Source organism: Erythrolamprus reginae, chromosome 3 (genome assembly GCF_031021105.1).
Source record: "Erythrolamprus reginae isolate rEryReg1 chromosome 3, rEryReg1.hap1, whole genome shotgun sequence".
Taxonomy (NCBI): Eukaryota; Metazoa; Chordata; class Lepidosauria; order Squamata; family Dipsadidae; genus Erythrolamprus; species Erythrolamprus reginae.
The window spans coordinates 53,668,095-53,939,982 of NC_091952.1; the positions used below are offsets into that span (position 1 = coordinate 53,668,095).

General features: G+C 40.6%; 5 protein-coding genes and 1 pseudogene across 19 annotated transcripts; all 6 read left to right on the forward strand.

Annotated features, from left to right (window-relative positions):
- Nucleotides 1-3,457: 3,457 nt before the first annotated feature.
- On the forward strand, nucleotides 3,458-34,202 carry ZNF76 (zinc finger protein 76). Of its 2 annotated transcripts, none has more exons than XM_070745313.1 (13): nucleotides 3,458-3,580; nucleotides 6,281-6,350; nucleotides 7,654-7,790; nucleotides 10,877-10,957; nucleotides 13,435-13,512; nucleotides 14,194-14,396; nucleotides 17,824-17,943; nucleotides 20,153-20,228; nucleotides 20,463-20,588; nucleotides 23,084-23,263; nucleotides 24,785-25,015; nucleotides 25,167-25,297; nucleotides 32,314-34,202. In XM_070745313.1, the coding sequence occupies exons 3-13, from the start codon at nucleotides 7,718-7,720 to the stop codon at nucleotides 32,371-32,373; spliced, it is 1,359 nt and encodes a 452-aa protein (XP_070601414.1). In that variant the 5' UTR covers nucleotides 3,458-3,580; nucleotides 6,281-6,350; nucleotides 7,654-7,717; the 3' UTR covers nucleotides 32,374-34,202. The 2 variants fall into 2 exon arrangements, with proteins under 2 accessions (XP_070601414.1, XP_070601415.1); XM_070745314.1 differs by lacking the exon at nucleotides 3,458-3,580 and adding an exon at nucleotides 3,734-5,491.
- A 6,938-nt stretch (nucleotides 34,203-41,140) lies between these two features.
- Nucleotides 41,141-118,749, forward strand: DEF6 (DEF6 guanine nucleotide exchange factor). 3 transcript variants are annotated; one of them, XM_070745333.1, is made up of 11 exons: nucleotides 41,141-41,389; nucleotides 72,142-72,282; nucleotides 76,646-76,831; nucleotides 92,425-92,652; nucleotides 97,355-97,501; nucleotides 100,545-100,653; nucleotides 102,555-102,853; nucleotides 106,056-106,222; nucleotides 107,639-107,837; nucleotides 117,029-117,119; nucleotides 118,072-118,749. In XM_070745333.1, exons 1-11 carry the CDS (start codon nucleotides 41,294-41,296, stop codon nucleotides 118,296-118,298), a joined length of 1,890 nt encoding a protein of 629 aa, XP_070601434.1. In that variant the 5' UTR covers nucleotides 41,141-41,293; the 3' UTR covers nucleotides 118,299-118,749. The 3 variants fall into 3 exon arrangements, with proteins under 3 accessions (XP_070601434.1, XP_070601433.1, XP_070601432.1); XM_070745332.1 differs by having other exon boundaries at nucleotides 41,204-41,389; nucleotides 72,194-72,282; XM_070745331.1 differs by lacking the exon at nucleotides 41,141-41,389 and adding an exon at nucleotides 46,552-46,604.
- LOC139165662 (small ribosomal subunit protein eS26 pseudogene) lies at nucleotides 92,773-93,132 on the forward strand (annotated as a pseudogene).
- A 5,593-nt stretch (nucleotides 118,750-124,342) lies between the features above and the next one.
- PPARD (peroxisome proliferator activated receptor delta) lies at nucleotides 124,343-194,352 on the forward strand. Of its 8 annotated transcripts, XM_070745320.1 has the most exons (10): nucleotides 124,363-124,498; nucleotides 140,226-140,303; nucleotides 144,198-144,268; nucleotides 144,558-144,610; nucleotides 175,530-175,769; nucleotides 178,745-178,896; nucleotides 183,924-184,062; nucleotides 186,110-186,312; nucleotides 187,767-188,217; nucleotides 189,613-194,352. In XM_070745320.1, the coding sequence occupies exons 5-10, from the start codon at nucleotides 175,634-175,636 to the stop codon at nucleotides 189,858-189,860; spliced, it is 1,329 nt and encodes a 442-aa protein (XP_070601421.1). In that variant the 5' UTR covers nucleotides 124,363-124,498; nucleotides 140,226-140,303; nucleotides 144,198-144,268; nucleotides 144,558-144,610; nucleotides 175,530-175,633; the 3' UTR covers nucleotides 189,861-194,352. The 8 variants fall into 8 exon arrangements, with proteins under 8 accessions (XP_070601422.1, XP_070601416.1, XP_070601421.1 ...); XM_070745323.1 differs by lacking the exon at nucleotides 144,558-144,610 and having other exon boundaries at nucleotides 124,364-124,498; XM_070745321.1 differs by lacking the exons at nucleotides 144,198-144,268; nucleotides 144,558-144,610 and having other exon boundaries at nucleotides 124,343-124,498.
- Nucleotides 194,353-202,932: 8,580 nt separating this feature from the next.
- Nucleotides 202,933-222,575, forward strand: LOC139163947 (probable E3 ubiquitin-protein ligase makorin-1). 2 transcript variants are annotated; one of them, XM_070745325.1, is made up of 8 exons: nucleotides 202,933-203,074; nucleotides 208,019-208,138; nucleotides 209,255-209,577; nucleotides 210,668-210,771; nucleotides 212,874-213,079; nucleotides 214,697-214,807; nucleotides 217,986-218,130; nucleotides 221,639-222,575. In XM_070745325.1, the coding sequence occupies exons 1-8, from the start codon at nucleotides 202,995-202,997 to the stop codon at nucleotides 221,789-221,791; spliced, it is 1,242 nt and encodes a 413-aa protein (XP_070601426.1). In that variant the 5' UTR covers nucleotides 202,933-202,994; the 3' UTR covers nucleotides 221,792-222,575. The 2 variants fall into 2 exon arrangements, with proteins under 2 accessions (XP_070601426.1, XP_070601425.1); XM_070745324.1 differs by lacking the exon at nucleotides 202,933-203,074 and adding an exon at nucleotides 204,575-204,984.
- A 3,380-nt stretch (nucleotides 222,576-225,955) lies between these two features.
- FANCE (FA complementation group E) lies at nucleotides 225,956-252,419 on the forward strand. 4 transcript variants are annotated; one of them, XM_070745326.1, is made up of 12 exons: nucleotides 225,956-226,034; nucleotides 227,318-227,548; nucleotides 231,602-232,268; nucleotides 234,996-235,040; nucleotides 235,121-235,180; nucleotides 236,509-236,652; nucleotides 238,968-239,091; nucleotides 241,842-241,917; nucleotides 242,902-242,968; nucleotides 243,982-244,107; nucleotides 244,918-245,027; nucleotides 252,139-252,419. In XM_070745326.1, the coding sequence occupies exons 2-11, from the start codon at nucleotides 227,328-227,330 to the stop codon at nucleotides 245,020-245,022; spliced, it is 1,635 nt and encodes a 544-aa protein (XP_070601427.1). In that variant the 5' UTR covers nucleotides 225,956-226,034; nucleotides 227,318-227,327; the 3' UTR covers nucleotides 245,023-245,027; nucleotides 252,139-252,419. The 4 variants fall into 4 exon arrangements, with proteins under 4 accessions (XP_070601427.1, XP_070601428.1, XP_070601429.1 ...); XM_070745327.1 differs by having other exon boundaries at nucleotides 244,918-245,031; nucleotides 252,139-252,369; XM_070745328.1 differs by lacking the exon at nucleotides 235,121-235,180.
- The last annotated feature ends 19,469 nt before the right edge of the window (nucleotides 252,420-271,888 follow it).

Here is a 271,888-nt window from a genome sequence, read left to right on the forward strand (position 1 = left end):
TTTCAAAGCTGCAACTCCCAACATTATTCTCTGTTTATAAAGGCTGGAGGTTGTATGAATTACAGATGTTCAGCAATGTTTTCCAGAAAGAGAAAATTTTGATTATTTTGGGGTCTTACTGTCCTACTACTCAATAGTAGCTCATAGGAACTTTACAAAACCATTTGTCTGGTGGAAGGGTTCTGGGTCTGCATATTCAGGTGTCTGTGACAACTCACCCTGGCCAAAACTCTGCAGGACAAGAGTTACACTAATATCAACGAAAAAGTGGAATACTGTACAATAATTACTGTAAAGAAAGGATGCAAAAGGGGGGACAGAATAAAATGTAAATGACAAAACTTCAAAAAAAATATTTTTGAATAATTAAATTGAATAGTTAAATTGTCCCAAGACAAGTTGTGTCGTAGTGAGTTAGCCATGGTGTTAGCTGCAGTGAGTTGGCTATTTTAAGTTGTTGTGCATGTATTTCGTATAGGAGGGAGGGACTCTTTAAGATGTGATGCTGAGCCTTCAAAAGGATTGGGATACTTTAAGCACCAATCAGAAAGACATTTTATCTGGCAGCCCTCCTTTTGCATAGTTCTGGCAATTTATTTCTGTATGAAAAGCTGAATACACTTATTAGACAAATTTGTGATGGTTAACATTTAGAACTACTTTTACTTTTATATGATGTATGTGGTTTTAAATGAATACTTCATATCCATTTCTCCCTGCTAAAATATTTGGAGTCCTTTCTACAAAAATGAACATAGGAAAACATGCTGGGTAACGCACCAAGAACATATTTCCTCTAACATCCTTTTTCATAATGCTCAAGCAGAAAGCTTTAGGAAATTAACAAGAGGGTTGAAAGGCAATAACATTCTTTATTTCCCAGCAAGTATAATTCAGAAGCATTTTCATTCTAGAGGTTGGATGTAATTATAATGACTTGGGATTATTTAATAATACTTTTAATAACACTGTTGATAATACTTTTCTTTTACAGTAGCATTCTGTGTTTTCCAATAACTGTAAATCAGAAGTACATTATTTTTAGAGGCTGGATATAACTATTATAATTTGGGACTATTTGACCAGGCTTTTCCTCCATTAATCTGAAGTCTACACAAAATTACAGTCTTTACTATATACAGTAGAATCATGGAGAGAAATTCTGGATCTTTTGAAATTTCTACTCTTTGCTATCTTTCGTTTCATTGCTACAGTGCTGCAAAGACTTCTTAGTCAAAAGTGTTTCAGTTTGCTGTTTTGGCATACCAAATTGCTAAAGTATGCAGACTACAGTATTAGAATCATGGGGCAAAAGGACCTGCTTGTGCGTACATACTAAGAAATAAAGTTCATGTATTTCTGAAATCTTGGCTTTTGGGTATGGTTTGGAAGAGATGAATTTCCTCATATATTGTTATTTTTCAGATATTTGTGGTAACTGATAAGTAGGGTTGATTCTAATCAAAATGGCATTAGTGTTTCACTTTTCTTTCTCCTGGGGTTATTGTTAGCACTACATATTTTGGTTTAAAAAAATCTAGATGAACACTAGATAGAGTAAGTACTGTATGCTACAGAAGAATAAAGTTTGCTGCCAGGTTTTGGTTGACACCTAATTGTGGTAACAAGTTTACAGAAGCAGTGGGTTAAAACATAAGGAGTTTAATAAGATGACAACCTATTAACAAGTTTTGCATTAAGCTGATTCTATGGGAAGGAGTTGACCCTACAACAGATGATACAGCTTCAGCTCCTTTCTCCAAAGAGTCAAATCTCGATCACAACATCCCTCCTCCTAGAATCAAGTTTTTAAAAAGTTTTTCATTGATGTTTGCAACATGTTTATAAAGGACGGAATTACAATAGGACCCAGCAGATGGCAGCATGTACCGCATGAGGGAGGGGCGATTCAAAAATGTGAAAAATGAAATGAATGAAATTCAGCGTTCCAAGTTCAGAATTATAGATGAAATTAGAATTCAAAAACGTGTCAGAAGAGGTTCTTGGAAAATCACTTCCATTGGTTGCAAAGAAAACCCCACAGATCTTGCAATCTGTCAATAAATCAGCAGGAGTTGGGCTCGAGGACAAGACTTTATTAGTATTGTTTAATTGGCATGTAGTATCTCAATACAGTCGCTGGCAAGAGGAAAATACTTTTTAACCTCCAAAGCTTTTTACAGACAACTAGACTGGTTCTGAATGAAAACTATTTTCATTCTGTTTGAAAAGCATGGCTCAATTTATTGCCATGTCTCCCAACCTTCTATTTTTTTCCACTACAGTTGTATACCATAACCATTCATCTCAAATGCTGACATTTTTGAAACATGGCACAATTAACGAGAAGCCAATTTAACAAGCAAGCAGGTAGAACATTTAATTGAAAAGGAAACAAGCCGATCCAGATCTTCCATGTCTGCGAATTGAGCTACTGCATTGCTTTCCGCCTGAGAAAAACAGAGGTTTAGGCATTCAAGTCCCATGCAGAAATTAAACCAATGAGACCAAGTTATCTGTTTTTACTACAATACTCAGAAGACGAAAATCCAACCAGCAAGTCAACAATTTAAAAAATTGCAATATAACAAATCTAACTTTGTACAAAGTATTCAATGAGAATATTTTATTTATTCAGATCTAGGATGTTATTTGAGCGTTCCCTTTATCTTTTTGATATACAAATATATGTGTGTTTATGTCTGCATAAGTCTCCCTTTTCATGATCAAAAATGTTACATACATACATAATAGTACTATAATAATATATACATGTATTATATACATATTATATATGTATTATATACATATTATAATAGTACTATTATAGTACACACACATACATATGTATATGTATGCATGCATAATATATAGTCTCCCTTTTCATTATCTGCAAAAATATGTTACATACATACAGGTATGTATGCAACATATTTTGCTGATAATGAAAAGGGAAACTATTATGCAGGCATACATACACACGTATACATACAGGCATACATACACACGCACATGTGTATGTGCATGTGTGTGTACTATAATAGTACTATAATTTATGTGTGTGTGTGTGTGTGAAAACAAATATATAATACATTATAAACATATTATATACATATATATTATTATAGTAGTATTATTACTAGTCGACCTCTCCCTGTTTCTAAAGAGGTCTGTAAGGGGCGTGCATAAGCCCCTATTGTCCCCTTTTATCGTTCCTTTTTCCTTACGTTTATATAAACTACTACTATCCTATACATTTTAGCAATGTGATCCGGATGCGGAAATCCAAAAGTTGGAAGCCGGACTTCCATTTGGGTGGAAGTCAGGTTATCGCTCCGCCGAAAGGGCAAAAGAAAGGGCAAGAGGCTTCGGCCGCCATTTCTACGCATGATAGGAAATGCGGCTCCTGGCAAGAACAGCGGGCCCTGCTTTTCCTTTTCCGGTAACCCCGGAACCTGGATAGGAGACAACGAACAGCCGAAGAAGGCGGGCTTTAGAAGGCGGCATACAGGCTGCGGGGCCGGGAGCTGTAGCGAGGCCCGGTGCATGGCGGTCAGGCGGCGGACTCGGCCCTCCACAGGTCGGTGCCGATAGAGAGGCGGGGATGAGGAAAGATGCACAGCCGTAGCTATTGGGGAGGGTGGTGGCGGTGGGTTCCTTTCCCCTTCTCCTCCGCCGACGCTTTCTGAATTTGTTCTTCTTTTTGAATTTCGGAGGAGGAGGAAGAGGAGAGACCCCCCAAGTCCCTCTTTTAGGAGCGGGTGCTTTGCGCTGCGCTGCCTTTCCCTTTGCGATCCTATCTTAGGTTGGTTATATCGCCCGTCCCCCCTCCCCTTGCGTTTCAAAGCCCTTGCCGAGTTCGGCCTCCAGTGCTTGTAGTCGGCGTGCACAAAATCATCTGCGGGCATAGTGCCGGCGGTTGCCAGAGCTGCCAGTTTTTGCCTCGTCTGTCAATGCCCTCCTTAGCCCATCACTTCGAGCGGAGATGCAGCGGCCTCGTCCTTCGACGTGCCCGGTTGTCTTGAGAAAAGATTTTGCTGCTTGATTCCCTCCAGTCAACCGGAATAAATTTAAACTGTTTTTAAATTCTGTTAAAGCTGCCCAGAGTCCTTTGGGAGGTGGGAGGCATATAAATTGGATTAATAAAAAGAAAGAGAGAGATAGAGGAAGAAAGAAAGAAGGAGAGAAAGAAAGAAGGAAGGAGAGAAAGAAAGAAGGAGAGAAAGAAAGAAGGAAGGAGAGAAAGAAAGAAAAGAGGAAGGGGAGAAGGAAGGAGACAAAGAAGGAAGGAGAGAAAGAAAGAAGGAAGGGGAGAAAGGAAGAAGGAAGGAAGGAGACTAAGAAAGAAGGAAGGAAGGAAAGAAAGAAGGAAGGAAGGAGACTAAGAAAGAAGGAAATAAAGAAAAAGAAAGAAAGAAAACAGTTCTTCATTGAACTCTCATTTTCCAAATTTTTTGGTAGAAACTGTCTGATAGCAATAATTAAGGAAAGCACTTTATATTTATTTATTGATTTATTTTATTAGAGTTGGAAGGCACCTTTTAGGTCATCTAGTTCAACCTCCTGCTCAAGCACCCTATACCAGTAATGGTGAACCTTTTTTTCCATGGGTGCCGAAAGAGAGTGCACGCACGCCATCGCGCATGCGTGAGTGTCCACACCCATAATTCAATGCCTGGGGTTGGTTAAAACAGCTTCCCCCATTACTGGAGGTCCTCTGGAAGCTGGAAATGGCTTGTTTCCCAACTTTTGGTGGACCCTTTAGCCTTGTGTTTCATCCTCTCCAGGCTCCAAAGGCTTGCAGTCACTGCTATTGAGTTATATGCTTCTCGATTTTTAGGGCTTCCCAAATATTTTCCTTTCTTACTGAAAATCACTTATCAGAAACCTAATGTAAATAAAATAAGTCAATTTTTCCTTTGTGATTGGGTAGTAGTACACAAATTCATTGACTAAAGAAAAACCACTTTTACTCAATTTTGGATAATTTATACAGATTTGGGAAGCACTGATTTAGGTTTTGTGTGAACATTACCAAACTCTTCAACTTGATGGCTCAGGTTTTCACGGCTATTTTTGGTACATACTTCAAGCTATTGTACCCTATTAGCCACAGGAAAGTGTGCTCCCAATTCCTGCTAATTATTCAAAAATTTCCTTTACATAAATACTTCTCTCCAAATCCACCTGGTTCCATTTCCCCCCTCTTTCGGGGCTTTTTTTTTTTTTAAATTAAAACTTGGATTATTTCTGTTTTTTTATTTTATTGCATTTTTAAATTAGAAAATAAAGATGAAATAATATATTTTAAAAGGCACAAAGCTAGTTTAGTTGTTCAAACAGAAGATGAGAAAAAAATGATTCCTACATTCAGAGAACTCACATGTATGTAAAAATGAGAAGGATGGCACCTCAGTGATAGATCGTTTGGGTGAAATTGAAAATGTTTTCTGAAAGCCCGCTGAGACTTCACCAACCTACATAGACAATGGTGAGCTAGATGACTATTGGACAAACCTGGGCAGCTGTCACAGGATGTGGGGAAAATAAGAGGGAGTAGTATTAGATATGCTCATCGCCTTGAGTTATTAATAAAGATGGGATAAGAATCTAATAAATACAATCAGAAGTTAAAACAGAGAAGTCGTATCCAAATTTTTTGATTTCTAAAACTTCCCACCTCCACCTCATCCCATTCTAGAATCTTTTACATAAAAAGTTCATTTGTGTGTTTGAAGAAAGCAATACCACGCCACTTTTAGTTGGAAACCCGGGACTGGCAAGACTACCATTTTTGTTAACTAAATATGTATGCCTGCCATTGTGCTATTAAATGTAATGAAAGGCAGTAACAAATCTGATTTTGAAATTAGGAGGGGAAATCTCTGTTTACATCACTGGAATAGATTGTGATGGGGCATGCTTGAAGAATGTGATATGTTTAGTTTGGAGAAGACAAGACTAAAGGGAAATAAATACAAAAGCACTTTTCATATTCCTGGAGCAACATCACATGCAAAAGAAGCCTGTCTATCCCAGAAAACAAAGCAAAACTATTAAGTAACAGGAAATAATATTCAAGATGAATTCCCAGTGTAGTTTGACAGTAGAACCAACTATCAATGGAAATTGTAAAATCTTTGCTCGCTATGTTTAACAATGTTACTTAAGAATGTTTCAATTTAGGTTTGTTGGCCTAATTGGCTTTTTCCAATTTTACCTTTCTGTGCCAAAGACACTTTATAAAAATTATTCAAACTCTGAACTTTTCTCTCTGCAGATTTAAAAAGGAGTCCTTGACTTAAGAGTTCATTTAGTGACTGTTCAAAGTTACAACAGCACTGAAAAAAGTGAGTGATGACTTTTTTTCACAGATATGACCACTGCAGCATCCCCATGGTCACACAATCAAAATTAGGATGCTTGGCAAATAGTTCATATTTATTATGGTTGCAGTGTGCCAGGGTCATATGATTACCTTTTGTAACCTCCTGACAAGCAAAGTCAGTGGAGAATCCAGATTCACTTAACAGCCATGTTATGGATTTAATAAATTCAATAATTCATTTAATAACTGTGGGTAAGAAAAGTGACAAAATTCATATCAATAAAATAAAATTTTAAAAGTTATAAAACTCCAAATGTTTCATTAAGTAACATAAATTTTGTGCTCAGTTATGATAATAACTTGAGGACACTGTAAAGCATAGCATTTTCAAGCTACCTTTATGCTTGGGTTGCTTAATATTCAGTTTGGTGATTTGTAAAAATTCTTTACTTGTTATAAAGCACGAAACCTTGGATTGGCCATGTAGGGTAAGGTATCTTTACTTTCCTTATCTTGGTTTTGTCCAAATATCATGTTGTATTTCAGAGAATCTGCCTAACAGAAAAGATTCTGGTTCCAGTAAAATATATTATATTTTTGGGAGTATAAATACCGTATTGCCAGTCACCCCACAAGAGGCTGAAAATTTGGGTGCATCTTATATTCTGAATGTAGCTTTTTCAAAGCTTTTTTTCCCAGTCCTAACAAGGTGGTAATGATCTTCCCGGCTTGCGGGATTTTTTCATTGCTATTCCAAAGTTTTTTTCAAGCCCTGAGTCTTTGCAGGCTTGTTTTCATTGCTATTCCCTCCCAAAAAAAAAAGGTTTTTTTTCCAGCCCTAAACAGGATAAAATGATGTGCTGAAGCTAACCAGACTAAGGATGCTAGCCAGATGCATATCTGGTAGGTAGATTCTCTCCCCCCCCCCCCCTATTTTCCTCCCCCAAAACTAAGGTGCATCTTACACTCTGGTGCATCTTATTCTCCGAAAAATACAGTACATTTTAATTTACTTTTTAAATTTTTTCTTACCACTAAAAGTTATATACGGTACTTACTATTCTAGTAAGAGTAGCTCTGTGCAATAAAAGAAGACTCCTCCAATATTGGCTGCCAGTGCCTCTGAGGAATACAACATGGGGCAAAAAGACAACAGGGTTTTTTTGGTAATTGTTTGTTGCATAGCCAAAGTGCATTGCTGTTTCCATTTGGTTGGTCTTCTATTACTAATCCTTTCTAATGACTTTTGCCCAAGTTTATATTTATGCTTAACAGCAACAAGAAATGTGCACACAAATATGCATACCTGTTCATTTTTATTATAGCTGTGTCAGTGGGAACAATTTTTCAGTGTTGAATACATGACTAAGGAGCTGCTACCAGAACAAAATGGAGAGCTTGAGTCTACAGGCGATGACCCTTTCTGATGGGACAACAGCCTATGTTCAGCAGGATGCAGGTGGTGAGTCAGTTGAAGGCTGTAGCAGCTGTGGTCAGTGAGATTGGGATACAACAGAAATCCTAGGACTGTGATGGTGAACCTGTGGCACAGGTGACACACACAGCCATCTCTTCGGCTGTGTGTATGTAAGCCATTGCCCACTGCTTTTCAAAGTTCCGGTGTGCTGGGCAGCTGTTCACACATGTGGGAGCACTGGACACTGGAAGAGTAGCTACCTAATCTAATCTAATTCTAATCTAATTTATTAGATTTGTATGCTGTCCCTCTCCGAGGACTCAGAGCGGCTCACAACAATAAAACATCATATACAAATCCAATGTTAAAACAGTCTTTAAAACCCCTCGATTAAAACAGTCATACAGCCCAAACACACCATCCATAAAATCAAAGGCAGCTAAGGATATATCAATTCCTCCATGCCTGGCAACATAGATGAGTTTTCAAAAGTTTGCGAAAGGCAAGGAGGGTGGGGGCAGTCCTAATCTTCGGGGGGAGCTGATTCTAGAGGGCCGGGGCCACCACAGAGAAGGCTCTTCCCCTGGGTCCTGCCAGACGGCATTGTTTCGTTGATGAGACACAGAGAAGGCCAACTCTGTGGGACCTAATCGGTTGCTGGGATTCGTGCGGCAGCAGGTGGTCCCGGAGGTATTCTGGTCCGAACCTGATACGCATGTTCCCATGTTCAATGTTCAGCACTGGGAAGATGAACTTCCAATTTCGGCATGCGCACCAGCCCCCTGGTTGTTGCACGTGCATATATGTCAGAAACCGGGAGAACAGGTGGCCGATGCACATTGGAAACTGGAAGATCATCTTCCTGGCGCATGCATGCACATAGGGCGGCTGCTCTTATGGTTTCCGGTGTGTGCGCTCCCATTTCAGCACTTGGTGCCAAAACGGTTCGCCAGCATTGCCCTAGGATCAAAACATTACATACAAGGGAGAGTGAAAGGCAATGTAACTTGGATAAAGGTATCTCATTAAATATAGGTGCTTTATGTGAATTAAATTTTAATAGTACGGGTAGTCCTCAACCTTCACACTTAATGGAGCCTGCCTATTATAGTCCTAAGTGGGGATAACCATTAAGTGAGACAGCCGCTCTTAACAATTCCCACTCCTGCTCTCCCTAATGCACTAGCCAAATGAGCTCACAGGTCATTAAGTGAAGTGACAGGATGTTGCAGGGCTGTGGAGAGGCTTAACACATTCCCAGGAGTATCAAGCCAAGGCCTCCCTCACCTCATGTGCCCCAGTTCCTGCCCCTAGGGTTTCTCACAGGCCTTGGGCCTGCTTCCTCTCCCCTGGATACCTGCAGGGCTTGGGTTTCTTCCCTCTCTCCTAATCCATGCAACCTTAAACACTCAAAGAGCCATTTAGACCCATTTTCCACAGAAAAGAAAATGCCAGGAGCCACAAAGCCTGGGTGGGTGTGGCTTCCACACAGTCACATGACCCCCCCCCCCCCCAATGCTTACACAGGTTTTGTGGCTCCCGGTGTTTTCTGTGGGAAACAGGTATCTCTCTCTCTTTCTTTCTTTCTTTCTTTCTTTCTTTCTTTCTTTCTTTCTTTCTTTCTTTCTTTCCTTCTTTCTTTCCTTTATCCTTCCTTCCTTTTTCTTTCTCTCTCTCTCTCTCTCTCTCTCTCTCTCTCTCTCACTCACACACACCCACCCACCCACACACCTATATCCCCCCCTCTTGTATGTTCCCTCTTGAACCATTTCCAAAAAGAGGTGCGGGTTGGCATTTTTTTCCTGATGTTATTCTTGTTTGGGCGCTTTTTACCATATGATTTAAATCAAGAGTCATTTCAGGTTCCCAGATAAATGAATATCCCTCTGCTGTGGCTTCCTGTCAGCTAAACTGGTCCTGCCCCTTGCCCTCCTCTCCCAGTCACTCCTCACCTGGCCAGAGAAGGTAAGGGTAACACGGGGGATGGAGACTCCTCCCATATTCTAGAGTGGGAGCAAAGCACCCCTGTACTTGCTCCATCTTGTGACACGTCTTCTGGCTCTTGTTGGTTCTGCACACACCTTGGTCACTCAGGTGACTTACTCTCTGCCCTGAGATACTGGCCTGGCCCAGGTGTGGCCAGTGCTGCTGCTGTTGCTGCCTCCATGGCTTGCCCATTGCTCTTGCACTGCCTTGCGCAGCACAGGTACATTCAGTGCGCTTCATAATTGGGGAGACTGCATCCCCCCTCCTCCTGGAGCCTATTATGACACGGAGCATGGGCCACAACTGGGACGGGCTAGTGTCTCAATGTACCTAAATGTACCTGTGCTGCGCAAGGCAGTGCAAGAGCAATGGGCAAGCCATGGAGGCAGCAACAGCAGCGGCACTGGCCACACCTGGGCCAGGCCAGTGTCTCGGGGCGGAGAGTAAGTTGTGCATCTTCCTGAGGGACCAAAGTACACATAGCACCAAAAAGGGCTGGAAGAAATGTCCGTGGGATGAGGCAAGTATAGGGGCGCTTGCGCTTCCCTCCCACTCTAGAATATAGAGCGACTCTCCATCCTCTGCCACTGCCAGGCGAGGAATGAATGGGAGGGGAGGGCAAGGGGCCAGACCAGCCAGTGGTGTGTTTAGCTGGCTTGGAGCCACAGCAGGGGGACGAAAGAGCCTTATGTGACTCCGGAGCCATCAGTTGCTGACACTTGCCCTAACCTATGAGAAATTTTCTAACATGCTTTGCAACCTACCGAGGAAAAGATTCATTTCATTCCTGTGTTTAAACTATTACAAGTTTTAGTAACTGATTGCAAATGTAGCTGGTACAAGTGTACATTTTATATATTTTAAGTGGTATTGGGATCTTCTTTACCTACTTCCTTATATGGAAAAATATTATATTTATTGACAAAGACAAATGCAAAAAACCCAAGAATTCTATTAGTGCTGCCTCTGAATTTAGCATCCATATGTAAAGCTGATAATATGTTTCAGAAGAAATAATTCTAACATGATGTAACCTATGAGATTCCAGTTCATGTTCCTTAATAAGTTTTAATGGCTATGTATGTAAAAAAAAAATCATCTTGCTTCCCAGAAAATTGACAAGTGTTTCAAAATTCGTGTTTTAGAAGAGAAATTAGTCGATGGACAAGTGATTGAACTTGAAGATGGATCCACAGCTTTTTTCCAACAAGTAACACTGCAGAAAGGTGAAGTAAAATTGCTGATATGTCTCTTGTGGCCTCTTTAAAGCAATAGGAGGAACTTGTGGTCTTCTTAAAGTAGGATTACACTAGGATTGCTAGAAATTGTAATTTAGCATAATCAGGAGTTCCATAGGTGTCTCATCCCTGCTTTAAGTTCCAGTGTGGTTCCTACCAGCACCTTTTTAAACACTAGCAAAACGAATGCTGGGCGTTTTCAAAATGAGCAAATTTGAGGAAGTTTGGAAATTAAAATGGGTATGGATGGGATGGATGGAGTGCGGCATGTCTAGAATGCAGCTCAGTAAAAGTAGCATAGTTGCTCAACGACTCCCATCACCATCAATGTCGGAATTCCTTACAGGCGGTTTGTCACACTGATTTATTGTTTTAGAAGATCTTACTTTATCTTTTTAGAAATTTGTATTTAAACAAAGTAAAAGCTAGCAGGCTACAAGGAAAACACCAGTGTTGACTTTATTTATAGGAAATAAAAGTGAATATTAAAGGCATTCTTAGGAAGCAGAAGTGGTGAATAGGTACAATAGTGTATGCATAGAAAGAAAAGACAATGATAAGCAGATACATGGGGAATAACATAAGGACCTCATAGGAGTGGTGTGGAGGAGGTTCATTAGTTTCTGCTTTAACTGGCTAACCATGCTCTCTATGGCAACTCTTTGATGAAAATACTATTAGTTGCAAATTTTTTGGTGTGTCTCTTAGCTAAAGTAGCTGGAAACTTCAGTTATGCTTTTCACATATCTGTCTGTTCGTCTACCTACCTACCTACCATTCATTCATCTACCTACCTACCTACCTACCTACCTACATATCTACCTATATTTCATGTTTCTAGACTCTCCATATCCCTCAAAGGGCTCTGGGAGGTGTAATGTTGTAGCTTTATATGCATCTTAGAAGTGGCATCTAATGCTGTAGAGGTATACAGGTGACTCTTCAGTTAATGATGGAAATTGGGATCAGAATTTCCATTACTAAGAGATGTAGTTGTAAAGCATAATGGTACATGGCTGCATCACTTGGGGATGGCCCTCCCCACACACCGCATTACCATAATTAAACAAGAACCGTCAGTTGCTAAGGGAGTCCTACCTGCAAGCAGGCAGGTAAGGGGCAGTGCAGGTGGCTGCTAGATCTGGGAAGGTGCACACAAATTACCAGAGTAGCTTGCAGACTTCCTTACCAATCTCCCACTTCGCCACTTGTGGAAGCTGGCAGGGAAGGTTGCAGATAGCCATCACGTGACTATGGGATGCTGCAACTGTTTATAAGCGCGAGCCAGTTGCCAAACACCCAGATTGCCATCACATAATTGTGGGGGCATTGGGACAGGCAGAACTTTGAAGACCAGGCATAAGTAGCTGTCATTCAGTGCTGTTGTAACTTTCGACAGTCGCTGAACAGGTGGGTGTTAAATAAGGAGCCCCTATATCAGTGATGGCGAACCTTTTGGGCACCGAGTACTGAAAAGGGAGCATTTCTCCTGTGTGCGCACACTTCACGTATGCACGCATGCTCATATTGGCCGCAACCAGGAAGAAGAGCTGCGCAAGGGGCATGTGCGCCATAAAACGAACACATGCGCGCCAGCCAGCAAGTCTTCTAGTTACTGCTGTGCATGCACATGCGCCAATCAGCTGGCCGGTGCACGTGCTCGCACCAGAAAACAGAAGACCAGCTCTTCTGGTTTCTGGCACTGCCGCATGCACACTGGCTAATTGTTGCTTGTGCATGCAGATGTGTGCCAGAAACCTGGAAGAGAAACAGGCGACGCCGCTTGTGCCAGGCGACATGGCTCCACATGCCACTTTGGGCATGCGTGCCATAGGTTCGCCATCACAGCCCTATACAGTCTAGGAATTAAAAAGTATTGCACTTGCAATTGCCAGGTTGGGGTTAGGGTATTCTCTAGTGTAAAAAAGTGGCTTCTGAATACAAACTGAGGGGGGATTTTTTTGAGTGTCCTCTTTGCATTAAAATGAACAAACAATGCCTTGCATTTGCTCATGCTTTTGTTTCTACATCTAAACAAATTTAGAGTCACAGTTAGAGAAAAAGAAGAATAATTTTCACTGAATGAGTCTTATGTTTAGTTTAGTTTAGTTTAATTGGATTTGTATGCCACCCCTCTCCGAGGACTCGGGGCAGCTCACAGCATATATAAAAAGACATAGCAATACAGTTTATCCAATTAATATATTAAAAAGACCCTTAAAAATTCTAACTTTAAAACATTCACTAAATAAATCACACTAATGTTGCACTTCTGTATTCATATTCTCAAATATACCTAGGGCTGAATAGACTAAGAGGCTATTCTTCAAAACAAAAGAAGTGAACAGTGATAGGGATTCTTACTCTTGTTAAGCTTTGCTTATGTTGTGTGGCATGAAAAACTGGGCAAGTTGGTTTCTTTGAGATCACATGCGTGCTTGTGCATATTCTGATTTGTTCCATAGAATCGATCACATTTGAAGATGGTCAGCCTATTGCACTGGAAGATGGCACCATGGCTTTTATACATCACACTCCCAAAGGTAGCTCTCACTCTTTGACTCTTGTTTTCAATAAATTATCCATAAAAAGCCACTCAGCAGAAGGATTATATTGTGTGTTGCTTTTTTTTTTAATTAAAGCAACACACTCCTGGATTAAACATTTATTTGTGTTGATTACTTCAGGGCAGACTACATCAGTAGCATGATGTTTTATCTTGTATTGCACTCCCTTCTCTCTGAGAATTTTTTCTTGGATCACTGAAAAACCACAGTTTTGTGGGTAAGATATGGATAAACCATGGTTTGAATTAACCAGGAAGTTTAGAGACGAAAGGGAGAGTGCATGGCCTCTTTATTTGTTTCTGTTCTGTGGTTTGGAAGATTGGGAATATGGCTGTGTCATTTGTTTCTAATCCATATTTATAGTCATAAATGATAAACTATAAATCCATTGAAAAAACAAACCCCAATACTATTCTTCAATTGCTTCTCAACCGAATCATGAATGGATAGTTCCAGATGGTGCGCTCCATCAAAGCAACACCGTCTTTTGATTCCATCCATCTTTGACTGAATTGCAAGATCTTTTGATTCGTAACATTTGAGTTCTCAAGTATAGATTTTACTACCGATGGCCTTATTAGCTGTAGATGATCAAGGGACAAATATGTAGTGGTTAGAGTGGACATGTAGTACTACAGTGTTTGTGGTCCACTTCAGAGGGTTTTGACCCCAACACCTTGGAAGCCATCCAGCTGGAAGATGGATCCACAGCTTTCATACACCGTCCTGTTCCCACGACAATGGATGACACCTTCCTAGCAGTGCAGGAAGATGTGGGGCTGGAGGAATTGGCAGTAGAGAAGAAAGATGATGCTTTTGATTTAGATACTGGTACTACTCTGAAGGATTACACCAGTAAGGTGAGAATATTCTGCTTCTCTATGAAGATTCTAAAGCATAACTTGATCCAGAGAACTGCAATTTTAAGTGTATATAGCAGTGAAGACAACCTTCATTCCTAACTCTTATGTCCTTCCCCCTTTCCTTATTTTTACAGAAATGTAACAAAGATATTTTTCTTCTGGTTGGATTGATGAATTTATGCTCATACCATTTGCTCCTCTTGCGTTTTAAGTTAGTCTTTCATTTGTTCTGGCCACCACCAGATTGGCCCATAGATATTGATTAGGATTGTGGAGTTATTCAGATCTAAAGCACTAAAAATACTTTGGGGAAAACATGGGCATGTAAGCTGTACCCCAACACAACATGCTTAGTGTCTACTTCTTAACTACTCATACCATCATGGCTTTGGACAGTCAAAGTTGTCTTGCAAACTTTTTAGCAAAATAGAGAATACATGCATTAGCATACTAACCTAGTTAATACCATATCCATGCCACATGCAATTTCCTGCTAATGGAAAGTATATTTCCATTTTTACTATCTTTATGCAGTGTGCCAGCAATACAAAGCTCAATTTGACCAAAAGCATTTCCATTCTATATTATATATTTAGTTCTACCGTGTTTTTCCTAAAGGACGACCAGCCTTGAAAAGAAGCCCTATCATGTTTTTGAGCACATGCTATCAAATTAAACCCCACCACAAAATTAGGCAGCTTAGAAAAGTGTGTACAGTACTCCTGTTACTGATTGTTGAGTGAGAATTCTGGGAGCTATATTCTCCAAAGATCCAAAGGGTATTAATGAATATTCTGTGTAACAATATTGTAATGGATATTATTAAATATTATATATAACATGCACTACAGTGATCCCCCGTTTATTGCGTCCCCAACCATTGCGAACAGGGTACTTCGCTATTTTTCAACCCGGAAGTCAAAAATACCATCTACGCATGCGTGCCGGGCACGCATGCGTAGATGGCAGCGGCTTCCCTGGGTCTTCCCCCTCTTGCTGGCGTCAGCGAGGAGTTTCCCCACCGCCCACGCAAACTCCTCGCTGCCGCCCGCCCTTCGCCCGCCCACGCCGTTCGTTCTCGCCGCTTTCGAGCTGAATCCGGGAGCGAATTCGCTCCTGGATTCAGCTCGAAATCGGCGAGAATGAACGGCGTGGAAAAGGCGTTCCTTGCCGTTCGTTCTCGCCGCTTTCGAGCTGAATCCGGGAGCGAATTCGCTCCTGGATTCAGCTCGAAAGCGGCGAGAACGAACGGCAAGGAACGCCTTTTCCACGCCGTTCATTCTCGCCGATTTCGAGCTGAATCCAGGAGCGAATTCGCTCCCGGATTCAGCTCGAAAGCGGCGAGAACGAACGGCAAGGAACGCCTTTTCCACGCCGTTCATTCTCGCCGCTTTCGAGCTGAATCCAGGAGCGAATTCGCTCCCGGATTCAGCTCGAAATCGGCGAGAATGAACGGCGTGGAAAAGGCGTTCCTTGCCGTTCGTTCTCGCCGCTTTCGAACTGAATCCGGGAGCGAATTCGCTCCCGGATTCAGCTCGAAAGCGGCGAGAGCCAGCGCCCCCCGGACCCCCAACCCGGGTTTGGGGGGCTGCTAGGAAGCCCTCCATGCCGGCGGCAAACAGCCGCGCCGCCCCCAATCTTCGGCTCCTCGCTAGCGCTGTGGGAATAAAAACACAATCTGCACATGCGCAGAAGGTGTTTTTACTTCCGCATCACTACTTCGCGAAAACCCGCTCGTTGCGGGGGCTCCTGGAACGGAACCCTCGCAACGAGCGGGGGATCACTGTAATACTAAACTATAAGTGCACTTTGCTTTTAGGAAATCTACAAAATTACTTATTATGACTTGACATAATGTGCAGATCTAGCCACTGTGGCTTATACCAGTGTTTTTCAACTGGTGTGCCGCGGCACACTGGTGTGCCGCGAGACATCATCAGGTGTGCCGCAAAGCTCAGCTTCTGAGACCGGAAGCTGAGCTTTATTCTTCGTGCCCAGCTGGAGCTTCCCAGTGGAGGCGGCAACAAGTGTCCTTTCGGGCCCGGCGGGAGGGCAATGGCAGCAGGAACGGGAGGCTGCCGGCTGCAGCGGCCCCGGGCAGATGCTGGGGGATGGCAGCGGCGAGCAAGCGCTCCAGGGCGGAGCCACTGGCAGCACCCCGCCCAGCTGGAGCTTTCCTGGCGGGGGTGGCAACAATTGTCCTTTGGGGCCCGGTGGGAGGGCAATGGCAGCGGAAACAGGAGGCTGCTGGCTGCAGCGGCCCCGGGCACCGTTCCCTGTAGGCTGGGCACGCCTGCGCCAGCGCACCCCAAAATGCCCCCCGCGCACCCTTTTCCAGGGGCGCGCAGGGAGCCGCGGCCAACCGCCCGCCTGCCCGATTTCCCTCCGCGCGGCTGGGGAGGTGGATTCGCCGCCCCCGCCAGCCTGATTTCCCTCCAGTGGCTGGGGACGCAGATCTACCGCCCTCGCCAGCCTGATCTCCCTCTGTGTGTGTGGGGGGGGGGGAGGACGACGAACCGATGACCGGGGGCTGTCCGTCCGTGTTGGGTGGTGCAGGGCAGGCACAGGCAGCCCCAGGGGAGAACAAGGGAGGGAGAGAAAGGAAAGCGAAAGGGAGGGAGAGAAAATTGAATGAAGGAGGGAGAGAAAGAAAGAGTAAGAGGTAGAAAGGATAGAGAAAAAGGAAGAGAAAGGGAGGGGGAGAAAGGAAAGAGGGAGGAAGGGGGAGAGAAAGAAGATATGAAGGAGGGAGAAAAAGAAAGTGATAGAAAGGAAAGAGGGAGAGAAAGGAATGAGAGAGAAAGGGAGGGAGAGAAAGGGAATGAAAGAGGGAGAAGGGGTGAGAGATAGAAAGGATAGACAGAAAGGGAGAGAAAGGAAAGAGAGAAAGGGAGGGAGAGGAAGGAAAGAGAGATGAGAGAGGAAGGAGGAGACAGAAAGAGAGGAAGGAAGGAAGAGAGAAAGAAAGAGGGATGGAGAGAGGAAGGAAGAGAGAGAGAGAGGGAGGGAGAGAGAAATAGAGCGAAAGGGAGGAAGAGAGATTTTTTTGTCCAAACTTTTTTAGCCCCCCCCCCCCCCCCCCTCAATGTTCCCCAGGATTTTGAAAATATGAAAAATGTGCTGCGGCTCCAAAAAGGTTGGGAAACACTGGCTTATACAACAAACTATAGTTTTAAATCTTGGTTTACAATTATGTGTTAACGCAGCTTTGAATTTATAAAATAGCATAGAGAAAGACCTACCGCAAGGCAAAGATGGAAGATAACTTTGTACACACGTGTATTCTCATATAAATAAAAAATAAGTATGAAATTCATTTAGTGAAAACTTTTCTTCTTGCCTTTCTACAAAAATGACTTAAAATCCAGGCCTACTTCATTTAGACATTGCAAAATCAGGTTTTGATTTTTCTCCCCGTCCCTAGCAAGATTTCCAGAAGGAAGACGTGCAGAGCACTGGGAATGAACCAGGAACTCCTGACAAAGCTTACTGTTGTAGATACACTGAGTGTAGCCGCCTCTTTACCACAGCCCACCATTTAAAGGTAATCACTCTTTGTCTCCCCACAATTCAACCTATAAATACTTCTAGAGAAACTTGTCTAACAGGAAATCATGAATTTCATCACCTTACATAGGATCTGTAAGGCTGCAGTTTATCTGATAATGATGAGGGGAGGGACAGGAAATAAGTGGTTGGAAACAGCTATAATCTTTTTCTGAAGGCTTGCTCTTAGTTTACGTAGTACAATACATTTTATATAAAACATTAGTAGGATTACATTAGTTTTATTTGACAATACTTAGCCTTTCAGTGTATTTATTAAATTTATTTTGCACAGTTCGAGGTAGTGTACTTAATGTCCTCTCTGCTATTTTTCTCATAATAACCTTGTGAGGTGGGTTGGGCTAAGAGAGAGAATGACTGGTCCAAAGTCACCTACCCAGCTTCAATATCCAAAGGAGAACTAAAAAACATGGTTTCCTATTTCCTATCCAACATCATAACCACTGCAACAGATGGTTTCAAACTGGTTTTTAAAAATGTATTTCAATATTTGTAATTTTATAAATAAATGTAAACTCTGCTAATTGAACTCTCTCTTTGCTGTAAAATACATAGTTGAACAAAACTATTTACAGAACATTATAAAATATTTAAAGCAATTAATGTAGTAGTTAATCCATTAGGTTAGTGTTCTGTCGGGCTCTCTGGTAGACTCCTCCTGAAAATTCACAGGTACAAATTTCAGACACACACACACGTTTGAAAATTCAAAACAATGTTCTTTATAATGAAAAATCACTTAAACCAAGCCCTCTTTTGTATAGCAAAGAGCACTCATCTCCAAACAAACTGGTAATTTGTACAAGTCCCTTATCAGTTCTGTGATACTTAGCTTGCAGCTGTGAGGCAATTCACAGTCCTTCTTTCACAAAGTGAAACACACTATGCTCTGGTTTAGTTTCAAAGGGGGGGAAAATCAGCACGCAAAAGGTCAAAGTCAGTAAAGCAGGCACGAAACACAACGATCAGATAATCCTCCACAATGGCCAAACCCACAGGCTGCTATTTATAGCAGCCTCACTAATTACCACAGTTCCACCCAACCACAGGTGGCCTCATTTTCTTTGATAATAATCTCTCAGTTGTTGCTGCCTATGCATCGCTCTCCGCATGCGTGGCTGTATCATTAACTCTTGTTCTGAATCCAAGGTGGAGCTAGATAATTGATCTCCTTCTGAGCTGTCTGCCCCACTCTCCTCCTCCCTGTCACTCATGTCTTCTTGGTCAGAGGAGCCTTCATCATCAGATTCCACCGGGGGTGGCAAAACAGGCCTGCAGCATGTGGATGTCTCCCCCACATCCACAGTCCTTGGGGCAGGAGCTGGGCCAGAGCTAACCACAACAGGTTAGAAACCAGAATACCTTGAGTTCTAGCCCCACCTTAGACACAAAGCCAGCTAGGTGACATGAGCCAGTCACTTTCTCTCAGCCCTGGGAAGGAGTCAGTGGCAAAGCACTTCTGAAAAAGCACTTGGCCATCTTCTTGCCAAATAAATTGCAGAGTCCGTAAGGACTTGGGTGGCTTATAAGCAGTGATGGGCTACCAAACTTTTTACTACCACACTGTGGGCGTGGCTTATGCATTTTGTTTCAACATCTATCAGTGCAAATAGTGTGCTATGGGGTGGAGCTCCAAATTTTGCTACCGGAACTGCGTTCCTGGCCGTTCCCATAGGAGCCCATCACTGCTTATAAGTCTAATAAATGAAAATAAAATTAAGTTAAACTTGTCCAGGCAGTTGCTGAAAATCAGAGATGATTGAAAAGAATAAAAAAAGAATAAAAATTGAATCGGGAGTAAATAAAATTGATATTATGTGAAAATGCTCCTTGGATTTTGAAAACGTTACCTTTCATGTAATACTGTATTCTTCTTTCATTTCAGACTGACTGAAGTAGAAATTAACAGGCAGGGTTGAATGTAATGGATTTATTCAAAAAAGCAAATATTAAAATACGCATAACTTATGTATTGGTTTGTAGTATGGACTCCTTAAATCCTTCCCATCCATGTTGAAACTTTAAAAGTAGAAATTCATTGTTGCAAGGAAAACCAAAAAGTCAAACACCATAGCAGAATAGAACTGAAGAACTACATCTGATAGCACTGCAAGGAAAAATATGAGTGTCAGCCTCTTCTGTTCTCATTAGCCTAAGACTAGGCTCTTTCCTTTGTTTTGCTGAAGGTTCATGAGCGTGTCCATACAGGCGATCGTCCATACCAGTGTGATGTTACAAACTGTGGGAAAACTTTTGCTACAGGTAAGGTATTTACTGTGAAGCCTTCAGAAAAACAACATTGAAATTGTGTTGCTCTGATCGAATTGCTCATGACTGAGAATGAAGATGTACTTTAGAAATCCAAAGACCATTGAGCGATGAAAAAAGTATAAATTCAAGCTAAAGCTGTAGCTCTTATTATCTTTATTTTACAGGTTGCTTTGCTTTGCGCATTGCTTTGTGATTGTGCTTAGAACACAAGTTTTTCCCTGACAGGATACAGTCTAAAGAGCCATATGAGAACCCACACTGGTGAGAAGCCATATAAGTGCCAAGAAGATTTATGCACCAAAGCCTTCAAGACTTCTGGAGATCTTCAGAAACATATCCGAACACATACTGGTATGTCTTGTGGTGGATTATTATTTTTATTTAGGACTAGAAGAATCTGAAGGCTAATAAATGTGCAAATAAAGTAGCTCTAGAATAGAATAGAATTCTTTATTGGCCAAGTGTGATTGGCCACAAAAGGAATTTGTCTTGGTGCATATGCTCTCAGCGTACATAAAAGAAAAAGATACATTTGTCAAGAATCATGTGGTACAACACTTAATGACTGTCATAGGGGTCAAATAAGCAGTGAAGAAACAATCAATATTAATAAAAATCTTAGGATACAAGCAACAAGTTACAGTCCTAAGTGGGAGGAAAAGGATGATAGGAATGATGAGAAAAAACTAGTAGAAATAGAAGTGCAGACTTAGTAAAAAGTTGACAGTGTTGAGGGAATGATTTGTTTAGTGGAGTGATGGCGTTTGGGAAAAAACTGTTCTTGTGTGTAGTTGTCTTGGTGCGCAGTCAAAAAGAGGGCTGTGAAAATATTGTAGCGACATTTTGAGGGTAGGAGTTGAAACAATTTATGTCCAGGATGCGAGGGGTCAGTAAATATTTTCACAGCCCTCTTTTTGATTCGTGCAGTATACAGGTCCTCAATGGAAGGCAGGTTGGAAGCAATTGTTTTTTCTGCAGTTCTGATTATGAGGCTAATGTGCAAATAAAGTAGCTGTATTATTACTGATGATGTTATTTACATTTATTAATTCTTTAAATCGTATATATTTTTAATGCATATACTAAAATGCCCTCCTGCATCTCAGCGGATTCCCAGATTTAAAGTAAATGTGTGAGGGGGGAAAATTCATTAAATACTTAAAATAATTCAGGAAGAGGCAGATAGAAAGATGGTATTGGCATTGGGGCCTGTGTTTAGTAAATAATTGAAGGAGGAGGATGTGGGGGCTAATTATTATTATTATTATTATTATTATTATTATTAGATTTGTATGCCGCCACTCTCTGTAGACTCGGGGCGGCTCACAACAATAACAAAGACAATGTAATCTTCCCACCAGTCTGCTCTGGCTGTAGGCTGTGCACCAATGTTCTATATCATTCATTTATTCATCCATCCATCCATTCATTCATTCTACAACTTCTGTGCATTTTCACTTCCAGAAATTCTGAGGCCAAGGCCAAACAAGGTGGCACTGAGCGTAGAGACTATAAAAAATCTGTATGAACATATCAGTAGTTTCTAAACATGGCCCCACTAATCACACTTATTCTGTAAAATAAGACAGTGATGGGCAAATGTTCGTCAACAGTTATAGTTCTCTAAGTTATAGTTCTCTAAGAATTAATCTTTGACAGTCTAAGGCCGTGATGGCAAACCTATGGCACACATGTCAGAGGTGGCATGCAGAGCCAACTCTGTGGGCACATGTGCTATCGGCAGCTGCTGTTCCGGGTTCCAGCACAAGCAGCTGTCCAATGCACATGTGCACAATGGAACCCGGAAGAGCTTCTGGCCACCGCTCGCATGTGCACTAGACAGCTGCTATCTTCAGGGTTCCCTGCGCTCCGGTATGCACACTTTCCGGTTTTGGCACTCAGTGGCGAAATGGTTAACCATCACTAAATTGTTCAGCTAATTTAGGTTCATGTGCATTCTAATATTTGGCTGTGCAAAATTGAACTAAAAATATAATGAGATCAAAGATAATTATGAAAAAAAAGGTATTAATACCACTTGTAGGATAGTCCAAATCCTATAACCATTAATTTATCAACCGAACATAAGAAGAGCCATGATGAATCGGGCCAAAGCCCATCGAGTCCAGCATTCTGCGTCACCCAGTGGCCCATCAATTGTACGTGGGGATCTTGAGCAGAAGGAGAAGGCAAAACCCTCCCTTTCCCTTGACCCCCAACAAATGATACCCAAGGGAATCCTGCCTGCCTCAACCAATATAGAAGCTGCACTTGGACATCCATTTCAATAACCACCGATACCCTTGGTATCCATGAATCTGTCTAATCCTGCCTTGACGCTATCGAGGCAGACAGCTGTCATGACCTCTTCTGGAAATGAATTCTATAAATAAAGTTACAGAAGCACTGAAAAAGGTAGTGTATGATCAGTCTTCGCACTTAGGACTGTCATCATATCCCCGCTGTCACGTGATCAAAATTTGGGTGCTTGGCAACCTGCATGCATTTACAATGGTTTGCGGCATGCTGGGTGATGTGGCCGCCATTTTTGAGGATCACACCACTCAGCCATTTGTAACCTCAGGATTTTGACAAGGAAAGTCAATAGGGGAAGCTTGATTCACTTAGTTGCCATTGCAAAAAAGATCCATAAAACTAAATGCAACTCACTTAAAAACTACCTTGTTTAGGAGCAGAAATTCTGGTTCCAATTGTGGTTTTAAGTTAAGCCAATGACTAACTATACTATGATATGCGTGATAGAGGAAATGAAATAATCTTATCTTGAATTTTCTATGGCGTTTAATGATTAATTAGGGATTCTTCTCTCTGGTCTCCCCATCAAGGTGAGCGGCCTTTCCGGTGCCCTTTTGAAGGCTGTGGCCGCTCTTTCACCACCTCCAATATACGCAAGGTCCATATACGAACCCACACAGGGGAGAGACCATATATGTGCCCAGAGCCTAACTGTGGAAGGGGGTTCACCAGTGCCACCAACTACAAAAATCACATGAGAATCCATACAGGTAAACTTTGAACAATACAGTGGTACTTCTACTTACGAACTTAATTCGTTCCGTGACCAGGTTCTTAAGTAGAAAAGTTTGTAAGAAGAAGCAATTTTCCCTATAGGAATCAATGTAAAAGCAAATAGTGTGTGCGTTTGGGGAAACCACAGGGAGGGTGGAGGCCCTGTTTCCTCCCAGGAGATTCCTAGAGGCCCCACAGAGGCTTCTCCCCACCTTTTCTGGCCCTGTTCCCTCCCAGGAGATTCCTAGAGATGCCCCACGGAGCCTTCTCCCTGCCTTTTCCGGTTACAATTTTGGAGGCTCGGGTTTGTAAGTGGAAAATGGTTCATGAGAAGGCAAAACAATCTTGAACACCTGGTTCTTATTTAGAAAAGTTCATAAGTAGAGGCGTTCTTGGGTAGAGGTGCCACTCTATCTTTAACTGTCTTGATTTTTTTCTGCTTTACTTATGGGTTTGTTGTTGGTGTTGTTTTGCTGGTTATGTTTATGAATTGTGTTACATATTGTTTTCTTTGTTATATTGTGAGCCACTCAATAGTTGCAGTTGGTTAGATCAGCCAACATAAATCGCTGCAAGGACTCAGTTGATTGATTCAGCATATATAAAAAAAAGATGCTAATCTTGTTCATCCTGTGAGATGATCACAAAAAACAATACATAAGTTAATAAGATACCGGCTATTGGAGATGGATCTGACTCTTTTGTTTCCTTGACCACTTAAAGTAACTGTAGGGTGGAGCACTGGAAATCCATACTTTCTCTCCTAAATGGCTTTTGCCCCTGATTCTTACCTTGAAACAACAACTGGATTATTTCTACTGCTAGTACTTTTCTTATTGAACACCTTACTCAAACCTCAGTGTGCAAGACAGGGCTCTTCCACTTTTCCACAGATTGAAAGATCAAAATGCAGAGGTTTAAATAATTTGAATAGTGCTGTAAGAAGATTACAAGGACATTCGAAGGAGGAAACATCCTGAACAGAGCCTGAAGCATCAATAAATGCTGAAAGCAAACCCCCAAGTCTATACTTACTGTATACAAATATAAAGAAAATAAGACTTACCACAGCACTGAAAAATGTGAAAAATTAGCTTAAATTCCTAGTTTTGTGCTACATATGTCATACTGCCTTTCCAAGGTTCTTCAGTTTTTTTGGCAATTTCAGGGATTTTTCAGAGGCTGCCAGGAATTATATGCTAGCCTCATTCTTTTCCCACTGACTTCTTCCTTTGTTCCTTAAAAGGCAAAATGCTTTCTAAATTTAGCTGGAAAGGGGGCTAGAATAATCTGACTTGTATGTGACAAACAGCCACCTCTCACTTGAACAGTTTGGATTATAAATCTGCAGTCTAGCATATTCACACTAATCCTAAAATGAAAAATCACACATGTTTACTTGAGAGAGGAATTCCATTATGTTAAATTGGCTTTATTTTGAACAGTATCTTCAACTCTTAGACCGTGAATCTGTGAATAAAAAGTTGATTTCACTGTGAATCCTAATTCTGTTCCAGGGGAAAAGCCATACGCATGCATGGTACCAGGCTGTGGGAAATGCTTCACAGAATATTCCAGTCTCTACAAACACCACGTAGTTCACACACATTGCAAACCATACACTTGCAACACCTGTGGCAAAAACTATCGGCAAACCTCTACTTTGGCAATGCATAAACGTACCGTGCATGGGGAGCTGGAGCCCATGGATGACAGTGAACAAGCTCTCTATGAGCATCAGATGGAAGGTGAGGAGCCTTGTAATTCTTGTCACTCTCCAATTTGCTGGTATACAGCGTTGTTTTCACCTTGTGTTCTATTTTCTCTGCCTGCAAAGCCATTGGAATGCTCTCTCTAAGTTGGATTCTTATACCAATTCTTCTTTCTTTGTTCTCTCAGATACCATAGTGGATAACAGCAGGCCTCCAGTGAAAAGTCAGTGTATTGTTTCGATGAAGATGGGAGATGAAGGGCAGGACGATTCCATGCCATCGGCAGCAGCTCTTGTTTCTCAGGATGGGGTAGAGCAAGTATGAAGGACAATGGGAGGAAGTATTCTTGGCCTAGGGGGTATCCAAGGCAGATCAGTGGAAAGAATTGCAATGGCGCAGGCGTAGGCAAAGTTGGCTTTTCTATGACTTGTGCACTTCAATTCCCAGAATTCCTGATCCTATCATGTTAGCTCAGGAATTCTGGGAGTTGAAGTCCTCATGTCACAGAAGAGCCAACTTTGCCTACCCCTGCAATAGGGGATTATTTATTTATTTATGTATGTATGTATGGATAGATGGATTTGATTTGATTTGATTTATTGGATTTATATGTTGCCCCTCTCCGAGGACTGGGGATGGTTTACAACATATAAAAAGAAAACAGTACAATAATAGTCTAAATCCAATTAATTTAAAACTAATTATACAATCTATAATCCCCAATTTATTTTAAAAAAAACAAGTCATACCCATTCAGACAGCAACCATACGTGACATTCATTGGCCAAGTGGCTAGAGTCTAATCGCCCCGAGCCTGGTGACATAGGTGAGTCTTAAGACTCTTGTGGAAGGCGAGGAGGGTGGGGGCAGTACGAATGTCCAGGGGGATCTGATTCCAGAGGGCTGGAGCCCCCACATATCTAGTTGATGGGACCTGGAGAAGGTCACTGGGACTCATGCATCAGAAGGCGGCCCCATAAGTAATCTGGCCCGATGCCATGATTCTCCCAGAATGTATTAATTCTAAGTATTTCACCATCTTATCTGCCTATAACTCGCACATAACCTTTTCTTAATCTTAGCTTTAGTAGCAGGCATGTTAAGGATTTTGTGGCATCTTAAAGGAAAAACTGAGATGAAATGATTGGTATGCAGCTATGACTCTGGTTATCACTGTTGGAGCTGGGATACAGATCTTGAATACATTTCACTTGGACATAATATCAGAAACAAATCTTTCAAATGTAGCTGCTATAACTGTGTGATGTTTTTCGGGTCAGAATAGTAACTTCTGGGACTGAGTATCTCAAGTTTCATTCAAAGCCTGTCTATGGCCGGCACTTGGCAATGCTAACAACGACTAATGATACTCATGTTGCTGTTCAGGTAGGCACATACTATTTGGAGTTCCTACCTGAATTAGGATAGCATATCAAAAAACCTAAATGTGAAATACTTACGCATTAACCATAAAATGTTTAACAGCCATGACCTTTTAACAAAGTATTGAGAATAATGAAATGCCTTCATTATTAAGTCACAAGGGGACATATTAGCTGTCATCTAAAATATGGATATGGTGTGAATTACCCTAAACATTTCTATTAGGTAACATTTTTACATTTCCAGGCTCAACTATTTCTTTATTTCTTTATTTACATTTATATGCCGCCCATCTCTTCAGGGAGGCGAACAACAATGAAAAATACAATACAATACTATAAAAAAGATACAAAAGTTAAAACCCCATGATAAAAAGCATTCATCCATCAATCATTCAACAGTTAGGCCGGAGCAAGATGTTAGTGCTCAATAATCCTCCCAGGCCTGCTGGCAAAGCCAAGTTTTTAGGGCCTTTCAGAAAGCCAGAAGAGTGGGGGAAGTGTGAATCTCCAGGGAGAGCTGGTTCCAGAGTGCTGGAGCCACCTCAGAGAAGGCCCTCCCCCGTGGTCCCGCCAGACGGCATGGTTTGGCTGACAGGACCCAGAGGAGGCTGATCGGTTGTTGGGATATATGAGGCAGAAGACGGTTCTGTAGTAATCTGGTCCTAAACCATGTAGGGCTTTATAGGTAACTAGGTTCATAAGTCAAGGAGTACCTGCATATTAAACTATATTTGATATTCCTTTTAATATGAGCAGATGAAGTCCTGACAAAAGTAAAAATATCCAAGCAACACGACACGTTCCGTCAACTGTGTCTCCTTAGTATTTCAAGAATAAAATCCTTATGTAAGAGGGTTCTCTCTGATCTTCCTTTTAGCACATGTAAAGATTAAATGTTTAATTTGCTTAATAAAAGCAAACATAGAGTTCATTTAACTTAAGCTATTTGAATAGAAAGCCACCTGGAAGGCATAATTATAATCAATTATTTGATAATTAGTACAATGATTTTACTTCAGCTATTAAATCCTGCACAGAAATATTCTGTTATATTCACTTGGTGAGAAGTGGATCAGCTTAATAACCCTTTGAAGCAAACAGTATAGCGACAAATCTAGGTGGCAGATTTTTGAAGCTAGCAGCATACTCCAAAAGCTGTTAAAACGGCTGCTTGAGAGTTCAAATATTTACAGTTACTAGTCACAGTTCTAACAACATAATATTTAAGCCAGAATATTATTGCAAATGAGGCTTTAGTTTTAAGGGGGCATTATCTAGTTTCAGAAAAAACTGCAGTATTATGAAGATAGCTGAGGATATTTAGAGGAGGTCTCAGGACTTTCATCTGCAAATTGGTTAGATTACTGGAGTTTACCTGAATTCAGATTTTTAGTGGGACATGAGCCAGTGCTGAAAAGGCAAATGGCATTTTTGGGGTTGGATTATCAGGAGCACAGAGTTCAAATCCTCAGAAATTATTATATTCCCCCTGCTCTGTGTTTGGAATTATGCATCTAGTTCTGGACACAAGACATGACCCATTGCTACAAATTCAGAGGAAGACAGAGGAAGAGAAGGATTTAGGGGTAGTGATTTCTGACAGTCTCAAAATGGGTGAAAAGTGCAGTCAGGCGGTAGGGAAAGCAAGTAGGATGCTTGGCTGCATAGCTAGAGGTATAACAAGCAGGAAGAGGGAGATTATGATCTCGCTATATAGAGTGCTGGTGAGACCACATTTGGAATACTGGGTTCAGTTCTGGAGACCTCACCTACAAAAAGATATTGACAAAATTGAACGGGTCCAAAGATGGGCTACAAGAAAGGTGGAAGGTCTTAAGCATAAAACGTATCAGGAAAGACTTAATGAACTCAATCTGTATAGTCTGGAGCAGTGTTTTTCAACCAGTGTGCCGCGGCACACTAGTGTGCCGTGAGACATGGTCAGGTGTGCCGCGAAGCTCAGAGAGAGAAAGAAAGCAAGAGAGAGAGAGAAAGAGAACAAGAGAGAGAGAAAGAGAGAGAAAGAGAACAAGAGAGAGAGAAAGCAAGAGAGAGAGAAAGAACAAGAGAAAGAAAGCAAGAGAGAGAGAAAGAGAGAGAAATAAAGCAATAGAGAGAAAGAAAGAGAGGGAGGGAAGGAGAGAGACAGAAAGAGCAAAAAAGAGAGGGAGGAAGGAAGGAAGAGAAAGAAAGAGGGATGGAGAGAGAAAGAAGGGAGAAAGAGGGAGGGAGAGAGAAATAGAGTGAAAGGGAGGAAGAGAGAGAGAATTTTTTGTGCAAACTTTTTTTAGCAAACCCCCCCCCCCCCTCAATGTGCCCCAGGGTTTTGTAAATGTAAAAAATGTGCCACGGCTAAAAAAAGGTTGAAAATCACTGGTCTGGAGGACAGAAGGAAAAGGGGAGACATGATCGAAACATTTAAATATGTTAAAGGGTTAAATAAGGTCCAGGAGGGAAGTGTTTTTAATAGGAAAGTGAACACAAGAACAAGGGGACACAATCTGAAGTTAGTTGGGGAAAAGATCAAAAGCAACATGAGAAAATATTATTTTACTGAAAAAGTAGTAGATCCTTGGAACAAACTTCCAGCAGACGTGGTTGGTAAATCCACAGTAACCGAATTTAAACATGCCTGGGATAAACATATATCCATCCTAAGATAAAATACAGAAAATAGTATAAGGGCAGACTAGATGGACCGTCAGACTTCTATGTTTCTAAGACTACCAAGATAACAAGGGAATTGGAATCCAAGTTTGGTGAGGAAGGTTTAAAGAATTAAGAATCTTTAATATGGAGAAGACAAGACTTATGGGTCTTCAGATATTTATACTTTGTACCTTACAAGGAAAGGACAACAAACAATAGATTAAAGGTTCAGAGAAAAGAGTAAACCAGTGGAATAAGTTGCTACGGGCATAAAGATGGCTGTAAGTTCTCAGAGGTCCCTTCAAAATCAGTATTCTATAAAATCTGCATATAGTGAAGTCCACTGACTTGGATTTACCCATATTCTAAACATGCCAACCACATTCATATGTCATGTTAAGCAGTGGTACATTCAGTAAATTACAGTTGGCTGGGTATATATGGAACATAGCCGTTTTGTATAAGAATTATGAAATTGAGTTTCCATACACTGAAATACATTAGAATGGGTAAACTGATTTGCATGCAGGCATGCAAAATATTATTAAAACTGAACTATACATCTGTGGTATATATTATGTTCCTCAAATATATCTTTTTATAGTGTTTTCCCACTGTCCACTTTTTATATTTCCATATAATTCAGTATACAGTGGTACCTCAAGATACGAACCCCTCGTCTTACGAACAACTCGTGATTCGAACCCGGGGTTCAGAAAAATTTTGCCTCTTCTTACGAACTTTTTTCGAGTTACGAACCAGCGTTCGGAGACTGCTGGGAAGCTGCGCGGCTGTTTTAAAAGGTGACAGCCGGGCGGTGGGGCTTCCCAGAAGGCTCCCGAACGCCGGTTCGTAACTCGAACAAAGTTTGTAAGAAGAGGCAAAATTTTTCTGAACCCCAGGTTCGGTTCGGGAGGTTGCTGGGAAGCCCCCCAGCCCGGCTGTCACCTTTTAAAACAGCTGCGCGGCTTCCCAGCTGTCTCCCGAAGCCGAACGCGGAGGTTCGGCTTTGGCGTTCTGCTTCGGGAGACAGCTGGGAAGCCGCGCGGCTGTTTTAAAAGGTGACAGCCGGCCTGGGGGGCTTCCCAGCATCCCCCCGAACCCCAAATCCGGGTTCGGGGGGTGCTGGGAAGCCCCCCGGGCCAGCTGCGACCTTTTAAAACAGCCGCGTGGCTTCCCAGCTGTCTCCCGAAGCCGAACGCGGAAGTTCGGCTTTGGCGTTCGGCTTCGGGAGACAGCTGGGAAGCCGCGCGGCTGTTTTAAAAGGTGACAGCCGGCCTGGGGGGCTTCCCAGCACCCCCCCGAACCACGAATCCGGGTTCGGGGGGGTGCTGGGAAGCCCCCCGGGCCGGCTGTCACCTTTTAAAACAGCCGCGCGGCTTCCCAGCAGTTGCCGAAAGCCGTTTTTTTGGTTGCACGGATTAATTGACTTTACATTGTTTTCTATGGGACGAACCTTTCGTCTTACAAACCTTCTTGCACCAATTAAGTTCGTATCATGAGGTATTACTGTATTTTTTCTTTGCTTCCTCCTTGCCTTACATTTACTTCTGCATATAAGTGTTCCAATAATAATCACTAATACCCAGCAGCTCTTGTCAGTTTAAATAATTTATATAAAGCAAAGCCAGTAACTGTTGTTGTTGTTGTTGTTGTTATTATTATTATTTATTTATTAGATTTCATTTCATTCATTTCATTTCATTTATTGGATTTATATGCCGCCCCTCTTCGTAGACTCGGGGCGGCTTACAGCAATGATAAAAAACCGTATATAATGACAAATCTAATAGTTAGAATCTAAAATAACAATAATACATTTAAAAAGTCTAAAAAACAAGAAATCCCAATATATAAAAAACATACATACTGTCATATCATACACAGAAAACTACATAGGCAGGGGGAGATGTTTCAGTTCCCCCACGCTTGATGACAGAGGTGGGTTTTAAGGAGTTTACAAAAGGCAGGGAGGGTGGGGGCAGTTCTAATCTCTGGAGGGAGCTGATTCCAGAGGGTCAGAGCCGCCACAGAGAAGGCTCTTCCTCTGGGTCCCGCCAAACGACATTGTCTTCAGAGAGGGGCGGCATACAAATATAATAAATTGAATTGAATTGAATTGTTTAGTTGATGGGACCCGGAAGAGACAAACTCTTTGGGACCTAACCGGTCGCTGGGATTCGTGTGGCAGAGGGCGGTCTCATAGATACCCTGGTCCGGTGCCATGAAGGGATTTATAGGTGATGACCAACACTTTGAATTGTGACCGGAAACTGATCAACAACCAATGCAGACTGCAGAGTGTTGCTGTTACATGGGCATACCTTGGGAAGCCCATGATTGCCCTCGCAGCTGCATTCTGCACGATCTGAAGTTTCCGAACACTCTTCAAAGGTAGCCCCATGTAGAGAGCGTTACAGTAGTCGAGACTCGAGGTGATGAGGGCATGAGTGACTGTGAGCAGTGACTCCCGGTCCAAATAGGGCCGCAACTGGTGCGCCAGGCGAACCTGGGCAAACGCCCCCCTCGCCACAGCTGAAAGATGTTTCTCTAATGTGAGCTGTGGATCGAGGAGGATGCCCAAGTTGTGGACCCTCTCCGAGAGGGTCAATAATTTCCCCCCCCCCCAGGGTGATGGACGGACAGATGGAAATTTGTTAATTTGGCATTTGGTGTTTTTGCTTTAAAATAAATTTAGCACATTGGGTTCTTTTTTGTCATATTCCTTTCTACCAAAACCAAGCTGCTTCCATATCCCTACTTTACCTTACAGCCAGTTCACACCACAGACTAACAGGGTAGAAGCCTACAGCTAAAATTTATATTTTTGAAGAAAATACCCGCTCATTTGAAAAAGTCAAATGGTTCTTATTGCATTGCAGGATTGATGAAAAAAGGAGTCACTCACCACTTCCATCTTTCCTTGAAGATAGTTATTATTTTAAAACAAAATAAATTGCAGTTACTATATTAAGCAATCTTTGCTTAAGGAGTTGTGAAGGAGTTGTTTGTTTCTGGTGTGGCCTCCTCAGCCAACCAACTCCCAGATGCAGTTTATTAAAGAGTACAAAGAGAGTGTTGAAAGCATTATTGGCCCATATTTCATACTTTTCTGAGAGTAGTACAAGAGTATTGTATACATTACTTCAAAAATTCCAAGAGTTTTCAAAGCAAAAGTTATGGAATCAAATACCAGAAATCATTTTTCTTCCTTAACTCATCCCTGGAATCACTCCTCCAACTGCAGGTTGAAACCAATTTGAATGTTTGAAAATCGTGTATTGTCATTTTCTTTTGTAGTTGGAAATGCAGCAGAGCCTGGAAAGTACAATCAACATGACAACTACAGCAGTTCACTAAGAAGCCGCAATTCTGAAAACAGCTTTATTAAAAAAATGGACGTTGAGATTTTATTTTCAACACCTGACAGGAGTGAAGAGCTACGTAGAAACAATAGTCATTGGACAAGACAAGAGATTCTACAGGGGCCTGTAGTTCAGGAGTCAGATGTCCGGGAACTAAATGCTCATTGGACCTGGAGAGAATTTTTAAGAGTTGTTCACTGCTAGTCAGTAGATACTGATAACTGACAAGAAGAGATGATGAAGCCTGACACTTTTTAAACAAATAAGCTTTAAGAAATCAACTCTTCTGAGATAGGGTTTGTCTAATCATTTAGATCCCTTTCATTTCTGGTACGTATTAATGGAATGGCCACTTTTGGATTAGAAAACATTTAAAGTTGGACTTTTATTGCATTTCAGCAACAATGACTTTTATCATTTCAGAATTTTATAATGTATGTGTTTAGGGGTGAATGTCCAGAAAGGAATCACAGCTACTTCATAACCTAGAGCAGTATTTCTCAAGTCAGCAACTTTAAGATGGGTGGACTTCAACTCTGAGAATTATAGGAGTTGAAGTCTATACATCTTAAGGTCGCCAAGGTTAAGAAACACTGTCCTAGAGAAGTATCAATATGAAAGCAATGAAGTGTCCTCTAGATAGGATTATCAGTGGAAGATCCAGGATGTAATAGCAATGGGGACAAGCAATAACATTATGAAAGTTTTCCTCCCCCACTCTTAATATACCAGAGTTACCTCTAAATCTTAGCAAGAGTCTATAGACAGGTAAAAAAAACCTACACTGAACTTGGGGGTAAATAAATTGGTTCCGTGTAACGTTTTATTATCTTTCACTCTTAAGATATAATAGGTTTGGATATGTATTTAATAAAAAATTGAAATTGTTTTTCTATTTTAAATACCGGTAGCTGTTTCAGCTTTACCTTTTTATTCTTCTTTAAGTTCCATATATCTAGTTTGTTTGGAAAATTAAGTATAGATTCTCCTGCCCCCAGGAATCCTAATGACAAGATCAGAAGGGGATTTTAAACTTGTTCCTACCACCAGTGATTAATATTTTTAAAAAATTCTCCTTGTTGCCTACTTAATAGCCAAGAAGCAGTAATTTTTTTAAATCAAGAATTGTGGTGGTAGAGAAAAAAGACTTTATAGTATACATCCAATTCTAATGAAGATGGTCACTTACCAATGGTAATAAGTGTTGTTTGATTATCTATAAAAACAAGTGAGGTTTTGTGGGCCACACTGAGTCAGACTATGGATTACGCACATGTCCCAGACAGGATACGGTATTCTGCCATCAAATGCATGTTATATAATTGGAAATAAGAAAATAGTTTTGTCCAGTGAGCTTGCTAGACCCAGAGGATTGTTTTAAAAGCATCATCTACTACATTTGCAACTGATGATCTTTTTGTATTACTGTCTGCTGTAACTCATGAAATATTATACTGCTACCGTAAGTGTATGGACAATATCTCCTATTCCATTGTTCAGTTACACGCTTTGACATGTACAATGCTATTTGACTTTTCGGTAGGACTTCATCTACTTTAGGCTTGTATCCTTGGAAATATTCCATTATACAATTGTGAAACTTTACTCAGCCATTGCCCCTTTCTTTTGTGTTTATACTTGATGCCAGCACTTAATTCCAAAACAATAACGTTACAGTATGTGGTTAAGCTGAAACACTGAAACAGAAATTGGCTTAAGAAAAATGAGTGTTCCTCTTTGTGCGCTGATTCTGACAAATCAGAACTTTAATTCCGTTGAGAATGAGGTCAAAGAATAAAGAAAATTAATGAAGCTGCTGCCAAATCTTACTTTTCTTGTTTTTATTCTTTATTTTGGGCAGTGGTCATAACTATCGTCACAATTTTTGGAGAAAAAGACGCTAGGTCCGAAATGCACACATTTTTCATGGTCTCCTGTACTTCTCATATTGCCTTTCTTCTGTCCCTAGGTACTGATGGTAGGATTTTCAGCACTAATTTGACTTTTAAGAATTCCCAGATAAGCATCCTACAATATAGCCAGTAAATTTGGAACATGGCACATGACTGCTGCAGAGTTAAGAATGGGAATTTATCCTAGGTAAAAGGATGCAAAGCAACCAGTGAGGCAGGGACAAATTTGCCAGCAGTGGGCAGTTGACAAACGCTCAGCTACAGACAAATTAGCTGGAGATTTTTTTTTTCCCTAATGTGAAAATATAAAGTTGATCTTTATATATTTAACTTAGCAGTAGATATTTATTAAAAACCAAAGCATGAAACTGATTGAAATGGTTAGAACACTCAATTGTGGATTATTTGGTAAATGAAAACCTTGTGGTTAATATGGTTGCATGAAGTAATATTTTAATCTCAAAAAGAATTACCGTATTTTTCAGACTATAAGACACACTGCTGTATAAGATGCACCAAGATTAAGAGGTAAGGAAGGAAAAAAGTTTTTGTCCTCCCCAGACTCACAGAGGGTTTGGGAGGCCTGCAGAGTGCTCCTGGGGGCTGAAAAAAGGCAAAAGCGGCCACGTTTTAAAACAACCCCCTTTTTTTGCAAAAATGTAGGTGTTTTCTGCCTCCCCGCGGGAGCACTCTGCAGGACTCCCAAACCCTCTGCGCAACCCATTTTTCAAAAAATCTCACCCATTTTTTGTAAAAATGGGATGCGGAGGTGGGTCTTCGGGAGGCCAAAAATGGCATTTCCACCCTCTTTTGGGGGGGGGGGGGGAAGGTGCATTTTAGACTCTGAAAAATATGGTAGATTTTCTACAAATTTCTTGACCTGATAACGAAAAGTACTTTGCAGGCTGAACTAGTAGTTGATTCTTGGAGATCCTTAAAACTTCTGTAGTGACTTAAACACACAGAAAATGTTACAGTCATACTTAAAGCTAAGCTGTAGCCTAAACCTAATGAACTCTTCAGGTTGCTTTGTTCTGTCCATCACTGCCTAGGGTTGGGGCTGTGTGAGTCTACCTTAAACATAGTTTGCTGAAGTCCAAGACAATAGTATTTGCTAAGCATGAATTGAAATGGGATACAAAGCTTTAACTGGAATGCAATTTATGCACAGCATTTTAGAACTGCAAACCAAATTGGAATTTTTGAAAGGTATATAATTTGGAAGATTTGGTTTTTCCCAATGTTTTTTTTAATGAAAATAGAACATACAGCCTGGACAGAAAAGCTGTATTTTATCCAACATAGTGTCATATATTTCAAGGTGAAATGCAGAGTATGATAATCTCTGAACAGAAAGTGTGAAGGAGTTCAATGGAGCTTACCTGTTTTTCCCAAAGTCCTAGATCACTCTATGAGCTGAATTTTTAGGAAAAGAGAATTTACCCCATTCATTTGAAGTCAATGATTTCATGTATTTACAAATTCTGATGTGATTAGAAGAAATGGGACTTGTTTTTTCTTGCTATTCTGATTGCAGTGTGATTAAAATATTAGAAGTGTTATTGTCTTCTATAGTTAATAACACTATTAAATATAAAAGTATTACAAGCATAAGTGATAAATTTAGTAAAATGTGACTTAAGGAAAAATAGGCCATTGCTAATAAACATTCAGAAAGTACTTGCAATTTTGGAAAAAATGACTTATTTTAATAATGTAATTTAGACATTATCTAAATTATCTTAGACATGCGGTTACTGATTCAAATTAAAAATATTGTAAATATATTGTATGGTGGGAACTCCTTTAAAAGGATTTGTAAGCTCTACCATTTAAATAATTGACCATACTAAGAGCATATGGCTTTTTAATGTAAATAAATCCTAGCAATGTGTTTAACAGGATTTACTCCCAGTGATTAAAGGTCTATGACAGTTCGCCATGGTGAACTCATCACAATAGCCTGCCATAATCAACTTGCTGTAGGATAACTCGCTGCAGGTTCAGAGTTACACTAATATCAAAGAAATGGTGGAATAGAATCATTAAAGAAAGGATACAAAAGGAGAGACAGAATGAAATGTGAATGGCAAAAATTAAAGTATTTTTATTTTAGGTAATTAAATAGAATTGTTACATTGTCCCTTTGATTTTAGTGTAACTCTTGTCCCATAGCAAGTTGGCCGTGATGAGTTGACACTGGTGAGTTGGCCATGATGAGTTGGCTGTGGCGAGTTGTCCCATTCCAGATTAAGCCAAGGGCAATAAGCCGTGATGGCGAACCTGTGGCGCATAGATCCATATCAAGCACGTGAGCTCAGGTCTGGTGCATATGCACACGCCAGCCAGCTGATTTTTGGGCCTTCTGAAACAGCCCATTTTCAGCTTCCAGAGAGGGTGGGAAAGGCTTGTTTTTTGCTATCCCCAAGCTCCAGAGCCCTTCCAACTTAAAATGGGCCATTTCTGCACTCTGAAGGGCCTCGGTGGGTGGAGGGTTGGGGAAGGCTGTTTTCATCCTCCCCAGGCTCCTTGAAAGGTTCTGAAGCCTAGAGAGAGCAAAAAAATTGGAACTTCCAGGTCAACCAGAAATCAGCAAATGGAATGTTTCCAGCCTTCGGAGGACCTCCGGAGGGGTGGGGAAGGCTGTTTTTACCCTTTCCAGGTTCCTAGAAACACTCTGAAGTTTGGGAGAGTGAAAAAAGGGTGTGCCATTATGTGCCGGTGGTGGGGAGTCACATATGCATGCACGGAGGGGCATATGGAATTATGAGTGTGGCCACACACATGTTCGACCCCCACCCCCACCCTTTTGGCACGTGAACCAAAAAAGGTTTGTCACCACTGTTTTAGAGTAATCATAAAGGTAGTCCTCAACTTATGACGACAACTGGACACAAAATTTATGTTGCTAAACAAGTCAGATAAGTGAATTTTGCTCCCCCTTTATGACCTTTCTTGTCACAGTTGTTAAGTGAATCATTGCAGTTAGCAACAGTTGTTAAGTGAATCTGGCTACACCATTAACATTGCTTATAAGAAGATCACAAAAGGTGAGCCCTGGGACACTGCAGCTGTCATAAATATATGTCAATTGCCAAATGTGTAAATTTTGATCACATTACCATGGGTGTGCTTGCTGCAATGTTGTAAGTCTGAAAAATGGTCATAAATCGGAGAGGGGCAGCATACAAATCTAATTAATAATAATAATAATAATAATAATAATAATAATTTTATTATTATTATTATTAAATCACTTTTCATTGCTGTTGTGGTGATTTCATTGCCGTGGTGTCACAGCAGATAGAGTGCTGTACGGCAAGCCACTGAAGCTGACTGTAGATCTGTAGGTCAGCGGTTCAAATCTCATCACTGGCTCAAGGTTATCCTTCCGAGGTGGGTAAAATGAGGACCCGGATTGTGGGGGCAATATGCTGGCTCTGTTAAAAAGCGCTATTGCTAATGCTAACATGTTGTAAGCCGCCCTGAGTCTAAGGAGAAGGGTGGCATAAAAATCAAATAAATAATAATAATTAATAATAATAATAATAATAATAATAATAATTAAATAAATGCTTGTAAATCAAGGACTACCTGTATAGGAGTGCATTTGCCATTTCCAAACAAGCTGCTACCATGAACAACATCTTAATGATACTACTTGTAGATTAAAATGTTGTTTTTAAATAGTATTTTCATTGCCTACATAGGTACTCAGTACGCATTTTTCACAGAAAGATAACTGCAATCTACTGCTAAACGTCAAATGTAACACGGCTGAATAACAGGAAACAGATTTCTTCCCAAGTGATGACTACAGCTACTACTGTAATACTTCATTCCTATCTCCCAAAACTTATTTCTGTCCTTTTCTATCCTTCTTCCTGCTGTTGCCCAAAGACTGACCCTCTACAGGATCCACCTAGGTTGCCTCTCCACCTTTTGCCTCTACAGTTTTTTGTTGGTGTTACTGTCCCTCGTCCCATTTTCGGGACCTTTTTGGGACTGCCTGTTTCTCAGTTTTATTTCAGTGGCGCTGTTTTGACTATAAACAATAGCAAGCAAAAAACTTCGTCAGATGCGCGGCCTGTTAAACCAATTTCAGTCCCAAGGACTTGGATTCAACAAGTTATATTCTGGTGGTGCAGTGGTTAGACCACAGTACTGCAAGCAGTTTGACTGTTTCAAAGTTGACTGAGCCTTCCATCCTTCCAAGGTTGGTAAAACGAGGACTCAAATTGTTGGGGGCAATATGTCGACTGCAAACAGCTTAGAAGAGGCTATAAGGCATTGTGAAGCACACATAGTCTTAAGTGCTATTGCTGTATTAAAATTAGTGAGTTTAAATCCGGAGTAAGCACTCGCACAACCCAGACATGAGGGATTCTAGAATCTTGTCCACATTGGATACTTCCTTGGAGGTTTGATGAGTTGAGAAGGGGCTTCCCCCCTACTTTCCTCTTTGTTTTTATTACCTCTCCAGCAGTAGTGGGTTTGCTACCGGAACGGTAAAGGATGCCACACTGGTAGCAAAAGTTGAGCTGCGTGCGCAACTTTGCTTCTGCACGTGTCCCAGAGTGTTTTTGCTTCTGTGCATGTGCAGGAAGCATAATCTCGTGAGGGGACACGCACATGACATCCGTTCCAATAACCGCCAAGTGTATCGGTGGTTATTGAAACGGATGTCCATGTGCCGCTTCTATGTTGGTTGAGGCAGGTAGGATTCCCTTGAGTACCATTTATTGGGGATCAAGGGAAAGGGAGGGTCTTGCCTTCTCTTTCTGCTCAAGATCCCCATGGACAATTGGTGGGCCACTGTGTGGCACAGAATGCTGGACTCGATGGGCTCTGGCCTGATTCAGCATGGCTCTTCTTATGTTCTTATGAGATTTCGGCAATTTTTTGCTCCCAGGCCAGGGATGGGCAGCAGGCAGGACGGGGTGGAACACAGTTCTACCAGTGGCAATTTCTTTCTTTATTGGATTTGTATGCCGCTCCTCTCTGAGGCGGCTCCAGCCCTCTCCGGGGCGACTCTGAAACTGTGTGCCCAGCTCCAGCTGACCATTCTACACTCCCATCCTCCTCAGAAAGCGGCAGGGAGATCGGCAGGAGTTGCAGGGGGCCCATTTCCTCCCCCATCTTTTCTCAACAGCTATTCACCTAGCTACCCAGCTTGAGGTGGGGTGTGTGTGACCCAGGAAGGAAACGTGAAGCAAATTGTCACCCCAGAGAGCGACACTGGTGAGGTTGTAAGTTGGGGACTTAACAGTTCACTTGAACGATGATGATGATAGTTCAAGCCACACCCACCTGGTCACATGGCTGGCAAGACACTCCTACCCAGTCACATGACCGTCAAGCCACACCCACAAAATAAGCCACACCCACAGTGTGGCAGTAAAAATTTTGGCTGCCCATTATTGTTCCAGGCATGTGCAAAAAGCACACTGGGACGCACGTGTGCACATGCAGGAGAAGCGAAGCTGCGCATGTAGCGGACTGGTAGTGGCAGGATTGGGAATCTGCCCCTGCTCACCAGATGACTTAGAACAGAGGTCTTCAAACTTGTCAACTTTAAGACTTGTGGACTTCAATTCCCAGAATTCTCCAGCCAACTATGAACTTTGAAGACCTCTGACTTAGAATAACTTTATTATCAGTTTAAATGTGATAATTTTGAGAGCTGTAGAGAAGTGTTTTTAATAGGAAAGTGAACACAAGAACAAGGGGGCACAAACTGAGCTTAGTTGGGAGAAAGATCAGAAGCAACATGAGAAAATATTATTTTACTGAAAGAGTAGTAGGTGCTTGGAACAAACCTCCAGCAGATGTGGTTGGTAAATCCACAGTAACTGAATTTAAACATGCCTGGGATAAACATATGCCCATCCTAAGATAAAATACAAGAAATAGTATAAGGGCAGACTAGATGGACCACAAGGTCTTTTTCTGCCGTCAATCTTCTATGTTTCTGTACATACAATGAAATTTCATTTTAATGTATGCCGATTAGCGTACATCACTTTAAATGTACACTAATCAGCATATGCTAAAATGAAATTTCATTGCATATACAGCTCTCAAAGAGTCCCCACCTCCAATATTCCTATCATCCTTTTCCTCCCACTTAGGACTGTATGACTGTAACTTGTTGCTTGTATCCTAAGATTTTTATTAATATTGATTGTTTCTTCATTGCTTATTTGACCTCTATGACAGTCATTAAGTGTTGTACCACATGGTTCTTGACAAATATATCTTTTTCTTTTATGTACACTGAGAGCATATGCACCAAGACAAATTCCTTTGTGTGTCCAATCACACTTGGCCAATAAAAAAATCTAATTCTAATTCTATTCATTTTATTTATTCGTGAAACATTTATAGGATAGTAATTTCTATAAACATACGTAAAAATAATGATAAAAAGGACAGAAGGACAGGGATTCCCAATGGTGCGCTTATGCACGCCCCTTACAGACTACTTAGAAACGGGGAGAGGTGGTCTGTAGACAATAAATATTGTACTGCATAAACATGAAAACACACCCACACAGTCACCCACATATATGACACAGAGAAACAACGCAGTCAAGTTCCAATGCATCTTGCGAGTTTGCCGGCCTGATGGCCTAGATCAGTGTTTCCCAACCGTGGCAACTTGAAGATATTTGGACTTCAACTCCCAGAATTCCCCAGCCAGCAAATGGCTGGGGACTTCTGGGAGTTGAAGTCCAGATATCTCCAAGTTGCCAAGGTTGAGAAACACTGGCCTAGATAGGCTGACTGGGGGGGAAAAAAAGCAACCCAAACGTGGCGGGCAGAAGGAGACCAGCGAGGCGGCTTCAACGGCCAGGCGGAGGCGCTACGGCTCCAGAGCTGCGGCCCCAAAACTGTTTTGAGCGCGCCGCGCCGGGGAGTTTGGCGACCGCGGGAGGGGAGGAGGTTCCTCACCGCTCGGCGAGCCGATTCCGTGCGTGGTTGCCCTGCCCTGGAGGCACCATGGAGCTGCGGACGGAGCTCTTAAAATCCATCTGGTACGCCTTCACCGCTTTGGACGCCGAGAAGAGCGGCAAAGTGTCCAAATCTCAGCTGAAAGTGAGTAAAAAGACAACCCCCCACCACCACCCAAAAAAAGTGTCAGCCACCCGAAAGAGCCTCTTCAGGCGCGGGCGGGAAGGGCGTTTTGAGTATCCTGCCTTGCCAAGACGAGGAAGGCGGCGTGCTTGGTGAGAAGACCTCGCGGCCACCTTGGCTTCAGCTAGTTTTGCTCCGGGGCGCGTATTTTGAGGGTTTGGAGGCGATCTGAGGGAAAAATCAGATTTATTTTAAAAAAACTCCCAGGGGGAAAAAAGGGGAATTAAGTATCTATCTATCTATCTATCTATCTATCTATCTATCTATCTATCTATCTATCTATCTATCTATCTATCTATCTATCTAATCATCTATCTGTCCTTTCTCTCTCTCTCTCCCTCCCTCCCTCCTTCCTTCCCTTCCCTTCCTCCCTCCCTCTTTCTTTCTTTCTCTCTCTTTTTCTCCCTCCTTCCTTCCTTTCCCTTTCTTTCTTTCTCTCTCTCTCTCTTCCTCCCTCCCTCCTTCCTTCCTTTCCGTCCTCCCTTCCTCTTTCTTTCTTTCTTTCTTTCTTTCTTTCTTTCTTTCTCTCTCTCTCTCTCTTTCTCCCTCCCTCCTTCCTTTCTTCCCTCCCTCCCTCTCTCCCTCCTTCTTTCTTTCTTGACAACACCATGGGAATCCTGTTGTTTTGTAAAGATCCATTGGGTTTTTTTTCCTTTTCAGTCAGGGCGACAGAGCTCAGTTGCAGAAATTTATACCTTCTGTCCTAGTTTTGCCTCCTTTACTCCCCTTAAACACCTGGGTGAGGTGTTGTTGGGTGGGGGGCAAAGGGTGCAAAGCTCAATTTGTTGTTATGGTTCTATGGAAACTGGCTTTGCTCAATCCAAAGAAGTTCTTCCTTAGGCAGAGCAACCGCGGAAAACAAACGCTGCTCGTTCTTTCTTTCTTTGACAGAAATATTCGTATTTGTTTGTTCCTCCTTTGCTGAGCGCGAAAAATGTTACCATGGAAGTTATAATACTCTATTTTGGGGGGGGGAGAGGGGAAAAAAAAACCCTTTCCTTCACGTATTATAAACTTTGCAATAGTAGCAAAAGCGATGCTTCCATGTAAAATTTGGGAAAGGGGGGGCAAATGTCTTGTCAGGTGTGGGAGAAGAAGATGAGATGTAAATGCATGCAAGAAAAGTAGGGCAAAGAGAGCTCCAGTTTGATGCAAATGGGGTGACACCTTGTGAAATCAGTGCTAAGGAGATGCATCTTAAATGATATAAAGTGGCTGTCTTTCCTTGTTATTCTCTTACATAATGCAGCGGCTGAACCAGTGGGAAATTGTTTGGTCATTCTGGACCATTTTCCACAGTGCCTAAAGAATGCAAGCAGTGTGCAGCTGCCCCAGCGTTTGGCCCTCCAGAGAACTCCCACACTGCTGATCTTTGGAGTTACAAGGCATTCTTGCAAGCTTTTGCAGCCAAGAGATATTGACATGTCAAATGTGCTTTTTTTTCCCCAGATGCAAAATGCTGTTTTAAAAATGTCTACAGAAATTTGGTCTTGCACTGGACTTTGAGATTGGGTTGTGCTTCTCTTGCAAAGATTTGGGTTGCATCTTTCTCTAGTTAGACTTGACTGGGATTGTCAGAATGTGGCACTTATTTATTTATTAGATTTGTTTGCCGCCCCTCTCCGAAGACTTGGGCAGATCCGAGAGGAGAATTTTGAATGTGTTTTTGAGGGCCGCCTTCAGTTTGTGTTTCTTCATCTTGCAGAGTTAAAGCAGGGCATGAAAGGGTGAGGCTTTAAAACCACCAGTTCTGAGCCATGGTCCCCGTTACGTCATTGGTACTTCATGGAATAATGCTGACAGGAATGATTTTGTATGCTTGTGTTAGCAAGCTAGCAATATCTATTCATTAATCTGAATGCTATAAAGTAGGTATAATAATTTTAGGCGTTGTAGTTGAAAGACTTACTTGATATTTTTGAGCCTGAAGTACAAACTCACTCCATTGTGTGACCCTATTTATTTTATATTACATCTGCCTTTCTTATATCATGCTTTGGAATGCTTTCTCAAATTATCTGTCCTCCATATGCTGAGGCCTAAATCGTGAGTTGAAATAGTGACCTGTGTCCAGTGTTTTCAGAAACATGGTTTGAACATTCATTGTGATTTTTTTTTTGGTTTATTTGTTTGTTTGTTTTATTTGTCAACAAGTGCAAGGAAACAGGACACATGAAAAAATGACACAAATAAATGGATATAAAAAAGCAAAACACATAAAACGAGTACATACAAATGGGTACAGTAGGACAGGGATGGTAGACAAGCTGGTGCACTTATGCATGCCCCTCTTAGAAACTTTTAAAAAACATGTAAGGTCCATGGTAGATAGCTTAAGGTAAAAAATGTGGGGTTTATAGAAACTAACAATAGGATCAGTTAAAGAGTCCCAGACATTCTTAGAAGCCGATGTCTTAGAAGAACTTGAACGATTAAAGATAAATAAGGCAATGGGTCCAGAGGGCATCCACCCCAGAGTTCTTAAAGAACTCAGACTTGTTTAACCAATCCCTGTTAACAGGAGATGTTCCTGAGGATTGGAGAATGGCCAGTGTTGTGCCTATCCACAAGAAGGGCAGTAGAGGAGAAGCTGGTAACTACAGGCCAGTTAGCTTGACATCAGTTATAGTTAAAATGATGGAGACTCTACTCAAAAAGGATAAATCAGCACCTAAAAAACAATAATTTATTGGACCCAAATCAGCATGGCTTTACTGAAGGCAAATCATGTCAGACTAATCTCATTGATTTCTTTGACTATGTCACAAAGGTGTTGGATGAAGGTGGTGCCGTGGATATTGCCTATCTGGACTTCAGCAAAGCCTTTGATACGGTTCCACATAAAGAGCTGATAGATAAATTAGTGAAGATTGGACTTAATCCCTGGATAGTCCAGTGGATTCGCAGCTGGCTGAAGCGTAGACATCAGAGAGTTATTGTTAATGGTGAGTATTCTGAGCAGAGACAGGTTACAAGCGGTGTGCCACAAGGGTCTGTTCTGGGTCCTATTCTTTTTAATATGTTTGTGAGTGACATAGGGGAAGGTTTGGTAGGGAAGGTTTGCCTATTTGCCGATGACTCTAAAGTGTGCAATAGGGTTGATATTCCTGGAGGCATCTGTAATATGGTAAATGATTTAGCTTTACTAGATAAATGGTCAAAGCAATGGAAACTGCAGTTTAATGTTTCCAAATGTAAAATAATGCACCTGGGGAAGAGGAATCATCAATCTGAGTATTGTACTGGCAGTTCTGGTATAGCAAAAACTTCAGAAGAGAAGGATTTAGGGGTAGTGATTTCTGACAGTCTCAAAATGGGTGAACAGTGCAGTCAGGCGGTAGGGAAAGCAAGTAGGATGCTTGGCTGCATAGCTAGAGATATAACAAGCAGGAAGAGGGAGATTGTGATCCCGCTATATAGAGCGCTGGTGAGACCACATTTGGAATACAGTACTGTGTTCAGTTCTGGAGACCTCACCTACAAAAAGATATTGATAAAATTGAACGGATCCAAAGAAGGGCTACAAGATTGGTGGAAGGTCTTAAGCATAAAACGTATCAGGAAAGACTTAATGAACTCAATCTGTATAGTCTGGAGGACAGAAGGAAAAGAGGGGGCATGATCGAAACATTTAAATATGTTAAAGGGTTAAATAAGGTTCAGGAGGGAAGTGTTTTTAATAGGAAAGTGAACACAAGAACAAGGGGACACAATCTGAAGTTAGTTGGGGGAAAGATCAAAAGCAACATGAGAAAATATTATTTTACTGAGAGCGTAGTAGATCCTTGGAACAAACTTCCAGCAGTTGGTTGGTAAATCCACAGTAACTGAATTTAAACTTGCCTGGGATAAACATATATCCATCCTAAGATAAAATACAGGAAATAGTAAAAGGGCAGACTAGATGGACCATGAGGTCTTTTTCTGCCATCAGTCTTCTATGTTTCTGTGTTTCTATTTACTAGTCTATTGCAGCAGTCGTATTGTCACAGTCATTAACAACAGATCAAACAATCTTTATTTTATTTTTAGGCAGTGAGATTTTTTTCTTTCAGGAAATATGTGAAATATATAGTAAATATTTGTAATAGTCAATGTAAATATTTATACGCATGAAAGTCAGATGGATGATTTTGGGCCTCCTCTCTCTCTCTCTCTCTCTCTCTCTCTCTCTCTCTCTCTCTCTCTCTCTCAACTCACAATGTCAGGCAACAAGCCTTTTGGAAATTCCCATCACAACCACTGGATCAACACTGGGTTGATGTGGATAAAATAAAAGCAGACTCTGCACCTGTAGGAAAATGCTAGGAATAAAAAAAAAATTGGTTACATCCGAAATCCAAGTTGTAATTAACTTTTTCAGGTGATTATCTGTACCAAGCATGCATTTAAGTATAGAGGTCTTTACGCAAGTTGCAATTAATATCTTAACTGTGCTCAGTGCTTCTCTTTTTCTTTTTTTAAATCAAAAGAATATAAACAGATGCTGAGTTCTATCATTAAATATTTCTTTTAAAAAACAAGAAATTGCAATACAAAAAAAGTAGGCAATGCATGTTACATATCTCACGGCATCTTTCTGTTTCTTATTTATATGCTTTTACTGTTTTTATGAGACCTGCATAGCAACTCGGTGCTAAAATGGGGTTATTCACTATAGAGAAGGCTGTCGATGGCTACTAACAATGATATGTGCCCTCCCTGAATTTGGGGAGAGTTTGCTTTTCAACACCAGGTGTTGAGGAACACAAATGGAGGTGATGAGGCACCAGTGTTTTATTGCTAAATAAATAATAATAATCCTTTAACTGCATGAGATTACACATCTAGGCTCTTTGTGGTGTGTTCCTTCTCAACATTTAAAAACTGGAGTGAGTGTCTTAGAGATACTTCCTGTGGGGACACACATGATGTTTGTAATGTCATCAGTATGATTTTTCTTCCTGTTTTAGTTATAGAGGGCTCTTGCTTTTCTGGTTGTCAGTGCTCTCTTTTAAGAATGCATATCTGCAGAAGTTCGTGTTCTTTGAAGCCCATCTCCATAGACGGTTGATGAGTTTGGAGACCCAGGGATGAAAATGATCAAGGAGTAAATATAGAGTTTTGGGATACTCATAATGGAATCACACCTGCCTGATCTCTATTGACTTCTTTTTTGCAACACTGAAAAAAAATGGTTTGTATTTCTCCAGCATTCTTTTAATAATTAGAAATGGAGATAGTATTCCACAGGTGGGCATACCACAGGCATATATAATATTGGCAGGTTTCTTTTTTATTTCTTTCCTCAAAAAAATTGCTAGTAGTAGGAGGCAGCAAATTGGACTAAGTAGCAGCAATCAATTTAATGAGGTTGTTGATAAATGATATTCTGTGACTGTAACAATCTTATTGTGAACTATCTATTTGACATATCTATGATATACTGTCATAGTTTCAAATGTGTCCACTGTTCCCAGAAATTTATCTGCTCTTGGTACAGTAAATATGAAATTAATTATATATTTTGCCAATGTGTCATCTGCTCGCACTAACCCATATCCTTTAAAGTAACCATCTCCTCTGATTTTCAGATATTTTCGGATATTTCTGTAACCATCCAGAATTATTACCTGTTCCCAGAATTTATATAGCATTATCCCCTAATTTGTTAGCACATCTGCCATGAAAATAATGTCAGATATTTTCCCACTCAGGATGGAAGAATGAGAGCTTTTCTTTGTGTGGAATTAGTGAATGTAGCTTGAAGCATTTTCATGCAGGCTCAAACCCAACATTCATTAATTTTTCAGACCTTAGACTTGTACCTCTCCTACACTGCATATTTCCAGAACCCTATTCATTGTAAGAGTTTGACCAAGAGATTAAAAGCTTTTAAGGCTGAAGTTATAGGGAAATATTTAACATAAAAGTACAACTGCATTCACAACTGTAATTTTCAATAGAAAGATAGGATTTGTAAGTGCAGAATTATTTTGTTGGCGGTATGTTTTGCATGTTGCAACAAGATAGGACTTACTTGATCTGTTCTTTCTCTCTTTTCTAAATCATTTTACAGTCTGTAGGTTTGAAGTTTCTGATTTGCTCTATGAGTGTCAAGTAAAATATTTTACCTTGAAGCAAAATTATGATGGGAAAATTAAATATGACTCTAAATTAATTCATGCTTTTTTCATGTGCTTTAATTAACTGAATTAGAGTTAACACATAATCTAAAAATATAGTTTATTTGTGTCTAGTATAATTAGGTAGGTTAATCTTCTTTTTTAAAGCATTTGAGGAGAATATATTGTCCAGTTTGCATAAAATGATAACTCAGCTGTTTGTAATTGTAGCTTAATTTGAATGAGAAAAGCAGCTGATAAGTGTTGCCTAATTGCTTCCTCCTGCAACTAGGCCCAGCTAAGTAATCCATCTAACCACTGATGTCAAACTGGAGGATTGTGGACCTGCGAGCATTACATGCAGGCCATGCCCATGCCAGTTCCACAAATGGGGAAAACATCGCGAAGTGTCATGTGACGGCATCGTGAGATGGCGAGTGTGACACACGTGAACTAAACCTTAGCTTTAGATTTTCACATACTGGGAAAGCAATGTGCACTGAGAACTCTTGTTTGGGTTCTCTAGTTTTAACCAACAGTGGCATGCTTGTTTCACTAATTTGTATGCCCATTTTCTTTAGAGGTAACATTTTAGAAGAAGCAATGTCCTTTCTTCACTGTCTTGGAGGGGAAGATGCTTCTGCTACATTTTGTTTTATTTATTTTATCTATCTATTTATTTATTTATCTATTTATTTATCTATCTATCTATTTATCTATCTATCTATTTATCTATCTATTTATCTATCTATCTATCTATCTATCTATCTATCTATCTATCTATCTATCTATCTATCTATCTATCTATTTATTTAGTCCAATACACAATGAGGGTTTTAGTGGGTATATATCAATATACACATACTGTAGTAAAATATATGATGAAGGTTATAGAGGAGATACTCATAGTAAAATATATCTAAGAAATAATAGAAAAGAAGATATAGGAATAGAATATATCAATGAAAGAATAGAAGAAGAGATATAGGAATAGAGGAAAGGTATAGGAGATATAGGAGAGCAATAGGACGGGGGACGGAAGGCACTCTAGTGCACTTGTACTCACCCCTTACTGACCTCTCTTAGGAATCTGGATAGGTCAACCGTAGATAATCTAAGGGTAAAGTGTTGGGGGTTTGGGGATGACACTATGGAGTCCGGTAATGAGTTCCACGCTTTGACAACTTGGTTACTGAAGTCATATTTTTTACAGTCAAATTTGGAGCGGTTAATATTAAGTTTAAATCTGTTGTGTGCTCTTGTGTTGTTGTGGTTGAAGCTGAAGTAGTCGCCGACAGGCAGGACGTTGCAGCATATGATCTTGTGGGCAATATTTAGATCTTGTTTAAGGCATCTTAGTTCTAAACTTTCTAGGCCCAGGATTGAAAGTCTAGTCTCATAGGGTATTCTATTTCGAGTGGAGGAGTGAAGGGCTCTTAATAAGGATGTACAAGAATTAAATGCCCAGCTTGATTTGAACGATTATTAAACAAAACATGCCTGTTATTAATAGATAGATAACTTTTTAATTTTATATATTCATTTGAATTATTTATTATTTCAGAATAATAATTATTGTATTATTTATTTAATCATATTCTGAGTGCAAAGAATATTAGAAGTGAGTAGTCTGGGAGCTACAAATAGTCCTCAACTTTCACCAGTTTTTCACAGTTACAACGTTTGCATCATCCCCATCTTCATGCTATCAAAATTCAGATGCTTGGTAACTAGTTTACACTTAACGATGGTTACAGTGTCCCGAGGTGATGGGGAAGCCGGATTCAAGTAACAAGCAGGTTTCTAACTTATCAACTGTAATGACAACTGTGGCAAGAAATTAAGTCATTAAAAAAAAGGACAAAGCTCGCTTAACAATTTCTCACTTAAAAACGGAAATGTTGGGCTCAATTGTGGCCATAAGTCGAGGACTAGCTGTATTTGCAAAGTGTTGCAGCACAGTGGAGATCACTGTAATGTTTCCATATTATATAATAATGCACTACCACAAAGCACTAAAAATATATTCCGATTCTGTCAACTTTACAAGGTAGATTATTATTGTTGTAAGCCACCTTGAGTCCTTTGGGATTGGGCGGCATAGAAGTCGAATAAATAAATAAAATAATAAATAGATGTCGTAGGAAACACAACTCAAAGAGGTGATTCTATGTTATTATAACCTTACATTAAGAGAAACTTCTGAATCTGTCGGCAGAAAGGGTATCTTCTAAACCTCTTACCCCCATCCCCAGTCCTTTTGCAGGCTACCTGACTGTTCCTTTGACTGCATCTCTGTCCTGTCTCTTGAAGTTATTTTTACATGCCATTGCACATTCTCACTTATTTTTTTAACAAATCAATGGTGAATCTGTTTTTCATTGCTTGGACTATTACAGAAGTGTGTTGCAAAAATAAGCATGCCTGAAGGATAAAATACAAAGGAAGAATTATATATCTCACTCTGAACATAATGAAGGAACTGTGGGACAAAAATAATACAGTGTTCCCTCGATTTTCGCGGGTTCGAACTTCGCGAAAAGTCTATACCACGGTTTTTCAAAAATATTAATTAAAAAATACTTTGCGGTTTCTTCCCTTATACCACGTTTTTTCCCTCCCGATGACATCATCACCAAACTTTCATCCGCCCTTAATAAATATTTTTTTAAATAAACTTTAATAAATAAACATGGTGGGTAATAATCTAAATGGTTGCTAAGGGAATGGGAAATTGTAATTTAGGGGTTTAAAGTGTTAAGGGAAGGCTTGTGATACTGTTCATAGCCTAAAATAGTGTATTTACTTCCGCATCTCTACTTCGCGGAAATTCGACTTTCGCAGACGGTCTTGGAAAGCATCGCCCGCGAAAATTGAGGGAACACTGTACATCATACATACAAATACACATGTTGTTTTTTCTGAGTGATGGCCAGTGAAGGGCTACCAAAATTTTTACTACTACACTGTGGGCGTGGCTTATGCAGGACGCCCTGCATTTTCTTTCAGCATCTTTCAGTGCAAATTGGGTGCTCTGGGGTGGAGCTCCATTTTTGCTACCCCACTGTGTGTCCCCCACCGGTCTGGGCAGTAGCCCACCCCTGGCGATGGCCATATAGCACATAGCCACATGTACGTATATAATTATAATCGATTATGATTATAATTTTAGGATTGTGCAGAAGGTAGAAATCTTGTTGTGGATAGGTAAAAATCTGTTAAGCTGATATAAGTCTACCAATTAACAAAGTGTTTTTGTTAACTTTAAACTTGTGATAGTAACTCCACACTTTAAACGTTGGCTTAACTCAATCAGTCAGTACAACTTGTTGTGGTTAGCTCTGGCCCAGCTCCTGCCCCAAGGAATGTGCAGGTGGATGTGGGGGAAACATCCATCTGCCGCAGGCCTGTTTTGCTCCCAATGGAATCTGCCAACGAAGTCTCCTCTGACCAAGGAAGCGTGAGTGACAGGGAAGAGGGGAGTTTGGCAGACAGCCCAGGAGGAGATCAATCATCTGTATCATCCCTGGATTCTGAACAAGAATTAATGACACATCCACGCATGCGTAGAGTGATGCATAGGAGACAACAACTGAAGGATTATTACAAGAGAAAATGAGGCCACCTGTGGTTGGGTGGGGCTGCTGTAATTAGTGCTACAGATAAAAGAGCAGCTTGGTGTTTTAGCCTCATGGCAATTTATCTGATGCATTGTTTCGTCAAGATCGTGGTTTTTGTGCTGTTCAAGATTGTGTGTGGACTCTCTGGACTTTAGAATTGGACTCAATTTCCCAGTTATTGGGTGAGCAATTGGACTGCATTTAACCTGTGCCTTGTGTGTACCAGAAAATCCCTTTGACATTTAAAAAAGGGAGCTGTTTCTGTTTTCCTGTTTATAAAAACTTTTGGGTTTTCCCTTTATCGTGTGGTGTGTGTCTTCCTGGACTAATTACCCTGTAATTACGGGCGGTTGAAACACGCCGGCAGAACAACAACTATTGAGCAGAAGTTGAAGCAAACTGATATTAGAGAGTTGGCGATAGCAAAAGAAAATCTGCTTTGCTTAAACATTTCAGCTTTACCGTTTAATCTCAGCCTATGCTTTCACTGTTGATCATATCTTTTGTGTTCTTCACTCCCCCTACCCTTCAGTTTTGAGCAATAACCAATCACAAAGAAGGGAGGACAATATGAAGATAGAAGCATCATTGTTCTGGACGAGCCATCCTCTGAGAATCTCATTAACAGTATTCTTTGTTAGGAGAATGTCCACAGATGTTAGCTTGGTTCAGTAGCTGATCCCTGTTTATGACTGCCGCTGCTTGTGGCTCCCCCTCTTCACCCCAAATCCTTTTTGCATCACTGAGAATTTAGAAGATAGGGTGGTTTTTCAAAGTGTTCTGATTCTGGCACATTGCCTATTGCATGGTTTAGCATTCAGGAAGAGCTACCCATAACTCTCCAGATTAGACTTCATTACATGCTGAGCTTCTCTCAACCTCAGGAGATTCTGCAGTTTTTGCAGAGAATGTGGGGGAAGGTTTGTGTGGTCTGTAAATGGCTGCCTAGAACAAAGGCCCACAGAGATTTGATCAGCCAAATTTGCCAGCAGGTTTTAGTACCCAGATCAGAAACAGTTTTAGTTTCCTGTTTAATTTTATGTGCGAACAGACGGAGCCTGCAAGAGAAAAGTGTAATGCTAAAAGCCTGATCTGTCTTCCTTCTAACAACACCTACTGTGTTTCCTTGAAAATAAGACCCTGTCTTATGCATTTTTTGAACCATGAAATAAGCGCTTGGCCTTGTTGCAATGCAATCAAAAGCCCGTTTGGACTTATTTTCAGGAGATGTCTTATTTTGGGGGAAACGATATGCAGCTTCTGCTCAGGCAATCTCACACTACTCACAAGAGCCTACAAAACTTTTGCCAGACCCATCCTAGACTACTGCTCATCTGTCTGGAACCCATACCACATCTCAGACATCAACACCCTTGAAAATGTCCAAAGATATTTCACCAGAAGAGCCCTTCACTCCTCCACTCGAAACAGAATGCCCTACGAAAATAGACTAACAATCCTGGGCCTAGAAAGCCTAGAACTACGGCGCCTAAAACACGATTTGAGTATTGCCCACAAGATCATATGCTGCAACGTCCTACTGGTCAATGACTACTTCAGCTTCAACCGCAACAACAGAAGAGCACGCAACAGATTGAAACTTAATACGAACCGCTCCAAACTTGACTGTAAAAAATATGATTTCAACAATCGAGTTATCGAAGCGTGGAACTCATTACCAGACTTAATTGTGTCAACCCCTAACCCTCAACACTTCTCCCTTAGACTCTCCACGATTGACCTCTCCAGGTTCCTAAGAGGTCAGTAAGGGGCGTACATAAGTGCACTGGTGTGCCTTTCGTCCCCTGTCCAATTGTCTTTCCCTTCTCTCACTTATCATATATATTTTCTTTCTTTCATATATCCTCTCCTCTAAGTTCACTTTACCCTTATATATATTACTACATGTCTATTTTTCTTCCTATGTATTTGTGTATTGGACAAATGAATGAATAAATAAATAAATAAATAAATACAGTGTTTCCTTGAAAATAAGACCCTGTCTTATATATTTTTTGAACCATGAAATAAGCGCTTGGCCTTATTGCAATGCAATCAAAAGGCCGTTTGGGCTTATTTTCAGGAGATGTCTTATTTTGGGGGAAACAGTATGTATGGCTGTTGAGCAATAGCATCCAGCTTCAGCCCAGAAGTATGAATGTTTTTATTAACAGGGTTTTATACTGTTTTTATATCATTTTTATCAGTTGTACACCACCTAGAATCCATAAGGAGTTGGGCAGCTCACAAATTCAATAAATTAAATTACATGATCAGTAGTCATTCACAAAGAAAGAGATTCCCACCACACCACCAAGTGTAAAACTGCAAGTCCAACTGTGGGTCAGTATTGAAAGTGCTCTTCGGGCACACAAATAGGCAATGTTATATTATTCCTTCATTTAAAATAACAATAGCAAATGACGGGGAAAGGTTTAATTTGTAGAGCTGGTATACTGGAAAAACTTGTATTTGTATAAAATTAGAAATGTGCTGACCTACTTTTTATTGGAAACATAATCCCAAAATGTGAACATGAAACATTCCTACATTGTAGAGGTAGTCCAATAATTTACAATATTTTTTATGGTTATTAAGTCACTGCACAAATCACATAGCTGTAAGTTCGAATCCAGATTATCTAATTTGCATTTTTGCTGGAAAGTGGGAAAAGAGTCACAAAACACAGTCAGATGACCGTAGGATGCTGCAACTAATCATAAATGGGAGTCGGCTGCCAAGTGCCCAAAATTATGTGACCACGGAGATGCCATGGCTCTCATAACTTGGAGGGTGGGTTGTAAGTAACTCTTTTTGACTTCATGGTGTTAAGCAACCAGATGTAAATCAAGGACTGTCTATACCAGTGTTGGCGACCTTTTTAGCACTGAGTGTCGCAACGGGAGTGTGTGTGTGTGTATGGGAGCACCGGAAACTGGAGAAGCAGTTCCAGGCGTGCATGTGCGTGCGATGGACCTGAGCTTCCGGTTTTTGGGGTGTTCTTGCATGTCGATCACCTACTCTTCCAGTTTCTGGCATGTATGGGCACACAAAGACTAGCTGGCTGGCACGCATGCACGAGCTGAAAACCGGAAGCTCAGCTTCCCGATGTGTGCCGATCACCTGGTCTTCTGGTTTCCGGTGCTCCTGTGTGTGCGAAGACCAGCTGGCCGACACGCATGTGGACGCTGGAACCCAGAAGAGCAACAGGCAATGGCTTGTATTCCCAGAGAGATGGCTCTATGTGCCACTTTCGGCACGTGTGCTATAGGCTCACCATTACAGATGTATACTAATGTATGGCAGGTACTCTACTGCAGATCCTGAAGTAGAAGATAGACTACTGGTAGTTCTGGTTTTCCCATGGAAAGAAAATGTTTTGGCTTACAAAATATATTTCAGGTGTATAATTTATTTATTTTATTTATTTCTATCCCACCTCTATTATGAAGAGGTGTGCTATACCGCTTAAGAATGTGATAGGTAAGTCCAAGCTTTAGATTCATTCATTATTTGTGGAAAGGGATGCTCTCCTTAAAAAAACAAGGGCCTTCTCCAGTTATGCAGCAGAATTCAAGAAACCAATAATCTAACGTTGATTTTTTCCCGATTAATTCATTATACAGTGACCTTGTAACTTTCAACTTTATAACTGATAAGAAAAAATTAAGTCTTTTGAGACCTGTGAAAACTGTAATTTGCAGTGTAATGGCAGTTAAAATATTCATAAGCTGAACTACTCAAAGAAAAAAAGAATGTGATAGGGACATCACCCATTAGGTAGATAATTATCAGCTTCTGCTGAGATCCTATTCTAGTCCATAACTGTTTACTTTCCAGTCTTTAGGGAGCTACCTGTAATTCATGAAGGAACTCCAAGTGTTCCATTGTCTGTCAATTTTATATTGTTTATTTATTTACAGTAAATTATTTTTGTTGTTGTTGTTGTTGTTATTATTATTATTATTATTATTATTATTATTATTATCACGCAGTCTTAGGTGCTTGGGAAGCACCCGACTGGTGATGAAATACGAAATCCAGCATAGTGATCTCGTTTGCTGTGTTGTATTGACTTATTATTATTATTATTATTACTGTATTATTATTATTATTATTATTATTATTATTATTATTATTATTATTATTATTAATTAGATTTGTATGCTGTCCCTCTCCGCAGACTCAGGGCGGCTCACAACAGTGATAAAACAATGTACAATAACAAATTTAATATTAAAAGTCTGGGGTTCCATGAATGCCACCTTGGACAGTTATGTATCACATGAGTGTTGTGGTTAACTCTGGCCCAACTCCTGCCCCGAGGACTATGGATGTGGGGGAGACATCCACATGCTGCAGGCCTGTTTTGCTCCCGGTGGAATCTGCTGATGAAGGCTCCTCTGACCAAGAAGACATGAGTGACAGGGAGGAGGAGAGTGTGGCAGACAGCTCAGAAGGAGATCAATTATCTAGCTCCTCCTTGGATTCGGAACAAGAGTTAATGATACAGCCACGCATGCGGAGAGTGATGCATAGGCAGCAACAACTGAGAGATTATCAAAGAAAATGAGGCCATCTGTGGTTGGATGGGGCTGTGGTAATTAGTGAGGCTGCTATAAATAGCAGCCTGTGGGTTTGGCCATTGTGGAGGATTATCTGATTGTTGTGTTTCATGCCTGCTTTGCTGACTTTGACCTTTGTGTGCTGATTTCCCCCCGCTTTGGAAACTAAACCAGAGCAAAGTGTGTTTCACTTTGTGAAAGAAGAAGGACTGTGAATTGCCTCACAGCTGCAAGCTAAGTATCACAGAACTGATAAGGGACTTGTACAAATTACCAATTTGTTTGGAGACAAGTGCTCTTTGCTATACAAAAAGAGTGCCTCGTTTATTTGCATTTTCGGTATGAAGAACATTGTTTTGAATTTTCAAACGTGTGCATGTCTGAAATTGTATCTGTGCATTTTTGGGAGGATTCTACCAGAGAGCTCGACAGAACACATGAGTAATGTATCTCATGGAATATGTACCAGTGACATTAGTGCAGGTTATGTAATAGCATTCCAAAACTTTTGTTGATGACATAGTTTGCGGTTTGCAAAAAGAACAAATGGGGAAATGTCTGCTTTATTCAGAGTGGAAGTGTAAAGTCTTCCCTGTTCCCTGTAACTTGTTTCCATTGAATGGAAATGTTATGGCATGAATTCTGCATGTGGTTGTCCATCAACAATTATTCTGCTTTCAAGCATATTTATACCCTAATCTTCCTTCAAGGAGTTCTTTGTTCTGCAGGCGATATGATCCTATTTTTCCTTACACCAGCCACGAGTTGAAATTCTTCTCATAATTTCCTTCTTTTCAACTTTGTGATAAATCTATAATTCTGGTTATTGTTGATTCTGTTTCAAAGTTATAGAACTCTGTTTGGAAAAGGATAGATGGCTAAACTGCACAATGTCCCTGTTGGAAGTTTATGATGTTTTTATTACAGTATGGATTCCTCATTCCCCTACTTAGAATACAAGCGGGGGTATTATTATTATTATTATTATTATTATTATTATTATTATTATTATTATTATTATTATTATTAGATTTGTATGCCGCCCCTCTCCGTAGACTCGGGGCGGCTCACAGCAATAATAAAAACAATGTACAATAACAAATCTAATATTTAAAAATATCTAAAAAACCCTTATTTAAAAACAAGACATACACACAAAAATACCATACATAAACTATATAGGCCTGGCGGAGATGTCTCAATTCCCCCATGCCTGACAGCAGAGGTGGGTTTTAAGGAGTTTACAAAAGGCAAGGAGGGTGGGGGCGATCCTAATCTCTGGCAGGAGCTGGTTCCAGAGGGTCGGGGCCGTCACAGAGAAGGCTCTTCCCCTGGGTCCCCCCAGACGACATTGTTTAGTCATTGTTTAGGTATCCTAGAGGCAGAGAGTCAAAAAAGTCAAAATGGGGGACCATGACCATGTCATTGAAGTCCAGTCCTTTTTTTTAATGTCCATTGAACATGCAACACTTATAAAATGTCAGAATCTTGGTTGCACCATTACAGAGATGGGGTTGACTGTTTTTATTCCTGTGGATATTTCTAAATGGAGAAGGCTAAAACATATAAAGAACGGTTGCAGGAACTGGGTATGTCAAGTTTAATGAAAAGAAAGACCATTATTGCAGTGTTCCAATATCTCAGGGATTGCCACAAAGAAGAGGAAGTCAACCTATTCTCCAAAGCACCTGAGGGTAGAACAAGAAGCAAGGAGTGGAAACTAAACAAGGAGAGAAGCAGCTTAGAACTAAGGAGAAATTTCCTGACATTTAGAACAATTAATCAGTGGAACAGCCTGCCTCCAGAAGTTGTGAATGCTCTAACACTGAAAGTTTTTAAGATTTGTCTGAAGTAGTGTAGCTTTTCCTGCCTAAGCAGGAGGTTGGACTAGAAGACCTCCAAGGTCCCTTCCAACTCTGTTGTTGTTGTCATTGTTGTTAAATTCAGCGCTTTAAAATCCTTATCAAAGTTTGTGAAGTGACAGTAAAAACAGTTTATATGGGCTAAATCTATTGATGATTTCTGAAGAGTGTCTTTTATCCTGACTATAAAGTGGTACTTCTTCCCTTCGACTTATACAACTTTGGAATCCTACCACCTGTTCTTCAAAACAAAGAAAAGAAAAAAAACCCAAACCCAGCAACTTGTCATATTTTAGCATTTGAGGCAAACTTCTGGGTTGAAGCCAGAGGATTGTTCTGGATTTAGCAGTGTCTCAAAGCACCCCGGTCATTGGGAGGAAAAGTTGTTGGCATTCTCCTCTTGCGTTAAATATTCCGCCTCGATTCATGCTGGCGCCAGTTTCAGAGCCTGGTTCTTTGCCACACAAAAGCCAAATATAATTCTTCATTCAGCCTAGAGCAGTGTTTCCCAACCTTGGCAACTTGAAGATATTTGGACTTCAACTCCCAGAATTCCCCAGCCAGCAAATGCTGGCTGGGGAATTCTGGGAGTTGAAGTCCAGATATCTTCAAGTTGCCAAGGTTGGGAAACACTGGCCTAGAGAACAAGTCCAGTATCCAGTAAGATCAGGAAAGTAACCAGAATGTTTATCTACCACCGGCCTGAAGCAATAGCATTAGATTCTTCTGCCCTGCCCTTAGCACAATCATATATGTGGAGGGATTTTCTCTGAGATTCAGAATTAGCACTTTTTAACACTCCTTATTCACAATAGACATTGGGTACAAATCAGGGTTAATGATGATCCTGTCTATTTAATCATGTCCAATTCTCAGTGATTCTATGAATCATCTCTCCCTACATTTTCCAATTTTGTATGGTTTTTTTCAATTATGCTCTGGCTTGTATCCAGCCACCATGGTTTTTTTTGGGTGTGTGGGTGTTGGTGGTCTTGTTTCCTTTTACCACTGATCATTCCAAACATAAATTGCCTTTCTAGTGATTTTATAACATGTAAGTAAAGGGGAATGTTGTGATTTTTTGCCTTCCAGTAATAGGTCTGGTTTTAAATTCATTCTGGAATAGGTAATCCTTTCACCTGTGACTTCCCTTTCACCTTTCACCTATGTCCAAATCTGGATTATCCCTTCACCTCTTCTCTTGCCATTGATTTGAGAAAAAGAACTTGTGCAGTGAAAGGCAAATCTATCGATTAATGCAGTTTGTCACTGATGCAAAGTTGATGCTATGGTCTTAATTTGTCTCTAATAAAGTGGTGGAAAAACAGCATAAAGGAAGTTGGGTGAGAAGCTACACACTAGCTCTACCCCAGATGCCTATAGACTAATGCCACAACCTGTATTTCAAAGATTCACACAATACTAAAGGAAGACTGTAAAAGTTCTGATCGATATTTGTTTAAAATGGGTTTGTCTGATTTGGGAATTTGAAAAAAATAGAATTTGTGGTTGCTTGGAATTTTTTTTAAGTGTGGGTGAGTAGATCCTTACTGTAAACCATTGCTTCTCAATTGTTTTCTGTTACCCCACCCCCAGGAGAAGCAGATATTTTTTGCCCCCCCCCCAACTCTCCACCGACGTGCATCTCGCGGCCCACCCCACCTGATCTGCCACACCCAAATTGCACCCCACCACGAGATGTGTATTCTACCTGACACTTGTACTACCACCATTGCATTCCTTGGCGTTGTGTCTAGGGCAGGCCATTCTAAAAGAAAACAGCTCTCAAGTTTGAGAAGTTTGATTGAACTCGCAAGACATTTTCATTTAGAATAGGCTGCCCTGGACACAATGCCGAGGAACGCAATGGAGGTACTGGTACAAGTACCATGGGTTTTTGGGGGGGACACATGTCCTACATGAAAATTTGATTAATTTCTTCAGTCATCCATTTTGCTTTCCTAGGTGTCTATGATGTTCCAAGGAGTTTTCAGCAACAAAATTAAAAGCATCAGTAGTCTTCCCAGCGCACTTCTTCAGTATCCAACTTTTGCTTTCATAGGAAAAACCATTGCCTGCAGAGTTATAGCTTTCAGGGCACATCATGGCATATAAACACATTTTCCAAGACCTTCATGACTTGCTCTGCCAAGTGCTAGTCTGTAGAATGGAATAGAATAGAATGTGATTGAACACACAAGGAATTTGTCTTTGGTGCATATACTCTCAGTGTACATAAAATAAAAGATACATCTGTCAAGAATCATGAGGTACAACACATAATGATGGTCATAAAGTACAAATAAGCAATCAGGAAACAATCAATATTAATATAGATCATAAGGATACAAGCAACAAACTACAGTCATGCGGTCATAAGTGGGAGGAGATGGTTGATAGGAATAGCTAGAGGTATAACAAGCAGGAAGAGGGAGATTGTGATCCCCTTATATAGAGCGCTGGTGAGACCACATTTGGAATACTGTGTTCAGTTCTGGAGACCTCATCTACAAAAAGATATTGACAAAATTGAATGGGTCCAAAGACGGGTTACAAGAATGGTGGAAGGTCTTAAGTATAAAACGTATCAGAAAAGACTTAATGAACTCAATCTGTATAGTCTGGAGGACAGAAGGAAAAGGGGGGACATGATCGAAACATTTAAATATGTTAAAGGGTTAAATAAGGTTCAGGAGGGAAGTGTTTTTAATAGGAAAGTGAACACAAGAACAAGGGGACACAATCTGAAGTTAGTTGGGGGAAAGATCAAAGGCAACATGAGAAAATATTATTTTAATGAAAGAGTAGTAGATCCATGGAACAAACTTCCAGCAGACGCGGTTGGTAAATCCACAGTAACTGAATTTAAACATGCCTGGGATAAACATATATCCATTGTAAGATAAAATACAGGAAATAGTATAAGGGCAGACTAGATGGACCATGAGGTCTTTTTCTGCCGTCAGTCTTCTATGTTTCTATGTTTCTAACAATGGGAAGACTAATAGTAATAGCAATGCTGACTGGTGGGGCCGAGGGGAAGGGCCTTCTCTGTGGTGGCTCCGGTCCTCTGGAATCAACTCCCCCCAGAGATTTGCACTGTCCCCACCCTCCTGGCTTTTGAAAGGCTTTAAAAACACACCTTTGCTGGCAGACCTGGGGCCGTTGTTAACACTCTACTCTGGCCAGTAGTATGTTGTGTATTCAGGGTGTCCAGCAAACCTGGAAAACGGAATTATCAGGGAAATCGGCGGTTCGGGAAATATCAGGGAATTATCAGGGAATTCGTGAAAAAAACAGAATAAATCAGGGGGGGAAAACAAACTCTATTAAAATGTTTAAAAGTCAGGGAAAAATCATGCCTGCACATTTTTATCAATTGAACTTGACCATAAAATTTGCCAACTATTCTATCTCTTTATCAGGGGGTTGAAGCATAACCTTGGATAACCTCACATTAAAATGCAATATAGGAATATAATGTGCCAATTAAATGCTAAGAAGAAGCTGTTCCGCAGTACAGAGCTATAAATGAAAAATATCATTCCTGACATTGTTTTCCACCCTTATCTCACAAAAGTGGGGAATCACCCAGAGATTTTCTGAAAATGAACTTATTGGATTTGTTGACTTCTGCTGAAGAAGGCAGTCATGCCAAACCTGCAATTTGAATTGGTACCTGGAAACCTAATAGCAACCAGGGCAGAACCTCTCATACAAATGTCATATATTAATGACTAATCCCAGGGTCAGGCACAAGGAACCAGAACAATTCCATGAATAGGCAAACAGTTTCTTTATTGTTGAGCTTTTATTTTACAAGAAATTTGTCGGGCTAAGTACAGCAGATAAGTAAATAAACAATAAATAAAATACCTCTAATATTTCTGAGTCTCCTTGCTCATATTGTAAAAAATCTCAACAAAATAAACGAAAACAACTGATATTATTCAAAAGCACAATGCAAAGGCAACGTTGCTAAAGGCATTTTGATAAATATACATCGATGCTGATCTTTATGGAACATTCTCAAGTTATTCGAAATTTCTGCTCTAAATTCTTAACTTTTAAGAAAATCAATCCCTAGTTTGCTTGTTAAAATTAAACAGAGTAAAAAATGTGCATGGATACAATCTGACTTGTAATTATTACTTGTTATTTTAGTTACTACATTGAATATTTCATTCAATATGGTCTCAATATAGGTCCTGCTGGAAATGAATGGATGGATGGATGGATGGATGGATGGATGAATTTTAGCAAGAAATGCATGCTGTTCTGGTCCTCTTGACTTAATTACTTAGAAAAAGCTCCTCAGTTTAATCAAGAATCTCAGTGAGTAAAAGAGAATGAATGCACAGAGGAATTGATTCCACAGAAAGTTCAAATATAGTATCTGGGCCCCCAATATGATCATAAACTCTTCCATTGATCTTATCTTTGGCCCAGCCTGATTTCTTTCTGTGTGTTTCTTCTCTGCCTCTCTATCTCTCTCTCTCTCTTTTTCTCTCTGTGCTCTCTGTCTTTGTCTGTCTGTCTGTCTGTCTGTCTGTCTCTCTCTCTCTCTTTCTCTCTCTCTCTCTCTCACACACACACAAAGCTGCTATGTGGCATAGCATAGTGCCACCATCCAACATCACCTTTTCCCCAAGAATTCCTTTTGGTCACAAAGTGTCCCCTAAGTTTACTCAGAAAATAAAACCAACTCAGTGCTTTATTTGGAAGTATGCTCACTAATTCAGAAAATAAAACAAAATAAATCAAACAAGATAGTATGGTGCATCCCATGAAATGGGGTGATGATAGACAGGATGATATGTAATATTTTGACCAATGGTTTATAACTGATTGTTTTCTCCTCTGGCAGTCATTTCCCCCTGTAATCCATTTCGCAAAAGCACAGTTGTTTCAACATCCCAGCTATGCCCATTAGCACAAAATAGGATAGGAAAATTGCAAGGTTGTACCCATTTTAAAACAGTTTGGATGTTTCAGCTGCCTTCAGGATGCTATCATCACTCAAGGGCAGTTTGACCATGAAAGTAGAATGTAGGGTCATTGTAAGTTTTCAGGACTTTGGATAGCTCCATGCATACAAATTGTTCAATAAAAATTGGAATGCAGTTTGGCCTTTTATCCATCTTGATTACACAGGCTGTTGCTGCCTTCGTGAAAAATGGAGAGCTTTTAATGAGACAGCTTCCTGGCCCAGAACCTACCCTGTCACTGCTTTTCAGTTAATTCCCAACTTGACCTTCCCTGTGATTTTTTTTAGATAATCTGACTCATGGGATTCTATATTAGGGATTTCTGGATGGAGAGCCCTCCTGACCAATAGACCTAAGCTCAAAATTGTTGAAAGATTCTTCATCTGGATGTAACATCTCTGTAGCTATTTGGTCACTAAAGATTTATAATGTCTTGAAGCATCATCTGCCTCCTCTGTTGTTATGCCAGTGGGGCAGTATTGACTGGAAAAATATCCTGCAATAACTCTTTAGCAGCCTTTTTCTCTCTCTTTGTTGCTACTCAAGGTTGGTGGGGTCATGACACACTGCATGAAAGATAAGTCCTTTGCACATTCTTGCCAGATGCTAGGTCTCTCCATCTAGTGTGTAAAGGCCTCAAGAACTCCTCCTTTTAAGTCTTATCTTTCCTCATTGTTTTACGGCTTAGAGAAATTTCCTACCTTCTTGAATAGGAAAGGCACGTGAAGAGAAGGACCAACTTTGTGGAGCAATCACTTCAAGAATTTGCCTGAAAATTGTTGAAACTGTCCTAGTGGAACACTGGGCAGCCCCTACTTCCTACTTGATGTATAGTATTTGGCTTTTGCTTGAATGCTGCCCATTCTCAGAAGCTCTAGGTCAGTGATGGCGAACCAAAAGGGGGCGGGTTGCGCATGTGCGTGCCCTCACCCATAATTCCATGTGCCCCCCTCCATGCATGCATGTGTGCCCCCTCCCCCCCAGCATGCAATGGCACAACCATTTTTCACTCTCTCCAGGCTTCAGAGGCTTACTAGGAGCCTGGGAAGGGTGAAAATGGCCTTCTCCCCTCTGGAGACCCTCTGCAGGCCAGAAATGGCACATTTGGAAATTGGGAAACTGAACAGACTTCTTTCTTTCTTTCTTTCTTTCTTTCTTTCTTTCTTTCTTTCTTTCTTTCTTTCTCTTTCTCTCTCTTCCTCCTTCCTTCCTTCCTTTCCCTTTCTTTCTTTCTTTCTTTCTTCTATGCCATCCAGTCCCGAAGGACTCAGGGCGGCTTACAACAACAATATAAATACAAAACGATAAAGAAGTCAAATTTAAAATTAAAAAATTATAAAAACCTAATTTAAAAAGTCCATAAAAGAGGTGGTGTCCTGACTCCCAGTGGGCCCAGAAGGCCTGAAAAACAGCTGGTCAGCGCAATCTGAGTGCACAGGCCCACCGATTTGGCCTCCTATGCCACTTATTTATTTATTTATTTAATTTATTTTATAAATTTAATTTGTGACATGCATGCCATAGGTTCGCCATCACAGCTCTAGCTGAAAAAATACCATAGAAAGCCCCCAATACAGAAAAATTTAGAAACAACAAATACAAACATGAATTTAGAAGCCCTAACCTGCTCCTGTACAAGGCATAGACCAGTGAGACAGATGGGAAGTTGGCGCTGTGTATGTAACTTCATGTTGTACCCATTTTCAAGTCTTCGCCTCTTCAGATCAACTTTGGAAGAGGGCTTTGCTGCTTTGGATAATTCTTTGAACACAACTAAATACAGTGATACCTCGTCTTACAAACACCTCATCATACAAACTTTTCGAGATACAAATCCGGGGTTTAAGATTTTTTTGCTTCTTCTTACAAACTATTTTCACCTTACAAACCCACCGCCACCACTGTGATGCACCGCCTCCGGACTTCCATTGCCAGCAAAGCACCCATTTTTGCGCTACTGGGATTCCCCTGAGCTCCCCTCCATGGGAAACACCACCTCCAGACTTCTGTTTTTTTGCGATGTTGCAGGGGAATACCAGCAGGGGAATACCAGCAGCGCAAAAACAGGCGCTTCGCTGGAAACGGAAGTCCGGAGGTGGGGTTTCCCAGCGAGGGGAGCCTCAGTGAAATTGCAGCATCGCAGAAAACACAGATTTCCAGAGGTGGGGTTTCCCATGGAGGGGAGCCTCAGGGGAATCCCAGCAGTGTAAAAACGGGTGCTTCGGCTGGCAAAAGGGGTGAATTTTGGGCTTGCACGCATTAATTGCTTTTCCATTGATTCCTATGGAAAACATTGTTTTGTCTTACAAACTTTTCACCTTAAGAACCTCGTCCCAGAACCAATTAAGTTTGTAAGACAAGGTATCACTGTATATCTAAATGGATTGCATATGCAGCAAAGTGTGGTGGGTTGCTCTGACTATTAAATAATTTACTTGATCCTTTGCGGATGAGGCTCACAGTTGCAATTGTTTTGCACCTCCTTCACATGTTCCCTCGATGTTTCTTTCATCTCCAAGAAAAAAAACAACTTTGCACTTCTCTCACTTGGCTGCTGTCTTACATAGCACATAATGTAAGTGCGTATAAATACTTCTAGCAGCAAATAGCTGAGTCATCAAATCCTGGCAAGACTGATTGTGAATGTAAAGGCTTCCTGACACTGGGGACTTTCCATTTTTAATTCCGTAGGGGGTACACTTCCCCAATCAATTGGTACATCATTTTGGGGTTCTTTTGACTCTTGGCTCTTGTTAAGAGCAGGTAGGAGTTGTAGCTGATGTGTTTGTGTTTTGCATGGATTCATCTTCTGCACTATTCCTAGACTGATATGTCCTGCCTATGATAATTTCTGCCTTAGTAACTTACTGCTTGAATTAAAGTGATCCCTCGATTTTCACGGGTTCAAACTTTGCGAAACGGCTATACCATGGTTTTTCAAAAAATATTAATTAAAAAATACTCCGCGGGTTTTTTTCTATACCACGGTTTTCCCCACCTGATGACATCATACGTCATCACCAAGAGTCACTTCCCTCTCTCTTTCTATCTCTTTCCTGTCATTCTCTGCTTCAATCATTTTCTCATTTCTCTTTTTCTCCCCTTTTTTCTATCATTTCTCTCTCTCTCTACCTTCCACTCTCCCCCCTCTTGCGCTCTCTCTCTCTCTCTCTTTCTCCCTCTCTCTCTCCCTCTCTCCTTTCTATCTCGCTCTGTCTGTTGCTCTCTCTCTGTGAGAATGCCTCCCCCACCTCTCCTGCAGCCCTATCGCTGACAGCTGGAACGAAAGCGCTCTCAGCTAAGGGACTGCGAGAGGGGCGGGGCGGGCATTCTCAAAGCACTCAGAGCGGCTAGTGGCCGAATGAGGAGGACGAGAAGCCGTAGCCGCCAGCGCTGCTGCAGGAGGACCCGTGCCCCAAGAAAGCCGGTGAGACAGGCGGATCGGGCGGGTGGGGGGTAGCAGCGAGGGGCTGGAGGCGCTGGGGGGGGCGGGGGCAGCCGACATTCAAAACAATCTTTGCCGGCCTCCACACTTTTGTCACTCCCTGCCCCCAACTTCAAGCCTGGTTCCTTGCGCGGCCTTGGAAAAGGGTGCGCGGGGATAGTTTTTGGCTGTCCATAGCCAAAAATGGTGTTTTTACTTCCGCATCTCTACTTCGCGGAAATTCGACTTTCGCGGGCAGTCTGGGAACGCAACCCCCGCGAAAATTGAGGGATCACTGTACTGCACGTTGCTCTACATGGGGCTTCCCCTGAAAGAGTATTTGGGAGCTGCAGCTGGTCCAGAATGCAGTGACATAGGCAGTTTTTGGCATTTCTCATAATGCCCATCTACTATATTGGCTTCATGAATTAGATTGGTTCTCAGTAGGCTTTTGGATACAGTCCAAACTGTGTCATCTATAAAGCCCTAGGTGGCATCGAATCAAGGCTAATTACATGATACCTTTCTCCCATTGTTCTGCTCACGCCACTAAATCTAGTAGCGAGGCCCTGCTCCAAGTACCTTCTATCAAACAGTGCCATATTATTGGAGTCTTGTCATGACAGTAGCAGTCTTCTGGAACAGCATCCATTTGTATGGTCCCATCCTTGTTAGTTTTTTTGCAAAGTTTCCCCAGGCGTTTGGGTCTTGTGAGTAGAAGAGTAGAAGCCTGCTGTTGATCAGCTTGTTTTCCATTGTGATGGAGTTATTGCTTATTTTTGAATGTTAAGGATTATATGTTTTATAATCCTTATAAGCCACCCAAATCCTTTGAGTGAGATATGCACCTATGTACATTATAAAAATAAATACAATAAACCATTATTGATGTTAATATTTATTGTCCATATTTTTGATTGCACTTTACCTTTTAAATTTTAAGGAAACTAGATTTTTGACTCCTTTCAGGCTGCTATGGCAAAAATAAGAATTTTTTGGCATCTTTCTTAACCCGTTTTGACAACACTGGCATTTCCAGGATATAAAATATTTGATCTAATATGTGTTATTAAATAAGCCTTGCTCACAAAAGCTTATTATTCTTCAATGTGCCAAGACTCCCTTATGTTAATGTATACTTTATAATACTTTATAATACTTTATACTTTATAATAAATACTTTATTGAATCTGTCAGCAGTATTCTTTTATAATAGAGGCCTTAAAAGTTAGTTAAATAAATTCATAATAAAGAAAATATTTATCCAACAGCTATAAAAATAAATCAGCTTTATAAAGTATGTTTATAACCATAAGAACATAAACAGATTTACAATAAAAGTGGAATTGGTTTGGTAAAACAAAGAAAAATTGCAAAAAAAATATCAGCTAGTGCCAATATTTTGAAAAGAACATTACTGTTCCTTGCTTTACATCTAGAGCAAATTAGGTTTGTTGAGTGTTTGTATTAATAAAAACTACCAATATAAAGTCAGATGGAAGTAAGATAGAAAAATATTTTAGGTCTTATGCCTTTATTTAAAAATTGGTCAACACACATTAAATGTATAACTGACTCACAATTCCAATAATGTCTGTGGAGATTCTCAATCATCCAGGTAATGGTTGCTACTTGGGAGAATATGAAAGTAGCTATATCTGCTATCATAACCTTTTTGTGAATAGATAATATCCTTAATGGCATCCTTTTTGGAAAAGCGCACAGAACAAGTTTTATAATTTAAATGTATTTCTGGCCAAAAAATAAGTTGATTTACCTGAGACAGACTTAAGTCTGATCATTTTTTATATGCATTCTCTGAGTTTAATCTAGTTCCCATAATATCCATGAATTCTCCCAAAGCCAAAGAATTATGTGCTTTGGGAGTTTTTGTAGTGTTTACTGTGTCCAGTAGCTTGAAGGAGAACAATGAAAATGTATATCGGCAAGGTGAAGAAAGCTTGAAAAGTTGGGGGTAGATTTTTGACAATTGTGACAAGAACAATATAAGTAGCTTGACTGATCACTCTAGGTCAAAGTCTGTATAAAAGTGACAAAATCACATGGCCTTATTTGAATCCAGTTACCTGGATTGTTTTCACCTCTTGTTATCTAAAGATTAAGATAGATGCTTGCATCACAATCCTACCTATGTTTACTCAGGATAGGAAAATTGTGTCAGCAAAATATACCTGAAATTGTAGTTTCTGAGATGTAAATATTTGTTTGATCTTTGCCTTATTTTAACTAATAAAATCTTACCATGTAAATCTTTTTTTTAGCTGAGCAGATTGTTTTCTTTAATCCAAAATTTAATCCAGCTATTTCAGGGATCAAATGTAACTGCATTCTGTGAATGGATCTAATGGCTACAGTTTTGCGAGATTTTTACGATCATAATTGGCATTCAGTCTCTCACAAGCACACCAAAGCCATACAGGATTTCCTCATACCTTACAAAATTTCAGTCTTGTGCAAGATTTAGCTATTTCAGAGATTTTAAATTTTTTAAATTTTATTACCATTTCTGTAAAATTGTTTCATATTTTTTTTAAAATTCCTGGTAAAATGAGTATATCAGTGTTTTCAGGGCCCATTTTGGCAAGCCTTTTTAATGAAGAAACCCCTTACATGCATTCTGTGCAAAACAGAAATTTACTTTATTTGATAACATAAACACAGGCCCTGCAAATCCCAACTGAATTCTCCAATGAGTTGAACCTCTTGTAAAATGTGTTCATCCATGTGAATTATTCTATTGTTTGGTTGCTGAGAAACCACCTGCCCCCCCTCCCCATTAAAAAAATTCAGAGTGGCTGGAATTTGGAGTAGGCCTGTCATCACAGAGAATACCTAATGTCAACACTTATTCTTGAGAGATCTTTAAGTCTGTTAGATTGCAATCATGTCCTTCCCCTGGGAATTAATCCAACTGAACTCTATTACTTTCTGAGTGTGTATATAGAGGATTTCACTGTGAGTATGTTCTGTTGCAAATAAAAAAGTAAATCAAAATCAAAATCAAATATTAATGAAATTTATTTATTTATTTATTAATTTATTTATTAATTTATTTATTTATTAGATTTGTATGCCGCCCCTCTCCGCAGACTCGGGGCGGCTCACAGCAGTGATAAAACAATATATGGTAGTATTTATTTACCAGCGTGCCTTCCATCCCTTGTCCTAATGTTTCTCTCTGACTAGTATCATGTATATAAAAGTTGTTATATCTTTTTATACTACCAATACGTACTTGAATGAATGAATGAATGAATGAATGAATGAATGAATGAATGAATGAATCAATCAATCAATCAATCAATCAATCAATCCAAAATCTTAAAAGTTGTGCTCCACTTTGGGAGAGTTTATATCGGGGTGAAATACTCCCAGATCTTTTGTGCCTGTGGGTCATCAGAGAGGCGGTCGTGAAGGGAGTGCGATGCTCCGCCCATCTGCCCGGACACCACCATTTGGGGTTTTTTTACTCTCTGCACATGCACAAAGCGTTCTGTCCATACGCAGAGGGGAAAGAACCCAAATGGTGGCATCCGGATAGGTGGGCGGAGCCTCGCACTCTCTTCACGAGTGGCTCTCCAACGACTCATAGGCATGAGTGAACCAGGAGCATTTCATCCCTGGTTTATATTGTATCTTTATATTAAATTATTAAATGGATTCACGGATTATATTGTCATGTGGACTTGTGTGTAAAAGTGTTCCTTTTACTTCTCAGTGCTCTAAAATAGTCAATTGAGTAAGCATACAGTACTGCTTGCTTACTTTAAGCATAGTAAGTCTATTCTTAAAGTAAGCAAGCCGTACAAACAAGCAAGTCTTTACAATTCAAAATGCACAAAGTCTTGTGCATTTTGAATTGTAAATGCGAACTATTCCTTTGTACATATCAGTAGAGAATTTTGCAGAAGGAAAGTTCCATTTGATTAATCCTGGTCAAGCTTAACCTTGACGTATTCCTTCTTCTGGCAAAAATAAAATGGAAAGCTATCAGAACTCCATTCTTCTTCTTACAATAGAATGCCTTATGCCACCAGGCTTGAAATTTTGGGCCTGGACTACCTAGAACTATGCAGCCTACATTCTGACCTAAGCTTAGACCTAAGCTTAGTACATAAAATTGTCTGCTACAATGTCCTACCTGTCAATGACTACTTTAGCTCCAAACGCAATAATACAGAGCAAACAATAGTTTTAAACTCATAGTAAACTGCTTCAAACTCGATTGTAGAAAATACAACTTCAGGAACAGAGAGGTCACTGCCTGGAATACACTTCCTGACTCAGTTGTTGCATCCTCAAACCCCCATAACTTTAACCTTAAACTGTCTACTATGGACCTCACAACATTCCTAAGCGGCCTGTAAGGGGGTGTGCATAAGCACACTAGCATGCCTACCATCCCTGTCCTATTATTCCCATTTGTTGCTACTCATTTCTTATGCTTATACTTTATACTTATATGTTTATATGTTATGTTTATACTAATACATGTTTTCTCATACATGCTTGACAAAATAGATAGGTAGGTAGGTAGATAGATAGATAGATAGATAGATAGATAGATAGATAGATAGGTAAATAGATAGGGAGGGAGGGAGGGAGGAAGGAAGGAAGGAAGGGAGGTAGGTAGGTAGGTAGGTAGGTAGATAAATATAGGTAGGTAGGAAGGTAGGTAGGTAGGTAGATAGATAGATGATAGGTAGGTAGGTAGATAAATAGATAGGTAGGTAGATAGATAAATAGGTAGGTAGGTAGGTAGATAAATAGATAGGTAGGGAGAGAGAGATATAGATAGATAGATAGATAGATAGATAGATAGATAGATAGATACATAGATACATAGATACATAGATACATAGATACATAGATAGATCGATGATAGATAGATAGATAGATAGATAGATAGATAGATAGATAGATAGATAAAACCAAGATGCTCTTCCCTCTTCTCTTCCTCCTTCCTCTCACACCCTCATCAGCTGGTGTTTTAGTCACCTCTCCACTTGCATCTGCCTGCACAATTCCTGCTCCCATCCAGGGTCCATATACCTTGGTAGTCAACCAGTGTTGAAGTTGGAGGGCTTCTGTTCAGTATCTGCTTTCTTAAAATCATGATTTTCCAGGGACCCCTGAGCGATCTCTCATGGAATCCTAGGGTTCCACAAAGCCCTGGTTAAGAAGCCCCACACTAGGCTAAAGGATGGTAGGCTACTTTGTGGTTCATTGCCTTTTCTGAGCAGAGACAGGAGTGTCTTCACACAGATGTTAAGGAATGTCTTATGTATGTAAGGATACAAACCCATTTTAGTTGAGAGAAGGAAGTGGCTAAAGTACATTGTACACATTATTTGACATTCAAGGCTGTGCATTCTGTTGTTGTAAGATGTTTGTTAATGTTCTGAGAGGTTCTAAAAGTCTTCAATACTTTTATCTTTGTTCAGATTTTGAAGTAAACAAATCATTAATATAATTTTTAAGGGAGAAGGGACTGCAATAATTTGTTATCTAATCTGGCCTTTCCCTAGTCAATAATATTGAGGGATGGATAGATTTACAGATACGCTAGTTCAGTGAGGGTGGACCTTTTTCGATTCATGTGCCAAAGGTGTGTGTGTGTGCGTGTGCTAGCACTTGCGCATGGCCCCACACCCATTCCTACACCCCCATGCATGTGCACACACACCCTGTCCCTGCAAATGCACACAGACCTCACTGAAGCCTGGGATGGTGAAAAAAACAGCCAAACCGGAAGTTCAGAAAAACGGACTTCCGGTTTGCCCATTGTGCTATTTTTCGCACTTCCTGAATCCTCCAGAGGACAAAACGGCCTTCCCCAAGGCTGAAAATCAGCTGGCTAGTGCAGGCACGTGGGCTGGCGCTGACATTGGGCAATGCCTCACGATATGGCTCAGATATGCCATAGGTTTGCCATCACTGTTGTTCATATGTCTCTTCAGGAATAGGGCCAATTATAGTTTCAGTAATTATGTGAGAATGACAGCCACTAAGTTCATCCTGTTTAGTATGTGAATAAGGCAATAATGTAAAGTATAAGCAAACAAGCATGGTGTCCTGTATTGTCTCTAATTCATTACTGAAATGCTTGTTGTTCCTTTATTGTCCCAGGTGCTTTCTCACAACCTCTACACTGTGCTTTGTATTCCCCATGATCCTGTAGCTTTGGAGGAGCATTTCAAAGATGATGATGATGGCCCAGTATCAAGTCAGGGATATATGCCATATCTCAACAAGTACATCTTGGACAAGGTAAGCCTTTTCCTCTTTCACTCACTTTGATAGCCTGAAGTTCAACCTCTCTGATTTTTTGGATAAGATGATAGTTCCAGTTTTTGCTGGTATGTGTTTGAGAAGAGTTTTTAACAAGTTAGTTTTTTGTACAATTACTTTGCATATACAAGATGGAATGTGAATCTTTATTCCTTAAAAAAGGAAGCCTTCAAGATCTCTCCACCCAAAGGGTAGCATGGCTATATGTTTATATGGCTTGCTATAGTTTATGTTTCTGTTGTTGATGTTCCATCAGGGTGGGATATGGGGGAATTGTCTTGTGATGTGTTTGTGTGTGGAGATTGGATATGTGTACCTGGCCTGGGAAGGAAACTTAGTGGAGGAGGGTGGAAAGGACAGAATAGAATAGAATTTTATTGGCCAAGAGTGATTGGACACACAAGGAATTTGTCTTGGGGCATATGCTCTCAGTGTACATAAAGAAAAGATAAATTTGTGAAGAATCTTAAGGTACAACGTTTAATGATAGTCCAGGTACAAATAAGCAATCAAATCATATTAGGAACTAGTCAATCTAAATCATAAGGTTACAACCAACAAAGTTACAGTGCTACAATCATTTGTGGGAGGAGTTGGGCACTGGAATGATGAGAAGATGAATACTAGTGCAGACTTAGTAAGTAGTTTGACAGTGTTGAAAGAAATGTTTGTTTAGCAGAGTGACGGCTGTTCTTGTGTCTAGTTGTCTTGGTGTGCAGTGCTCTGTTGCGACGTTTCGAGGGTAGGATTGAAACAGTTTATGTCCAGGATGCGAGGTGCCAGTAAATATTTTCCCCGCCCTCTTTTTGACTCGTGCAGTATACAGGTCTTCAATGGAAGGCAGGTTGGCAGCAATTGTTTTTTCTGCAGTTCCAATCATCCTCTGAAGTCTGTGTCGGTCTTGTTGGGTCACAGAACCAAACCACACAGTTATAGAGGTGCGGATGTCAGACTCAATAATTCCTCTGTAGAATTGAATCAGCAGCTCCTTGGGCAGTTTGAGCTTCCTAAGTTGAAGAGATAGGCAAGTAGGGAGATATGTTAGGAATCTGAGAGTGGGCTATCTTCAGGGACACTGGGTTGAATGAAATCCCACTGTCTGTCTTGTTGCTTGGCACATGGACCCTCAGTGATCCTGGACTTTGGCTGTACTTTTGAATGGCAGGTTGGTGTGTAACAAAGCCCCCATTCATGACCTCATCTTGGAGGAGGGTATAACTTTACATGCTTTTACTAAGATCCAGAAAGTCTCAGACTTGTGACAACCTGGACTGAAATGCTACCAGTTTGGCCCGGTCCGGGTATATTGGTAGCAGCAGCGGCAGCTGGTAGTTCAGAGAACCGGTTAGCAGTGGCAGCGCGAGACTCCGTTCACCTGCCTGGACATTTCCATTTTCTTGTTTTTAACCTTCTGTACATGCGCAAAGCATTCATGCGCAGAGGGTGAAAAGGCGTGTGCGTGAGCGGAGCGCGGGTGAAAAAGGGCACACTTCCGAGCCAGTAGGGAAAGATTTCACCACTGGTGCCAACCCAGAGTTTGGGTTCTATGCCAACTGGAAGTCCAAGAGAAGGAGAAGGGGTGAGCATTGTTATCCATGTTCAGAGAGCTTTAGAGTCTTTCATGCCATTGATAAAGGACAAACTTGTTGAATGCCCTGCGGGATGCCATTTATGTCCCATTTCAATCAATAGCTGAATATATCCAGAGAATTAGCTAGACCTATTTAATGGACTGTATGTTCACTGGCAATCACCCGCGCAATGAGTGCAAATATCTGAACTGGTGGAGTAGGTAGCCATTTGGACACTGGATTCATAAATGCAAGATAAGCCTTTTGCAGAAGTACCTCCATGGGAGATGAGGGGAAGAAGGGATGGGAAACATCACCAGGGATGCAATCTCCCCATATACAGTCTAGCTTCTGAGCAATTAAAAAGTAGAAGAAAAACCTCCCCCATGCTGCTATTCCACCATAGAACCAGTAGCAAACCACTGGTGAGGTCATGGAGCCAGATCTGTTGGTGCCGGTCTGTGCATGCTGCCACCTTTAAAAAAAAATAATCCTGATTTTTTTTCCTTATGCGCATATGCATAAGCCAAGTTTCTGGCGCTGCACATGCGCCGCCACCTTATTTTTCTTTTAAAAAATGAGAATTTCTGGCACTGTGTATGCACACATGCAACAACACAGGAGGAAGTGAATCGGCAGTGGGTAAGTTAGAACCCACCCCTGTGTGGGTCCCATGCTACCATTCTGTAGCTTGTTCCATCAGTGGAGGAGGAGCAAGCCTTAAAGTAACATTGAGAGTTAGAACTTCTTCTGAGTTCTAAGAAGAAACTAAGAAATACAAGGGCAAGGGAGGTTAAGTTGTGGTAAAGGTGTCAAGAAGAAACTTGGAATTAAGATTACAATGGGTCTAAGAGGGATCTGGGCTGTTGCATTGATAGAAAGGACTCAGGGCATACTGCAACTGTCGTAAATATGAGCCAGTTGTCAATCATCTGAGTTTTGATTATGGGATCATGGAGCTGCTGCAATGGTCATAAGTGTGAAAAATGGTCATAGACAGTGATGGGCTACCAAAACTTTTACTACTACACACTGTGGGCCTGGCTTATGCATTTTGTTTCAACATATTTCAGTGCAAATTGGGTGCTCTGGGGTGGAGCTCCAACTTTTGCTACCGGAACTACGTTCCTGACCGTTCCCCTAGGAGCCCATCACTGGTCATAGGCCACTTTTTTCTGTGCCATTGTAACTTTAAACAGTCACTAAATGAACTGTTGTAAGTCGAAGACTATCTGTATGTGTGTGGCCTAGAAATCCTGAGTTCATCATGAAAAGTAGGTAAAAAAAACTGGCGTAAAGCATAAACACATAGTAGCTGTCCCAAGAAAGAAAGAAAAATTAAGCACACAAATCCTAACCTCAGTGAAAGAGCCCATCAGTGATTGTATACTGTGCTTTACTTGAACGCAAGGTTTTTTGCATAGAGGAAATGAACAAAGCAGGCAAACCAGAAAGCTGGTATAGCATTGTGGTAACGAGATTAAATTGTGCATCAAGAAAGCTCAAGTCTGCATCTTGTCTGTAGCAAGCAACCATCAGCTGTAGTGTAGTCACCTCCCCCACTTCCATGGCATGACAGATAATATATACTGATAGCAAAAAAGAGAGAGAGAGAGAAAGAGAGAACACAGCATTAATTTATGTACTTATTTACTTACTAGTAGCTGGATACCCATACTTTGCTATGAAATGAACTCCTTAGTATGGAGTAGAACGTCTAAAATCCCAGCCCATAGGCCAGATGAATAATGCGCTGGCCACGCCCACTGGCATTTGGAACAGAGTTCTTTTCAGGTGGGGAGGGAGGATAGAAAGTCTAACTCCTGATCATCAGTGTGTTAATAATAATGTAAGAAATAACTAATGATATGTAACTAATAATGATAACTAATGATAACAGAATAAATAAAATAAATAAAATAAAATGATGGTTATTTTGAAAAATCCTTTCTTAGCGAGCACCTAGAAGGCCTGAGGAACATACGTGCCAAGTTTCAAGTTTGCAGGTTTTACGGTTCTGGAGATTTCATGATGATGCATCATTAGTATTTGGCTTATATATACAGTGGTACCTCTACCTAAGAACGCCTCTACTTACGAACTTTTCTAGCTAAGAACCGGGTGTTCAAGATTGCTTTGCCTCTTCTCAAGAACCATTTTCCATTTACAAACCCGAGCCTCTGAAACTGTAACTGAAAAAGGCAGGGAGAAGCCTCCGTGGGGCCTCTCTAGGAATCTCCTGGGAGCAAAGCAGACCGGAAAAGGTGGGAAAAGGCTGCGGGGCATCTCTAGGAATCTCCTGGGAGGAAACAGGGCCTCCACCCTTCCTGTGGTTTCCCCAATCGCACACATTATTTGCTTTTACATTGATTCCTATGGGAAAAATTGCTTCTTCTTACAAACGTTTCTACTTAAGAACCTGGTCACGGAATGAATTAAGTTTGTAAGTAGAGGTACCACTGTATATAGATTTGCCAGGGTTAGGTTACCCATCTCACTGTCAGAGATAAAATATTACTATATTTATAATTCATAGCTCAGCCTTCATGCCCTTTGGAGAGGCAGTGGAAGAGATGTTTATTTCTGGCTTTGGAAGTTATATTAAGGAATTGGCACACATTTAACAAGCAGATGTGGCTGATTTTGCTGCCAAATTTTGGTAACAATTAGGGGTTTAGAACTATTTGTGAGCTGTGGCTTTCTCACCCATTTTGGGAAAATGAGTGACCATTATTTGTGTCTCAATAAAAATTAAAATCTTTCCTTTTCAGGTAGCAGAAGGAGCTTTTGTCAAGGAGAGTTTTGATGAACTTTGTTGGACATTGACAGCAAAGAAGAATTATAATCCAGATAGGAACGGGAACAGTGTTGTATCCCATGGAGATGCTTTCAAACTATGGTGCCTTTTTAACTTTCTCTCTGAAGACAAATACCCTCTTGTTATGGTCCCAGATGAGGTATGATTGCATTGAATTTTTTTTTTTTAATAAAAATTGGTTCTTGCTTTAGTTATATTATTATAGTGATTATTTGAAACTCAGTGTTGTGTTGTGGCATGGTAAGTATCTGCAGCTAATTTACCTAGATATTTATATATAGGTTTGGAGATCTGCAATATGCAGTATCTCATGAACTGATAAATTACTGTAATTTGCATTTTGGGCTTCCGGATAATCATTCTTTCAAAAAAGCTCTCCATAACTTCAATCATCTTAATTTTGATAAGGTCTCCCTCTGAAGGGTTTGCCTTCACGCTTGTCTCACGTAGGCCCATATTTTTAGCTTTTTGTTTTATAAATTTTGCAAAGATGTCACTGTACATTTGGATGTGGCTGATTTATTTTATAAATCAAAAACAGCAGCTTAGAATACACTCTCTTGGCTAAGAGAGTGTATTTCCGATAACTAATTTTTATTGGCAAGTCTATTATATTGCATTTTAAGAATAAGTTATACACTGTAAGGGAAAGAAAACCCTGATAGAAATAATTATTTAAAGATATATATTCAAATTCACTTTATCAATGGGGGCATGAGTAGAGAAAACATGAATACATGACCCACAGAGTGGGTCTTCCCCGGGTCCCGTCAACTAAACAATGCTGCTTGGCGGGACCCAGGGGAAGAGCCTTCTCTGTGGTGGCCCCGGCCCTCTGGAACCAACTCCCCCCAGAGATTAGAATTGCCCCCACCCTCTTTGCCTTTCGTAAGCTACTTAAAACCCACCTCTGCTGCCAGGCATGGGGGAATTAAGATTCCTTTTCCCCCTAGACCTTTACAATTTTATGCATGGTATGTTTGTATGTAAGTTTGGTTTTTGGTTTTTAATTCATTTTTTAGTATTGGATTATTATTGTACACTGTTTTATGATTGCTGTTAGCCGCCCCGAGTCTTCGGAGTGGGGCGGCATGTTAAATTAATGAATGAATGAGTGAATGAATGAATGAATAAATAAATAAATAAATAATACGCTAAGCTATCAAACAAACTACTCAAATTAAAGAACAATTGCCAGGAAATGTGTAGTTTAAGGCTTCTATTAAGGTTAGTCATTCATCTAGACGTCGTCTGCAACACCATGTATGTGTATTTGAGGTCAGAGATAGAAAATCCCCCAGTAAGCACAATGACAGGATGTGGGATGTGTTTTGGATTCTTTTCTTGTACGCATAGAATAGCTGCTGTGGGTTGCAGCGGCCATTCTAGGCTCACTGATGTGTCTATCCAAAAAGTATTATTGCATCCATGTTTGCCCTTTTTTCTGGAGATTGAAGCAGAGTATATGTGGAGAACAAGGGGAAAGATTACCTTCAATTACCTTGTAAAATAGGTTTGTCTCAGAGAAAGAATCATCTAGTGCCTTCTGTGGCCAAAGAGCAGCCAGACTTTGGGATTTCCCAGCTCCAGTTCAATCTCTTAACCACCATGTTAATTTGATTCTATAATCAGTTAATGACTCTCCATAATTAACTCTCTAAAATGGTTAAGTGTCGTCAAAAATGCTGCCCAATGAAATAGAACTACTAATAATAGTATAAACTCTACATTCCTCAGTGCTTGCTGATAAGAGGACATTAAAAAAAAATCTAATGTATAACACTTCACTTCTGTTGGCCTGAAATCCAGCTGTAGATTAGCCTGAAATAAATGTATCATCTTCCTGGCTCTTGTCCTTTCCCTCATGTTATCTAACATCTGCAGTTGGATCATGTAGTCAATTTTATTTTCCTTCACACTTTGCTCTCTTATAGATTGCCTCATCCTACTGCCTGCCCCCCCTCCCCGCCACACAGTTCTTTAGCAGAAAAAAAAGCATTGCATGAATATGAAATCAGCAGCTAAGCTTCCTGTTTCCACCAAAGTATTTCCTGTTTCTTTAAATTGTAAAAAAAAAAGAAAAAGATCTTGGTAAAGTACAGTTGTTTGGAATCAAGTTTCGGTTAATATTTTGTTTTGGAGAGGAAAGTCAACATCTTGAAACAGTACTTTTGCTGAAGTTGCAGTTCTGAGCCCAAAGAACATAAATGCTGTTTCCTTCCCATTCTAGGTTCGACTGAGTTCTAGTAGGTTTTCAAAGTTGTGCTAGATCAAGGGTATCAAACTTAGGGCGTCATGTTGTCATCATGTGACATATCATGCCAGGGGTGGGCATGACTAATGTGTGACGCATCCGGTTTGTGGGCTGTGAGTTTGATACCCCTGTGCAGGAGGGCTGAGTCTTGTGACATGCATAGAGGATCTAGTTCTGCAGTACTGAAAGATGCACCAGGATAATGCTCTCCGTGGGAAGAAGTTATTTGAATCTTCCCGCAATATGGCATCAGCATAGTATGGCTGCAAAACAATGCCATCTCAGAGAAAACTTAAGTATGATGGGAGACTACAAATAACAACTTCCTTGTTGTAATAGTAAGCAGCCAGACATTCAGTATCAGGGCCCACAAGTTTTTCCTTAATTCCAGGTTGTTTCTTTTTCCTTGATTAGTTTCCATCCTTTGTTTCTTAACCTGCTCTCTGGTGCTTTGGAAAATAAGTTAATCCCTTCCTCTTTGTGGCAGCCCTCAAATATTGGAATACTACTACTATCATTTAAAGCCCTTCATGGCTTAGGGCAGTGATGGGCAACCTTTTGAGCTTGGTGTGTCAAAATTCGCCAAAAAACTGAGCATAACTCGGGTGGTGTGTCACCTTGAGAAAAAAACATAATTTTGTGATATTTATAGTTTAAATAACAAATATGCATAATTATCTTTCTCTCTCTTTCCTGTCATTCTCTGCCTCAATCATTTTCTCATTTCTCTTTTTTTTCTCCCCTTTATTCTATCATTTCTCTCCCTCTCTCTTCCTATCTTCTCTCTCACACTCTTTCTCTCTCTCTCCCTTCCTTTCTTTCCTTCTCTCTTCCTTCCACTTTTTTCTCTTTCTCTCTCTCTCTCCCTTCCTTTTTTTCTCTTCCTTCTACTTTTTTCTCTTTCTCTCTCTCTTTTCCTTCCTTCCCCTCTTCCCCTCCCTCTCTTTCTCCCCCTCTCCCTTTATATTTATCTCTTCCTTCCTTCCTCTCTTCCTCCCTTTCTCTCTCCCTCTCGTTCACTTTTCTCTCTTCCTCCCTTTCTCTCTCCCTCTCGTTCACTTTTCTCTCTTTGGCGAACCCCCAAACTGTTCAGATTCAAGAAAAAGCTTATCAAGGGGGGTGGGGGGTTGTAAAAATCTAGTTATGAGCCGCCAAAGGAGGAAGCAAATGGTGCGACGTCCACGCAGGTTTTTTTTTTCAGACTCTCTTTTTTGCGAGCCCGGCATGATTTTTTAAAATTACAAATTAATAACCCGGAAAGGGTTTACCTTAGCACCGTCTCCTGTAACACCGTTCTGGAAGGCGAGCAGGGAGCAGAGGGGCGAGGGCAGTGTTCCCTCTAATTTTTTTTCGGGGTGGGCGGAAAAGTACAGTGTCTGAGTGACAGTCCCTTTGGGACTGGGCGGCATATAAGTATAAATAAATAAATAAATAAATAAATAAATAAATAAATAAAGTGTGGGCGTGCGCTATCACACATGAGCGAGTTCTTGCATCTATAATTCTATCCTTTCTATGTCTCCCTCCCTCTTTCCTCCCTCCCTCTTTCCTTTCTATCTTTCTCTCACCCTGCCTTTCTCCAAGCCCTTCCTTTTCCCTCTCCCTATCCTACTACCCCTCACCCTAGTTCTTTCCTCCCTCCCTCCTTTTTTCTATCTCTCCCTCCCTTTCCTCCTTCCTTCTTTCCTTTCTATCTCTCCCTCCCTCCCTCTTCCTTTCTATCTTTCTCTCCCTGCTTTTCTCCCTCTTTCCCTTCATCTCTCCCTCTCTCTTTATCTCAATTCCCTCTTTCTCCCTGGGCTGCTGTGCCTGCCCTGCAGCCCCACCACGGACGGACTGCCTTAGCATCGGCGCCCCCCCCCCACACGCTGCAGCTGCTGGACCATCAGCGGCACACACACACACACACACACTGCGTTTCTCCCTCTTTTCCTTCATCTCTCCACGCACACGCTGGCAGCACACACACACGTGCGCACACACCCCACACACGCTGCGTTTCTCCCTCTTTCTCTTCATCTCTCCACGCACACGCTAAGCTCCCGGACCATCAGCGGCACGCACACACGCGCACACACACACACGCTGCCTTTCTCAATCTTTCCCTCTTTCTTTCTTGCTCTCTCTCACTCTCTCTTCCTTCCTATCTTCTCTCTCTCTTTCTCTCTCTCTCCCTTCCTTTCTTCTCTCTTCCTTCCACTTTTTTCTCTTTTCCTTCCTTCCCCTATTTCCCTCTCTCTCCCTCTTTATATTCATGTCTCCCTTCCTTCCTCTCTTCCTCCCTTTCTCTCTCCCTCTCATTCACTTTTCTCTCCCTTCCTTCCCTCCCTCCTTCTGTCCTCTCCTCTTTCCCTCCCTCTCTTTCCCTTCTTTCTCTCCACATCTCCGGCGTGCAGCTGGCTTTGCTGACCGGCACAAGTCTCAAGCCAGCTGCCCCGGAAAGCCAGGAAGGTCCTCCTGCCCCCCCCCCCCCGAAAAAAACCCGGAGGTCTACCGCCACCAGCCTGAGCCTCCCGTTGCTCCACTCGGCTTCGCTGTGGACCTCCGTTGTGTTTTCGGAGGGAGGGAGCGGCGGGAAAGCCCTGTGCTGGCCAGGAAAGCTGGCTTTCCGAGAAAGCAGCGCGCTTTCTTACAACTTTCTTTCTTACAACTCTTTCCTGGGCAGGGGGAAGGGAGGAGGCCTGCAACCCCTCCCCTCGCTCCCAGCGGCCCCTGCGATCCAACCACAGTTCGATGCTTGGGACCACGCCAATCAGCTGGGAGGCGGTGTTCTCGCCCCTCCCAGCCATCGCAAATATCGGCGGGGCGAAAATCGCCCGGCCTCTTAATTAAGGGGAGAGGAAAAATAATAATAATTGCGGTTGCAATTGCACTCCCTAAATCTCCCTGTTTCTCCGGCGGCCGCGTGTCACCGAAAATGGCTAGGCGTGTCAGTGGTGACACGCGTGTCATAGGTTCGCCATCACTGGCTTAGGGCCAGGCTATCTTCGAGACCACCTTCTACCACATAGTTCCCAATGACCGATAAGGGCCCACAGAGTTGGTCTTCTCCGGGTCCCATCAGCTAAACAGTGTCAGCTGGAGGGTCCGTGGGGGAGGGCCTTCTCTGTGGCCACCTTGGCTCTCTGGAACCAGTTACCTCCTGAAATCTGGAGTAGCCCCATCCTATTGGCCTTCCGGAAGGCGGTAAAGACCTGGCTTTTCTGACAGGCCTGGGGCAGGGGTTGAATTGTTGTATTGCAAATTGTTTTTAAACTGTTTTTAGAGATATTAGTACTATTATTAATGTTTATATTTTTGTTGTGAGCTGCCTAGAGTCCTTAGGGAGTTGGGCGGCATGAAAATGAATGAATGAATGAATGAATGAACGAATAAATAAATAAATAAACAAGCAAACAAATAAATAAATAAATAAATAAATAAATGTGTGCCTCCACCTCCCCCTAGTTCTTCTTTTATCTAGACTTATTATTTACTAGTTACTATTTGATCAGGGTTTGCCTGATCTTTACTTGTAGTTTTTATTTTTCCTGGTTAAGTGTAAAATCTTGCTCTTCTCCAGATTACATTTTGTTGGCTAGGCCCATTGTCAGCCAGTTACAAATCCATTTGGTGATGGTGTTGTCTTTGCCACATTTTTCTAGTTTACCAAGAAGTAGGTTGTGGTCTACTTTGTCGAATGGCCTTGCTGAAATCTAAACGTACTATGTCCAGAGTATTTTGCTGATCTACGAATGTACAAATCTTGAAGCACTGAGGAGAACACACAGGAGAATGAACGTTGTCTTACCTGAATGTTCTTTCTATGTATGCTGTGGGAGAGTCCAAACCCATCCTGAGGCTTGTTTAGGTCCAGGGTATGGATTTTGGACTTCATTTGAATATCTGCACATCTACGGCCTCAGTGGAGCTGAGGAGGAGGCATGGCCGGATAATTCTCACTCAGTCCCTGGCAAGCAGACAAAGAGTTAACCCATGCTTGAACTCTCCCACAGCGCACATAGAAGGTACATTCAGGGAAGACAACGTCCATTTGATGATATTCTGCCTTACCTATGCATCCCTTAGTTATACAGTGGTACCTCATCATACGAACTTAATTGGTTCCAGGAGGAGGTTCGTAAGGTGAAAAGTTCGTAAGATGAAACAATGTTTCCCATAGGAATCAATGTAAAAGCAAATAATGCGTGCAAATCCTTCAGGAAAATCCCAAACTTTAGAAGGGAGGCGAACAGAGGGCAGGGAGGAGCAGCTAAAGGGGGCAGGTGGAAGAAGCAAGGCTAGGCTAAAGGGTGAGTGGGAAGGAAGAAAGGCAAGGGGGGGCGCCCCTCCCTTTTCTTTCTTCAAAAGACACCGTTTCAGTGCCTTTGCAAGCATGCAAAATCTTTACTCCTCCAAGCTGCCCCTCCCTTTTCTTTCTTCAAAAAAGGGGGGGAAAAGAAACCCCTTCATCCCAGCAGCAGCTGCTTGGGTTCGTAAGGTGAAAATAGTTCGGAAGAAGAGGCAAAAAAATCTTAAACACCGGGTTCGTATCTTGAAAAGTTTGTTAGAAGAGGCGTTCGTAAGATGAGGTACCACTGTATTGTCCTTTTTGTCTTCCAATTTACCAGCAAGATCTTTGTGCAACAATACTGCTTTCTTCTTGGATTCTAAGAAGCCAACATTGTAAGCCCTGCTGGGTTCTTAGAATTTGCTTAACCTTAACCACTTGATTTGCTAACACAAAGTCTGTTAGACAGAATAGTTTGATGGTGACGTGTAATGGAGACTTAAGTTTATATTGAAAGTAATCTTTGGATACGTAGTACTAAAAGACAGGGTATGGCTATTCGAAATAAATATGAAATATAACCCCTGATAAATTTAGAAGAGCTAATTAAACAGCACAGTTGATCCAGGACCGTACTTCATATTATGTGAAGGCTTAGCAGTTTTCCAGGAAGAAGTAGGCTGTGCCCTCACACACATAAGTTAAATTAGTGCTTACTATGTCAGACATATGATTGCAATTGCTTGTGTTATCAAATGTGCAGTTACCAGAATTGTGGGAAACGTATGTTGAATTGAATATGATGAAAGAACCAAGGAACTGGTGAGTAGACCAAGTCCTTGCAATGTCTCTGGGTAAGGAGAGGACAGGAGATTGACCACATCTGTTTCAAATATCTGCTCCCTACAAAGAAATTGCAGGGTTTGAATGCTGGCAGACAACACGATCAGCCATCTGCCTGCAACTATTGCAGAATCTTTTAAAGCAGTGGTTCTCAACCTTTCTAATGCCATGACCCCTTAATACAGTTCCTCGTGTTGTGGTGATCCCCAGCCATAGGTCTAGCGCCAATTCTCCCAACAGAGCTTTAAGCTGATTGGCAGGAAGGTCAGAGGGTCATCCCCACTGTAAACGCCTGATTGGTCAGATTGTAAAAATATGTTCCAAGCAGCGGTGGGCTACGAGCTGGAACGCTAAATTGTGCTGGGCTGCCGAGGCTCGTAAGTGCTTGTGGAGTCAGCGCAATTTTGCATCTGCACCTGTGGAGGTAGCAAAATGATGCACGGAGCCGCAGGTGCGCCCGTGTTTCGGTGAGGTTTTTTTGCTTCTGCGCATGCCGAAACATGGGTGCACCTGCGGCTATGTGCACAATTTTGATACCTCCACAGGTGCAGAAGCAAAATCACGCTGGCCCCACAAGCACTTATGAGTTGCGGCGGCGAGTGCAATTTAGCGTTCCAGCTCGTAGCCCACCGCTGGCTCCAAGGCACCAGAATAGAAGCTTTAGTGCCTAGCACCATGGGAAATTTGTCTTTTCCCATGGTCTTAAGCAACCCCTGTAAAACATGTTTATTTTTACGTGAAAGGACTGCTCTTTGCTTGCAGCGTCGCTGCGGTGTCCTTTTTCGTAAAAATAACAATGTTTATTTTTACGTGAAGACCTCCCTTTGAAGGAGCTGGGGAATCCCTCCCACGAAGAGATTCCGGGGGTGGAGTTTTGACGTCACCGGCAGGTTGCTAAGGACGCCAAGGTGATCACTTCCTGGATTCCTCAACCTGCCGGTGACGTCAAAACTCCGCCCCCGGGATCTCATCATGGGAGGGATTCCCCGTTCAGGTTTGGGTTTGGTTCAGGTTCGGATGAATTTTGCGTAAAGTTCGTCCGAACTTGCCAAACCCAAACACCGTTGGGTTCGCCCATCACTAGTCTCAAACCACCAGGTTGAGAACCACTGTTTTAAGGGGTATTAAATTTGCAAACCTCACTTTCTAATCATTTTCAGAGATTGTTCATAAACTACTTCTAAGCTATTAGAAACTTTCAGAATGACAAGTTTAATCCTGAATGAAATAAAAATTTAATTTTAAGAATTTTAAAAAATCTAAAAATTTATCAAAAAGCTAGATAGGTTTTTAATCTTAGAAAGTGTTATCTTGACTAAAGTACCACATAAAATAGAAATATTGAGACTGTTACAATATGATTTTTGAATTAATTATAAACAAATTATAATTATAATTTATAAATAAATTATAAACTCTTCTTGTGGGGTATAGATCCTATTTTGGTTTTTTTTAACATGGATAGTTTCCTGATTTCAAAAACTGGTACAAGTAAGGACAAAGTATTTTAGACTGAAGAAATCTATGCAGACCCGCAAAACGGTTATGACAATAACAAACTGAAGTAGAATGTTGAAGCATGGAATCAGAGAATATCAGCAATGTCAGTATGTCTGTTTCTACAGATAGACTATGTCCTGTATCTTTTTATTATTTTTACTTTCTTTTTCCTTGCACTTTTCCTTGCACTTTTTATTTACTCCTCTCTATTTTCCATTTATATTTTTTTTTTGATCTACAAAAAAGGTGTGAAGCAATGAGCTTAGCACGTCAAGATTGAGAGGCCAATGTCTTTCTTTAAGAGTAGAGGAAAGGAAAGAAACTGCCAGTTCAGTTATAGCGTTCTTGTATATTATCATACAAAAGAAGAAATGGATTTATGTACTTTTGCCTGGAGACTGGGTCCAGAACCAGTGCTTAAAATGATAAATTGTTAGACATCGGAAAGCACTTCCTGACTAGAGGTGGATTTCAAAAATTTTAGCAAGGGGTTCTCTGCCTTATGCACCATGGAAGGGGGGGGGGAGTTTTTGTGCTCTATAGCAGTGTTTCTCAACCTTTTTTGAGCCGTGGCACATTATTCACATTTACAAAATCCTGGGGAACATTGAGCGGGGGGGGGGGGGGGGGGGGCTAAAAAAAGTTTGGACCAAAAAAATCTCTCCCTCCCTCCCTTTCTCTCTCTTCCTTCCTTCCTTCCTCTTTCTTTCCCTCTGTCTCTCCATCCCTTCCTTCCTCTCTTTTTTGCTCTCTTTCTCTCTCCCTCTTTCCCTCCCTCTGTCTTTCCCTCACCCTCCTTCCCCCCTCTTTCTCTCTCTTTCTTGCTTTCTCTCTCTCTCTCTTGCTCTCTTGCTATCTCCCCCTCTCTCTCCCTCTCTCTTTCTCTCTCTCTCTTTCTTGCTATCTCTCTCTTTCTCTCTCAAAAAGTTGTGAGACCAGAAGCTGAGCTTCCTTCTTTGTGGCACACCTGACCATGTCTTGCGGCACACTAGTGTGCCATGGCACAATGGTTGGGAAACACTGCTCTATAGGCCTCCTTGAGCCTCCGGGAGGGCGAAAATGGCCTCCCTGTGCTCCAGAGGCCCTCTGGAGGCTGGTAACAGGCCTGTTTTTGGCCTTCCCAAACTTCCAGTAGGCCCATTTTTTGCCCTCCCTGAGCCTCTGTGCACATTCTGCACCTACCTGCATTCAAAACGGGACATGTGAGGACTCCTGGGAAGGGTGGGTTGGGCAGGGCCAGACAGGAGTGGGATTTGTGAGTTCTCCGAACTGCGCAAAATCTTAGCTAGAGGTTCCCCCGAACCCCTGCAAAGCCCAGCAGCCCACCCCCTGTTCCTGACTGTATGAATTCCTAGCCAGCGGAACAGACTGCCTCATGAAGTAGCAAGTTGTGCTTCACTCCTTTAAACACAGCCTGGTCACCTGTCAAAGATGCTGTTGCACATCTTGTACTGGGCAAAGGATTCACTGGGTGGTTTCTTTCAGGGCTGTGATTTACTTTTTAATACTGTATACATTTGGGAAATTGTTCTATCTGTGTTTCTCAACCTCAACAACTTTAAGATGTGTAGATTCAACTCCCAGAATTCTAAAACCAGCACGCTAGCTAGGAAATCTTCAGAGAGGGGCGGCATACAAATCTAATAAATTATTATTATTATTAAATTCTGGGAGCTGAAATCCACACAACTTAAAAGTTGTTGAGATTGACACTACTGATCTACTGGATAAGGGAAGAAGTTAAAGCCCAAATAGCACTATTTGGAAAGGGAGCAAATTGTAAACAGTGTAGCTCTATGGTGTCTTTGTATGCTGTATGTGGAATCATTCTCCCAATCATAGACTGGCCTGGAAAAGAAGCCCAGGCAAAAGTAAAGGGAGCTTTGTGCAAGCTATGTAGTCTGCTGTTGTAGGCTGCACCTGCCACTTCAAAGAAGGAAAAGAGAAATAATCACATGACTTCCTCAGTGCTTGAGTAAACTCTTAAGGCCACAGGAGCAGGGTTTGGATTTTTATGGTTTTTTAGCTATTAGCACTAGCTTCCAGTGTGCATGTGACATTTCTACGTCAGTGGGTAGGATTAATATCAGGTGGTAAAAAGAAACTTTAAGGCACTTCCACATATCACTGTTTCCATTTCCCATTCCATGCAGACTATTGTAAAGTTGACCAAGCTTATCAATGCTCTCACTTCATCCATCACAATATGTCATTCAGTCTATTCCTTCTCCAAATGCAGTATGTGCTCCAAGATACTTGAAGCAACAACTACTTGCCCTACTCACATATTTATACAAGCTGTGCACTTTTTTTTGGTCAATTTCTCAAAAATCAAACCAAACTTGTCCAGTTGCACTATTGATACTTGTTGTGAGGGTGGGGTAGTGAGAAGGGGAGACACCAAACCCATGCAATTGATAGATGCTAAGAGTGGGATTTGTGACATTTCAAGCCACCTCCTCCTTCAATAAGTTCACTAGATAGGAAATGCAGAATTAAAAATACAGCTAACTAAACAGCAGGCATCCAAAAGATCTGGGAACTTTGTTTTTCTAAATGGAAAAGATGACATCAGACAACTGCAGAACTATTGGAAAAGTGACCACTGCAAATTTTAGGGTATTTTTAAAAGCTCTGCTAATCCTATGGCAGTGATGGCGAACCTATGGCATGGGTGCCACAGATGGCACGCGGAGCCATATCTGCTGGCATGTGAGCCATTGCCCTAGCTCAGCTCCAACATGCCTGTGTGTGCCGATTTTTGGTTCACACAGAGGCTCTGGGAGGGCGTTTTTGGTTTCCAGAGAAGCCTTTGGACGCTGGGGAGGATGAAACATGAGCTTACTGGGCCCACCATAAGTTGGGAAACAGCCCTTTTCCAGTCTCCAGAGGACCTCGGGGGGAGGGGAGCTGTTTTTGTACTCCTCAGACATTGAATTAGGGGTGTGGGCACTCACACATGTGCGATAGTGTACGCCCATACTCTTTCGGCATCCAAGAAAAAAAAAAGTCCGCCATCACTGTCCTATGGTCTCTCAGCTGTCAGATCCATAGAATACTGCTGTCTTGCAACGTCCTTACAAGGCGTAACTATCCAGAGCGCATGTAGGTAATTTCTTACCTTCTCTTTACCTGGAGAAATTCTGAAGAATTGGTCTACTCACCAATTCTTTGGTCTTTGCTTCGCAGAGCCATCCTCAGTTTACTGTGATACCAAGATTCAACTGCAGAACTATTTGATAGTATTTAAAGAGGCAAAAGTTTGAATAATAGTGTGCAAAAAACAGACACTTCTTAAAAGTGACTTACACAAAAGCATCACGTGGACACATTATTTCTTTGTTATGTAGTTTTCCTGATGGTTCCTTCAAAAGATGCATCATGATAGGCTCATACTCATTTGAGGTTTGCACCCAGTAATCTAGGAAAAACTTTTTTTCATGAGTTGGGAGCAGCCATTGAAAAGATTAGAGTATCCCCCCCAACACACACAAATTATAGCTTAATTATAAGATATTTAGCATATGATCTCTGAATGCGTAGATAGAAACATAGACATGCACTTCAACTAACTTGGATCTAAGCTGTAAAAAGCTTTAAAATAATAATCAGCATTTGGTGTTTAGACCCAAAATGGATCTATTGCTGATGGCATAGTATGCTTGTGATATGATCATTTCTTCCAGTCTCAGTTGTCTAGGAACTACCATCTGAGGAACTAGTTTTGGATTATTATTATTATTATTATTATTATTATTATTATTATTATTAATTAGATTTGTATGCCGCTCCTCTCCGAAGACTCGGGGCGGCTCACAACAGTAATAAAAAACAGTATAACAATGGAACAAAATGTAATAATAAAAATTATATAAAAGCCCCAACAATTAAAAACCATATAGCGCAGTAAGCTTTCTCCCACTGTATATAGAAATTTTCTAGTAGTCTAATTGGGAAATCCAAAAGATAACTGGATATTGAATAGTAGGCTTACAGTAGAAATAAATGTAAGCCCATTGGAAAAATAATATGGGCAAAGAAATAGGTTGTTTTTCTGACGTAATATAATGTGTTAAAAATAAGCTTAAAATGAGAAGGAACTTTGAAGTGATGTATTTATTAATGTATTAGATTTATATCCCACTTTCAGGTATTTAAGGCAGTATACCTAGTACTCCTTCCTCCCATTTTTCCACGCAACAAGAACTTTGTGAAGTAGCTTGGCTATGGCAGAATTTTTCAGGTCTATGCGAGAAAAAGTTGATTTTCAAAACTACAAATGTCAGATTGACGCTTTAGCCTTATCTTTTAAATGAAGCATCTGTCCATCTATCGGTGATGAAGAGGATTGGATAGCTTACCCTGCCTTAATGTACAAGTAGTCCTCACTTAGCCTCCCTAAATGGGACCGAAACTTCCACCACTAAGTGGTGTGGTGATTAGGTTGCACTGCTTAGTAACTATCCTGCCATGCCATACTCACCTCCGTTTCAGTTCCCACCACCCACATCCCCCCATCTCTACCTTTTTGGCCAACCTGCACTTCATTGCCTGTGCTGTCCACCAGCACTGCCGCCCATAGCTGATCTCCACTGTCTTATTTATTTGTTTGTTTGTTTGTTTGTTTGTATGCCGCCCCTCTCCGGAGACTCGGGGCGGCTAACAGCAATAATAAGACAGCATACAATAATAATCCAATAATAAAAACGATTAAAAACCCATTAATATAAAAAACCAAACATACAAACAGACATACTATGCATAAAATTGTAAAGGCCTAGGGGGAGAGAGTATCTTAATTCCCCCATGCCTGGCGGCAGAGGTGTGTTTTAAGTAGCTTACGAAAGGCAAGGAGGGTGGGGGCAATTCTAATCTCTGGGGGGAGTTGGTTCCAGAGGGCCGGGGCCACCACAGAGAAGGCTCTTCCCCTGGCTCCCGCCAAGCGGCATTGTTTAGTTGACGGGACCCGGAGAAGACCCACTCTGTGGGACCTAACTGGTCGCTGGGATTCATGCAGCAGAAGGCGGTGTCTGAGATAATGTGGTCCGGTGCCATGAAGAGCTTTATAGGTCATAACCAACACTTTGAATTGTGACGGGAAACTGATTGGCAACCAATGTAGACTGCGGAGTGTTGGTGTAACATGGGCATATTTGGGAAAGCCCATGATTGCTCTCGCAGCTGCATTCTGCACGATCTGAAGTTTCTGAACACTTTTCAAAGGTAGCCCCATGTAGAGAGCGTTACAGTAGTCGAGCCTCGAGGAGATGAGGGCATGAGTGACTGTGAGCAGTGACTTCCGGTCCAAATAGGATTGCAACTGGTGCACCAGGTGAACCTGGGCGAACGACCCCCTCGCCACAACTGAAAGATGTTTCTCTAATGTTTCTTCTTCCTCTCTATGCTGGTGACTTGCAGCCAGCTTGGCCCTTCATGAAGCAGCTGCTGGCCATGCACGGCCTTCTTGAGGCCATGTGTAGAGTGCAGGGTGGGAGAAGTGGTGGAGCCCAAGACAGGATGGTTGGCAGAGTGCAGAGAGGGAGGGGAAATAGATGAGAAGAGTTGATATGCACCTGTGGTTGTCATGCACCCAGATTTTGATCATGTGACAACAGGAGTACTGTAGCAGCTGTAACTAGGACTAGATGTAAGTACCATTTGTTCAGCCCTTCTTGAATGTTCCGTTGTGTACTTGAATAGTTGCTGAATGAATCTTAAATGAGGACTATTAAGTGAGGAAGTTCCTTTTGTGTGTAGTCACAGCTGGTCAGTAAAGAATATTTAAATTCCAATCTATACCCACTAATAAATGCAGGTTGGTTTACATATCTTCTTTCCGTCCCTCTGTAACGTACGCCATTTAATTGATTTTATGCCATTAAAAAGACTCTTTGTAAATCCTCGTTTCTTGGTTAATGTGCTGATAATACTGTTACTTTGAACTTGACCCTTGTCAACCAGTGAAGTATCTGAGAGTGATATCGAACCTGATTTCCCTCTTATTTATTTATTCATTCGATTTTTTTATGCCGCCCTTCTCCTTAGACTCAGGGCGACTTACAACATGTTAGCAATAGGAGTTTTTAACAGAACCAGCATATTGCACCCACAATCTGGGTCCTCATTTTACCCACCTTGGAAGGATGGAAGGCTGAGTCAATCTTGAGCCGGTGATGAGATTTAAACTGCTGACCTGCAGATCTACAGTCAGCTTCAGTGGCCTGAAGTATGCACTCTACCCACTGCGCCACCTCGACTCACCTCTTGCCAGTTCAACACTTTAACTACTATACCATTTTAACCTGCCCACATCCCATCACCATGTCACTTAGAAATAAAAGGTCTACATGGATGTAAAATGACTACATTGTTCCAGAGGTGGGAAGTTTGGCTCTTGTTTTATTTATTTATTTATTTATCAAATTTGTATGCTGCCCCTCTCCGCAGACTCGGGGCGGCTAACAACAGTAATAAAACAATATAAACAAATCTAATATTTAAGTTAATTTTAAAAAGAAACCCCAATTTAAGAGACCAATCATACATACAGACATACCATGCATAATTTTTTTATAAGCCTAGGGGAAGGGAATATCTCAATTCCCCCATGCCTGACGACTGAGATGGGTTTTAAGGAGCTTACGAAAGGCGAGGTTGGGGGCAACTCTGATATCTGGGGGGAGTTGGTTCCAGAGGGCCGGGGCCGCCACAGAGAAGGCTCTTCCCCTGGGTCCCACCAAATGGCATTGTTTAGTCGACGTGACCTGGAGAAGGCCAACTCTATGGGATCTAACTGGTCACTGGGATTCGTGCGGCAGAAGGTGATCCCGGAGGTATCCTGAAGTCACTCTATTTTTTTTTCCAGGTGGAATACCTCTTGAAGAAGATATGTACAGCTATGAGCATTGAGCTTAATAGTGGGGAATTAGATGACTATTTTTCCCAAGAGACCCAGCAACAGAATGGCTTGACAGTTTGGCAATTTCTTGATTTGGTAAACTCTGGCCGATTACTGCGTGGGATTGAGCGTGAGGCCATTAGCATGGCCATTGAAGAAGTTTACCAAGAGATCATTGGGGATGTGCTCAAACAGGTAAAGAATTATCTCTTAATTTGAAGAATTGGAAAATGGCTTTAATAAATAGATTAAAAATGAACTATGGCACTACCAAGTTAAGAGTAAGGCCACTTCTTTTGCCTTATCATTGTCGAAATGACAAGGAAGAGAAGAAGCAACGGCTGTGCCAAGAAGGATCGAGGACACGTCCAGCCTATACGCTGTACCAACTGTGTCCCTAAGGATAAAGTTATTAAGAAGTTTATCATCTGAAATATTGTAGAAGCAGCTGCAGTCCAAGATATCTCTGAAGCGAGTGCCTTTGTTTCCTACATGCTATCCAAACTCTGTGTGAAGCTTCACTATTGTGTTAGCTGTGCTATCCACAGCAAGATGGTGAGGAACCAATCCCGTGAGGCCCGGAAGGACCACACTCCTCTTCCCCAGTTCAGGCCATCCAGTGCTGCACTAAGTCCAACCCCCAGGCCTATGTAAGGAGACGTTTTAAAAGATACCCTAATAGTAAACTCTACTTACAATATTTATATGTGAATGTACATATATATGAAGAAATGTATCAAAAAGGTAATAGAAATGGATTAAGATCTATTAAACTAGAACAAAATATGGGAGAAATATTTTCTTTTACTCCTTATTATTATTATTTTTGGAAAACAATAAAGAAACTATTAAAAAAAGATGTAAATTCTAAATATTGAGTCAATAAATACATTTACAAGTGAAAAACACAAAAAAAGAGAAAGAGTAAGGCCACTGAAAGCACTGAATCAGTGACAACCACTTTATTTCCTATATTAAAATAAGATTTTAAATAAGACACCAGGCTATCTTCTGTCCACGTGCTTCTGTTAAGCATCTGGTGGTAGCTCTTTTCCCTTTAGGAAAATCCTTGTCTTCTTGTCCTTCAATATTTGCTGGGCATTCTGCTTATCTACTGAATAACTATCAATTGGATTAATTAGATGGAAAATATTATCTAATTTATGACAATAATGAGAGAAGTGAGGGTTCGGAGTTACAATGGCCCTGAAAGGAGTGACTTATGACCTTTGCACATAGCCGTGCTGGCATCACCATGATCTCATGATCAAAATCCAGATTCTCGGGAACTGACTCATTTTTATGACCTTTGCTGTGTCCTGGGGTCAGTGATCGCTTTTTTGCGACCTAATGACAAACAAAGTCAATGAGGAATCCAGATTCATTTAACAACTGTGTAACTAAGTTAAAATCTGCAGTGATTCACTTAACAATTGTGGCAGGAAAACTCGCAAAATGAGAGCGAAACTCATTTCATAAAGGTTTCCCTTAGCAACAGAAATATTGGGCTCAATTGTGGTCCTATGTTGAGGATTACCTGTGAAAGGAAAGTAAAACACCTTGTTTGGTGATGGCGAGTCTTTTTTGGCTCACGTGCTAGAATGCACACAGGCGCCTACACCCATGTCCTTTCCCCATGCATGTGTACAAACCCTCGCCCCCAGTAATGGGCAGCCAAAATTTTTTACTACCACACTGTGGGTGTAGCTTATTTTGTGGGTGTGGCTTAATGGCCATGTGACTGGGTAGGAGTGGCTAGTCGGCCATGTGACCAGGTGGGAGTGGCTTGAACGATCATTATCGTTCAAGTGAACTGTTAAGTCCCTGACTTACAACCTTACCAGTGTCGCTCGCTGGGGTGACAATTTGCTTTGCGTTTTCCGCGCTCTCCTTCCTGGGTCGTCCCCCACCTCAGGCTGAGTAGCTAGGCGAATGGGTGCTGCCAGAAGCATAAATGCTGCCAGTGCCGCTTCCACCCATGCCTTCTGCTTGCACCTCAGGTGGGAGGTGGCTGCGGGAGGCTGGAGGGGAGCCGGGCAGGAGAGAGGGAAGCTCGTCCGAGGCCAGGAAGGAGGAAAGAGGAAAAAAGCAAGGAGCGCAGATGCAGCAGCAGCAGGGGGAAAAAAGGAGAGCTGAGCTGAGACCAGTAATCCAGGAAGTGACAGTCGCCGATCAGATGGAGCTGCACACACATCTTCATTTCCGCCAGTGGAACTGCATTCCACCCCATCCTGCCTGCTGCCCCCCACCCCTGCCCAACTCCTGCACTGCCTCCCACACATGCGCATAGGCCTCACTGAAGCCTCCAGATTTCTGAAGCCTGGGGAGAGCAAAAAACAGCCCAACGGGCTAACTGGAAGTTCACAAACGTTTTCTTGAACTTCTAGTTTGCCCGTTAGGCTGTTTTTCGCACTATGGAGGCTTCAGGGAAGTCTCCTGAAGCCTCCGTAAGGCAAAAATGACCTTCCCCAAAGCTGAAAATCAGCTGGCCAGTGCACGCATGCTTGCTGGAGCTGACATAGGACAACACCTCGCGTGCCCTCTATATGGCTCCGTGTGCCACCAGTGGCATGTGTGCCCTAGGTTTGCCATCACAGATCTAGTTGGTTAGAGACCAGTGAATCTGTTTTGATTATGTGCAGCCCCTTTCATGTCCTCAGCAGAAGAGAAGGCTGGAGCTGGTGGTAGAACTGGCGTGCAAGAGAGCACCTCACTCTCCCTTTGTGACCGTTATTGCACCGAAAACACTCTGATTGTTCAATTAGCTATACACACTTCCCTCATTGTGCCAGTAGTTAAATAGCATGATGCATCACCCTAATCTGTTCCTGTTTGGCTCACAATCAGGAAGTGAAGTTTATTCACGGCTTTGGATTTGTTCCTGCTCCTGTTTTCAAAAAGGCTTATCTGCCGCATGTAAGTGAACCCTAAGACCTTCCCCAATGGTTTAAAACATCTTGCAAGGATGTGGATTTTGAGGGTTTTAGTTTAGGGATGATTGAGATCATCAATCCTCCACCTTGCCGCCAGCATCTCTGCACAAAGAGGAAGGAAAGCAAGTCCAGATAGCAAAAATCGTATGAGCAGGAGCAAACCAGGGTGGAGGAGAATCAGTATATGGCATATATAGAAACAACAAAGACTTGCAGCACAAAATCCCATGCAAGGTGTTGATATATTTCCTTCCACTTTATTTATCACTTCAGAACTACTGTAAGGTATTTGGAGGTAGCATTAGAAAATAGTAGCTATACTTAGAGGAATATATTATATATTTAAATATATAGAAAAGGAAGATGTTAATTTAAGAATAGCATCAGATACATGTACAATTAGCACAGGTGCCACTTCTCTTCTCTCTATACACTAATGACTGCATCTCAAACGATCCATCTGTTAAACTACTGAAGTTTGCAGACGATACAACAGTGATGAATCCGCATACAGACGGGAAGTTGAACAATTATCCTTGTGGTGTGACCAGAACAATTTAGAACTGAACACACTCAAAACCTTAGAAATGGTGGTAGTCTTTAGGAGAAACCCTTCCACCCTTCCACCTCTCACAATACTAGACAACACAGTATCAACAGTAGAGACCTTCAAATTCTTAAGTTCTATCATATCTCAAGACCTAAAATGGACACCCAACATCACATGCTGTTTTTATCATTGTTGGTTGCCACCCCGAGTCTACAGAGAGGGGTGGCATACAAATCCAATAAATAATAATAATTATGATGATGATGATGATGATGATGATGATGATGATTTAAAACATCAAAAAAGCACAACAAAGAATGTTCTTTCTGCGCCAGCTCAGGAAGCTCAAACTGCCCATACAGTTCTACAGAGGAATCATTGAGTCTGTCATCTGCACCTCTATAACTGTCTGGTTTGGCGCTGCAACCCAACAGGACCGACACAGACTTCAGAGGAGAATCAGAACTGCAGAAAAAACAATTGCTGCCAACCTGCCTTCCATTGAGGACCTGTATACTGCACGAGTCAAAAAGAGGGCGGGGAAAATATTTACTGACCCCTCACATCCTGGACACAAACTGTTTCAACTCCTACTCTCCAAACGTTGCTACAGAGCACCGCACACCAAGACAACTAGACACAAGAACAGTTTTTTTCCAAACGCCATCACTCTACTAAACAAATAATTCCCTCAACACTGTCAGACTTTTTACTAAATCTGCACTTCTATTTCTACTAGTTTTTCTCATCATTCCTATCATCCTTTTCTTCCCACTTAGGACTGTATGACTGTAACTTGTTGCTTGTATCCTAAGATTTTGATTAATATTGATTGTTTCTTCATTGCTTATTTGACCCCTATGGCAATCATTAAGTGTTGTACCACATGATTCTTAACAAATTTATCTTTTTCTTTTATGTACGCTGAGAGTATATGCACCAAGACAAATTCCTTGTGTGTCCAATCACACTTGGCCAATAAAATTCTATCCTATTCTATCCTATCCTATCCTATTCTATTCTAGGTGAATGGGTGAGGGCTGGTTTTACCTTTTATCCAACTGTGTTGATTTTGTATTCATGAAGAATGGTTAACAAAGAGGAATATTCAAACATGGATTCAAAGGCTTTTTTGCAATTCAATTTGCCACTGAAGGATTTTGCTTCTCAATGAAATAGGACAAACATTACTTAAGAAGTCTTGCATTGCCAGGCAATGCATAGTATCCACATAGTTGCTTGGTAATGTGTTAAATTGCATAGTTCATAGCCAGCCCACAGTGTGGATGTGCCCTGAATGTGATCTGGCTTCTTTTTGTGACATACATCTTTGTTAAACGAACTGTTGTAAAGAGCTTTTGTATAAATCTTGTGATTATAGTGTGTGTCCTTTTCCTCTTCTTTCCTACTCTAGGGCTATCTGTGGAAGAAAGGCCACTTAAGAAGGAACTGGTGTGAGCGATGGTTTACCCTGAAGCCCAGTGATCTCTCATATTACGTGAGTGAAGAACGTAAAGAAAAGAAAGGGAGCATTTGTTTGGACAGAAATTCATGTGTGGAGGTAATTGGACATTTTTATTGCAAAAGAGCATGTTAGCCTTTTTTACTTGTAATAGTCACAAGTATAGTATGTTGTTTTATTAGGAGACTAGTAATGTATGTTAGCCTGATGCCATAAGTCTGCATTGGTTGCCGATCAGTTTCCGGTCACAATTCAAAGTGTTGGTTATGACCTATAAATGCCTTCATGGCACCGGACCAGATTATCTCAGGGACCGCCTTCTGCTGCACGAATCCCAGCGACTAGTTAGGTCCCACAGAGTTGGCCTTCTCTGGGTCCCGTCAACTAAACAATGTCGTTTGGCAGGATCCAGGGGAAGAGCCTTTTCTGTGGCGGCCCCGGCCCTCTGGAACCAACTCCCCCCAGAGATTAGAATTGCCCCCACCCTCCTCGCCTTTCGTAAGCTTCTTAAAACCCACCTCTGCCGTCAAGCATGGGGGAATTGAGATTCTTTCCCCCTTAGGCCTTTACAATTTATGCATGGTATGTTTTGTATGTATGTTTGGTTTTATAATAAGGGTTTTTAATTGTTTTACTATTGGATTGTCACATGTTGTTTTATCACTGTTGTTAGCCGGCCCGAGTCCAGGAAGAGGGGTGGCATACAAATCCAATAAATAGATAGATAGATAGATAGATAGATAGATAGATAGATAGATAGATAGAGAAAGAAAGAAAGAAAGAAAGAAAGAAAGAAAGAAAGAAAGAAAGAAAGAAAAAAAAAAGAGGTGCTTTCTCTTCCAAGCTTTAAGGTGGGTTTGAATGTGATGCTCTCCAGGTATTCTCTGATCTTGAAGAAAGTACCACACGTAAAAGCCAAAATGTAAACTTCCATTAGTTCTACATTTCTAACAAGTGCGAGATTTATATTTTCAAGAGTTAAAAAACCCCTCAAGTCATAGATAATTCTAATCAAACAAATCAAACAAACACTACAATAATTGCTTTTTAAAATTCTGTCTAGTAAAATATTTATTTACAAATTTCTTAAAACTAAAATCAGAAGTCTAAATAGAATTCCCAAGCAGATACATTTTATATTCTGGAAACTCAAATGCCAGTTAGATGGGCATTAACATTTCTGAACAGTTAGCAAATAATAATTACACTGTCCATATTGTGCTTAGTGAATAATTGACAGTATATTTCTGATTGTTGTGAGCTTCTAGCTTCTGTCACTGGACAATGTATAAATTATGAGATCAATCTTGCCCTGTTAGCATGGTCACTAGCCTAGTTATTGTATTTTATATCATTTATAATTATAAGAAATAACTAAAACATGAAAACATGCTTCCTGAGAAATTGTTTCATATAAGAATAAAATGATATACAGTATTTTATTTTAAAAATAAAGAAAAAGAACACTTTAAAAATGCACAGTTCTATTGAAAGATGGCAAAAAATATCTCAAAATAATTTCAATACAATTTGTATATTGAAACTGAATAACAGATGCCATTATAAGTTTATTAATCTTGAGGTACAACAAGGATCTCAATTGTTTTGCTATAACTGTCAGTCTCATCAGATAGACCAGATCAAAAATGGCCACATGAAGGCTACACTACTTTTATTGAATTAGTTATAATAAAAGAATCATGGAAATCTGGTTGCCTGGCACTTTTTTCATTTCCATATACTTAGGCAAATTAGGGATGCTTCTTTGGAGTGACCTCTAAATGTTACTTTGCTCTTGTTAAAATAATGTTTCAGTTCCTATTTCCTAGTTCTTGAGCATTTCTGCCTAGGTCACCTTCCTTCCTTACGGTAATAAACCTAAAAATAAACTGTAAAAATTTAGCTATTCCCCTTCAAATTCAATTTGCATTTCTGTGAAACTCTCAGCTCTGAAGAAAGTATTTGCATTATCAGCAATTAAGAGATTGACAAGAACTAGGAATTGAATATGGACTCAGGTCTATTTACATAAAGGTGGAGAAATGAGGGGCAAATTTTCCATTAGAAAAAGAGGATTAAAAAAGGAATTTGAATTGAGAAACTCTCTTGTAAGCTTCTCCCTAATTATTCTACTCCTGTAATAAACAAAAGTATCACTTCAGCCATTAGGAGATTAATATGGTGATGTCAATATATTTAAAGTTGTCTCAATGAGCTAAAAAAAGCAATTTTGTGGGTATCTACAAAATCGTAATAGGAATGTGGCTGTTCTTAAATTGGGAGACAACATAGGAAAGGGGACCATCTTCAACTAGGCTGAAAGCAATAGATTTTTTACTTACTTACTTACTTACTTACTTACTTACTTACTTACTTACTTACTTACTTACTTATTTTGCATGCCGCCCCTCTCCGAAGACTCAGGGCGGCTAACAACAATAAATAAAACAATGTAACAAATCTAATATTAAAAAATAATCTAAAAAACCCCAATTTAAGAGACCAATCATACAAACAAGCATACCATGTATAAATTCTATAAGCCTAGGGGGAAGGGGGAAAATTTCAATTCCCCCATGCCTGACGACAGAGGTGGGTTTTAAGGAGCTTGCGAAAGGCAAGGAGGGTGGGGGAAACTCTGATATCTGGGGGGAGCTGGTTCCAGAGGGTCGGGGCTGCCACAGAGAAGGCTCTTCTCCTGGGTCCCGCCAAATGACATTGTTTAGTCGACGGGACCCGGAGAAGGCCAACTCTGTGGGACCTAACCGTTCGCTGGGATTCGTGCGGCAGAAGGCGGTCCCGGAGATATTCTGGTCCGATGGCACGAAGGGCTTTATAGGTCATAACCAACACTTTAAATTGTGACCGGAAATTGATCGGCAACCAATGCAGACTGCGGAGTGTTGGTGTAACATGGGCATACCTAGGGAAGCCCATGATTGCTCTCGCAGCTGCATTCTGCACGATCTGAAGTTTCCGAACACTTTTCAAAGGTAGCCCCATGTAGAGAGCGTTACAGTAGTCGAACCTCGAGGTGATGAGGGCATGAGTGACTGTGAGCAGCTTATTAATAATGAGGTCTCCCCTGTTGCACTTGAGATTATGGCTAAGTTTTAAATTTGTCTTCTTTTCTGATTCAAAGATTTTGCCTGATAAAGATGGGAAACGTTGCATGTTCTGTGTGAAAACATCTTCACGGACCTATGAAATGAGTGCCTCAGATACCAAGCAAAGACAGGAGTGGACATTGGGTGAGTATTCATCCTGGTTCTCCCTTGAGATGATCTGAGATGAAGAAATTCAACTGCTTAAAAACAAGTGTGTCGGGGTTTTTTTAGGCAGTCTTCTTTATAGATGGCCATCGTCTTGTAAAGTAGGGGGCCTCAAACTTGGCAACTTTAAGACTTGTAGACTTCAACTCCCAGAATTCTGGGATTTGATGTCCACAAGTCTTAAAGTTGCCATGTTTGAAAACCTCTGTTGTAGAGCATGTCTGAACTTAATCAGATGGCTAATATTTTTACCAAAGATTAAAAAGCGTCTGTGCTTTAGTTTTAGTGTCAATGTTGGAACTAGTTTCAGATTTGAACATTTTAACAATGTTATTTTGGAGATCTTTATAGAGATCCTTGTGGAGAGCCAAAATTAAAGAAGTATGGAGTAGCTTTTTCCCCCTCAATTTGAAATAAAGTTTTCTTGGGTAGACTGTCCCACAGTAGAATTGCGGCCTTTTGTCACATGTTTTTTTGCTGAATTTGAAAATTAAGGGAGACTAGGATAGATCTATTTCGGCCTTATTTTGGCCTCATCAGCTAGCCATACCCACTGGGACTTGAACCTGCAACCTTTGCCTTGTAAGGCATAGAATTATCCTCTAAGCTACAGTATCCAATCCCTTCAGCTATGCAGCAGGGAAGGGTTACATATTTTTGTGTCGAATCATATATATATATATTAATATATATATTAATTCTATTAAAATTCTATTAGTGTTCCCTCGACTTTCGCAGGTCCAAACTTCGCAAAAAGTCGATACCACGGTTTCCCCAAAAATATTATTAAAAAAATACTCCATGTTTTTTTTGCACACCAAGGGTTTTCTGGGACTGCCCAATGTACAATACTGTGCGTTTTAACTCTCCTCCCTCCTCCACCTCAACCGTCCTGCTTCTTTAAATAAAAGCTCCGTTTCCGCCCCAGCCTTCCGATCCCACCCCTTTAATTCTCGGAGCGTTGGTACTTTCCATTTGAAGCCGAGCCTTACTGCTGCCTGCCGCCACCTCAGCGAGCGCAGCAAAGCCCCCTGCTTGCCGCCCCGTTGCCCCTGCGGGTTCTGGGGGTAAGTAAAACCAGGAATGGAGAAGGGAGGGAGAGGAAGGAAGGAAAGAAAGGGAGCATGTTTACTTCACGGAAATTTTACTTTCGCGGGCGGTCTTGGAACGTATCCTCCACGAAAGTCAAGGGAACACTGTACAACAGTAAAACTAATACAAGTTAAAAGAAAAGAAATGTTTCTGAAATTACACTGAGCTGGTAAGTCTGTCTATTCATGATTGTCACTTTTGCACCTCTGGAATCTGTTTTGGCAAATTGCAGAATATTGATCTAAAACTTGTAATTGGTTGATTTTACATCCTGAGGGAAAAGGTGTTCCTAAAAGAGCAATGCCTCCGGAACCGCCTGCTACCGCACGAATCCCAGCGACCAATAAGGTCCCACATAGTTGGCCTTCTCCGGGTCCTGTCAACTAAACAATGTCGTTTGGCGGGCCCCAGGGGAAGAGCCTTCTCTGTGGCGGCCCCGGCCCTCTGGAACCAACTCACCCCAGAGATTAGAACTTCCCCCACCCTCCCTGTCTTTTGTAAACTACTCAAGACTCACTTATACCGCCAGGCATGGGGGAGTTGAGATATTCCTTTCCCCTAGACCATTACAATTTATGCATGGTATGTTTGTGTGTATGTTTGGTTTTATAATAAGGGTTTTTAGTTGTTTTAGTATTGGATTATTGCATGCTGTTTTTATCATTGTTGTTAGCCGCCCCGAGTCTACGGAGAGGGGCGGCATACAAATCCAATCAATAATAATAATAATAATAATAATAATAATAATAATAATAATAATAATGCTGATGCTTCTGTTCCCTTGGCAGCCATCCAGATGGCAATCCGTCTCCAAGCGGAAGGTAAGAAGTCTCTGCACAAGGACTTAAAGCAGAAGAGGAGGGAGCAGCGGGAGCAGCGAGAACGAAAGAAGGCTGCCAAGGAAGAGGAATTGCAACACCTGAAGCAGCTTCAGGAAGAAAAGGAGCGCAAGCTGCAGGAACTGGAGCTGCTCAAAGAGGCTCAGAAGCAAGCAGAACTTTTACTCCAGGAAGAAGAGCAACGGCGCCAGCAGCAACACGAGGAGATGCAGAAGATGTTGGAAATCCAGCTCCAGGAAGCAGAACAGGTGTGCACACTCAGAGAAGTCCCTGGGAGATCCATACCCTGTTAAAGATATTATGTCAATCAGTGAAAAGGAAATGATTAGAATCTTACGCCATTTTTGAATGGCTTGCTCAGCTCCACAGGTTCTTCTCGTGTAAAACGTGTCCCTGGTTGAGTTAGAAAGCATCTACCATATTTTTCGGAGTATAAGATGCACCAGAGTATAAAACACACCTTAGTATTTATTTATTTATTTATCTATTTATCTATTTATCTATCTATTTATTCATTCATTCATTCAATTTTTATGCCGCCCTTCTCCTTAGACTCAGGGTGGCTTACAACATGTTAGCAATAGCACTTTTTTAACAGAGCAAGGCTATTGTCTCCACAATCTGGGTCCTCATTTTACCCACCTCTGAAGGATGGAAGGCTGAGTCAACCTTGAGCCGGTGATGAGATTTGAACCGCTGACCTTCAGATCTACAAGTCAGCTTCAGTGGCCTGCAGTACAGCACTCTACCTGCTGCGCCACCCCTTTTGGGGAGGAAAATAGGGAACAGAATGTACTTGCTAGATATTCTTTGGGCTAGCGTCCTTAGTCTGGTCAGCTTCACCACATTATTTTATCCCTTGGTTTGGGCTGGAAAGAAACATTTGGGGCAAGTTATAGCAATGAAAAAAAACCCTGCAAAGACTTAGGCCTTGGGAAACATTCTTGACAAAGACTAACAATGAAAGAGCTTGCAAGACCTGGAAACATCTTTAGCAACTGGTTAGGGCTGGAAAGAAACATTTGGAGCAAGTTAGAGCAATGAAAAAACCCTGCAAAGACTTAGGGCTTGGAAAATATTCTTTGCAAAGAGTAACAATGAAAGAACCTGCAAGATAAGAGCTGGGAAGATCGTTAGCACCTAATTAGGGAAAAAAAGCTTTGAAAAAGCTACGTTTAGAGTATAAGATGCACCTGAATTTTCAACCTCTTTTAGGGAGGAAAAAGGTGTGTCTTATATTCTGAAAATATTTGAAATGCAAACAGTAATGAAAGCTGGCCTTACTTAACTAAAGTTGAACGTTATAATTTAGTTGCCTAATTACTGTAAACATGGCTTTTTTATGATATCCCTAATTAGCTAAGAGCAGATAAACAGATCAAGAGTAAAAGAGGCAGCGGGGAAAGGGGAAGAATAATGGGCAAATATGTGCTATGATCACACAGAATGTGGTGAAGGGGGATGTACAGTCTCATCCAGTTTCTTATGTAGGCATAAAGAAGCAGACTAAATATTTATGGTTTATTACCGTACAGGTTGTAACATGCTTCTTAATAACATGGTGAACTAGTAAGCTGCTTGCCTTCAGGGATAGATTCACTATAGGTATGGAGCTGCCATGAGTTTTCTACTTCCTGTTGTCTGTGATATATACTCTTGACATTTTTAATGCCGACAAAGCTCTAAAAGGAATTGCATTGCATCTGGTAGTACTCTGATTCTGTATGAAATGAACAGCAGAAAGGAATCTTTTAAATGTGTACAGTAGAACTTTCTGAACAATCACGTTATCCAATTTAGGATCACAGTGACCTCTGTCTGCCAGAAAGGGTAATGCAAAAGCCTTAAATGCCATCATAGCCTAGTCTAGTGTTTTAAATGTGGGACTAAGAAGTCACTTGCTCTCGTTCCATCTACTACATAGGATTGGTGGTTTGGGAAACAAGAAACAGAGGAAATAATGCAATGTAAACTCTGTTGAGCTTCTCAAGGGAAGATGTGCTATAAATCTAACAATTAATCAAGGTTCTTTGATCTAGGATTTACCTGTTTTAAGTAATGCTATATCATTTGCACAAATAGGCATATACAGTAATGGGCTGACGCCCCCACTGGGGCGGGACGCAATGGGGGTAATAAGTTTATGCACTATTTATTAAATACTTAATAGGTTTTTTTAATTGTCCTTCTCTAGTACCATAGTATGATCCTTAATTACTTTTAAAATAGAAAATCATTGAATAGTATGTTTTTAATCATTAATGCTTTAATCATTTTAATCATTATCTAGAACTGAACTTTTATAGCAATTAAAGAAAATTGAGCTACTTGCCTAATCTGTTATCATACTGAATCTTGTGGGTTCAGTACAAAGCTTTAAAATGTTATTGTGCTCCTCAACAGATAATGCTGTCTGACATTTGTCCTTTTTGTGGCTATTCAAATAATGTGATTTAATCAACTGAAAAAGAGTCCAAGCACCTATTTGAAAACTTATCTTGGTCGGCAAGCCACTCCCACCCAGTCACATGACCTTTAAGCCACCTCCTGGTCACATGATTGTCAAGCCACTCCCACCTGGTCACATGGCCGGCAAGCCACTCCTACCAGCCACATGACCATCAAGCCACACCCACCAAATAAGATACACCCACAGTGTGGCAGTAAAAATTTTGGCAGCCCATCACTGGGCATATAGATTCAGCTTTATAACTAGAGGTCCAAGGAACCTCAAAGAATAAGAGTATCCTCCATCAGTTTTGACATATCATCATTAGTGACTTATATCTGCCTTCTCCAGCTATGGTTGGCCATCATCTCCACCCACTATTGATTGATTGATTGATTTATTGATTGATTGATTTATTGATTGATTGATTTATTGATTTGATTTGATTTGATTTGTATGCCGTCCCTCTCCGTAGACTCGGGGCGGCTAACAACAGTGATAAAAAACAGCATGTAACAATCAAATATTAAAACAACTAAAAAAAACCCTTATTATAAAACCAAACATACATACAAACATACCATGCATAAATTGTAAAGGCCTAGGGGGAAAAGGTATCTCAGTTCCCCCTTGCCTGACGGATAGATGTGGGTTTTAAGGAGCTTACGAAAGGCGAGGAGGGTGGGGGCAATTCTAATCTCTGGGGGGAGTTGGTTCCAGAGGGCTGGGGCTGCCACAGAGAAGGCTCTTCCCCTGGCTCCCGCCAAACGACATTGTTTAGTTGACGGGACCCGGAGAAGGCCCACTAATCCAATAACCTAAAATGTGGCAGGTTAATGGGCGAGTGTGGATTTTATATGGAAAATGATAAAATTGTTAGTGTATGGATAAAGCAAGAGACTTTATCAGTTACCAACTTCACCAACTATTGCTGAGGACTAGGTTGCTTTTAGTCGGGGTTCATCCTGGCTGCTCACAGCTTTTATTTCACCCGCCTACAGGCTCGGGCTTCCATGCAAGCAGAGATGGTTCTGAAGGAGGCAGAGGCAGAACGTCAACGCAAGCGCATTGCAGAACTGGAAGACATGCAGCAACGACTCCAAGACGCTCTGCAGCAGGAGGTGAAAGCTCGTCAAGATGAAGAGGCTGTGAGATATGAACAAGCCAGGTAGTAAATGCTGAATAGCACTGATATATTGTAACTTCGGGAAATAATTGGGTTAATAAGAAAAGCAAATAAGAAAATACAAATGATTTTGGCAATATAATTCTGATTATTTCTGACAGGGATCCCCAAACTTGGCAACTTGGGGAGTTGCGGTCCACAAGCATAAAAGTTGCCAAGTTTGAAGACTTCTGATTTATGTATTGAATTTATTGTTACGACATTCCTACTTTGAAATATCTCAAAGACAATATATAATTATGTACCTGATTAAAGTGAAGGAAAAACATTGAAATATTAACAAATGAAATTATAATAAAGTATTTATGTGTAAAAGATACATAATAAAAACATAAGGGGGTAAGCTACTTTTCACAGGAAAAGCCTGAATGAAAAGGTGGGTCTTCAAGAGTGCTAAAACCAGGGGTGGGCTGCTGCCCGGATGGGGGGTGGGAACTCAGTGTGGTAGCAAAAGTGGAGCTCCACCCCAGAGCACCCAATTTGCACTGACAGTTGTTGGAAGAAAATGCAGGGCGTCCTGCATAAGCCATGCCCACAGTGTGGTAGTAAGCATTTTGGTAGCCCTTCACTGGCTAAAACATAGGCATCTTCCAAATGCCAGGGTATACCATGGATACCACCACAGAGAAGCTGCTCATTTGAAATGAATCACAGGATTGAAATGGTGCAAGACGATACAGAGAAAAGCCAGAGAAGAAACAGATGTGAATTCCTTAAAAAGAAAATTCCCAGCAAATTCCTTCTCCCTCACTTTATTTATTTATTTATTTATGTTTATGTTTTTATTTATTTATTTATTTATTTATTGGATTTGTATGCCGCCCCTCTCCGGAGACTCGGGGCGGCTAACAGCAATAATAAAACAATGTACAATAATAAACCAATAAATACTAAAAAAGATTAAAAATCCATTAATATAAAAAACCAAACATACATACAGACATACCATACATGAAATTGTAAAGGCCCAGGGGGAAAGAGCATCTCAATCCCCCCATGCCTGGCGGCAGAGAGGTGGGTTTTAAGTAGCTTACGAAAGCAAGGAGGGTGGGGGCAATTCTAATCTCTGGGGGGAGTTGGTTCCAGAGGGCCGGGGCCACCACAGAGAAGGCTCTTCCCCTGGGTCCCGCCAAGCGGCATTCTTTAGTTGACGGGACCTGGAGAAGACCCACTCTGTGGGACCTAACCGGTCGCTGGTATTCGTGCAGCAGAAGACGGTCCCTGAGATATGACATCATAAGCGACCATTCCCAGATAAGGGGGCAATCTGTTCCTTTTGCAGAGCAGAATTACTAATTTCTTTCATAATGTTGTGGGTTTCTTATTAATCGTGGGACTAATCCAAACTTTAGACACTTAATCGTGAGAATGAATTAAAATCCTGTCTAACTTTGTCAGATTGCTGTCAGAGGAGGAGGAGAAACTGAAGCAGCTGATGAAATTGAAGGAAGAACAGGAAGAATATATTATCAAGGCCCAACATGAAAAACTGGCTCTCAAGCAAGAGATGGAAAGCAAGAGCAAGTTTTTGGAAGAAACTAAACTGCAGTTGGAAGAAGTCAGATTTAATAGGGAGAGGATGGACCAAGATGTCATGGTAAGCACTGAAGCTATGCCCGTTTCTTCCTCTTTTGAAGAAGTTTTGTTATTTCAAACCTAGGATTTTTATCCCCCATTTCATACCCTTTAGCAACAATTCCCAATCTTTTTGATACGAGGAGCCAGTTTCGTGGAAGACAGTTTTTCCAGGGACTGAGGGAGAAGGCGCACACAACCTAGATCCCATGCGTGCAGAGTTTTGCTCATCTGCAGTTGTGTTGCCTGGTTCCTACACCAATGGTGGGTTCCTAACGGTTTGCCCCAATTCGAGCGAATGGGTAGAGACGGTGGGAGGATCTGCCCACTCAGTCTGATGTCATCATGGACAATCTGCACATGTGCAGAAACGGCGCATGCGCGCAAATCTCCAAACCAGTAGCAATGCAGTACACAGAACTATAATCTGTGACATGGAGGTTGGGGACTCCTGCTTATGAAACATGCTATTCCCAGAGGTGAGGCAAGTTTCTATTCTAATATTCCAAAAAAAAGTGTTAAGATCTAGCTTTACCAATAAGCTTGAAGGTCTAAAAAAGTATGATGCAGTCCTGGGGATGGTTGGTGGCCTGAGGACACTCCCATTCCCTTGTTAACCTCCTAGACTTTTGACCTTTGTATCTGGAAGTTTTAACCTCTTTGTGCTTTTATTTATATATTTATTTGATTTTATTACATGTTATAAGACGCTCGGGATTATTTAGGTGAGATGGGCATGTAGAAATTAAACTAATAAACAAACACACACACACACACACACACACACACATACATACCAACATACATATAGGCAGACCTTCCATGTCATTCTGTATTGCTGTAACTAACATTTCCATTGTAATATTTTCTCAGTATTAAAAAAGGAGCTTACTGATATCAAAATACTCTTAAATGTTACATTTTTAAAGTGTTAATCTGAGTGCTCTTACAAGTGCTGTTGCTGGTATTATAGTATGAAAATGACCAAAAGCTTTTTAGGTTTTTATTTTTAAAATATTTAATTTTAATTTTGTTGCTGTTATTATTATTTATTATTATGCAGTCATTTACTGTTGATTAATTTATGCAATCTAAACTAAAGAGTCCCCAAGCAGAGAGCAAATACACTATAGAAAAGATTATCTCAGATGTGTACCTCCACTATAATTGAATATTCAAGACAGGAGTTTCAAAACCAAACTTTGTAAATACTTGCCGCATTGATTTAGTTTGGCAGTCGGCATGATTCAAATTGATTCATATATTGAAAAATATGTAATTTAAAACAGTATTGTTGTAAAGGTTTAAATTAATTCAGTAAGGTTGATATGATTCATTGAATTTAGTGAAACTATTAGAATCTATGTTTACAAATCTACTAAATGCTGCTATTTTTCTGCTAATTTAATTGATTTTTAACGTTATTAGGGTTCTAAGTAATGGATGATTGGGATAAATTTGCTTGTGGTTACGAATCGAATGACTGGTACGATTGGATGGGCGAGGGCGGGGGCGGGGGGGGATATGGTATGGATGAGTGTATCGATAGTAGTGTGAATGATATGTCTGGCCCACCTGACGCCCGGGAGACAGGAGAGGGAGGGGCACCGATCTCTGGGGTGGCAGGGGGTCGGAATATCCCTGTGTTGCTGGGGAGAGGCAGATATGGCGGGGGCCACAGAGTTAGCCGTTCCAGGGGAACGAGGGACCGTTGCTTAATAACGGTCCCCTGTTCTGGCTCTGTGAGCCCAATCTTGGGTACTGGTGATGAGTGTAACTCTGGCCCTGGGCTCAGGTTGCTGCTGTTGAATGCCAGGTCGGTGGTTAATAAAGCTCTCCTCATCCGGGATTTGATCCTGGATGAGGAGGCCGACCTGGCATGTATTACTGAAACCTGGCTGGGCCCGGAGGGAGGTGTTCCTCTCTCTGAAATTTGCCCAGCCGGGTTTCAGATATGGCATCAACCGCGACCCCAGGTGAGGGGGGGAGGAGTGGCTATTGTAGCCAGGGAGAGCCTTTGCCTGCGTAGACTCATTGCTCCGGAAATAGCGGGTTGCGAGTCTCTCTTGATGAAGTTGGACTTAGGAGTTCAGGTGGGCTTATTTCTCACGTACCTGCCTCCCAGCTGCGTGTCAAAAGCCCTGCCTGTGCTACTCGAGGAGGTAGCCGGGTTGGCGGTAGAGTTCCCCAGACTTATTGTCTTGGGGGACTTCAATCTGCCGTCACTCGGCGAAACCTCTGGGTTGGCACAGGAGTTCATGGCCACCATGACAGCCGTGGACCTGACTCAAGTAGTTCAGGGTCCGACTCACGAGGGAGGGCACGCACCTGACATGGTATTCCTCTCCGAGCAATTGAGTAATGGTCTGAGACTAAGGGGCTTAGAAGTGTTGCCTTTGTCATGGTCAGACCATTTTCTACTACGGCTTGACTTCCTGGCTCCAATCCTCCCCCGCAGGGAGGCGGAACCAATGAAGATGTTCCGCCCCAGGCGCCTGATGGACCCAGAGGGCTTTCAGACGGCGCTTGGGGTTATTCCAGAGGCACTCGTCCACAGTTCGGCGGAGTCTCTCGCGGAGGCCTGGAACAGGGCTGCAGCGGGGGCTCTTGACCGGATTGCGCCTTTGCGACCTCTCCATGGCGCTAGACCCCGTAGAGCCCCATGGTTCAACGAGGAGCTCCGGGAGTTGAAACGCCAAAAGAGACGTCTAGAGAAGCGATGGAGGAAGAGTAGGTCTGAATCCGATCGAACACTTGTAAGAGCTTTTATTAAGACTTACAAAGTGGCGCTCAAGGCGGCAAGATGCGCGTACCATGCCGCCTTGATTGCATCAGCGGAATCCCGCCCGGCCGCTCTGTTTCGGGTGACCCGCTCCCTTCTCAACCAGGGGGGAGTTGGGGAGCCCTTACAGAGTAGTGCCGAGGATTTTAACACGTTTTTCGCTGATAAAGTTGCTCGGATCCGGGCCGATCTCGACTCCAATTGTGTAACAGAGTCGACTGACAACGAGTCAGTCGAGGTGACTGGGGCACGTACTTGTCCACCTGTCTGGGAAGAGTTTGATCTGGTGACACCTGAGGAAGTGGACAAGGTCATCGGAGCTGTGAGTTCCGCCACCTGTTTACTGGATCCGTGTCCCTCCTGGTTGGTTTCGGCCAGCAGGGAGGTGACACGGAGCTGGGCCCAGGAGATTACCAACGCTTCCTTGGGGAGGGGAGTTTTTCCATCACTCTATAAAGAAGCGCTTGTGCGCCCCCTCCTCAAGAAGCCCTCTCTGGACCCAGCCGTACTTAACAACTATCGTCCAGTCTCCAACCTTCCCTTTATGGGGAAGGTTGTCGAGAAGGTGGTGGCACTCCAGCTCCAGCGGTCCTTGGAAGAAGCCGATTATCTAGGTCCCCAGCAGTCGGGTTTCAGGGCCGGTTACAGCACGGAAACCGCTTTGGTCGCGTTGATGGATGATCTCTGGCGGGCCCGGGACAGGGGTTTATCCTCTGTCCTGGTGCTCCTTGACCTCTCAGCGGCTTTCGATACCATCGACCATGGTATCCTTCTGCACCGGCTGGAGGGGTTGGGAGTGGGAGGCACTGTCCTTCAGTGGTTCTCCTCCTACCTCTCTGGCCGGTCGCAGTCGGTGGTAGTGGGGGGCCAGAGGTCGACTCCTAGGTTTCTCCCTTGTGGGGTGCCTCAGGGGTCGGTCCTCTCCCCCCTGCTATTCAACATCTACATGAAACCGCTGGGCGAGATCATCCAAGGACATGGGGTGAGGTATCATCAATATGCGGATGATACCCAGCTTTACATCTCCACCCCATGCCCAGTCAACGAAGCGGTGGAAGTGATGTGCCGGTGCCTGGAGGCTGTTGGGGCCTGGATGGGTGTCAACAGACTCAAGCTCAACCCGGATAAGACGGAGTGGCTGTGGGTTCTGCCTCCCAAGGACAATCCCATCTGTCCGTCCATCACCCTGGGGGGGGAATTATTGACCCCCTCAGAGAGGGTCCGCAACTTGGGCGTCCTCCTCGATCCACAGCTCACATTAGAACAACATCTTTCAGCTGTGGCGAGGGGGGCGTTTGCCCAGGTTCGCCTGGTGCACCAGTTGCGGCCCTATCTGGACCGGGACTCATTGCTCACAGTCACTCATGCCCTCATCACCTCGAGATTCGACTACTGTAATGCTCTCTACATGGGGCTACCTTTGAAAAGTGTTCGGAAACTTCAGATCGTGCAAAATGCAGCTGCGAGAGCAGTCATGGGCCTACCTAGGTATGCCCATGTTTCACCATCACTCCGCAGTCTGCATTGGTTGCCGATCAATTTCCGGTCACAATTCAAAGTGTTGGTTATGACCTTTAAAGCCCTTCATGGCATCGGACCAGAATATCTCCGAGACCGCCTCCTGCCGCACGAATCCCAGCGACCGATTAGGTCCCACAGAGTGGGCCTTCTCCGGGTCCCGTCAACTAAACAATGTCGGTTGGCGGGCCCCAGGGGAAGAGCCTTCTCTGTGGCGGCCCCGGCCCTCTGGAACCAACTCCCCCCGGAGATTAGAACTGCCCCTACTCTTCCTGCCTTCCGTAAACTCCTTAAAACCCACCTTTGCCGCCAGGCATGGGGGAACTAAAACATCTCCCCCGGGCACGTTTAATTTATGCATGGTATGTCTGTGTGTGTGACTGTTAGCATATGGGGTTTTTTAAATATTTAAATATTTTAAATCTGTCTGATTGCTTATGATTTGTTTTTTACATGTTGTGAGCCGCCCCGAGTCTTCGGAGAGGGGCGGCATACAAATCTAAGTAATAAATAATAAATAAATAAATAAGTGGAGTAGTTGGTCAGCCATACTTCATGGCTGGAATTCATTACTTCTTTGGTACTTTCAAGTACGGAGTACTATTACTACAGATAGTTTTAATCATTTGCTTAACTAAATACAGGGTTTTTTGGGAGGGGCAAGGGCTAAACTGGGAAGTCAAAAACAAATGTTCCAGAAAAAAATCTCATTGTGAGTTAACAATATTATACCACTAGATGGCATGCACTAACCTGTTAATTATGTTGTTTTAAAAACTAATATAACAACATGCCAAGTTCTCAGGAAATTAATTTTTTTTTAAAGTCATTCTCTTATAAAGATTTGCCCATTTAATTTTTAAAATTGAAAATAATTATTTAATTAAAATTGAAAATAATTATTTAATTAAAATTGAAAATAATTATTTAATTAAAATTGAAAATAATTATTTAATTAAAATTGAAAATAGTTATTTAAAATTGAAAATAATTATTTAATTAAAATTGAAAATAATTATTTAATTAAAATTGAAAATAATTATTTAATTAAAATTGAAAATAATTATTTAAATAATTATTGAAAATAATTATTTAAAAGTCATTTTAATTCTAATTGGTGCACGAAACTGTGTAATTGTGTGCACCGAAAAAAATGCATCATTCCATTCAAGAATTGTTTCATATTTCTTTGCATTTTCAATACTATTTGCTGAGTAGAATTAAAGAACTGTATCTAAGCATACTTATAAAATTATGGCTGCAAATTGAGATAGATCAGATTTTTCATAAGGATGCTCCAAAATGGGAAAACTGATCTAGTGTTAGCCTTTCAAGAGAGACCCGGATCAGGAAACACACTGCACATGATCAGAACTATATTTTATTGAAACAGGTTATTACAAAAGAATCTTGTAAATCTGTTGCATTGTTGCATGCTTCCCTCTTCAGTGAATCGGGGAGGAGTCTCTTCTTAATGCTATCAGCTTTCCCAGAACTTAAAGAATGCTTCCATTCTGTTTATTTACATAATGATTTCTGATTAGCTTCTTCAAGGCTGGTTCCTTGGCTATCTACAGCTAGTTACTTACGGTATATCATCTGATCTCATCTATTTGATTTATTTACTATGTGAATACAAAACAGCTCACCAGAGCTCAACACAACCCTACTTTTAATATCCCTGTTTTTGATTTTTTTTACATTTTAAGGGGCTGGTGATCAGCTTTAACATTTCAGTTTCAAAATTGCTTGCTCTAAATAGAATTTGCTTGCCCAAATTATGTCTGTAGAGTAGTGTTTTGCAACCTTGGCAGCTTGAAAATGTATGGACTTCAACTGCCAGAATTGCCCAGCCAACATGTTAGCTGAGGAATTCTGGAAGCTGAAATCCACACAGCTTCAAGTTGCTGAGGCTGAAAAACATTGGTGTAGAGCCGGGGTGGTTTCTGGATCCATTTGCTGCCAGTTTACTCAGGGTCACGCCTTGCGTGCACATTTTGCACAGGGCCTCCCTGCAGCAATAAAAAAATAGCTTCTGCGCATGCGCAGAAACAAAATCTAGGATGGCAGTATCCACTTTGTCCTGCCTGTCGGCGACTACTTCAGCTTCAACCACAGTAACACAAGAGCACACAACAGATTTAAACTTAATATTAACCGCTCCAAACTTGACTGTAAAAAATATGACTTCAGTAACCAAGTTGTCGAAGCGTGGAACTCATAACCAGACTCCATAGTGTCATCCCCAAACCCCCAACACTTTACCCTTAGATTATCTACGGTTGACCTATCCAGATTCCTAAGAGGTCAGTAAGGGGCGAGTACAAGTGCACTAGAGTGCCTTCCGTCCCCTGTCCTATTGCTCTCCTATATCTCCTATTCCTTTCTTCTATTCCTATATCTCTTCTTCTATTCTTTCATTGATATGTTCTATTACTTTATCTTCTTTTCTATTATTTCTTAGATATATTTTACTATGAGTATCTCCTCTATAACCTTCATCATATATTTTACTATGTGTATATAGATATATACCCACTGAAACCCTCATTGTGTATTGGACAAAATAAATAAACAAACAAACAAACAAACAAACAAACAGACCGGCTCTGTGATGTCATCACTGGGTTGCTAACGGTTCTAAAGAACCAGTTAGAACCGGTAGGAACCATCTCTGGTGTAGATCAGTGGTCTCCAACCTTGGCAACTTTAATCCTGGAGTAATTTAAGTCCCAGAATTCCCCAGTCACCTTTACCAGGCTTAAAATCACCAAGGTTGGAGACCCCTGGTGTAGAGGATGCTTGGTGAGTATCCCATTTCTCATGAAGTTTGACCAAAGAGGACAAAGGAGAGCTTTCTCTGCAGATACTTCTAACCTATGGAATATTCGCCATTAGAAGCTTAAGAAACATGTCCTCGCTTCTAACATTCTAAAAAGCTTTAAAATCACAATTTTTAAAAATGCATTTGGCAACTGAAGGTACCTGAGTTTGGGATGAATCCTGTTCGATGTTAAAGACATCATGAATTTATAATACTGTGGTTGTTGATTGGGCATTGATATATTGATCGTGTTGATTTGTTGTTTACTGTATTGTTACCTATTGCATGTTGTTTGTAAGCCCTTTCAGAGTCTGGTGATTCAAGAGACATCAAACATTTTGCAGTAAGTAAACAGTCCTTGGCTCCAATGGTCTGCCCTGCCCTTTCCCTAATCTTCCCAACTATCTCCTTTTAAAAATTTCATCCTAGCAATCAGTGTCCTTGGATTTTTCCCACTCTCCCCCTGCCCCCTCTGAAATGCTTCTCCCAAAGTTTGCATTTCAGAGTTGTGCCTGGATTAAATGTGTCCGGTCATGGACCATTCAAAACTAGCTGTTCTCTGTGTGGATCATTCTGTACATATCTACTTAAATATTTTTGGAAGGAAAATATTTCAAAGGTTTTAAAAAATGCAAGAAAGAAACAGAGCTCTTTAAAGAAGTTGTCACGACCACTTCGCTCAGGACAATCCTTCTCCTTAATGGGGAATTTTATATCTTCGAATTGCAAAACTGAATCCTGCTCTTTTTCTGTTTCCCTTCTTAATAGATATTCCATATTTTAAAAAAGCTAGAGAAGAAATAGTAAAATAACATAAGAGATTAACTGATAACTATTTTCCCCTTGTGAAATTCTGTAACACAATTCTTTATAAAACTTTGTCTGAAAAGAACCTGAGAATTGTATCCCAGAGTTTGTGATGATATTTCAAGGAGAGAGCCTTTTTTGATTTAATGCTGGCACTGTTGCCTCAAGAAATTCCTACAGTTTGAATTGTTTCGGTTCTTTTTCTTCTAGCCAGAAGTGATTACAGAAAGTGCTCTTAATTGATTAATTGTCTTCATGTAACATTCTAGGCCATTTGCATTTTCTGTAGAAGAGGATATGATGTATTTTTCGTTCTATAAGACACATTCCCCCCCAACCTCCAAAAGTGGGTGGAAATGTCTGTGTGTCTTATAGAGCGAAAGTTACCGAAGCCCCGACTACCCATTGCTTCCCACCTTTTGGCCTCTGCCTCCCAGCAATTTGAATCCTTGCAGCAAACAGCAAACAGCTTGGTCACCTTCAGCACAGCCTGATTTAGCATGAGCAGCTGATTGGCAGTTGTATTGGCCTCTCAAAATACCACCAATCAGCAGTTCCAGGCTGTGGGGATTGCTGTCACCCGTTGCCGCCGCCAATACCCATTGCTGCTGCCGTCTATTGCCGTCTCCACATACCCTGTTTTTGGCCTCCACTTCCTCCATTTTTGGCCTCTGCACACCCCAATTTTGGCCCATTCCAGGCAGCCACCAGGATCACCACCATTGCCTATCACTGCTGAACGGACCAAAAATGTCGGCGTAAGGAGGCTGAAATAGGGCACATGGAGGCAGAGATGGGCAGTGGCAATCTCTGCAGCCTGGAACAGCTGATCAGCTGTATTCCAGGAGACCGATCCTACCCCCAGTCAGCTGCACATGATGTGCTGAAGCTGACCAAGCTGTTTGCTGCAAGAAAGCAAATTGCTGAGAGGCAGAGACAGATTTTTTCCTTGCGTTCGGAGCATCTTATAATGTGAAAAATATGGTATATAGTTCAGGGTTGTACTATGGAATCCTTGATGTTTTTGTTTACGCACACACACACACACACACAGAGTAGTTTTCTCCTTGGTAAGTTCCTTGATATGGGTATTGTTTTCTGATTAATTGTATTTTTGTTTCTCAATATAATATCAACTTTTTTCAGTATGTATGATGGCTGCATTCAGTTGATTCACAGTTTATAATTCACTAAGTGTTTACCACTCTTGTTGCTTAGAAATTACAAATATTTTAAGTAGAGATAGCACCCGAATCTCTTTTTCCCCTCTCTCCTATTGCAGATAGCCCAACAAAAGCTCCAGCAAGCCAGCACCAATGTAAAGCACTGGAACATTCAGATGAACCGACTGATGCACCCCATTGCTCCTGGAGGTATGACTGCGGAAATATTCAGCTATGTAGCAAATTATACAATTGTAACCATAAGCCTTGTTTCAGGCTTGCAAGTTAAGCACACACAAATTTACGATTATCTGGCTGCCAAGGAATAATCTTGTGCTTTTTGAATAGACATTGTGTTTGCGTTTGATCTTCCTCCAGAATTTATGACCACAATTGTTTTAAAGATTATTTGTTTTCTTCTACAAGAGAACAGATGTCCAGGTTGAAGTCCAGCAATCTGGAATATTCCATTTGTTTGTATGTTCTTTGCTATTATTTCCTACCATTGCTAAGTTCTACTTCAAGAGAGGCAGTTTATAATTTCTAAAACATATGCATTCTGTGTACTTGCAGTAACAGTGATTTGATTTGATTTATTGGATTTGTATGCCGCCCCTCTCCGGAGACTCGGGGCGGCTAACAACAATAATAGAACAGTATACACAATAATCCAATAGTAAAAACAATTAAAAGCCCATTAAAGTAAAAACCAAACATACATTCAGACATACCATGCATAAAAATGTAAAGGCCTAGGGGGAAAGAGTGTCTCAGTTCCCCCATGCCTGACGGCAGAGGTGGGTTTAAGTAGTTTACGAAAGGCAAGGAGGGTGGGGGCAATTCTAATCTCTGGGGGGAGTTGGTTCCAGAGGGTCGGGGCTGCCACAGAGAAGGCTCTTCCCCTGGGTCCCGCCAAGCGGCATTGTTTAGTTGACGGGACCCGGAGAAGAACCACTCTGTAGGACCTAACTGGTCGCTGGGATTCGTGCAGCAGAAGGCGGTCCCTGAGATAATCTGGTCCGGTGCCATGAAGGGCTTTATAGGTCATAACCAACACTTTGAATTGTGACCGGAAACTGATGGGCATATGCCTAGTAATTTGCCCCATAACTTCTTAAAATAAAAATGAATTTGCCATGTGCTTTTCTTTTCCATTTTATAGAAAAGCGTTCAATGACAAGTGGAGGATTCCCTGGCTTTAATCCTGCAATCCTGTCCAGAAAAGAGTCATCTGTCAAATTGAAACAAAATATGGAAAAAAAGATATCTGACCTTGAGAAGAATGAAAGCAAAGAAAATGTAAACGGAGAGACAGAGAAGCAGAAGCTGATGCCAGAAAAAGAGGAATCTGGCTCAGAAACCCCTTGTTTAGCTTCGGAAGAAAAATAAACCCACTTAATAGGAATCCAAGGACCAGAATATGAGTGTCATGGCAGCTGAATGATGATTATAGTCTATAAATAGTGAACATATGTAAAGATTGTACAGGGAAGAATTGTGATGATCTCTGCAGTTAAGCCACAAAGTATCATGCAGTTCAATTTGTGTGCTAGCGTTATCCCTGAAAGTCTACACCTACACATATAAATATTGCTTCCTGTTAGAAACTTCAGAAGTATGATTGAAATATGGGATTATGGTTTCCCCACCCCATGCTCTATTTCGTTTCAGCAGATGAAGAAGAGTGCTGGTAATGGTGTATCCTACTATGATATTAAAAGTTCTAACAGTTGGTGGTCACAATAACCACTGCTGTAATATGCCAAGAATTCTGCCATTCTCTCCAAAAAATAATAATTGTAAAATATATTGTCTGAACAATTGAAATGTGTTACAAAAATTGAGTCTTTTTCTTTTTTGACGTGTCATTAGTTGCGGTAACTATTTGTGTCATCCAGCTAACCTTGTATTATTAATAAGTTGAAAGGAAATAACCAGAGTTTATGTAATTTTTGAAAATGTTATGTTCCTAATGTCAATGAGACAAATCAGCATTTACCGTGTTTCCCCGAAAGTAAGACAGTGTCTTACTTTCTTTTTACCCCCAAAAGCCCCACTACGTCTTACTTTCGGGGTATGTCTTACATTGGAAAAAAATTGAAAGGGTCACGTTCCCGAAGGCATCTCCCCAGAGTCCAGAAGGGCAGCCGCGGGACAGGAGCCTCGTGAGCCCTTTTCCAAGTTCAACCTCAGGGCTCCAAGCGGCGTGCACGCGTGGAGCCACAGACGCGTGTTGGGGAAGCGTGTGTCTGGAGGGGAGGAGCCGCTCTGCACAGTTGGGCAGCCCCACCTGCCTGCCGGAAAGGAGGCGGGCGAAGGAGGGCGCAGCTCTGGCCGCTTGCCTCGGAGTTGGTCGGCCTCGTTGGCCGCTTGCAGCCGAGCCTTGGCAGGACTCGGTTGCTGGGACGAGCGCCTTCGCTGCAAGCCGCCGCCCGCTCGGCTCGCTTCAGACCAGCGCCGTCCTTCGCTTTGCCAAGCCGGGGAGGAGGCGGTGGCGCCACGGCGAGGCGAAGGGCGCGCGGGGAGCTTGGAAGCGACGTCATCGGGCTCCCCCCCCGGCAATACCCCCGTGTTTCCCCGAAAGTAAGACATATGTCTTACTTTCGGGGTACGGCTTATATTAGCCGCCCCCCCCCCTGAAACCCCCGATATGTCTTACAATCGGGGGTGTCTTACTATCGGGGAAACAGGGTAATAGAAAAGGTTACAAAGATAGACATTTGATGTTTGGTTTCATTACACTGCTGATGTATTGCACTATACAATACAAAAATTTTAGCTGAACATTTCAGTTGAAGTTCCAAATTAAAATATCCTAACAAATGACTATCCAGCATGGAGAGGAGAGGCCACTGTTTTCCTTGATATGTGCCTCAACATTGTTTAGATTTTCATGGCTAATAATGTATTGAAAAAAACAAACCTTGAGCCAGCTAAGAATTATTTTGAAAGACAGCAGGCAATGCAAGGCAAATCCTATTATATAAAGAGCTGCACACATTGCTACTATGTGTAATCCCTGGCATGTTTTTAAATTTTCAAATCTTTCATATTTAACTAAATCAAAACAATCTGGAAAGTAAAACACAAAATAAACACAATCTTATACGATGGAGAAAGATTTTGAGAGTACCCACTTTTTTAAAATGATAAAGCCACTGTTGCTTATAGCATAGCCTCCTTTATATGGTTCTCTTATTGCTCTTATGAAGCGAAGTTTTGAAACTTAATGAAAATATAAAATGCTTTGAATCAGAACTAATACTATATATCCTATGAGTAATAATGACTTGATATACACCTATCAACTCTAAAAAACTACAGTATTTCCAATTCCTGCAGAAGTAATCCTATTCTGAAATTGTCACATTAGGTGGCAGCAGCTAGCTGTTTTAGGCTGATTTTACAAAGGTTAGGATTTTGATAGTTCATCAAGAAATTCAAGAATTGTGGATGAGACTGGGCAGTTGGGAAAAAAAAGCCATCCATATAAGAAGAAAATGAAGAAAAGGGAAGTATTGTACCTTATAAATGTAGACAGTATCTACAACAGGTGAGATGGTAAATTCTTCCTAAATTGTACAAAGGTAATTGAATACTTTCCATTTTTAGGGAGAAAATCTTTCTCATGATAAATTATAGGCAGGAGTGGGTTCCACTTACCTTCGTCACCGGTTCGCATCGCAATGTTTTGAGCGAGAGAGCGAAGCGAACAGAACCCTTGTGCAATTCTGCTTCCGCGCATGCGCAGTAGCTATAATCAGCCCAAAACACAGCTGAGGAGCTGATCAGCTGTGCTTCCAGCAAAAGAATAAAGATAAGTGTAAACCCAGGAGTGGGTGAGAGGGCCCTTTTTCAAGCAACAGCAGAGGAAATAACTTCCAAATAGTAAAAAAAAAATGGAAAAAATTCCAAAAAACAGATGGCAGGGCCCATGGACTGGCACTGACTGACACCATCGTGACATTACCAGCGGGTTGCTATCGGTTTGGGCGATCTGGTCCGAACTGTGAGGAACCCCCCCTTGATTATAGGAAATATTATTTCTGATCTAATGTTCACCTGAGGATATTAACTTCAAGGACAGCCTGGCACTTTAGGTTGGCATAAAATACATTGAGAAATGAACCTGCTCATTGCAGGTAGTTATTGTGATGGTGGTGGTGATTATGATGATGATGAAATGGCTGCTAGCATGTCATACAACAGGGAATCAGATTTTGCAGCAGTGTAGGTCTCTCTTTTTGTGTTTGTCCTTCTCTTGGCCCAAGTGCAGCAGCTGTGTGTCCCATCAATGCGAGGGCTACTAGCTTCGTTTCCCACGGCCGGGCAGCCCCAACATGCTTGCCTGCCTTCAATCCTGATGGGAGCTCCAGCCGCAGCGATACAGAAGGAAAGTTGCAGAGCAGCGGCAGCGATGCTCCAGTAGGGCAGCCGTTGTGGCCATGGGAAAGCACACAGTAAGGAGTTGCCGCTTTGGTCCTCCCAGTCTGGAAAACACTGTGGGAGAAACTTCCAAGAGCGCCAGTGGGCTTCTTCGTTTACATGAGCCTGGGGAGTGGCAGCAAGGAAGTGCCAGAAACTCAGCTTCTACGTATGCACAGAACCCCCCCCCCCCAGGGGATGATTTTAAAAAAAATTAAAAAGAAGAGATGGTGCCCATGGACTGGCACCGACAGAACTGGTTCTGTGTCCTCGCTGTGACATCCCTAGCAGATCGCTACCTGTTTGGGCAAACTGGGAGAAACCCACCTCTGAGTATGACAGAAGCCCATCCTTTTTCCTATAGCATCTTTCAATTTGCAAGGTTAGTGATCTTGCTTTGGTGCCTGAAGTTTGGCTTGCCTGTTAGTTTTTCAGTTGTCTAGGCCAGTGTTTCCCAACCTTGGCAACTTGAAGATATTTGGACTTCAACTCCCAGAATTCCCCAGCCAGCATTCGGGAGTTGAAGTCCAAATATCTTCAAGTTGCCAAGGTTGGGAAACACTGGTCTAGGCTAAAATGTTATTGACTAATTCATGCTTAATGTGTTGTGTGAATCCAGAGAATAGTTTCTTAACAGTTGGGCTAATTCAATAAATCACTTTTTCAGTTAGTGTGTTACGTGAAAGTTAATGTTATTCAAAATTTTAGTAAGTAAATTAAGTCAAAAGTGGTGGAGAAAATAATTATTAGAATAGAAGCCTAATTAGAGATTACCATATCAAATTCTAAAATCAGGAGTGATTACCTTTTTGATGAGGCAAAATATTTGGGGGGAACAGAAGTTGTAGCATTCAGAAAAATGATGATACGAAGTGCAAGTTAGTTCTTCATTTGACAGGATTTTTCTTTGGTTTGGGAAGCATTTGGAGACTTTATTTTCATATGTAATCTACTTCAGAAGTTAGAAAACACAAATATATGTTTTATATTTAAAAACAGGAAATTGTGTAACATTTGTTATTGTCTGAATAATTTTTTTGGCTTAGGCATGTTGCTACTACTACAGCATGCTGTAAAAGAGTTTGGGAGTCACAAAAGAGTTTGAAGTTATTTACTGTCTACTGTAGACTGCTCATACTTCCCCTGGTCAATATAACCTGGGTAATAGACAATGTACCTCCCACACCTATACAGTATTTTCTTTCAAATCTCAGTTTGTGGTTAGCTACTTAATACTAAAAATTTATTTATTTAATGTATTTATTTATTTATTTTGTCCAATATACAGTACACATTGAAGAGAATAATTGTAGTAATATATATCAAGGAAAGGACAGAAGAAAAGATATAAGAATAAAATACATCAATGAAGAATAGAGAAGATATATGAAAGGAAGAAAAGATATGAGATATAGGAGAGACAACTGGACAGGACGGTAGGCACGCTAGTGCACTTACGAACGCCCCTTACTGACCTCTTAGGAACCCGAAGAGGTCAGAGCTGCCTCCTTGCATATTACAGTAGTATACTTTTTAACATGGCCAGTAAAGTAGTTAACAGCACAACAAAGAGCAAAATATTCCCATAAAGTAAATTAAAGATCAACTAATTGTTTAGAAACTTTTCTGTCTGAAGCCAGGGAAAAACAACAACAACTGAGAACCAGGGGAATCCCCCCCCCCAAATAAATAATAAATAAATAATCATTCTCACTAGCTATTGCTACTTCAGAATTTCAGCAGATGGGTGTGTGAAAAATATGATGACTTAACTTGTGAAGGTTAATTACAGGATTTTAGTTGCTTGTTGCATGTGGTTAAATTGGTTTAAGTCAATTTATTTCCAAGGTCTTTAAAGGAATAATTCAGAATTTATTTTCTATTTGATTGGGCACAATATGGGAGACATAAGACATAAACTGGTTTTGTAGTCGAGCACAACTGCTAATCCTTTTTCCCCATAATTGAAGTATAATAGAACAACATCCCAAGGAAGCTTTTTTATTAACGCCAAATCAGGCTAAGGACTCTTTCTCCATTCAAGGACTGTAAACTGTTGTCAACCACCATCCCATTTAACAAGCTACAGTCTGGAGACTATAATAATTTAAATTACGTACATCCAGACCTTTTATTAAGCTGTAAATTACGTACATCCAGACCTTTTATTAAACTGGGTGACCTTGGGCCAATCACTCTCAGACTAAGCCATAGGGACAACTCACTTCTGAAAATCTTGTCAAGAAAACTGCAGAGACTGGTAGACCAATGTTTAGAAAGAGACTCTAGTTTCAAGCTGCTGGTTTATAAATTACCATCATTAAAAAAAATATGAAAACACGAATTTGAAAAAAATGACACTCTGTGACTGGTACAGAGCTGCAGGTCTGGGAATGCCGACTTCAATTCCTAGGCTTCCATGTATGTATGTATGTATGTATGTATGTATGTATGTATGTATTTATGTATTTATGTATTTATTTATTTATTTGAGTTGGAAGGGACCTTGTAGGTCATCTAGCCCAGTGTGTCCCAACCTTGGCAACTTGAAGCTATTTGGACTTCAACTCCCAGAATTCCCCAGCCATCATTCGCTGGCTGGGGAATTCTGGGAGTTCGGACAAATGGCACTACTTTTAAAAGAGCTGTCCTCTCCTTGGGTATTGCCGTCTGGATTGGCCATTCTACGGAACCGATTATGTTTCGGGGAAAGAAGCCGAGCGCCTCTTAACCCCGGTTGAGCAATCTCTCCGCCCTCAGGCAGTCCTGTGACACACACGCACAGGCTCTGCGAGGAAAGGAGAACCCTCCAAGTTCCCGGAGAAACCCCAGGCGGCGGGGGCGGCAGTGAGGGGCGGGAGGTGTTTCAGAGCCGACTGGATTGCGAGAAACAACCCTTCCTCATAAGAGGGCGGGAACAGGCTTGGGCTGTCGTCGTGGCGATATGCTAATACCGCCCACGGTCAGCCAAGCCAGCCAATGGGACCCGAGTGCGCGCGGGTAGCGTCAGGCTCATCCTGCGTGACGTAGGGAGGGAGGGAGTTGCTGCTGCTTGCTACTGCTGCTGTTGTGGGCCCCCGCGGGACGGGGGAGGGCGTGAAGGACCAAAAAAAAAGTTCCGCGAAGCGTGTGACCCGGGAGTGTGGGCGCCTTGCCGCCGGGAGGTGAGCTGCGGGTTTTACCCTGTCAAGACAGCCGCAAAGAAGGCAGGGTTTTTTTTCTCCCCCGCGGTGGGCGGCCGGGTATCGTCGAGCGGCGTTTGAGGGCGCTTCGAAGGCCCCGCAACCTCGTATACGAGACGGTGGGCGCCGGCCGCCTCCAGCCCCTGCTGAGCCGAGCAGTCTCGGGTTTCGGTCCGGTCTCTCGACTTGGCACGCTACGGCGTCGCCCCCTCCTCTCGGCTCCAGCCTTGAGAGGTCGCCGGCCTGATCCTTCGCTGCCCGGTGAAATCGGGCACATGAGCGTGGGGCCAAGTCTCCGGGACGAGCGCCGAAGCGGAGGGGAAATCGAGCGGAGAGGCGGAGCCGCTTTCTGGGTTCTTCCAAGCGGCGCGGTAAATAAATAGAAGAGCCGGCGAGGATGCCTCGGAGCGTTTTGGGCCGGAGGAAGGCGGGACGCGGGAGGGAAATATAGAAGAGTTTGCTTTTTACTTCGGCTGACTTTTCGCCGCCTCTCGGCTTGGTGGGTAAAGCGGGGCGGGACTCGGGCCTGCAATGTTGCCTAAAAAGAGCACCGGGGAGGGGGACCGACCCAGCTAGCCTGCCCCTTGGAAAGGGTTCTTTCTGCCAGGAATAAGAGAATAGACTTCTTTATTGGCCAAGTGTGATTGGACACATAAGGAATTTGTCTTTGGTATACTGTACATTCTTTCAGTGTACATAAAAGAAAAGATACATTTGTCAAGAATCATGTGGTACAACACTTAATGATTCTTATAGGGGTCAAATAACCAGTGAGGAAAACAATCAATATTAATAAAAATCTTAATAATACAAGCAACAAGTCATACAGTCATTAGTGGGAGGAAATGGGTGATAGGATTGATGAGAAAAAACTAGTAGTAATAGTTGGGCAGACTTAGTAAATAGTTTGACAGTGATCTGGGAATTAGTTGTTTAGCAGAGAAATGGCGTTCGGGAAAAAACTGTTCTTGTGTCTAGTTGTCTTGGTGTGCAGTGCCCTGGAGTGACATTTTGAGGGTAAGAGTTGAAACAGTTTATGTCCAGGATGCGAGGGGTCAGTAAATATTTTCACCGCCCTCTTTTTGACTCGTGCAGTATACAGGTCCTCAATGGAAGGCAGGTTGGCAGCAATTGTTTTTTCTGCAGTTCTGATTCTCCTCTGAAGTCTGTGTCGGTCTGGTTGGGTTGCAGAACCAAACCAGACAGTTATAGAGGTGCATATGACAGACTCAATTATTCCTCTGTAGAACTGTATCAGCAGTTCCCTGGGCAGTTTGAGCTTCCCGAGTTGGCGCAGAAAGAACATCTTTTGTTGTGTTTTTTTATGACGTTATTGATGTTAGGTGACCATTTTAGGTCTTGAGATATGATAGAACCTAGAAATTTGAAGGGCGGGAATGTAAGCAACAACCTGAGTCCTCTAGGTCAGAGGTCTCCAGCCTAGGCTACTTTAAGCCTGGTGGACTTCAACTCCCAGAATTCCCCAGCCAGCAAAGCTGCATGCTCCCTCAAGGTGTTTCACTTTCTCAGGTAAAAAGGTGGATGGTCCGCAAGGTCAGGCAGTCATATTTAGGCACTGGAGGTGGAAAGGACAATAAATATCTTATCTCCCATTGTCAATACAACATGCAGCGCTCATAATAAATAAATAAATGTGATTGAGTAGACTGTTTTTTATATAATGGATAATGTTTTTTTATATAATGGATTTTAGTTACTGTTTTTTAACTATTAGATTTGTATACATATTGTTTGTATTGTATGTTGTGAGCTGCTCCGGGTCCTCCGAGAGGGGCGGCATACAAATCTAATTATTATTATTATTATTATTATTATTATTATTATTATTATTATTATTATTATTAATAATAATAATAATAACAACAACAACAATAATAATAATAATAAAAAATAACAGAGTGGTGGTATCTTCTGGGAATTGAAGTCCACTAGGCTTAAAGTCTGCCAGGCTTATTGTTGCACGCCACCCAAAGTCCAGAAGGAGTTGGGCGGCCTATAAATTTAATAAATTAATTAAATTAAAATTAAATTAAATATTTTCAAGCCAACCATCATTTTCTTTCGGAGGCGGCTGATGATCCCAGCCCTCCCTACCGAAATTCCTGGAGAAGAGGGCAAAGCAAGTGGAAATAAGTATCGCTCTTCTTCAGTGGTATTGAGCTCAGTCTTTCCCCATTATGTTGTCCAAAGCAAAGCTGCCCATATGGTTTTTTTGCTTTAGTGAGATAGGGCATGGTTTTTGGACAGACCACATTCACATTTTGAACTGATTGGGACTGGAGTAAGAGTAAGAATACGAAGCGTAATACATAGGTAAAGTTTTTCCCCAGAAAATCCTGCTGCTGATAAATTGATGCCTTAGCCTTCATATGTATAATTGTGTATATAATCATAACTAAAATGAACAGTTTTTTTTTGTAAAAAAAAGTTGTCCTACATCAAATTGGAAGAATTTTTTTGTTGATTTTCAGAAAGCAACTATATAGCCAAAGCAAAGCAGCTTTAACCATGTGAAAATACACACTTCTAGATAACCAGAATTATTTTCTTTTAAACCTGATACAGTTCTTTTTGTTTTATTAATGCCAGATATCTCAGTGATACAGAATTGAACTTTGAAGGATCTTTATTTCTTCTCCTTGCCTAGGTTTTGAAGACAAATGCACAATCTACAGTAAAGTCTAATGAATACACTGCATCTCTGATTGTTTATATTAATTTAAAGAATTATTTTTAATTTTATTGAAAATATATTTTAAAGTAATGTTATGCTTTGCAGTTCTTAAGTTGAGAATTATAAAGTTATCTCAATGAAAGAGCTTACAATTATAAAAAAAGTTATTAAGCTTGTCAATATCGTTTTTGTGAAATTTCTTTGAAGTCGAAGTAGATCACTTGGTCATGACTTGACATGAGGTATATCTAAATGTTGATGAACGTTCATGAATGTATGAATTATCTGAGTATGGATGGAGGTAATCAATACATCAGCTTTAGTGATGGACATGAAATGCATAGATATGAGAGCAAGTCCCAATGAATAGAGCAGGCTAACTTCTGCGAAGATGGGCACATAAAGGCATCATTATCTCAGGCATGTTTCCAGATTCAATGCTGCATAGCATTGAAATAACGACTTATGAAATAAAAAAATTGAAAGTTATAATAATTATTTCAATTATTTCAAATAGTTTCCCCTGAACAAAAATTGCTAACATAAGAATAATGTACCTACAGAAAATATATGCATGGGTGGGGCTGAAAACACAGAGATTCCATGTCCCTGGTTTACTGAAACTTTAAATCTTAATATTTACATCAGGACATCTGGAGGGCATTACATTGAAGAAAACTGGTATTGGAGTAAAATTTGCACAGGAAGGAATATGTTAAGCAAACATTTAGCTAGACATTGTGTATTTCCTATTTCTTCTTGGTTTAAGGAAATATTTGTTTCCTTTGCATTGTAGTAAGGAAAAGAGACATAACTAGACACAAGAACAGTATTCCCTCTGAATGTCATTACTCTGCTAAACAAATAATTCCCTCAGCACTGTCAAACTATTCAGTAAGGCTGCATTACTATTACTATTCGTTTTTTCATTATTCCTATCACCCATCTCTCACATGACTGTATGACTGCTGTTTGTTGTCTGTCTGTCTGTCTACCTGCCTGCCTGCCTGCCTGCCTTCCTGCCTGCCTGCCTACCTACCTACCTACCTACCTACCTACCTATCTATCTATCTATCTATCTAACTTCTATGCCGCCCTTCTCAACTGCTGTACCTCATGATTCTTGACAAATGTATATTTTCTTTTATGTACACTGAGACCATATGCACAAAGACAAATTCCTTGTGTGTCCAATCACACTTGGCCAATGAAGAATTCTATTCTGTTCTTTTCTAGCAAAAGTTAAGTGCCAACATAAAGAATAATGCAGTTCTAATATGGTGCAGGGGACAGAGGCGGGGCATGGTCTTAGTATGCATCTGACTCAAAACTAAACAGAGTTGAGCTCAGTGAAGGGCTACCAAAAATTTTACTACCACACTGTGGGCGTAGCTTATGCAGGACGCCCTGCATTTTCTTTCAACATCAGTGCAAATTGAGTGCTCTGGGGTTGAGCTCCATTTTTGCTATCCCACCGTGCGCCCCCCCCCCCCCAATCCGGGCAGCAGCCCATCCCTGGTTGAGCTGGTTAGTATGTGGATGAAAGATTACCAAGGAATATCAGGGCTGTAAAGCAAATTTTGAGGGGAGCGGGGGGGGGGGGGCACAGATGGGGGGGGAGCTAAATGAAAGAAAGAACTAAAGGTTCTATTTTCTTTCCCAGTAGTAGTTGTAAAAGATAATTTCAGGAATTCTCTGACTAAAAGACCCTATGTTTCATTTTGTTTTTTTATTTGGGTAATAACCAATAGGAGTAAACATACGGTAGGTTTGCAAAGAGGAATGTCTCACCTTGTGCATGATAACATGAAAACAAAGAATGGGGATTAGTGCGAAATTGAGATTCCTATTTAAAATGTAATTCATCTTAAATGCAGGATTTGTAGATATAAAAATCTGAAAATTTAGTTTTGAGTTAGGTTTGATACATTTGTCTTGTCAATTGCCCAAAATAAAATGTTCTAATAATAGAGGTAAAACTTGTTTCTCTTGGGTTCCAGGGCTGAAATTTTAACTTACATCATTTTTTCTAGTCTCGTAAATAATTAGGATCTGAAAATAAAGGTCCCCCTCCCCCTTGAATTTTGTCAGCATCTTTAGAGGAGCTTTGTCTACTAATTTTTAGATTACATAGTTCAAATGAAAGCAGTTGCACAATTAAGAGGTTTATGCAATTATAAAATATGGGTAGCAACAATGCAACATCATTGGGTGTACTGCTGTTTCAGCCCAATGTACCTCACAAAACCATTGTTGTGGAATAAAATAGGTTTTATATGGCACTTATGTATAAGTGCATATTAAATTCTTTTAAAAGTACATATAAATTTTTGTAAATCTCCCAACACATCAGTTTAAAGCATAAATTTAAAATATTTTCCTCCATCCATATGTGCAATGTGTCTCATCTCTTTCCAGTTACAACCTCCTATAATAATGTTACCTATCCCTGCTTTCATAAACTCTTGACAAAATTTAATTAAGAATTTTAGGAATTACTGAAGTACTGTACTCCCAATAATGTCTTCATAGTTTGCTGTCAGGGAGGTTTTACTCTCCTTTGAAAGAGCCATATAGATCTCAAGCTTTAGGAGACTGAGCCGCCCGGAGTCTTTGAAGATGGGCGGCATACAAATCTAAATAATAATAATAATAATAATAACAATAACAACAACAACAACAACAATAATAGAACAAATGTTTCTTTTTTGCCCAATTTGTTTTTAGTTACATTTGAAAAAGCTACAATAGTTTGATCAGAAAAACTAACTTATAACTTGGGGATAAGCAGCTTAAGGGATATTGGATACTTTTGTTTATTTATTTAGCATATGGAAACCTATAATATTAAGGAATATTAATATACAATATTAAACATAATTTGTTTATTATCAGTGTAAAAGATATAGTCTTGTTGGAGTGTGGGGAGGTTTATTTAATAAAAAATAAGTAATGAGGGAGTGGCTACAGGGACCGCCTTCTGCCGCACGAATCCCAGCAACCAGTTAGGTCCCACAGAGTGGATCTTCTCCAGGTCCCGTCAACTAAACAATGCCGCTTGGCGGGACCCAGGGGAAGAGCCTTCTCTGTGGCGGCCCCGGCCCTCTGGAACCAACTCCCCCCAGAGATTAGAATTGCCCCTACCCTCCTTGCCTTTCGTAAGCTATTTAAAATCCACCTCTGCCACCAGGCATGGGGGAATTAAGATACTCTTTCCCCCTAGGCCTTTTCAATTGTATGCATGGTATGTTTGTAAGTATGTTTGGTTTTATATATTAAGGGGTTTTTAATTTGCTTTTAGTATTGGATTATTATTGTACTGTATACTGTTTATGATTGCTGTTAGCCACCCCGAGTTTTCGGAGAGGGGCGGCATATAAATCCAATAAAACTTGAAACTATTTTAAAATTTCCCCTTGTATATCTTAGTGTGCAGCCTGAAAAAGGTTTTCAACTAGTGGAGTCTATTTAGATCCCTGTCTTACATTCCATCTGAATAGTGTTACCAACTGCTAACTTACGGATCCTTTTTCTTTTAAATATTCTGACATTTTTCTTTGATGCTAATATATTTTTGTATTGTACTTTTTAGTTTAATCCCCTTTTTCTCCCTGATGAATGCTGTTAAGCTGGGTGGTTGTCTTACATCTATATAAAAGGTAGCAACACAACACGTGCACGCACACACACCTTTATATTGCTTATTGGTATTTATTGATAATTTTTTCTGTTTTACACCCAAACGCACACATACATACACAATGCGAAAATCTCATGGCACCATTAGATTTGTTGTAGCAATGTAGAATATATAATTGTGTGTTAGTCTGCGGAGAGGGGCGGCATACAAATCTAATACATTATTATTATTATTATTATTATTATTATTATTATTATTATTATTATTATTTATTATGATACAGCCCGAAAATATAGGAAATTTGTATACAGTTTTCAAAAACAGGAAAAAAGCAGAAAAAAATGGCTTCCGTACACATGTGTTGTGACCTCCCCTTACACTTGAGCAACAACAGCAGACATCTGGCTCTGTCATAATTTACCTACATCTGCCCTACTATTTCATGCCAAACTGACCCCATACTACTCTTCCACTGATCTGCAGTCCAGTCTTTTTGAGCTCTAGCATATCATAGCCTTTTTACCCTGTTTCCCTTCAGCAAAAGTGGTTTCTTGATTGCTACCCTTCCTCAAAGACCATTCCTGCTTCAGACAGTAGAAGGGTCAACTTGGCATCCCAATAAAACTGACGGATGCTGAGCCAGGTCTTTGCTGTACTGTACTTCCTCCGTTTTTTCAAAACAAACAACCTGAAGAACTTCTCAACTTGGCCTTCCAGTTCTTTTCTTTTGGTCCTTGACCTCTCCCGATTCTTCAGATTCTTTTATAACAGTAAGAATACCACATCCTGTTTGTTGATTTCCCTTTGAGAGTTGCCTTACTATTAAATAGTAGGGCACATACGGGCTCATACAAAGTCTGATTTTTATGTCTGTCAAATTCTGTGGCCTTTGCATTTTGATTGGAATGATGTGATTGAAAGTTGATTTTATTAGCAAGCTTCTAATGAATTACTGTTACACGACATGTAATTATGATGTATTAATCCTCAAGAATGTCTTGTACAGACTGGTCTAATAGACCAAGGGTAGGCAAAGTTGGCTCTTCTATGACATGTGTACTTCAGCTCCCAGAATTCCTGAGCTAGCATGATTGGCTCAGGAATTCTGGGAGTTGAAGTCCACAAGTCATAGAAGAGCCAACTTTGCCTACCCCTGTAATAGACCATTTTGCACAGCAGTCATGTTGGCTTTCGGAGAGGGGCGGCATACAGATCTATTATTATTATTGTTGTTGTTGTTGCTGTTATTGTTATTATGAAATAGTAGGGCACATACAGGTGTTAACAATGGGAGTACTTGGGGTTACATTCAGTTTAGATTTATGGGAGCTAGGTGTATGCTGTTGCTCTAGTGTAAGGGGAAGTCACTACATATTTACCACTTTAGTCTTTAGAAGCTTTTTTTGCCTTTAAAAAAAATACTGCATACAAATTTCCTCTATTTTCTGGTTGTATTTTAATAAGGAGACTGAGACATTAATATATATGTTCATTATACCATTATTACAACAGCAAATCTAATGCTGGTTTAAGACATTCATTCATTTATTTATTGCATTTATATGCCGCTCACTCTGAAATGGACTCTGGGCTAACAACAGTTATAAATACAAGTAAACAGAGCAATAAAAACATCAATAAAACTCATGCGTACTAACAGTCAATCCTACTTCCAGACTGCTGGAAAAGCCAGTCTTGATGGCTTTCTGGAAGACCAGTAGGGAGGAGATAATGCAAATTTCTGGGGGCAGTTGATTTCACACGGTCAGAGCCACCACAGAGAAGGTTCTTCCTCGAGGTTCCGCCAACCAACTTTGTTTGTTTGGCGGATAGGACCTGGAGAAGGCCTACTCTGTGGGCCCTTACTGGCCACAGCGAGGTATGAGGGAGGAGGTAAACAGTATTGCACAGTACTATGTGTGTATAATGTGTACAGACGCATTCACACACACTTTCTGTTATTGATACCAATGAGGCACAATATCACAATTTTTCACTCCTGATTTTGGCAGGTTTCAAGTTGTGCCACTGTGATCTTTTATCCTGCATCTCATTCTACAGTACAGATATATATGAGGGTTTGAGCTTGCTTGTTTTTTTGCAGATGTTGCCCTAACTACGTAACATCGGTGCTATGTCTAAATATTTGTAAATATTTTTAATATATTATACAGTAGTCTTCCTACTTGCTGGCTAGTAGCTAATATGTTGTTTTTAAGCAAGATTAATTTTATTTATTTATTATTTTATTTATTATTTGGATTTGTATGCCGCTCCTCTCCGAAGACTAATGTGATTAATGTGACAAAGTGCTGAATATCAAGTTCTTGTACAGTTGTGCATTCATTCTTCATTCAAAACACAAAATGTGATTTGCAATGTGCATAGCTCTGATATAGCATCTAGACTCTAAAATGATCATCTTAAAGAAGCTGTAATTTTTTTCTCGGCTTGACTGGCTGCTCTCCACTGCTAATACACAGGCCTGGGAAAATATACATTTGGTTTTAAAATGTTCTGATAATATTCCAGATCTTTGTGCAACCCTAAAGTTCAGCACAATGGAAACACCTTACTATTCGGTTATCACACATTTGTACCTCTGCGATATGGTCATACTTTTCCAGAATAGATTAGTAGCTAATTTTCTCTGATAACCTTGGTCCCTCAAAGGAAATAACATATTTGCTTGATTTTTACTTAGCCAATGTGTAATTTACCTTAATTAGAAGTTGTTTGACATATATTTGTAACTAAAGATGAACCTTTATTTAAAGGTTGGGTAAATGTAGGAAGTTGACATTATGTAATCTTAAAAGAAATTAAAAGCTTTACTGTAATATGATGCTCCCTAATTTTAGGGGAGCGTGTTGGGTGGATTAAAGAAACATCTATTTCCTATAAATAATTATTGAATTATTATGCTACTATTACAGAATTTTAAAAAATTCAAAGTATTCTATTTTCTTGTAGCAAATATTTTTATCAATTTGTTACAAAATTAGTAATTAAAGATGTCCCCCAAGCTTATAAAGTAGGAACCCAGTTCATTACTTATGATTATAATTATTGACTTCAGTTTAATATGTATTAAACCATTATGGCTTATTTAAAATGTAGATAATGAAAGTTAAATAATTCCTACAGTGATGATAAAGAGAAGATATTGTGGATTGGGATGGAGAGAATCAATCAGGTTGCATTTATGGGAGAAAGCCCATTTAAATGAAAAATCATTTTTGATAAACATATACAGTATAGGATATCACAATTAGAGTTTAAATTCTGCATAATCTTTAGAGTAAATTCTACTTTGTTCAATGTAAATTATATGTCTTTAAGATTGCTTTGTCAATTTAATTTTTGGAATACCATATTAAATATACATATTTTTAAAGGTTTTGAAAACAGATCATCTATGAAAGGAAAGCAGGGATATTGTACCCTTAATAAATTATAGGAAAGAGTAAATATGAAAAGGCTTTTGTACAGGTATAAAGATTGCTCTGCCAGTTATATTTGCTTTTTCTACATGCTTAATAACAGGATAGAAACCCTGTCTTAAGAGGATAGTTTCTTTTGAATAAGCTACATTTGCAAGAATACAAAGCTGACATTTACACATAGAAGGAAAGAAAAACCCTAATATTTTCTCTTTAATTTAAAAAAGCAAATATAGCTTGATTTAAGAGGATAACAAAGTTAGAAGGGACCTTGGAAGTCTTCTAGTGCAAATTCCTGCTCAAGCAAGAAACTGTATCAAACAAATGTTTGTCCAATGTTATTTTTAAAATCTCCATTGTTGGAGCACCCACAGCTTTGGGAGGCAAGCTCTTCCACTGATTAACTGTTCTGTCAGGAAATTTCACCTTGATTTCTAGGTTGGTTCTCTCTTTGGTTAGTTTCCATCCTTTGTTTCTTGTTCTGCCTTCAGGTGTTTTGGAGAATAGGTTGACCCTCTTCTTCTTTGTGGCAGCCTCTTAGATATTGGAAGACTTCTATCGTGTCACTTCTAATCATTGAACAAGACATACCTGGTTAGAAACATAGAAACATAGAAACATAGAAGTCTGACGGCAGAAAAAGACCCCATGGTCCATCTAGTCTGCCCTTATACTATTTTCTGTATTTTATCTTAGGATGGATATATGTTTATCCCAGGCATGTTTAAATTCAGTTACTGTGGATTTATCTACCACGTCTGCTGGAAGTTTGTTCCAAGGATCTACTACTCTTTCAGTAAAATAATATTTTCTCATGTTGCTTTTGATCTTTCCCCCAACTAACCTCAGATTGTGTCCCCTTGTTCTTGTGTTCACTTTCCTATTAAAAACACTTCCCTCCTGGTTCTTGAAATTGTCCTTCATATGCTTTAGCCTCCAGCCCCTAATCATTTTTGCTGATCTTTTCTGTTCTCTTTCTAGAGTATAAACTTCTTTTTAAACTGTTTTTTACATGTTAATGCAGCCTAGGACTGCATTGGCTCTTTTGGCAGCTGCCGCACATACTGCTAGCTCATATTTAAATGGTTATCCACTAGATCAGTGATGGCGAACCTATGGCACGGGTGCCACAGGTGGCACGTGGAGCCATATCTACTGACACACAAGCCGTTGCTCTAGCTCAGCTCCAACATGCATGTGTGTGCCGGCCAGCAGATTTTTGGCTCGCACAGAGGCACTGGGAGGGTGTTTTTGGCTTCCAGAGTGCCTCCAGGGGAATGGGGGAGGGTGTTTTTATGCAGGGAAACTTTTGGAGCCTAGGGAGGGCGAAACACGAGCCTACTGGGCCCACCAGAAGTTGGGAAACAGGCCGTTGCCGGCATCCCAAGGGCCTCTGGGGGGGGCAAGGGAAGCTGTTTTTGCCCTCCCCAGGCAATGAATTATGGGTATCGGCACTCGCGGATGCGCGATAGCGTGCACCCATATTCTCTTGGCACCCGAAAAAAAGGTTCACCATCACTGCACTAGATCCAAGATTGTTATTAGTATTGAGCCAGTATCACCTCCCCACGCCCCCTGCCCCTTGTGCACGTGTGCATGACTCCCCGTCCCAACACATGTGCATGCGACACCTGCATGCAACCCTCCCCCTTGCACGAGTGCATGCGCCCCCCCACATGTATGCACAACCCCCGTGTGCCCATCCATATGTATGCACACCGCCCCATCCCCATGCATGTACATGCATCTCTTGCATGTGCCATGCTCCCGTGCATGCACAGTAGAGACCTGCAAACCAGCTGGCCGCCGGGAGGGGTGTGTGCGTGTGCGGTGGAGCTGAGCTGGGACCGTGGATCGCGTGCTCGGAGAGAAAGCTCTGCATGCCACATGTCATAGATTCATCAACACAGACCTATTCTATTTCTTGCCTGTAGAACATTACTTTTTTATACTAAATTTCGCTTTTTTAAATAGGGCCCAAATTTCGCTTTTAAATAGGACCCAAATAGGGTCAAGATCCTTCTGCATCTTAAGCCTATTTTCTGAACTGTTGTTATTCCTGCCAGCTTTGATGAGTTCCATCTATCCCCTCATCTAAATCATTGATGAAGTTATTGAAGAATAGTGGCTCTAAGGCGCAGCCTTGGGGTAACCCATTGCCTGTTTCCATTCGTGTAGTGACTATGCTTTACCGCTCTATATGATTGCAAGAAAAAGGTCTGTAGTATTGTGTTGCCCAAACTGGTATATTCTGCAGACATATATTTGGAACTGGCAGGACAGTCCTTGTTATGTGCTGTGATTCTAGAATATGGGCAGGCTGATATGAATAAAAACGCTTCTTCAGTCATTATGCTTCAATCTATTTGAAGCTTTAAACCTAAAATCAGCACATTTCCCCCTCCCCCCAAGTCCCATTCATGTTGGAGGCATGTTTCGGTGCTTCCTGGTTAAAAAGATTAGCTGCTGACATCACCATTGCCTGGGGGATGCTTGTGGGGGCTCATGTCCCTGTTAGAGAACGTGAATGAATGATACAGGAGGCCACATAGAAACACTTGGGGCTTTACGGGCTTGCTAACCTCTAACCTAGAATCCTAACCATATCAGCCACGTTGCTCCTTAATACCAGCACATGAAATACAGGAACATGTTGGAAATCAAATGCAGCTGGTATAATGTAATGCTGGCATGGTATAACTATTACACTCTCAGCAGTATACAAGCAACATATTCTCTACCAGTTAAAAGTTCCAAACTGTTTTCTAGAAAATTTCAAATATATTGCATCATTATAATCCTTTTCAACATGGTTGGTGCATAGATAGCTAGATCAAAATCTTCCTTTGGATAGGATTACAACTGGTGTACTAGTCTAAATTAGTAAGCAGTTTTGCTAGCTGCTACCTGAGCTTCCCATTAAAGTGGAATCCAGGACAAGTGCCAAGCTGCATATTTGGTCCTTCAGGGAAACTCTAAGATTAGTGTTTGAATCTTCATATACAATAACTGGTTTTCTTTATCCAGAGTACTTCAATTTTGTGTAATTAAATTTGAATAACTTCTTATTCTCCTTTTGAAAACTACTACTGGGCTATAAGTGTTATTTACAGTGCAGATGGAAAAGAATGTTTTCCAGTTAAAGTTTGAAACTATTTTAGAAACATAGAAGACTGACGGCAGAAAAAGACCTCGTGGTCCATCTAGTCTGCCCTTATACTATTTCCTATATTTTATCTTACAATGGATATACAGTATGTTTATCCCAGGCATATTTAAATTCAGTTACTGTGGATTTACCAACCATGTCTGCTGGAAGTTTGTTCCAAGGATCTACTACTCTTTCAGTAAAATAATATTTTCTCACGTTGCTTTTGATCTTTCCCCCAACTAACCTCAGATTGTGTCCCCTTGTTCTTGTGTTCACTTTCCTATTAAAAACACTTTCCTCCTGGACCTTATTTAACCTTTTGACATACTGTATTTAAATGTTTCGATCATGTCCCCCCTACTTTTTAATTTTATTTTGTCATTGTCAGCCACTCAGTCGTGTCCAACCCTCAACTAATCAATGAATAGGCACTCTGGTTCATGCCACCCTGTCCTATACTGCCTTCTTCAGATCTGTCATGTTCATCTCAGTGTCCCCCTTGAATCCAGGTAGTGGGTAACTAGGGTGGCCCATTCTTCTTTTTCTGCTGATCACTCCCAGCATGCCTGACTCTTAGAATGACTCTCCTCTCGTGACATAACCCAAGCATGTAGGTGAAATGGGTGAACAGTGTAATCAGGCGGTAGGGAAAGCAAGTAGGATGCTTGGCTACATAGCTAGAGGTATAACAAGCAGGAAGAGGGAGATTGTGATCCCGCTGTATAGAGCGCTGGTGAGACCACATTTGGAATACTGTGTTCAGTTCTGGAGACCTCACCTACAAAAAGATATTGACAAAATTGAACAGGTCCAAAAACGGGCTACAAAAATGGTGGAAGGTCTTAAGCATCAAATTTATCAGGAAAGACTTAATGAACTCAATCTGTATAGTCTGGAGGACAGAAGGGAAAGGGGGGACATGATTGAAATATTTAATGTTAAAGGGTTAAATAAGGTTCAGGAGGGAAGTGTTTTTAATAGGAAAGTGAACCCAAGAACAAGGGGGCACAATCTGAAGTTAGTTGGGGGAAAGATCAGAAGCAACGTGAGAAAATATTATTTTACTAAAAGAGTAGTAGATGCTTGGAACAAACTTCCAGCAGATGTGGTAGATAAATCCACAGTAACTGAATTTAAACATGCCTGGGATAAACATATATCCTTCCTAAGATAAAATACAGGAAATGGTATAGGGGCAGACTAAATGGACCACAAGGTCTTTTTCTGCCGTCAATCTTCTACGTTTCTAAGTAAGACAGCCTCTATTTGACGATCTTGGCTTCAAGTAATATTTTTGAGAGGTTCGGACTAGGACTTCTTTGATATTTTGCAGCCCATGGAAGATGTGTAATCGTCATTCTCAGCACCTCAGTTCAAAGGCGTCCACCTTTCTCCTATCTGCCTTTTTCAAGAGCCCACATTTCACATCCATAAGTAGCAATTGTAAAAATTGTTGCAATAACTAATCTGCATTTTATTGTGCAACCAATGTCTTTATTCTTCTGGATGTTATTGATAACAAACATTACAGTTCTTCCAAGTGCTACACGTCTGCTAATCTCAGGGCTACAGTCACCAGTTTGGTCGATTTTAGAGCCCAGGAAGATGAATTCCTTTAGTGTTTCCCATTGTCAATCTACATTCTGGCCTGTATGTTCTCTAGAACTCTCATTATCTTTGTTTTCTTTATATCAACATCACTGTCATATTTGCCTCCTTGCTTTCCACAAGCAATATTGTATCATCTCCATATCAGAGGTTGTTGGTATTCGTATTACTGATTTTAACCTGATGCTAATTCCTCCAAATGTGCATTTCTCATAACTATATCAGTCGTGTTGAGTAGTATACATTTTATAGTACAAATTTTATTTAATTTTTATTAGTTTTATATTCTACACTTACTTAAGGAGCTAGAACCTGTGTCTCCCCATTGCCAGTCCAGCCCTGTGCTCGCTGCATTATATTGCCCTTGAGTTTTTGTAATTGTTCTTAATGTAATTGTGCTTTTAATTACATTTTAAATCACTTTTTTCACTTTGTATTTTTTGTTAGAAAAATTGTCATTTTTTTCTAAGTAGAAGAAAAATGTAAAATAAACGTGTACATATCTGTTGTTTTCGCCTATTGAGAATATACTGTTTATTTATTGTTGTAAGCCGTCCTGAGTCCTGCAGGATTTGGGGGCATAGAAGTCAAAACAAACAAACAAATAAACAAATATTTTATTGGAGAATTCTAGTGTGCCAGGCAACATTTCTTTGAAAGCAAAAAAAGATGGTTCGGCAAAATTTATGAGATGTCAGGTATGAATAATACTTTTCTGGATTTGTTGCAACATTTGTGGCACCTTAAAAATTGGCATAATTTGGCTGATTATATCTAATTCATCAAATTTGGCTGATACATAATGTTCTTTTTAATATTGTTTCAGCTAAGAATCTGAGTCCTGTATGGAAAACCTTTAATTGGGGTTCCAGCACTATATTTAGGATTCATAAAGCATCTCAGCATTCTTGTCCCACAATAAATATGCCATTATACAGCATGAATATGATTGCATTTGCCACAGTGGACTATGCTGCAATGCTTTATAACAATAAAAATCCTTACTGTACAAATATATACAGTACTAGGAAGTAAGCCTCACTACAGTCACATTTATGTCCTAATAAGTACATATAAGATTCAACAGTAAACTTGTTCTACTTTATTATTATCTCTTCAAAATCTTGATTATTGTTATGCTTAGAGTGGAAATCTATTTTGTTCTTTTGCAGCTTCCCTCTACTGTACTTGGAATGTTCCTTATGCTGATATGGTAACTTCAGAGTGGCAGTCACCATAGGTGAACAAAGGTAACAATCCCTTATTAAAGAACATAATTTGCAGTTTTTACATTTCAGTTTTGATCTTATGTGTATTTGCATATTGCAGATTAGATAGTTACTTTGAGCACTCAAAGCAATACATGCAGAGATTTACCTTGTAAGAAGCCTGAGATACTAGCACTGGATATATAATTAAAGTTTAATTGTGAAATACATTCATGGGTCAGTGGGTATATATTATTCTTTTCAGTCTCAATGAAGTGGAGTATGAGTTTAACTCTGACTTTTTGCTAGTATGCTAAAATCACTACTCACTTTCGATGTTTTATCTCTATTGTATCTTATTTTTATATGACTTAGTGTTTAAAAATAAGAATAATTAAAGAGTCAGATGAGGTTCGTTAAGGGTCATGAGCTTGATACTGGTAGTATATTGTAGAAGACTAAATTAGCCTATGAAACTATATTCGAGACTATAATTTTATAAATATTGTGTAGTAAATACAATGTTGCAAGAAAACATTAACATTTCAAAGATTGTTACAGGTTCTTGGAACTAACGTGTTTAATACACAAAATCTGTACCATTAGGTTGACTGAAGTTTCTAAATGAAAATGCATACTTACTTGTCTTTATGAAATGAATTATAGTATACAATTTAGAGTAGTAGAAGTAGAATTCTTTATTGGCGAAGTGTGATTGGACACACAAGGAATTTGTCTTTAGTGCACATGCTCTCAGTGTACATAAAAGAAAATATACGTTCATTCCTGTTGTGCGTATTTTTTTAAAAAGAACAGGATAGAATGTTGTAATACTTTCCTACCATATTTTTCAAAATATAAGACTCACCTTTTTTCCCCTTAAAAATGTTGGTGCCTCTTTATACACAGAATACAGCCATTTTTGGCCTCCAGAAGCCTCACTTTTTATCTCATTTTTGCAAAAAATGCCCCCCCCTTTTTGCAAAAATGGGATGTGCAAAAGGTTTAGTAGGCCTGCAGAGTGCTTCTGGGGGCTGGGGCAAGGCAAATACGCCCCCGTGCTGGCTCATTTTTCACCAGTTTTTAATGAAAAATGGGGTACACACAGTGCTCCTGGAGGCTGAGGATAACAAAAACCTTTTTCCTTACCTCTTCGAAATCTTGGTGTGGCTTATATACCGGTGCATCTTATAGTTCCCAAAATACAGTGTATTGTTAGGTGGATTTGTCGGTTAATACAATATGGTCAGTGTCTCACACGACTGCACTGGTCAAGAAAAGCAAAATCTGGGTAAATGAAGCAGGTACGGTATCCCCTAGAATGTTGTGCAGTCTTCTCTTAGTTATGTTGGTCTTATACGTTTTCTGGCCTGTTAAGAACATTAAATGTTGGTCAATATAATTCTGTGGCATATGAAGATTTGTTAACTTGAAGCAGTGTATAATCTGACACAGATTGAGTTATACAACCTACATCTTTTTGTTTGAATTATTACTTTTTTATAAGAAATCTCTTTGAAGATAGAATTTTAAAAAGCAGATTATCTGGGCATCTATTTATTTATTCTTTTTTCTAGGTATAAGGAAATTATGATTTTTTGCAACTAAATTACTATCACTTAATTGGAAATACAGTATAAGTGGATTTGGCTGTGGATTTGAATAGGAGATTACATTAATATATTACTTTTGTTTGAACAGTGTCAGTATTGGATCAAATAATCTTTCTGTAATATATATTTTCATGTATGTGTTCTGAATAATTATACATAAGAAGCTTCAATAATTATATTGTGGAATTTGAGAGACTGCTGAAATCTCCTCCTATCTCTCTGTATACAGAAATGGGTTACCTTTTAAAAACAATACAAATTATATGAAATCACTCAGCAGTTTTAGAATTAAAACATGCTTTTATAAAGTTAGATTGTGGTAAAACAACCAATATAATAGTCTGATTGCACAATTAATATTTGTAGTGTTTTAAAGGATTTTGTTCCATTAGGCATTTGTTTTTATCTTTATAGATAAAAGTATGGTAAACCAGTCTTCTCTGCGTATTAACCAGAAAAAAAATCAAAAACTGTAATGATGTTCTAGTCTTAATACTTTGTAAATTAAGCATTCAAATTTCTATAATACTTTCTTGGTAACTTATTTTAAGCTCTTGATAATGTTTTGCTTCTAAAATAATTTTCTGGCATTCTATTAATGTCAATGTAATATTAGCAGTAGTGACATATAATATGGTAAGAAACATGAAAGATGATGCAAGGAATGTTGTTCCTCTTATAGACTCCAGATATATGGAATACTGAAAACCAATATAACACTTTAAACTCTGCAAGAACATTTTTCCTACTGTGAAAAAGCAAAACATGCTTGAACTACTTGAAATTATATCTACAGTTTGCCCATATCTATTTCTCTAAGTTACTTGAGTAAAGTTATTGGCTAAATAAATTTATAGAAGAATATATGTATCATATCTAACAATAATTTTGTGAATGGCCACTATCAGGATAGAAGTTAATACTGTCTTTTCAATATTTTATTTTACTATTAATCTCACTGGTGTTCTGCCCATAAAAAATAGGGGGGAAAACAAATTGGTGGCTGTCTTTATGTAGAATTTGTATATGCTGAGAGCAAAATGGGACACTTCTTCCCAACCATTTTAATGTTGGTTGTTATATTCAGAAGACAGAAAGGAACACATTCAGTTTTTGTGTTTAGTGTCCTAATTCTAACCCTAATTTGCTATCCTAATTTTAACCTGAAATATTTTTCAAAATCTAAAAAAAAAATTGCATGCTTTTTTTCTTGTAAGAAAGGTTTTTAGTCATAGACCGAGAGACCTGGAAAGCATGATTTATATATTGAATCCAACTCTCTGTTCAGTGCAGGAATCCAGATCAAAGCAGTTGTGACAGATGGCTGTGTCCCCTTTGTTTGAATGCATCCAGTGATGAGAAATCCACTTCCTCTCTGCTCATTTGGTGCCACTATCAAACAATTCTTTCTTTTAAATGGTTAACAAGAATATACTATCCTGTAATATAAAACTATTATCCCAGGTCTGCATCCTAAACAACAAATCTTAGTCTTATGGTTGAGAGCTTTTTTAAAAGATTGTTTTCAAATTCAGTTTTCTCTTTTCCCCCCTATGATACGTGTACAGTATTAGTCATTAGATATTTTTTTTCTTTGAAACTCTGTATGTATTCCATGGAAGTATGCAAGTTACATTCAGGAGCAGTTGCAAAATATTACAAAAACATCCAATATATTTATTTGCATTTTGGGCAGAAAGGACAGAATAAAAACATTACAAATGTTTTGCTTTATTCATTCTTAAATGCACCAATATAAATATGCATAGTAATCTGCAACTTTATTTACAATTTTGTATTCAGCACACAACCATCATTTTGCTTGTACTTAATGGAAATATCAATTTCAGTAAATAATAAGGCCTTTGTATTGGAAGAGAATGTAGTGGGATACATTAGTAAGCAACGATCATTTTAATTTTCAGACAGACAAACAATATTAATGTCTATAGAAACATTGCCTTGCAATCTATTTTTAGTTGATTGAAAAATGGAATAAAACTGAATGGCATGTCCATGAAATTACCAGAAGTATAACTTGAAAGAGATCTATACATTTATACACATACATGCAGGCAGGCAGGCAGACACCAAGCATTTAATACTACTGAATTGGTAAGCAATATCCAAATTGAATGTTGAGGGAGAAACAGTCACCAAGATATATGTGCATTGCTCCTTTGCTATGGGATTGTCTTCATAAAAATACACACAAATCTAATTAATAATAATGATAATGATAATAATAATAATAATAATAATAATACAAAATATTAAATAAATTTGTTTACTAAATGAATATGTTCTTTGCCTATAATTATAGAATTACCAAGCAATCCTCTGTCCAGATATTAAGTAGGACTTTGTGGTGCTTAGCTTCTGAAATCACTTAAGGTTGGTACATGCTGCTATCTGCTGATTGCATATATTTTAAACTATGTTTGGGAAAGCACCTGTAACACACTCCCTTTTATTTGTAGTTTTCCTTTGTGACTTTTAATTTATTTATTTATTCCATTAATGATGCATACTGAAAAAAGCAGAATGGATGGATTTATGTTTTTTTTAATGTACATATAAGTAATGTGATAGATTAAAATGTCTTTATTTAAATTCATAGTATATTTTTGTATCACCAGATGCTTGTATTTGACAAATTTAGATCTTATCTTTCCTTCAAAAGGTCAAGGCAAGATGCATTGCATTTCGTCTTCCAGTTGTCCTTAAACAAAAAAGGTAGGTTGAGCTAAGACATAGTGACTAGGTAAATTTCTCTTAGATTTTAAACTTGGGTTTTCCCAATCTAAGTTCAGTGTCCCTTGTACACTACATTATTTCTCTCATGGAACTCTAAGGATAGTTTTTCTTGGTTGCAGTATTACAAGGCTATGAATTGTTCACACATTTATTCACTCATTTTTGCTTTATACACTGAAAACGTTTTCATTGTGAGACATGATGGTGCTGATATGGTTGGTGAAGGAGATAAGAGATTGATCATTCAGTTATTCTTAATAATTTGTAGAAGAACAAAAAAACTGATAAAGATTTACTGGAGGAAGAGATATGATTTTAAAAAAGAAAATGGAGGAAAGCAAGGAATAGCTACTACAACAGTAGCTATTCCTTGGTAAGGCAGACTTAAATACAGTAGATAAAGGTTGTTATATATTACCATAATGTAGGGATGGACAAAACTGTTTAGAGTTAGATTGCTGTCTCCCAATTCAAATACCATTACTGTTAGCATAACAGCCCTCTGTGACTTTATACTGGATATATATATATATATATATACTAATAATATGAATATTTAATTGTTATAACTGGGGCAAGTACAGTGGTACCTCTACCTAAGAACGCCTCTACTTATGAACTTTTCTAGATAAGAATCGGGTGTTCAAGATTTTTTTGCCTCTTCTCAAGAACCATTTTCCACTTACAAACCTGAGCCTCCGAAACTGTAACCGGAAAAGGCAGGGAGAAGCCGCCGAGGGGCCTCTCTAGGAATCTCCTGGGAGGAAACAGGGCCTCCCTGTGGTTTCCCCAATCGCACGCATTATTTGCTTTTACATTGATTCCAATGGGAAAAATTGCTTCTCCTTACAAACTTTTCTACTTAAGAACCTGGTCACGGAACGAATTAAATTCATAAGTAGAGGTACCACTGTATGTGTTTCAATTTTTAGGCTATCCATAGAGTTCTGTACAATGCTAGGCAAGATTTTCAGGGACAAGCAAGAACAATTGTATTAATCTGTTAGGTCTTTTATTTCCTCAACCACATGACCTTTTCATCATCCTTCCAAATTAATTTTGTATTGTTGAAAAAATACTGGAAAAATTGATAAGACTACTTCTGAGTAATCCTCAGCTGGGAAGCTGATAGTAGTGAAAAACAAAAATGAAGGAAAATCCTGGACTTAAACTGCTTAAACATGACCTAGATCCCAATTAAAGACTTACAATCTGTTTCAGCAGGTAGCATGATCTGGCTGGCTTTGGGCTCATTCCTACAATTTCCTTATCCTGGTTTGGAGATGGTTTATTACTGGTAGTTCAGGACCTTTCCTCGCAGTTGAATCTCCATCTTATTGCCAGGTTTTTTTTCTGTGATAGGTTGAAGCCAAATCAAGAAGATAATGTTTTCCACTAAAAAAACACCAATAGTACAATATTGTGTGTCATATAGAAAAAACCTCACAAATAGCAACAATCTGCAGGGTGCCCTCTGTACATCCTCATTCCGCATTTTCCTTTGTGGGTGTCCACAATGCCATCTCATTGCCAGAAGAATGCTGGCAATGAGATGGAGATTTAACTGTGATGAATGTGTGCTACTCATAAGCCTTCCAAATCCCTTTGGTTTTCTGCTTTCACTCAAAGGTTGGCTTTGGCTTTTCTCAGTAGTGGGTAGGTAGAGAATGCATGCAAGTGAAATTAATGACAGGGACAGCAATGGCAGCAGTTTGGCTTTGGGGTAGACAGGAGGAAGGATGGATAACCACCACTTTGCTGAATGGAAGTTGCAGTAGCATGGCATGGCATTAAATTGTAGTGCCCACTCTTGTAGCATTGGATTGGATTAGACTCTCATGCTTTACTTTTCTCAGAAAGCATCAGGTGTTGCAGTGAATGGTATAATATGAGAGTGCTGCAAAAGGAAAAAGGATGCCTAGTAGCGTATCACTAGGAACAGAAATGTTTTGAAAGGAAGGTTTCCCATTCCCAGTGGACCCCATTCTATATCCTGAAGATGTAAAGATAAGAAAACAAAGCTCAAGATTGGCTCTTTGTGCTGGGAAAAACCAATATGCAACATCATCGCTGCAAACATTGTTTCTCCCTAGTCCAGATGAACCAGCTACCAAATAGGAAATGTGCTTTTAAAAAAAAAAAACTATGCAGAGAACAGTTTTATTAACTTTGCTGCCGAATTGTGGCAACAGTATCATTGTTGGGGCAAAGATATGGGAAGTGATGTACTGTACAGTATTTTTTTTGTCTCAGAAATAGGAGGAAAGCAAGTCCATAAGCATATATGCATAAGTACCTTATCTCTGTCTTGGAAGCTAAAGGTCAAGATTGGTTAGGACATAAGTAGGACAATAAAGCAACTTGGAAGAAAACAATAGAAAATCACTTATATATTGTTACATGTATGTGTCCGGCTCATCTGAAACAAAAATTTATTGATCTGATGATGATGTTCGCTCATTGTGTTCGAAGAGGACCTTGACATCTAAAGGGTTGTGGGCTGTACACGATGTGTCTGCAGGTGGCTGGCAAGGCCTATAGGGGCATGAAATGTTCTGCCACATGTTGGGCAGACATGTGCGGGCACCATTGTTGCAGCATTTGCAGCTCTGGGGTTGTGGAGTACTCGCTTCTCTTCTGCTATGAATGTTCTTCTGGCCACACATGTGCGGGCACCATTGTCACGGCATTTGCAGCTCTGGGTTTGCGGAGTGCTCGCTTCTCTTCTGCTATGAATGTTCTTCTGGCCTCAGATGTCTGGCAGCCTTGGTGGATCAACATGCGCCATGTTGGCCGATCTTGTGCCAGGGTTTCCCAGGAGGTGGTATCGATATCGAGGGACTTGAAGGAGGCTTTCAACGTGTCTTTGTATCACTTCCTTTGTCCCCCGTGCGATCGCTTTCCTTTAGACAGCTCACCATAGAGGAGCTGTTTAGGCATGCGATGGTCTGACATCCTAGCAACATGGCCTGCCCAGCGTGCCTGGGCTTTCATCAGCAGGGTGGGAATAGATGGCAGGCCTGCCCTGGGGTGGGCCTCAATGTCAGGCACCTTGTTCTGCCATCAGATCATCAGAATTCTATGGAAGCAGGGAATGCGGAAGTGGAAGTGGTCCTTCCTTCCTTATTGATCTACATTATAACAAAAGGAAGCATCCTATGGAATTTTTTAGGTGGTCTTCCATATTTGGTTCTATAAGAAGAAAGTGTACATTGAGAGCCCATTGGTTAATTTGCACAGCAATTGACAAGGAGTATCACTCATATGTCTCATGATTTAAGTGTTGTGGTTCCGATTCAATAGATGTAATGTTGGCTTCTGATTGCCCAATTATAATAGATATGTTTGAGTAGGGAAGCCTAAATAGAGATCAGATTTTAACAAGTGTAGTTAGATGGGCTCCTTCGCCTTAAGACAAAACTTTTTTAAAAATGCAGCTAATCCTTGAGTTAGCAAACCTTATGTCACTAAGTGATGCAGTTGTAAAGAAGAAATGAATACTCTAACTTAAAAGCAGCAGGAGTACCTTAGATACGTTCTCAGGTACTGCACATCCAGGCAATCGGGGCTTTGGAGATTCTTTTTGTGTTTTTCTCTCCCAGATGCTTTCGAGGACGTTGTCTTTGCTGCTGTGCCTGTGGAATGGATGGATGCTTGTTTCTGCTACCCAGAATGCGTCTACCATCCCTGTGAAACTCTGGGCTTGTTTTCCAAAAGGAGGAGCATCTGAAATAAAGTTGATATGCCGCATGCATGGACTGTATGCCAACAGATCCAACCCTGCAGTGTTCCAGAGCTTGTACATATTCCATGCTGCTTCAGACTCAGTCAGCTGCCATTGGAGAGATTTGGCTAATTGTTCTGTCAAGGCCAGTGGAGAAATTGGACATTTTTGTTATGACATGCAAACGGACAGTTCAACTTTTCATATACCTGTTTCATGTCGACCTTTGCCAACACATTTGGAGTCCCACAGAACTGGAAAGAGCACAATCCAGGACTATTCATGTGACATTGCCCTTATTTCTGCTGCTTTATGGAAAATTGGTGCGCCATTGCATCTGAGAACTATTGTTGGATCCCAGCATGATAGATTTTTTAAAAATCATTTGCAGCTATCCTTAATTTCACCTTCTGGGAAAAAAACCACCCAAACGATTGTTAACTGGGAATCACATGACTGGGAATTAAAGGGAAGAGACTTAATTAGACAGGGACCCCCAGATTGGGTAGTTCCAATTAAAGGAACGCATTGTGATCAAAAAGCATCTGCTCTTAAGTTTAAATTCTATGGTCACATTTCTGTAACAGAAAAAAATAGTGAACAAGGGTTGTATCAGTTAGAACTAGGCTTTCAAAACAAAACAGTTCTTCAGTTTAACCCATTGATCACAGATCTTCTTTCATTGCGCCATATGAGAAATCCAATTATTGGATCTCATGTATTAAAATTAGATCAGCCTGAGCAAATTGTTAGGAACCCACAGACTTCTCTGAAAGAGGTACAAATTAATTTTGAAGGTTTGAATGTGTCACAGAAAGTGCCTCAGTGTTCTCCCTTTCTTGATATTAGCCACAGAGGTTGGGTAGAATGGGTTAAAATGTGGGAAGGAGTACACCACGAAGAAAGAATAAAAAGGGAATTGTCAGATTGGCTAGGTCCCCTGGGAGCAGGAGTTTCTTTTATAGATGCAGCCAACATAGAGGTATTAGCTAACAAACTTTCATATTCTACAAAACAAATAGGAAAGCTTACTGCCCCATTAACCAAATCTTTCTCACAACTCACAAAACAACCACAAGCTATTAGTAAAGTGCTTCCAGTCTGGGAAACAATTTTAGAAAATGATAACATGCTGATAGTCTCTGGGATTCAGTCTCTCCAAAACAATGTTTCACTGGCTTTAGCATGTGGCCAGGCCCAGGTAATTTCCCAAAATGTAATCATGAATATGATTCGAGAAGCTAAAGCAGGAAAAATTCCCATGGAAGTAAGCAATTTAATTCGACCAGAACTCACACCAGGTGAAATTGCTTTAGAAGCTTGGTGGAGATTGCTAAATGCATCTTATGACTCTGCTCAAAACATACTGCGGTTATTCTTAATAACTGTGGAGGCCGCTCAGATTATTCCTATCTATCCAATAGTGCCCCTGGGGTTCCAGATTGACAGAGACTTGGTCATGTATTCCAGAGACGCTAATAAATGGGCACACTTGAGGGATGGCGAGTGGCAAAGCGTTAATGTGCAGGGCTGTGTTAAAAAAGAAAATTTAGGCTTTGTATGCGATGATAACAGCTTAGAAGAGCACCAGGAATGCTTTTCTCCTCAACTTATAAATAACTCTCATTGTTCTTTTGACGTGGCCCAAGAAGAAACGTCTACTGTTGTATATACTGGCAAGGGCTGTATTTGTGTCAGAACTCCATGCGAATTTATAATAATTAATAGTGTCATCATCCAACCTATGCTGCCGTATATCAATCGCTGCTTTTGCAATATTAGTGTGATTGTAGGATGTGATTTCCAATTTCGTGTGCCTGTTTGGACGGTGCAACACATGAAAGCCTATCCCTCTTTGTATAAAGAAGTACTTCCTATTTCACTTGGCCTTGGGCTTTCTACTCTTAAAAATCTGCTTTCTCACCCCTCCCTCAAGCAAGAATTACTGAAACTCAGAGATATGGGTGAAAATGCTGCTCTTGAGATTCACCACAACAATCAGGAAATTGCCCAGATTGTAGCAAAGGTTGCAGCAGCTGGAGACCATGCCTGGTGGGAGGTGCTCCTGGGATGGTCCCCAAGTTCAAATGGAGTACTAAATATTGCCCTACACCCTATTGTGATGATTTTAATCTTTCAAGTAGTACTGGTGATTTGCTTATTGGCATTGGTCGGGTGGATGAAATGGCAAGCTGCTAGATTACATTATCTACAGAAGCAGATAGCTTCCACCAAAACAGAGATGTGATGGAAAGACTTGCCAGGCCACCTGCTACAAAAAGAGAGACATTGCTGTGTTATGTCCTTTTGAAGGTCACACTTATGTTCTTAGTTCTAGTTCGTTTCCACTTACTAAATGTTCAATTGCTAAATGTCTACTACTTTTAGAAAAGAATATTTGTAAGGGTTGTATGGAAGCTTGTTGTTGTTGTTGTTGTTGTTGTTGTGAGGATAAGTGAGTGTCTTAATGCCCAAATCTCTTGGATGCACAAAACCCAAAACGCCTTGTGTCCCAGTGCAGTCACAATTGCTATTTACAGCTTTATTGTTGATATAATCATATATGTTTCAGTCACTGTTCTATTGGTAAATACCCCTATTCAATATTTAGTGCTCTTCTTTTCTGGAAATAGCTTGGGCAGTTCTATTTTTCTATTTGTCATGGAAAACCTTGATATTCTTGGTAGAGAGATGGTTTTGCTGTTCGAAAGCAGCAAAACTCAGTATTCCACTTCTTTCTACTTCAGAGGATGCTTTAACACAGTATGGGAAAAAAGTCTTAATCCCACCATTGCAGAGCCTTCTTATGCCTATGTTAACCCTCAATAGACGCTGCCTGACAGCTTTTAGATCACTGTACTCATTCTCTTAATATTTTCCTTACGTCAGAGATATTTTTTGTTGTGATTTTATTTTTTATTACTGTTTTTAATAAAAAAAATCATTTTCTTTCAGTGTCTTATTTTGTTTTAATTCACGAGAATGCAAGGATTCCTATTGAATACGAGTGATCAATATTTAGATCCTGATGATTAAAATTGATCAGTACTTTGTCCCTTTTGATTCAGAATAGGAGAGGTAATTAACTCAGCAACTTTCTTAGAGGCTCACAAATGTTTTGCGGATGATAAGAGAGTTTAAGGGAAATCTCAGTAATTATTAACTGGATTTATGCCCACATAAAGGTGACTGGATGAAGGTCAATTATTTGGTTGCTTTGGCTAACTGTCTTCCTTATTCTTGATGCTGTGATGAAGTTTGGTCCTTTTAAAATATTATCAGAGAAATTTAAGGTGAAAAACAGGTTTACACATTTTTGATCAAAATAAAAACACTAGAGATATATCTAAAGCTGTGATGGAGTTACTAGTGAAAGTCCAATGGAAGTTTTCAGATAATAGTGACAAAAACTATATCCGTGCATTTTAATATTTCTTTAATATCTAAAATCATGAGAGTATGACTGATTTACTTTGGCTATGTCATGCTTGCAAATTTATTGAAGAAGGCAGTGATGGGAGGAATGGTTTGTGGAAGAAGAAAAAGGGGAAGCAAATAACAGGTTGGCTTCATAATGTCAAATCTGATACAAAGTTGAACGTGAAACAATTGAAAGAAGTTGTGCTCGATAGAGTAGAATGGAGAGCACTTGCCTATAAAGTCACCAAGAGTCAGGCATGATTAAATGATTAAAACAACAACTTTATCTCACCATTGAAACAGTCATCTAGTGATCATCTGGATGCCTCTTGTCATATTAGTTTAATAATATGATCCATGTTGTATCATTATATGCAGAAAGCAATAATGACCTGTTTTCTCTTAAGGAAATCATGTCCAGATAAATAAGGTTCTGTATTATCTTACCTTATTGCACACATTTGCTAGGAACAAAATATCCAATAAGTAACTATTCATCCAGGGTATTTAATTCTTTCACATAGTACAGATAAAGCTTTGTTCTTAGAATGTAAGTTGTAATTCCATAACAGTAGCCACTGTTCTCCGTACTGAAGGAGCGGGTCCAGCAGTCACATGGGTTGCTCATGTCCAATCCGGTGGAACTGAGCCTAGTATTAAAAAAGCTTGCCGGATCCGCCCCTTCCCCAGAATTCGCTCAGTTCGCATATCCTGCGGTTGTATTGTGATAGCTCGTTCAACATTCTAACACCTTCCCTTCGTTCCTTTTCTTCAAAAGTAGTAAGATTTGTTTTATCATTATTATTTACTTGCACCAATAGCGCCAGCCGTTTGCGGCTCGGCTTTTTTCCTTTGGAGAAGTTGCGGTTTCGTTTCCCCCCGGCGGTTTTGCCGGTTACGATTCCTGCGGCCGCTTGTGGATTCTTCTAATCCTTTGGCCTGGAGGTTCTGGTGCAAGTATTAATCTATTGAATTATTGATTATTTATTGTATACAATATATTTAAGGGCTTAAGAAATACCTCCTGCGGAGTGAGACGCCTTCTAGTCTCCTGGACTTAGTCGATCGCTTCCCCTTTAAGAAATTTACGGGGCGATTTTTTTCGGCGCGAAGGCCTTCGCGCCCTTTTTAAATCTAGGCCTCTCGTGTTGGCCTCCTGCCAGCCGCGTAGGCCTCAGTCCACCGCGTGGATCCCGGAGCGGGCCTTGGGGGTCCCAGGCTAAATTCTCCACCGGCTAAGCCTCCAACCAGAGTGCCTTGGTTTACTTAATTATAAAGTTTAGGGAGGCTGGCCCCGCTGGATTTGGGGGCACGAACTCTGGGTTTGCCCAGATTGTCCTCACGTCTCAGCAGCTTCGAGGCCTCGAAGCAGGATCCATTCCTCTTGGGAAGTCCCTGAAATTCTTCTCCTTATTTATTCAGTTATTGGCTCAGCCTTGTCTTCTGTTAATTGTCAGACTATGGCTACTTTTCCCAAGAGAGGCACAACTAAAGGTCCCAGAGAGGCCAGGCCTACAGGCGATGAGATTACTAGTATCCCCCAGGCCTCTTCCTCCTCTTCTCCAGGGGCCCGCTCCTCGACCAAGGTCACCAGGGCCGAGAAGAGTAGGGACCTAGCCCTACAAAAAATCATGACAAATCTGCAAAACGTTTGAAAGTGCAGGCCCAAGTAATCAGTAGTCAAGACCCACCAGAGGCTTCTAGTCTTCCTCCTTCTGGGGTCCCTGTGTTATCTCTGGATGAGCCAAACCTAGACAGACCCCAACCTAACCTATGGGGCATAGGTCCAGAGGAACCAGATATTATTGAAGATTCCCCCCAGCCAGGATCCTCCCAGGCCTTTAGGGATTCTTCTGCCATTTCTGCTGATATTTCCAGCTTACCTCCTGAGTTCCAGTCTATTTTTGCTGTGTTGTCCAAAGCCATTGATGCCAAACTCTCCACCATCAATGAGCTTCCCTTACCTCTTCCTCCTTCTCGCTCCTCCCGCCCCTTGGGTCCTCCCCCAGCGGTCAGAGCTCCTATTCAGGATGATTCAGATTCCTCCCAGGATGAATATGAGGATATAGAGGATGATGAGGATGCCTTTCAAGGCCTATCAGATGATGAGGAATCCCAAATAAAGGTTCCTCCTCCAATTACTATTTTTCCTTCTCAATTATTCAAATCTCTCCTCCTCAAAGCTAGAATTTCTACGGGATTAGCGGCCCAGGAGAAACAAGCCTCCACTTCCACTGATCCCCCGGAGGAGAATTTACCTTACTTCACAGAGGAACAGGAGGATAACGAGGTAATTCCTATGCCTAAGTTGTTTAAAGATGCTTTACTCAAACAGTGGGAATTTCCAGCCTCTGGCCTTAATCCCTCCACCAAGGACAGAAAGTTGTACAAACTTTCCTCTTCCTATGAAGAGCTTCTATCCTTTCCCAAACCGGATGAACCTGTCAAGATTCTTCACTCGGCAGCGGCTGTGCCAGGCGAGGCGGAGGAAGTCCTCCGCCCAGAGGACAAGCGCATTGAGCAAATGCTCAAAAGAGGATTCACCGCTGATTCCTGGGCCACTAAAAGCTCTGCAGCGGCTTCCTTTTTCTCCAGAGCCATGCTGCTGTGGCTTCGCCAACTTCAACAGCATATTCCTCCCGATGACTTGAGAGGTCAACAAGACTTCAACAAGGTCTTTGCAGCTGCCCAGTACGTGGCTGATGCCACCTTGCAATCTACTAGATTTTCTGCTAAGTCTATTGCAGCTTCTACTACGGCAAGAAGACTCCTATGGATTCGCCCTTGGCAAGCGGGAGTTCGCCAAAAGTGGCAGTTATCCCAGGGTCCCTTAAAGCGCGACCTTCTCTTCGGTGATCTTCTGGATCCACTCCTCACGGAAACCACGGACAAGAAGAAAGTTTTGGGTCCAACCACAAAAAAGGCTACCAAAACGCAGTCCTTTCGTCGCCCAGGGCGCCAGCAAGATCAAGCGGCTTCCTACCAGAGATCTCCAGGTCAGTATTCCCCCCGCTTTCGTTCCCAAGGTAGGAACTCCAGGGGTAGAGGGTTTCGCTTCCAAAGGGGAGCTTCCTCTAACAGGGCTTCAAAAAAACCTAGATGGTAATCCTACCTCTATTCCCATAGGGGGTCGCCTAGCTCATTTCGCCTCTAATTGGCGTCTCACCTCCAAGGCCCCTTGGGTCATTGACACTGTTCAAACAGGCCTTCTTTTAGAATTTATTTCTCCTCCCCCTAAACGTTTTATTTCCTGCCCTTCTCCCAGGTCATCCTCTGATTGTAACCGTATGGAGGAGGCCATTTCTCATCTATTGTCCATCAGAGCCATTCAACCGGTCCCTTCCGGTCAGAAGGGCCTAGGTTTTTACTCCATCCTATTTATGGTTCCAAAGTCCTCCGGAGGTTGGAGAGCTATTTTGGATTTAAAGAAACTAAATTTATTCATCAAATATAGGAAGTTTAAGATGCACTCCTTGTCTTCTATTTTGGCCGCCATTCACTCGGGAGATTTCATGGTCTCCTTAGACCTCACTGAGGCCTACCTTCACATTCCTATAGCCAAATGCCACAGAAAATTTTTACGTTTTTCCTTTCAAGGCAGGCATTTCCAGTATAGGGCGATGCCATTTGGCCTTTCCTCGGCCCCTCGGGTCTTTACAAAGCTCTTGGGGTCCCTGGCGGCCTATATCAGGGCGTTTCCCATCCACATTTTATGTTATCTTGATGATATTTTGATTCATGGGAACTCCCTAGAGAAAGTGAAAACAGACCTTTCTGTCACCATGTCAGTCCTTCAGGACCATGGATTTTCCATCAACTTTGATAAAAGCCACCTCCAACCTTCCACATCCATTTCTCACCTGGGATCCATTATTGATTCAGAATCCTCCCAGGTTTTTCTCTCTCCCGAGAGAAAACTCAGTATAGTGGAGTTAATTTCTAGCATTTTATCAAATTCTTCAGTTCCCATAGTCACTCTATCTTCCCTTTTGGGGAAGATGGTGTCATGCATAGGCATCATTCCCTGGGCTCGCCTTCATGCTAGGGAACTCCAGTGGCTCCTGTTACCTTTTCAGAGATCAGGGCACAGCAACTCAAATCGACGCATTGTCATCCCACTGAGTGTTCGCAGATCCTTCAAGTGGTGGAAGTCTCCGGCCATGGACAGAGGATCCCCGTTCAGGTGCCCGGATCAATTTGTCATCACCACAGATGCCAGTCTATCGGGATGGGGCGCCCACGCCCAGGGGATGATAGCCCAGGGCACGTGGTCCCCGGAGGAAGCTTCCAGGCCAATCAATTGGCTAGAGTTAAGAGCCGTTTCCCTGGCTCTGAAGCATTTCTCTCCTCGCATTCCCAACCGGCACGTTCTCATTCTCACCGACAACATTGCCACGAAAAGCCACATTTGCAGACAGGGGGGCACGAGATCCAAGGCTCTCATGAGGGAGGCCCTCAAGCTGGGCCTTTGGGCGGAAAAACATCTCCAGTCGCTCCTAGCCGATCACATCTCGGGGAGTCTCAACGTCCAGGCGGATTGGCTATCCCGGGCAACGATAGACCCAGGAGAGTGGAACCTCCATCAAGACCTGTTCCATCAAATCACCCTCAGATTCGGCCTACCAATTCTGGATCTCTTCGCGACCAATGCGAACGCCCAACTCCCTCGCTTCTATTCCAGATTTCCATCCCCGGGAGCGGAAGCAATCAATGCCCTCCGGAGTCCATGGCCTCCAGGCCTACTCTACGCATTTCCTCCAATTCCAATCCTCCCGGACGTGATTCACAAGGTCCTCACCGAGAGGGCCCGAGTAATCCTAATCGCCCCTCACTGGCCCCGCCGGCCCTGGTTCGCGGATCTCCAACAGCTGTCCGTCCAGGACCCTTGGCGACTCCCCGTTTCGGGGGATATGCTGCGGCAGGGGGCCTCCTTCCATCCAGACCCGGAGTGGTTCCACCTCACCGCCTGGCTGTTATCAGGAGAGATTTAGAACTGCGTGGTCATGACCCCGATTCAGTGGAGGTCATTTTAAAGGCCAGAAGGGGTTCGACCAATCGAATCTACGACCACACGTGGTCCAAGTTTCACCAGTGGTGTCTACAGGAAGGTCTCTCCCCTCTGTGCATCCCCATACACAGAATAATTTCCTTCCTTATGCAAGGCTTCCACAAAGGACTTTCCACCAGCACCCTCCGGCGTCATCTGGCAGCCATTTCATCTGTCCTAGGAGGTCCCCGCAGACAGCCTCTCCGATCCTTCCCTGAAGTTCAGGAATTCCTCAAGGGCATAGCCAACCTCAGACCTTCCAAGGTCCACAGGTACCCATCCTGGGATTTGCCACGGGTTCTCCATTCCCTCACGCAGGCACCATACGAACCCCTAAAATCGGCGTCCCTCAGGTACCTATCCTTTAAGGTAGCATTCCTGGTGGCTATTACCTCTGCCCGACGCATTTCGGAGCTGGCTGCCCTCTCAATCAGGCAGGACCTTTGCCAATTCCATCAGGACAAGGTAGTCTTGCGACTGGACCCCACCTTCTTACCCAAGGTCAGTTCCATGTTCCACAGATCTCAGGATATTGTCCTACCTTCCTTCTGCCTCCAACGAGACCATCCCTTGGCAATTAGATGGCACACCCTGGATCTCACCAGAGCGCTGAGAATCTATATCCAACGCACAGGACCCTTTCGGAGGTCAGAAGCACTTTTTGTAGCCTATCATCCCAGAGTCATGGGGGCCAAAGTGTCTTCAACAGTAATAGGCCGTTGGATCAGAGGGACTATATCTAAGGCCTATGAGTCGGCCTCCCTCTCAGTTCCAAGGAACATCACAGCGCATTCCACCAGGAGCGCAGCCGCCTCGGCCGCTTGGGCGACTCAAGCCCCGTTGGAGGAGGTCTGCAAAGCAGCCACTTGGGCCTCGCCAAATTCCTTCATCAGGCACTACAAGATTGATTCTTACGCTTCAGCGGACGCTGCCTTCGGCAGAAGGGTACTCCAATCCGTTATCTCACACGATAGCAAGCTAATCCCACCCTAGGGACCATCTATTGGGTATGTCCCATGTGACTGCTGGACCCGCTCCTTCAGTACGGAGAATAGGCGTTGATTGCTTACCTGAACGCCTCTTCTCGTACGGTGAGCGGGTACAGCAGTCACTTCCCGCCCTTGTATGTGTCTTCTTTACCTTTCTATATCTTTCTTCCTCTAACAATGAGAGTTGAACACTACAGAGCTTCACAACTGAGCCTAGTCTATGGATTCGCGAATTCTGGGGAAGGGGCGGATCCGGCAAGCTTTTTTAATACTAGGCTCAGTTCCACCGGATTGGACATGAGCAACCCATGTGACTGCTGTACCCGCTCACCGTACGAGAAGAGGCGTTCAGGTAAGCAATCAACGCCTATTTTGTGAATGTAATTGGTACTATTTATCAGTAACATGCTTCTGCCATTAGCATGTTGTTTTGGGACCTGATGTCCTTGGGAAGTTTTCCAGAGGTTCTGCCTATCTCTAGCTATAATAGTTGTACATAGTAGCATTTCCTGTTTTGCGAGTCTGTTCTGTCAATACAGTATATGGGTTGTCTGCCAATTACCGGTAGATACAGTCTGTCGTTGGATATGATCTAGGACAGCACTAAGACCATGGTATGCTATGATTTATAAATAGGAAAAAAGTGTACTTTGTGGAAAAAAGTTGTTTTGCTTTTTAGCAATTCAAGTATACAAAGCAGATGCCTATTGGTAACTTCTTTTAAAATGAATTCTGGGAATAAGTTGCTGATTGATGCTTATGTAAACGCAATAGGTACAATGTACTACTTTATTTCCACTAGTGTGAGTAAAAATAGGAATGCATGTTGTATAATTATGCTTGTTCTCTGAAGGTTTAGAAACCTGACCTGAGTCATTCCATATGAGGGTTTCCCCCCAATTTGAAAGCAGCTTCAGATCCCAGTGATCTTATAACTCTGACATTGCTAAGAGCAAAGCCTATTTATTGCGGTTCACTAAAGCTACACTAAAAGCTACACTAAAATAAATAGAAAAGTATCACTATTTTGCCTACTTGATACATGCTTTATAAATTAATATCATATAGTCTGGAGGACAGAAGGAAAAGCGGGGACATGATCGAAACATTTAAATATGTTAAAGGGTTAAATAAGGTTCAGGAGGGAAGTGTTTTTAATAGGAAAGTGAACACAAGAACAAGGGGGCACAATCTGAAGATAGTTGGGGGAAAGGTCAAAAGCAACATGAGAAAATATTATTTTACTGAAAGAGTAGTAGATGCTTGGAACAAACTTCCAGCAGATGTGCTTGGTAAATCCACAGTAACTGAATTTAAACATGCCTGGGATAAACATATATCCAACCTAAGATAAAATACAGGAAATAGTATAAGGGCAGACTAGATGGACCATGAGGTCTTTTTCTGCTGTCAATCTTCTATGTTTCTATATTCTGAAGATCTTTGAAATATGAAAACCTTCATCACTCTATCTCCTAAAGTCAAAACAATTATTACTATGTTTTTCTTCAGCTACATGTTCTATAGAGCTTTAATGAAACTTATAAGGAGGTTAAGAATTTGATGGATGCTTTGCAACTCCACAACTCCATTCTAGATTGCAGATAGTATTTTTGCCAAGTTCTCATTTCACTTTTTCAAGGCTGTTGTATGCTCAGGAGGGGTTACAAAGACCTGCAAAAAGTTTCCAAAAAATTGAATCAATCCTGGCTGCATTTTCCTATTCCTGCCATTGAAGCAACACTATTGGAGCTGCTGCAAAATAGTTGATTTTTGTTTCCCGATTCATAGTAACATTTTCATAGAAATAGAAGAATTAATACTTCTGTAGCTGGATAGGTTTCCCTTGTATCCAGATTTTTTCCCCCATGGTAAAAAGAAGGCAGGCAAATGCATGCCATGTGTATTAAAATGTATATGTGGAATAGAATTTCTAATTCTAATTCATTTTTAATGTACGTGGCGAGGATGAAAAGTTCTGTTAGTTTAGAAGCTGTGTAGCTCAGGAGCAGACTTTGACTGAATTCTTCTCTCTCCACCCCACTTAGTGTGTCCGTGCCTCTCTCTGTCTGTCTGTCTGTCTGTCTGTCTCTCTCTCTCTCTCTCTCTCTCTCTGTATGTGTGTGTGTTTCTCCGTACTGAAGGAGCGGGTCCAGCAGTCACATGGGTTGCTCATGTCCAATCCGGTGGAACTGAGCCTAGTGTTAAAAAAGCTTGCCGGATCCGCCCCTTCCCCAGAATTCGCTCAGTTCGCATATCCTGCGGTTGTATTGTGATAGCTCGTTCAACATTCTAACACCTTCCCTTCGATCTTTTCCTTCAAAAGTAGTAAGAATTGTTTTACCATTATTATTTACTTGCACTAATAGCGCCAGCCGTTTGTGGCTCGGCTTTTTTCCTTGGAGAAGTTGCGGTTTCGTTTTCCCCCGGCGGTTTTGCCGTGTACGATCCCCGCTGCCGCTTGTGGATTCCTTTAATCCTTTGGCCTGGAGGTCTTGGTGCAAGTATTGATTTATTGATTTATTGATTCTTTATTGTATATTATTAAAGGGCTTAAGAAATACCTCCTGCGGAGTGAGACGTCTTTCTAGTCTCCTGGACTTAGTCGATCGCTTCCCCTTTAAGAAATATTACGGAGCGATTTTTCGGCGCGAAGGCCTTCGCGCCCTTTTTAAATTTAGGCCTCTCGTGTTGGCCTCCTGCCAGCCGCGTAGGCCTCAGTCCACCGCGTGGATCCCGGAGCGGGCCTTGGGACGCCCAGGCTTAATTCTCCACCGGCTAAGCCTCCAACCAGAGTGCCTTGGTTTACTTAATTATAAAGTTTAGGGAGGCTGGCCCCGCTGGATTTGGGGACACGAACTCTGGGTTTGCCCAGATTGCCCTCAAGTCTCAGCAGCTTCGAGGCCTCGAAGCAGGATCCATTCCTCTTGGGAAGTCCTTGAAATTCTTCTCCTTAATTATTCAGTTATTGGCTCAGCCTTGCCTTCTGTTAATTGTCAGACTATGGCTACTTTTCCCAAGAGAGGCACAACTAAAGGTCCCAGAGAGGCCAGGCCTACAGGCGATGAGATTACTAGTATCCCCCAGGCCTCTTCCTCCTCTTCTCCAGGGGCCCGCCCCTCGACCAAGGTCACCAGGGCCGAGAAGAGAAGGGACCTGGCCCTACAAAGAACCATGACAAATCAGCAAAACGTTTGAAAGTACAGGCCCAAGTACTCAGTAGTCAAGACCCCCCAGAGGCCTCTAGTCTACCTCCTTCTGGGGTCCCTGTGTTATCTCTGGTTGAGCCTAACCTAGACAGACCCCAACCTAACCTATGGGGCATAGGTCCAGAGGAACCAGATATTATTGAAGATTCCCCCCAGCCAGGATCCTCCCAGGCCTTTAGGGATTCTTCTGCCATTCCTGCTGATATTTCTAGTTTACCTCCTGAGTTCCAATCTATTTTTGCTGTGTTGTCCAAGGCCATTGATGCCAAACTCTCCACCATCAATGAGCTTCCCTTACCTCCTCCTCCTCCTCGTCCCTCCCGCCCCTTGGGTTCTTCCCCAGCGGTTAGAGCTCCTATTCAGGATGATTCAGATTCCTCTCAGGACGAATATGAGGATATGGAGGATGATGAGGATCCCTTTCAAGGCCTCTCAGATGATGAGGAATCCCAAATAAAGGTTCCTTCTCCAATTACTATTTTTCCTTCTCAATTATTCAAATCTCTCCTCCTCAAAGCTAGAATTTCTACGGGATTAGCGGCCCAGGAGAAACAAGCCTCCACTTCCACTGATCCCCCGGAGGAGAATTTACCTTACTTCACAGAGGAACAGGAGGATAACGAGGTAATTCCTATGCCTAAATTGTTTAAAGATGCTTTACTCAAACAGTGGGATTTCCCAGCCTCTGGCCTTAATCCCTCCACCAAGGACAGAAAGTTGTACAAACTTTCCTCTTCCTATGAAGAGCTTCTTTCTTTTCCCAAACCGGATGAACCTGTCAAGATCCTTCACTCGGCAGCGGCTGTGCCAGGCGAAGCGGAGGAAGTCCTCCGCCCAGAGGACAAGCGGATTGAACAAATGCTCAAAAGAGGATTCACCGCAGATTCCTGGGCCATTAAAAGTTCTGCAGCAGCTTCCTTTTTCTCCAGAGCCATGCTTCTGTGGCTTCGCCAACTTCAACAGCATATTCCTCCCGATGACTTGAGAGGTCAACAAGACTTCAACAAGGTCTTTGCAGCTGCCCAGTACGTGGCTGATGCCACCTTGCAATCTACTAGATTTTCTGCTAAGTCTATTGCAGCTTCTACAACGGCAAGAAGACTCCTATGGATTCGCCCTTGGCAAGCGGGAGTACGCCAGAAGTGGCAGTTATCCCAGGGACCCTTAAAGCGCGACCTTCTTTTCGGTGATCTTCTGGATCCACTCCTCACGGAAACCACGGACAAGAAGAAAGTTTTGGGTCCAACCACAAAAAAGGCTACCAAAACGCAGTCCTTTCGTCGCCCAGGGCGCCAGCAAGATCAAGCGGCTTCCTATCAGAGATCTCCAGGTCAGTATTCCCCCCGCTTTCGTTCCCAAGGTAGGAACTCCAGGGGCAGAGGTTTTCGCTTCCAAAGGGGAGCGTCCTCTAACAGGGCTTCAAAGAAACCTAGATGGTAATCTTTCCTCAATTCCCATAGGGGGTCGCCTAGCCCATTTCGCCTCTAATTGGCGTCTCACCTCCAAGGACCCCTGGGTCATTGACACTGTTCAAACAGGCCTTCTTTTAGAATTTATTTCTCCTCCCCCGAAACGTTTTATTTCCTGCCCTTCTCCCAGGTCCTCCTCAGATTGTAACCGTATGGAGGAGGCCATTTCTCATTTATTGTCCATCAGAGCCATTCAACCGGTTCCTTCCGGTCAGAAGGGCCTAGGTTTTTACTCCATCCTATTTATGGTTCCAAAGTCCTCCGGAGGTTGGAGAGCTATTTTGGATTTAAAGAAGCTAAACCTATTCATCAAATATAGGAAGTTTAAGATGCACTCCTTATCTTCTGTTTTGGCCGCCATCCACACGGGAGATTTCATGGTCTCCTTAGACCTCACTGAGGCCTACCTCCACATTCCTATAGCCAAATGCCACAGAAAATTTTTACGTTTTTCCTTTCAAGGCAGGCATTTCCAGTACAGGGCGATGCCATTTGGCCTTTCCTCGGCCCCTCGGGTCTTTACAAAGCTCTTGGGGTCCCTGGCGGCCTATATCCGGGCGTCTCCCATCCACATTTTATGTTATCTTGATGATATTTTGATTCATGGGAACTCCCTAGAGAAAGTGAAAACAGACCTTTCTGTCACCATGTCAGTCCTTCAGGACCATGGATTTTCCATCAACTTTGATAAAAGTCACCTCCAACCTTCCACATCCATCTTACACCTGGGATCCATTATTAATTCAGAATCTTCCCAGGTTTTTCTCTCTCCCGAGAGAAAACTCAGTATAGGGGAGTTAATTTCTAACATTTTATCTAATTCTTCAGTATCCATAGTAACTCTGTCATCCCTTTTGGGGAAGATGGTGTCATGCATAGGCATCATTCCCTGGGCTCGCCTTCATGCTAGGGAACTCCAGTGGCTCCTATTACCCTTTCAGAGATCGGGGCACAGCAACTCAAATCGTCGCATTGTCATCCCACCAAGTGTTCGCAGATCCTTCAAGTGGGGGAAGTCTCCGGCCATGGACAAAGGATCCCCGTTCAGGTGCCCGGATCAATTTGTCATCACCACAGATGCCAGTCTATCGGGATGGGGCGCCCACGCCCAGGGGATGATAGCCCAGGGCACGTGGTCCCCGGAGGAAGCTTCCAGGCCAATCAATTGGCTAGAGTTAAGAGCCGTTTCCCTGGCTCTGAAGCATTTCTCTCCTCGCATTCCCAACCGGCACGTTCTCATTCTCACCGACAACATTGCCACAAAAAGCCATATCTGCAGACAGGGGGGCACGAGATCCAAGGCCCTCATGAGGGAGGCCCTCAAGTTAGGCCTTTGGGCGGAAAAACATCTTCGGTCGCTCCTAGCCGACCACATCTCGGGGAGCCTCAACGTCCAGGCGGATTGGCTATCTCGAGCAACGATAGACCCAGGAGAGTGGAACCTCCATCAAGACCTGTTCCATCAAATCAGCCTCAGATTCGGCCTACCAATCCTGGATCTCTTCGCGACCAATGCGAACGCCCAACTCCCTCGCTTCTTTTCCAGATTTCCATCCCCGGGAGCGGAAGCAATCAATGCCCTCCGGAGTCCATGGCCTCCAGGCCTACTCTACGCATTTCCTCCAATTCCAATTCTCCCGGACGTGATTCACAAGGTCCTCACCGAGAGGGCCCGAGTATTCTTAATCGCCCCTCATTGGCCCCGCCGGCCCTGGTTCGCGGATCTCCAACAGCTGTCCGTCCAGGACCCTTGGCGACTCCCCGTTTCGGGGGATATGCTGCGGCAGGGGGCCTCATTCCATCCAGACCCGGAGTGGTTCCACCTCACCGCCTGGCTGTTATCAGGAGAGACTTAGAACTGCGTGGTCATGACCCCGATTCAGCGGAGGTCATTTTAAAGGCCAGAAGGGGTTCGACCAATCGAATCTACGACCACACGTGGTCCAAGTTTCACCAGTGGTGTCTACAGGAAGGTCTCTCCCCTCTGTGCATCCCCATACACAGAATCATTTCCTTCCTTATGCAAGGCTTCCATAAAGGACTTTCCACCAGCACCCTCCGGCGTCATCTGGCAGCCATTTCATCTGTCCTAGGGGGTCCCCGCAGACAGCCTCTCCGATCCTTCCCTGAAGTTCAGGAATTCCTCAAGGGCATAGCCAACCTCAGACCTTCCAAGGTCCACAGGTATCCATCCTGGGATTTGCCACGGGTTCTCCATTCCCTCACGCAGGCACCATACGAACCCCTAAAATCGGCGTCCCTCAGGTACCTATCCTTTAAGGTAGCATTCCTGGTGGCTATTACCTCTGCACGACGCATTTCGGAGTTGGCTGCCCTCTCAATCAGGCAGGACCTTTGTCAATTTCATCAGGACAAGGTAGTCTTGCGACTGGACCCCACCTTCTTACCCAAGGTCAGTTCCATGTTCCACAGAACTCAGGATATTGTCCTACCATCCTTCTGCCTCCAACGAGACCATCCCTTGGCAATTAGATGGCACACCCTGGATCTTATTAGAGCGCTGAGAATCTATATCCAACGCACTGGACCCTTTCGGAGGTCAGAAGCACTGTTTATAGCCTATCACCCCAGAGTCATGGGTGCCAAAGTGTCTTCAACAGTAATAGGCCGTTGGATCAGAGGGACTATATCTAAGGCCTATGAATCGGCCTCCCTCTCAGTCCCAGGGAACATCACAGCGCATTCCACCAGGAGCGCAGCCACCTCGGCCGCTTGGGCGACTCAAACCCCGTTGGAGGAGGTCTGCAAAGCAGCCACTTGGGCCTCGCCAAATTCCTTCATCAGGCACTACAAGATTGATGCTTACGCTTCAGCGGACGCTGCCTTCGGCAGAAGGGTACTCCAATCCGTTATCTCACACGATAGCAATCTAATCCCTCCCTAGGGACCATCTATTGGGTATGTCCCATGTGACTGCTGGACCCGCTCCTTCAGTACGGAGAATAGGCGTTGATTGCTTACCTGAACGCCTCTTCTCGTACGGTGAGCGGGTACAGCAGTCACTTCCCGCCCTTGTATGTGTCTTCTTTACCTTCTATAATCCTTTTTCCTCTAACAATAAGAGTTGAACACTACAGAGCTTCACAGCTGAGCCTAGTCTATGGATTCGCGAATTCTGGGGAAGGGGCGGATCCGGCAAGCTTTTTTAACACTAGGCTCAGTTCCACCGGATTGGACATGAGCAACCCATGTGACTGCTGTACCCGCTCACCGTACGAGAAGAGGCGTTCAGGTAAGCAATCAACGCCTATTCTCTCTTTCTCAATTCTTAAGTCACTGAGAAAGAACATCAATTAGTTCTTAATGTGGAACTCATTACCTGACTCAGTAGTGTCAACCCCTAACCCCACAACATTTTCCCCTTAGACTATCCATGATTGACCTCTCCAGGTTCCTTAGAGGTCAGTAAGGGGCGTGCATAAGTGCACCAGTGTGCCTTCCTTCCCTGTCCAGTTGTCTCTCCTTATCTCATTTATCTTTTCTTCCTTTCAAATTTGTTCACCTATACTTTTATATCTTTTCTTCTATTCTTTTCTTTACTTATATTATTACATATCTTTCTCTTCAATTCAATTTTGTATTGGACAAAATAAATAAATAAATAAATAAATAAATAGTTGATGGTTTCATCTATTCTTTATATTTCAAATTAATTTTGAGGGGTAAGGGAGCAAAAACAAGTTTGACATCCTGTATGGAGGTTCTACATACAAGGCTTTCATTTGGCATTGTCTAGATTTGTTTTACAGTACTGTCTTTTGCATCTGAACTAGGCAACCTGGATGTATATGAAATCACAAATAAAAATTTGGGGACAAGGCATCATATGGTAATAGAATAGCTTAGCTTTTGAACTGTGAGACACAGTATACATTTTACATCCAATCTAATGTGAAGGCAGGGAATTCTTTATTTTATCCTCTGTAACTTTTCATCTACAGGTAGGGATTTGTTTTTGAAGACTTCATAATTGCTGAATTGAAGATTAAATAAATGCATTCATTTTTTTAACACAACACATTGCACATGCTCATCATATATATGCCCATGTTCTCTCCTTAGAAATATTGATATAGGTTATTAGAAGGAGAGGAAAGGCAAATTTCAATAGCTACTTCTGTTCAGTTTTCTCAAAAGACACCTTACAAAATAATACTATGGAGGGATATAGCATTGCTTCCAGCTGTACGGATTCAGCTCCAGTGATCTTAGAAGCCGGTGTCTTAGAAGAACTTGAACGATTAAAGATAAATAAGGCAATGGGTCCAGATGGCATCCACCCCAGAGTTCTTAAAGAACTCAGATCTGTCATTACTACCCCCCTGACTGATTTGTTTAAACAATCCTTGTTAACAGGAGAAGTTCCTGAGGATTGGAGAATGGCCAGTGTTGTGCCTATCCACAAGAAGGGCAGTAGAGAAGAAGCTGGTAACTACAGGCCAGTTAGCTTGACATCAGTGGTAGTTAAAATGATGGAGACTCTACTCAAAAAGAGGATAAATCAGCACCTAAAAAAGAATAACTTATTGGACCCAAATCAGCATGGCTTTACTGAAGGCAAATCATGTCAGACTAATCTCATTGATTTCTTTGACTATGTCACAAAGGTGTTGGATGAAGGTGGTGCCGTGGATATTGCCTACCTGGACTTCAGCAAAGCCTTTGATACGGTTCCACATAAAGAACTGATAGATAAATTAGTGAAGATTGGACTTAATCCCTGGATAGTTCAATAGATTTGCAGCTGGCTGAAGCGTAGACATCAGAGAGTTATTGTTAACGGCGAGTATTCTGAGCAGAGTCAGGTTACAAGCGGTGTGCCACAAGGGTCTGTTCTGGGTCCTATTCTTTTTAATATGTTTGTGAGTGACATAGGGGAAGGTTTGGTAGGGAAGGTTTGCCTATTTGCCGATGACTCTAAAGTGTGCAATAGGGTTGATATTCCTGGAGGTGTCTGTAATATGGTAAATGATTTAGCTTTACTAGATAAATGGTCAAAGCAATGGAAACTGCAGTTTAATGTTTCCAAATGTAAAATAATGCACTTGGGGAAAAGGAATCCTCAATCTGAGTATTGTATTGGCAGTTCTGTGTTAGCAAATACTTCAGAAGAAAAGGATTTAGGGGTAGTGATTTCTGACAGTCTCAAAATGGGTGAACAGTGCAGTCAGGCGGTAGGGAAAGCAAGTAGGATGCTTGGCTGCATAGCTAGAGGTATAACAATCAGGAAGAGGGAGATTATGATCCCGCTATATAGAATGCTGGTGAGACCACATTTGGAATACTGCGTTCAGTTCTGGAGACCTCACCTACAAAAAGATATTGACAAAATTGAACGGGTCCAAAGACGGGCTACAAGAATGGTGGAAGGTCTTAAGCATAAAACGTATCAGGAAAGACTTAATGAACTCAATCTGTATAGGAAAAGGGGGGACATGATCGAAACATTTAAATATATTAAAGGGTTAAATAAGGTCCAGGAGGGAAGTGTTTTTAAAAGGAAAGTGAGCACAAGAACAAGGGGACACAATCTGAAGTTAGTTGGGGGAAAGATCAAAAGCAACATGAGAAAATATTATTTTACTGAAAGAGTAGTAGATCCTTGGAACAAACTTCCAGCAGACGTGGTAGATAAATCCACAGTAACTGAATTTAAACATGCCTGGGATAAACATATATCCATCCTAAGATAAAATACAGAAAATAGTATAAGGGAAGACTAGATGGACCAGGAGGTTTTTTTCTGCCATCAGACTTCTATGTTTCTATGTTTCTAAAAGACCTGTATCTTCTTCATACACACACACACACACGCACGCGCGCTATCTTTATTTTCTTCTTTATTAAATAATCAAAGATTTATGGCTGGATTATTTAAGGAAAGGAAAGCCTACATTGCCTCCCATTAATCTAAATGAGGGTTGCTGGGAGGAAGGACAAAATCACAACTTACCATACCAATTGCTGATTTTTAATATATATATTTTTGCAGCATAGAAATCACAATGTTTGGCCTATTGTACAGAACTGTAAGGAAATCCTAAATAATATACATACAGTTCTCAACAGCAGTTCATTTAATGACTATTCAGAGTTACAACAGCACTAAGATAAAGTGTCAGATTTCCTATTCATGTTTTTTCTTTCTTGTGCAAGATGACAGTTTATCATTGTTGGTAACTTACTCTTACTCTTGAGATTAGTTCACTGTAGTTAGAATCCCTGTGTTCACATTATTCCTTACATCATTTATATGCTTTAGTGCCATAATAATTTTTAACTGTAATAATTGTAGAAATCCACTACAATGGGACTATCTGTTCTGCTGAACTATAGGCTATAGTTACTATAAATGCTGCTATAAAGATAATAGGAAGAACTGATAGCCCAGAACTGCTAACTCACATCATCTGGGCCCCCGGCATCACATGATTTATTGGGACTCCCCCCCCCCCCTTTTCACTAAACCGTGTGTGGGCCTTGCAAACCAGGATTCGACAGCTCTGTGCTAGTCAGTTGAAGAATAGCAATAGCCAAAGTCATAATGATGTTTCTGATTATATATGATACAGATGATCAATTCAAGCTCTTGTTCTTGGTAGTGAACTCAAATTGTTCAATAATGTTATACTATTTTTTTTTAAACCAACATTTCTTGCCAAAGCAAGGGAAATGCACAATACCTTTCCCTTGACAAATGCTTATTAAACAATGTTTAGCATTTATTGTACATACTTGGATGTTTTTTTAAACATACGGTTTATACCAGTAGTTTATTGTTTTTAATACCTAAATTCTAAAAAAAAATAAATTAGTGAGCATCTTCAAAAATATATTCACTTTTTATTTTTCTCTGTTTATTATACATAACTTTATATATTTTCTAAATAAATAAAAATGAATATTGAATGAATGCCACTTCTGAAATCCTTGCCAAGAAAACTACTGTACAGGGACTAGTCCAGGAAGTTACTAGAAGTGATTCAAAGGCACAAAAGCAAACAAATCCTATTACAATTATTTTTGTGATGTGTTCACTGTTGCTTCATCTGTTTATTTTGGTTATTAAAGAAAATACATCATGCACTATAGGTAGACCAGCTGCATACGTACAGTACTGTTAGCCAAGAAATTCTTAGAAATTTAGCACTTCAGGAATATTCAGTATGGTATTCAGAAGTTCCTTAACTGGCTGGTACAGCTATTGGAGGTAGACCAAACATGTGGCAATCATAGAAACATAGAAACATAGAAGTCTGACGGCAGAAAAAGACCTCATGGTCCATCTAGTCTGCCCTTATACTATTTTCTGTATTTTATCTTAGGATGGATATATGTTTATCCCAGGCATGTTTAAATTCAGTTACTGTGGATTTATCTACCACATCTGCTGGAAGTTTGTTCCAAGGATCTACTACTCTTTCAGTAAAATAATATTTTCTCATGTTGCTTTTTATCTTTCCCCCAACTAACTTCAGATTGTGTCCCCTTGTTCTTGTGTTCACTTTCCTATTAAAAACACTTCCCTCCTGGACCTTATTTAACCCTTTAATATATTTAAATGTTTCGATCATGTCCCCCCTTTTCCTTCTGTCCTCCAGACTATACAGATTGAGTTCATTAAGTCTTTCCTGATACGTTTTATGCTTAAGACCTTCCACCATTCTTGTAGCCCGTCTTTGGACCCGTTCAATTTTGTCAATATCTTTTTGTAGGTGAGGTCTCCAGAACTGAACACAGTATTCCAAATGTGGTCTTACCAGCATTCTATATAGCGGGATCATAATCTCCCTCTTCCTGCTTGTTATACCTCTAGCTATGCAGCCAACCATCCTACTTGCTTTCCCTACCGCCTGACTGCACTGTTCACCCATTTTGAGACTGTCAGAAATCACTACCCCTAAATCCTTTTCTTTTGAAGTATTTGCCAACACTGAACTGCCAATACAATACTCAGATTGAGGATTCCTTTTCCCCAAGTGCATTATTTTACATTTGGAAACATTAAACTGCAGTTTCCATTGCTTAGACCATTTATCTAGTAAAGCTAAATCATTTACCATATTACAGACGCCTCCAGGAATATCAACCCTATTGCACACTTTAGAGTCATCGGCAAATAGGCAAACCTTCCCTACCAAATCTTCCCCTATGTCACTCACAAATATATTAAAAAGAATAGGACCCAGAACAGATCCTTGTGGCACACCGCTTGTAACCTGACTCTGCTCAGAATACTCGCCATTAACAATAACTCTCTGATGTCTACGCTTCAGCCAGCTGCAAATCCATTGAACTATCCAGGGATTAAGTCCAATCTTCACTAATTTATCTATCAGCTCTTTATGTGGAACCGTATCAAAGGCTTTGCTGAAGTCCAGGTAGGCAATATCCACGGCACCACCTTCATCCAACACCTTTGTGACATAGTCAAAGAAATCAATGAGATTAGTCTGACATGATTTGCCTTCAGTAAAGCCATGCTGATTTGGGTCTAATAAGTTATTGTTTTTTAGGTGCTGATTTATCCTCTTTTTGAGTAGAGTCTCCATCATTTTAACTACAACTGATGTCAAGCTAACTGGCCTGTAGTTACCAGCTTCTTCTCTACTGCCCTTCTTGTGAATAGGCACAACACTGGCCATTCTCCAATCCTCAGGAACTTCTCCTATTAACAAGGATTGGTTAAACAAATCAGTCAGGGGGGTAGCAATGACAGATCTGAGTTCTTTAAGAACTCTGGGGTGGATGCCATCTGGACCCATTGCCTTATTTATCTTTAATCGTTCAAGTTCTTCTAAGACATCGGCTTCTAAGATCACTGGAGCTGAATCCGTACAGCTGGAAGCAATGCTATATCCCTCTATAGTATTATTTTGTAAGGTGTCTTTTGAGAAAACTGAACAGAAGTAGCTATTGAAATGGTCAGCGATCTCCTTATTCCCATTAATGCATGTATTATTCCCGGTACTAAGCTTCGTGATGCCGCAGTTTTTCTTCTTCTTATCATTAATATATCTGAAGAAGGTTTTATCCCCCTTCTTTACAGATTTGGCAATTTCTTCCTCTTTTGAGGCTTTAGCAGCATATATTATCTGTTATGCCTCCTTCTGTCTCATTTTATATACCTCCCTATCAGCTATACTTCCAGACTCTTTATACCTCCTATAGGCAGCCTTTTTTTCATTGACTATAGCCCTTGCATCATTGCTAAACCATAGCGGTTTCTTCTTCCTTTTACCTTTAGTTATTTGTCTTACATACAGTCCAGTGGCTTTTAAGATGGCCTTTTTTAATACAGTCCACTGGATGCTCGCTCCTGCCATTTTATCCCTCCCCTTTAATTCATTATCTAAATATTCTCCCATTGCATTAAAATTTGTTTTTCTGAAATCCAATACTTTGGTTGCATTATAGGATTGCTCACAATGAGTTTTTACATCAAACCACAAACATAGATGGTCACTGCAACCTAAATTTTCTCCCACCTTGACATCTGAAACCCAATTCCCATTCGTAAAAACTAAATCTAGAATATTCTCCCCTCTAGTTGGTGTCTTAACCAGCTGTGCCAGAGCTGCTCCTGTAAAGGCCTCTACTATATTCTTACTTTTGCATATAAGGGCACTGGGGATATTCCAGTCAACATCAGGCATGTTGAAATCACCCATAACCACAATATCTCCCTTTACTGCCATTTGGGTAATTTCATCCACCATCTTGTTGTCATATTCCTCGGATTGCCCTGGAGGCCTATAGATCACCCCAATTCTAATGACAGAACCTTCTTTATTTTGCATGCAAATCCAGAGAGTCTCTAGATCTTGACACGTATCATTTAGAATAAGAACACCTGCAGTTTATTTTTTGCTATTGGCACATGAGATGGCCATCCTGTTTAATATTATGTGTTCTTTCTGCTGTAGATTGTAGAAACATTTAATGGGGAAGAGGTGGGAAACTAAAAATCCAGATAGCTGAAAGAGAATGTTCTCGGCTTTATTGCTCTTAAATTACATCTTGTTCACTAGTCCCAAGGTTGCTGCTACAGATAAAATTTTCAAAAGTTTGAATGAATCTCCCTGGAACATTTTAATTGTTGTTATCCCAGTATTGTTAGCTGACAGTAGCAGAAACATTTCCTAGCCTGTTGACTTTTTAAAGTCTTTTTTTAAAAATTTCACATGGTAAATTACCAAAATGCCTTAAAACACAATGTTTGTGCCTGCTTTCTTCTCTGCTTCAGTTGCTTTTTCTTAATTACTTAAAATTGTTAACAGCTGCTTTCTTATATGTTGAGTTAACTAGATGTCTGGTCTTGCATTTATCTGAAAAACCGTAGATAGAGCTTTTAAATGAGTGTTAATTGCATAAAAAACAAACCCCTCTGCCATCTTGGGAAATGAGAAGTGTTACCCCCATTCATGACTATGGAATTCTGTGTTTCTTTGTGACAATAGCTATATGGGTGCTGTATCCTGTTCTGAAACATCCAGATTAGAGCTAATTCTTTTAGAAAACTGTGAAATAGATATTGTTGATATGGCCTGATAATTTCAGAGGAGGCCTGTCTTCAATTTGAACATAAGTTTGGAATCTTTTACAGTTTTACTTTCACAATGGATCATACCCCAATTGTCAAAGTTGGTGTATGGTTTCATTGGATTGTGTGATTATTTTATTATAAGGGGTTTAAATTGTATTTTTTAAAAATTGGATTTGTACACTGTTTATGTTGTTGTGAGCCGCCCCAAGTCTTCGGAGAGGGGCGGCATACAATAATTTTTTTTTTATTTTATTTTTTTTTATTATTATTATTATTATTATTATTATTATTATTATTATTATCATCATCATCATCATCATCATTATCATCATCATCTCAATACAACACAGCAAACGAGATCACTATGCCGGATTTCGTATTTCATCACCAGTAGGGCGCTTCCCAAGCACCTAGGACTGCGTGATGTAGCGGCGAATTATGTTTGCCAATCCCAGTAAAGTGGCCTTTTGCAATTGACAGATGGAGATTTTATCAATTCCAATAGTTTTCAAATGTCCGCTGAGATCCTTTGGCACTGCGCCCAGCGTGCCAAGTACCACTGGGACCACTTTCACTGGCTTATGCCAGAGTCGTTGCAGCTCGATTTTTAGATCTTCGTATTTCACTAATTTCTCTAGCTGCTTCTCCTCAATTCTGCTGTCCCCTGGGATTGCAATGTCGATGATCCATACTTTATTTTTCTCCACAATCAAGATGTCTGGCGTGTTATAGTCCTACAGTACCATACATACATACATACATGTAGGTGCATGTGTATTTTTGACCATGAGAGATGCAATATCTAGTTCAGTCGCTTGTATGTAGACTTGATATGTTAATATGCATTTTTCTGTGTCTAGTTTCAACTCAATCTACCTTAATATGTATTACATGCTGGTCCTGAAGATATTGTATTCCTTTTATATAGCCCTTTTTAATCAAGCAATTGTTTCTAAATCATGATGAATGTTTTCTCTTTTATATGTGATATTTCCTGCAGTGCAAGTGTGAGGGTGAAGCCAAAAATAACACTGTATGTGAATGGAGCCTCAGTATCCATTACAAGGCACCAAAGAAGGCTCTGATTTTTTTTCTTTTTCCATAACAAAAGAAAATTAAAATAATCATCTGAGCCAAAGATTAAAGAAGTACCATTTTCATTTCTAAAATAGATAATTTATAAAGCTGCAGTAAGAGAAATAGTAAACTTACATCAGTTATTCAGATAAACTGTATATACATATTATTTGAAAAGACAATATTCACATATAAATCTATTGAACGATTCTTTAAAAGTCTTCTGTAAGGTCCTAGACTTATTTCAACAGATGTAATTCATGTTACACAGTGTTAAACTAGGATTTGTACTAAACTATTTTTAATTTTTCCCCCAGATATCATAGTTTTTATTTCTTCTGATAGAATCAGAGGAAATTGATAGAATGCCAGATTTTTTAAAAAAATCTGAATTTAAAAGAGGATCTTTTTTTAAAAAAAAGTTGAAGAAGTAATGTAAGATAAATAACACCAGGCAAACACGAGAAAACAATGGTATAAAAAACTACAAAGGGGAAAATGATATTTCTACTAATGCTGGAAAGGCAACTTACTATACAAAAAGAGAGAACAAATGCCAAACTCATGTTCATTGATGATGTTATCTAGTTGGATAATTCAACATCTACAAGCAAACAGCCACAGTCAGAGAGTACCAAGAACGCCACAATAGCAAGAATCTGTAATTCTTGTGGTTGGAAATGGTACAGTTTTAGCAATTAGAAATGGTAGCCATATGTGCAATTATCTCTTTTATATATTACTTGTCATTTGTTTCAAGGGTGAGTTCCTACTTATCTCGCTGCCAGTTCGCTTCCCCCTACGCCATGTGGGTGGGCGGCGCCTTTTGCACACACGCATCCACAATACCAAAAAACCCCACCAAAACCCAAACCTTTAAAAGCCAAAAACAAGATGGCAATCACATGCACAGTGCTGGAAACTCGGCTTCTGCTCAGAAGAATATTTTTTTTAATTAAAAAAAATACCAATTTTTTTTTTTTTTACAAAAGATGGTGGTGCCCACGGACCAACTCTGACCAAACCGGGTCAGTGACATCATTGTGACATCACCAGCGGGTTGCTGCCAGTTCAGGCGAACCAGCCCTGGTCTGTTTTCAAAGAGATCCCTACCATCTATAGAAAGTTTAGAGTAATGGCAGGTGCTAGCCTAGTCCCACCTTCTAAAGTCTTATTTTCTACTTAGGGGCATGTTTTTGTGAATAGTGCAGTATCTTCCATAGCTTTCTGGGTTTTATTTTTATTTTTGCAGTATCAAACCATTGTGGTCCACAGGTCTTTCTCTTCTTTGTATTTGAAATACGAAGACAATTTGCATTGAGGATAGAATTTATATATTTTTTTCTCCTACAAACTTCTAATGCCCTTCGGTATGTTTTTCTTCTTTTTCATGAAGGTTAGCCGGAACAGCCTGATAGGGGCCCTTTTCCAGAGAGACGTGGATGATGCCAGAACTATGACAGGGGCTGCAGTCTTGGCATTGAAGGGAGGTGATCAGTTATGGAACAGTCAAAGGAGGAAGTACCTGAAGTCAGGGAAGAAGAGGAGGAAAAGGAAGAGACAGTGATGGCAGTAAGTGGAACCTCAGAGCCTAATGAAGGTCTAGGTAATTCGCCACCATCTGCCAGGTACACAGGTAGGTTGGAAAAAGATATTAATGCATTAGAGACACTTAAGGGAGCAATGGACATGTGTTAAATATTTTCCCTCAATAATTTGTTCTCAGCAGAATGAAGTTTTCCTTATGAATATAACAAATTTATTACAGCCTTTAATAATTTCCAGTTCTACCACCAATGGTGGACATGTGTACAGGCAAAAAATTTCTGGAATAAAATAACAAATTGGTTAAAAGAAATAGTAAATGAAGAAATTGAAAAAAAACCAGAATTATATTTATTGGGTATTTTTAATTTAAAAAAAAATAGAAAAAGAGGTAAGATATTTAGTTATACACATACTAACAGCTGCCAGGATAGTATATGCCCAACATTGGAAAATAGACAAACTACCGGAAGAAAATATAATAATTTAAAAAAATATTAGACTGTGCAGAGATGGACAGGCTATATAAAAGATTAGAGGGAGAAGAAGAATCAGATTACTATAAAATATGGGCAAAATTTTATGATTGGCTAAAGAAAAGAGCGACAAAGAAATAAATAAAAATTTACGCAAAGCAACACGTCGAATTAAAAAAAAATTGAAAAATTAATACTATGTGAAAGAAGCAAAATTCTCTGATCAAACAGCTAAAAAGTGGGGAAACTTTCATTTCTCAAATGTTTCTGTGTATGTTTTTTCTTTTTTATGTTATATTTGAATAAATAAATAAATAAATAAAATTAAAAAAATAATTTCCAGGTCTCAAATATATTAAGAAACTTTTCTTTATTTTCTTTCTGCCCACTTAGTGTGCTTTGGGTCTTGTAGATTTAGGAACCTTGAAGAATGCCTTCTCTTTAGTAGCACCTGCCCTCTGGAATCAGGTTACCCCTGAGATCTGGATGCCCTGCTGTTAACTCAGAAGGGCTTGAAGACCTGGCTCCTTGCCCAGGCCCTTTGTGAGGGAAAATTTGGTCCTTCATCCTTGTCCGATCTGTTATTATTGTAAATGCTAAGGACACTACTCTGAGAACTGAAAATAAAAATCAAGGAAGATAGTGAAAAAGCAGGGCTAAAAACATAAAGATTAAAATAATGCCAACAGGTACCACAGCCAGCCTTACAACTGACAATGAATTTATAGAAAGTGATAAATTGCTTCTTTTTTTTAGGCTTGACTAACAATAGTAAAGGGACCGTCAATGAAGAAATACTGTATATCATAGATTGGCATTAAATAGAGTAGTAATGAAGGGCTTGGAAAAGACTTTGTATGCTGAGATGTGTGTATAACTAGAAGGATCAGAATTGTGAAGGTGATAATCTTCTCCTTCACACCCTGTGGGGGAAAAATTGGACTTTAAAGAAGCAGGATAGAAAGCACCGTTGTTGCTTTTGAAATTTGTTATTGGAGAATAGCATGGCTAGCCAAGAAAGCAAAGAAATAAATACCATGGACAGTGAAGAATGTATCCCTAATTTTCTCTTGCAACACTGATTGAGATTCGTGCAGTTTGATCACAACACACAATCCATTTTAAAAGATAGATAGACAGACAGACAGACAGACAGACAGACAGACAGACAGACAGACAGACAGACAATAGATAGATAGATAGACAGACAGACAGACAGACAGACAGAGATAATAGATAGACAGACAGACAGACAGACAGACAGAAAATAGATAGATAGATAGACAGACAGACAGACAGACAGAAAGATAATAGATAGACAGACAGACAGACAGACAGACAGACAGACAGAAAGATAATAGATAGATAGATAGATAGACAGACAGACAGACAGATAATAGATAGATAGACAGACAGAAAGATAATAGATAGACAGACAGACAGAAATATAATAGATAGATAGATAGATAGATATTTAGATAGATAGATAGATAAATAGATAGACAGACAGACAGACAGACAGAAAGATAATAGATAGATAGATAGATAGATAGATAGATAGATAAATAAATAAATAGATAAATAGATAGACAGACAGACAGAAAGATAATAGATAGATAGATAGATAGATAGATAGATAGATAGATAGATAGATATAGAGTCTACTAATGGATAAGTACAGAGTGCTAGTATACATTATCTTTTACTTTTTATAGTCAAAAAGGAATTGTTCTTATATAATTGAAATAATATTGGATGAAATTCATATTATAAAATCATTTGCTTGTACAAAAAAAATCTGAATTTATTGTTATGCTAAATTGCACATTAGGATTTGAATATATATGGGTCAAAACATGCATAACAGCAAGCTTTCAGCAAACAATGTAAAGAATATGAAAGAGTAAATACGTTTCTGAAAAAAATATTTTAGTGGCTGCCAAGCTTTGTTGCAAAACCATGTACAAATTGCTGGACACAAAGATAGGGATTTTTCCTTATAAGATAGTTGCTTCCAGATTTTGCATCACACTGTTTGCCATCTAGTACCAGTAGTCGTCAACATAGACCTAAATGAATATGATTGTTATGCAAATAACATGGTCATACATCTAAATACGGGCTTATCCAATGAGGCAGTTTTTGCTGGAAAACAGCAAAACATGATCATGTAACTGTAGGAAAAAGCAATGGGATTGACTTGTGACCTCCTGCCAGATTCCCATTGATTTTGCTTGTGGAAAGCTGGCAAGGAAGGTTTCAGGTGATGATCAAGTGATTGCAGGATGCTACAACCTTGATAAACGTGAGCCAGTTCCTAAGTGTCCAAATCGCAATCATGGGACCATGGCGATGTTGCAATGGTTGCAACTTTGAGGATGGGTCATAACTCCCCTTGTTCAGCACTATCATAAGTTTGTGTGATCACTGAATGAATGAACATAATCAGAGGACTTCTTATATTTTCTCAGATTCAGTAATTACAAATGCCAGGTAAATAAGCAAAGCAAAAAGGCCAGAGATTTGTACCAGATCGTATTTTATTACAAAATTAAAACTTTAATACCTATTCCATTCTGTTTCCTGATAGATCTTTCCCAGAGTTCTTCTCCTTCTCTGTTGGACCAACTCCAGATGGGCTGTGACGAGGCAAATTCAGGAAGTCTAAACGTGGAATGCAGAGTCTGTGGTGACAAGGCATCAGGGTTTCATTATGGGGTACATGCATGTGAAGGCTGTAAGGTAAGGCCAACATGGAGATTAGATATAATCTTATTAGAGGTACGCTGTGGGTTCCTTGGTGTTTCTACAAGAATGGTGGAAGGTCTTTAGCATAAAATGTATCAGGAAAGACTTAATGAACTCAATCTGTATAGTCTGGAGGACAGAAGGAAAAGAGGGGACGTGATCGAAACATTTAAATATGTCAAAGGGTTAAGGTTCAAGAGGGAAGTGTTTTTAATAGGAAAGTGAACACAAGAACAAGGGGACACAATCTGAAGTTAGTTGGGGGAAAGATCAAAAGCAACATGAGAAAATATTATTTTACTGAAAGAGTAGTAGATCCTTGGAACAAACTTCCAGCAGACGTGGTTGGTAAATCCACAGTAACTGAATTTAAACATGCCTGGGATGAACATATATCCATCCTAAGATAAAATACAAAAAATAGTATAAGGGCAGACTAGATGGATCATGAGGTATTTTTCTGCCGTCAGTCTTCTATGTTTCTGTTTCTAAGTTTGAAGGTTTTCTTGCAGATGTTTCATTACCAAACTAGGCAACATTGGGGTGGGCCTCTATAAAGGATGGACCTATAAAGCCCGACATGGCATTGGGCCAGAATACCTACGGGACCATCTCCTGCCGCATGAATCCCGGTTAGGTCCCACAGAGTTGGCCTTCTCCAGGTCCCGTCAACTAGACAATGCCGGTTGACGGGGCCTAGGGGAAGAGCCTTCTCTGTGGGGGCCCCGGCCCTCTAGAATCAACTCCCCCCAGAAATCCGTATTGCCCCACCCTCCTTGCCTTCCGCAAGAATTTCAAGATCACTTATATCGTCAGGCCTGGGGCCATTAGATTCTTTCCCCCTGGCTGATGAATTGACTGAGAGAAATGATTGAATGGGAATGAATGGATTTTTAAAGGGTTTTTAGTTTTAGATTATATATTTAATTAATTGGACCCGAAATGTTGTGTATTGTCTTATTATATGTTGTGAGCCACCCCGAATCCTTGGAGAGGGGCGGCATAAAAGTCCAATAAATATAAATAAATAATAAACAAATAAATAAATAATAAACATCATAAAGTCCTAAAAGGGAGTGTTGTTTGCTCTTATTTTTTATACTAGTGCAGGGGTTCTCAACCTTTCTAATGACACAACCCCTTAATATAGTTCTTCATGTTGTGGTGATCCCCAACCATAAGTCTAGCGCCAATTCTTCCAACAGAGCTTTAAGTTGATTGGCAGGAAGATCAGAGGGACACCCCCAGTGTAAACGCCTGATTGGTCAGATTGTAAAAATATGCTCCAAAGTGCCAGAAGGGAAGGTTTGGTTCCTAACACCATGGGAAATTAGTCTTTTCCCATGGTCTTAGGTGACCCGTGTGAAACGGTCGTTCAACCTCCAAAGGGGTCCTGACCCCCAGGTTGAGAACCACTGTACTAGTGGCTTGTCCTGCCACTGTTGGTGGGAATGTGGTAGTTTCTTGATTAAGGTGTTTATACTGTTAGCTTCTTTGTATTGGTAGTTGGAGTAAACTCCTTAAAACCCACCTTTGCCGGCAGGCATGGGGGAACTGAAACATCTCCCCCGGGCACGTTTAATTTATGCATGGTATGTCTGTGTGTGTGACTGTTAGCATATGGGGTTTTTTAAATATTTAAATATTTTAAATCTGTCGGATTGCTTATGATTTGTTTTTTACATGTTGTGAGCCGCCCCGAGTCTTCGGAGAGGGGCGGCATACAAATCTAAGTAATAAATAAATAAATAAAATAAATAAGTTCCTTGATTGGGGTATTGTTTACTTCTTAATTGTTGGTATTAATCTATGCTCATATTATGGATGTTAATTGTTGGGGAGGAAGTGTTTTGGGCTTTTTGATTGTCTCTTTTGAATGGTATATAAACGTTTAACTCTATGTGCTTGTTGATAGCCAATTTATCTGAGTACCAGACCTCCGGGAATTCTGTGGAATTTTAAATCTAGGACTGCTCACAATTTTCCAATGGAAACTATGGTTGAAATTTATGAAATAAATGAGTTTTCCTCATGTCTTCTGTCTGTTAATTGGTGTTTACATATGTGTTCTGCCAATCTTCTACCAGTTTGTCCTACATAGTGGCTGTTACAGGCCTTACAGTGTAGGTTATAGATGACTCATATTTTTTCTCCTAGGTATGCTGTGTCTTTTAGGATGTTTTGGAGGGCTTTAGTTGATCTGTACGCTACGATGATGTCATGTGGTCATAATAGTCTTTTGACGGTTTCTGATATGTTTTGCTATATGGCAGTGTTATGCTTTATGCTTTTCATAGGTTGTGTTGGTTTATCTTTCATAAAGCTAAATGGATATTCATTTTGTTGGAAGATATTGTGTAGTTTCCTTTTTCCAGTGTTCAAGGTTGCTGCAGTGTGTTTGTGTTGGTCTAAATAGACTAGCATCTCTTGAGTAGTTACTTTGTTAGTGGAGCACCTGGAGTTGTGTGGGAAGATATTCAATAGACTTATGTTTCTAATTTACCATCACTGCCTCTGCTGTTGAGAATATCTAGGAAAGGGAGTGTATTATTTTCTTCTTGTGAAGTTGTGAATGTTATTCCCTTGAAGATGCTGATAGTTTTGTGTGTTTTTTCTAGTTGGTTCTCTTTTTATTATTACCATTGATAATGTTCCCTAATTTGGTAATGAAACATCTGCAAGAAAACAAGATAAGAGAGCACCAAGGAGGCCACAGTTTAACCTTGAACAACAAAATATTCTCTAGGGAGGGAAAGATAGAGCTAGAAACTCTGGAAGTCTCCTTTTTCTTGTTGTTCTTATTTTTAATTGAATCTCTCCTTTCTCAGAATGTAGAAATCACTTTTAGAAATTAGGCCTGGCTGTGTATGTGATAACTGAAGCAAGACCTTGGGATGTGTGGAGATGGAAAGACTCACAGATTCCCACAATGGAAGAATGTGAAATTAATGGAAATAGCTGAGATGGCAAAATGAATTACCTTGATGAAAGAAAAGATTTTGTCTAGCTTTGCTTCTATGTGGAAACCACTTTTAGACTTTTTCTTAGCTAAAGAAATGCTATACAGTGATCCCTCGATCTTCGCGATCTCGATCTTCGCGAAATGCTATATCGCGATTTTTCCCACCCGATGACGTCACTCTCTTCCTTTCTCATCTTTCTTTCTCTCTCTCTTTCTCTATCTTGCTTCTTCCTCTCTCACACTCTCTTCCTCCCTCTCTCATCTCTTTCTTTCCTTCTCTCTCTTTCTCTATCTCTCCCCCTCTTGCTCTCGAGCGGCGGGCGGCAGGCAGGCGGGTGAGCGGCGGGCGGGCGGGCAGCAGCGAGGAGCCGAAGATCGGGGTTTCCCCTTTGCGTGGGCGGCGGGGAAGACCCAGGGAAGGTTTCTTCGGCCGCCCAGCAGCTGATTTTGGAATTGGACAGCTAGAATGGTTTATAAGTATAGAAATATAATATTTAATTTTAGATCAAACGGTTAATATATTTTTCTATTTGTAACTGAATCAAAGAAAGTTGGAAGTTACTTTTCTATTTTTTCTTTTCTTCTTATTTCTTTGCACTTTCCTCTTCCATATTTGTTTTTTCCTTCCTAATTTTCCCCCCCTAGATTTTATATTATTTATTTTAATTATTTAGAGAATTTGTGTGGATGCCCACTCTTTCAGCAAAGAGCAGTTTACAAACAATAAAAATCAATATAAGAAGAATAAAAACAATAACCTCCCACGCACTCACCCACCATAGCAGTAACAAGCAATGACATGAGCCACTTGATGGCTTCCAACCCACTTAGGGCTCCCCAGGCCTGTTGGCTGAACCAGATCTTCAGGGCTTTGCAAAAGGGTGTTAAAGTGGAGACCAGTTTAATCTTTGTGGGGATGATGTTCCAAAGGGAGGGAGCCACTGTGGAGAAGCCCCTTCTTCTGAGTCCCGACATATGTACCTCCTTAGGAGACTGGATCTGCAACATTTCCCTGCTTCTCCCACTAGTGGGTTGAGTGGATGCAGGGGTGGGTTCCACTTACCTTCGCCACCGGTTTGCATTGTGACATTTTGTGTGTGTGCGCTGTCTCCCCTCATGCACCAATGACAGGCACCAACAGAACTGGATCCATTACACCAACATTATATCACCAGCGGGTCGCTAACAGTTTGGGCGATCTGGTCTGAACTGGGAGGAACCCACCCCTGGGTGGATGTAACTGGGGAAAAAGAAAGTCCGACAGATAACCTGGTCCCAAGCCATGAAGGGCTTTAAAGGTGACTATTACCGGTAGTATCTTAAGAAATACCAAAAAAGATGAAACAGTAAGGACCTTGTGAAGTTGGGATTTGTTGATTACAGTAAAGTCCATCTGGTGGTCACTTTTGAAACTGCATGCCTCCTTTTATTTAGGTCAGTAAGGACATGCACTATTGTGCATGCATGAGTGCCCACACCCATAATTCAGTGCCTGGGGAGGGCGAAAACAGCTTCCCCCACTCCCTGGAGACCCTCTGGAGGCTGGAAATGGCCTGTTTCCCAACTTCTGGTGGGCCCAGTAGGCTTGTGTTTCGTCCTCCCCAGGTTCCAAAGGCTTCCCTGGAGCTGGGAGAGCATAAAACCACCCTCCCCCATCCTCCCGGAGGCTCTCTGGAAGCCAAAAACGCCCTCCCAGTGCCTCTGTGTGAGCCAAAAATCAGCTAGCCAGCAAACACATGCACATTGGAACTGAGCTAGGGCAACGCTTCATGTGCCTGCAGATATGGCTCCATGTGCCACCTCTGGCATCCGTGCCATAGGTTTGCCATTACTGATTTAATTTCTTTCACCCACCTCCCAATCATTATTTTCTACAAATATGCACATTTTCATCTTAGAAGGGTTTTTTTGGTAATATGTTTAAGGCATTTATTTATTGCTGAAAATATTGTCCTAAGATCTAAGGTAATAGTAAACCTGGAACTTCTGAAAAAAGCTATTAATACCAGAATGAAATACCTTGTTTGATTCCAACATCTGTCTTATCACTTACCAACAGGGTTTCTTTCGTCGAACGATCCGCATGAAGCTGGAGTATGAGAAGTGTGAGCGGAACTGTAAAATTCAGAAAAAGAACAGAAACAAATGCCAGTACTGCCGCTTTCAGAAATGCCTTTCACTAGGCATGTCACACAATGGTGAGATCTCCCTCCTCTTGCCCTGGGTTGGGGTGAACCGTAGAGTTATAGTGAGATCAGTGGAATTATATATTGATTATTAATTTTAATAAGGGCTAGAAATTTTAGTAATGCCTCACTGGATAGACATCTACTTTGAAAAAAGATATGCTTAAAGCATGGGTACGCTGCATGTTACTTTAAAATACAGTAACTAATAAATCAATATCAAATCAAATGAGCTCTAAAAGCTCAAATATCATTTGAGCAAAAATACAAAATATGGTCTATGCAACCTAAAATGTCCATTGGCATTTTCAGAACAAAAATAAAATTGGTTTCCCTCTGAAATCTATATAAAATTATTCTAAATACAGTGATACCTTGTCTTACAAACTTAATTGGTTCAGGGATGAGGTTCTTAAGGTGAAAAGTTTGTAAGACGAAACAATGTTTCCCATAGGAATCAATGGAAAAGCGATTAATGCGTGCAAGCCCAAAATTCACCCCTTTTGCCAGCCGAAGCGCTCGTTTTTGCGGTGCTGGGATTCCCCTGAGGCTCCCCTGCATGGAAAACCCCACCTCCGGACTTCTGTGTTTTTGCGATGCTGCGATTTCACTGAGGCTCCCCTCACTGGGAAACCCCACCTCCGGACTTCCGTTGCCAGTGAAGCACCCCTTTTTGTGATGCTGGGATTCCCCTGCAGCATCACAAAAACACGGAAGTCCGGAGGTGGGGTTTCCCATGGAGGGGAGCCTCAGGGAAATCGCAGCAGCGCAAAAACGGGTGCTTCGCTGGCAACGGAAGTCCGGAGGCGGAGCATCCCAGCGGCGGCGGTGGGTTTGTAAGGTAAAAATAGTTTGTAAGAAGAGGCAAAAAAATCTTAAACCCCGGGTTTGTATCTCGAAAAGTTTGTATGACGAGGCGTTTGTAAGATGAGGTATCACTGTAATTGTCTTTGTTTCTTTTCTTAAAGCATTTTGAGAGCGTTTGGTATGTTTTTCTGTGTTGATGCCTATATTGCATAAAGAAAAAAAACCTAAATGAAATCCTAGGGTATTCATATAAAGGCACACAGTGATTTTGATGCAGGCTTGTTGCAACTAAGCAAAATTTGTATAGCCAGTGTCCAATTGGACAACTGCATGGGAATTCAGTGAATGATGGCCCTCGTTCAAGGTTAGATGGCACTGCTTTTGACTATGAAACGGTTAACATCCTACAGTAACCTACAATATGTCCAAAATGTTGATTCTGAACTGAAGACCCATGAACTAACATTTGATCTCCTGATCCCGACTGGTGTATGGGCCGATAGGAGGCAGAAGGATTGCATTTGCTTTAGAGCAGTAGGTAGTACTTTTCCTCCCAGTTTTGCTTGTGTGTAGCAATATGTTTGTACTGCTGTGCCATAAATTTGAAAATGCCTACTAACTCAGCCTTTCAGTCAGCCCAAAAGCACCCATCCAGAAGAATGGAAAGTTTCTTTCCACCAAAAAGACATGCCTTTGCTTGCCTGGAGAAGCCTGCTGACATAGGATATGCTACCTTGCACTCCTCATCAGCATTGTACTTGGGGAGGTAATTATCATTAACTGTGTCACCCTGCATGTATTTACCTTTTTTTTTTTTTGTAGAATGCCCTTAGAAAGATATTGCTTTATTTTTTTGAATTAAAATGGATTCATTTCAAATGAAGCTTTGTCTGGGAGCAGCAGGTGTGGGCATAATAACTTGAACAGTAGATTAGAACCAGATGACCTGCCTTCAAATCCCACTCAACCCAACCCGTGATGTTCATTTATGACCTTGAGCTAACGTCTCTCAGCCTAACATACTTCTCACAGCTGTTATGGTGATAAAATGAAGAACACTGTGTATATTTTCCCGTAACTCTTGGAAGAAAAGATGGAATATAAACGGATATATTTATATATGTCTTTTTTTCTACAATATTACAGACAAAAAGCAGTTTTAAAAGATATGATAGCATTTTAATAAAAATAACTGTTCTTAACCTTTTTAGCTCTAGGCTTTTAAGCCGCCTGCTTTGTTTTGTTTCTTTAGCCATTCGTTTTGGCCGCATGCCAGAAGCTGAAAAAAGGAAGTTAGTGGCAGGACTGACAGCTACTGAAATCAGTTGCCAGAACCAGCAGGTGGCTGATCTGAAGGTCTTTTCCAAGCACATCTACAATGCCTACCTGAAAAATTTCAACATGACCAAAAAGAAAGCACGAGGCATCTTAACTGGAAAAGCCAGCAGCACACCTGTGAGTACTCCAAATCCAGAGTTCTATGTAGTGGACTAAGTAAGAAAGACATTCTTCTCAAAATAAATTAGTATATATATCCATATTTTTAATGCTGTTTTTTTAAATTTTGAGTAGTTTTTAAAAGATTTAGGTCAGATTGGTGTGCTATATTTATGGATAGCACTAATTAAATGAACTGCCAGCAATTTACATTCCAGTAAAAGCTGTATGTTAAAACTGTAATTAAAACTTTTGCAAATAGAAATGACCAACAAATATAAACCAACTTAATAGAAGTCATATTTAGGTTTCAAAAGCTCCAGAAAGAAAACTTCACAGTCCTGTGAAAAATTACAAAATACGTGTTAATCAGACCTCTCCCGGAAGGCTTTTTTTCCATGGGGCCCTTACCTCCTGCCTATGGGAAATCCTAAGTATTCCCAACAGAGATGACTCCGCAGGATAGATTGATTCTACAGGAAGAAGATAGTCTTCAAGATTTAATTAATTAATTAATTAATTAATTAATTAATTAATTGGTTTTGTATGCCGCCCCTCTCCGGAGACTCGGGGCAGCTAACAGCAAACAAGACAGTGTACAATAATAATCCAATACTAAAAACGATTAAAAACCCATTAATATAAAAACCAAACATACATACAGACATACCATGCATAAAATTGTAAAGGCCTAGGGGGAAAGAGTATCTCAATTCCCCCATGCCTGGCGGCAGAGGTGGGTTTTAAGTAGCTTACGAAATGCAAGGAGGGTGGGGGCAATTCTAATTTCTGGGGGGAGTTGGTTCTAGAGGGCCGGGGTCGCCACAGAGAAGGCTCTTCCCCCGGGTCCCGCCAAGCGGCATTGTTTAGTTGACAGGACCCGGAGGAGACCCACTCTGTGGGACCTAACTGGTCGCTGGGATTCGTGCAGCAGAAGGCGGTCCCTGTGGTAATCTGCTCCGGTGCCATGAAGGGCTTTATAGGTCATAACCAACACTTTGAATTGTGACCGGAAACTGATCGCCAACCAATGCAGACTGCGGAGTGTTGGTGTAACATGGGCATATTTGGGAAAGCCCATGATTGCTCTCGCAGCTGCATTCTGCACGATCTGAAGTTTCCGAACACTTTTCAAAGGTAGCCCCATGTAGAGAGCGTTCTCTCTGATATCTGAAAGTCAGATTGTTTGAGCTTTAAGAATTTTAATGTTATTATTTTTATATTATTTTTATATAATTCCATATTTTCACATATACTACTAATAATAAAAAAGATGTCTTTCAGCCTGGTTTGACTAAGCTACCTGAAGAATCTGGTTCTCAGTTTGTACATAGTATTCTGTTGATTAGCACAAAAAGGGGAGGCTTTAAATGATCAGTAGGGTAAATAATAAGCATTGTCACACTCTGCCTCTGTGGCTACTAGTAGCTTTCTCATTACCAAATCCTAATTTCTTATGTTGTTCTTCATAGCCTTTTGTGATTCATGACATGGATACCCTGTGGCAAGCTGAAAAGGGTCTGGTGTGGAAACCATTGATAAATGGGATGCCACCATACAAGGAGATTGGTGTTCATGTTTTTTACCGCTGCCAGTGTACATCAGTCGAGACTGTGCGGGAGCTCACTGAATTTGCCAAGAGCATTCCTAGCTTCATCAGCCTTTACCTTAATGATCAAGTAACTCTCTTGAAATATGGGGTACATGAAGCCATCTTTGCTATGCTTGCCTCTATCATGAACAAGGATGGACTCCTGGTGGCCAATGGCAATGCCTTTGTGACACGTGAATTCTTACGCAGCTTGCGCAAGCCCTTCAGCGAAATTATGGAGCCCAAATTTGAATTTGCTGTGAAGTTCAATGCCCTGGAGCTAGATGACAGTGACTTGTCTCTATTTGTAGCTGCCATCATCTTGTGTGGAGGTAAGAGATTAGAAAAACATTGAGCAAGGGGGAGAGGTAATTCATTTTTAGCTAGAGATCACATTCAGAGAACTTGATAAATCATTCTTTTGTCAGTTTATGTCACAATATTGGGTAGCAATTTCACAGCGTATAATTTTAGTTACCGGTATGTCAAAAATCTATTAGATACCTTTCAAAACTTTCCTGCCATTAATAATAAAATGGGAGTAATATATGTGTGGATATAAAATAAATTTAATATCAGTGTTGTTAAATTTAACAGCATAATAGGATGAGTAAAAATATGATCAAACAATTTCATTCAATACCAATCAAAATGTTATTATAGACCGGCATATATTTACTACTAAATTCATTTGTTAGATCCTGCACTTCCTTCAGAACTTTAAAACATCATATATAACATTTCCTCCTCAAGTTTCTCTATACAATAACATCCTATCAAAATTGGTAGAAAAGGCCCAAATAGCCAACTGAATTTTCATGACTCAGAGTGAATCTCGGACTTCCCGCTCCTAAAAAGTACTGCTACATGTATTGCTACTGATATGAAATGAATATAGCGTAGTCCAATAATTTATTTCTTGTAAATTTCGGCTGTTTTTCTATTGCAGAATCTTAATCGTGCTATAACCAGACTAATAAATGAACTAAAAATCTTTAAGCTTTTCCGACACTATTTTATGAAATAAAATAAAATAAATAAAATAAAATAAAATAAAATTAGAACACCTCTCCCCCCAATAATTTCAGTGGTGTTATCTATAATGTATGGGTATAATTTGGAAAATTGTGTTAATTATAAGAATGATTATAGTTATAACTGTAGAGGAAAATTACCTTTTAGAGGGAGAAAACTCTGTTCCTATAATCTTCACTCAGCTCAGATTGCTGATCTTTAAAGGAAATGATAGCTTTATATGCTCTTGTTTATAGAAAGAGAAAGTGAACTTTACTTTTGGGGAACTTGTTTATAATAGTGATTAAAAATAGTTTTAAAAGAAAAATTTCCATACAAGAAGTGAAGTTAAAGATGATTTTTTTAAAATTAAAAAAATTCCTCTATGAAGAAATAATGGGTGGAGTACACACAATGTTTTGTTATTTTGTTTGAAATTGATTTTGTTCTCAAATCTTGATGGTTTTCCCAATTTATCTGCCATCTTTTATATTTGGCATTATGCCCCCGAGGCTGTAGATGCATTGAAGTCTAAGAGGAGACGTTTAATATCAGTTAATGTTCCTCTATGAAAGAAACTCCCTAAGCAAGGTAGCCTGATATTTATTTCTTAAGTATTCCCGACGGGGGAAAAAGTAAAAATATTGAAAAAAGTAAGCCACAAAGTCAAATGTTTTATAAATAACTTGGTGGGTTTTTGGGTTTTTTTGTAGACCGCCCTGGCCTAATGAATGTTAAACAAGTGGAGGCGATACAGGACAATATTCTCCAAGCTCTGGAGTTCCATTTACAAGCTAATCACCCAGACATTCAATACCTCTTTCCTAAGTTGCTGCAAAAAATGGCTGACTTGAGACAGTTAGTGACTGAGCATGCACAGTTGGTGCAGAAGATCAAAAAGACAGAGACAGAGACTTCTCTGCATCCTCTCTTACAGGAAATCTACAAGGACATGTACTGAGGAGCTATTTATCAGATAGGTGAAAGCCATGGAATCCAGCAAATGCTTGTACATTAGCAAAGAAATTCCTGCGTCTTCCATTTCTTTACTAGAATTGCTTTTACTAGATGATTGGTCTATGCTGTATATGGTGGCTTACAGTGAGAAATTGGACATTCACCACTGGGTATAGACCAGACGGCTTCCGTTAACATACACTAAGTGAAACTTAATTTGTTGCTACAGTTCAGCTCTTAGCACTATCTCAGAGTTGCTCAGGCAATTTACACCCCCTCTCCCTGTAAATTGTACTTGAATTATTATATTAGATGAACATGAATTGTGCCCAAATTATTATAGCAAGCAGTACCTTGAATTGGCAGGTACAGAAATAGCACTTCATCATAATCCTGTTACATATTATTTTTATATTTCAAAAAATTTTGGCTGGCCCTAAGTGTAAATTATAGGAAATTATGCAAATATATAAATTTTCCAAAGAAATATCCCAAGTGTTGCATGAAGAGTGTGAACTCTCCTTGCAGAAGTTCTTTTATGGAAAGGCCTTTAGTTTTTAACTTCAGTGCACAAAAATAGATTATGCATTCTGGCTGAAAGGCTTGTCTTCCACATGGGTTTTTACATGCCTCTGCTCTTTTTATACTGCAGGTTGTTGAAGCTCTTCATGAATTAGTATAGTGCTTGCTTATTTACATTAAAAAGTGGGCTTTCCTCTCCCTCTCTGTTCAAGTACTCGCCCAGTAAGTAGCTGGTCTGAACAAGAGTGGGAATGGCATTTTCTCTTGGATGATAGCTGCCAAAACACACTTGTATCCTTCATTTCAGCTGAAGTAGCTTTAATGTTGTCTAAACTTTGAGAAAAAAATAATCATCCTGATCACCTGAGTACTTCGCTTGGGGAGGGGAGAATATAGTATAAGAAAGATTTTAAAAGGCAGCAGTCAGATTACTGTGAAATCGGGGTGATTTGTGAATGGTAGAGTCAATAGTATTTTATTTCCTGATCTGTGATGCAACTTCTAATCATGTCCTTTCCAAGAGGAGGATTCCTAATAATTGCACTTGTCTCTTTCCCACAAGCACAAACACATTATACCATTTCATAATCAATAATTAGGAATACAGGTAATCCTTGACTTACAACCACAATTGGGATCAGAATTTCTATTGCTAAACAAGGCAATTGTTAAATAAGTCATGCCTGATTTTACCACTTTTTTGCCACAAGTGAATCATTGCACAATCAGTAAGTGAATCATGTATTCATTAAGTGAATCTGGCTTCCCTCATTGAGTTTGCTTGTTGGAAGCTGGCTGGAACAGTTTTAAATGGCTGTCACATGACCGTGGAGCAATGCCACTATTGTAAATCCATGCCGGTTGCCAAGCGCCCAAAATTTGAGCATGTGACATGGGGATGCTGTAGCCATCATAACTGAAAGGCCTGGTCCTAAATTATTTCTTCATTGCCATTGTAACTTCAAATGGTACTAAAGGAATGGTTGTAAGTCAAGGACAACTTAATTGTTTTACTCAACAATTCTTTCTCAATGGGTCTTGTCAAAAATTCATGACAATTTAAAATTTCCCAAGCATTTGAATTGGGTTACAAATACAATTTTGCTTTCTTTTTCTTTCATTATTGTTCTTGCTTTATTCCACAGATGTGCCACACAACGTTTGTTAATATAATTTATCAGCATAGATCTTTACTATAGAAAGTAAAGGGTGTGAGGACTTTGTCACATTGATGTGCCAGTAATATGAGTCATTATGTCTACACCATGTTGATGTAATGTGGAGTTTGTTGGGCTTCTTTCTTTGGCAACTTCCCATGTGTCCTGACCGAGAATACATCAACACGGTGGTTGAATGTGGCATTAAAACCATTGTCATGTAATTGTGGTAATGTTTTTCTTGCTACATTGTTAAATGGATTCTTAACTTTCAGAGAAGAAAAATTATTATAAAAAGAACCATGAATACCAAAAATAGTATATCTACAAATATATAGAGCAACAGAAGTTTAGATTATGCAAAAAAAAATGCTTAAATTGGCTGATTATCCTAACATTTTAGCTCAAATCATGTAGATTCAGCTTGTTCTACATACATACTTCAGTTTTTCATTTCTGAATTTGTATATAGAAACTGACAAAGAACTTTCAGTCTTAATTCAGGACACTAATAAGTAACAAGGTTGTCAAACTAACTTTTTTTTTAACTGCCACCATTCTTTGGGGAGACGGGCAAGTGAAGCTGTGTTTAGCAAGAGCTTTACATGGAGGAAGCCTCCAATTCACAGGACCAGTTAAAACACGGGTGTCAAACTTGCAGAATCAGTTTGTCGTCACATGATGTATCACAACTTTTTTCCCCTTTCCTAAACTGGAGGTGGGCATAGCCAGTGCGGGACGCATCTGGCCTGCGGGCCGCGAGTTTGACACCCCTGAGTTAAAAGAACGATGAGGCAAGTGATAAAGTTTCTACCTATGCCACTGCAACTGAGAGAAGTTTACATTTGTCAAAAATCAGGTTGATCTTGTACAAATTATAGCTCTCCATACTTTTTTGATGTTCTTAGCTATTCAAGAAGGAAAATACTACACTATTGATCTGTTTTGCTGAGAGGCAAATAGAAAAAGATACACCTTAAGCCAGTGTTTCCCAACTTTGGCAACTTGAAGATATCTGGACTTCATCTCCCAGAATTCCCCAGCCAGCATTTGCTGGCTGGGGAGTTCTGGGAGTTGAAGTCCAAATATCTTCAAGTTACCAAGTTTGTGAAACACTGCCTTAAGCAACATGTACTCTTGCTTTAGCAAATTATCATTTTTAGTCTTAACAAAGTGTAAGGTTACCATTTAGGGATGAGGACTAATTTGCAATCAAACTTGTACTTTTAAGTGAAGGAATCCCAGCTTTTGTTTAAAGGTAGGACTTCTGAAATCCTGCAGTAGTACTATTGGTAGTCATGGTAACAGTACTGAGATAAAGCAACTTTCTATTTTACCTCATTAATTTGATTATTTAGCTATCCTACCCAATTAATATTCCATTATAATTCATAATATATAATTTGGTAGAATCAGAGCTTGGGTATATTTTTTAAAGAAAAAAATTATCTTCAAAGAAATAAATTAAATTGGGCAGCCACGTTGGCTTAAATTTTATTATAATGTAGGTAATTTACTACCAACTTTTTAACAAAAACCAGAATGAATTTTGCAGGCTGTAAATACTCTTGCAGCCAAAGTATATGTTTTGGTAATTGACTTATGTTTAAAACTTGCCTAATAGATGCATCCAGTTAGGATTTCTTGATGAAGCCAGTGAAACAATGGATTGATAATTTGCAGAAAGTACCTTCCTTTTTAAAAATGCATTTTTAAAAATATTGATCCTTTCTTTGCCAGCCACCCTAAAAATCCAGACAACCAGACCTATAAGAGACAGGTAAAACATATTTTGCTGGTGGTAATGCTTTAAAATATTTAATATATTTTACACATCAGTGCAGAAATCAATTACTGAATTTGGAGATTATTTTGCAGCCTTAATATTCCTGTTGACTTTCCTGCTTCAAACATTTTTTTCCATGTGTTCCAATTTCAGACTGCCAATACTATAGTGCTGTTTTTCTATAGTTGAACCCATAATAGTTAAATAATCTTTTATGATCTTCATGCATAGTATGGTTCCATTAATCAATCTGACATGACATCTACCATGCATAGCTACCCAGAATCAGTAGTGGGTTCCTACCGGTACATCTAATTGCACACGGCTCTGTGACTCAGTTCCGCGCATGCAAAAAACCCTTGCCAAAACACAAGCGTACATGTGTCCCCATGCGAGATTTTGCTACCTGCAGAGGTGCAGGAAGCAAAATTTTGCTCAAAAGCACACTTGCACATCAGAGCCGTGAGGCTGCGCGCAGTTAGGCATAACAGTAGGAACCCACTACTACCCAGAATGCTGTTTTCCTTGCTAACTTGAGGGGAAGCAAGGTTCCTTCTTCCAACTTAGCACAGATGTAAAGCATATGCTTTTGTTGTATCGCTCTTTCCAGAATGAAGTAAGTGGGAAGTTCTACCTCTACCTTGCAGGAGTGATGTGAAATGTGTTTAAATACGAGAGTTCATGCTTTTAGAGCCACAGGTGGGCAAATCACACAACAAAAATGGTTTGTGATTTTTATATTTCAGCATCTGCCTTAGACCTTGATTTTAGCCACTCTTACCGCAGGCCTCTTTCCCCTACATCTTGTTCCTCAGGATATGCGGGACAAATATTTGCAGTACAGTACTAGGAGAGTACTGCATTACTAAGAGAGTACTTTTTTCCTTTTTTTGCTGAAAGTGTGATGGCAGAACAATGTAGCAATCCTCAAACTGAAATGTATATTTTTGCTAGAAGTTCATATTTCAGATGTTTTAAAACAAATAGGGACTGACAATATAAAAAAATAGAAATAAATATTTAAGAAACAATTACAATGTATCCTTTCTTTTACCTACTTCTAACCTTAGCTTCCTCGAGGACATAAATGAGATTTTATGTTACAAATTTCAAAGAAATGCTGAACAATCACAATGTATTATGCAATTTTGAGTAATGGTAATTTCTAAACTGAAAATCTTTTAGGGCAAAATACATTTTGGGTCCGTGTATGTGTGTGTGGTGGTGTCTTCATTTGTTTTACTATGAATGTGAATCTTTAAAAATATATTGTATTTAAACTGAAATAGAAGCATACTGAAACACAAAAGCAAATTTAAGATACACTTTTGGAAGTACAAATATAAAAATGATTAATTTTGTCTCTAGCGTTAATTTAGACTTTCAGGTATAACATACCTTAATATTTTTCTAAATGCAAATATCATGAAATGCCATTCATTTCAGAATCAATTCGTTTCAGAATCTACATGCAATACATGTACACTTCGAGTCTTTGGAGAGGGGCGGCATACAAATCTAATAAACAAAGAAACAAACAAATATGAACTGAACTGGGTGAGCAGTGTGGTCGGGTGGTAGGAAAAGCAAGTAGGATGCTTGGCTGCATAGCTAGAGGTATAACAAGCAGGAAGAGGGAGATTAGGATCCCGCTATATAGAGTGCTGGTGAGACCACATTTGGAATACTGTGTTCAGTTCTGGAGACCTCACCTACAAAAAGATATTGACAAAATTGAACGGGTCCAAAGACGGGCTACAAGAATGGTGGAAGGTCTTAAGCATAAAACGTATCAGGAAAGACTTAATGAACTCAATCTGTATACTCTGGAGGACAGAAGGAAAAGGGGGGACATGATCGAAACATTTAAATATGTTAAAGGGTTAAATAAAGTTCAGGAGGGAAGTGTTTTTAATAGGAAAGTGAACACGAACAAGGGGACACAATCTGAAGTTAGTTGGGGGAAAGATCAAAGGCAACATGAGAAAATATTATTTTACTGAAAGAGTAGTACAGTACTGTAGATCCTTGGAACAAACTTCCAGCAGACGTGGTTGGTAAGTCCACAGTAACTGAATTTAAACATGCCTGGGATAAACATATATCCATTGTAAGATAAAATACAGGAAATAGTATAAGGGCAGACTAGATGGACCATGAGGTCTTTTTCTGCTGTCAGTCTTCTATGTTTCTATGTTTCTAATATAATTTTGCATGTATAAAGCAGCCTTCAAATAACCCACAAGACACTGTCAGTGTGACACGGTGTTAATCCAAACTACCACATTTAATTACTTTGTGTGGATTTTGTTCAGTTCAGTACACATTGTCTTAGGCCAAGCTAACTACAATTTGAGCTCAGACATAGCTGATAGGTAGGATACTGACACAAAATTCCAAAAAAAGTACAGTACTTGTACAAATGATACTTTTTTGAGCAAAGTAGGTTAGACTTCTGAGAAAAGATACATGGGATTTCAGTACAGTTGTGCAGGTTATTTAATGTTGAATATCTTTGAAAATAGTGCTTCATACATGTAAAATAGTTCAGTTTTCATTTTAATAAGATTAGTGTGGCAGAGGATCTTTATCTAACTGGATAAATGGGGCGTTAGGGTAACTGTTCAACCCCCTTCTATCTTCAGCAGTTGTTAACAATTGCCTTATGAAATCCCTTGCTTCTGATGAATGAAAATGTTTGTTACATAAGTTAAATTAACTTCTAATAATGTCCAAGACTTCTGGGTTCTTGTTTAACTATGGTCCTTTTTAAATTTTGAATTCAAGCTTACAGTGCTTGTAGCTGTTTCACATATTATCAAAAAGACGTATATAATATAGCTATTGCATCTGATATTATTTGATAAAACCTGGTATGAAATATACAGTGATCTATTTGTATGTACCATATACTTTGGAAATATGCATTGGCTCTATGGAAACGGTTCACAGGTTCTGAAAGAAAGATGAGGAAAATATTTAAGGACGTATGAGGAGAGAAAAAACAACGAATGGAGAAAGGTAATGTTTTAATTTATTGGTGTCCTTGTAGATTTTACTCCGCTAGTCACTGCCAACTATTGAGGGCAGTGTTCATCTCCATTTCAAGGCCATGCTGTCCAAAGACATTTCTACTTTCATATGGCCAACATGACATCATGGAATGCTGTTTCCTCCCCACCAACATAGTACTTGTTTATGTACTTGCATTTGTATGCTCTCAAACTGGGCAGGAGCTAGGCAAAGATGGGCACTCACACCTGTCACATGACGCTGCCTTTTTGGTGAGTAATCTATCCAGTTAAAATAGGCTTTTATGCATAGAACCCAAACACATTTCTTTATTTATTATTTTTTTATTAGATTTGTATGCCGCCCCTTTCCATACACTCGGGGTGGCTCACAACACAATAAAACAGTTCATGACAAATCTAATAATTTACAATTTAAAATATTAAAAAACCCCATTATTTAAGCAAACATACATACAAGCATACCATACATAAATTGAATTGAATTGGCCCGGGGGAGATATTTCAGTTCCCCCATGCCTGACAACAAAGGTGGGTTTTAAGGAGTTTACGAAAGGCAAGGAGGGTAGGGGCAGTTCTAATCTCTGGGGGGAGCTGGTTCCAGAGAGTCGGGGCCACCACAGAGAAGGCTCTTCCCCTGGGGCCCGCCAACCAACGTTTAGTTGACGGGACCCGGAGAAGGCCCACTCTGTGGGACCTAATGCGGCAGAAGGCGGTCTCGAAAATATGCTGATTCAATAGGGGATATAATTAATATATTAAGAAATTTATTAATAAGAAACTGCATGATTTCTTTCCCACATTCCCACTCACATCTCATAATGAATTATTCAAAATACACTGCTCAAAAAAATAAAGGGAACACTTAAACAATATAACTCCCAAGTAAATCAAATTTTTGTGAAATCAAACTATCCACTTAGGAAGCAACACTGATTGACAATCAATTTCACATGCTGTTGTGCACATTAAACTTTGTACAGAATAAAGTATTCAATGATAATATTTCATACATTCAGATCTAGGGTGTGTTATTGGAGTGTTCTCTTTATTTTTTGAGCAGTATATTACCCATAAAGTCTCTGAAAAGGAACGGTAGTAAAGAGAAAGAAATTATATGACCAGATATTTCAGTTAAGTCCACATGTATCAACCTATTGGTATGAATCAATTTCATTATTTTTCAGTAGACTGAGAAAGAATGAATAGTATGTGTAGTCTATCTAATACTTTTTGTGCAGGCTAATAAAATGACTGGTTTTCAGTGGGATAGCTTAATCTGATGAACTACTTTTACACTCTTCCATTAGTTGGTAAGAGAAGGAACTGACCGGTTGATGCTGTTTCTTGTTCTCATCAAGAGTTGTCAGAAATAAAGGGCATCTGTATGACAAGTTTGCAAATGCTTTGAAAAGTAATGGAAACTATACCATGTAGAACTATCCTAATTATCCAGGATGTGTTCTCTTAAAGACTATTCTTTTAATTATGAACCACTGAAGACATAAACAGTAATTACAGAAATGAATAAACACTACTGACTAGTTGCTAAAAATGGCATTTCTATACGTTCTTACCTAGACAGTGTCCTTGTATTTTTAAAGATCCTGATTTTGGAAACATTTCATAGTTTTGCTTCAGCAATTTTTAACAACAGCTGAATAAGATCAATATTATTCCATAGCAGATATAAGTTGGAAGGATACAGTTAGTGACTACTTAGATTTGAATCTGACAAAAATGCTATGAACTAAGTTACATTCTCCCAGTTATGTATGCGTGCTTCTATACCCCCAAATTAACATGCTTACTTTCCAGACAACATACGCTGGATCATGGAGAAAGCTAGGGAGTTCCAGAAAAAATCTTACTTCTGCTTCATTGATTATACTAAAGCGGGAGTGAAATGCTCCCAGTTTGAACCAAATTGGATATACGAGTAGGGGCTGATGCTGGTGGTTTGCCATACTGGTAGCGATGGCTGCTGGCAACACCCCCGAACTGGTCCAGTCCCTACGGTCCGTGTCCACATATTTCCCACATGCCAGGTTGCTGCTTTTCCTGCTCACTGCTTTTTCTTTCTCTTTTTGAATGGCTGCCTTTCCCACAATGCTTTTCGCCTTCCCAATTTTGGCTCCGGGACCTTTGTGGGCTGGGAATTGTCAGGGCAGGCACCTATGGAGCTTCATTGGCCTCCGGGCTGGTGGGGGCCTGGAGAGCCGGCAGATGGGTGTGCCAGGCGGTCTCCGAGCCTCGCCAGGAAAATAAGCCAAGCATCAGACAGAGCACTTTCTTCTCTCACACCAAGAGAAAGGAAGGAAGGAAGGGAGGGAAAGGAAGAAAAAAGGAAAAGAGGTCTGGGTTTCTCTCTGTGGCGCAGTGTATGGGAGGCGCGTGCTTCTCGCCGCCTCAGAGTCCCTTTTTTTTTAAGTTTTAAAGTTTTGGATTTTTAATTTTGATTCCCCTCCCTTCACCTTCTTCCTTCGGCAGAGACTGTCTTCCTCCTCTTCTTCCTCCTCCTCCCACCCAAATTCCGAGCTTTTATTTCTTGCCTAATGGCTTTGCATGTGGAGAGGGGCGGCATACAAATCCAATAAATAATAATAATAATAATAATAATAATAATAATAATAATAATAATAATAATATTTGCTTTTACATTGATTCCCATGGGAAAAATTGCTTCTACTTACAAACTTTTCTACTTAAGAACCTGGTCAATGAACAAATTAAGTTCTTTGTTTTTTGTTTTTAAATAGTTTTTATTAAACAGTTTTAAAAGCAAAATGAAAAACATCCACAAATACAACAACAACATGACATAACATAACCTACCTTTGCCAGCAGGCATGGGGGCCGTGAGTGATGAGACTTGTCTCCGGCCGATATGAGACATGACCGGATTGGATGAATGTATGTGAATGTGCATGGGGTTTTTAAATGTGTTTAGAAATTTTTTATTCTTAGAGATATTAGATTTCTGAGTCGCTTCGAGAAGGGCCACATATAAATATAAACAAACAAACACCACATAGCATACAAGCTCATTTTACAGCATTCCGTATTGGTGTACATAGTTGGTTTTTGTAACTTTTACTTTAACTTATACTATTTCTATATTAACTACCACATTTTTCAGAGTATAAGATGTACCCTTTTCCTCCCACCACCAAAATGTTAAAGAAATCGCCCTGTTAACGACCAATCTGAAGGCATGACTGTCTGTTTGTTAAAGAGGAAGAAAAGAGAGAACAACGAGACATATTGGTGGAAAAGAAATAAATGCTGAAATGCAGAAAGTGGAGGACCTTCTGTGTTGATGGGGAAAAGTTTATTTGGAAAAGCAAGTGAAAGAATGAGATTCTGAAAAGATTGAAAAGTGGTGAATACATAGCCATTTAAGAAAGGCCTGGAGGAATGTTGTCCATGGGGTCATGATGGGTCGGATACAATTTCTCAACGAACACCATCACCACGTTCCAGACATGTTTGTAGCAAGAGAATATATGAAGCATTTTGAGTATTAAAAAGGGCCTTAAGAATGCTAAGTGGGTAGAATTTAATTTGTGATTCATTTAGAAGCTTTGCAAAGGGCTTCTAGTGTCTTCAAAAAGTATTTTTAAAACAAAAGCTACCATTCAGAGAAAGGGAAACTGGATAAATTGCTTAAGATCCTTAAACAGATAAAGTCTTTTTGTTGCATCCATCCTACAGAAATCTACTGGAAGTACAAACCAGATTATTTTATTTTGGTAATTTTGTGTTTCCACATTTTATTCTTCATTCTCCTCTTTCCCACCCCCATCCCAGGAAAAGATGACAGCATTGCATTATATCTCTTGACTTATAGGGCTAAGAGGCATTACCTAAAAGCTCTTTTATATTTTAATAAAACAAAATAGATATTTTGGAACATTTAAAATATTGATTTATTCCACCTTTATACTTATGTTCCTTCCTATTCAATTTACTATCAACTGGGAGTCGATATCAAAGATCATCATAATTTGTACTTTTCCCCATACATTTCAGTTGTAAAAATACAAGTTTCGTGGTTGATTAAAATAGGTATATTAAGGTTTATGCCTTAATTAATTTTGAGTATCAAATGAAACATTTTAGAGACTGGATGCTTATTTTATATTCAGTCTTATTCATAAGTTTGAAACAGTATATTGCATTTTTTTGGTTTCTTCATTTACTGTATCTTTTGCCAACCTTCTTAGACTTGCTCAGCCCTGTTTTGCTTTCCATCAACCTCATGTTTTCAAAATTGAAGATTAGCTATATTTTCTTTGTGATAGATTTAATCTATCAAAATAGTAGGTAATAGATACATGCACAAAATTAGAGGCTTTTTCATTGTCTCCTTCTAATTGATATATCCCAGCAATGTCCCTCTAAATTATATGTAAAACAAACAGTGCAAACTTTACGTGAAAGATTAACACAAATTTATTATCGTGTTTCAGAACAAAGACAAAGTAATATAGCATTTATACCTCCCAGACCTTAAAGCAGCTTCAAACTTGGCAACTTCAAGTCTTAAAGTTACCAAGTTTGAGGACCCCTGCTTTAAAGTAACCATTTGGGGGGGGGGAAATGAGACTTTACTACCATCATTGAGTGGGAAGTTGCACAATTATGGTTTTAATACATTACATTTTTTTTAAAAAATGAGAAAGTACTTGTAATTCATCTCACTTATAACCCATACTCCCCCCTCCCTTTGCCCTTCAGTTTAAATCCACCATCAATCTAGCCATTCCATACAACCAAGAAATTGTTGCTCACAAAAGCTTGTGACTTCGAATACAATTAGGAAAGACGCTACCAAAACCGTAATGGGTTTTTGCCACCATAAAGTAATACAACTGTCCTACAGTGTGTGTTGTTATCACCATACCTCGTTCATTCATTTCGAATGGCTGTCCATCTCATGATTCATGATTCTGGGCAGCTAATATTATTTAAAATATATAAAAACCATGTAACAAAAATATAATACATATAGCAGCTCAGCTAATCACACATCTGGAGATTGATGACAAAAACCAGATTTTCAAGGCCTTAAAAAAAGCCAACAAGATTGTGGGAAGTCTGATTTCCAGAGGGCAAATGGCCCAATCAAAAAGCCTCTCTTCTAGGAGTCTGCCACATGGCACTCCCTGATGGAAAGGATCTGGAGCAAGCCTGACCTGTTGGATCTAACATAGCGCATAGATACTGTCCAATCAAAGGCAGATGGTCCCACAAATAACTTAAATCATGTAGGGCTTTAAAGGCAACAATTAGCAACTTGATTGGATTTGGAAGCATACTGGGTACCAATGCAGTTCATGAAATCCAGGCTAAAAATTGTGCGAGAGAGTGTTGAATTGAAATGTATAAGACTAATATGGGTAATGAACACCAACATAATGTACTGGGATTAGGAAGGAGATGGAAAATATTGGGCAATTTCAACTTTTAGAGAGGTTCACACTTGTATTTTGCTTCCATTCATTCTCTGCCATCTCTCTGATGAGACTGGTCAAGCAGCTTGATCAGTAATTCTTTGAATAAACAACTATGCCTTGCTTGCCCAAAGATTGACTTATTGCTCTACTTCCTCTCACCAATTGCTGCTCAGAGTCCCTTGGGAGTTGGGCGGCATTTAAATAAAATTAAATTAATTTTTTAAAAAAAACCTTTGCCGACAGGCCTGGAGGCTGTGAATTTTAACATCTGATGTGCCCGAATTATGTTTGACTGGTATGTTTGTTAGATTGGTTTTTATAATGGGTTTGTTAGGGTTATAATGGAGTTTTAAATCTACTATTAGACTTCTTTTTATTATTGTACTATTGTATTGTTTTTTATTGTGGTAAGCTGCCTTGAGTCCTACGGGATTGGGCGGCATAGAAGTCAAATAAATTAAACCCTGCTATAATCCTAGTTACACTACAGTAGTTTTGCATTAAAAGTAACTTTTTTGGAAAAAATATCCATCACTATTGTATTTTATTTGGCCTAATCTGTACATAAAATTGTTTAATTTTTTAATTATAAAGTTTTATTTATAAACATAGATACATAATACAGAGAACAAAGACATTTAAAAACATTGGACATTTGTGTAGCAAATCTGTGTTACATTTCTTATTGTGCTCACAACCCACCACACAACTATTTTTACATATTGATTGTAGACAAGTCATATACAGTGATCTTATTTATATAATATTTTTGTTTGAAAACAAATCTATTTGCGTTTTGTTGCAGTTTGTATTTTGCTGGGTAAAAGCCCACTAGAGCAAACTACTACTCTACTCAACTTCATGTCAGTTAAGTAGGACTTGAGAACAAGAGAAATCCAGGACGGACGAGCTGCACTTGTAACAATTCCTCCCTCATAGGCCTCCTATGCAAAAACACGCCTGGAGTACCTGCTGAGCGAGATTAGCGTAAAAGTAACCTTTAAAAAAAAAGAGAGAGACGAGGCACCCCATTCGACCGTTTAAAAAAAAAAGCGGGGCGTGTCCATAGTCCCTCCTCCAATGGGCTCTGCCCGCTAAACCCCGCCTCTGTCATTAAGTGCCTCTGGGAAGGGGGAAAGGCCAAGTTAGATTTGGGAGTTTCTGCGTGTGGCTGGAAGCGCGATGGAGTCTTGGATGGCTGTAGGAGGCGACGGCGCTCGCCAGGCCAGCAAGAGGCCTGGATCTAGTAGGATCCCATGCAGGTAAAGCGGTTTTAAAGAACAATTTTGAGCGCCTCGGTTAGATCGCCTGCAAAACGGGTGGTGGGTGGGGGCCCTTCGGCAATACGCAGTCTACCAAAGTCGTGCTTTGCACTCCCCTCCCCCCAATTTTTAAATTTTATTTTAGTACAGTTAATCCATCTTTCATCAAACTGTCATCTGGGTACAAATGTTTGTGCAACAACAGTTAAAATTTACAATCATATTCATTATTTAATCTACTCATAGCTTAATACAATACCTTTATATATTGTTGTACTTAGTTATACTGTACTGTTTTTTATACTATACTTTTATATACTGTTATACTTAGACTGGAAGACAGAAGAGAAAGGGGGGGCATGATCGAAACATGTAAATATGTTAAAGGGTTAAACAAATATAGAGAAATCTATATTTTCTTTTATTTACACTGAGAACTTATGCACCAAGACAAATTCCTTGTGTGTCCAATTACACACAATAAAGATTTCTACTTTTACTTCTAAAGTTCAGGAGGGAAATGTTTTTAATAGGAAAGTGAACACAAGAACAAGGGGGTACAATCTGAGGTTAGTTGGGGGGGAAGATCAGAAGCCACGTGAGAAAATATTATTTTACTGAAAGAGTAGTAGATGCTTGGAACAAACTTCCAACAGACGTGGTTGGTAAATCCACAGTAACTGAATTTAAATATGCCTGGGGTAAACATATATCCATCCTAAGAAAATGGTATAAGGGCAGACTAGATGGATCAGGAGGTCTTTTCCTGCAGTCAATCTTCTATGTTTCTATACCAATACATTAAATATTTGATACTTTACATCCTCTTCTTAGTTTACTTAACTCTAGTAAGTATTTTCTATATATTACTCATCCACTTTTGTTTCTAATTTTTATATTTATTCTCTGACCATCGATAAAATGTTTCCCATATGGCACAATAACACATTAGTTCTTCCTCTTTAATCTACATATTCTAATACTTTCCTTACCATATTCTCCTCTGTAGGAACCTCTTCCCTTTTCCCGTTTTGTGGCAAATAAAATTCTAGCTGAGGTTATAACATGAATAATCAAATATACATTTTCTTTACTTTTAAATTTCTGGGAAGATTCCCCAACATAAATATTTCAGGTTTCAAGTCAATATGCTGTTCTTATCTTTTCCAACCACGTGCATATTTTTATCCCATATTTTTGTAGCTTCTACACGTGCCCACCACATATGATAATGAGTCAGGTGTTTCATGGACATTTAAAACTTTTATAAACATCTTCCCCAATCTTGGCGGTGGTAAATTCCATCTTAAAAGTAAATATTTTTTGAAAGAAATCCATTATTTTGTTTTGCCTATGCTATGCATAAAATTGGGACGCAATATTTTTTGTTTGGAAACAAACCTATTTGCGCACTGCTTTTATTGTAGCTTGGGTTTTGCTTGGTAAAAGCCTACTTAGAGCAAACTACCGCTCTACTACGTGATAGTTTAAGTAGGACTTGAGAGCAGCAGAAGATCAGGATGGACGAGCCCCACTCGTAAGCACGCTCGACCCCTCCTCCATTTGCCTCCTGTGCAAAAATACGTCCGGAGTAACTGCTGAACGACTTACCCCCCTACTTTGAGTATCTCTTACTAGCGGAGATGCCGCGGAAGTAACTCCCCCCCCCTCAAAACAAATACGACCATGTTTTTTAAAAAGCGGGGCGTGTCCATCCTCCCTCCTCCAATGGGCTCTGCTCTCTAAATCCCTCCTTTGTCATAAAGTGCCTCTGGGAAGGGGGAAAGGCCAAGTAAGATTTGGGAGTTTCTGCGTGTGGCTGGAAGCGCGATGGAGTCTTGGATGGCTGTAGGAGGCGGCGGTGCTCGCCAGGCCAGCAAAAGGCCTGGATCCAGTAGGATCCCATGCAGGTAAAAGCGGGGGTTTTTTTTTAGAGTAATCTGGAGCGGCCGGCTAGTTCATTTACAACATTGTTTCCCAACCTTGGCAACTTGAAGATACCTGGACTTTAATTCCCAGAGTTCCCCAGCCAGCGAATGCTGGCTGGGGAATTCTGGGAGTTGAAGTCCAGATACCTTCAAGTTGCCAAGGTTAGGAAACAGTGGCCTACAAAGCGGGCGCTGGGTGTCTCGTGCAATCCGCGCTGTTGCCCACTTTTCTACTTGCTGTAATCGGGCTTTGCGGACGCCCAGAGAGATTGAAGCTTTTAGGCGCAATGAAATAAGTGGCTGGGCGTGTTCTTGAAAATGACTCCGCAACGCTCTTCCTGTATTTTTGTCTCGGGCCCGGCCGCCGAGCCACATATTCATTCCTTCGCGGCGGTAAAGCAAAACTTTTCTTGCTTTTGTTTCTGCTTTGCATCATTTCCCGCCGAGCGCCGTGCTCGGGCTGGCGTGCGCGCGCAGCCTGCAACTTCCAACGGGTCGCTTCTACTACGGCCTTGCCGCGGCGTGAGGAAAAGGGGTCTTGGGCTGTTTTAATACCGCCTCTGCCGTGCGGTTATTCCCCCCCCCCCAAGGGCGCGGCCTTAATTTTTTTTTAAAAAAAAAACAAGGTCCCGGAGAGTTTTACGGGCACGCCTTTTTATTCTAGGAAGCGCCCACACGAAAAAATGGAGGGCCTCTTCCTCCATTTCTTGTACTTGAAATGGACAAGAAAGAATAAATAAATAAAGCGTATATGGTAGCCAAAGTCACACTTGGCAGGAATCGTCCATTTTTATATGTTCTTCATACGTACGTGGCTGCTGTGTTACTAACTTGTTAGTGATATTGGCCTCTTGGCCTTGAGTTTGAGAAGTACCATCTAGGCTTGCCAGTATTTATTCATCCTTCCCTCAGGGAGGAGCAGGAACAAAGAATTGGAATTGCATTCAACTACCAAACAACGCCCATTGCTCCTTACATTACCTCGGATCAGCATTCCCTCAGGAGTTGGGCGGCATACCAATCCAAATAAATAAATTTAGTTTGGTAAATTTAGTTTCTAGGGATAAAGGGGAAGAAGTATGTGGCTCTTTGCTAGAGTATGAAAATTCTTGCAAAAACCACCATTACCTAACTTGCCGATTTCAGTTACCACCACCTATCTTCAAGAGGTATTAGCATTAACTACAAAGTGTCTCTTTACAGAATAACTTTTCTTCAATGTGGACTTTCTTTAAAAGTAGCTGAACTCTAGTTCTCAAAATCCTTAGCCTAGAGGAAGTAGTGAGGGAGGGGGGGACCATTACTGTTGTTCACGTCACTATCCTTGTATTAATAACACAATTGATTAATTTACAAATGTAAGGCCTGCGATATGTTGATATCTTTGTGTAAAGTTCACTCTGCCCATCATGGTTGCATAATGAGCATCATCATCGTGTTGCTTTTGATATCTTTGTGTAAATATGAATTTTTTTAAAAAAACAGGAACAGTTTGGTCTAGGTGCTGCAAGCCATTCTTGGAGCTTGTTGAGGCCCCTTTCCCAAATCTGTACCCTGAACCCAAAAGGGTTTATGACTTGTCATAATTTAGCCAATAAAAAGGCATGGAGAAAGACTTGTAAATTATTTTGAGTGCTATATAAACATGTGAACTTAAATTTAATAGCTAAATAGTGGTTTTTGTTTGCAAAGATACACATTTCAGAGATAACCAAATGACTGGTGGAATGAGAATTGGAAAATAAGTTATATATTTGCTTAACTGCATGGCCACCACATTTAGATTAAAACAATATTGACAATGGGATTAGGGCCCAAAACTCTGCAGATGGAGGTTTCTGCTTCCTAGGCCTGTAATCATTTTTCCATGCGTTTTCTTCATTCAAATGACAAGAAATGGTACATTTTCTTCCTATTTTTGATCCTCTATCAGAATGTCAGTGCTTGGAATTATAGAAATGGAAGAAACCTGAATTCTGTCATTTGAGTTTTGTGTAGGGAAAACCCCCCTCATATATATGCCCACCTTTTGAAGAAATGCCAGCCAGGTGAATGCCACATCTTAAGTAATGAACTTTACCATGGAACTCTTCCTTTTGTTTAGGAAGTTTTTCAAAGCATTCTTTCAGCCCATCCAGATAAACTAGACAGAAAATGCAACCATATGAGCTAATTCTGCTTCACTGTAAAATTAAATTAACAGTTTGAAAGTATAAATCTCCCACCATTTTTAAGCCTGATTTATTTCCTAAATTCTTTTTCTGACTGATAAGCAGCTGTGGGCATTTCCTCCCTTTTGTTTCTGAAGCTGTATATCTTCCCCTTTCAAGGTCATTCCATATAGCAGTAAATGTTCAAACAGAATCTAGCTTTCTATAGATAATTAAGAATAATACCTTAGATTATGCAGTTGGCATTTTTATTACACTAAACCAAAATACTTGCTGGAACATTGTTACTTTAGCCTGCAGTTTCCTTCTTTGTGATAAGCTTTTAGTTTACTTAACATTTGAGTATTCAAATGTATTTTTGGTCCAGTAATTTTAGTTCTGAACCACCAAACTAAATGTTAAAATATTACGGCTTTCATCTCAGATACTAATTTTCTTTCAACTCACTGTTAAGAATTAGAGTGAGCTGATTTGCTGTGTTTATCAAGTCTATTAAATATAAATAGAGCAATATCCTTTGAATGAATATTTTTTGTGACATCATCTCTTGGCAGTCAAAAGATGGGAAACAGGTCTTCCCGCAAAAGTTTAATCTTGCTGGCTTTCTTGGAACATGAGCTTCAAAATGGCATGTTCCCATATTCTTTTTAAAATTCCAAGTGTAAAATTAAAAGATGCTTCATAGGCCTATGTTTGGGTAATGGAATCTGGTTTAATTAGGAAATTTATTTATTTTCCACTTACAATACTGGTTGTAATATTTTTACTAAGATACTAGCATCCAAATGGCCCTCTTAAGAATTTAATTTTTACTCCTACTGCACATTTTCTTATTCTGCTTCTAGGAACTTTGCACGTGGAGCATGTAGATGGGGTCAACACTGCCGATTTTCTCATGATAGGAGATCTACCCCGATCTGCAGGTATTTCCAGAATGGATTATGTGCCTACGGAGACTGTTGCAGGTAAATATTCTTACAATATATATAATTGCTATTGACTTATATCAGTTAGATAAAGAGTATTAGAAATTTGTTCTAAACTTAGAGCAAACCACCAGGTTCTGGAAATTCTGCCAAAACCTCCTGGATCAGCCCTAGTTCATCAGGACCGAAATCTGGTGTTTTCCATATTTTGATCAAAACAAAACCCAGGAAGAACATGTAGAGCAAGGCTGATATATGTTACCATCTTCTTTTCCTCAGAATAGCTTCATGCATTAATATCCTTAGCTTTCCACCACCAATTTTCGCAGTATTTTCCCTCTCCTCAGCAACTGCAGGTACTCTATATATTTGCATCCCTTGCCTTTTCTCCTTGTATTTCTCTGCATCATCCATGTTTCAGAATACTTTCTCAATTTCTTTTAATTAACAAGAAAAGGTTTGGCCTATGTAAACCCCTTTCAAATTTGAGTTTCTTCCCCTTCTGTCATCTGTTCTGCTTTCGCTTTCCTAGTACTGTACTCTGAGCAACTTTGAGTAAGCACTGATTCCTTCACTAGTAGGAGTATTTTTAAGTACCATATGGGAATCATTTTGTAGAGTTGTAATGATTCCTGTCTGGTTATGAAAATGCAGTTTCATTTCCCTGAGAGAATGACAATTTGGAAACTATTTAGCATATGATAATAACATGGCAGAGGAGAAATAAACATATACACACAATTCACATAATTATATACAATATATGTGCGGTGGATGGCAATGTCTTCATAATTGGGTGTCCAATTCAGCTGCCCAGGCGATCACCTCTGGCATCGCTTTGTGCAGATATTCTAGGGCAGGGGTATCCAACCGTGGCAACTTCATCACTTGTGAACTTCAATTCCGAGAATGCCTCAACCGGCATGCACTGGCTGAGGAATTCACAAGTGGTAAAGTTGCCAAGGTTGGAGACTCCTGTTCTAGGGGACCAGAGAATGCACAATATGGGCAGTCTTGCACAGTATGTTTAATACATTAGCACCATAATTGCAGCAAGGAGAATTTGGAAACTAGTCCAAGGAGAAATATCGTTGATATGCTCTCAGTGAAATACTACTATCACTCCACCTCACTTGCTATTCAATATTTCATTAGCTACCAGCATGTCTCAGAAGCCCCAGCCTTCAGCAGTTGTGTTGCAGAGTCTGCCTACCATGGACTAGAAAGAACTGGATTGTCGGAAAACCAACGAGGATCAGAGCCAGCCATCTTGCCAGAGGCTTCAGTCAGGAGCCGGAGCGGACCTTGGTGTCAGTCTGAGCCAGCAGTCATGGGCGTGGGGCAGCTGCAAAGAAACTTTGAAAGCATGGGCGTGGCATTTGATGAGGAAGAGGAAGACAAGGAAAAAGCCTTTATCCCTAAGCGTCCTTCGAACTGGGCTCTCAGCAAAGAATTTGTCCCTAGAGAGACCAATGCAGGTAGGCTTCCATCAGAACTAATGGAATAAGGTTGTGTGTATTATATTTTTTATTGAGGTCTTCACTGAACACATCAAATTCCAATATGAATTTGCAGTTTTGCATGTGCAAAAGCATAGTACTCACTTGATGTCGCATACCTTGGGCTCATCATTTCAGGTCTTGTGATTCTCTCTGCATTTTCCAGCTCTTTATTATTTGACTGCTAATATACACTTTTCTGTGGCCAAGTATGTTCTCAATATCATCATCTCTAACTTGGAGATTCCATTGTTTGTGCTCCATTTCAGAGCCATCTTTTCTTTGAAGACCTTATAGGGAAATGACTCTTATGTTGTAAGAGACCGTTTTAGTGACCATATAATTGGGTAACTTTAACAACTTTAACAAAAACTTTATATGCAGTTCTTGCTTAAGTGAAAGCTCTATATTTTGCATTACAATAAAAGGTAGAGGCTAAGGTCTTACGTCCGTGATGGTGGCCAAAGTGGCACGCAGAGTCATGTCGCCTAGCACGCATATCACCTGTTCTTACAGGTGCACATGTACACGCAACGATCAGCTGGCCTATGTGTGGGTGGCAGAAGCTGGAAAAACTGGCTTCCATTTTCTGGTGTGAGCATGCACACCAGCCAGCTGATCAGTGCATGCACATGCATGGCAGTAACCAGAAGACTTGCCGGAAGTACATTTTCCGGTGTGAGCATGCCCTCTGGGCAACCTCTCTTCCTGGTTGTGTCCCAGAAGTGTGTGTGTGTGTGTGCACCTGGAGTGAGTGCGCACGCCTGAAGTGCTTTCTTTTTGGCATTGGTGCTGTGCATGTATACACATACTCCCCTTTTGGCACTCAATGCTGAAAATGTCATCACTGTCCTATGTAAACCACCCATCTGAACGGCCATTTAGTCTTTCCATCACCAACATTGTGTAAAATGTTCTGTTGTTGCTGTTCTTTCTGTTTTGTCCTTCCTGCTGCTGCGTGAAGTCAGTAAGAGTTCTGGGGATGTGATTTTTTTTGTGACTCATAATGTTACATAGAATGAGTTAATGAGAACAGGTTTTCCTGACTCGCTATATTCTTTCTATTTAGTTTCTAGCTCCCATGAACTGGAAATTGGTACCACATCCCTGAAGCCAGAAAGTGAATCCGCCAAGGAGACTGCTTCTGCTTCTCTCCCGTCAGAAGAACCCAAGGTAGGTGGGAGAGCTGAAGATCAGAGAGGACAGATAGTGTCATCTTAAAAGCATTCTGTTTTCTTTGAGTATCCTAGGAGAACAATTTTGCTATATATCAGTTGCATATGGAATATGCAGACAATTATATTGGGACTAAATGAAGAGCTATTGCTCCCATGTATTGAGATCTTAACACATGACCCCTTGAACAATTCATTCTAGAGCAGGGGTCTTGTCAACCTTGACAACTTTAAGGCTTGGGAACTTTTAAGACTTGTGGACTTCAACTCCCAGCCAGCTGGGAGTTGAAGTTCATAAGTCTTAAAGTTGCCAAGGTTGGAGACCCCTGCTCTAGAGTGCATTCTGTTCATGGGAATAATATCTCTAGAAATCACTGAACTGAACTTCTTAGCCAGCACAACTGATGGTTGAAATTGTAAACATCTGCAGCAACCAGTCTTTCCTCACACACACACATCCTGTTCCTCTTTCCATCTGCATTTGCCTAAAACAGGTTCTACAGGCTATGAACAGCTTGAATTAGGCAATCTTAAGAAAGGGAGAAAAATGGAATGGGTAAGGAAAAATCAAAGTGAGGAAAAGAGAAAGAAAGAGTGATGAAATAGGAAACAAAGGAAATAGGTGAATGAAAAATGATGGTGATATTATTAATAATAATAATTATTATTAGATTTTATTATTATTAGATTCTCCGCAGAGGAAATAATGCAGTACAAAATATCTTTGTTTTGTTTTTAAAGTTATTCCACATTTCTTTGTGCTAATGTACATTTATTAAAATAAAGCCTAATTGTGGATTTTCCTACCCTTATAACTTTTTGTTGAAATTTATTGCAAATGGCAACAATACGAGAGGCAATAGTTTGCAGAAATAAATGCATCCTGTTGAAGGGTACTGTTCTCTTCTGGTTGCTACTAAATCTCTGGGCATTTAAATATAAACATCTAACTATTTATCTAAACTGCCTAATCTTGTCGCAAAAGTACTTTTTCAAGAAGCAACTGGACTTTCTGGTGTTTCTTTGAAGAGATTTCACTTCTCACATAGATGGCCTCAACAGAGGGGGAGGGATACAACATAATCTTATCTAAAGTTCACCACACAGTCCTTTCTGTCAGGAGTAAGTACACTCTGAGATAATATTACAATGCAGGAAAATGGTCTGTAACCATGGAAATGGCTGATGTAAGCAATATTTAGTGTGTAATCATAGGTTTACTAATTGTGTTGCAACCTGATTGGTTGGGAACTATATAAAAGTAAAGTACACTCTTGTATGGGTGTGGTAGTTGTTGTAGTTACATGCAGTTGTATGATAGTATTGTGGGTGGTTTGTTATATTGGTTAATAGTTAAAGAGTTTGTGATACAGAGTAAAAGTGATAGTTTATTTAAAGAAACATTTTTTGATCAACAGTAAAATATATTTCTTACAAGAAAGCTTGTTGAAGTGTTTTCTTTCTTTCTAGACTTTAGTTACTTAAAGTTTTTGATCTGTGCCTAGTGGGTGGGGCTACCTTTCGCGTTCGCACTTTCAAACTCTTCACACTTTCAACAGTTTCAAGAAGGCTCCACACCCATTTGCACTTCTCAAGTGACCCTGACCACACAGATAAACCTCCAGGTGGCCTCAAGGACTTTCTAAAAGAATGCAAATGACCAGCTGTCTGCAAGGAGTATAATTCTCTTCCAGTCAAAGCTTAAGCTTCTTGAATGAGAAGTGAAATGTCAAATGAAAACCAGAAAGTCTTGTTGCCTCTTGAAAACACACCTTTGAGACAACCATGATTTGGGAATCTCCAGACACTCTGCCTGATCTGTTTGAAGTAGCAGGCTTTCTTTCAGTGAGTCAGAAAGAACTGCCTGGTATGGTATGACCACATGGGTTTTGCCCCAATCATTCTCCTACAACTCGTACTTCTCTTTTTATTTAAAGCTCCATTATCTAAAGCTCCAATAAGTAGATTACATAGAAAAATGTTCTAAATTTAAACTTGTGAAAAGGCAGGGTTTTTTTTTAAAAAAGGATCAATAGAGTGAACATCCAAGATCTATTTTGTCTTATTTTGTTCTTAAACGTCCTGATGATCTTTTTTTAGGCAGCTGGTAATTCAGAAGCAGCAATAGAAGCTGCAGTGGAACAGAGCAAAGATGTGGTATGTGGTATCTGCATGGACAAAATCTCTCAGAAAATCTTACCCGAGGAACGTCTGTTTGGCATTCTTCCCAACTGTACCCATGCTTATTGTGTGGGCTGCATCAGGAAGTGGCGGAAAAGCCGAGACTTTCACAGTACAGTGATAAAGTAAGCTTTGCATAGTAATTTCAGGTCTTGCATAAGTGGAATTTATATGCAGGCTAATATCTGTGCTCTTGCCTGGCCAGTACTGTATACCGTCTAACCTTGCATTTCCATTGTGTTGTCATTCTTGGATGACAAGCTTTTCAATCACCACATTGTGCATTTCTTTTCCTACTGCTTGGAAGAAAAAAGGCATGCACAGGAATTTTGAAATGCCATCATCCTGTACACTTGCAAAGAGCGATATTGTTAGCTGTAGATATTGCTAGCTGTAAACCCCATGATATACATTTTCAGGTCAGAAAGAAGGAATGGGGAGAAAATCCCTCTGTGGGGGAAAACAGTGGGAGCCTACACCATCCTGCCTGAATGAATTCAGTTTAATTTAGGGCCTTACGGCCATAATACTGATCATAACTGTTCAAGGCCATAAAATATTACATAATATTTGTTCCACAAATTACATTTTGAATGTGTGGAAACATATAACATACGCCAGGAAGACTGAAATCTAATGACATGATGAGAAATCATCAAACATGAGGACGCTACCTAAAAACAATTCATGGTATCCTCAATAGCAAGTATAATTGCACTACTTAGGGCAAACTACTTAGGTCTTTGCCCCATCACATTAGCCCAACCCAATCAGGTAGGGAAGGCATGTTGTGGATCCTGTAAGTTAAAGAATTCCAACTGTAAGGACCTGGGAAGAGAATCTTTTCTTCAATTTCTCCTGCTGTTTTAAAGATGTTTCCAACCACCCCAGGGGTGAGACAGGCCCCACTCCAGAAAATGTCTTAAAAGACCTGGCTCTGTCATCTCACTTGGGGCTCACAGAGGATCAATCATGCAGTGGTGGGGCTGATTAGTGCCCTGAAAGCATACCCCTGTCTTTCAGTTATCTTTTAATGTAAATCTTAACTACCATAGCCTCTTTTTAATTTTTTTGTATTCAGTCTTTATGTTTCTCTTTTTCTCTCTCTCCCTCCCTCTCTCTCTCTCTCTCTCTCTCACACACACACACACACACACAGACAGACATAAATAGATATAGATATATAAACACATATATACAATACCACACGTATATTTCTTCAAGTAAACACGCAGTGAGTTAGTTTCATTTCAGCAGAGCAGACAAGCGCAGAATGGACTAAGCCACATCCTGCTTTCTAGTTTCAATTTCGATTATCTGCACAGACTCAGAAGTGTTTAACTCCCTTTGGCTTAGTTGCTATGCCTATTCATTTGCTGACCTTGTTAATATGACTCTCCTAGTTCATGAATATCTTAATAAATCCTATCTTTTCGGCCCAAGTCTTGTTCTTACAGGCTCCCACAGCTGCCTGGCACCACGAAAGAACCACTATTGCATCACTTGCTTTATCAGGGACTTAGATATAGTTGCATAACTGGGTACCATCAGTGAACCTGGTGATACCTCATCCCAGGATAAATAAATTTGCTGCTGCTTCACTGTTAATGATAGTAATGCAAATTTAAATTCTGAAGACGTTTGCTCTTGTTTAAATCTCCAAGGTTTTTAATACTTAAGGCTGGATTACATTGACAGATTAATGGTCTACTGCATCTTTTATTATTGTATTCAACTTCCAGAGGTTGCCCAGAGTGCAGAGTCACGTCAACTTACTTTATTCCCAATAAATACTGGGTTTCTGATACAGAAGAGAAGGAAAAACTGATCGAGAGGTTCAAGGCACGGACTAGGTAAGTAGTTACCTGTCCGATGAGTTACATAATATTGATGCTTGAGGTTCAGATAGTTGGGAGGCCTTGTGATTTTGAGTTATTGTTGGTTTTTCATTGCAGCTATCCTTATAATCTTTTATGCTGCTTTAATATGTTAATTTTGTTATTGTTAGCCGTCTAGAGCAGTGATGGAGCATCTATGACTGATTGGTCATTTAAAAGCTGAAGAAATTGTGGCTTACCTTAGATAAGTGAATTGGGATGGAGTTCCTCAGGGGTCGGCTAATATAAGCCGTACCCCGAAAGTAAGACATATGTCTTACTTTCGGGGAAACACGGGGGTATTGCCGGGGGGGGGGGAGCCCGATGACGTCGCTTCCAAGCTCCCCGCGCGCCCTTCGCCTCGCCGCGGCGCCACCGCCTCTTCCTTGGCTTGGCAAAGCGAAGGACGGCGCTGGTCCGAAGCGAGCTGAGCGGGCGGCGGCTTGCAGCGAAGGCGCTCGTCCCAGCAACCGAGTCCTGCCGAGGCTCGGCTGCAAGCGGCCAGCGAGGCCGACCAGCTCCGAGGCGAGCGGCCGGAGCTGCGCCCTCCTTCGCCCGCCTCCTTTCCGGCAGGCAGGTGGGGCTGCCCAACTGCGCAGAGCGGCTCCTCCCCTCCAGACACACGCTTCCCCGACACGCGTCTGTGGCTCCATGCATGCACGCCGCTTGGAGCCCTGAGGTTGAACTTGGAAAAGGGCTCACGAGGCTCCTGTTCTGCGGCTGCCCTTCTGGACTCTGGGGAGATGCCTTCGGGAACGCAACCCTTTCAATTTTTTTCCAATGTAAGACATACCCCGAAAGTAAGACGTAGTGGGGCTTTTGGGGGTAAAAAGAAAGTAAGACACTGTCTTACTTTCGGGGAAACACGGTATATATGCATACATGTAATGTTCCTGAGACTGTTAAAATGTTGTTTTATGGCAGTGACCCCAATCCTGCCTGTTTTCTTTCCTGAGAACCAGTTTGGTCTATTGCAGTAATTAAGATGCTGGATTAGGTAGGAGCAGGGAATTTTTAATCTTGCTGTAGGCACAAACGCCAGTTGCATAACCTTAAATCAGTCACTCCCTCTCAGCCTTGGGTAGAAAATTGAAGTGTATTTTCCAGGAATCTGGTCTGGCTCAAACTGGAAAAAACCTTTTCTTATACAAAAATTATTTAATTTATTTAAAACTCTAGGCCAACAGTCAGCTTCAAAAATCTGTGATTCAATTGTTAATTGGATTAGAGTTGTAAAGATCCTGGGTCAAATTCAACTCTGCTCTGGAATGTTGTGAAATCATAGTGATTGACCTACAATTATCTAAGTCACCCCATCGCACAAGGTTGGTACAGTGGTACCTCGGTTAGCGAATGCCTTGGTTAGCGTACTTTTCGGATAACGAACAAAAATTCGGATAGCAAACAGCCACAGAAAATTTTGGTTATTATCCGAAATGTTGCACCCAGCAGCAAAGCGTCGCTTTCACTATGACAAATCAGGCACGCCACTGTCTATGTCTCCTGTGTGTTAACCCTCCCTCTTAGCAACATGGGTGGGGGGCTGAGTCCACTAAGTCCCAGGGCGACTTGGCAAAGCAGCTGCCACAAGATCTGAGGGGACAGGATTAGACTGAATGGGAGTCGGGATCCGACACGCCCTGGAGGTTCCTGGCGGCAGCAACTGCTGAGACGGCTCTGGCGGCTTCCCTTCATCATGTGACGTACCGGTGCTGCTGCTCCTCAAAAGGAAGCCGTCGCCACCGCCTCTGGGAAGGAAAAAGTTGGTGCAGCTGCCTAGAGGTAAAAAAACAAACCACTGAGGAAAGGAGCCCCCCCGAAGCTGCCGGTATTGCAGCTGCCCCCCCCTTCCTGCAGCTTGGAGCGGTTAGACGGTAGACTGTGGGAGGCTGTTAAGCGGGTGGCCAGGAGGGGCGTGTCGGATCCCAACTCCCATCCAGTTTCATCCCGTCCCCTCAGATCTTATGGCAGCTGCTTTGCCAAGTCACCCTGGGATCACCCTGAGGAAAAATGTGGAGCCTCTGGGAGCCCCTGGTGAGAATTCCCCGAGAGAGAGAGAGGAAGATGACGGAGTGAGGGGCAATATGTGTGAGGGGGGGGGGGGGGAGGGAGAAAAAAATCCTCAATTTTCCACAATTAAATCCATTTCCATTATTTCCTATGGGAAAATTGTTTCGGATAATGACCATTTTGGTTAACAACCAACCTTCCAGAACGGATTGTGGTCGTTAACCGAGGTACCACTGTATTTGTATAAAATTGTGGGAGGAAGTGCTAGATAGACAATCTTAAGCTCCTGAAGGAGAAGCAAGATATGAATTGTTGTGTCCTGCCTACATTTTCAGTGCAAATGGTCTACGACCTACAACCACAATTGAGCCCAGAATTTATGTTGCTAACTGAGAAATTTATAAAGTGAGTTTTGTCTCTCATTTTACAGCTTTTTTTGCCACATTTATTAAGTGAAATCACTACAGTTGCTAAATTGGTAATATGGTTGTTAAGTAAATCATGGGGATTCTGCAATAGTCATAAGCATGAAAAATTTATTTATTTATTTATTCAATATTTTATGCCACCCTTCTCTTTAGATTCAGGGCGGCTTACCACATGTTAGCAATAGCACTTTTTAACAGAGCCAGCATATTGCCCCCACAATCCGGGTCCTCATTTTACCCACCTTGGAAGGATGGAAGGCTGAGTCAACCTTGAGTCAGTCATTACATTTGAACTGCTGACCTGCAGATCTAGCAGTCAGCTCTAGTGGCCTGCAGTACTGCATTCTACCCACTGTCCCGTCTCGGTCATGACACACTTTTTCAGCGCTGTTGTAAACAATCACTAAATGAACAATTGTAAGTTGAGGACTACCTGTATTCCCAGCTATCACATATTTGTAAGCTATAGCTTGACGGAAGTTCAATTGCAAATTTAATTCAATTCCTGATCTCTGTGGCTTTCGACTTCCTGTTTAAATGATTGGGAAGAAATTGTCGATAGGGTTATTTTGTAATTAAGAGTGTAAATTGGTGGTTTAGCCGATAATGAGTTGCAGTGTATTGCTTTTGTACCTTGTCTACAAATTTAAAAAAAAATAATGAAGGAGGAGATACCTGCTGCTATTGTTCTAATAATTACTTCATGTTTCTCTTAGCAAAATACGATGCAAATTCTTTGTCCGAAGCAGTGGTCACTGTCCCTTTAAATCAGAATGCATTTACCTGCATGAACTTCCTGGTGGCCAGCTTCCTTCTGCAAGACACCGACAGAGGTCTAACCGGAGAAATTGGTCACCCTTTGTAAGTGAAATTACTTTTATATGATTGAGATAAAGTGAAACATTTCAGTTATTTGCTGAGTAACAACATATCCATTTCGGACCTGATTACAGGTGGTTGTGCTACACAGCCTAGCTCAGTGTGGTACTCTTATAATTCTCAATCTCATTCCAGGCTGGGAATTCTGGAAATTTCAAAGACATCAAGTTGGACAAGGATGCATTATGGAAATACGTTATTTTGAGTTTCATAATATTGCATTGAGTCTTGGGCCAATCTTTGCTACTACCTGTTATGTCGGGCCTTTGGCAATTAGCCCCCAGTGAGTTTGGAATGAATTTCACACACACACACACAGTCACGAAGAAATTAAAGCAAGTTTATCAAGCAATCTTGAAAACACAAGATCTGAGAGGAATGAAAATACTCTCACCTGAAAAAAAGCGGCAATGCCAAAACAAAAGGGCTGTAAATCTCCACAGCCACCCACGCCAAAAAATCCTCAAGAGTTCTTTAAGTGTCCAAAGTTCAGTAGAAGTTCTTGAATAATAGGAGCTGTAGCAATGTTCTTTCAGAAGTTTCTTTCTCAAAAGGATAAACGCCCACAGCTCATACTTCCCAATGCCTGTAATTTATCACAAAACACATTAACATACCGTATATACTCGAGTATAAGTCGACCCAATTATAAGCCAAGGCACCCACTTTTGCCACAAAACTGGGAAAACCTATTGACTCGAATATAAGCCCAGGGTGGAAAATACAGTGGCTACTGGTAACTTTTAAAAATGGAATATTCTTCTATTGTAGCTTCTTAAAATTGTTTTTCTAGGAGAATAAAGAAAAAACATGAAGAACGGTTGCAGGAACTGGGTATATTTAGTTTAATGAAAAAAAAGACCAGGGGAGACATGATAGCGTTCTTCTAATATCTCAGGGTTTGCCACAAAGAAGAGAGTCAACCTATTCTCCAAAGCACCTGAGGGCAGAACAAGAAGCAATGGGTGGAAACTAAACAAGGAGAGAAGCAACTTAAAACAAAGGAGAAAATTCCTGACAGTTAGAACAATGAATCTGTGGAACAGCCTGCCACCAGAAGTTGTGAATGCTCCAACACTGGAAGTTTTTAAGAAGATGTTGGATACCCATTTGTCTGAAGTAGTGCAGGGTTTCCTGACTAGGCAAGGGGTTGGACTAGAAGACCTCCAAGGTCCCTTCCAACTCTGTTATTATTATGTAACTTTTCCTTCCAAAATGGTTTTTATTTCTTGCACCTTTCTTCCTCCCCTTCCAAAATCTTTCTTTTTTTAAATTCCAAAAACCTCTTAAAATATCTTTAGGAATGTTATCTTAATCTTAAAACCTATTATCTTAATCTTCATTACAATATCATTAAAATGTTCTTAATAATTGGGATTTCATCTATTCTTTCAAAACAATTGCTTAAATCAAACTTCCATATGATAAATATTCAGATTTAAAATCATTACTATCTCAATAGATCAGTAAATAACAATTAGGGGTTACTCAATCATTAATTGTAAAATCTTTCTTCTACATGATATTTATCTTGCATAAGGAGAAACCATACTCTTTAAAAAAAGGTAAATCTATTCATATTAATTATGTAGAACAAATGATTAATGACAAAATTTATAGTATTATATTATCCTAACCTTTGTATTGTTTTAAACAAGTCAGCATTAGCAATCCTCTTGGGTATAAGTATAGTTGGAAGAAAAAGTTTAATTATACAGAGTTATCCCCACTTGAAGCAACATTTTTTTTACAAAATGACCTCTCCTATTACTAGAAATTAATCAAATTTAAATGAGTAACTTACATTTTACTTGTACATTTTATTTACTTGTAAAATATTGTTGCTGGCTTGATCAGAAGAGAAAGCCATGGTTCCTTGTTCTGAAAGTCTCTTCAACCCTCCGGCCCCTTCCCCCAGTGCTTCCTGTAGAGGAGGAGCTGTGATTGGTTCAGCCTGCTGCCAATCAGACACCTCAGTGCCTCTTTCTGTGTAGAGGAGGAACTGTGATTGGTTCAGCCTGCTGCAAATCAGGCAGCTGAGGGGTGTTGCCGGCTGGACTGTAGCAAGAGCAGAAAGAAAAAAAAACTCGTGTTACCAGAGCCATGAGGTTTCCTTCCTCCCTGCCTTTCACATCAGAACTGTGGAGCTTTGGGGTAGTTTTCAGGTCAGTGAAAGTCAGTGACTCTAGTATAAGTCAAGGTTGGATTTTTCAGCACATTTTTTGTGCTGAAAATCTCGACTTGTACTCGAGTATATACGGTAATTACCCCTTGAACAGGTGTGCTCACTTATCTTCTGAGATGCCTGCGCAACTGTTTTCTTCTTGCCATAAGCCTGCACATATGGGCATCCACAAGTGGGTCCTCTGATTCTGATGACTCACTAATTGGAGCACTGACTGGTGGACTGGCTGCACCCATCTCCCCGTCGGATTCTTCTCCCCCACTGTCTGTCCCTGGCTGTGAGTCAACCTCAGTCTGATTCTGCTGGCACTAAAACAGGTCTCTGATAAAACGAGGATTCCCCTAAATCAACATCCAAATTACCTGCTGCAGGAGCTGGCCGGAGCCAACCACAACACTACATATACAATGGTACCTCAAGATACGAACCCCTCGTCTTACGAACAGCTCAAGATACGAACCCGGGGTTCAGAAAAAATTTGCCTCTTCTTACGAACTTTTTTCGTGTTACGAACGGCAAACCCGAACTTGCGGGTTTGGCGTTCGGAGGCTGCTGGGAAGCCGCGCGGCTGTTTTAAAAGGTGACAGCCGGGCTGGGGGGCTTCCCAGCAGCCTCCAAACGCTAAACCCGGAAGTTCGGGTTTGGCGTTCGTAACACGAAAAAAGTTTGTAAGAAGAGGCAAATTTTTTCTGAACCGTTCGGAGGCTGCTGGGAAGCAACCCCCCCAGCCTGGCTGTGACCTTTTAAAACAGCCGCGTGGCTTCCCAGCCGTCTCCCGAAGCCAAACGCCAAACCCAAACTTCCGCGTTTGGCGTTCGGAGGCTGCTGGGAAGCCCCCCAGCCCGGCTGTCACCTTTTAAAACAGCCGCGCGGCTTTCCAGCAGCCTCCAAACGCGGAAGTTTGGGTTTGGCGTTCGGCTTCGGGAGACGGCTGGGAAGCCGCGTGGCTGTTTTAAAAGGTGACAGCCGGGCGGCAGCGGGTTTTTTTGCGGGTTTTTTTTTTGGTTGCACGGATTAATTGACTTTACATTGTTTCCTATGAGAAACAATGTTTCGTCTTACGAACCTTTCGTCTTACGAACCTTTCGTCTTACGAACCTCCCCCTGGAACCAGTTAGGTTCGTAAGACGAGGTATGACTGTATACTAAAAGTTGCAGATTAAGTTGGTGCTAGTTGAAAAACATTATTGCCTTAATTTGTCTGCCAGGATTTTCAATCCTAAACCATTTTCTGGAAGACTGGTGAAGAGATTTTATGTCAGCATGGTATTTATTTATTTTTCTGTCATGTCTTCCGTATCGTAGGTCTACAATCCATCCCCATCTGATAGCTCTGACGAAGATGATGACGTGGATATGTGCCTTATTCAGTGGGCTCTTACCGTTGCGCTGTTGCACAAAGAGAGGCACCTTGACATTTCAGACTTTCTCACGGATTCAAGTGATTCTTCTGATTAGATGATGATGTCCTCTTCAGAGGCCATGTGTAATTGGCTCCAAGAGCAGCGTTGATGAAATGTAAAGTGGTGCCTTGGAGGATGGGTGCGGGATGAAAGATGTCTTTAGTATTATAAGCTTAATGGCTTTTAGTTTTCTGTCGGATGTATTACAGTATTTTGACTGGAACCCATAAACTGGGAGAACACAATGCAAGGATTCATTCTATATTGGGAAAGGCCTTCTAATCCACCAGGCAAGATATTGCTATCACCACTGTCAGCACACGACAGTACATCTCACCAATTGCACTGCTATTGCCCTAACCTAGCCTTGCCTTAATGGTTGCATTTTCTGCATTCCCTCCCACCCTTATAGCTGATCACATATTGGATTTCCCAATGTGTCATATATTACAACTTTACAAGTGTCTTATGGAAGGATGCTGGGATCTTCTGGTTTTGCATGTATTCTGAAGAAATCATGTGATCACCTGTGGTCATGCTGCTGCTTATTTGTTTCCTCAGGAAAACTGGTTTGCTGAGCAATGCTATTTACAGTAGGCAGTATCTGCACTCACTATTGTATAGCAATGCTGCTGGATGTCTATATAGTGGGCCTAATTTGGGGGGGGAGGGGTATGGGAAGAAATAAAAATCTTGAAATTTTAGTATTGGTGCAGTGATTCATTAGCAGTGGAGGCTTATAATTGTAGCTTAAACCCTTATAAAAGGGATTAGTAAGCCCCTATTTTTTAATTACAGAAATATATAGAGATAATCAAATAAAAAGATAAACATGCAAACATTTGTTCTAGTGATTTTTTAAAAATGTCACATCAAATGTCCACATGAAACGCCTGTTTTCAAGAAATACAAAACGTTCTTTTAATGCCCTCCCCATCCCTTTGCCATCTTGTCTTTTTTCTCTTAATACTGAAATATGCTGTGCTGAAGTGATGACAAAAAGTAACATTTCATAATTCTAGAGAGCATTGAAAATGATTTGGAGAAAATGTACCACTCTTCATTAAAAGTACTGGTAGTCTTGATTTTTGGTGTGGCTTCCATCAACATGAAAAAAAAAGTTGCTTTAAGGAGATGATTCATTAAAGATAAGTAAAATGACTGAAAGCAACAGCAGCAGTCTTTAGATTTGTAATGTAAAGCAGAAAAGTCCCTGTGCCTTAGGTCTGAAACGGTTCTAAATCATTTTTGAAGCAAAGAAAGCTAGCACAATTGGATATGTGTGCAAAAAATCCAGTCGAGTATAAAGATGCAGTATTCAAATAATCCTATATATGAAGTCTGAGAATTGAGGTTATTCTTACAAGCTATAGAGAAATATGTTCAATATGAAATATACTATAACTCATTTTTTTTCACATAGATTGTTAGGCTGCTTCAAATAATATTCTGTAATTTAATTTCTTAAATAGGGTTTTAGTTTCTTCCATTTGATAGAGATACAGTATGGCTTTAAATTATATACTAAAATGGAATTTCCAATCATTCTTGATTTTCAGCATCCACAATTCCCAGCGTTTAAATTTGCTCACTACTGGCCTAGAGTGCTTGATAGATTGTCAATTATAGAAGTTTTCAAATGTGGTAGCTTTAAGATGTGTTGTGCTCCCAAAATTCCCTAGTGAGATCTAACACGTGTTGAAGTTGTCATGTTTGAAAAACACTTTTATAAGAAATTTGGTGGGATTGTTGGTGTGTGTGTGTCCACGATTGCTTTTCCAATATTGCTTGAATATGAAGAATTTTATGTCACATTATTTCGAAGATATTTAAAGGCTCCTTCACAAGATTCAAAAGTGCCCTTTCTTCATTTACTCCACTACTCACTCTAGTGGCAGGACTTTGAGAATTTCCTATCCAGGAATTGCTTTTTAAAAATCTGCTTTTCCAATTTGCAATGATTTTAAGAAACACTTAAAAGAGTACATTCCTACAGTGGGACCTCGAAGTCGCTTGTCCCTAAAGCGATGGGACTGGGGAACCATACCCATGTTATGACTTGTAGCCTTCAACTCCCAGGATTAATGAGCCAGCAGGAGTAACTTAAAGAATTCTGGGAGTTGGAAGTCGACAAGTAAAAACACTGCTTTAGGCCCTAGATGTGCTATGTTCCCTATTCCAACCAGTGGGAGTGAAACGGTTGCTGATATACAGTGACAGAAATTGACTTTCAGCAATAAATACAAAAGTGGTTGCCCTTACTTTTTGGAACTCATGTTTGCGTACTACCTGGGAAGCTTTACATTTAAAAGTGCGACGTGGCTATCGATCAGGAAGGACATCTGAGCTTCTTCTATAATACATATTATTTATTGTATTTATATGCCGCTCATCCCAAAACGGATTCAACCGTCATCTTAGCAGGCAGTCAGGAACACACCAACCTTTGACATGAAATAGCCCTGAAGTGAGAGGATGTCTTCTTTTAGGACGGATGGGGAACTATGGCTTCTCAACTTCTGATGCTTTAAGACATGTGGACTTCAATTCCCAGAATTCATTAAGAAGCATAGTTGGCTGGAGAATTCTGGGAGTTGAAGTCTACATGTCTTAAAGTGGCCAAGATTGAGAAACAGGTTGGCTTAAAGCAATGGAACCACGAGGGAACCCCTTAACTACATAGCCCAGTGCAGAGCATAATATCTAGCTTGTTAACAGCATATCACATACAGTATAAATTTGGCAAATTATGAACCTTTGAAACTATATGCCTATGCTGTGCCTTTGGAACAGTTCCTTACATATTGATTTATCTGTTGTGTATGCTAGGGCGGGGTTTCCAACCTGGACAACCTTAAGATTTGTGGACTTCAACTCCCAGAATTCATCAGCCAGCAAAGCTGGTCTAGGAATTCTGGAAGTTGAAGTCCACAATTCTTAAGTTGCCAAGGTTGGAAACCCCTGCGCTAGGGAAAATTGAAATGAAATAAACTATGTCAGATATAATTCAGTAGAAAGAAGTGTCTCTTCCACGTTAACAAAATGAGGAAGGTTGACTCAGAAGGGTAAAGAAAGGAGAGGAAGTAGGAAGGTAGGAGGAGATAGAGGGTGGAGAGGAAAGGGGAGGGAAAGCATGAGAAAATATTTTACTGAAAGAGTAGTAGATGCTTGGAACAAACTTCCAGCAGACGTGGTTGGTAAATCCACAGTAACTGAATTTAAACATGCCTGGGATAAACATATCCATCCTAGGATAAAATACAAGAAACCCACCTCTGTCGTCAGGCATGGGGGAATTGAGATATCCCCTACCCCTAGGCTTATAAAACTTATGCATGGTTTGTCTGTGTGTATGATTGGTTTCTTAAATAAGGGTTTTTAAAGATTTGTTCATATTGTTTCACTATTGTTAGCCGCCCCGAGCCTATGGAGAGGGGCGGCAAGAAAGAAAGAGAAAGAAAGGAAGGAAGAAAGAAAGAAAGAAAGAAAAAGAAAATATAAGGACAGACTAGATGGATCATGAGGTCAATCTTCTATGTTTCTATGAAAGCCAAAGAAAGTATTTATTTTTTTTAATTTTTAATTTATTAGATTTGTATGCCACCCCTCTCCGAAGACTTGGGGCGGCTCACAACAATAATAAAAACAATGTTACAGTGGAACAAATCTAATATTAAAAGGGAAAAAACATATAAACCCCCATCATTTAAAACCAAACAACACATACATAAGTAAATGGGAGAGGAGAAGAAGGGAAGGGAGGGTCGAGTGAAAAGATAATGGAAGTTCAGACTCAGACATTGATAAGTAATCACTTAGATCAGGGGTAGGCAAAGTTGGCTCTTCTATGACACGTGGACTTCAACTCCCAGAATTCCTGAGCTAGCATGATTGGCTCAGGAATTCTGAGAGTTGAAGTCCACAAGTCATAGAAGATCCAACTTTACCTACTCCTGACTTAATTTGAGTCAAAGTAAGGTTTTTTTTTTTAAAAAGTGATTTATTGTGGTTTTATGTTTTTTGATGTATGGAGGAGAAAAATAAAAATAAAATCTGGAAAACAAAATCAGGAGGGGACCCGCTTTTATTTAGTTTTCTCTTCGGGAAGCCATCAATGTGGATCTCGGAAGTCTGATCTCTGTTTGGGTGGGGAGGGGTGTGCTCTGCACTTTTTGTATCTCTGAGGACCTCGCTTGTCCCGCCTCCCGCCAATCGCATAGGAGAGCCTCCCTTGCGGAACTGGAGCGCGGGAAGGAAGAAGTCCGGGACTGAAGAGGCATACGGGGGCAGGGTGGAAGGTAACGGTGTGGAGTAGGGGAGGGAGGTGGATCGCCCACTAAACGCTGCTGCTGCTAATTATTAATTATGGATCGTCGCACAGTCGGCCAGATGTTTAGGCTGGATTTGGCATATTTATTCAATTACTGAGTCCTTCCCTAAGATCTGGCTTAGGCAGATGTCTAAACCAGTGCTTCCCAACCTTGGCAACTTGAAGATATTTGGACTTCATCTCCCAGAATTCCCCAGCCAGCGAATGCTGGCTGGGGAATTCTGGGAGTTGAAGTCCAGATATCTTCAAGTTGCCAAGATTGGGAAACACTGACAATGCTAAAGGTACCAAAGTAGTATGTAAAGTGCTTTAAGTAAAAACTGCCATTTGCAATTGACTGATGGTGATTTTTGTCAACGACGATGGTATTCAAGCAGATGCTTTGGGATTACTCTCAGGGCATCTATCATTATTAGTATACTAATTTCTTGCTTTCTTTTGCCACGGTTGTTCTACTCGTATTTGCAGATCTTTGCATTTTGTGATTTTGCTCCAGGTCTTTTTCTTTTGCTGTCTCCAGGAATTGCCAAGGCCATTGTCTAGATTTGTTAAGGGTGGTTTTGGTTTTCCAGTACCAGTATACATTTGACTAGTATTACATTCCAGGGATATTGGTATAAATTCTTCTTTCTGGGACCTTGTGGAGTGTTCCCATGTAACCTTGCTTTGGTTTAAAATATGACAAATATGCTATATTTCATGTTACTATGGTATCAGTTTGAAAACTGTGGTTCAGGTAGTCCTTGACTTAACAACAATACATTTAGTATCATTTGAAGTTACAACAGCACTGAAAAAGGTGACTTATGACAATTTTTCACACTTAACTTTTGCAGCATCCCCATGGTTACATCTTCAAAATTCAGATGTTTGGCAACTAGTTCATATTTACCATATTTACCATGTTTATGAACTAATCATGTTTGGGATCTATTGACAAGCAGAATCAATGGGGTAGCCAAATTTACTTACCAACGGTTTTACTAACTTAAAAATTGTGGTGATTGTATGTACAGTGTTTCTCTGAAAGTAAGACCCTGTCTTATATTTTTTTGAACCCTGAAATAAGTGCTTGGCCTTATTGCCATGCACTTAAAAGCCCAATTAGGCTTATTATCAGGAGATGTCTTATTCTGGGGGAAATGGGGTATTTTTATAATTACATATAGTTATATACTATGTATCTGTGTATGTCTGTATATATACACATGTATGCATGTATGTATATACATATTTGAATGTGATCAACAGGTCTATCAACATGGCTAGCCCTGTGGATTCTTTGCTGCAGAGATTTGATCATTCTTCTCGACTTCTTCTTTGCACACTGATGTCTGGACAATGGGGAGCCATGGCTGCCTTTCGAACTCTTCAAAGGTCCCTCTCTGTGGAAAAAGAACAACATTTCAATTGGCAGATCTTCACTGAGAAACTCTGCTCTCAAGAAGCAGTGCTTGAAGAGCCAAACAAGACTCTTACTATGTGAGTTGAGCTTGTTTCTCATTAAAAAGCTGAGATAAGGGGCCTATTTAGGGATTCTGAAATATAATATACCAGTAAAGATGAAGATTAATATAATAATAATAATAAATTTATAATAATAATAATAAATTTATTGTCATTGTCAAAACAACAAATTGTCATTGGCAACGAAAGTCGTGTGACACCCAGAGACCAGTCCCACCATACATAAAATTAGAATAGGTAAATTTAAAAATACAATAAAAAATAGAATAAAAAAATAGAATAAAATGTCCCACCCACTACAAATTCCCCACCCTAAACCACTCAACCATCTACATGATAAACTGAGTAATATTGTCCAACAGTTCATTGATGGTGACCCTTTAGTTCGTTGTTAAGTGCGAGTATGGTATGGTAGTTCTATACAACTTCCCTTTCTTGTCTTCCGCCCTTTCTAAAGAAAAGTCCTAGAAAAATCAGGATCCCACATTACAGATCCCAGATAGAATATAATATAATTATTTTATTGGCCCAGTGTGATTGGACCCATAAGGAATTAGTCTTGGTGAATATGTTCTCAGTATACATAAAAGAAAATATAGATTTGTTAAGAAACATGTGGTACAACACTTAATGGTTGTCACAGGTGTCAAATAAGCAATGAAGAAACAATATGAATAAAAATCTTAAGGATACAGGCAACAAGTTACAGTCATACAGTCATAAGTGGGAGGAAATGGGTGATAGGAATGATAAGAAAAAACTAGTAGTAATAATTTATTTATTTATTCATTCATTCATTCAATTTTTATGCTGCCCTTCTCCTTAGACTCAGGGCGGCTTACAACATGTTAGCAATAGCACTTTTTTAAACAGAGCCAGCATATTGCCCCCACAATCTGTATCCTCATTTTACCCACCTCGGAAGGATGGAAGGCTGAGTCAACTTTGAGCCGGTGATGAGATTTGAACCGCTGACCTTCAGATCTACAGTCAGCTTCAGTGGCCTGCAGTACAGCACTCTACCTGCTGCGCCACCCCGGCTTATAGATATATTCGAGTTTCAGATCTGTGCTGTGTCAAAATCATATAATAATAATAATAATAATAATAATAATAATAATAATAATAATAATAATAATAAATTTATTGTCATTGTCAAAACAATGAATTGTCATTGACAACGAAAGTCGTGTGACACCCAGAGACCAGTCCCACCATACATAAAATTAGAATAGGTAAATTTAAAAATAGAATAAAAAATAGAATAAAAAAATAGAATAAAATGTCACCCCACTATCTGGGCTTGGTATATAAGATTCTCATTTCTTTATGCTTCTGTAAGACATTTAACAAGTGAGCAATACTTGTGGGACTCCAAATACTGTTGAGTTATCGTTTCCAGCAACCCCAGACAATATAGCCAGTGATGAAGGATATAGTTCAATAAGGAAGAGAGGGTCTGAAATGCAGTAGAGTAGGAGTCCCCAACCTCTGGTCCATGGACTGGCACCGGGCTACAGCATGCCAGAAACTGAGCCACACAAACAGGTGAGGACCCATTGGTAGGATGTAGGCAACACGTGATACCATGCCCCCTCTGGTCTGGAGAAAAACCTCTCTCCATGGAACCGGCGATTGGTGCCCAAAAAGTTGGGAGGTACTGCAGTAGTGTCTATATCTATCAACAGCATAACATGGTGGAACAAGGGCTGTTCAACATATGGCAGGAGTACACTGTTTGTAAGGTTGGTGACAATCCTTAACAGTTCCTTAAGTCCTAGATTTTCAACAGAGCCTCATTAGGGCAGATATATTGAAAGGAAAAGGAGTCAAATTTACAGACTTTTCAGACTGGATATATGTGCTTTAGCACCTTATTTATCAATAAATGTGTTAAGGCAGAACCTCTTTGATTCCTTTTTGTAACTGAGTAAATGTTATTCCATGTTTGCCTGGTGATAAAAAAGGTGAACAGAAATGGGTTGCAGCAGGTTCTGACCAGTTCTGGAGACCCAGTAGTGGAAATTTTGAGTAGTTCGGAGAACTGGTAAATACCACTTCTGACTGGCCCCGCCCCATCTATTCTCTGCCTCTCAAGTCCCAACTGATCGGGAGGAAATGGGAATTTTTATAGTATCCTTCCCTTGCCATGCCATGTCACGTCCACAGAACTGGTAGTAAAGAAAAATTGAATCCCATCACTGGTGAACACTAATATTTTGTGGCCTGCAATTTATGCATTCCTAGATTTAAAGAAAATTTCATTATAGTTGGTGTGATGGTTAAATTTTGTGTTGGAATCTGGTATGCCCAGATCAGATGTGGGTTCCTCCTGGTTCACACTGTTTCTAAAGCAGTGTTTCCCAACCTTGGCAACTTGAAGATATCTGGACTTCAACTCCCAGAATTCCCCAGCCAGCAATTCTGGGAGTTGAAGTCCAAATATCTTCAAGTTCCCAAGGTTGGGAAACACTGTTCTAAAGAACCAGTAGCAAACCGCTGGTGACATCATGGAGCTGGTTCTCTCATTGCCAGTCTGTGGGTGCAGCTTTTTTTTTTGGGGGGGGGGGGTTTGAAAAAAAATGTTTTTTTTTTTTTTGCTGATTTAATCTTCTACATATGCGCAAAAGCCAAATTTGCCCCACTGCACATGCATCTTGGTTTTGCCTTTTTTTCTGGAATATGTTACAAAATTTTGGCACTGCGCACGCATGTTTAGACGCCGCGGCCCCGCAGTACAGGAGGAAGTGAACCTGCAGTGAGAAAAGTCAGAACCCACCCCTGATCCAGATTAAAATCTTCTCTTCATCTTGAAATTTATTACGCATCTTTCTAGCTGAATCGTAATTTGTGATCCTCAATCTGTACCGCACAGGATAGAAACATAGAAGACTGACGGCAGAAAAAGACCTCATGATCCATCTAGTCTGCCCATATACTATTTTCTGTATTTTATTTTAGGATGGATATATGTTTATCCCAGGCATGTTTAAATTCAGTTACTGTGGATTTATCTACCACGTCTGCTGGAAGTTTGTTCCAAGGATCTAATACTCTTTCAGTAAAATAATATTTTCTCATGTTGCTTTTGATCTTTCCCCCAACTAACTTCAGATTGTGTCCCCTTGTTCTTGTGTTCACTTTCCTATTAAAAACACTTCCCTCCTGGACCTTATTTAACCCTTTAACATATTTAAATGTTTCGATCATGTCCCTCCTTTTTTTTCTGTCCTCCAGACTATACAGATTGAGTTCATTAAGTCTTTCCTGATACATTTTATGCTTAAGACCTTCCACCATTCTTGTAGCCCATCTTTGGACCCGTTCAATTTTGTCAATATCTTTTTGTAGGTGAGGTCTCCAGAACTGAACACAGTATTCCAAATGTGGTCTCACCAGCACTCTGTATAGCGGGATCATAATCTCCCTCTTCCTGCTTGTTATACCTCTAGCTATGCAGCCAAGCATCCTACTTGCTTTCCCGACTGCCTGACTGCACTGTTCACCCATTCTGAGACTGTCAGAAATCACTGCCCCTAAATCCTTTTCTTCTGAAGTTTTTGCTAACACAGAACTGCCAATCAATACTCAGATTGAGGATTCCTTTTCCCCAAGTGCATTATTTTACATTTGGAAACATTAAACTGCAGTTTCCATTGCTTTGACCATTTATCTAGTAAAGCTAAATCATTTACCATATTACAGACGCCTCCAAGAATATCAACCCTATTGCATACTTTAGAGTCATCGGCAAATAGGCAAACCTTCCCTACCAAATCTTCCCCTATGTCACTCACAAACATATTAAAAAATAGGACCCAGAACAGACCCTTGTGGCACACCGCTTGTAACCTGTAGATGCTTTAAGAATGAAATGAGATGATACTTTGATGTGAATTGCCTTGAGCTTCTAAAGGAAATAAGGGCTTTTGGGGATAATAATATAATAAAAATATTGCTTGTGCTGAACAGTGAATTGCACTATCTGTGTTACATAATGAACATCTTTGTCTTATAATAATTGAAGCAATGTGTTTTTGCTTTCTATTTCCTATATCATTATTTCAGGAAACCAGTATTGATGCTGCTTCCAGTGTTGTGCCAAAGAAATCTCTTTTCCTTGTTGCTTATAGTACAATCTACAGTGTCAAAGGACTGTCTCCGCTGTCTGCTCCAGGCCTCTAGAAAAGATCCCAATCCAGATTTATGGGTACAGAGGTTAAGGGATTTACTACAAGCCGGGATGGGAGAGAGGAGTATCTTGAACCCTGTCTTGCTATCCAGCACCTGCCAACAGCAACTGAAACACTTATGTCAGAAGATTATAACTCATACTAGCAGCAATGCCAGTTTAGAAAGAAAATTAAACTGGTTTGTTAAGATGGAAAAGCCTTGTTTGGCGCCAGCTGGAAATACTTCTCAGCCTGGGTCTCAGATTAGGAAAAAGAGAAAAGCACCTGAAGAATCTCCGGATCTTGAAGAGGAGAATCGGAGGAAGAGGTCCCAATTAGAAATTAATTGGGATACAGATGTTTCTCAACTGCAGCCTGAACGGCAGGATGTTGCAACAGAAAGCACTAACAACAAACTCATGCTGGAGACTTTTGGAAGTGAAGGTGTTCCCTGCCTAAGCAGCGTCACTCAGTTTTCTTTCAAAGACGATGAAGTAGAAAAGAGAATTGTCGGTCAGAGTTCCAAGGATGACACTGTAGTGGAGGTTCCTAGTCCTATGAAAGTAGGTAAACTCTTTCTAAATTCTTATACATATTTATTTATATTTATTTATTTATTTATTTATTTATTTATATATTTTGTTTGTTTATTTATTTATTTATTTATTTATTCATTCATTCATTTATTCATTCATTCATTCATTTATTTTATTTATTTATTGATTGATTTGATTTGATTTGATTTGATTTGTATGCCGCCCCTCTCCATAGGCTCGGGGCGGCTCACAACAATAACAAGAACAATGTAAAAACAAATCTAATAATTTAAAAAACACTAAAAACCCCATTATTAAAAGCAAACACACACACAAACGTTCCATGTATAAACTGTATAGGCCCGGGGGAGATGTATCAGTTCCCCCCGTGCCTGATGGCAGAGATGGGTCTTAAGAACTTTACGAAAGGCAAGGAAGGTGGGGGCAGTTTTAATCTCCGAGGGGAGCTGGTTCCAGAGGGTCAGGGCTGCCACAGAGAAGGCTCTTCTCCTGGGACCCGCCAAACGACATTGTTTAGCCGACGGGACCCAGAGAAGGCCAACTCTGTGGGACCTAACCGGTCGCTGGGATTCGTGCAGCAGAAGGCGGTCCCGGAGATATTCTGGTCCGATGCCATGAAGGGCTTTATAGGTCATAACCAACACTTTGAATTGTGCCTGGAAATTGATCGGCAACCAATGCAGACTGCGGAGTGTTGGTGTGACATGGGCATATCTTGGAAAGCCCATGATTGCTCTCGCAGCTGCATTCTGCACGATCTGAAGTTTCCGAACACTTTTCAACACTTTGTTGATGAATTAAGAGGGCGAATGTATTTCAATTCAAAGTGTTGGTAATGACCTTTAAAGCCCTTCATGGCATTGGACCAGAATACCTCTGGAACCGCCTTCTACCGCACAAATCCCAGCGGCCGACAAGGTTCCACAGAGTTGGCCTTCTCCGGGTCCCGTCGACCAAACAATGTCGTTTGGTGGGCCCCAGGGGAAGAGCCTTCTCTGTGGCGGCCCCGGCCCTCTGGAATCAACTCCCCCCCAGAGATTAGAACAGCCCCCACCTTCCTTGTCTTTCGCAAGTTACTCAAGACCCACCTATATCGCCAGGCATGGGGGAACTAAGACATCTCCCCCAGGCTTTCTCATATTTTATGTTTGGTATGTATGTGTTGTATGGTTTTTAACAGTTGGGGTTTTTAATATAATTTTTATTATTAGATTTGTTCCATTGTTATACTGTTTTTATTACTGTTGTGAGCTGCCCCGAGTCTTCGGAGAGGGGCGGCATACAAATCTAATAAATTGAATTGAATTTAATTTAATTTCTAGCAAGGCTTTGCACCCATCTTTTCTCTCAGTGGCAACTAGCACAAGATGTATGTTTGTAAGGAAGTGATAGAGGCAAAAATAACCTTTTTGCTTTAGTTTAGGAAAGTAGACAGCAGGATTGGCTCATATTTTTATGCAGATGTACAGTTTCAACCAGATGTTTCTGTCTCTTTTTCAACTGCTGGTTCTTATCCTATACCCATGATGGCACTTGGAGCCATTTCGAGGGGCATGTGAGACCTTGCCCTTTGTCAGCTCCAGCACACATGTCCTTGCTGGCCAGCTGATTTGTGGTCTTGGAAAAGGCTGTTTTGCCCTCCCGACACTTCAGGGAAGGTTCCCTGAAGCCCCAGAGTGCAAAAAACCCACTGAACGGACAAACCGGAAATTCAGAAAACGCACTTCCGGTTTTCCCATCGTGCTGGTTTTTTGCACTCCGGAGCGTTCAGAGAACGTGCGTTTTTCCAAACTTCTAGTTTGTCAGTTTGGCTGTTTTTTTCATGTTCCAGGCTTCAGTGAGGCCTGAACACATCCACGGAGGGCATGGTATGTGTGCATGCACCATTTTCTACTTAAGAACCCGAGCCCAGAAAAATTTCCCAGGAAATTTGAGAGCGGCACGAAGGCCCAGCCAGTTGCCGGCCATTCCCCCTAGGCCGGGTGTATGAGAGGAGGAAAAGGTGCATATGCACGCTTGCTAGCACGCCAACATACCCACATACCCACACAAAGCAAAAAAGATTTGCCGTCACTGTCCTAGAACTTTAGTAGAATATACAGTGGTACCTCTACCTAAGAACGCCTCTACTTAAGAACTTTTCTAGATAAGAACCGGGTGTTCAAGATTTTTTTGCCTCTTCTTAAGAACCATTTTCTACTTAAGAACCCGAGCCCAGAAAAATTTCCCAGGAAATTTGAGAGCGGCACGAAGGCCCAGGCAGTTGCCTGCCATTCCCCCTAGGTTTCTATCTCTGGTGCTGTGTATGGGAGGCAGCATCGTGCCAGGTGTATGGGAGGCACCTGCTTCTTCTCGCTGCCTCAGTGTCCCTCTTTTTTTTTTAAGCCTTAAAGTTTTGGATTTTTTTGATTCCCCTCATCTCACCTTCTTCCTTTGGCAGCGACTGTCCTCCTCCTCCTCTTCTTCCTCCTCCTCCCCCCACCCAAATTCCAAGCTTTTATTTCTTTCCTAATGAGTTTGCACGCCTTATTTGCTTTTACATTGATTCCTATGGGGAAAATTGCTTCTACTGTACTTACAAACCTTTCTACTTAAGAACCTGGTCACGGAACGAATTAAATCAACATTATTTTTAAAACTTTTAAACTTGCATGAATAAATAGCTTAAGTTAACATACTCTGAAGCTTTAACCCTGATATCAAGAGCAATTCTGTTTTTCTTCTGCACTTTAGAACCATATATTAAAACTGAAAGAATTGCTAGAGATGCAGTTTGAGGTAAGTATTTTTCACTGAATTTCCTGTGGGGACAGATGGCCTGTATTCTTCGCAATCTCTAGAGTTTTATTTCCTTTCAGTGTTCCAGTGGAACTGCCCCTCCTGAGCTACAGATTCTGAATGAGTGTACTCCAGAGCAGGTTAGTAGGGCGAAAAATTATACTTTATTTGAAGACCCATAAATGGGCCCAGGGGTAAATGGCCTTCAGATCCTTTAGCAACAGATTCACTGCCCCATTGCTGAGTGGGCATGACCTAGTCGGCTGCCTGCACCACAGTGGGCAGGAGGCGTTTTTCACCTTCCTCAGGCTCTGGAAGCTTTCCTTGATCCTCCGGGAGAATGAAAACGACTTCCCGCAGGCTCTGGAGGCCGGAAACAGGCCTGTTTGTGGATTTCTGGAGCTTCCGGAAGAGAGACCCTTCTTTTGCCCTCCCAGACCCTCCGCACGGGCCCTGCACTTACAGTACCTGGAACGGCTAACGGGCTGTGTGGAGACTCCTAGGAGGGCTGTGGCCAGCCAGGGGTGGCATTTGGGGGTTTGTGGAACCCTGCTGATCCTTGGCTATAGGATTGCCCGAACCCCAGGAGCTCACCCCTGAATGGCCCTCCACATAATTTGTTCTGTCGGGCTCTCTGGTAGAATCCTCCCAAAAATTCACAGGTACAAATTTCAGACACACACACGTTTGAAAATTCAAAACAATGTTCTTAATAATGAAAATTCACTTAAACCAAGCCCTCTTTTGGTATAGCAAAGAGCACTCGTCTCCAAACAAACTGGTAATTTGTACAAGTCCCTTATCAGTTCTGTGATACTTAGCTTGCAGCTGTGAGGCAATTCACAGTCCTTCTTCTTTCACAAAGTGAAACACACTTTGCTCTGGTTTAGTTTCAAAGCGGGGGAAAATCAGCACACAAAAGGTCAAAGTCAGTAAAGCAGTCACGAAACACAAAGATCAGATAATCCTCCACAATGGCCAAACCCACAAGCTGCTATTTATAGCAGCCTCACTAATCACCACAGCCCCACCCAACCACAGGTGGCCTCATTTTCTTTGATAATAATCTCTCAGTTGTTGTTGCCTATGCGCCGCTCTCCGCATGCGTGGCTGTATCATTAACTCTTGTTCTGAATCCAAGGAGGAGCTAGATAATTGATCTCCTTCTGAGCTGTCTGCCCCACTCTCCTCCTCCCTGTCACTCATGTCTTCTTGGTCAGAGGAGCCTTCATCAGCAGATTCCACTGGGGGCAAAACAGGCCTGCAGCATGTGGATGTCTCCCCCACATCCACAGTCCTTGGGGCAGGAGCTGGGCCAGAGCTAACCACAACATAATTGATCAGACTTCAGGTCTTTATTGAAACCAAACAGCTGATCTTGAATCCCGCTTGTATTTTATCCCAATGCAAGTGATATTGTGGTAATGTATTGCTTGAACAATACCGTGTCTGCTTTCCTTTCCTTTAGCTAGAAGATTTATGTTCACTGCTGAAACTCTCAGAATGCCCAGAGAATGAGCTTCTGCAGTTCTGTTGCTGGATCGTAGCACTTTCCCCTGAACTTGGCTACAAGAAGGCAGCAATACTTTCTGAAAAGCTTTTCTTACCTCGGGTATGTATTGAGAATCTGAAACAGGTAAAGAAGAAAAGCTTCTGGTTAAAACATGAGTCGTTTATGGATTTTATATTCATCTCTGGCATTTTCATGGCAAAATATCCAAAACTCCTATATTGAGAACTCAATCTGTATAGTCTGGAGGACAGAAGGAAAAGGGGGGACATGATCGAAACCTTTAAATATATTAAAGGGTTAAATAAGGTCCAGGAGGGAAGTGTTTTTAATAGGAAAGTGAACACAAGAACAAGGGGTCACAATCTGAAGTTAGTTGGGGGAAAGATCAAAAGCAACATGAGAAAATATTATTTTACTGAAAGAGTAGTAGATCCTTGGAACAAACTTCCAGCAGACGTGGTGGATAAATCCACAGTAACTGAATTTAAACATGCCTGGGATAAACATATATCCATCCTAAGATAAAATACAGAAAATAGTATAAGGGCACACTAGATGGACCATGAGGTCTTTTTCTGCCGTCAGACTTCTATGTTTCTATGTTTCTGAGAAAGCTTTAAGAAAAGTAATTCCTTGAATGCTCATTATTTTGACCTTCTGCATAAATAGTGATTATATATTTTATGTTATTTTTCATATATTTATATTTCATGCTAAATCATACTGATAAAAATTACTTGAAAAAGTCTGAATAAAAGCCAAAATAGGCATTACGTGTAATAATATTCAGGTGAATATTATGTCCTTCTGGTAATAATGTTTAGCCTAGTAATACATCCTTTAGAAGTCATGTGCTCTCTGCACAATTTATATACATGGCTGAAAAAAATAAAGGGAACACTCAAATAACACGTCCTAGATCTGAATGAATGAAATATTCTCATTGAATACTTTGTTCTGTACAAAGTTGAACTTGCTGACAGCAAAATGAAATCGATTGGCAATCAGTGTTGCTTCCTAAGTGGACAGTTTGATTTCACAGAAGTTTGATTTACTTGGAGTTATATTCTGTTGTTTAAGTGTTCTCTTTATTTTTTTGAGCAGTGTATATACATGTATATGTGTCCCTGTGTCCCTGTGTGTGTTTATTATAAATATAAATAGTATTTATATGTATATAAATAATATTTATTTAAATTGTAAATATTCTTGGTTTTGAAGACAAAAATAATACATCCTTGGATAAATTAATGAGTAGGAAATAGGAAAGAGAGAGAGAGAGAGATCACAAAAATAATGCTGGAACATGCAAATAATTTAGTCTAAACTTCAGCATTTGTGGAGAGCAATTGGGATAAGAAAAAGTCAGGAAAAAGAAAAACTAATTGAGGACAATTTGCCTGGTAGATGAAGCTATTCTCCCTGCATGTTGCCATAGACTGATTTCCGCCTGGTCCCCCCCCCCCCTGCATATTATATGTTGGAGGACTATTGCTTAATAAGTAGATACTACTTTATTATTATTATTTATTAGATTTGTATGCCGCCCCTCTCCGAAGACTCGGGGCAGCTCACAACAACAGTATAGACAATGGAACAAATCTAATAATAAGAATTATATAAAAAAACCCAACTTTTAAAAAACCATACAACCCATACATACCAAACATAAAATATAAGATGTCTTAGTTCCCCCATGCCTGGCGATATAGGTGGGTCTTATGTAACTTGCGAAAGACAAGGAGGGTGGGGGCTGTTCTAATCTCTGGGGGGAGTTGGTTCCAGAGGGCCGGGGCCGCCACAGAGAAGGCTCTTCCCATGGGGCCCGCCAAAAGACATTGTTTGGTCGAAGGGACCCGGAGAAGGCCAACTTTGGGATTGTCGGCCGCTGGGATTGTAGATATTACAAGTTTTCCAGTTTGTCCGTAAGTGATAAACACTAAACTGTAATTTGAAAAACATGTACATAAATTAATTAGCACCGGCTCTAAATATATTTACAAGTTGTTGCCTTTGTCCTGAAACGCAACAATCATATTAGCATCTATGTGTATGGCAACATTTATGTGCATGCCAATATTAATATCCCTTTCTCATTTTCCCACTTCAGGGGAATGCCTCTTTAGGGATAACTTCTAGTAAGGATCATTCATCTATTGACTTCCACTGACAACCAAAACAATCTGAACATTTTTTTCCCCTTTCAGCATCTCTTATTTCATGGTTGATACTTTGTGCTAAGGCAAGGTTTATGAATAAGCCTTGATGACTGACTTAGCATAATCATAAGCATATAGCACCAAACCACACCAAACCACAAACAAAATAGGTGGATTCATAGTGCAGTATGTAAACCTAGTCAGTGTTCATTATGCAGGCAGTATTTATATTCTCTGTCTTCTTGATCTTGACAGGTTCTTTTGCTGATTGAGACAGCTTCCTGGCCTCTCACAACTGCCCTGATGATGTTCTGCTCCAAATATCCTCGCCCCGTCTGTTGCACTTTAATTTCTTCTATTGTGCAAGCTCCAGGGCAAGGTGAATTTATCATTCTTCTTTAAATAAGGTCTTCTTGGTCTTGCCCGAGACTTAAATTTTTTTTGTGAGAAATGAAGCATCCTTTCCAATAATAAGCACAGTATTTGCATGTTGAAAGACTGGAACTGGAATAAACTTTTGCTTACATGAGTTTTGCAGCATTTAGAAATATAAAATGTGAGATTATAAAGAGGGGGATAGTGGCCCAGTAAGAGTGGATCTTGGCTTCCTGTATTTCATGGGATGTAACCCAGAGGCAGGGGTGAGTTCTTCCTGGTTTGGACCAGTTTGCTCAAACCGGTAACAACCCTCTGATGATGTCACGATGACATCACCAACCCAGTTCAGTTGGTGCCAGTCCATGGGCATTTTATTTTTCTTTCTTTTTTTTGAATTTTGATTTTCCCCCCCTTCTGAGCATGTGTAGAAGCCAAATTTCTTGCACTGTGCATACAGCTGCTATCTTGATTTTGTCTCTCCCCCCCCCCCCCCCCCTTAGATTTTTTGGCACTATGCAGGCACACTTAGAGCTTAACGTAATGGGATTTTAGCTTACAGTTTTAACTATTAGATTTGTATACATATTGTTTTGTACTGTATTTTGTGAGCCGTCCTGGGTCTTCGGAGAGGGGCAGCATACAAGTCTAATTAATAATAATAATGACAATAATAATAATAATAATAATAATAATAATAATAATAATAATAATAATAATGGGTGGCACAAGAACAGGCCATTAGAACAAATGCTGTCAAAGACAGAATTGAAAAATCAACAGACGATCCAAAGTGCAGACTCTGTAAAGAAACAGATGAAACAATCAATCACATACTCAGCTGCTGCAAAAAGATCGCACAAACTGACTACAAGCATAGACATGATGCTGTGGCACAAATGATCCACTGGGATTTGTGCCAGAACTACCATTTACCAGTGGCAAAGAACTGGTGGGATCATAAGCCCGAAAAAGTGGTCGAAAATGAGCAAGCAAAACTACTGTGGGACTTCCAACTTCAGACTGACCGAATTCTGAAGCATAACACACCAGACATCCTGATTGTGGAGAAAAAGAAAGTATGGATCATCGACATTGCAATCCCAGGGGACAGCAGAATTGAGGAGAAGCAGCTAGAGAAATTAGTGAAATACGAAGATCTAAAAATCGAGCTGCAACGAGTCTGGCATAAGCCAGTGAAAGTGGTCCCAGTGGTACTTGGCAAGCTGGGCGCAGTACCAAAGGATCTCAGTGGACATTTGAAAACCATTGGAATTGACAAAATCTCCATCTGTCAATTGCAAAAGGCTGCTTTACTGGGATCGGCAAACATAATTCGCCGCTACATCACTCAGTCTTAGGTGCTTGGGAAGCGCCCGACTGGTGATGAAATACGAAATCTAGCATAGTGATCTCGTTTGCTGTGTTGTATTGACATACTAATAATGATAATAATGATGATAATAATGATAATAATAATAATAATGATAGTAATGATAATGATAATATGCACGGCCACCAGGCGTAAGTTAGAACCCATTCCTGCCCATAGGTGTCCAGGGCTGACAACTTTAAGACATGTAGACTTCAACTTCCAGAATTCCCCAGCTCCTGGTGTAAGCTGTAAAAAAACCTGCAGTAAGCAGGGAAATGGAAATATTTTTCTTGAGACTCTCTAAATTGAAATTTCCCTTAAGGACTTGAGGCTGCCAGAATGTTCAAGTCGGGTACATCTCTGGCAGGATATTTTTAGAATCTGTAATCTGATTTTACACTTTTGCTGCAACGTGTTCAGGAAAGAGAAAACAAATGACAGCCACAGTAATACCTATTATAGAAACTTCGTAAGAAAGCTAATAGGATGAAAATTCATAACGAGCAAAATTTTGTGAAATAGAAGAGTGCAAACTTCAAAACAGGAATGATGAAAAACAAGTAAATAGAATGGGCTAATTAACAAATCAAATTGTTACAAAGCAATTTAAATGTCTTGGCTCTTACTATTTCTATTTTTATATCGTTCCAAAGCTTGTATCAGTACCTTTCTCAAAACAAAACTACTATGAACTCTTCACCTACAGTTCTTATTTTGTCTGTTCCAAGGACGAGGTTTTCTCACTGATAACACCCTCGCAGCAAAAACAAATTCTATTTATTTGCAGAAAACCTATCATTTTGTCTTCTATGGTGGCTTCTCCATTGTGACTCCTTGATTATCTGCCTAATATAGGGACTTTTTGAGCACAAACTGACCAGCTGGGATGGAGATGCACTGCAATATTGTATTTTTATATTAAGGGTTTTAAATGGTTTTTAATTTTGGATTTGTACTGTTTTTGTTGTTGTGAGCCGCCCCGAGTCTTCTGAGAGGGGCGGCATACAAATCTAATTAATATTAATAATAATAATAATAATAATAATAATAATAATAATAACTTCTGAATAAATTAAATCTTGTTTAAAATGATCTAAATCAATTTTCACTCTTGGGAACTTTTGCAATTGTTTAAAGCACTGGGAAAATTAAAATGGCAAAATATTTACTGTACTGTACTCCCTGTCATATCTTTTATAATAATTTTAGGCAATTTTGAAATCAGATACTTATAATATCTGGTAAGTCATTCAGGGTTATTGGTAAATCTGGGAAGTTGAAATAAATCCCAGATGAATGCAAATCCATTTCCTGAATGTTAGTATTTTTGTGATTCTTGAATGATATAAAGTGGATTTCTGAAATCTTGGTTTTTGCAGGCCTTGAACAATTGAGATTGGTATGCAAGCTAATTGAAGAGTGTTTGGAACCAGAATGTATGAGGCTGGTGTTTAGGTAAGTGAAAACACCAATGTAAATATAGATAGCCCTTGGTTTACGACTGCAGTTGGGACTAGAATTGCAGTTGTGGCCAGATGTGATTTTATGAAAACTTTTATGGCAATCATTAAATAAGTCAAATGGTCAAATTTAAATGGTCAAAGCAATGGAAACTGCAGTTTAATGTTTCCAAATGTAAAATAATGCACTTGGGGAAAAGGAATCCTCAATCTGAGTATTGTATTGGCAGTTCTGTGTTAGCAAAAACTTCAGAAGAGAAGGATTTAGGGGTAGTGATTTCTGACAGTCTCAAAATGGGTGAGCAGTGTGGTCGGGCGGTAGGAAAAGCAAGTAGGATGTTTGGCTGCATAGCTAGAAGTATAACAAGCAGGAAGAGAGAGATTGTGATCCCGCTATATAGAGCGCTGGTGAGACCACATTTGGAATACTGTGTTCAGTTCTGGAGACCTCTTCTTTAAAACTGCCAATGTTGGGGCACTCAAAACCTCTGGAGGCAAACTTTTCCACTGATTAATTGTTCTAACTGTCAGGAAAATTCTCCTTAGTTCTAAATTACTACTCTCCTTGTTTAGTTTCCACCCATTGCTTCTTGTTCTACCCTCAGGTGCTTTGGAGAATAGGTTGACTCCTTTTTCTTTGTGACAACCCCTGAGATATTGGAACACTGCTATCATATTTCTCCTACTCCCTATTTTCATTAAACTAGACATACCTAGTTCCTGCAATTGTTCTTCATATGTTTTAGCCTCCAATCCTCTAATCCTCTTTGTTGCTTTTCTCTGCACTCTTTCTAGAATCTCAACATACTTTTTATATCATGGTGACTGAATGCAGTATTCCAAGTGTGGCCTTACCAAGGCATTATTATTTTTAATAATTATTTATTTATTTAAATAATTAACATAGTCCTAAATCTTGTTGACTGGCCGAACATCTATCTTTAATATATGTCTTGATTCCCCCCCCCTCTCTTTGCAGTCATATTATAAAAGTGCCATGGACAGAAGACCTTCTCACAGTTGTGCATTCTTTGCTAGAAAGACAGGTGATTGTATGCATTTAAATCTTCTTAAGTTTAAGTAATCGAATAAATTGTATTGTGCAGTAGCTAAAGATTAGATCTCTCAAATCTAATATGTTATAATTCTCTAACAAATACCAAATACCACAAGTCCAACATATACAAATGTACAGTAATGCAAAGCAGTCACTTATTTTTGATTGATTGATTGATTTTGATTTGATTTGATTTTTATGCCGCCCTTCTTCTTAGATTCAGGGCGGCTTGCAACCTGTTAGCAATAGCATTTTTTAACAGAGCCAGCCCCCGTATTGGCCCCACTAATCTGGGTCCTCATTTTACCTCCCTCGGAAGGATGGAAGGCTGAGTCAACCTTGAGCCGGTGATGATGATGATGATGATGATGATGATAATAATAATAATAATAATAATAATAATAATAATAATAATTTATTGGATTTGTATGCCGCCCCTCTCCGTAGACTAGACTATAATGAGATTTGAACCGCTGATCTACAGATCTACAGTCAGCTTCAGTGGCCTGAAGTACAGCACTCTACCTTTTGTGCCACCCCGGCTCACTTGATAGTGAGATGGCAGCATATAGCATTTAGTAATAGTATTTAAGCTTATATACCACCTTGTAGTGGTGCTTTATAGCACTCTTGGACAATTTATAGTGTAGAAGCATTATCTGTATGTTGTTACCAACAATCTGGGTCCTCATTTCACTAACCTTGGAAAGATGGAAGGATGAGTCAACCTTGAGCCCCATTAGGATCAAACCTTAGACTGTGGCAGAGTTTATTTGTAATACTGCACTTTAACCACTGCGCCACCAGGGGCCTTATATAAATTTAATAAATAAATAAACCAAAGTCTGAGTTAGTTTATCATCCAAGGAACCTTCCGGGGTCAACATGTGCTGGCCTGCTGGAGAATTCGACCATATAGATTGTTCCCCAAGTAACTGGATCTTGCTTTAGGGTACTTAATAGCTGTTTTACTCTTGTATTTCTATTATCTTCTCTTTTCAGGTAGAACTGCCTAGTGAGCTGTTCAATGCCTTGGTCCTTAACCTTTGTCAGATGGCTCAAACGTTTGAAAGTTCAGTACATTATGCAAAGCTCATTCTGACTCTGTTGACCAAATATCAAAATGATGTGAGTAATTACCCCAAACTATGGATCACCCCAACTGTTACATATTCTGGTATTATTGGTGTAACGAATCTCTTTTAGTAACTTATATATACTGCTCAAAAAATTAAAGGGAACACTCAAATAACACTTCCTAGATCTGAATGAATGAAATACTGTAGTCTCATTGAATACTTTGCCCTGGACAAAGTTGAATGTCCACAACGGCATGTGAAATTGATTGTCAATCAGTGTTGCTTCCTAAGTGGACAGTTTGATTTCACAGAAGTTTGATTTACTCGGAGTTATATTGTGTTGTTTAATTTGGCCATTCCCACCTCCCTAAAGCTCCCTAAATCTCATAGGTAAGAAAGTGAGGACAAATCAAGGGAAATATTTCTTCACCCAGAGGGTCATTGGTTTATGGACTTCACTTCTGTCAGCCTTGATAGCTTCAAGGCAGGATTAGACAGATTCATGGATGCCAAGTGTATTGGTGGTTATTCAAACGGATGTCCATGTGCCACCTCTATGTTGGGTTGAGGCAGGCAGGATTCCCTTGAGTACCATTTGTTGGGGGTCAGGGGAGAGGGAGGGCTTGCCTTCTTTTTCTGCTCAAGATCCCCATGGACAATTGGTGGGCCACTGTGTGACACAGAATGCTGGACTCGATGGGCTTTGGCCTGATTCAGCATGGCTCTTCTTATGTTCTTATATGTTCTTATGATGGGGGGCAGTGAGGATGAGTTTGTAGCACCAAGGGGGGGGGGTGGATTGAAAAACCACTGAGCCACACTATTATGAATTCGTTTGTGTTTTGTTTCCCCTCTCTAGATCACATTGGGCCACCAGCACCATTTATCATGTGCCCTGGATCTTAACAAAACTATTTTAAAGAAATCTCTTCAAGCGGCATTAAAGAGAGTGACTTCCAGGTGAAAAATGTAGGTAGGCTTTCTTTCTCCTACATTTTCTATGGAATCAAATATGCTTTAAGACTTTGTTGGCTCAGTAAAAAAGACACGAAGCATGTCTTATTCTTTCACCCACACCAGCTCTTGAAGTTTATTGTAATTTTACTTAACCTACTCCTTTAGCAATATCTTACTGCAACTGGTGATGCTGGATGTGTTGAGCAATTGCCATGCTCCAGTAGCTCGAGTCCAGCTTCATGGGATGGGGTGTGTCCCATCTCTTGTCTCTAGGTCCTGCCCACCTAGCAGTTTGAAAACATTATTTGCAAATAGGTACAGTGTTCCCTTGACTTTCGCGGGGATGCGTTCCAAGACTGCCCGCTAAAGTCAAATTTCCGCGAAGTAGAGATGCAGAAGTAATTACACTATTTTTGGCCATGAACAATATCGCTGGACATCCCCTAACACTTTAAACCCCTAAATTACAATTTACCATTCCCTTAACAACCTTTAGATTATTACAGGTACTCACCATTGAAGAAGATACTTAATGATCCTGATAATTATTAACATAATTATTTATTAACAATAATTATTTATTAGCAAATGACGTCATGGGCGGGGAAAAACATGGTATAGAAAAAAACCCCGTGAAGTATTTTTTAATTAATATTTTTTGAAAAACCGTGGTATAGACTTTTTGCGAAAGTCAAGGGGACACTGTAGATAGATACCACCATTTCGGGGATGAGAAAATGCCGGCTGAGTTCTGCATGGGGAGTGCCTGTTCGTGGAATGGGAGGTGGTGGTTTGATCACCATCAATGCATTCTATATGAAGAGTATTTGCAGCTTCAGTTGGTATAGAATGTAGGGCATGAGTAATTTCAGGGACTTATAATTGCAACTCTACATGTGACACCTCTATTCTGCCAGCTGCATCGGTTGCCAGTATGCTTCAGGATTCACTTTAAGGTACTGGGGACTGGAACTATAAATCAATTTGAAAAATTAAGACCACTAAAGACACATCATTTGGTACTGCCAGGTTTGCCATCATTTTGATAAAACTCAGTATTATTCATTTGTTAATGGCTAAATTGTCATCAGATTTGCAGTATTGTAAATAGTTTGTTCAGACATTCCCATTAAAAATGAATGTAGAGACTCATTTCCTTACCCAGGGCTATGAAACACATGGGACAGGTATGGCGAAGTACAATGCAGATTTCAGTGAATATTTTAAGAAGCCAGATTAGACATGGTTATTAAGTACGCTACAATATATTTGTCTGGCTATTGCTGTTTAATGTGTGAATTCTGTTCTCTTGCTCTCTATCTCTGATCCAAATTGGTTCCACAACCTAAATTCTTAGATTTCTGTATTAATGGATCAACTTCACTGTGATGGGAACCAAACACTTGTTGTTGTTGTTGTTGTTGTTGTTGTTGTTGTTGTTATTATTATTATTATTATTATTATTATTATTATTATTATTATCTAGAGCTGTGATAGTGAACCTATTGCACACATGCCACAGATGGCACATGGAGCCATATATGCCAGCACAAGTCATTGCCCAACGCACATGTGTGTACTAGCCAGCTGGTTTTTGACTCTTGAGGGCGGTTTTGGCCTCTAGGGCCCTCCCCAGGCTCCAGGGAAGCCTTTGGAGCCTGGGGAGGGCAACAAACAGGCCTACTGGATCCATCTGAAGTCAAGAAGTGGGGGGGGGGCTGTGCACACATGTGTGTGGGCAGGATAGTGTGGGGGCCCCAAGCATGCATGCTCAGGCGGTAGGGTGCACGGTGGGCATTGAATTATGGACGTATGGGCTCAATAGCCCATACAAAAAAATAGCCCGGGAAAAAAAGGTTCGCCATCACAGCTCTAGGGTCACGATCCGGGTACTTGTATCTGGCTGGCCATTCCGATGTCGCAGTGAACCGGGGTCATGTGATTTCCAATATTCTGTTTGGGCTCCCAACAAGCAAAGTCAATAGGGAATTCAGCAGGAAGTCAGAAGCTGCTTGTGCTCCTGCTACCTTTTTGCCTGCCCATGGTCTGTTGTACCTGCCTATACCTTCTACCTATGCTCTGTAGCAGGGGTCTCCAACCTTGGCAACTTCAATAAGCTGGCTGAGGAATTCTCGGAGTTGAAATCCACCAGGCCTAAATTTGCCAAGGTTGAAGACCCCTGCCTTGTAGGGTCCGTGATAATATCTAGCAGTACCCACTACCTGCCTGTACTTTTTAGATCCTGCCTGTAGCTGTTGTGCCCATTTGCCTGTGCTCTCTAGTGCCTGCCTATGGAAGCACCTGCACACTTGCCTGCCTTGTGCCCCCCACCATGGTACCCAAAGCTGCTTGCCTGGGATGATGGATGAAGAGCCTTCCCTTTCTCTGCCAGCGCCTTATCCCTGATCCTTTTTTAATATAATTTTTGCATTTATTTATTTACTAGAGTTGGAAGGGAGCTTGTAGGTCATCTAATCCAGCCGCTTGCTCAAGAAAGAACCCTACACACCCCAGACAAATGGCAATCCAATCTCTGGTAGGAGCCTCCTGAAAATTCAAGGGTACAAATTGCAGACACACACACATTTTAAAATTCAAAACAATATTCTTTATCACAAAATTCAAAATAAATTAATCACTCTTTTTGTATTGCAAAGAGCACTCGTCCCAAAACAAACGGGTAGTCTGTACAATTTTCCTTAAGCAGTCATTAAGTACTTAGCTAGCAGCTGTGAAGAAACTTCACACCCCTTCTTCTTCCAACAAAGTGAGACACACACACACACATTGCTCTGATGTGTTTTCAAAGGCGTGCAAAAGCAACAAACAAAGTCCAGAAAAACAGCAACCCAGGATTTCTGACAAACTGCGATCAGATACTCTTCCACAATGGCCAAACCCACACACTGCTAGCTATTTATTTGTTTGTTTGTTTGTTTGTTTGTTTGTTTGTTGGTTGGTTGGTTGGTTGGTTGGTTGGTTGGTTAGTTGATTGATTGATTGATTAGATTTGTATGCCGCCCCTTTCCGTAGACTCGGGGCGGCTCACAACATAATAAAACAATTCATAACAAATCTAATAACTTACAATTTAAAAATGTAAAGTAGTTAAGAAAACCCCATTTTTTAGCAGACATACCTACAAACATACCATACATAAATTATATAGGCCCTAATTACTGGAGCCCCACCCAACCACAGGTGGCCTCATTTTCTCTTGTAATAATCCTTCAGTTGTCTCCTATGCATCACTCTACGCATGCGTGGATGTGTCATTAATTCTTGTTCAGAATCCAAGGATGATACAGATGATTGATCTCCTCCTGGGCTGTCTGCCAAACTCCCCTCTTCCCTGTCACTCATGCTTCCTTGGTCAGAGGAGGCTTCATCGGCAGATTCCATCGTGAGCAAAACAGGCCTGCAGCATGTGGATGTCTCCCCCACATCCACCTGCACATTCCTTGGGGCAGGAGCTGGGCCAGAGCTAACCACAACAATTTCCAGGTTAAATCTCTCTTTGGTCAGCTTCCATCCGTTGTTCCTTGAATGGCTTTTTGGTGCTTTTGTAAACAGCTTCACCTCCTCTCTGTGGCAGCCCCTCAAGTATTGGACAACTGCTATCATGTCTCCCCTGGTCCTTCTCTTTGCTAGACTATCCATGCCCAGTTCCTGCAACCTCTCTATGTTTTAGTTTCCAGTCCCCTTATCATCCTGGTTGCTCTCTTTTGCACCTTCTCTAGTGTTTCAATGTCTTTTTTGTAGTATGGTGACCAAAACTGAATTCAGTATTCTAGGTGTGGTCTAACTAGGGCTTTATAGAGTGCTATTAGTAACTCCCTAGCCCTAGAGTATATACCTCTGATGATGCAACTTAGGATTGTATTGGCTTTCTGGGCCGCCGCTGCACACTGCTGGCTCATATTCAGTAGATTGTCCACCAAGACTCCAAGATCTCTCTCGCACACTATTTAGTGTGGTTTCACCAAGTTCATATGCATACCTAAATACATTTCTGGTATCCGAACTCAGCTGAGGAGACGAGTACATAAATTAAAAAATATATTTTCACTTCTTACATACCTCATTTGATCCCTCCTATTTAGCCCTAGCTCACATTCTATTCCAATAGATGCTGTAAATAAAGGGACACCATTTCAGGGAAAAAATAACCCATTTCTTGAAACATGTACAGATTTAATTATGCAGTAAAGTTACATAAAATAGCCCATGTCCTTTCCCAAGCATAAATTTTGCTCATAGAAGGAAGAATGCTTGCATAAACATGAATAATTTTAACAGCAATTTAAATATATGTTGTGTGTTAAAATTTACATTTGTGAATATAGTAAAGCATCCATAGAATGGATTAAATTTGAAGCTTTAAAAAAAAAAGAATCAAAAGAACCCCAGTCTATGTGATTTACTCACAGTGTTATTTATCTGTGTGCACTCTAGTTCATCCCAGATGTCTATTTTTGTTTGGTGTTTCTTTGCATTTTTATACTATTTTAAGGCCTAAGCTAGTTTTTGTCTCTTCAGCTCAAAATAGTGACCATTAATTCTGTTCAGTTGTATAGGCACAAGGAAGAATCTCATATGAAGAATTGGGACTAAGTTCTCCATATCTAAGTACTTGTCTAGTTGTTGTACATCTTCACAGAGCAGCAAACTGGTGTAGATATTTCAGATAATGGCACTACAGGACTTAAAATATCAGCTCTTAAAATGATAAATTAGTCCAACACTGAGAAGTCGTAGGAGAGATCATAATTCTAAAATCAATGAAATTCTCACCATTGGAATCCAGGTATGCAGAGTGAGAATTAACAAAGTTTATATTAGTTTTGGACCCCTAAAGGTGAAATGAGATTAAAATAAGGTGCTTGCATATTCCACAGAATCTGAAGGAGAAAGTGCAGCAATGGACTCCCTGGAATGTTTGTAGATATTTGATCTTAATGGAAACGTTCTGTTGACATCTATGCTTGATGGGGGCATCTTCGCTATGGAATATATTGTGTTCATTTCTTCCTGCGAACTTGTGGCAGCATTGCTTTCATTAATCTGAACACTCACAAGAAAAGAAAAAAACACCTTTAAAAAAATTAATTTCTTAACTGACCACATTCCATTTTAAATACCGTACAAGAAAATATTTATATGCATTTGTATTTATGTTATGGACTTGTAATTTAACGTGCGCATATGTTTTGGTGTAGCCAAACATAACATATTTTTAAAAATAAGTTACTTGAAGTGCTGTCAAGCCCTGGGTCTTCCTGGGCCGTGACAGAAATCAAAGTGGGAGCAACTTTTTGCCTTCCTCTTGCCCTTATTCTGTAAAATTACATTCCTTAATTAAGAATGAGAGCAATTGAAGATTGTGTCCCAGGATATTGTTGCAGAATCTAATCTGAGTCAGTCACTAGGACCAGAAGTTTTATATTCTGAGCTTTCAAACTCATGCTGGAGCTCATCTTAAGGGAACTCCTCTCTAGCACAATGAGCTGTTCTATGTGTAGAATTTATAGTTCCAGTTGTATTTTTAAAGATATTGATTGGGTTTGGGGTATGTTGATGGCTGACTTTTAAGTCATTAGCTGTCTTGCTTGAGCTGCCCAGCCCTTGCCTTCTAAGTATTTGAGAAGCTGATGATAAATCAACATTTCTGTTGACTTACGAGGGGCCTGTTTCCCAGGTTTTGATCACATCTCTTGTTGTTTTTGTGGCTACTTTTCCAACAATCTTACTGTAGTAGCTGTGAAGCTATTGCAGCTTTTGCAGCTACTAAGATTGTTGGTCAAACAGGCACAAAAACAGCCAGAGAAGTCCCAGTGACCGATCTAGATTGGATCCTGCATTATTTTTTCTTTTCTAAACTTATTCAGCATGCTGCTGTAAATTTATGCGGTTGGAAACTGACCAAGGAAAGATTCAACCTGGAGATAAGAAAGAATTTCCTGACAGTGAAAGCGATCAACCAGTGGAACGGCCTGCCAGCGGAGGTTGTGGACTCCCCAACTTTGGACATTTTCAAGAGGAGATTGGACTGCCATTTGGCTGGGGTGCTGTAGGATTTCCTGCTCAGGCAGGGGGTTGAACTTGATGACCTGTAAGGTCCCTTTCAACTATAATAATAATAATAATAATAATAATAATAATAATAATAATAATAATAATCAAACAAAAGATAATGATGCTACTTTTGTTTGTCTGTGAAAACAGGTTGAGTGAGAATGAGTGTGTTATTAAGGAATTCATATAAAGGACTATTTACTAGCATCCCAGCAGCAATGAATTAACTATATTTCCTATAGTCTACATTAAATGCTGAGTAATGAGACAGTCAGTAAAGTTTATTGCCTAGTTTAAAGTTTAATTCTACACAATGAAAATTGTTCAGGTTTCAGTAATTATGACATGGACATAATTAATGAATTTGCTTTTTTTTCCTTGAAAGAATTACTGCTTTAATCCAAACCCTAGCCCCAGAATCTTTACACAATCATTTACAAATACAGTATATGAGTTGAGTAGGATGATAGCAAAGAAAATAATAGTAAATAATGAATTTTACTGCAAGGAAGAAACTGTCCATGATAAAAAAAAAATCCTCTCTTGTTGAAGGGGGTATCTTACCTGTACGGCTATTACTCTACAGTTTGGGTTATCATCAAAGCTCAGGTCCTCTGCCACTATTAAGAAGAGAGTCTCATTTTAGTATACAGTATACTGTTAATGGTTCCTGCTTTTGGGCCAGTGTACATGCCAATGTTTTGGCTGAGCTTCTAAGCCCCATGTGTACAACTAAAAATAAATGTATCCGTTTTAAGAATACATCTGTCAGATATCCATGATGATGTGCAATTCCTAACTGAATATACATTCATTAGCACGCTTGATCCTGCTTGTGTTTGCCATTTGATGAAGATGACACACTCAAATGTTTGATTCAGACTTGTATATAATCTTTTTTCTGCACTCTGGATTTCAAGCTGGAAAGTCATCTCGGGAGCTGTGAGGAATATTAAAATGAAATGCTAACCTCCTGATCTTGATGCTTGCAATAAATTGATATTCAGTATTAATAAAGATGTTAATAGACCATATTTATGTTTTGCAGGATAACTGAATATTAGTATCCACTAATGCAACAAGTCATACTGTTGGAGATGGTGCAATAATATTTTTTTACATCCACATGAATTCCTGGATGCCTATACATATCCGGCTTATATATGAAGATCCTAATCTAGGAAGAAAATCAGCCTATGAAAGCCTATGTATTATATTCTATAGTATTGTTGCATCCTACAGAAAATGGATTAAAGATAGGCATTATTAACTGGAAAAATGATTCTCAGCTACATTGTTAAATAAATGTGAAAGTGTTAATGAAGAGGATCAAAGGGAGGACATGTTTTCTCTTTTTCCATTAGAGATATGAAACTTGTAGCCTCTTTCCGATGTTGCCAAACTACAATACCCAGCAGATCAATCTGTAGCCTAGAGTCATTGGTGTGGGTTGTGGATGTTATAGTTCAGCAATATGTAGAAGAGGCCACAATTTCATCTTTGTTACACTTTTTCTGCACTCCATCTCACCTGAAGCCAGGAAGTATCCAGCACAAAAAACCCAGCAAGATTCCTGCTGGAAAAATTCATAGTGCTCAAAGATATAAATAGCACTTTTACAACATCAAATTCTTTCTATGTTTTTATTGTTGGAGCAGTTCATATTTGCATTAAGTGAGTCCAAAATAATATGAAAGACCATGACTTTAAATATTCCCTTCTTCCCTCTTCATGTTGGGAAAGATACACCTTGTACATACCCTGAATGAATGAAATATTCTCATTGAATACTTTGTTCTGTACAAAACTGAATGTGCACAACAGCGATTGTCAATCAGTGGTGCTTCCCAAGTGGACAGTTTGATTTCACAGATTTGATTGATTTCACAGTATATACACTGCTCAAAAAAAAAAAAGGCAACTTAACACAATATAACTCCAAGTAAATCAAACTTCTGTGAAATCAAACTGACAATCAATTTCACATGCTGTTGTGCACATTCAACTTTGTACAGAACAAAGTATTCAATGAGAATCTTTCATTCAGATCTAGGACGTGTTATTTGAGTCTTCCCTTTATTTTTTTTAGCAGTATATTTATTTGTTTTCGTAGATTTTCATGGGTACAAATATGAAGGTCTTTGCATATTTGGGTTTCTTCCCATGTAAGTTTCAGAGATTCCTGGCGATGTTTCGGCAAAGTCCCACTCATCATCTTCAGGCTGGTGCTTTCGGCTTTGTGCTTTGTGCACCAGACTGAAGATGACGAGTGGGACCTTGTCGAAACGTCACCAGGAATATCTGAAACCTACATAGGAAGAAACCCCAATATGCCAAGACCTTCATATGTGTATGTGTGTGTGATTTTTTGTTGAGTTACAAGGCAGAAGCTCCAGGTTCAAAGTATTTTTTAATTAATATTTTAAAAAAACCCTGTGGTATAGACTTTTCGCGAATGTCGGACCCGCAAAAGTCAATAGAACTCTGTACTGTAGTGCAAAGAAGAAGAAAAAATACCAGACTCGAGTATTGCTTTTATTTTCAAAATAGTCTGGGATTTATTTATGTGAAAGTCTTCCAGAATCTCTATTTTTCCATGTCTATAAAATAGATCAATTATAACTGATAGGTTATGGCAAGGGACAAAAGGTCTTAATTCTACCCACCTCTTAGTCTTAGCTACATTGCATGCCTACTTCTTTTTAATAGATGTAATAATGAAGAACTCGGTTGTTATACAAAAGCATCTCTTGGACAGAAGCCCCAGTTCTTGCTATTCCACCCTTTTTCTATATTCACAAGTGACAATATAGTTTAAACAGTGTTAAAATGAATATGAACCCTCAAAGTCTGTCTAGATAATTTCATCTTTGGAATGCAGTTCTCATGTTTTCTTAATATCATATGCTATATTTGCATATGCATAAGCTACATTCATATTCATTAGTATTCTGATGATATGCTATAAAACATGCATGAAAATCAGAGCTCTAGGAAGACAAAAGAAGTGCTAAGCATACCTCTCCTGCTTCTCTTGTGCACCATGACAACTAACACGAAGGCAGCAAAAATTGTTACAGCAACAGCAATGGAAACCAGAAACCAGACAACATGGTAAACTCTGCAATAATCACAGTTACATTAATTAAAACATGTTAATGGTCAATTGGGCATACTACCTCTGTACGTGAAGCGCAAAATTATATTTTACATGGCTTTCAGAGGGAAACAGAAAAATGAAAATAGCTTGAACTTGGTAGCACAATACTGAAGTGAAAGGAAAAGACCCACCTACAGACAACTATGCTAAATACTCTATCATGAATTTGATAAAAATATGTCTGGAAATGCTCTAAATGGCTGTCAAACTCAGGGTCCGTGGGCCAAATTCAGGCTGAGGAGTGCTTGGATATGGTCCACGGAGCCACCCTAGAAACAGCGAAAAACCTCCCTGCATTGTCTCTGCCACCAAAAACAGGTTCCCGGTCAGTGTTCCCTCTAATTTTTTTTGGTGGGTGGGCGGAAAAGTATAGTGTCTGAGCGGCAGTCCCTTTGGGACTGGGTGGCACAGAAATATTAAATAAATGAATGAATGAATAATAAACAAACAAACAAACAACAAACAAACAAAAAACCCACCCTGTTTTGCCTCAGAAAATTTCAAAATAAAATACTGTACTGTGTGTCTATAACAGTGAGCTCATAATAGGGCAACTCTATCAATATCAAAATGCCACTTAAATAGTTGAGCTAGTTCCAAACTAGATTTTGATTTTCTTTCTCTCTTCCTTGCTCCCATTCTTTTTCTTTCTCTTTTCCTTCCTCTCTTTTTCCTATCTGTTTCTCTCTTTTCCTCTCTTCCTCTCTCTCTCCTTCCCTCTCACTCTTTCCCTCTCGGCTTCTGGGCAGGTTTGAAAAACTCTGAGTTGATGATGATTTTTAAGTGAGCGATTGCTCACTGCTCACTGCTCAGCAGGAACTGCTTGTTCCTGGTCTCCGTTTTCGCTGGCAAAGGATTACAGGAGGCCATCCCAGCCAAAAATGGAGATTGGGAGCCTGTTTTTGCTGCAAAGCACTCGGGCCACCACCTGAGCAATGTCAAGCTGGCCACCCCCCACCTCCAAGGTCAAACACAACTTTGATGCTTTCCTCAATGAAATCGAGTTTGCTCTAAAATGCAACAATCTGTTAATGGAAGAGGCAAAATCTACAACTGTATCTTTGCTTCGATAATTAGTTAAAACTAACTTCTGTGTCTCCAAAGAGTGAATAAGTAAATAGATCCCACAGCGAGCACAGTTTCTTGATGCATCTTTTCAAATTGCAATTTAAATGGTTGATACCTTTGTTCATCTTCCCTGGTTGCAATCCCGATATCTTCCCTTTGCTGTTCTGAAAATAAAATCATAACAAAAAAAGAAAAGAAACAGGTATTGACATTACCATTGCTTCTCTTCATAGATAAGTTTCATGTTTACCTTAGATTTTTTTTTACACTGCACAACATCTATTTCTTTTTTTTAAAAAAATCTTTTTTTGCCCATCAAAATGGACCCAAACAGCCATAGACCAAAACAGACGATGTACAAGATGTACCTTTTTTAAAAAAATATTTATTTATTTAGTTAATTAATTAATTAATTAGATTTGTATGCCGCCCCTCTCCGAAGACTCGGGGTGGCTAACAACAACAAATAAACAATGTAACAAATCTAATATTAAAAAATAATCTAAAAAACCCCCAATTTAAAAGACCAATCATACAAACAAGCATACCATGTATAAATTCTATAAGCCTAGGGGGAAGGGAAAAAATTTCAATTCCCCCATGCCTGACGACAGAGGTGGGTTTTAAGGAGCTTGCGAAAGGCAAGGGGGGGGGAAACTCTGATATCTGGGGGAGCTGGTTCCAGAGGGTCGGGGCCGCCACAGAAAAGGCTCTTCTCCTGGGTCCCGCCAGATGACATTGTTTAGTCGACGGGACCTGGAGAAGGCCAACTCTGTGGGATCTAACCGGTCGCTGGGATTCGTGCGGCAGAAGGCGGTCCCGGAGATCTGAGACCTTTCCTGGTATGTGAAGGCACTGCCCATCCTCCACCCCATCCCCATCCCAATTTATCTGTTAGTGCTCACCTTTTTGAACAATCACCCTGATGCTTCTTAAAGGGATTATATTGGGGCCATCAAGAACCCCAAACCAATATATTCCTGTGTCTTCTGATTGAAGAGCTGACATGAAGACATAAATGCATCCGTTTCCCAAATCATTTATAATAATGCGTTGATTTGGTTGTGTAGTGAGACCTTTCCATCCCGATCCGGAGAACCTTATGGGCTCTTCAAGATTGCATTCTTTCGTCACTTTCTCTTTGCACCAGACTTTCTCTGCTAGAGCATGTTGCTGGGAACAGAAAGCCTGGACACTGAGAGATTCTCCTTGTTTCTTGATCATCTCTTGCGTCTCCATTCCTGATACGGTGGAAGTAAATGGGATCCTAGATGTTGGAGGTGAGACAGTTTCACCAGGCAAGAAATGACCTAGGAAAAGAGTAGTTTTAAAAAAGGATAAGTTTGGTCTATCATATCTACTGGTCTTATGCCTTGCTGGTTTCAGCAATGAGCATGCAAAGCATTCAATGCAGCAAGGAGAATGAAGCATTTGAATAATTAAAGAAATCGTGACTTTTGTGAGGTTCATATGGCCCTTTGGGAATTGCCTCTACAAATCTAATAAATTATTATTATTAATATATGTGTGCAGGTATAGCTGTTTTTGAGATTATTTAGGATTCTCAATTCAATAGCATCTCATTAATCAATCTTGGCTGGCTCAGTAGATCATTCAGGATCTTCAGAAAACCCCCCAGTAAATACTATGTAAAAGGGAATTTGGCTAGGTTTGACATCAGGGCATTCAAGTGATAAAAATAGGTTAAGATGACGCTGCAGTAAACTATGCCCTGTTTTGTCCAACCCAATTAATAAGCAGTAATTAAATCCAAATTAAAACTCAGAAACAAAGTTATGTTGTGGAATGGTCTATTTACAAATAATAATAATAATAATTAATAATAATAATAATAATAATAATAATAATAATAATAATAATAACTGGAACTTGTGCCGGAACTACCATTTCCCAGTAGCAAAGAACTGGTGGGATCATAAGCCCGAAAAAGTGGTCGAAAATGAGCAAGCAAAACTACTGTGGTACTTCCGACTTCAGACTGACCGAATTCTGAAGCATAACACACCAGACATCCTGATTGTGGAGAAAAAGAAAGTTTGGATCATCGACATCGCAATCCCAGGGGACAGCAGAATTGAGGAGAAGCAGCTAGAGAAATTAGTGAAATATGAAGATCTAAAAATCGAGCTGCAACAACTCTGGCATAAACCAGTGAAAGTGGTCCCAGTGGTACTTGGTATGCTGGGCGCAGTGCCAAAGGATCTCAGTGGACATTTGAAAACCATCGGAATTGACAAAATCTCCATCTGTCAACTGCAAAAGGCTGCTTTACTGGGATCGGCAAACATAATTCGCCACTACATGACACAGTCTTAGGTGCTTGGGAAGCTCCCGACTGGTGATGAAATACGAAATCCAGCATAGTGATCTCGTTTGCTGTGTTGCATTGACATAATAATAATAATAATAATAATAATAATAATAATAATAATAATAATAATAATAATAATTTATTAGATTTGTATGCCACCCCTCTCCGAAGACTTGCTTGAAGCAGCAATTAAAGCAAAGGAATGTCCGTTCACTGCCAAAGTCCAGTGTTATCTGCAAATCTGATAATAAACATCCAAAAACAAAGTAATAAATTATGGTCAGTAGCTCAGCTGGAGCAGATGCTCACAATGTCTTCTCGGTGAGAGTAGGTTTATGAGAAAATGCCTTCTCAGAGACTAGGTTTACAAGGCTGCAGACAGGTTTTAAGAGAGAGAGAACTCTTGAGCTGTTCTTTCCCCTTTGTATGCAAAAACGTTGCTCTTCTGCGAGGAACCTCCCCTTTTCCTCACCTTTTATGCTCTCTGATTACACACTACGCATAACAGTATTCAAGGCCTCAATCTGCGTCGTCGTAACTGCTTTGTCTCTCACGCACTCTTCCAACTCTTACATCCAATATGGGGCCCACAATCTCCCCCTCCTCATTGGATCCAGACAAGGCCCCAACTGGGTGCTTTTTAGTCTCTGAAGGATCCCCAATTTCTACCTCTCCCTCACTTTCACTGTCAGACTCCTCTGACAGCCACACTGGCCTATGCCCAGGGGTGGGCTACTGCCCGGACGAGGGTGAACGCAGTGGGGTAGCGAAAATGGAGCTCCACCCTAGAGCACCCAATTTGTAGTGAAAGATGTTGAAAGAAAATGCAGGGTGTCCTGCATAAGCCACGACCACAGTGTGGTAGTAAAGGTTTTGGTAGCCCTTCACTGTCTATGCCCCACAGACAGACTCGGTTCATCCTCCTCAGAATCCATGATCACAGGGTCTGGCTGTGAGCCAACCACAACACGCCCGCCCTTTTAAATGTGTACTGGACACATGGCAAAGGTAAAACAAGACTAGGGCTTCAACTGTACAGGTTTCTTTTCCAATAATTTTTCTCTTATAGGTACACCTGTTCAGAATATTAAATTGATAATGAAAATTTATTTATTTATTTATTTATTTATTTACTTACTTACTTACTTACTTACTTACTTACTTACTTACTTACTTACTTACTTACTTATTAGATTTGTATGCCGCCCCTCTCCGAAGACTCGGGGCGGCTCACAACAATAATAAAAACAATATAGTAGTAGAACAAATCTAATATTAAAAAACATATAAAACCCTATCATTATTTTAAAAAAACCAAACAGCACATTCATACCAAACATAAAACAATATAAAAAAAAGCCTGGGGGAAAGCCCATGCCTGGTGGTATAAGTGAGTCTTGAGTAGTTTACGAAAGACAGGGAGGGTGGGGGCAGTTCTAATCTCCGAGGGGGAGTTGGTTCCAGAGGGCCAGGGCCACCACAGAGAAGGCTCTTCCCCTGGGGCTCGCCAAATGACATTGTTTAGTCGACGGAGAAGGCCAACTCTGTGGGACCTTATCGGTCGCTGGGATTCATGCGGTAGCAGCCGGTTCCAGAGGTAATCTGGTCCAATGCCATGTAGGGCTTTAAAGGTCGTGACCAACACTTTGAATTATGACCGGAAACTGATCAGCAGCCAATGCAAGCCATGGAGTGTTGAAGAAACGTGTGCGAATCTTGGAAGCCCCACGATGGCTCTCGCGGCTGCGTTCTGCACGGTCTGAAGTTTCCGAACACTTTTCAAAGGTAGCCCCATGTAGAGAGCATTGCAGTAATCGAACCTTGGGGTGATGAGGGCATGAGCGACTGTGAGCAATGACTCCCGGTCCAAATAGGGCCGCAATTGGTGCACCAGGCGAACCTGGGCAAACGCCCTCCTCGCCACAGCCGAAAGATGATGTTCCAATGTCAGCTGTGGATCGAGGAGGACGACCAAGTTGCGAACCCTCTCTGAGGGGGTCAGTAGTTACCCCCCCCCCCAGGGTAATGGACGGATAGATGGAATTGTCCTTGGGAGGCAAGACCCACAGCCACTCCGTCTTATCTGGGTTGAGTTTGAGTTTGTTGACACCCATCCAGGCCCCAACAGCCTCCAGGCACCGGCACATCACTTCCACTGCTTCGTTGGGGAGTAACGCAGGTTATGTTTGTGTATTGTAACTGTTGTGGTTCAGCCTGGGACCCCTCCGGGAATGGCTGATTTGCTGTCGGCTTCCAGCTCAGAGGGAGAGGCTGAGGACCAGGAGGTGCAGACTGACGAGGAAGCGGAATCCCAGGCTGAAGAAGAAGGACAGCCAGAGTTCCACCAGGGGGAGCTCTCCCCAGCAAGCAGCCTGGATTCCCTGGGGGAAGATGCTCATGACATCATAGATATGCGACAAAGGAGAGCTAATCAGAGACGAACTCAATTGGCTAGGTATTTCCAGCATTAGAGGTCACAGCTGGGTTTGGGTGTGGTGCTTGGGAAAGGATAAAAGGCGGCCCCACCCTTCCTGGCTTGTGGAGTTTTATCTTGGAGATTCGTGAGACCTGTCTGTGAACTTTGGTGGCTACAATCCTGGTTTGTGCCTTGGACTATTGAAACCTTGGGGGGGGGGGGTGCCAGCAAGAAGCTTGTGAAATTGACTGGACATCAGGACCCTGTTGTAACGTATTGTAACCTGTCTGCTGTGAAGACAGGTTTTCCTTTGTGCTTATTTTTTCCTGCTATAAAATACTTTTGGATTTTACCAGAGTGTCTGGCTGTTTTTTCAGTGGGTGTGGAGGTCTGGGAAAACCCAGACAGAACAGTAACAAAAATGGCATTCTGACAAAAGTAGATAATAGGTTACAACAACACATCTGCCACAAAACATGCTCCTTCTGGAGCAAATAAACATGGTGATGGGGGGAGGAGTAGGGATAGAGACAGCCTTCCTGAACTATGGATATATTTTAAGATACACCTATTTACTTGAGGCTCAATTTGAACCAAGCTATTATCAAATACACCACCACAAATCCCCATACGTGACAGACTTCACTCGTAGGGCTTAGTCTCTGCACACCAGAGAAAATATGGTATTGGCCTCCACGTGAGATCTCTATATTCCGAAAGTCCTTTTATCTGAGAAATGGTTAACCCCCTTTCCCACTTACCCACCAATTCTCACCGTGTTCACCATGATGAACCACCAATTTGATTGACTTTATGGAAACTATCTTCATGCCGCTTAGAATTCCAAACCAATATCTCCCTGAATCTTCAATTTGGAGATTCTTCATGAGTAAAAAAAAGCAACCATTCAGAAGACCTTCAAGCATGATCTTCTGGTTTGCTTCGGAAGTCAGATATTGCCATCCTCGTTCTGGGACTCTTATGGGATTTTGGAATTGGCATTCATTGTGTTGTTTTTCTTTGCACCAAACGGGATTTCCTTGCAAATATTCATAGGCACAGTAAGCTCTTAGTCTGAGGGAGGTTCCTTGAGTTAGTACCACCTCCTTTGGGCTCCTTCCTGTATTTTGCAAACTTGTAGTAGAAGGACTTGATAACAAATAGGGTGGATAGGATGCAAAAAGACCTGAAATGAAAGCAGTATTGATAAAGTTGACAGATCGAATAGTCTAACTCAGATATCTTCAAACTTAGCAACACTGTGGACTTCAACTCTCAGTTCTGGAAGTTGAAGTCCATAAGTCTTAAAGTTGCCAAGTTTGGGGACTCTTGGTCTAAGTTAACCCTTGGCAACACAGGTTCTCCGTGGGAAGCACAAACCTTTCTTAGCTTCAGCAGGATTAAATGAATGTATACTGCTAAAAAAAAAATAAAGGGAACACTTAAACAACACAATATAACTCCAAGTAAACCAAACATCTGTGAAATCAAACTGTCCACTTAGGAAACAACACTGATTGACAATCAATTTCACATGTTGTCAGCCCATTCAACTTTGTACAAAACGAAGTATTCAATGAGAATATTTTATTCATTCAGATCTAGGATGTGTTCTTTGAGTGTTCCCTTTATTTATTTTTGAGCAGTGTATATTTGAATGAATGTATATTCTGTCCATTCACAAAAAGATGCCCTAAAGGAGGAAGAGTATACATCCAATCTATATCTCTTTTGTATATGCTTTGCAGGTGATGGAACTTATCTGTCACTCTTTTTGAGCTGGGCTGAAACCTTTTGCTATATGTGAGTTCAGCTCAATTGTGGTATTAAAGTAAACAACGGAGTGTCAGATTGCTGAACCCCCAAAAGTTTTTCTCGAAAGACTATCTTAAAAAGCCTCGACAAACACAATGTGTTTTTAATGCATTACAAATCTTAATTCAGAATCTATTTGTAACCTACCTGTATGCAAAACCGACCTGTCTTTCCCTCCCTCCTTGCCTTTTGTCCCAATTTAAATCCCACATCAGTGCAGTCACTAAACTTTAGGTATCTGTTGAACAGTGGTCCTTTAATACAGTGTTTCCCAACCTTGGCAACTTGAAGAGATCTGGACTTCAACTCCCAGAATTCCCCAGCCAGCATTCGCTGGCTGGGGGATTCTGGGAGTTGAAGTCCAGATCTCTTCAAGTTGCCAAGGTTGGGAAACCCTGCTTTAATAAAATGGTCAGTTTGGAAAGATCTACCAGATTCATCCTGATTTCTGACTACTATCTAGTCATTACTGGCCATGTCACTCTGCTGACCTTTTTGGAAAAAGAATGCCCATCTTTAAGAAAAAAGTATTTGTTGATAGCATTAGGTTTTTACCCGGCCTGAAAGTACATACAGCTACACTGACTTTGACCTCTTAGAAAAGTGGTACAAAAAAATATGACATTCCTTTTGTGACCTCAAGATCCCTGCATTTGATGAGGCTAAAAAATATCCCCACTTTGTGTTTTGGACTCAGTTTAAAAGGAGAAGTGGGTATCTTAAGCCTACAGATGCTAAAGATACCTATCTTGTCACTTAAAACGTCTGAAATCCTTTCCCCAAATCATTCCTGGCTCTTCACATGCTATATGGATTTGGGAGTAGCCCCTAAAGCCAATAGAAGTTGCTCACTTATCTTATCATCTCAGTATAAATCCCTAATCTTATCAGCGAAGTGTAAGACTTCACTAATACTCCACGCACTATGCATGTATTCAATGCAAACTCCATGTATTGAATATGAAGGAAGCCAGAGTAGGAATATGTAGAATTGGGTATTTTCCCATTCTTTCTGGAAAAAATAGGAACAAAACGTAACATTCATTTGCATCAATTATTAGAAAATGGATAAGCAGACTCTCAATATCATTGAACTTCTTTATTGATCAAGAAAATATAATATTCAGTATCTTACCTGTGAGCATCAACAGAAGTTGGGGACCTTGGAAACCTTTCATCTTGTAACTGATCTTGAGCAGAGGAGGCTGTGGGTAAATGCTCTTGCAGGAAGGAAACAAATTCCCTTTGTCATTGTCACTCTTGGTCTGGAGCTGTAGGAAAATGCTTTAGAATGTCAATAATTTTAATGTTGGTAAGTAGTCTGGGGTGAATTGCACTCAGATGCATCTTAACATGTGTGCATTCGGATTCACACATGTGTGATTTTTGCATGGTGGAGTAGTGATGGAAATGTTCATCACTTTGAGATACTTTTTAAACAAACAAATCTGTATGCAAATAATAGTGGCCGTCTCTGAGTAGCTCATTCATTCATTCATTCATTTTCATTCATTCTATATGACTACCCATCTCATATATGACACTGAGCTGCTAAAAAGAATAAAAATATCATAAAAAATGTAAATAGCAAATAGAAGAGCCAAGATGAAACTAATCAGCCTGGCTGACAAGCTCAATTGCACAACCTGGACTCCAGGCTTGGCAAGAAAGCCAAGTTTTTTAGGCCTCATAGAAAGTCAGTAACAGTGGGGCAAGTCTAAATTCTGGTTAAATTATGTTCCAGAGGGCAGATTTCACTAGGAAAAAAAGCTCTCAAAAAACTGCCAGGTTTACTTCCCAGGAGACGAGACCTGGGGCATGACTCTGCTTCCCAATGAATTTCACAGGATAGGTAGATAGAACTGGGGACAACTGGGTTCTGCCAGTTATTCATCTCATCTCATGTTGGTGGCTATGTTCCGGAAAATATTAAGGTTAGGGTTTGCTTTTATATTTAATTAAATATAGAGGTAATATCATTCTTCTACAGCTGTGTGTTAAATAATTTCCTGCCTCTTTCATTCATTCATTCATTCATTCATTCATTCATTCATTCATTCATTCATTCATTCATTCATTCATTTACATGCCGCCCCTCTCCGTGGACTCATCATAATCATATTCAAAATTACAATTGGGTAACTAGTTTCAGATATCTATGGGTGTGCATCCAGGGGCTTTGGAGGCTATTGAATGCTCTCCTGAGACTCCCAATTCTGCATCTTTATTTTAGAGGAAGATGCTTTTGCTATTTGCACTCTTAGGCATCAGATTCACAATGTAATTTGTCTTATTACTCATTCCATGTTGCCCATACAGTGGTATCTCTACTTACGAAATTAATTCGTTCTGTGACCAGGTTCTTAAGTAGAAAAGTTTGTAAGAAGAAGCAATTTTTCCCGTAGGAATCAATGTAAAAGCAAATAATGCATGCGATTGGGGAAACCACAGGGAGGGCGGAGGCCCTGTTTCCACCCAGGAGATTCCTAGAGAGGCCCCATGGAGGCTTCTCCCTGCCAGTTTTGGAGGCTCAGGTTTGTAAGTGGAAAATAGTTCTTGAGAAGAGGTAAAAATATCTTGAACACCCGCTTCTTATCTAGAAAAGTTCGCAAGTAGAGGCATTCGTAGGTAGAGGTACCACTGCACTTTCACACTCAAAAATATTACATGGAGGGCAGGGGTGGGTTCCTCCTGGTTCAGACCAGATCGCCTGAGCTGCTAGCGACCCACTGGTGACGCCAGGATGGCATCACGGAGCCGATTTGGTCGGTGCTGGACCGTGGGTGCCGCCATCTTTTTTCAGAATTTTTGATGAATTTTCTACTGTTTGGATGTTGTTTCCTCTGCTGCTGCTTTAAAAAGGGCCTTCCCACTTGGCCCTGGGTTTAAACTGACCTTTATTCCTTCTCCCACGCTGCTCAGCTGTGTTTCAGGTCAATTCTGGCTACTGAGCATGTGCGGAAGCCAAATTGGACAAGGGAGTGTGTGTGTGATGGGCAAACAGCATGCACACATGTGCAAAATGTGAATCGCAATGTGAACTAGCAGCGAGGTAAGTAGGAACCCAGCCCTGTTGGAGGGCATCATAAAAGTTTGTGATGTTTGTGTGTGTGGTTTTTTGTAGGATTTGCTATTTTTTAATCACTTCACTAATTTATGAAGTTAGCTTACAAAGAACACATTGTGATCAGTGTTCCCTCTAATTTTTTGGGGGGGTGGGCGGAAAAGTATAGTGTCTGAGCGGCAGTCCCTTTGGGACTGGGCGGCACAGAAATAATAAATAAACAAACAAACAAACAAACAAACAAAAAACCCACCCTGTTTTGCCTCAGAGAATTTCAAAATAAAATATTGTACTGTGTGTCTATAACAGTGAGCTCATAATAGGGCAACTCTATCAATATCAAAATGCCACTTAAATAGTTGAGCTAGTTTCAAACTAGATTTTGATTTTCTTTCTCTCTTCCTTACTCCCATTCTTTTTCTTTCTCTTTTCCTTCCTCTCTTTTTCCTATCTGTTTCTCTCTCTTCCTCTCTTCCTCTCTCTCTCCTTCCCTCTCACTCTTTCCCTCTCGGCTTCTGGGCAGGTTTGGAAAACTCTGAGTTGATGATGATTTTTAAGTGAGCGATTGCTCACTGCTCAGCTTAGAGGGAACTATGATTGTGATTATTACTGATATGCAAAGGTTTACGTGAAAGATAGTGGATGTACATGAACATATGTTATGTGGGCAGTAATGGGCAGCCAAAATTTTTACTGCCACACTGTGGGCATGGCTTATTTTGTGGGTATCGCTTAATGCTCATGTGACTGGGTAGGAATGGCTTGCCAACTATGTGATCAGGTGGGAGTGGCTTGAATGATAATCATTGTTCAAGTGAACTTTTAAGTCTTCGACTTACAACCTTACCAGTGTCGCTCGCTGGGGTGATAATTTACTTCACATTTTCCGCGCACTCCTTCCGGGGTCGTCCCCCCCTGCATCAGGCTGGGTAGCTATGCAAACGGGTGCTGCCAAAAGCATAAATGCTGCCAGTGCCACTTCCACTCACGCCTTCTGCTTGCACCTCAGGTGGGAAGTGGCTGTGTGAGGATGGAGGGGAGCCGGGCAGGAGAGAGGAAAGCTCGTCTGAGGCCAGGAAGGAGGAAAGAGGAAAAAAGCAAGGAGCACAGATGCAACAGCAGCAGCAGGAGAAAAAAGGAGACCAGTAATCCAGGAAATGACAGACGCTGATCAGCTGGAGCTGCACACGCATCTTCATTTCTGTTCTGCCGGTGTGTTTCAACCACCTGTAATTACAGGGTAATTAGTCCAGGAAGACACACACCACACGATAAAAGAAAAACCCAAAAGTTTTTATAAACAAAAACAGAAACAGCTCCCTTTTTAAATGTCAAAGGGATTTTCTGGTACACACAAGGTACAGGTTAAATGCAGTCCAATTGTTCACCCAATAACTGGGAAATTGAGTCCAATTCTAAAGTCCGGAGAGTCCACACACACAATCCTGAACAGCAAAAAAACACGATCTTGACGAAACAATGAATCAGATAAACTGCCATGAGGCTAACAAACCAGGCTGCACTTTTATCTGTAGCACTAATTACAGCCTCATTTTCTCTTGTAATAATCCTTCAGTTTTTGTCTCCTATGCATCATTCTACGCATGCGTGGATGTGTCATTAATTCTTGTTCAGATTCCAGGGATGATACAGATGATTGATCTCCTCCTGGGCTGTCTGCCAAACTCCCCTCTTCCCTGTCACTCACACTTCCTTGGTCAGAGGAGACAGATTCTACTGGAAGCAAAACAGGCCTGCGGCATGTGGATGTCTCCCCCACCTCCACCTCCACATTGCTTGGGGCAGGAGCTGGGCCAGAGCTAACCACAACAATTTCCGCCAGTGGAACTCTGTTCCACCCCGTCCTGCCTGCTGCGCACCCATGGATGTGGGTGAGGTGACTATTAGACAGGCAACAAAATTACATTTTTGGCTAGTATAAGGTGAGATCTGGATTCAGCCCTAGCATTCCTAACACACCGTAACACAAAAGCCATCCATATTGTTTTTCCCTTTTTATTATTTTGCTGTAGGAGGAGAGAAATGGCTCAGCGCTTGATTCCTACCTTATCAGAGGAAATAATTTTTTTTCCCTGTGCTACCAATGAAGAAACTAAGCAAAATGATACTTCAGACAAGCAGCGGAAGCATAAACCACAACCCAGAGAAGAAAGGGGGTTGTCCTATTTTTATAGCAAGCCTATTGTGCAATAAGGAAACAGGCCTTGAACACTGGAAATGAGATTGGACTTCTACATGCTCAAGCAGAAGTTTCAGCTAATTATATCCCCCGCCCCTGCAGCAATTGTTTAGCAAGCAGATCAGTGGAAGGGGTTCATGCCACACAGTCATAAAAAATTTTTCTCGCTACTAGGGACATTTCATTCTAGGTTGAGTTATTGACCCTTAACAATCACCACCCAGAATTGGCATTATTGGAGGACTTGTTACTAAAGCATGGACTGATAGAGTGAGTTTTCTACATAGATCATTGACCTTCACAGGTTTTTCTGGCAGAGCCCTGGTTAGATCTGAATGAATGAAATATTCTCATTGAATACTTTGTTCCGTACAAAGTTGAATGTGCACAACAGCACGTGAAATTCATTGTCAATCAGTGTTGCTTCCTAAGAGGACAGTTTGATATCAGAGAAGTTTGATTTACTTGGAGTTATATTGTGTTGCTTAAGTGTTCCCTTTATATTTTTGAGCACTTTAAAAGATAACAGTGAATGTCACCCATATTTTCCCAGGAATATACGCCTCGCTGAACATAATAGCATCTACTCTTGATTAAGAATTAGGACTACAGGGTAAATGGGGGTGAGGATACAGAGTGTCAGAAGAATAATTTGGGGTTCCAACTCGAGACGGGATTGCAGAAGAATAAATAAAAATGAGATCTAGACAGCTGTGAGGGAAGAAGACATTTTTATTCCTAAAAGCAAAGAGTTTGCTTTTAGAGCCAGCTGCAGAGAAATGGGATACAGTAGCAGAGGTTTAGAGGGTAGCTTGTCTGGGATGTGTCTACCTGCTGATTCTAGGGTGACACCTGAGTGTGTGTTTGTGTGTGCATGTATTCTTATGAACATAGAAACATAGAAACATAGAAGTCTGACGGCAGAAAAAGACCTCATGGTCCATCTAGTCTTCCCTTATAATATGTTCTGTATTTTATCATAGGATGGATATATGTTTATCCCAGGCATGTTTAAATTCAGTTACTGTGGATTTACCAACCACGTCTGCTGGAAGTTTGTTCCAAGGATCCACTACTCTTTCAGTAAAATAATATTTTCTCATGTTGCTTTTGATCTTTCCCCCAACTAACTTCAGATTGTGTCCCCTTGTTCTTGTGTTCACTTTCCTATTAAAACACTTCCCTCCTGGACCTTATTTAACCCTTTAACATATTTAAATGTTTCGATCATGTCTCCCCTTTTCCTTCTGTCCTCCAGACTATACAGATTGAGTTCATTAAGTCTTTCCTGATACGTTTTATGCTTAAGACCTTCCACCATTCTTGTAGCCCGTCTTTGGACCCGTTCAATTTTGTCAATATCTTTTTGTAGGTGAGGTCTCCAGAACTGAACACAGTATTCCAAATGCTGGAAGACTTTGCTGGAAGACTTTAATCAACTCTTGTGTTTGTACACCTTATCCTTTGATGGTGGTGATAACTGATAATGTGGTGAAGGGGATCAAATTTTGGCTTGTTCAGACTGTTGAAGACATACCTGTTCTTCTCCATAGCTGGACATTTTCCTACCATGGTCATTTTAGTTTGGACTCTAAGGAGACCGCCCTATTTCTGACTTCTGCTGAATGGTTGCTTGCATAATGCCTGTCTGGTTTTTTTGGAAAACGCTGATGGGCTCTCTATATGCATAGTTTCCTGCTTTTTTAAAAAAAGACACTTAAATAATTATCTGTGTTTTTTCAGATCAGTATTTAAAATGTGGAGAGAGTCTGCCTTTATCTTCTCTGCGTTGCTGTTCCTATCACAAATGAACACATTATCCCATCACTGCTGCTTCTGCTGAGAAAATCAGCTTTACTTTATTCTGTTTTATTTCTGGGACGTGGGAGGGGAGGAAGAAGCAGGGATGAGTTCCTACTTACCTCCCTGCTGTTTGGCTTCCTCCCACGCTGCGTGGGTGGACGCATGCTTTGCACCGCATGCACAGTTACCAAAAAAAAGCACCAAAACAGGATGGTGACCGCATTCGGCTTGAAATTGATTGTCAATCAGTGTTGCTTCCTAAGTGGACAGTTTGATTTCACAGAAGTTTGATTTACTTGGAGTTATAATATATTGTTTAAGTGTTCCCTTTAGTTTTTGAACAGTGTATATAAAGTAATATAAGCAGATCTAATGTCTAATGGAACAGTCTGCTAAGGACCCCCCCCCCCCTTTCTGGAGAAGGCGCTAATGCTAAGGGAGGAGGAAGAGGAGGAGAAGTTCGCCCGAACCAGTCCAAACTGGGAGGAACCAACGTTGGGATGAAGTGCCCTTTTTCTTACTTCTATGCTATTGCTTACTTCCCAAGCTGTTTGGCTGCTTACTGCCTATACAGTAATACCTTGTCTTACGAATTTAATTGGTTCTGGAAGGTGGTTTGCAAGGCGAAAAGTTCGTAAGATGAAACAATTGGCTGAAAACGCTGCTGCTGACTGCAAAAACGGTGCTCCGCTGGGTGGCGGCGCCCAGCTGTAACCTTCTGAAACAGCCTGGCGCTTCTCGGCGGCCTACGGAACTCGAACCCGAACCCGAACTTTTGCCGAACTTCCGGGTTTGGCGTTTGGGAGAATGCTGAGAAGCCCCCCGGCTGTTTCAGAAGGTGACAACTGGGTGGCGGCACTTCTCGGCGGCCTCCCAAACCAGAACCCGAAAAGTTCAGGTTCGGGTTCAGGTTCGGGAGAACCCCGAGAAGCCCCCCGGCTGTTTTAAAAGGTGACAGCTGGGCGGCGGCGCCCAGCGGAGCACCATTTTGCGATCTGCGGTGGGTTCATAAGCCGGAAAAAGTTCGTAAGAAGAGGCAAAAAATTTCCGAGATGTTCGTATCACGAGGGGTTCGTATCACGAGGTACCACTGTACTGCCATTATTCAAAGCACTTTATGATTTGGGATATTTATGTGAGATTGTGAGGAGGCTGAGAAAATACTGGAAGGGGTAATAGATATAAACAGTCAAGAAATAGCCAGCAAGTTTGTCGGCAGCTTAACTTAAAATGCTAACTCAGATCAGATGACAAGAAATGTGCGAAGAAGCATTTCAAATCAGAAATTCCCCCCTTAATGAATTTCCTATAAATGAAGGTTGGAAATTCCTCTTACAGTTTCCAAGATTCCATAATCGCTACAAGAATAGCATGAATGATATCTTACTCAAAATCTGCAGGGTGTCTGTAGGGGGTACTCTCTCAAAAAGTGAACAGGGTAGTTCCAATATACAGACTAACTCTGATATCATTGTCATGGCTGCCATCTTGATTTCTCACCACCACCACCACCAAACTCTGCAGAGACTTGTAAAAATCTGGATTCCTCTTGCTTGCTTTGTTTTATGGGGCCTAACGATATGGAGTTGAGATGAAATGGAAGAGAGTTCTTTCTGGCTTTTTTTTCCAGCTTCAATAACAGGTCATAAACATAGTCAAGGGACATGAACCAAAGTGGGAGAAAATTGCTTGATGATCCACACAATTCTTTATGCACTAGTGACTCGTCTATTAAATGTGTGTCTACGGAACAGCACAGTTGAACAACTGCATGCATGGTAGATGGGCTAATACCTTCCCACTTTAGCCTGCATCCACTCACCTTGGGTTCTCCTTGGGTTCAGCCTGTTAACCAAGCTCCTTTTTTGGATAGAAATGTAGCATTTTTCCAGAAGAGTGGTGGAGCTGCATTCAGAAATAGCCCGAAAAAGACAAAATGCACAGAACACATCCATTCTGGCAATCTCTTTCTCATGTACCTTGAAAGGAGGCTAAACACACTTCATCCCAGGCCCCTTCTACTCTCATCTGATCCTATTGCCACACTTTCAGGTAAAGGTTAGCAATTGGTGGTTGTCCCTTCTTCCAGCAGACTATGATTGGTAGGGAAAGACAAGAACCTGGTCATTTTTCTTTGCCAGCCTCCCTACAGTGGAGCAGCACAACACAACATAACACAACACAACACATACCTTTCTTCTAAGTATTATAGGAAGAATGCATATGAACATTGCCATGAGGCGCAACTAATAATATAATAGTATGTCTGAATAGTTTCAAAAATATTTAGAATATATCTGCAAAATAATAGGAAGACATTGACATTAAAATGGCAAATCAGACTTTTAAACCAAGAAATTGTGCTGCTGGCCTTCTCAATTCACATGTTAACCTACGTGGTCTATTTGATTATTTTGTCGAATCCAATTATTGTAATTTACAACCATGTCTTCCTGTGTAAGCCTAGTTTCAAAATAAACATTGTCTGCATTACAACCTGAGGATGCAAATCCCTGCCATGCCACAATCTGTAAACTTCCTCTGTAAGGAAATTGACATTGCACCGTGGTCACAAATATGGACCAAGGATGGAATAATATCATACTGACAAATTTACTGAGTCCATCCACCTTCCTCCTCCTCCTCCTCTTCTTCTTCCTCTTCTTCTTCTTCCTCCTCCTCCTCTTCCCTTAGTATTAACGCCTTCTCCAGAAAGGGGGTGTGTGTGTCTTAGCAGACTGTTCCATTAGATATTAGATCTGCTTATATTACTTTATATACACTGCTCAAAAAATAAAGGGAACACTTAAACAACATATTATAACTCCAAGTACGTAAATCAAACTTCTGTGAAATCAAACTGTCCACTTAGGAAGCAACACTGATTGACAATCAATTTCACCTGCTGTTGTGCACATTCAACTTTGTACAGAATAAAGT

Coding starts and splice junctions, on each gene's coding strand:
- ZNF76 (XM_070745313.1), top strand. CDS start 7,718: ATGGAGAGCTTGAGTCTACAGGCGATGACCCTTTCTGATGGGACAACA. Junction 20,229..20,462: donor TGGGAAAACTTTTGCTACAG/GTAAGGTATTTA, acceptor TTTCCCTGACAG/GATACAGTCTAAAGAGCCAT. Junction 25,016..25,166: donor CTATGAGCATCAGATGGAAG/GTGAGGAGCCTT, acceptor TTGTTCTCTCAG/ATACCATAGTGGATAACAGC.
- DEF6 (XM_070745333.1), top strand. CDS start 41,294: ATGGAGCTGCGGACGGAGCTCTTAAAATCCATCTGGTACGCCTTCACC. Junction 100,654..102,554: donor AAGACAGGAGTGGACATTGG/GTGAGTATTCAT, acceptor TTCCCTTGGCAG/CCATCCAGATGGCAATCCGT. Junction 106,223..107,638: donor GTGAGATATGAACAAGCCAG/GTAGTAAATGCT, acceptor TAACTTTGTCAG/ATTGCTGTCAGAGGAGGAGG.
- PPARD (XM_070745315.1), top strand. CDS start 148,234: ATGCTTTCGAGGACGTTGTCTTTGCTGCTGTGCCTGTGGAATGGATGG.
- LOC139163947 (XM_070745325.1), top strand. CDS start 202,995: ATGGAGTCTTGGATGGCTGTAGGAGGCGACGGCGCTCGCCAGGCCAGC. Junction 208,139..209,254: donor GCCTACGGAGACTGTTGCAG/GTAAATATTCTT, acceptor ATATTTCATTAG/CTACCAGCATGTCTCAGAAG. Junction 214,808..217,985: donor AGGTTCAAGGCACGGACTAG/GTAAGTAGTTAC, acceptor TGTTTCTCTTAG/CAAAATACGATGCAAATTCT.
- FANCE (XM_070745326.1), top strand. CDS start 227,328: ATGGCTAGCCCTGTGGATTCTTTGCTGCAGAGATTTGATCATTCTTCT. Junction 236,653..238,967: donor AAAAGCTTTTCTTACCTCGG/GTATGTATTGAG, acceptor TGATCTTGACAG/GTTCTTTTGCTGATTGAGAC. Junction 244,108..244,917: donor TGACCAAATATCAAAATGAT/GTGAGTAATTAC, acceptor TCCCCTCTCTAG/ATCACATTGGGCCACCAGCA.